The sequence below is a fragment of the Thermobia domestica genome, chromosome 8 (genome assembly GCF_964235325.1).
Source record: "Thermobia domestica chromosome 8, izTheDome1.hap1.1, whole genome shotgun sequence".
Classification (NCBI taxonomy): Eukaryota; Metazoa; Arthropoda; class Insecta; order Zygentoma; family Lepismatidae; genus Thermobia; species Thermobia domestica.
The window spans coordinates 120,347,146-120,635,503 of NC_137461.1; the positions used below are offsets into that span (position 1 = coordinate 120,347,146).

The 288,358-nt window shown below is 36.3% G+C and overlaps 2 protein-coding genes across 8 annotated transcripts; one reads left to right on the forward strand and one right to left on the reverse strand.

Moving 5' to 3' along the window:
- Positions 1-97,247: 97,247 nt before the first annotated feature.
- Positions 97,248-143,681, reverse strand: LOC145693174 (uncharacterized). Of its 4 annotated transcripts, none has more exons than XM_081768944.1 (2): positions 143,522-143,681; positions 97,248-106,921 (listed from the first exon to the last, which is right to left on the reverse strand). In XM_081768944.1, the coding sequence occupies exon 2, from the start codon at positions 106,876-106,878 to the stop codon at positions 105,406-105,408; it is 1,473 nt and encodes a 490-aa protein (XP_081625070.1). In that variant the 5' UTR covers positions 106,879-106,921; positions 143,522-143,681; the 3' UTR covers positions 97,248-105,405. The 4 variants fall into 4 exon arrangements, with proteins under 4 accessions (XP_081625070.1, XP_081625067.1, XP_081625069.1 ...); XM_081768941.1 differs by lacking the exon at positions 143,522-143,681 and adding an exon at positions 143,156-143,273; XM_081768943.1 differs by lacking the exon at positions 143,522-143,681 and adding an exon at positions 142,969-143,149.
- On the forward strand, positions 143,187-238,880 carry LOC145693173 (uncharacterized). 4 transcript variants are annotated; one of them, XM_081768938.1, is made up of 7 exons: positions 143,187-143,323; positions 162,848-162,982; positions 165,697-165,780; positions 186,433-186,522; positions 196,607-197,756; positions 226,260-226,509; positions 236,213-238,880. In XM_081768938.1, exons 2-7 carry the CDS (start codon positions 162,858-162,860, stop codon positions 236,563-236,565), a joined length of 2,052 nt encoding a protein of 683 aa, XP_081625064.1. In that variant the 5' UTR covers positions 143,187-143,323; positions 162,848-162,857; the 3' UTR covers positions 236,566-238,880. The 4 variants fall into 4 exon arrangements, with proteins under 4 accessions (XP_081625064.1, XP_081625065.1, XP_081625066.1 ...); XM_081768939.1 differs by lacking the exon at positions 143,187-143,323 and adding an exon at positions 143,337-143,465; XM_081768940.1 differs by lacking the exons at positions 143,187-143,323; positions 162,848-162,982; positions 165,697-165,780 and adding an exon at positions 179,028-179,075.
- The last annotated feature ends 49,478 nt before the right edge of the window (positions 238,881-288,358 follow it).

Sequence of the window (288,358 nt, forward strand, 5' to 3'; positions counted from 1 at the left end):
ACGATATGAATATGAATATGAATATTGACTCTCGGGGGAAGTGTAGAAGTAAAACTTCACCATTCCACGTGCACTCCTTCTGGGTTGGGCTACGAATTTTTCAGCAGCTTCTCGTACATTTCTAGTCAATATGGTAAACGTCACGTCAGTACTTTAAAACAAAATAAGTAAGGGAGCATTAGTGCATACCAATTACTAACTAAAGATCAGCACTCTGACAATACCTTTTTTTTTTGGGGGGGGAGCTAAATAAATAATCAATTTAATTCCATACATTTATTATTATTATCATTTGCAGGAAGAGAAAACACAACTCTTTTTATCCCCTTCAAAAAATTAAGTCCTGGTAGTCGCAAATGAAGCTGTTATAAGCCATCCCCTGAATATTGAAAGCCAAGAATAATGTTTCAGGAAATAGAAGTATAGATCCTTTAAATAAAACAAAATATGAAACTGAAAACTTCAAATCTCGATAAATACAAACAAGTTATGTAATTGGTTTTACCTTTTTTTTTTTTTTTTTGTTTCTACCCGAAGTTGATCCAATGAGAAGAAAACAAGTGGACTAAATCTGCTATTGTTCGCTAATAATATAGGAAAATTAGGCCCAAATTGGGCAAAGTGCGGAAAAATAGTATAACAAGCTGAAAATTGGTGGATGTGTTCTTTGGATACCCCTGATTAACATACTCAAAATCCCAAAAAATCCCACCTGGGCAACATGCCGCCATCTTGGAAAATAGCCGCCATTGAAAATTTTTTACTTACGTTCCTTTTGAAGGCCATAACATCGGACACAAGAGAGATATTGATGTGCGGTTTGCGCGAGGTTATCGCAGACACTCCAGACTATTCACTGAGAACAACATTTAAACCTTTAATTGGAAATCTATGTAAACAAAGTATATAAAAATACAACTGCGAAAATTTTTCGATACATATTTTCAATACAACTCGATTTTCGCTCTTTTCCGTCCGTTTTATCAAAAAAAGTAATGAAGCAAATGTTGTAGAGCACACAAAAATACACAAGAATATATCCTAGTTTTATCCAAAAACTCAAGTCTGAATGGTTTAATAGAGCACGCAGTAAACGCGGCACCATGTGTAGTGCAGTATTTTTTTCTCCGGTTGTTATGTGCCTTTTTCATTTATATGAAAAACAATCAAAATATTTGCACTTGAAAGTACAGAACTATATCTTCACAAATTATAAGTTCGTTAGTTTCTTACGTACGAGAAAACCAAGTATGCGAGTATATTTATTTTCCCAAATATGGAAAAGAAAATTTGATAAGCTATGTTCTTTAATAGTGCATACCTGGCAACACGTAAATTTGGCAACAGCGGTAACACATGTTAGCGTTGTTATATCTAAAGCGGTTCGAAGTTTTTGTTTGTAACTCTGTCTTTATATGCAGTTTCGACAGCGTTTAAAAAAAGAAAAGAAAAAAACTTGACTAGTGAACAGTGTTTGGTGGATCAGTGGTTTTGGCTTGAAAATGAGTACCAAACTGTGCTAATTTTCGTGTTGAATAGGGTTTACAATGGATATGATGGAGAGTGTTGTATGTGTTATATGCAAAGACCCGATATCTGAAAATGAGGCTGTGATCGTGACTAGAGGGTTAGAAACTATTCGCTCCATAAGCTTAATTCGAGGAGATGACTTGCATAAGAGTTTAGTGGACAAAGAAAAAGTGGCAGTGCATAATAAATGTAGGAAAGACTACACCCGTCGAATTAGAAAGTTACAGATAAGGGACAAGATTTTAGCATAAACTTACGTAAAAGTGTCGATGCGTTTGATTTCAAGGCACACTGCTTGCTGTGTGTAAAACCAACCCAGTTTGCCGAATCGAGAAAACATCCCGAACGTTTTCCCGCAGTTAGTTGTGTTACTACATTGCCATTTAAAGAAACTGTCATTGCACAGGCAAAAAGAAGAAATGACGAATGGGGAAGCGAAGTTCTTCTACGGGTCTGCTCTATGATTGACCTTGTTGCAGTTGAAGCTAAGTATCACCGAAAATGTTTTTCTACGTTTGCAGCGAAAAATCAAAATCGTCCATCTGTGGGTTATCACAGCAGGGGCCTGAGTTGGAAAAGGATACAGCGTTTGCAAAACTGTGTGAATTCATGGAAAATGATGATGAGTGCCAATATCGTTTAGCCGATCTTCATCGGGTAATGAATGAGTTGTCTCCTGGTGTAGAACTGTACAGTGAAAGGCGCCTTAAAGAAAGACTGCAGCAACATTTTGACCAAAGAGTAATTTTCACACACATCAAAGGCAAATCGGGTATCGTAGTGTCATTTAGAAGTGTAGTGAGCCGTGTACTAACGGACGAATGGTTTAAAAGAGTGGAAATCAATCTTTCGAATGAAAAGAAGAGAATAGTGCAAATGGCAGCAGAGATTATCAAAGAAGATATTTGTTCTGTTGTATACACGACTGATACATATCCATCAGCTGAAGACATTCGAAAAGGGGGTGCTGACATGGTTCCAGAAAATTGAAAACTGTTTTTGGAAACAGTAACCAAGAAGAAACATTACTGCAAATCACAAACAACACTGAGCATAGCCCATGCAATTATATCAGCAGTACGGCCAAGATCATTCGTGTCACCAATTCAATTGGGTGTATCAGTTTATTTGCATAGAAGGTTTCGGTGCCGCTCAATTATCGACCTTTTCCATGCCATGGGACTGTGTTCATCTTACAGTGAAGCGATTAAGTATGAATCTTCAGTAACGGAACATGCCCCGACATTAATAGACGACAGAGCTTTCGTTCCGTATGTGTTCGATAACATAGATCACAACGTTAGCAGTGTTGACGGATATGGTAATTTTCATGTAATGGGTGGAATCGTCTGTGCAACGCCAGCTTCTTTCGTGAAAGTTGAAAATGAGGTTCTTCGTCCAGCGTCAGTGCCTTCTTCCAACAATATCGGGAGGTTTGGTTACACAAAGATCAGGACGTATAACAAGCACTACAAAAGTGGACTCAAGCATTTTTCTATGGAGGATGTTAGCATACTTAACACTAAGCCACAGAATGCTGAATTCGCTAGAAATATCGACTTGTTATGGATGTCTGGACCAAGTTGTAAAGTGTCAAATTTTGTAGGATGGAGCGGATTCATGGAAACAATAATGCAATCCGAGGAGTGTGTGGAAATATCTGATGTACTACCACTTCCAATAGTGAACCTCGAACCCAGTAACATGTCGACTATATACTCCTGTTTGGAGTTTGCATCGGAGCAGTGCAAGAAACAAAATCAGTCATCATGTATCGTAACATTTGACCAGCCACTTTACGTTAAAGCTATGGACATCGTTTTAGCAGCAAATGTTGACAGCCCGCTCTCAAAAGTGATTGTACGTCTTGGAGGATTCCATTTGTTAATGTCGTTCATGGGTCCCGTTGGAAAAATTATGGAAGGCAGTGGCTTACAAGAGCTTTAGCAGCAACTATTTGCGAAAAACTCTGTAGTACATATGTTGACAGGACATTCTTACGCTAGAGCACTACGAGCTCACTTCTTAACTCAAAATGCTCTCTGCTTATTGCTTGTGACCAAAAACATTAACGATGAAGTGCTGTGTGAAGAACGACTGAAAGAAGTTAAAGAAGATGATGAACTTTTATTCCAGGGGAAGAAGAAAGTAGATGATGTTCTACGCACCGATGCAGTGAGAAAGCTTATTTCATCTATTAAAACAGCTTTGGAAGTAGAAGCTCTGAAAAGTAGGACAGGCAAACTATGGGTTCAGTACTTTGAGCAGGTAGAAATCATGCGTAATTTTGTTAGAGCAGAACGCACAGGGGATTGGGCACTGCACTTATTCAGCGTACAAAAAATGCTTCTCTATTTGCATGCCGGTGGCCATATTAATTATGCGAAATCTGCTCACATGTATTTGCAGCAGATGACAAAGCTGAAATCATATTTGTCATCTTCCGACTATGAAGAATTCGTGAAGAAGGGATTTTTCACTGTACGACGGAAATTGAAATTCTGGAGTGGAGTTTGGTCAGACTTGACCATTGAGCAGGTTTTGATGAAGAATATAAAGACGACCGGAGGTTTAACTCGTGGTCGTGATATATCCGACTCTGTTCTCGCACGCTGGATACATTCTATGCCGGCATCAATGAAGGTACTGGATGCTTTGGAAGATTTCGCAGGTGTAGCTATCGCAATATCACAACAGCATGTAGAACTTGGACAAGCCTGCCAAAAAAGGGACTTAAGGCACATAGAAATATTCGCTATGTGGTTACGAACGCATTCTCCTTTTGAGAAACCTCCCGATCTTCTAGTTTCTTTGCACAGTGGTGTTATAGCAGACGAAACAGTGAACTGTGATTCAGCTTACGAGCAGGGAATTAAGACCTTAAAGAAGCTTGATGGGAAATCTTTTGCGGACATCAAGCTTCAACGGAAGGACAAGGTAGTCACTCTTGCAGCAATGACGAATGCCATGGTTGTTCGGGGTGAATTGATTCCTGTGAATCCTAACCAGCTGTTCCATCGAATGGCATGCGTTGTTCGAAGTGAAGAGGAACTGGAAGGTTGTATGAACTACGAACTGGCATTTTTTTGTTTTTTTTTTTGTTTTAAGGCCTCCACATTCCCCTGCCGTTGCCAATTACTTTTGGACTTATTATAGGGCAGTCGCAACTTTGCCTCTGCCTTTATTTTCTCTCTTTACTTTTATTTTCGTGTATCTCTCTCTCTTTTTTTCGGCTATTATTCCTCAGCAGGTTGAGGTGAGGCATATTTTACTAGCATGGCATCTAGTACTTTAAACCATGCCCTTTAATGTACCTTTTTTATTTTTTTTATTTCATTTTTATTATTATTATTTTCTTTTTTTACAAAAAAAACGGACAAACCTATAAAAGAATATTACAAATATATAAAAGATAAATTTTCTTTTTTTTTATCATTTGTCATTCATTAAAAACAATTTTTTTTTGCACTATTTTGGGCTGCTTCCTCTACCGCCACCTGAAAGTAAATTAAAAAGAATCGATGGCATCGATGCCACTAGCACTCTTCGACGCAACTATGCTTAGGAAAGGCACAAAGTCAACTTTAAGAGGTGTTATGGAGAAAATATGCCCCCCATCTGAAACCTTTCCTGAAACTTCAAGCTTTGTTCTAGACGGAGGAGATTTACTGCATCGAGTTCACTGGCCAAGACCAGGGACTTTCCGTGATGTATGTCAGAGCTATGTTTTATTCATCAAAGCAAATTATAAATTACACGTTACGGTAGTTTTTGATGATTATACGGAATGTACAACAAAAGCCACAGAGCGCATGCGACGAAGATCACAACTTTCGTCTTCAGAAGTGCTGGTAGAGCGGCAAACTGAAGCAAGTACTTCACAGCATCAATTTTTAGGAAATGAGGCGAACAAGGCAAGCTTCATAGCGCTTCTAGGATCACAATTAAAAGAAAATGGAATTACTGTGATCAACGCTTCGGATGATGCTGACCGTCTCATAGTAGTTACTGCTATCGAACTGGGAAAAAGTGAGGAAAACCCTGTCATTGTGGGCACAGACACCGACTTGCTAGTACTTCTTACGGCACTTGCACAAACAAATAATAACATTCGGTTGCTTATACCGGGCTCGAAGTCGCACCCCCCAAAATTATTCGAGTCTACGAAATTGCAGCTGGCCCTGGGTGACATGTATAATCATATGCTTTTCCTTCACGCAATATCTGGCTGTGACACCACATCGACACCTTTCAAAAGAGGAAAAATACTCGCCTTTAAGACACTGGAAGCATCTCCAAACCTTCGCAAGAAAGTGGACATTTTTAATAAGGAGAATGCAGCAGTTGATGAGATCGTGACGGCTGGTGAAGAATTTCTTGTCGCTATGTACGGTGGAAAAATTTCCGATGGGCTTAACAAAACTCGATATGAGTGCTACGTCAGGACTGTTGCTAGACATAAAATAGGTGCAACATTCGATTTAGCAACCCTTCCTCCAACATCAGCAGCAGCGAAGCAACATTGCTTAAGAGTGTATCATCAGGTTCAGGAATGGCGTGGTGTGTCCCTCCCTCCAGTCGAATGGGGCTGGAAGAAAAACAGTAATGGTGAGTTAATACCTGTACCTAGCACTCAACCTCCAGCTCCAGATATGCTGATGAACCTTGTAAGCTGCAATTGCCACGTAGGGTGTGAAAAATATTGTGGTTGTCGGAAAGATGGACTTCGATGCTCACCATTTTGCAGCAACTGTGCAATTGAAGGATGTACAAATCAAGAGGATACTGCAGATTCAATGATCTATGAAGAAGAACATGAAGACCTGACCAATAACGAAATGCCGAACCTGATATCAACCGCAAGCAAGCGACGCGGATGCTCTAAATCCGTAGGTTCCTTCAAAAGAAAATGCTCGAAGTAAAATATTTGGAAGTATTGCCCATCTGGAAGTTGTTTTGTTACATTCTTGTGCAGCAACTAACTAAGGCTAAGCAAGTGACACTGCGTTTACTGCGCGCTCTATTAAACCATTCAGACTTGAGTTTTTGGAGAAAACTAGGATATATTCTTGTGTATTTTTGTGTGCTCTACAACATTTGCTTCATTACTTTTTTTGATAAAACGGACGGAAAAGAGCGAAAATCGAGTTGTATTGAAAATATGTATCGAAAAATTTTCGCAGTTGTAATTTTTATATACTTTGTTTACATAGATTTCCAATTAAAGGTTTAAATGTTATTTTCAGTGAATAGTCTGGAGCGTCTGAGATAACCTCGCGCAAACCGCACATCAATATCTCTCTTGTGTCCGATGTTATGGCCTTCAAAAGGAACGTAAGTAAAAAATTTTCAATGGCGGCCATTTTCTAAGATGGCGGCATGTTGCCCAGGTGGGATTTTTTTGGGATTTTGAGTATGTTAATCAGGGGTATCCAAAGAACACATCCACCAATTTTCAGCTTGTTATACTATTTTTCCGCACTTCGAACTAATTTTCCTATACTATAAGCACAATAATTAAAAATCATAAGAAAGAAGTATAACTAAAATTTACCGGAAAAGGCGCTAAATTAGAAAACAGAAATATGCGTGCATACCCAGACGCTCAAAGAAGAGAGACTGAGGACTAATCTGCCACATAGTAAATGCATAGATAGTACGATCTGACAATTAGATTGGTTATGAAACTGATATAAAATGCTATATGTAGAATGTTTTATGATTGTAGGAGTCTGGGGGGGGGCAGTCTAGATGTCAGCAAGGGGGGAAGGAATAGCCACCAGGGCGTCGTCAGGGGTCGTCACTGGTTGAGTTACAACAGAGCTTGTTACTTGTGTTGAGTTTGGTTTCGATGAGTATTATAGTTTCAGACAAATTTATATAATATTTTTAATACTTTTTCGTCATAAAGATATATACAGTATCACGATAACAATATGATTTGTTACATATGTTTTGTCTTCGCGGAGTTTCTTATTAGTGTTGACTTTGGTGTCAGTGTCCTTTTTAGTTTCGATAGTGGTCAAATTAGTATCATATTTTACTAGTTTATCGTGATAAAAGATATATTCAATATCATGATAATGATTTGATTTTTAGTGTGTACGTAGATGTCATAGAGATTCTGCTTCGTGTTCAGTTTGGTGTTTATAGCCATGTACAGTTTTCGGGGAGCCCAAAATTAGTATAATATTTTTGGTCGTTTTTTGTGATGAAGATATATTCGACATCATGATATTGGTATGATTTTTGGATGCATGTTGGCGTTGTAGCTGTTTTTATTTGTGTTGATTGATTTAATTTGATTTTAGTGTCCTTTCAGCAGCGAGGCTATATGTGACACCGAGCGTCGTGATGCAAACTGGAGAGTCACGTGAATAAAAGCCGTGACGGCCACTAGGTCTAGAAAGCTCCTGATAAGACTGTTAGAAACAGGGTGATGCAGCGGGCTGACCATGGCCTCATCGCATGGACGTAGTTCAGCCGGTCGTTAACAGTTGGCGTAGAGCAGCTTAGGCCCACAAAAAGAGCTGTTACGCCAAGTCACTTACTTCTTGACGTGGAATCCGCAATACTTGAGCTCCCACCAGGACTCGAACCCGGATCTCCCACGCCAATGTCTTGCACGTTAATCGTTTAGCTACGCAGGAGCTCTTTTTATGTTGAATTTGGTATCGTTGGTCATTATAGTTTCAGTAGTGGTCATATGTATACACTATGTTCATTGTTTTTCGTGATATAATAATATTGTGAGTTTTGGCATATGTATCGGCGTTGTAGATTTTCTAATTTGTGTTGAGTTTGGTGCCCATGCTCATTACAGTTTCGGTGATGGCTAAGTTTATTTCTGATAGATTTTTGTTGTAACAATATATCAAATATCACAATATTGTTATGATTTATGGTAAATATGTCAAAGTAAGAGAGGTTCTTATTTATGTTGAGTTTGGTGTTTGTGGTCAGTATAATTTCAGTGGTTCAAAATTTATGGGAACGCCGTACTCTAGTGGTTAAAGCGTTGGACTCATGTTCGCGTGGTCCAAGGTTCGATTTCCGTGCGGTGTTTTCCAATTTCCGGAGTTCACCCAGCGTCGTGATGCATTCCGAAGAGTCACGTAGATACAAGACGTGATGGCCACTAGGTCTAGAAAGCTTCTGATAGGCCTACGACTGTTAGAGCCAGGGCGACGCATCGGGCTGACCATAAGTTTGTCAACCGGTCGCTAACAGTTGGCGGTGGAGCGGCTTAGCCCCACAAAAAAAGCTGCTACGTCAAGTGGTTGGTGACCAAATTTATATCACATTTTGATAATTTTTCATGATATAGATATATTAAGAATCACAATATTAATATGATTTTTGGCACATGTTTCGGCGTAGTAGAGATTCTTGTTTGTGTTGAGTTTGGTGTCAATGGCCTTTTTAGTTTGATTGAGGCCAAATTCATTTCATATTTTTATTGATTTTTCGTGATAAAGGTGTATTCAGTATCATGATATTGATATGATTTTTGGCGTATATGTAGGCATCGTATTGAGTTTGTATTGAGTTTGGAACTGGTGGTCATTTGTAGATTCAGTGGTGGTCAAATTCATATTATATTGTAGATAGTTTCTCCTGATAAAGACATTAAACATCACAATATTGATATGATTTTTAGGATATATTCGTATTGATTATATATCCTACCGCGTGGTAGGTGTCACTATTTGTATTGGTTTTAGTATCGATGACAATTATGGTTTCGGTGGTGACCACATAAATTTATTGGTCAGTAATTTAGGCACACCCAAATAATTTTGTAATTTATCATCAATCGAAATGCTATTGTAGTAGACACTGACTCAAATATGTTTCGTGCAAAATATTTTATAGAATCTAGGTATGTAAACAAAATGGTCAATAAATGATTTTGTTCAGATTATTCAAAAGATCTGTTTGCTATATTTTGTACTGTTATCCAGTACTGTAGTCCGAAAATTTTCAGAGGGTATACGTTGTTTTTTGATCACTTATGATAGTCAATAAAAGACATAGAAGACACTTTTTGATCAACAAGGTAAAACGCATGTATTAATTAATTCAATTGAAATATAAAGGATACATTACTGTTTTATAGTCGAAAAGTAATTCATGATATTTTCTTGGTGACACTCTTTACTTACCACATCAGACCATTAATAACATAAATGGATATAGGTATGGAGAAGGAATCAACTCACTCCGAGAAGGAACAGAAAAAGTCGCTCCCGATGCGCCAGAAGTAAAAAAAAAAAAAAAAAAAAAAAAAAAAAGTGTGCCCAAATTTAACTATAAAATCATTAAGACATATAATGCTTTTTTCAATTAATAGGTTCTCTATTGGTGAAAGTTACGTATTAACACTGGCGTGATATTGAAAATATTCATACCTTAGTTCAAAAATATCGAATAAGATTGGTTCTCTTGAGCAGAGAACAAGGTTTTAAGCAATTGAAATATCACAGCCCTCGACCTTCAAAACGCTTGGGTAACAAAAATGTGCTATTTTGCATCGATCTATCCCCTCATCCTAAAACTAACAATTTTGTGTTTTGGTTCCGTCCTGTATAATATTCAAATAATAGTAGCTACTATAGTAACCATGAAAACCTTCGATAAAATATAAGACGTGACACTAACCTTGATAAAGTCTTCGGAAACGGAAACTACTTGCCCCCGTTTGCTTAAGAAAACTCACAAGCGTAACTTTTAATTGTCCGATTAAATAAATAAATAAATACAGTGACTCGAAAAAGTATTCGTATAGTTACTATTTTTTTAAGAATGAGTGCCTGTTTAATATTAGGCCTATTTAACGAGTAAATTAAGCTGAGATAATGTATATAAACCCTATACATTTACGTCCACACTATCTTGCACCATTAATTCACCAGCTGCGCCACCTATTCAGTGTAGTTTGCTAGTTTCATGTCTTACTCCCGTCGAAAAAGTACTCGTACATCGTATAGTTTTGTTTGTAGTAAAGATACGTGCCTATAAGCACTGCTAGTGTGATTATTCTTGCATTGGGCTTGAAGTGATTGCTGACAGAAGCAGTTCAACTTATTTCTCAGTCTGCGTTCACCACAAACATTTAGTAAAAGGTAAGATGGGGCACAAAGAAAAGAAACAATGGAAGATGAAAGAAAATTAATATCAGGGTTTACAATGAGACTAAATCGGTGTCTGAAATATATAAAATTCATGGAACGACTTTCCTCAACGGTGCAGTTGATATTAGATAAATTCATCGTTACAAAGTCAATTAAAAATGAACATAGGAGTTGTCGCCAAGAAGAACTATCAAATAGATACAAGAACATAATAGTGCATACTATCAAAATTAATCCAAAGGTAAGTGGCTCTAAGATTGCAAATGAGCTGGAGAGACGACGAGTAAAGGTATCATTGGCTACAGTGAGGAATGAATTGAAAACAGCATGCTATAATTGTCGTACCTCAAGAAACAAAACTTGAGGGATTAACAGTAATCGCAAGAAGCGCCTAGAATTCGCTCTGAAAGGCGTAAATAAGCCTTTTGACATTTCAAACAAAGTTATTTTCATCGACGAGAGATAAGTACAACTTGTTTGGGTCAAATGGGAGAAAACTAGGCGAAGAATGAACAGAACAGAGATCGATCCTAAAAATCGTACTCCAATATTTAAACATACTGTAGGATCTATACTTGTTTGACGGTCAGTGAGTGCTGTTGATGTTGGGAATTCGTGTTTAGTAGAAGCAACGATGAACCAAGAAACTATAGCAATATTTTAAATACCAATCTTCGTCAAAGAAGTGCACAAATGGGTCCCATAATGACTTCTCTAGTAGCAAGAAAGCTTTTGGCTTTCAAAGCTTGCACTGAAACACATGCTTTCATACAATCTGCCTTTTGCTGTACTTGCAAGCGATGCTTTAGACCAGCCTTTCCGAACCTTGTCCACACTGCGGCCCCCTTATCAAATAGCCTACCTATCAGGTGTAGAAAAAGCATTTTTCTTAAAAAAAAAAAAAAAAGTATTTACTTCAACAAATGAACATGATAATCAGTGTATTACTATAAATGGGTATTTCTCACCATTGTATGTGTCTTTCTCATATTGCCTTGCGGATCCCCTGAGATCGTCTTGCGGATCACTGGGGGTCCGCGGACCCCAGGTTAGGAAAGACTGCTTTAGACCCTTCCAGAGCGTCATAGCCAGAGATGTTCACCCTCGCGAGGGTGGCCCTCTCGAGGGCATCCTCACCCTCAAGTTCCCTCGCCCACAGTGACGCGAGGGCGAGGACAAGTTTTGGCCGCGAGGGCGAGGGTGCACGAGGGCGAGGACAAGCTTCGATGGCGAGGGTGAGGGTGCGCGAGGGCGAGGACAAGTTTTGGCCGCGGAGGCGAGGGCGCGCGAGGGCGAGGACAAGCTTCGATGGCGAGGGTGAGGGTGCGCGAGGGCGAGGACAAGTTTCGGCAGCGGAGGCGAGGGCGCGCGAGGGCGAGGACAAGCTTCGATGGCGAGAGTGAGGGTGCGCGAGGGCGAGGAAAAGCTTCGACAAAGAGGGCGAGGGTGCGCGAGGGCGAGGAAAAGCTTCGACGAAGAGGGCGAGGGTGAACGAGGGTGAGGGCCAATTGTTACTGCGGGAGCGAGGATGCACGATGGCTAGAGACAACTTCCTTCAGGAGAACGAGGGCACGCGAGGGAGGAGGACAAGCTTCCTTAAAAGCAACTGTTTTGGAGTTTGCTATTTGACCTCTTTTGGAGAGAGGCAAAATTTAAAATATCATCTGCCATGTCCCCTAGATGAAAAGTTAGTGTCATAGCAAGGTTATACATTAATCGTATTTGTCCTTTCAATTAATTGCAGTAGACAATTTCTCGTGTGTACGTACATAATTATTAAAAATAATAATGCAAATAAGAATAATATTTGATTTTTCCCATGAAAGTTTCCGGGTAGAAATAGCGCTACATTAAGAAGTAAGTGTGCCTCATTGTTGCCCTCTCTGTGTTGGAGACGTTTTAGATAAGAAGTGTCTACTACACTGTCATGTTTAAAGAGTGTTGGTAGACAGACAGACAGTCACTCACGTCATTCAGCAGTAAACGACAAGAGCGCTGATATCTGAACAAACACAATCAATGAGAGAACCATCAGAATGCAGTAGATCAGATGGAGAAAGACTTGATGGAATGACTTTGGTTCATAGATGGCCATTTTGCTCTGGACTCTCTGGGACTCGGGCTCATTTTTTTCAACTGGGCTCTCGCTCATTTATTCCTTTGGGAATCGTGCTCGGGCTCACTTCCCTCAGTTGGACTCGCGCTGACTTATTTCATTGACGCTCGGGGTAGCGCTTAATTATTGAACCCGAGAACGGTTGAGCGCGAATGCCGAGCTAGCGAGCGTTGGGCTCGTGAGTTTGGATGCCCATGAAATGGGCTGATTAATAGCATACATCCTCCTCCAATGTCCACCACTGATGAAGTTGTTACAATTAATCGGAATTTTTAACTTTTCATAGTTTTGTGACAGTCCAAACTATTATCTGAATCGATATTTGTTAAAATAATGTCAGTCACTATTGTATCGATTTTCATTGTTTCTGCTTTTATAATCTACGTGGGTAGAGCTATCATTTAGTTACAAAATAAATAATATGTTTTTTCTTGTCCTTAAATAGAAATATCTGACACGTTAATACTGAAATTTTGTTAAAAGAGCTGCTTTAACAAAATAAATTTAATAAGTTCCACAAGACATAAGTTGTTTATGCAGCCGAAATTTTCAACTGTTCACTGATTGCCGTTTAGCGTCCTCTTTCGTCGGCGAGGCTATATGAGAAGTGGACCTATAGGTTTAACGCGGAATTCGATCCACTGTCGTTCAATGTTCTCCCACTCGGAATTGTCCCCAGGACCCCATGCACCAAAGGTTCGCGTGCAAGCCAGTGAGATAGTGTTTGTATGTTGTGTTGTTCAATGATTTTTATTAGGAATAAAATACGTTACAGGATGATATACTGATTGTAAATATTATAGTGCAAGTATTGAACGATTGTGTGGTAAAAGAAATATAAATTTGGACAAATTATAAAAAAAAAAAGGCCTGAAAAAAACTGTAGGATATATGAAACATATAAAACTTAGGAAAAGCCACTTCAGCAAAATGAGCAGGATTTTGTTGGGGTAAACAGTTTAATCATATTATTATTAATTTCGCACAAATGTGCCACACATCATAGCATGGGCGGCGATTAGGGGGGCAAAGGGGGACAGTTACCCCCCACTCTTTTGAAATGAACCATTAATGTCGCTATATAATTTCATTTGGAAATATAAAGTTTTGTATGTATTAAGGTTCATAGAATGAAAATGAGTGTTCTGAAGTATTTTATTTGTTTGCTGACGGAGTTTCAAACTTAAGCTCTTTAGATCTTTCCCTTTGAATTTGTTCAAATTCCTCAGTTACGCTACATACATCAGGGATGGCCAACGTGTTGACTGTCAAATTCTGACAGATAGTCCGCGGCAGTCACTCTACCGCCACTCATCAAACCTTGATTTCACCCTCACCCTCATGAGAGCCGCCCTTGCGTGGCTGAATACTTATGCTTGCATCGTAGTTCAAGGAAGATTTTGAAGTAAAGGCATTGGATACTGTTGATAAATGATGTAAACGTCACTATCGACCGAGATCTCCATTGTAACAGTTGTTCCATTTTAGGTGTTCCACAGTAAGTTGTATGTTTAGTTTCCTTTCTTTAGGACGTATGTTAAGCAAGGGCGGATCCAGGACGGACTTCTGGTAGGGGTGGTGGGTTGTAATACTGCTACTTAGAGCTACTTTTAAGAGCTCCAAACTCTGGGATGCGTTTTATTTTGTATATATAAAATAAAGAAGTTTCCTCTTCTGGGGGGAGCGATCGCCCCGATCGCCTCCCTGGATCCTCCACTGACGATAAGGAAATAATTCAACAAATAGGTTGAATAATTGATGCTCTGATCCTCACGAAGGAGGCCCTCTCGAGGCCTCCTCACCCTCAATTACCCTCCCCCTCAATGATATGAGGGCGAGGAAAAGTTTTGACCACGAAGGCGAGGGCGAGCGAGGACAATGGACAACTCCTATCGCGAGGGCGAGGACAAGCTTCGATGGCGAGGGTGAGGGTGCGCGAGGGCGAGGAAAAGTTTCGACGAAAAGGGCGAGGGTGTGCGAGGGCGAGGAGAAGCTTCGACAGCGAGGGTGAGGGTGCGCGAGGGCGAGGACAAGCTTCGATGGCGAGGGTGAGGGTGCGCGAGGGCGAGGACAAGTTTTGGCCGCGAGGGCGAGGGTGCACGAGGGCGAGGACAAGCTTCGACGGCGAGGGCGAGGGTGCGCGAGGGCGAGGACAAGTTTCGACAGCGAGGGTGAGGGCGCGCGAGGGCGATGGACAATTCCATTCGCGAGGGCGAGGGTGAACGAGGGCGAGGGCCAACTGCTACTGCGAGGGCGAGGGTGAGTGAGGTCGAAGTAAAATGAACATCTATGGTCATAGCATCATTGGCCGTTCATTGGCTGTTGACTTGACTTATAACACGCGTCAAGCTTGAATAGAACACTAAATGTAAAGTTGCCCCACATAACTTCGTTACTGGAATCCAGCTTGCGGTATGAACGTCCTTGATACGAACAGTAACAAGTTGAAATTAAACGAAACAGGGACAGTACGAATACTTTTTCGAGTCACTTTATAAACGAAACAAAAGTAGAAAGAAAGTACTATACACTTTGAAGCAGAAGGTACACTCTAATGATTAAGATTAAGCAGGAAGTACACTTTGTGTACCGCCGTGTACCCTAGACTGCAGCCCTGCTGTTATCTATGATACATAAGGCAATTTTGACTAGATATTTCCAAAATGTACTGTGCTATTGTATTTATATACAATATATTGCCATTAGTAGATTGGGTGATTCATTGTTATATGTTATTATTTTATTTGTATTAATTATTCTCATTCTTCTTTATAATACAAATTGTTGTATATGGTCTATATATACATTTTCGAAAACTCAGAAACATCAATGATTAATGCTCAGTTTTCTCATGGATAAAAATGTCCCATAGCCTTATTTGTAGGAAAATCTCACAATTTATATTTTATTCTCAAACAGGAATGTATTTAAAATTAGCATAGGTTTAGTATACTAGAACGCATTAAAAGCAAAACTAGAAGGAAACTGCATGAGATATGCTATTATACTTCCACTAATTTGGGCTATCCCACCCTTCAAAGCGTTAAAATAAAATGTGTTAACTGCGAAATATTGTAGTACCAAGTCGCACATAGTCAAAAGGGAGAGTATTATTCTTATTATTATTTCAAATTACTGACTTGGAAATATTTTATCAGAATAGTATCTAAACTACTTATCACTGTGGTTAACTTTTTCGCTAATATAATATGTGCGAATCGTTAAAAAATGCGTATATGTTTCAGGAAACCTCAAACTTTTCGTTTCAGAAATCACGTTTATATATATATATATATATATATATATATATATATATATATATATATATATATATTTGCGAAATTCGGCATTACTTGCGGTAAATGTGACTGAAAACGAAAAAGGGGAATTCTTGCTAATTCTTGCTAATAATAATAATAATTAGAAAGCGCATTTCCAATATTATTTAACTTTCAAAAAGTTGCATTTATGTAAAAGCTCTGCGAGTTATTTGATCCAGAATTTGCTTCACTTTATAAAGATGTAGACATCAACAAAACTGAACTGTTGTTTAAAGCCTTCAATGTGTTTTGTGGTGAAAATACCCATGATCTGTTGGCTGCTTATCGTGAACTTAAAAGTAAGGTTATTGAAGTTCTCAACAGTGAGGATAAGGAAGTTGACATTGTATCACTATTAAATACAGTATAACCTCGTTAACACGAACTCGCTTAAGCCGAACACTCGGTTAGGACGAACAAAATTTCGGTCCCGGCATCGCTGTACGTTATCTTATAGGAAGTTTTATCGGTTAACACGAATTTCGGTTAGCACGAATTACGAACTAATTTTTAGTCCCTTGAGTCAGTAAAGGTTTTTATTTAACACGAACTTTCAATCATTTGTTTTTTTTTTCAGATCATTTTTCTTATTTCAGATTTCACTCCAGATCAGTTTTTGTCATACATTATTTATACTGACGAAAATTGCTTTGTAAATAAGAGAAAAACTAGAAACAGGTATCTTTCCTCTCTTATGAGGTGTTGATTCTATCCTCCGTCAAGCGCTGAACATGCAGGAGCTTGGCAGGCGAGCTGCTGGCGACAGCTCGAGACAAAACATCTTTTCTCCCCTGTAACTCCAAACTGGTGACAGCAGTCATAAATACCTTTCCGTTACTAGCGGTACCCAACCTGCTAGCGGAGTTATCAATTTTATAACTTGACCTGGATTTTCTGCGTGGAATCTCTCTCTCTCTCTCTCTCTCTCTTTTTTTTTTTTAAATCTTCGAAGATAGGATAATAAGCTTACTGTAGTGTTTTCACTTTTCAGAGGACGGTACCGAGACCGAAACTAGTATCGATCTCGATCTTAACTCGAATTTGAGACCGAGCCGTGCTTTTCGAAATCGAAACGAGACCGAAACTCTCAGCCTCGTCTCGATACAATTCTGTGGATGGTATCAAGACGGAGAAGAGTCTTGGTCTCGTCTCGAATTTGGAACCGAGACTACTCAGTCTCGTCTCGATACCATATCTAGTGTTTTCTATGACATACATAATATACTGTAGTGGTATGTATAGTCTGCATACTGTAGTGCGTATGTATGGAGAAAATGTATTCGAATAATAAAATTTGGGTCCCCGGTTAACACGAATTTTTTTAACACGAACTCCTGATTTTTCAGTCCCTTGGAATTCGTGTTAACGAGGGTTTACTGTAGTTTAAAACATGGATGCAAATAACCAGAGCGAGTGGTTCATCTTTGTGGGCGAGTATTTAGTATCATACCGAAGTAAGTAAATGATTTCTATTGCGCGATGCGGGCTAGTAGCTTTTTTTCTTGGGCTATTAAAATTTTGTTGCTTATTTGCATCCCTGGTTTAAAAGTTAACCACAGGCCTTTTGCTGTCAGCTCGTTACGTTCAACATAGTTGCCAGTCTCGAGTGTTAATGCCGAGAGATTCTTTTCCAAGTATAATAGGATTGTTACTGACAGAACAAACGTAAAAGAAGAATTTGTAATGTTTTTTATCTTTTAAATAAGGATGAGGTTAGAGGAAGTGTTTAAATTTTTCCATAGCTAGTTTCTATATTTCAGTAAATACATTAGCTGGAATGTGCACATAATCAAGAAATATCCTCATTTTTGTATTAGATATACAACTTACTACTAAAAATATATTGTTTACAAGTTCCATATTTTTTTAAATAAAAACTTGTGGTACATTGAGAAATAATAAATGCGAAAATTGTGATAATTAATGCTACAAAAGTCAACATTTTTTAGAAAAAGTTTCGTCTTTACTTTGAAAAGCGCTGGTTACGCTAGTTCGATTCCATGGCTAGATAGCCAACTTGCGGCGTCACCTTTTCCAATAATTAGAATTTTGGCTATGGGAACCAAACCTGAAAAGCGCTACCTTGCGTCTTATATTACCTTGAATTTGTATCCGTAGCTGACATTAAGGAAACGAAGGAAAAGAAAAGGAAAAAAAAACATTGGGTCGCCGTTATTCCTTCTTACACTATAATTTATAGACCAGTAAACACAACGCTACTTACTCCAGATTCTTGTACACTACTTGCGTTGTCAATGCTAAGGAAAAGACGAGGAAAGAAAAAAAAATCATTTAAGATAACACCATATATCTTGCATCTCTGTTTATTTAACTTTCCTTGTAATAAACGTATAACAAAAGACTCTCATTGACATTTATGATCGTGGATAGCTAGATTCAGGAAAAAAAATCTTTGTATTCCGTTTAAGTTTCTCAAACCTTTTAACGCCAACACAACTCAAAGGTAAATAACAATATAAATTAAGCCACACTGTACTAACAGTAAGAGAGTTGTTTACATTTCTAGACAATAGCACAAAGTCCTTGGTAGGCTACTTCACCAAAGGAAATTTACCAATTACATTACCACTCGTAACCATCTCCTCGCAGAGAGAGAGACCTACGGCTGCGTCGATTAACCTTCCCCCTTTTAGTACATAACTTCTCCACTTCACCCGCATCCAACTGCTAAGAGGGCATTTCCCTCGACATTTACTATTAGCAGCGGCGGTAATAACATTAAACTCTGAAGCACATTATGGGGAACACAAAACCAGCCAATGAAATTAGACTCGACTTCTGACACTCCCGCATTGAAGTACGAGTGGTATCGTACACCCACCGTCTTAATGTGCCTCACTGATTTAGTGAGCAACATCACAATCAAATGTAACAGGACAACTCGAGAATGCAAACTTGGGGTGCGGCGACTTAATGCTTAGATTGTAAATTATATAGATATACTCATGTATATAGTTATTGATGAACAATACGGAATGCCCGCTGCTAGACAGACGTAAACTAGTCATCGCTAATCAATCCTTAATTTATCAAATAGAATACCTGAGAGAATAAACAATACGGAATACCTGTTGCTAACATACATGTGCTAGATGGCAGCAAGTAATATATTATACATCTAGACAACTCTAAGAGATGATTTTTATTCAGAGCAAGAGAGAAACGGCTTTGATATCAGACTACCCCGCTGGCGTATGATTCAACTTACTGGATAGAGACTCACTCTCGTTTACTCGGACATATTACGGACAAAACTCATTTCGGACAATATTATGGACATTATAAACTGACTCGGATAATATATATATATATATGTATACACCAAGAAAACTGAGAATTATTGAACGTATATTATTGTTTGTTCATGAGTAATCTGCAGTAAGATAATGAACACACGAAGACATTAATATGACGTTAGACGTTATATTTAAGACAATTTGGACAACTATAAACGGTGGACAATTTCTTCCGCAACTTCCCGGATGATACCAGTTTCTTCACAAGACGGAATAAAAGAAATAGACATATTTACCTAGTAGACAGTTACCAAAGCTCACCCGACCGTGGTTTCACTTTACGAATAGGGACACTGAGGAAACACTGTGAAACAGCACTCCAGGGTGGCGACCGGTCCTGACTCCTCCTCCAACATCTCACCATGTGTACAGCCATAACCTCGGCGTGGATTGATCACACCCCCTCCTTGTTTAACAGCAAAGCATACGTTCCACTGCTATCTCCACCAGGTAGACAAACAATCACTGCAAAGCTGCTGCAATGTTCATCCTCACAACAGCGACCACAGTTAGACACATTAAATTCCGGAGAGGCAGGCTGAGCTGACAACAAGTAATATAGGACGAAGTCCCTTGCCAAGAAAACGTAGTAAGGGTGGACGGAAATTTACAACGTCAAGAGAAGGAAGCCATACATCAATCGAGTTCGGTCTCGGAGACAGCACAAAAGGGATTTCTGAACTTCAGCTTTCATCACATTAACAGTTAGGAAATATCTAACCAATCCCAGCCATATTCCAAAACGCACAGGTCGAATATTTGAGTAAGTTCTCTTGTGATTCTTGTTTATACCCGCTGGCCTAGCATACCGTTCGACTAAACAGCTTCTTTAAATATTTATATTAAAGAACGGCCACTCACTGCATAATTCACTGTAAATTAATATCCGAAAATATGGACAATTGTGCTTTTCACCTCACCACGGCCATGTTCGCAGTTCGTAGTACAAAGAAAAGGTGAACCAGAGGGGGCTCTCCGCAGCCCTCTCACTTCCGGATTGGTCATTCCATACTACGCATCAGAGCGTAGAATGGAAATAACAGATTTTATAATAAAACAAATATAACTAAAGGAGAATAAAAATTATATAAACGGGCATTTATATATGCAGATTCATAATAATCCTTCCGTTTTACATGAAACACAAAAATTTAAATTATTTCAAACGATCCGAGCTACTCTCAAAAGCCGCTCAACGCAAACCATAGACGTACAAAGGAAAGTAGCATACTACATCTACATGCACTAGTCCAATTGTCGACCATCTTGAATCCTTCATGAGAGTCGAGAATTGAGAAAATAAAAAGAAATAATATTAGCCGAGAGCTGATTGAACATTTCCGCAAATATTCTCTTTGAGAAAATGTAACGCTCAAAGAGGAACGTTACATCCACCCAGAGGACAAGAAAAAAAATTCTCTCTCTCTCTCTCTTTTTTTTACCCTATATATTATTAGTTAGAAGTTATTTATATGGATAATTTCGAAGAAGTTCATCTCTTCGTCCTTTGGAACAGTTGAATTTCTTCAAATTATGAAAATTCTGCGTTCCCACACTTTCCCCAGTGAGGGTATGCAAAATCACTGAGTTTTTCAGAACCCTTCTAGCCAAGAAAGGGCCCGAGAAACATTTCATATATTTAGCAAATTCTCCTTTAACTGAAGAGGAAAAATGGTGAAGTTTAACCATTACTAGGTCTCCTTCTTCTAACTTAACCTCCCTTCCTGTTCGTTTTAAAGATTTCTTAGTTTTATTAGTAACTTTAGGATACAATGTAATATGACGATCTTGGGTAGGTGTCTTCTTTAGAACACCAGGCCAAGGAAAATTCTTTTTAAATGCTTCAATAGCAGAATAAGATAAAAATAGCTCTGCAGGCGTACAATCAATACTACTACATAATGAATAATTTAGGAGTTCCTGACATCGCTTCAGTACAGTACTCCACTTAGAATGATTACTATGACACTCTAAACGAATAATTCGGTTGAGTTCTTTATGGCTCCTTTCTGCCAAACCATTCGAAGACGGGGAATAACTAGACGTTAATACGGATTTCATATTATGCTCCTTACAATAGTCCTGCCAGAGGCGCGAAATAAACTGTGAACCTTTATCCGAGACAATGGCATTAGGATAAGGGAACAAATAAAAATAATTCTTTTCCAACACTGAAATTATACCTTTAACATGAGCAGTCTTTAAAGGAAAGAAACAAACAAACCTAGAATAAACATCAATAATAGATAAAATATAATAATAACCATTACTAACTGGGAGCCTCCCAACGAGATCTACCGCTAGGCGGTCGTGAGGTCGACTAGCTTCTATATGAATTTCTTCTTTAAGTATTACCTGATTGGCGAACTTTGTCTCAGCACAATCAAGACAATCTCTAATATACTGTCGAATTGACAGTCTTTGTTTCTTCCAATAAAATAAAGAACGACATAAAGACATACATTTCCTAGCTCCAAAATGACCACGTGAATGGACTATTCCAATTATTTCTTTTACTAACTCTTGAGGAATAACCAAAAGCCATTGGTTCGAATTCCTATGCTTGAAATATAACAAACCTTGATAATAAGTGACATGTTCCGAGGAACTATCCAATAAGGACCTTAATACAGAAGTCGTCATACTTCTGCTTTTCCCTGACTTTCTCCAGGTTAAAAAGAGACGAATCTTGAACAGACAAGAAATTGACATGATACTCTTCTAACTTCGAAGGCACTTCCGGTGGATTTCTACTCAATGTATCCGCGACAAAATTCAGACTCCCAGGACAATGCTCGAAGACAAGGTCAAACCTTTGTAATTTAAGAAGCATACGAGTCGTCCTAGTATCTAAGTTCTTCATAGAAAAAGAATGAGTGACTGCAGCATTATCCGTATGGATATACGCAGTTCTTCCAAGAATATATTGTGAAAAACGTTCACACAAAAATAAAACAGAGAGCAATTCCAACTGAAAAGAAGACAATGAAAGTTCGTGAGGTTTAACTCTACGACTAGCGTAGGCGATGACATTTGGATGATCAGACCCATCAGGGTACTGTGCCAGAAAACCAGCCAAATTCTCAGAACAAGCATCCGAATGGATGTGAAATGGCAAATTGAAATCTGGTTGTCCCAACGCAGGTGGATTACTGACGATTTCCCGCAATTTATAAAAGAGATCCAAAACTTCAGGAGTGAGTTTGTACTTAACACGCTTCTTAATAAGATCATACAACGGAGAAGTAAGAGTCGAATAATTGGGAATGAACCGCTGTCGCCATCCCAATAATCCTAGAAATTGACGCATCTTTTTCTTGGTTTTCGGGATGGGATAGCAACGGATTGGCTCATTATGACGTGGGTCAACTTTAACAGTCTGACCGCTAATGATATGTCCCAAGAAGTTCACTTCCGTTAGAAGGAAACGACACTTCCGGAAATTCAGGGAAAAATTCCCACGTTCAAAAATTTCGAACACACGCTCCAGATGGGCGAAGTGTTCGTCTAGAGAAATGCTAGATATTAAAATATCGTCCAGAAACAAAGTGACAAAATCTTTAGTACTTTGATCGAAGTAACTATGCATGACGCTCTGGAAAATAGCGGGCGCACTCTTGATTCCTTGAGGTAAGACCATCATTACGTATTGTCGCCCTTTATAAACAAAACTCGTACAGGGGTATGACGAAGGATGGAGACCTACGCCATAGTATCCTGACGAACAGTCAAACTTCGAAAAGTATTGCGCTTTCGCTACACGGTTCAATATATCACCTATTGGTTCCACCTGAGCCTTAGGAGCTCGGACACGGTGGTTCAGTAGGCGAAAATCAATTACAGGTCTAACAGCACCAGACGCCTTGCGAACACAATGCATGGGGTTCCGGTACGGTGAGGTCTGTTCACGGGCTATGCCTAATTCAATCCATTTTTGTAATTCTGCCTCAAATTCCATTTCCATGGATTTTGGCACAGAATAACACGGTCCTACGACAGGTTCTTCGTCAGTTAATTCTATCTTGTACAAGGGCGTTCGTATCCTACGAGGATGCTCGCAGAAAATATTACGATATCGGAGTAACAAATTATATAAACGTTGCTTAACGTTAGTATCTAAATCTTCTCGAGATGAGATATAATTCTGAATTTCAGTATCTGAAAGGTTAGATTCAGGAACTATATGCACATCTGACACAGAAAAGGTAACTGGATTTTCTACTGAAGGAGGAACCTCTAAAATGTTGACATCAGAACACAAAAGTTCGGAAGGAAGCGATTCCTGCTCATCGGACAGCCATTCAGTCCTCCCGATCTCAACCTTGTTCGAAGACAAAGCTACTATAAGAATACTAGGTTGATTAGTCGGAATTACGACACGACTACCAGCATTATCACGCAATCGGATTTCTTTCCTCTCCCTGTCGATAACAGCTTTGAATTTGTCTAAAAATGGACAACCCAAAATAAGATCTGTTCGAAGATATTTTATGACAAACAACGGAATATCAAATAAATGACCCTGAATATTTAAACTAAATATCTGGACACCTTGAACCGAAAACTTCTCTGTACCAGCAAAGGCACCTAACGACAAACCAGTATATGGTCGCAATTTAGCAGATGAAAATTTTAATTTTAACTGCTTCCAAATATTCCAGTCCAAAAGGCATATATCTGATCCACAGTCAATAGTACAGGTTAATTGGACTCCGCCAATGTTTCCTTTAACAACGGGGGAAGAAGAAAAATAATAGTCGGGCTTTTCTTTTTCTTCATCCTCCTCAACTACAAAGTTTACGTTAAATGATATGACATTATTACTCTCGTTATTATTTACATCTCCAGATAATGACTCCACCAAAACATTATAAGTTTTGACATTAGTTTCTGAATCATTATCTACGGGGACCGGAGAAATACAGCAGTCGTTTCCCCCCGTGTTCGGAAAAGACTGCAACCTTAGTTTTCCGAAGTAGATGAAGGTTGATCTTCCCTTGGATTGGAAGATGCTTCATCTCGTCTCCTATCATTATTTTGATATCTTCCGTTACGTCCTCGATTTCTTCCACGATAACGGTTTCTACCATTTCCTCGATATCGATTATTATACTGATAATTATTACCATTATTGTTACTGTTATTCCTATTTTCAGTCTGAGCATAGCTTAAAAATTCAGTTTGACAGCTACTGTCAACATGTTCTGAATTACGATTAATGATTTTAGCTTGCTTAGCGAATACTTTCTTTGTCGGAGGCCTAACTTCATGCATAGAAGTATCCTCAATCCCAGATAATAACGCTACTTTACTCATTAATTCATCAACACTATTATACTGCTGAACGGACAGCAAACGCATGTCCCTAGGCGGTAAACAATTCAAAATTAATTCCACAAGTTCCGAAGTACTCGGGGTTTCGCATATATTGTAGTAACTTTCAACTACAAACCAAACGTAATCTAACAATGAAGCAAATTTCGTCTTATCATAGCGCAAAGATTGCAACGACTTCTTCTGTGCACGCTCTATCTGAGGCGAACAATACTGATTCTTAAAAAGACGCACAAAATCTTGATAAGTTTTAATTTCAGGAGCTACTGAACTATACCAAGCAAACGCGGCTCGCACCATACAATGTTCTACGACCCGTAGTTTATCTCCATCAGTAAGTGAATACATACTTAAACATTTCTCAAGATCCCTCAAAAACTTCCTTGGGGCTCCAGGTTTGATATCCCCAGAATACGAAGGAAAAGATTGTAAATCTTTCTGCTTAATCGCAAAAGGCAATGAATGCGGTGCTATACCACTAAAGGTGGCAACACTGTTTCGCGGTACCGGATTATTCGGCACAATAGTAGTGTGAAAAGTACTAGAATCATAACTAGGCTTTAAATAGCTAGTATTAAACACTGGTGGGCTATTCCCAACATAAGAAGTGATCCCTCTCGACATTGACCATGTGACAGTGTCAGTAGTACGAGTACTATTACTTACATTATTACTGTAATAAACAGAAGAATTAACATTTGGAAAAATATTTAAGGCACTGGCAATTACTTTAGTCTCACTAGGACTAGCTGGAAACTCATATCTAATATCTGGTTCTGATTGCACAAACACAGGTTTACTTAAATAACTAACAGAACTAGTAACAGACGCATTGCATTCAGCAGGCGTACTAACAATAGTATTGACAGGCAAATTATCCCTTGACTCAGAAAACGGCACTACAGAATTTTCACTAGTGCAAGGACGTTTACAGGGAACACCTTCTTTACTCAGGCTCCCACACTCAACTGACGTAAATTTCGGTTTCTGCAATTTATCCACTTTGTTGATCAAGGTCAACACTTCAGAGAAAAGCTTAGATTGACTAGTATTACACCCTTCTAGTTCAATTTTCACTTCATCATTTTCATTTTCAAGTTTCTTTATTCTATCAAAAACAACCTTTAATGCTTTATGATGAGATTCAGCCTCATTCTCAATAGAATCAACACGAGATTCCACGGATTCAACACACGACTTAACAGACTCAATACATAACTTATTATTTTCAATACATGACTTATTATTGTCAACTTCTACCTTAATATTATCTAACTGCACTTGCAAATCTTTTTGATTAACAGTTAATGAACTACAAAGGTTTTCTACACTACCTATTCTTTCATCAATTTTCTTAATTGTAGTGGAGAGGCTATGTACATTTTCAACAATGCACTCTTGAATTCTAGCATTATTAGCTTCGTTACTTTCTGCTATCTTACTTTCTATTTTACTATTACTTTCTTTAACTCGCTGCTCAACACTTTCTATTTTACTTTCTATTTTGCTATTAATATTAGCATTACTTTCTTCTATCTTGCTCAATACAAGAGCGAACATTTCAGCAAGTTCACTCATCCGCTCCGTCCCTTTTTCGCTACCTTGCGGGGACTTAGGTGAAGAAAAATGCTTGGGAGGTGATTCGTTCGCACGCTCCGACACTTCAGGAGAAACATGCACGTCGCATTTAGGACAAACCCAAACAAAAGAATCTGAGCTAACGGCTTCAAAAACACTAGAAGTATCTTTTAACTTAACACAAACAAAATGTGACCATTCGTGACACCTGTCACAAGATATAGCACGTTTCTTATCAGAATCAATCTGTTCCGCGGCAGCAAGAGGTTCACTACAACAAACACAAATAATATCATCTCCATTAGGAGGAAGATTCCTCGACTCAGCCGACATTCTTACTTACTGACTTATAAGTCTAATAAACATAAACATATGTGAGCTCTATCCAGTATATCTCATCAACACCAACGCGACAGTCCGTATCACTCGTTTCTTCCCGCATGACACGACAAAAATAGTGTAACATTTTAGACAATAAAATAATCCTACAGCTGGGTTCGCCAAACTTGAAAAGCGCTGGTTACGCTAGTTCGATTCCATGGCTAGATAGCCAACTTGCGGCGTCACCTTTTCCAATAATTAGAATTTTGGCTATGGGAACCAAACCTGAAAAGCGCTACCTTGCGTCTTATATTACCTTGAATTTGTATCCGTAGCTGACATTAAGGAAACGAAGGAAAAGAAAAGGAAAAAAAACATTGGGTCGCCGTTATTCCTTCTTACACTATAATTTATAGACCAGTAAACACAACGCTACTTACTCCAGATTCTTGTACACTACTTGCGTTGTCAATGCTAAGGAAAAGACGAGGAAAGAAAAAAAATCATTTAAGATAACACCATATATCTTGCATCTCTGTTTATTTAACTTTCCTTGTAATAAACGTATAACAAAAGACTCTCATTGACATTTATGATCGTGGATAGCTAGATTCAGGAAAAAAATCTTTGTATTCCGTTTAAGTTTCTCAAACCTTTTAACGCCAACACAACTCAAAGGTAAATAACAATATAAATTAAGCCACACTGTACTAACAGTAAGAGAGTTGTTTACATTTCTAGACAATAGCACAAAGTCCTTGGTAGGCTACTTCACCAAAGGAAATTTACCAATTACATTACCACTCGTAACCATCTCCTCGCAGAGAGAGAGACCTACGGCTGCGTCGATTAACCTTCCCCCTTTTAGTACATAACTTCTCCACTTCACCCGCATCCAACTGCTAAGAGGGCATTTCCCTCGACATTTACTATTAGCAGCGGCGGTAATAACATTAAACTCTGTAGCACATTATGGGGAACACAAAACCAGCCAATGAAATTAGACTCGACTTCTGACACTCCCGCATTGAAGTACGAGTGGTATCGTACACCCACCGTCTTAATGTGCCTCACTGATTTAGTGAGCAACATCACAATCAAATGTAACAGGACAACTCGAGAATGCAAACTTGGGGTGCGGCGACTTAATGCTTAGATTGTAAATTATATAGATATACTCATATATATAGTTATTGATGAACAATACGGAATGCCCGCTGCTAGACAGACGTAAACTAGTCATCGCTAATCAATCCTTAATTTATCAAATAGAATACCTGAGAGAATAAACAATACGGAATACCTGTTGCTAACATACATGTGCTAGATGGCAGCAAGTAATATATTATACATCTAGACAACTCTAAGAGATGATTTTTATTCAGAGCAAGAGAGAAACGGCTTTGATATCAGACTACCCCGCTGGCGTATGATTCAACTTACTGGATAGAGACTCACTCTCGTTTACTCGGACATATTACGGACAAAACTCATTTCGGACAATATTATGGACATTATAAACTGACTCGGATAATATATATATATATGTATACACCAAGAAAACTGAGAATTATTGAACGTATATTATTGTTTGTTCATGAGTAATCTGCAGTAAGATAATGAACACACGAAGACATTAATATGACGTTAGACGTTATATTTAAGACAATTTGGACAACTATAAACGGTGGACAATTTCTTCCGCAACTTCCCGGATGATACCAGTTTCTTCACAAGACGGAATAAAAGAAATAGACATATTTACCTAGTAGACAGTTACCAAAGCTCACCCGACCGTGGTTTCACTTTACGAATAGGGACACTGAGGAAACACTGTGAAACAGCACTCCAGGGTGGCGACCGGTCCTGACTCCTCCTCCAACATCTCACCATGTGTACAGCCATAACCTCGGCGTGGATTGATCACACCCCCTCCTTGTTTAACAGCAAAGCATACGTTCCACTGCTATCTCCACCAGGTAGACAAACAATCACTGCAAAGCTGCTGCAATGTTCATCCTCACAACAGCGACCACAGTTAGACACATTAAATTCCGGAGAGGCAGGCTGAGCTGACAACAAGTAATATAGGACGAAGTCCCTTGCCAAGAAAACGTAGTAAGGGTGGACGGAAATTTACAACGTCAAGAGAAGGAAGCCATACATCAATCGAGTTCGGTCTCGGAGACAGCACAAAAGGGATTTCTGAACTTCAGCTTTCATCACATTAACAGTTAGGAAATATCTAACCAATCCCAGCCATATTCCAAAACGCACAGGTCGAATATTTGAGTAAGTTCTCTTGTGATTCTTGTTTATACCCGCTGGCCTAGCATACCGTTCGACTAAACAGCTTCTTTAAATATTTATATTAAAGAACGGCCACTCACTGCATAATTCACTGTAAATTAATATCCGAAAATATGGACAATCGTGCTTTTCACCTCACCACGGCCATGTTCGCAGTTCGTAGTACAAAGAAAAGGTGAACCAGAGGGGGCTCTCCGCAGCCCTCTCACTTCCGGATTGGTCATTCCATACTACGCATCAGAGCGTAGAATGGAAATAACAGATTTTATAATAAAACAAATATAACTAAAGGAGAATAAAAATTATATAAACGGGCATTTATATATGCAGATTCATAATAATCCTTCCGTTTTACATGAAACACAAAAATTTAAATTATTTCAAACGATCCGAGCTACTCTCAAAAGCCGCTCAACGCAAACCATAGACGTACAAAGGAAAGTAGCATACTACATCTACATGCACTAATCCAATTGTCGACCATCTTGAATCCTTCATGAGAGTCGAGAATTGAGAAAATAAAAAGAAATAATATTAGCCGAGAGCTGATTGAACATTTCCGCAAATATTCTCTTTGAGAAAATGTAACGCTCAAAGAGGAACGTTACATCCACCCAGAGGACAAGAAAAAAAAATTCTCTCTCTCTCTTTTTTTTACCCTATATATTATTAGTTAGAAGTTATTTATATGGATAATTTCGAAGAAGTTCATCTCTTCGTCCTTTGGAACAGTTGAATTTCTTCAAATTATGAAAATTCTGCGTTCCCACACTTTCCCCAGTGAGGGTATGCAAAATCACTGAGTTTTTCAGAATCCTTCTAGCCAAGAAAGGGCCCGAGAAACATTTCATATATTTAGCAAATTCTCCTTTAACTGAAGAGGAAAAATGGTGAAGTTTAACCATTACTAGGTCTCCTTCTTCTAACTTAACCTCCCTTCCTGTTCGTTTTAAAGATTTCTTAGTTTTATTAGTAACTTTAGGATACAATGTAATATGACGATCTTGGGTAGGTGTCTTCTCTAGAACACCAGGCCAAGGAAAATTCTTTTTAAATGCTTCAATAGCAGAATAAGATAAAAATAGCTCTGCAGGCGTACAATCAATACTACTACATAATGAATAATTTAGGAGTTCCTGACATCGCTTCAGTACAGTACTCCACTTAGAATGATTACTATGACACTCTAAACGAATAATTCGGTTGAGTTCTTTATGGCTCCTTTCTGCCAAACCATTCGAAGACGGGGAATAACTAGACGTTAATACGGATTTCATATTATGCTCCTTACAATAGTCCTGCCAGAGGCGCGAAATAAACTGTGAACCTTTATCCGAGACAATGGCATTAGGATAAGGGAACAAATAAAAATAATTCTTTTCCAACACTGAAATTATACCTTTAACATGAGCAGTCTTTAAAGGAAAGAAACAAACAAACCTAGAATAAACATCAATAATAGATAAAATATAATAATAACCATTACTAACTAGGAGCCTCCCAACGAGATCTACCGCTAGGCGGTCGTGAGGTCGACTAGCTTCTATATGAATTTCTTCTTTAAGTATTACCTGATTGGCGAACTTTGTCTCAGCACAATCAAGACAATCTCTAATATACTGTCGAATTGACAGTCTTTGTTTCTTCCAATAAAATAAAGAACGACATAAAGACATACATTTCCTAGCTCCAAAATGACCACGTGAATGGACTATTCCAATTATTTCTTTTACTAACTCTTGAGGAATAACCAAAAGCCATTGGTTCGAATTCCTATGCTTGAAATATAACAAACCTTGATAATAAGTGACATGTTCCGAGGAACTATCCAATAAGGACCTTAACTTAATACAGAAGTCGTCATACTTCTGCTTTTCCCTGACTTTCTCCAGGTTAAAAAGAGACGAATCTTGAACAGACAAGAAATTGACATGATACTCTTCTAACTTCGAAGGCACTTCCGGTGGATTTCTACTCAATGTATCCGCGACAAAATTCAGACTCCCAGGACAATGCTCGAAGACAAGGTCAAACCTTTGTAATTTAAGAAGCATACGAGTCGTCCTAGTATCTAAGTTCTTCATAGAAAAAGAATGAGTGACTGCAGCATTATCCGTATGGATATACGCAGTTCTTCCAAGAATATATTGTGAAAAACGTTCACACAAAAATAAAACAGAGAGCAATTCCAACTGAAAAGAAGACAATGAAAGTTCGTGAGGTTTAACTCTACGACTAGCGTAGGCGATGACATTTGGATGATCAGACCCATCAGGGTACTGTGCCAGAAAACCAGCCAAATTCTCAGAACAAGCATCCGAATGGATGTGAAATGGCAAATTGAAATCTGGTTGTCCCAACGCAGGTGGATTACTGACGATTTCCCGCAATTTATAAAAGAGATCCAAAACTTCAGGAGTGAGTTTGTACTTAACATCCTTCTTAATAAGATCATACAACGGAGAAGTAAGAGTCGAATAATTGGGAATGAACCGCTGTCGCCATCCCAATAATCCTAGAAATTGACGCATCTTTTTCTTGGTTTTCGGGATGGGATAGCAACGGATTGGCTCATTATGACGTGGGTCAACTTTAACAGTCTGACCGCTAATGATATGTCCCAAGAAGTTCACTTCCGTTAGAAGGAAACGACACTTCCGGAAATTCAGGGAAAAATTCCCACGTTCAAAAATTTCGAACACACGCTCCAGATGGGCGAAGTGTTCGTCTAGAGAAATGCTAGATATTAAAATATCGTCCAGAAACAAAGTGACAAAATCTTTAGTACTTTGATCGAAGTAACTATGCATGACGCTCTGGAAAATAGCGGGCGCACTCTTGATTCCTTGAGGTAAGACCATCATTACGTATTGTCGCCCTTTATAAACAAAACTCGTACAGGGGTATGACGAAGGATGGAGACCTACGCCATAGTATCCTGACGAACAGTCAAACTTCGAAAAGTATTGCGCTTTCGCTACACGGTTCAATATATCACCTATTGGTTCCACCTGAGCCTTAGGAGCTCGGACACGGTGGTTCAGTAGGCGAAAATCAATTACAGGTCTAACAGCACCAGACGCCTTGCGAACACAATGCATGGGGTTCCGGTACGGTGAGGTCTGTTCACGGGCTATGCCTAATTCAATCCATTTTTGTAATTCTGCCTCAAATTCCATTTCCATGGATTTTGGCACAGAATAACACGGTCCTACGACAGGTTCTTCGTCAGTTAATTCTATCTTGTACAAGGGCGTTCGTATCCTACGAGGATGCTCGCAGAAAATATTACGATATCGGAGTAACAAATTATATAAACGTTGCTTAACGTTAGTATCTAAATCTTCTCGAGATGAGATATAATTCTGAATTTCAGTATCTGAAAGGTTAGATTCAGGAACTATATGCACATCTGACACAGAAAAGGTAACTGGATTTTCTACTGAAGGAGGAACCTCTAAAATGTTGACATCAGAACACAAAAGTTCGGAAGGAAGCGATTCCTGCTCATCGGACAGCCATTCAGTCCTCCCGATCTCAACCTTGTTCGAAGACAAAGCTACTATAAGAATACTAGGTTGATTAGTCGGAATTACGACACGACTACCAGCATTATCACGCAATCGGATTTCTTTCCTCTCCCTGTCGATAACAGCTTTGAATTTGTCTAAAAATGGACAACCCAAAATAAGATCTGTTCGAAGATATTTTATGACAAACAACGGAATATCAAATAAATGACCCTGAATATTTAAACTAAATATCTGGACACCTTGAACCGAAAACTTCTCTGTACCAGCAAAGGCACCTAACGACAAACCAGTATATGGTCGCAATTTAGCAGATGAAAATTTTAATTTTAACTGCTTCCAAATATTCCAGTCCAAAAGGCATAAATCTGATCCACAGTCAATAGTACAGGTTAATTGGACTCCGCCAATGTTTCCTTTAACAACGGGGGAAGAAGAAAAATAATAGTCGGGCTTTTCTTTTTCTTCATCCTCCTCAACTACAAAGTTTACGTTAAATGATATGACATTATTACTCTCGTTATTATTTACATCTCCAGATAATGACTCCACCAAAACATTATAAGTTTTGACATTAGTTTCTGAATCATTATCTACGGGGACCGGAGAAATACAGCAGTCGTTTCCCCCCGTGTTCGGAAAAGACTGCAACCTTAGTTTTCCGAAGTAGATGAAGGTTGATCTTCCCTTGGATTGGAAGATGCTTCATCTCGTCTCCTATCATTATTTTGATATCTTCCGTTACGTCCTCGATTTCTTCCACGATAACGGTTTCTACCATTTCCTCGATATCGATTATTATACTGATAATTATTACCATTATTGTTACTGTTATTCCTATTTTCAGTCTGAGCATAGCTTAAAAATTCAGTTTGACAGCTACTGTCAACATGTTCTGAATTACGATTAATGATTTTAGCTTGCTTAGCGAATACTTTCTTTGTCGGAGGCCTAACTTCATGCATAGAAGTATCCTCAATCCCAGATAATAACGCTACTTTACTCATTAATTCATCAACACTATTATACTGCTGAACGGACAGCAAACGCATGTCCCTAGGCGGTAAACAATTCAAAATTAATTCCACAAGTTCCGAAGTACTCGGGGTTTCGCATATATTGTAGTAACTTTCAACTACAAACCAAACGTAATCTAACAATGAAGCAAATTTCGTCTTATCATAGCGCAAAGATTGCAACGACTTCTTCTGTGCACGCTCTATCTGAGGCGAACAATACTGATTCTTAAAAAGACGCACAAAATCTTGATAAGTTTTAATTTCAGGAGCTACTGAACTATACCAAGCAAACGCGGCTCGCACCATACAATGTTCTACGACCCGTAGTTTATCTCCATCAGTAAGTGAATACATACTTAAACATTTCTCAAGATCCCTCAAAAACTTCCTTGGGGCTCCAGGTTTGATATCCCCAGAATACGAAGGAAAAGATTGTAAATCTTTCTGCTTAATCGCAAAAGGCAATGAATGCGGTGCTATACCACTAAAGGTGGCAACACTGTTTCGCGGTACCGGATTATTCGGCACAATAGTAGTGTGAAAAGTACTAGAATCATAACTAGGCTTTAAATAGCTAGTATTAAACACTGGTGGGCTATTCCCAACATAAGAAGTGATCCCTCTCGACATTGACCATGTGACAGTGTCAGTAGTACGAGTACTATTACTTACATTATTACTGTAATAAACAGAAGAATTAACATTTGGAAAAATATTTAAGGCACTGGCAATTACTTTAGTCTCACTAGGACTAGCTGGAAACTCATATCTAATATCTGGTTCTGATTGCACAAACACAGGTTTACTTAAATAACTAACAGAACTAGTAACAGACGCATTGCATTCAGCAGGCGTACTAACAATAGTATTGACAGGCAAATTATCCCTTGACTCAGAAAACGGCACTACAGAATTTTCACTAGTGCAAGGACGTTTACAGGGAACACCTTCTTTACTCAGGCTCCCACACTCAACTGACGTAAATTTCGGTTTCTGCAATTTATCCACTTTGTTGATCAAGGTCAACACTTCAGAGAAAAGCTTAGATTGACTAGTATTACACCCTTCTAGTTCAATTTTCACTTCATCATTTTCATTTTCAAGTTTCTTTATTCTATCAAAAACAACCTTTAATGCTTTATGATGAGATTCAGCCTCATTCTCAATAGAATCAACACGAGATTCCACGGATTCAACACACGACTTAACAGACTCAATACATAACTTATTATTTTCAATACATGACTTATTATTGTCAACTTCTACCTTAATATTATCTAACTGCACTTGCAAATCTTTTTGATTAACAGTTAATGAACTACAAAGGTTTTCTACACTACCTATTCTTTCATCAATTTTCTTAATTGTAGTGGAGAGGCTATGTACATTTTCAACAATGCACTCTTGAATTCTAGCATTATTAGCTTCGTTACTTTCTGCTATCTTACTTTCTATTTTACTATTACTTTCTTTAACTCGCTGCTCAACACTTTCTATTTTACTTTCTATTTTGCTATTAATATTAGCATTACTTTCTTCTATCTTGCTCAATACAAGAGCGAACATTTCAGCAAGTTCACTCATCCGCTCCGTCCCTTTTTCGCTACCTTGCGGGGACTTAGGTGAAGAAAAATGCTTGGGAGGTGATTCGTTCGCACGCTCCGACACTTCAGGAGAAACATGCACGTCGCATTTAGGACAAACCCAAACAAAAGAATCTGAGCTAACGGCTTCAAAAACACTAGAAGTATCTTTTAACTTAACACAAACAAAATGTGACCATTCGTGACACCTGTCACAAGATATAGCACGTTTCTTATCAGAATCAATCTGTTCCGCGGCAGCAAGAGGTTCACTACAACAAACACAAATAATATCATCTCCATTAGGAGGAAGATTCCTCGACTCAGCCGACATTCTTACTTACTGACTTATAAGTCTAATAAACATAAACATATGTGAGCTCTATCCAGTATATCTCATCAACACCAACGCGACAGTCCGTATCACTCGTTTCTTCCCGCATGACACGACAAAAATAGTGTAACATTTTAGACAATAAAATAATCCTACAGCTGGGTTCGCCAAACTTGAAAAGCGCTGGTTACGCTAGTTCGATTCCATGGCTAGATAGCCAACTTGCGGCGTCACCTTTTCCAATAATTAGAATTTTGGCTATGGGAACCAAACCTGAAAAGCGCTACCTTGCGTCTTATATTACCTTGAATTTGTATCCGTAGCTGACATTAAGGAAACGAAGGAAAAGAAAAGGAAAAAAAAACATTGGGTCGCCGTTATTCCTTCTTACACTATAATTTATAGACCAGTAAACACAACGCTACTTACTCCAGATTCTTGTACACTACTTGCGTTGTCAATGCTAAGGAAAAGACGAGGAAAGAAAAAAAAATCATTTAAGATAACACCATATATCTTGCATCTCTGTTTATTTAACTTTCCTTGTAATAAACGTATAACAAAAGACTCTCATTGACATTTATGATCGTGGATAGCTAGATTCAGGAAAAAAAATCTTTGTATTCCGTTTAAGTTTCTCAAACCTTTTAACGCCAACACAACTCAAAGGTAAATAACAATATAAATTAAGCCACACTGTACTAACAGTAAAAGAGTTGTTTACATTTCTAGACAATAGCACAAAGTCCTTGGTAGGCTACTTCACCAAAGGAAATTTACCAATTACATTACCACTCGTAACCATCTCCTCGCAGAGAGAGAGACCTACGGCTGCGTCGATTAACCTTCCCCCTTTTAGTACATAACTTCTCCACTTCACCCGCATCCAACTGCTAAGAGGGCATTTCCCTCGACATTTACTATTAGCAGCGGCGGTAATAACATTAAACTCTGTAGCACATTATGGGGAACACAAAACCAGCCAATGAAATTAGACTCGACTTCTGACACTCCCGCATTGAAGTACGAGTGGTATCGTACACCCACCGTCTTAATGTGCCTCACTGATTTAGTGAGCAACATCACAATCAAATGTAACAGGACAACTCGAGAATGCAAACTTGGGGTGCGGCGACTTAATGCTTAGATTGTAAATTATATAGATATACTCATGTATATAGTTATTGATGAACAATACGGAATGCCCGCTGCTAGACAGACGTAAACTAGTCATCGCTAATCAATCCTTAATTTATCAAATAGAATACCTGAGAGAATAAACAATACGGAATACCTGTTGCTAACATACATGTGCTAGATGGCAGCAAGTAATATATTATACATCTAGACAACTCTAAGAGATGATTTTTATTCAGAGCAAGAGAGAAACGGCTTTGATATCAGACTACCCCGCTGGCGTATGATTCAACTTACTGGATAGAGACTCACTCTCGTTTACTCGGACATATTACGGACAAAACTCATTTCGGACAATATTATGGACATTATAAACTGACTCGGATAATATATATATATATATGTATACACCAAGAAAACTGAGAATTATTGAACGTATATTATTGTTTGTTCATGAGTAATCTGCAGTAAGATAATGAACACACGAAGACATTAATATGACGTTAGACGTTATATTTAAGACAATTTGGACAACTATAAACGGTGGACAATTTCTTCCGCAACTTCCCGGATGATACCAGTTTCTTCACAAGACGGAATAAAAGAAATAGACATATTTACCTAGTAGACAGTTACCAAAGCTCACCCGACCGTGGTTTCACTTTACGAATAGGGACACTGAGGAAACACTGTGAAACAGCACTCCAGGGTGGCGACCGGTCCTGACGACTCCTCCAACATCTCACCATGTGTACAGCAATAACCTCGGCGTGGATTGATCACACCCCCTCCTTGTTTAACAGCAAAGCATACGTTCCACTGCTATCTCCACCAGGTAGACAAACAATCACTGCAAAGCTGCTGCAATGTTCATCCTCACAACAGCGACCACAGTTAGACACATTAAATTCCGGAGAGGCAGGCTGAGCTGACAACAAGTAATATAGGACGAAGTCCCTTGCCAAGAAAACGTAGTAAGGGTGGACGGAAATTTACAACGTCAAGAGAAGGAAGCCATACATCAATCGAGTTCGGTCTCGGAGACAGCACAAAAGGGATTTCTGAACTTCAGCTTTCATCACATTAACAGTTAGGAAATATCTAACCAATCCCAGCCATATTCCAAAACGCACAGGTCGAATATTTGAGTAAGTTCTCTTGTGATTCTTGTTTATACCCGCTGGCCTAGCATACCGTTCGACTAAACAGCTTCTTTAAATATTTATATTAAAGAACGGCCACTCACTGCATAATTCACTGTAAATTAATATCCGAAAATATGGACAATCGTGCTTTTCACCTCACCACGGCCATGTTCGCAGTTCGTAGTACAAAGAAAAGGTGAACCAGAGGGGGCTCTCCGCAGCCCTCTCACTTCCGGATTGGTCATTCCATACTACGCATCAGAGCGTAGAATGGAAATAACAGATTTTATAATAAAACAAATATAACTAAAGGAGAATAAAAATTATATAAACGGGCATTTATATATGCAGATTCATAATAATCCTTCCGTTTTACATGAAACACAAAAATTTAAATTATTTCAAACGATCCGAGCTACTCTCAAAAGCCGCTCAACGCAAACCATAGACGTACAAAGGAAAGTAGCATACTACATCTACATGCACTAGTCCAATTGTCGACCATCTTGAATCCTTCATGAGAGTCGAGAATTGAGAAAATAAAAAGAAATAATATTAGCCGAGAGCTGATTGAACATTTCCGCAAATATTCTCTTTGAGAAAATGTAACGCTCAAAGAGGAACGTTACATCCACCCAGAGGACAAGAAAAAAAAATTCTCTCTCTCTCTCTTTTTTTTTTTACCCTATATATTATTAGTTAGAAGTTATTTATATGGATAATTTCGAAGAAGTTCATCTCTTCGTCCTTTGGAACAGTTGAATTTCTTCAAATTATGAAAATTCTGCGTTCCCACACTTTCCCCAGTGAGGGTATGCAAAATCACTGAGTTTTTCAGAACCCTTCTAGCCAAGAAAGGGCCCGAGAAACATTTCATATATTTAGCAAATTCTCCTTTAACTGAAGAGGAAAAATGGTGAAGTTTAACCATTACTAGGTCTCCTTCTTCTAACTTAACCTCCCTTCCTGTTCGTTTTAAAGATTTCTTAGTTTTATTAGTAACTTTAGGATACAATGTAATATGACGATCTTGGGTAGGTGTCTTCTTTAGAACACCAGGCCAAGGAAAATTCTTTTTAAATGCTTCAATAGCAGAATAAGATAAAAATAGCTCTGCAGGCGTACAATCAATACTACTACATAATGAATAATTTAGGAGTTCCTGACATCGCTTCAGTACAGTACTCCACTTAGAATGATTACTATGACACTCTAAACGAATAATTCGGTTGAGTTCTTTATGGCTCCTTTCTGCCAAACCATTCGAAGACGGGGAATAACTAGACGTTAATACGGATTTCATATTATGCTCCTTACAATAGTCCTGCCAGAGGCGCGAAATAAACTGTGAACCTTTATCCGAGACAATGGCATTAGGATAAGGGAACAAATAAAAATAATTCTTTTCCAACACTGAAATTATACCTTTAACATGAGCAGTCTTTAAAGGAAAGAAACAAACAAACCTAGAATAAACATCAATAATAGATAAAATATAATAATAACCATTACTAACTGGGAGCCTCCCAACGAGATCTACCGCTAGGCGGTCGTGAGGTCGACTAGCTTCTATATGAATTTCTTCTTTAAGTATTACCTGATTGGCGAACTTTGTCTCAGCACAATCAAGACAATCTCTAATATACTGTCGAATTGACAGTCTTTGTTTCTTCCAATAAAATAAAGAACGACATAAAGACATACATTTCCTAGCTCCAAAATGACCACGTGAATGGACTATTCCAATTATTTCTTTTACTAACTCTTGAGGAATAACCAAAAGCCATTGGTTCGAATTCCTATGCTTGAAATATAACAAACCTTGATAATAAGTGACATGTTCCGAGGAACTATCCAATAAGGACCTTAACTTAATACAGAAGTCGTCATACTTCTGCTTTTCCCTGACTTTCTCCAGGTTAAAAAGAGACGAATCTTGAACAGACAAGAAATTGACATGATACTCTTCTAACTTCGAAGGCACTTCCGGTGGATTTCTACTCAATGTATCCGCGACAAAATTCAGACTCCCAGGACAATGCTCGAAGACAAGGTCAAACCTTTGTAATTTAAGAAGCATACGAGTCGTCCTAGTATCTAAGTTCTTCATAGAAAAAGAATGAGTGACTGCAGCATTATCCGTATGGATATACGCAGTTCTTCCAAGAATATATTGTGAAAAACGTTCACACAAAAATAAAACAGAGAGCAATTCCAACTGAAAAGAAGACAATGAAAGTTCGTGAGGTTTAACTCTACGACTAGCGTAGGCGATGACATTTGGATGATCAGACCCATCAGGGTACTGTGCCAGAAAACCAGCCAAATTCTCAGAACAAGCATCCGAATGGATGTGAAATGGCAAATTGAAATCTGGTTGTCCCAACGCAGGTGGATTACTGACAATTTCCCGCAATTTATAAAAGAGATCCAAAACTTCAGGAGTGAGTTTGTACTTAACACCCTTCTTAATAAGATCATACAACGGAGAAGTAAGAGTCGAATAATTGGGAATGAACCGCTGTCGCCATCCCAATAATCCTAGAAATTGACGCATCTTTTTCTTGGTTTTCGGGATGGGATAGCAACGGATTGGCTCATTATGACGTGGGTCAACTTTAACAGTCTGACCGCTAATGATATGTCCCAAGAAGTTCACTTCCGTTAGAAGGAAACGACACTTCCGGAAATTCAGGGAAAAATTCCCACGTTCAAAAATTTCGAACACACGCTCCAGATGGGCGAAGTGTTCGTCTAGAGAAATGCTAGATATTAAAATATCGTCCAGAAACAAAGTGACAAAATCTTTAGTGCTTTGATCGAAGTAACTATGCATGACGCTCTGGAAAATAGCGGGCGCACTCTTGATTCCTTGAGGTAAGACCATCATTACGTATTGTCGCCCTTTATAAACAAAACTCGTACAGGGGTATGACGAAGGATGGAGACCTACGCCATAGTATCCTGACGAACAGTCAAACTTCGAAAAGTATTGCGCTTTCGCTACACGGTTCAATATATCACCTATTGGTTCCACCTGAGCCTTAGGAGCTCGGACACGGTGGTTCAGTAGGCGAAAATCAATTACAGGTCTAACAGCACCAGACGCCTTGCGAACACAATGCATGGGGTTCCGGTACGGTGAGGTCTGTTCACGGGCTATGCCTAATTCAATCCATTTTTGTAATTCTGCCTCAAATTCCATTTCCATGGATTTTGGCACAGAATAACACGGTCCTACGACAGGTTCTTCGTCAGTTAATTCTATCTTGTACAAGGGCGTTCGTATCCTACGAGGATGCTCGCAGAAAATATTACGATATCGGAGTAACAAATTATATAAACGTTGCTTAACGTTAGTATCTAAATCTTCTCGAGATGAGATATAATTCTGAATTTCAGTATCTGAAAGGTTAGATTCAGGAACTATATGCACATCTGACACAGAAAAGGTAACTGGATTTTCTACTGAAGGAGGAACCTCTAAAATGTTGACATCAGAACACAAAAGTTCGGAAGGAAGCGATTCCTGCTCATCGGACAGCCATTCAGTCCTCCCGATCTCAACCTTGTTCGAAGACAAAGCTACTATAAGAATACTAGGTTGATTAGTCGGAATTACGACACGACTACCAGCATTATCACGCAATCGGATTTCTTTCCTCTCCCTGTCGATAACAGCTTTGAATTTGTCTAAAAATGGACAACCCAAAATAAGATCTGTTCGAAGATATTTTATGACAAACAACGGAATATCAAATAAATGACCCTGAATATTTAAACTAAATATCTGGACACCTTGAACCGAAAACTTCTCTGTACCAGCAAAGGCACCTAACGACAAACCAGTATATGGTCGCAATTTAGCAGATGAAAATTTTAATTTTAACTGCTTCCAAATATTCCAGTCCAAAAGGCATAAATCTGATCCACAGTCAATAGTACAGGTTAATTGGACTCCGCCAATGTTTCCTTTAACAACGGGGGAAGAAGAAAAATAATAGTCGGGCTTTTCTTTTTCTTCATCCTCCTCAACTACAAAGTTTACGTTAAATGATATGACATTATTACTCTCGTTATTATTTACATCTCCAGATAATGACTCCACCAAAACATTATAAGTTTTGACATTAGTTTCTGAATCATTATCTACGGGGACCGGAGAAATACAGCAGTCGTTTCCCCCCGTGTTCGGAAAAGACTGCAACCTTAGTTTTCCGAAGTAGATGAAGGTTGATCTTCCCTTGGATTGGAAGATGCTTCATCTCGTCTCCTATCATTATTTTGATATCTTCCGTTACGTCCTCGATTTCTTCCACGATAACGGTTTCTACCATTTCCTCGATATCGATTATTATACTGATAATTATTACCATTATTGTTACTGTTATTCCTATTTTCAGTCTGAGCATAGCTTAAAAATTCAGTTTGACAGCTACTGTCAACATGTTCTGAATTACGATTAATGATTTTAGCTTGCTTAGCGAATACTTTCTTTGTCGGAGGCCTAACTTCATGCATAGAAGTATCCTCAATCCCAGATAATAACGCTACTTTACTCATTAATTCATCAACACTATTATACTGCTGAACGGACAGCAAACGCATGTCCCTAGGCGGTAAACAATTCAAAATTAATTCCACAAGTTCCGAAGTACTCGGGGTTTCGCATATATTGTAGTAACTTTCAACTACAAACCAAACGTAATCTAACAATGAAGCAAATTTCGTCTTATCATAGCGCAAAGATTGCAACGACTTCTTCTGTGCACGCTCTATCTGAGGCGAACAATACTGATTCTTAAAAAGACGCACAAAATCTTGATAAGTTTTAATTTCAGGAGCTACTGAACTATACCAAGCAAACGCGGCTCGCACCATACAATGTTCTACGACCCGTAGTTTATCTCCATCAGTAAGTGAATACATACTTAAACATTTCTCAAGATCCCTCAAAAACTTCCTTGGGGCTCCAGGTTTGATATCCCCAGAATACGAAGGAAAAGATTGTAAATCTTTCTGCTTAATCGCAAAAGGCAATGAATGCGGTGCTATACCACTAAAGGTGGCAACACTGTTTCGCGGTACCGGATTATTCGGCACAATAGTAGTGTGAAAAGTACTAGAATCATAACTAGGCTTTAAATAGCTAGTATTAAACACTGGTGGGCTATTCCCAACATAAGAAGTGATCCCTCTCGACATTGACCATGTGACAGTGTCAGTAGTACGAGTACTATTACTTACATTATTACTGTAATAAACAGAAGAATTAACATTTGGAAAAATATTTAAGGCACTGGCAATTACTTTAGTCTCACTAGGACTAGCTGGAAACTCATATCTAATATCTGGTTCTGATTGCACAAACACAGGTTTACTTAAATAACTAACATAACTAGTAACAGACGCATTGCATTCAGCAGGCGTACTAACAATAGTATTGACAGGCAAATTATCCCTTGACTCAGAAAACGGCACTACAGAATTTTCACTAGTGCAAGGACGTTTACAGGGAACACCTTCTTTACTCAGGCTCCCACACTCAACTGACGTAAATTTCGGTTTCTGCAATTTATCCACTTTGTTGATCAAGGTCAACACTTCAGAGAAAAGCTTAGATTGACTAGTATTACACCCTTCTAGTTCAATTTTCACTTCATCATTTTCATTTTCAAGTTTCTTTATTCTATCAAAAACAACCTTTAATGCTTTATGATGAGATTCAGCCTCATTCTCAATAGAATCAACACGAGATTCCACGGATTCAACACACGACTTAACAGACTCAATACATAACTTATTATTTTCAATACATGACTTATTATTGTCAACTTCTACCTTAATATTATCTAACTGCACTTGCAAATCTTTTTGATTAACAGTTAATGAACTACAAAGGTTTTCTACACTACCTATTCTTTCATCAATTTTCTTAATTGTAGTGGAGAGGCTATGTACATTTTCAACAATGCACTCTTGAATTCTAGCATTATTAGCTTCGTTACTTTCTGCTATCTTACTTTCTATTTTACTATTACTTTCTTTAACTCGCTGCTCAACACTTTCTATTTTACTTTCTATTTTGCTATTAATATTAGCATTACTTTCTTCTATCTTGCTCAATACAAGAGCGAACATTTCAGCAAGTTCACTCATCCGCTCCGTCCCTTTTTCGCTACCTTGCGGGGACTTAGGTGAAGAAAAATGCTTGGGAGGTGATTCGTTCGCACGCTCCGACACTTCAGGAGAAACATGCACGTCGCATTTAGGACAAACCCAAACAAAAGAATCTGAGCTAACGGCTTCAAAAACACTAGAAGTATCTTTTAACTTAACACAAACAAAATGTGACCATTCGTGACACCTGTCACAAGATATAGCACGTTTCTTATCAGAATCAATCTGTTCCGCGGCAGCAAGAGGTTCACTACAACAAACACAAATAATATCATCTCCATTAGGAGGAAGATTCCTCGACTCAGCCGACATTCTTACTTACTGACTTATAAGTCTAATAAACATAAACATATGTGAGCTCTATCCAGTATATCTCATCAACACCAACGCGACAGTCCGTATCACTCGTTTCTTCCCGCATGACACGACAAAAATAGTGTAACATTTTAGACAATAAAATAATCCTACAGCTGGGTTCGCCAAACTTGAAAAGCGCTGGTTACGCTAGTTCGATTCCATGGCTAGATAGCCAACTTGCGGCGTCACCTTTTCCAATAATTAGAATTTTGGCTATGGGAACCAAACCTGAAAAGCGCTACCTTGCGTCTTATATTACCTTGAATTTGTATCCGTAGCTGACATTAAGGAAACGAAGGAAAAGAAAAGGAAAAAAAACATTGGGTCGCCGTTATTCCTTCTTACACTATAATTTATAGACCAGTAAACACAACGCTACTTACTCCAGATTCTTGTACACTACTTGCGTTGTCAATGCTAAGGAAAAGACGAGGAAAGAAAAAAAAATCATTTAAGATAACACCATATATCTTGCATCTCTGTTTATTTAACTTTCCTTGTAATAAACGTATAACAAAAGACTCTCATTGACATTTATGATCGTGGATAGCTAGATTCAGGAAAAAAAATCTTTGTATTCCGTTTAAGTTTCTCAAACCTTTTAACGCCAACACAACTCAAAGGTAAATAACAATATAAATTAAGCCACACTGTACTAACAGTAAGAGAGTTGTTTACATTTCTAGACAATAGCACAAAGTCCTTGGTAGGCTACTTCACCAAAGGAAATTTACCAATTACATTACCACTCGTAACCATCTCCTCGCAGAGAGAGAGACCTACGGCTGCGTCGATTAACCTTCCCCCTTTTAGTACATAACTTCTCCACTTCACCCGCATCCAACTGCTAAGAGGGCATTTCCCTCGACATTTACTATTAGCAGCGGCGGTAATAACATTAAACTCTGTAGCACATTATGGGGAACACAAAACCAGCCAATGAAATTAGACTCGACTTCTGACACTCCCGCATTGAAGTACGAGTGGTATCGTACACCCACCGTCTTAATGTGCCTCACTGATTTAGTGAGCAACATCACAATCAAATGTAACAGGACAACTCGAGAATGCAAACTTGGGGTGCGGCGACTTAATGCTTAGATTGTAAATTATATAGATATACTCATGTATATAGTTATTGATGAACAATACGGAATGCCCGCTGCTAGACAGACGTAAACTAGTCATCGCTAATCAATCCTTAATTTATCAAATAGAATACCTGAGAGAATAAACAATACGGAATACCTGTTGCTAACATACATGTGCTAGATGGCAGCAAGTAATATATTATACATCTAGACAACTCTAAGAGATGATTTTTATTCAGAGCAAGAGAGAAACGGCTTTGATATCAGACTACCCCGCTGGCGTATGATTCAACTTACTGGATAGAGACTCACTCTCGTTTACTCGGACATATTACGGACAAAACTCATTTCGGACAATATTATGGACATTATAAACTGACTCGGATAATATATATATATATATATATATATATATATATATATGTATACACCAAGAAAACTGAGAATTATTGAACGTATATTATTGTTTGTTCATGAGTAATCTGCAGTAAGATAATGAACACACGAAGACATTAATATGACGTTAGACGTTATATTTAAGACAATTTGGACAACTATAAACGGTGGACAATTTCTTCCGCAACTTCCCGGATGATACCAGTTTCTTCACAAGACGGAATAAAAGAAATAGACATATTTACCTAGTAGACAGTTACCAAAGCTCACCCGACCGTGGTTTCACTTTACGAATAGGGACACTGAGGAAACACTGTGAAACAGCACTCCAGGGTGGCGACCGGTCCTGACGACTCCTCCAACATCTCACCATGTGTACAGCAATAACCTCGGCGTGGATTGATCACACCCCCTCCTTGTTTAACAGCAAAGCATACGTTCCACTGCTATCTCCACCAGGTAGACAAACAATCACTGCAAAGCTGCTGCAATGTTCATCCTCACAACAGCGACCACAGTTAGACACATTAAATTCCGGAGAGGCAGGCTGAGCTGACAACAAGTAATATAGGACGAAGTCCCTTGCCAAGAAAACGTAGTAAGGGTGGACGGAAATTTACAACGTCAAGAGAAGGAAGCCATACATCAATCGAGTTCGGTCTCGGAGACAGCACAAAAGGGATTTCTGAACTTCAGCTTTCATCACATTAACAGTTAGGAAATATCTAACCAATCCCAGCCATATTCCAAAACGCACAGGTCGAATATTTGAGTAAGTTCTCTTGTGATTCTTGTTTATACCCGCTGGCCTAGCATACCGTTCGACTAAACAGCTTCTTTAAATATTTATATTAAAGAACGGCCACTCACTGCATAATTCACTGTAAATTAATATCCGAAAATATGGACAATCGTGCTTTTCACCTCACCACGGCCATGTTCGCAGTTCGTAGTACAAAGAAAAGGTGAACCAGAGGGGGCTCTCCGCAGCCCTCTCACTTCCGGATTGGTCATTCCATACTACGCATCAGAGCGTAGAATGGAAATAACAGATTTTATAATAAAACAAATATAACTAAAGGAGAATAAAAATTATATAAACGGGCATTTATATATGCAGATTCATAATAATCCTTCCGTTTTACATGAAACACAAAAATTTAAATTATTTCAAACGATCCGAGCTACTCTCAAAAGCCGCTCAACGCAAACCATAGACGTACAAAGGAAAGTAGCATACTACATCTACATGCACTAGTCCAATTGTCGACCATCTTGAATCCTTCATGAGAGTCGAGAATTGAGAAAATAAAAAGAAATAATATTAGCCGAGAGCTGATTGAACATTTCCGCAAATATTCTCTTTGAGAAAATGTAACGCTCAAAGAGGAACGTTACATCCATCCAGAGGACAAGAAAAAAAAATTCTCTCTCTCTCTCTCTTTTTTTTACCCTATATATTATTAGTTAGAAGTTATTTATATGGATAATTTCGAAGAAGTTCATCTCTTCGTCCTTTGGAACAGTTGAATTTCTTCAAATTATGAAAATTCTGCGTTCCCACACTTTCCCCAGTGAGGGTATGCAAAATCACTGAGTTTTTCAGAACCCTTCTAGCCAAGAAAGGGCCCGAGAAACATTTCATATATTTAGCAAATTCTCCTTTAACTGAAGAGGAAAAATGGTGAAGTTTAACCATTACTAGGTCTCCTTCTTCTAACTTAACCTCCCTTCCTGTTCGTTTTAAAGATTTCTTAGTTTTATTAGTAACTTTAGGATACAATGTAATATGACGATCTTGGGTAGGTGTCTTCTTTAGAACACCAGGCCAAGGAAAATTCTTTTTAAATGCTTCAATAGCAGAATAAGATAAAAATAGCTCTGCAGGCGTACAATCAATACTACTACATAATGAATAATTTAGGAGTTCCTGACATCGCTTCAGTACAGTACTCCACTTAGAATGATTACTATGACACTCTAAACGAATAATTCGGTTGAGTTCTTTATGGCTCCTTTCTGCCAAACCATTCGAAGACGGGGAATAACTAGACGTTAATACGGATTTCATATTATGCTCCTTACAATAGTCCTGCCAGAGGCGCGAAATAAACTGTGAACCTTTATCCGAGACAATGGCATTAGGATAAGGGAACAAATAAAAATAATTCTTTTCCAACACTGAAATTATACCTTTAACATGAGCAGTCTTTAAAGGAAAGAAACAAACAAACCTAGAATAAACATCAATAATAGATAAAATATAATAATAACCATTACTAACTGGGAGCCTCCCAACGAGATCTACCGCTAGGCGGTCGTGAGGTCGACTAGCTTCTATATGAATTTCTTCTTTAAGTATTACCTGATTGGCGAACTTTGTCTCAGCACAATCAAGACAATCTCTAATATACTGTCGAATTGACAGTCTTTGTTTCTTCCAATAAAATAAAGAACGACATAAAGACATACATTTCCTAGCTCCAAAATGACCACGTGAATGGACTATTCCAATTATTTCTTTTACTAACTCTTGAGGAATAACCAAAAGCCATTGGTTCGAATTCCTATGCTTGAAATATAACAAACCTTGATAATAAGTGACATGTTCCGAGGAACTATCCAATAAGGACCTTAACTTAATACAGAAGTCGTCATACTTCTGCTTTTCCCTGACTTTCTCCAGGTTAAAAAGAGACGAATCTTGAACAGACAAGAAATTGACATGATACTCTTCTAACTTCGAAGGCACTTCCGGTGGATTTCTACTCAATGTATCCGCGACAAAATTCAGACTCCCAGGACAATGCTCGAAGACAAGGTCAAACCTTTGTAATTTAAGAAGCATACGAGTCGTCCTAGTATCTAAGTTCTTCATAGAAAAAGAATGAGTGACTGCAGCATTATCCGTATGGATATACGCAGTTCTTCCAAGAATATATTGTGAAAAACGTTCACACAAAAATAAAACAGAGAGCAATTCCAACTGAAAAGAAGACAATGAAAGTTCGTGAGGTTTAACTCTACGACTAGCGTAGGCGATGACATTTGGATGATCAGACCCATCAGGGTACTGTGCCAGAAAACCAGCCAAATTCTCAGAACAAGCATCCGAATGGATGTGAAATGGCAAATTGAAATCTGGTTGTCCCAACGCAGGTGGATTACTGACGATTTCCCGCAATTTATAAAAGAGATCCAAAACTTCAGGAGTGAGTTTGTACTTAACACGCTTCTTAATAAGATCATACAACGGAGAAGTAAGAGTCGAATAATTGGGAATGAACCGCTGTCGCCATCCCAATAATCCTAGAAATTGACGCATCTTTTTCTTGGTTTTCGGGATGGGATAGCAACGGATTGGCTCATTATGACGTGGGTCAACTTTAACAGTCTGACCGCTAATGATATGTCCCAAGAAGTTCACTTCCGTTAGAAGGAAACGACACTTCCGGAAATTCAGGGAAAAATTCCCACGTTCAAAAATTTCGAACACACGCTCCAGATGGGCGAAGTGTTCGTCTAGAGAAATGCTAGATATTAAAATATCGTCCAGAAACAAAGTGACAAAATCTTTAGTACTTTGATCGAAGTAACTATGCATGACGCTCTGGAAAATAGCGGGCGCACTCTTGATTCCTTGAGGTAAGACCATCATTACGTATTGTCGCCCTTTATAAACAAAACTCGTACAGGGGTATGACGAAGGATGGAGACCTACGCCATAGTATCCTGACGAACAGTCAAACTTCGAAAAGTATTGCGCTTTCGCTACACGGTTCAATATATCACCTATTGGTTCCACCTGAGCCTTAGGAGCTCGGACACGGTGGTTCAGTAGGCGAAAATCAATTACAGGTCTAACAGCACCAGACGCCTTGCGAACACAATGCATGGGGTTCCGGTACGGTGAGGTCTGTTCACGGGCTATGCCTAATTCAATCCATTTTTGTAATTCTGCCTCAAATTCCATTTCCATGGATTTTGGCACAGAATAACACGGTCCTACGACAGGTTCTTCGTCAGTTAATTCTATCTTGTACAAGGGCGTTCGTATCCTACGAGGATGCTCGCAGAAAATATTACGATATCGGAGTAACAAATTATATAAACGTTGCTTAACGTTAGTATCTAAATCTTCTCGAGATGAGATATAATTCTGAATTTCAGTATCTGAAAGGTTAGATTCAGGAACTATATGCACATCTGACACAGAAAAGGTAACTGGATTTTCTACTGAAGGAGGAACCTCTAAAATGTTGACATCAGAACACAAAAGTTCGGAAGGAAGCGATTCCTGCTCATCGGACAGCCATTCAGTCCTCCCGATCTCAACCTTGTTCGAAGACAAAGCTACTATAAGAATACTAGGTTGATTAGTCGGAATTACGACACGACTACCAGCATTATCACGCAATCGGATTTCTTTCCTCTCCCTGTCGATAACAGCTTTGAATTTGTCTAAAAATGGACAACCCAAAATAAGATCTGTTCGAAGATATTTTATGACAAACAACGGAATATCAAATAAATGACCCTGAATATTTAAACTAAATATCTGGACACCTTGAACCGAAAACTTCTCTGTACCAGCAAAGGCACCTAACGACAAACCAGTATATGGTCGCAATTTAGCAGATGAAAATTTTAATTTTAACTGCTTCCAAATATTCCAGTCCAAAAGGCATAAATCTGATCCACAGTCAATAGTACAGGTTAATTGGACTCCGCCAATGTTTCCTTTAACAACGGGGGAAGAAGAAAAATAATAGTCGGGCTTTTCTTTTTCTTCATCCTCCTCAACTACAAAGTTTACGTTAAATGATATGACATTATTACTCTCGTTATTATTTACATCTCCAGATAATGACTCCACCAAAACATTATAAGTTTTGACATTAGTTTCTGAATCATTATCTACGGGGACCGGAGAAATACAGCAGTCGTTTCCCCCCGTGTTCGGAAAAGACTGCAACCTTAGTTTTCCGAAGTAGATGAAGGTTGATCTTCCCTTGGATTGGAAGATGCTTCATCTCGTCTCCTATCATTATTTTGATATCTTCCGTTACGTCCTCGATTTCTTCCACGATAACGGTTTCTACCATTTCCTCGATATCGATTATTATACTGATAATTATTACCATTATTGTTACTGTTATTCCTATTTTCAGTCTGAGCATAGCTTAAAAATTCAGTTTGACAGCTACTGTCAACATGTTCTGAATTACGATTAATGATTTTAGCTTGCTTAGCGAATACTTTCTTTGTCGGAGGCCTAACTTCATGCATAGAAGTATCCTCAATCCCAGATAATAACGCTACTTTACTCATTAATTCATCAACACTATTATACTGCTGAACGGACAGCAAACGCATGTCCCTAGGCGGTAAACAATTCAAAATTAATTCCACAAGTTCCGAAGTACTCGGGGTTTCGCATATATTGTAGTAACTTTCAACTACAAACCAAACGTAATCTAACAATGAAGCAAATTTCGTCTTATCATAGCGCAAAGATTGCAACGACTTCTTCTGTGCACGCTCTATCTGAGGCGAACAATACTGATTCTTAAAAAGACGCACAAAATCTTGATAAGTTTTAATTTCAGGAGCTACTGAACTATACCAAGCAAACGCGGCTCGCACCATACAATGTTCTACGACCCGTAGTTTATCTCCATCAGTAAGTGAATACATACTTAAACATTTCTCAAGATCCCTCAAAAACTTCCTTGGGGCTCCAGGTTTGATATCCCCAGAATACGAAGGAAAAGATTGTAAATCTTTCTGCTTAATCGCAAAAGGCAATGAATGCGGTGCTATACCACTAAAGGTGGCAACACTGTTTCGCGGTACCGGATTATTCGGCACAATAGTAGTGTGAAAAGTACTAGAATCATAACTAGGCTTTAAATAGCTAGTATTAAACACTGGTGGGCTATTCCCAACATAAGAAGTGATCCCTCTCGACATTGACCATGTGACAGTGTCAGTAGTACGAGTACTATTACTTACATTATTACTGTAATAAACAGAAGAATTAACATTTGGAAAAATATTTAAGGCACTGGCAATTACTTTAGTCTCACTAGGACTAGCTGGAAACTCATTATCTAATATCTGGTTCTGATTGCACAAACACAGGTTTACTTAAATAACTAACAGAACTAGTAACAGACGCATTGCATTCAGCAGGCGTACTAACAATAGTATTGACAGGCAAATTATCCCTTGACTCAGAAAACGGCACTACAGAATTTTCACTAGTGCAAGGACGTTTACAGGGAACACCTTCTTTACTCAGGCTCCCACACTCAACTGACGTAAATTTCGGTTTCTGCAATTTATCCACTTTGTTGATTAAGGTCAACACTTCAGAGAAAAGCTTAGATTGACTAGTATTACACCCTTCTAGTTCAATTTTCACTTCATCATTTTCATTTTCAAGTTTCTTTATTCTATCAAAAACAACCTTTAATGCTTTATGATGAGATTCAGCCTCATTCTCAATAGAATCAACACGAGATTCCACGGATTCAACACACGACTTAACAGACTCAATACATAACTTATTATTTTCAATACATGACTTATTATTGTCAACTTCTACCTTAATATTATCTAACTGCACTTGCAAATCTTTTTGATTAACAGTTAATGAACTACAAAGGTTTTCTACACTACCTATTCTTTCATCAATTTTCTTAATTGTAGTGGAGAGGCTATGTACATTTTCAACAATGCACTCTTGAATTCTAGCATTATTAGCTTCGTTACTTTCTGCTATCTTACTTTCTATTTTACTATTACTTTCTTTAACTCGCTGCTCAACACTTTCTATTTTACTTTCTATTTTGCTATTAATATTAGCATTACTTTCTTCTATCTTGCTCAATACAAGAGCGAACATTTCAGCAAGTTCACTCATCCGCTCCGTCCCTTTTTCGCTACCTTGCGGGGACTTAGGTGAAGAAAAATGCTTGGGAGGTGATTCGTTCGCACGCTCCGACACTTCAGGAGAAACATGCACGTCGCATTTAGGACAAACCCAAACAAAAGAATCTGAGCTAACGGCTTCAAAAACACTAGAAGTATCTTTTAACTTAACACAAACAAAATGTGACCATTCGTGACACCTGTCACAAGATATAGCACGTTTCTTATCAGAATCAATCTGTTCCGCGGCAGCAAGAGGTTCACTACAACAAACACAAATAATATCATCTCCATTAGGAGGAAGATTCCTCGACTCAGCCGACATTCTTACTTACTGACTTATAAGTCTAATAAACATAAACATATGTGAGCTCTATCCAGTATATCTCATCAACACCAACGCGACAGTCCGTATCACTCGTTTCTTCCCGCATGACACGACAAAAATAGTGTAACATTTTAGACAATAAAATAATCCTACAGCTGGGTTCGCCAAACTTGAAAAGCGCTGGTTACGCTAGTTCGATTCCATGGCTAGATAGCCAATTTGCGGCGTCACCTTTTCCAATAATTAGAATTTTGGCTATGGGAACCAAACCTGAAAAGCGCTACCTTGCGTCTTATATTACCTTGAATTTGTATCCGTAGCTGACATTAAGGAAACGAAGGAAAAGAAAAGGAAAAAAACATTGGGTCGCCGTTATTCCTTCTTACACTATAATTTATAGACCAGTAAACACAACGCTACTTACTCCAGATTCTTGTACACTACTTGCGTTGTCAATGCTAAGGAAAAGACGAGGAAAGAAAAAAAATCATTTAAGATAACACCATATATCTTGCATCTCTGTTTATTTAACTTTCCTTGTAATAAACGTATAACAAAAGACTCTCATTGACATTTATGATCGTGGATAGCTAGATTCAGGAAAAAAAAATCTTTGTATTCCGTTTAAGTTTCTCAAACCTTTTAACGCCAACACAACTCAAAGGTAAATAACAATATAAATTAAGCCACACTGTACTAACAGTAAGAGAGTTGTTTACATTTCTAGACAATAGCACAAAGTCCTTGGTAGGCTACTTCACCAAAGGAAATTTACCAATTACATTACCACTCGTAACCATCTCCTCGCAGAGAGAGAGACCTACGGCTGCGTCGATTAACCTTCCCCCTTTTAGTACATAACTTCTCCACTTCACCCGCATCCAACTGCTAAGAGGGCATTTCCCTCGACATTTACTATTAGCAGCGGCGGTAATAACATTAAACTCTGTAGCACATTATGGGGAACACAAAACCAGCCAATGAAATTAGACTCGACTTCTGACACTCCCGCATTGAAGTACGAGTGGTATCGTACACCCACCGTCTTAATGTGCCTCACTGATTTAGTGAGCAACATCACAATCAAATGTAACAGGACAACTCGAGAATGCAAACTTGGGGTGCGGCGACTTAATGCTTAGATTGTAAATTATATAGATATACTCATGTATATAGTTATTGATGAACAATACGGAATGCCCGCTGCTAGACAGACGTAAACTAGCCATCGCTAATCAATCCTTAATTTATCAAATAGAATACCTGAGAGAATAAACAATACGGAATACCTGTTGCTAACATACATGTGCTAGATGGCAGCAAGTAATATATTATACATCTAGACAACTCTAAGAGATGATTTTTATTCAGAGCAAGAGAGAAACGGCTTTGATATCAGACTACCCCGCTGGCGTATGATTCAACTTACTGGATAGAGACTCACTCTCGTTTACTCGGACATATTACGGACAAAACTCATTTCGGACAATATTATGGACATTATAAACTGACTCGGATAATATATATATATATATATATATATATGTATACACCAAGAAAACTGAGAATTATTGAACGTATATTATTGTTTGTTCATGAGTAATCTGCAGTAAGATAATGAACACACGAAGACATTAATATGACGTTAGACGTTATATTTAAGACAATTTGGACAACTATAAACGGTGGACAATTTCTTCCGCAACTTCCCGGATGATACCAGTTTCTTCACAAGACGGAATAAAAGAAATAGACATATTTACCTAGTAGACAGTTACCAAAGCTCACCCGACCGTGGTTTCACTTTACGAATAGGGACACTGAGGAAACACTGTGAAACAGCACTCCAGGGTGGCGACCGGTCCTGACGACTCCTCCAACATCTCACCATGTGTACAGCCATAACCTCGGCGTGGATTGATCACACCCCCTCCTTGTTTAACAGCAAAGCATACGTTCCACTGCTATCTCCACCAGGTAGACAAACAATCACTGCAAAGCTGCTGCAATGTTCATCCTCACAACAGCGACCACAGTTAGACACATTAAATTCCGGAGAGGCAGGCTGAGCTGACAACAAGTAATATAGGACGAAGTCCCTTGCCAAGAAAACGTAGTAAGGGTGGACGGAAATTTACAACGTCAAGAGAAGGAAGCCATACATCAATCGAGTTCGGTCTCGGAGACAGCACAAAAGGGATTTCTGAACTTCAGCTTTCATCACATTAACAGTTAGGAAATATCTAACCAATCCCAGCCATATTCCAAAACGCACAGGTCGAATATTTGAGTAAGTTCTCTTGTGATTCTTGTTTATACCCGCTGGCCTAGCATACCGTTCGACTAAACAGCTTCTTTAAATATTTATATTAAAGAACGGCCACTCACTGCATAATTCACTGTAAATTAATATCCGAAAATATGGACAATCGTGCTTTTCACCTCACCACGGCCATGTTCGCAGTTCGTAGTACAAAGAAAAGGTGAACCAGAGGGGGCTCTCCGCAGCCCTCTCACTTCCGGATTGGTCATTCCATACTACGCATCAGAGCGTAGAATGGAAATAACAGATTTTATAATAAAACAAATATAACTAAAGGAGAATAAAAATTATATAAACGGGCATTTATATATGCAGATTCATAATAATCCTTCCGTTTTACATGAAACACAAAAATTTAAATTATTTCAAACGATCCGAGCTACTCTCAAAAGCCGCTCAACGCAAACCATAGACGTACAAAGGAAAGTAGCATACTACATCTACATGCACTAGTCCAATTGTCGACCATCTTGAATCCTTCATGAGAGTCGAGAATTGAGAAAATAAAAAGAAATAATATTAGCCGAGAGCTGATTGAACATTTCCGCAAATATTCTCTTTGAGAAAATGTAACGCTCAAAGAGGAACGTTACATCCACCCAGAGGACAAGAAAAAAAATTCTCTCTCTCTCTCTCTTTTTTTTTACCCTATATATTATTAGTTAGAAGTTATTTATATGGATAATTTCGAAGAAGTTCATCTCTTCGTCCTTTGGAACAGTTGAATTTCTTCAAATTATGAAAATTCTGCGTTCCCACACTTTCCCCAGTGAGGGTATGCAAAATCACTGAGTTTTTCAGAATCCTTCTAGCCAAGAAAGGGCCCGAGAAACATTTCATATATTTAGCAAATTCTCCTTTAACTGAAGAGGAAAAATGGTGAAGTTTAACCATTACTAGGTCTCCTTCTTCTAACTTAACCTCCCTTCCTGTTCGTTTTAAAGATTTCTTAGTTTTATTAGTAACTTTAGGATACAATGTAATATGACGATCTTGGGTAGGTGTCTTCTCTAGAACACCAGGCCAAGGAAAATTCTTTTTAAATGCTTCAATAGCAGAATAAGATAAAAATAGCTCTGCAGGCGTACAATCAATACTACTACATAATGAATAATTTAGGAGTTCCTGACATCGCTTCAGTACAGTACTCCACTTAGAATGATTACTATGACACTCTAAACGAATAATTCGGTTGAGTTCTTTATGGCTCCTTTCTGCCAAACCATTCGAAGACGGGGAATAACTAGACGTTAATACGGATTTCATATTATGCTCCTTACAATAGTCCTGCCAGAGGCGCGAAATAAACTGTGAACCTTTATCCGAGACAATGGCATTAGGATAAGGGAACAAATAAAAATAATTCTTTTCCAACACTGAAATTATACCTTTAACATGAGCAGTCTTTAAAGGAAAGAAACAAACAAACCTAGAATAAACATCAATAATAGATAAAATATAATAATAACCATTACTAACTAGGAGCCTCCCAACGAGATCTACCGCTAGGCGGTCGTGAGGTCGACTAGCTTCTATATGAATTTCTTCTTTAAGTATTACCTGATTGGCGAACTTTGTCTCAGCACAATCAAGACAATCTCTAATATACTGTCGAATTGACAGTCTTTGTTTCTTCCAATAAAATAAAGAACGACATAAAGACATACATTTCCTAGCTCCAAAATGACCACGTGAATGGACTATTCCAATTATTTCTTTTACTAACTCTTGAGGAATAACCAAAAGCCATTGGTTCGAATTCCTATGCTTGAAATATAACAAACCTTGATAATAAGTGACATGTTCCGAGGAACTATCCAATAAGGACCTTAACTTAATACAGAAGTCGTCATACTTCTGCTTTTCCCTGACTTTCTCCAGGTTAAAAAGAGACGAATCTTGAACAGACAAGAAATTGACATGATACTCTTCTAACTTCGAAGGCACTTCCGGTGGATTTCTACTCAATGTATCCGCGACAAAATTCAGACTCCCAGGACAATGCTCGAAGACAAGGTCAAACCTTTGTAATTTAAGAAGCATACGAGTCGTCCTAGTATCTAAGTTCTTCATAGAAAAAGAATGAGTGACTGCAGCATTATCCGTATGGATATACGCAGTTCTTCCAAGAATATATTGTGAAAAACGTTCACACAAAAATAAAACAGAGAGCAATTCCAACTGAAAAGAAGACAATGAAAGTTCGTGAGGTTTAACTCTACGACTAGCGTAGGCGATGACATTTGGATGATCAGACCCATCAGGGTACTGTGCCAGAAAACCAGCCAAATTCTCAGAACAAGCATCCGAATGGATGTGAAATGGCAAATTGAAATCTGGTTGTCCCAACGCAGGTGGATTACTGACGATTTCCCGCAATTTATAAAAGAGATCCAAAACTTCAGGAGTGAGTTTGTACTTAACATCCTTCTTAATAAGATCATACAACGGAGAAGTAAGAGTCGAATAATTGGGAATGAACCGCTGTCGCCATCCCAATAATCCTAGAAATTGACGCATCTTTTTCTTGGTTTTCGGGATGGGATAGCAACGGATTGGCTCATTATGACGTGGGTCAACTTTAACAGTCTGACCGCTAATGATATGTCCCAAGAAGTTCACTTCCGTTAGAAGGAAACGACACTTCCGGAAATTCAGGGAAAAATTCCCACGTTCAAAAATTTCGAACACACGCTCCAGATGGGCGAAGTGTTCGTCTAGAGAAATGCTAGATATTAAAATATCGTCCAGAAACAGTGACAAAATCTTTAGTACTTTGATCGAAGTAACTATGCATGACGCTCTGGAAAATAGCGGGCGCACTCTTGATTCCTTGAGGTAAGACCATCATTACGTATTGTCGCCCTTTATAAACAAAACTCGTACAGGGGTATGACGAAGGATGGAGACCTACGCCATAGTATCCTGACGAACAGTCAAACTTCGAAAAGTATTGCGCTTTCGCTACACGGTTCAATATATCACCTATTGGTTCCACCTGAGCCTTAGGAACTCGGACACGGTGGTTCAGTAGGCGAAAATCAATTACAGGTCTAACAGCACCAGACGCCTTGCGAACACAATGCATGGGGTTCCGGTACGGTGAGGTCTGTTCACGGGCTATGCCTAATTCAATCCATTTTTGTAATTCTGCCTCAAATTCCATTTCCATGGATTTTGGCACAGAATAACACGGTCCTACGACAGGTTCTTCGTCAGTTAATTCTATCTTGTACAAGGGCGTTCGTATCCTACGAGGATGCTCGCAGAAAATATTACGATATCGGAGTAACAAATTATATAAACGTTGCTTAACGTTAGTATCTAAATCTTCTCGAGATGAGATATAATTCTGAATTTCAGTATCTGAAAGGTTAGATTCAGGAACTATATGCACATCTGACACAGAAAAGGTAACTGGATTTTCTACTGAAGGAGGAACCTCTAAAATGTTGACATCAGAACACAAAAGTTCGGAAGGAAGCGATTCCTGCTCATCGGACAGCCATTCAGTCCTCCCGATCTCAACCTTGTTCGAAGACAAAGCTACTATAAGAATACTAGGTTGATTAGTCGGAATTACGACACGACTACCAGCATTATCACGCAATCGGATTTCTTTCCTCTCCCTGTCGATAACAGCTTTGAATTTGTCTAAAAATGGACAACCCAAAATAAGATCTGTTCGAAGATATTTTATGACAAACAACGGAATATCAAATAAATGACCCTGAATATTTAAACTAAATATCTGGACACCTTGAACCGAAAACTTCTCTGTACCAGCAAAGGCACCTAACGACAAACCAGTATATGGTCGCAATTTAGCAGATGAAAATTTTAATTTTAACTGCTTCCAAATATTCCAGTCCAAAAGGCATAAATCTGATCCACAGTCAATAGTACAGGTTAATTGGACTCCGCCAATGTTTCCTTTAACAACGGGGGAAGAAGAAAAATAATAGTCGGGCTTTTCTTTTTCTTCATCCTCCTCAACTACAAAGTTTACGTTAAATGATATGACATTATTACTCTCGTTATTATTTACATCTCCAGATAATGACTCCACCAAAACATTATAAGTTTTGACATTAGTTTCTGAATCATTATCTACGGGGACCGGAGAAATACAGCAGTCGTTTCCCCCCGTGTTCGGAAAAGACTGCAACCTTAGTTTTCCGAAGTAGATGAAGGTTGATCTTCCCTTGGATTGGAAGATGCTTCATCTCGTCTCCTATCATTATTTTGATATCTTCCGTTACGTCCTCGATTTCTTCCACGATAACGGTTTCTACCATTTCCTCGATATCGATTATTATACTGATAATTATTACCATTATTGTTACTGTTATTCCTATTTTCAGTCTGACAAGTAACACTTCACATCGTTGCTGCCGGTCTGACGCTAAACTATACATTTTCGGAAAGCACTAGTCCTAAATAGGATAACTACACAGTGCGACGGTCAGACGTTGCCGCGTTCAGGACTTATGGAGCGTCAAACATTAACATGGGGTTTATGAGAGTAACCATAGCAGTCGTATTATTTCATGCTAATTCGTCTTGCATTTGAACTCTGTGCTAACATTTGTGTTGTAGCAGTCGTATTATTTCATGCTAATTCGTCTTGCATTTGTACTCTGTGCTAACATTTGTGTTGTTTTTGTGTTTTTTAGGTATGCGTTGTAAGATGGATCCGAAAGTGGTCGTTTGGGCTCTGGTGGCCGAGATCGGGACAAATGAGCGCAATCCAAATTTGGAAGAGCAAAGGATGGTGGCACACATCAAGTCTCTTTTGACCAGCGGGATGGAAGTCGTTGAAGAGATTCGTACGCTCGGCTTCGGTGACAGTGATGGTGACCAGGGGGACGGAGACATGGATTTTGGAGACGAGGAAGACCAAGAGCAGGAGGATGCAGAGATGCCTTCGTCATCGCAGCAGTCTCATACGTCTTCCGCATCTGGCTCATCAGCGTCAGAATACCTGCCCTCTCCTGTGAAGAAGCCGAAGTTCCAGGATCAGCCTCCAGAAGACTCCAAAATGACACCAGAGCAGTGGCGCGAGTACAAGGCAAAAGCCTATGCCTACTGGACGGTAAATCCAAAAACAGGTAGGCCTTGGAACACAAAGACCGGTCGTGCTACCCACTCGACTCTGCAGAATCAGTTCAGGTATATTCGGAACATTGGCGTGCTACGTCACTTTGGGGCAACACAAGGCAAAGATGACAAGAAGACGCTGATGGCAGAGATCAATGAGGCAGTTCGGGGCATGTTCGCGGAGAAACAGCACACTGCTATCATTCACGATCGAACGTTGCGAATTTGGGCTAGGCAAACAGCTAATGAACTGGACCCTAACAAGAGTCTCAAGTTCAAGGCATCACCGTCGTGGGTGTACAGATTCAAGAAGCGCAACAACATCGTGGACCGTGCAATCACCCACAGGGTCGGCAGGACCTGGCAACTGAAAGAGTTGGACTTGCAGCAGCAGGCTGATGCTTTCGTATTAGCGACTCGCGAGCTCATTGCAAGCGAAAGCATCCCACCAACGCAGGTTGCCAATGCAGATCAGAGTAGCTTCAAGAAGTTGTTGCAGAGTACTCGCACTCTCCGTACCAAAGGAACAACAGTCGTGCGAGCGGTTGTGGGATCCATGAGCGCAACAACCCACAGCTACATGATCATGCCCGTGATCACCATGGCCGGAGAGATTCTGCGGCCGATGTATGTACTGGTGTCGGAACCAAGTGGAAAGTTTCCGGGAAACAAGCCTGCAGATCCACCGAACATCAAATCATTTGCTGGCAAAACGTCCAACATGAACAGGGACGACCTTAAGGACTTCTACGAGCAAGTGTTCTGGCCAAGCATGCCTGATGATCGGAAGAAGATCGTTTTGCTATTGGACTCGTGGACTCTGAACAAGGACGACAATCTATCGAACGCACTGAAGCCTGCCGACGTTGCGTTGCACAAGAGACTGATTCCTGGTGGTTGCACTGGAAAGATTCAGCCTTTAGATGTGCATTTCTTCCGTCAGTACAAGTCCTTTGTACGCTTTGTGACCGACACACTGGCCATGGACAGTGTCATGGATATCTGGCATCGCGATCGATTCCTGGCACTACAGTCGTTTTCACTCTACCAGTTCAGCGCACCCCGATTCAAGAACCTGATCCGGTACGCTTTCCACAAGGCTGGCTATCTGGACGAGGAGCCGGGAATGTGGATCTCTCCGCACGAGTACTGCTTTGACTCCCTCGACGAAGGTGACGTGTGCTTCACGTGCGGCGAACTACCGTTCGTCAAGTGTGCACACTGTGAGCGCACTCTTTGCATCTCTCATGCTCTGTTCGACGATTTGCACATTGATTGTACCCTTTAACTTACGCAAACAAGTGCTCAATCAGACAACGTCGATTCAAACGTCACAAACCTTGTGTTCTTCTTCGTTTCCTGTAACTCTCATAAACCCCATGTTAATGTTTGACGCTCCATAAGTCCTGAACGCGGCAACGTCTGACCGTCGCACTGTGTAGTTATCCTATTTAGGACTAGTGCTTTCCGAAAATGTATAGTTTAGCGTCAGACCGGCAGCAACGATGTGAAGTGTTACTTGTGAGCATAGCTTAAAAATTCAGTTTGACAGCTACTGTCAACATGTTCTGAATTACGATTAATGATTTTAGCTTGCTTAGCGAATACTTTCTTTGTCGGAGGCCTAACTTCATGCATAGAAGTATCCTCAATCCCAGATAATAACGCTACTTTACTCATTAATTCATCAACACTATTATACTGCTGAACGGACAGCAAACGCATGTCCCTAGGCGGTAAACAATTCAAAATTAATTCCACAAGTTCCGAAGTACTCGGGGTTTCGCATATATTGTAGTAACTTTCAACTACAAACCAAACGTAATCTAACAATGAAGCAAATTTCGTCTTATCATAGCGCAAAGATTGCAACGACTTCTTCTGTGCACGCTCTATCTGAGGCGAACAATACTGATTCTTAAAAAGACGCACAAAATCTTGATAAGTTTTAATTTCAGGAGCTACTGAACTATACCAAGCAAACGCGGCTCGCACCATACAATGTTCTACGACCCGTAGTTTATCTCCATCAGTAAGTGAATACATACTTAAACATTTCTCAAGATCCCTCAAAAACTTCCTTGGGGCTCCAGGTTTGATATCCCCAGAATACGAAGGAAAAGATTGTAAATCTTTCTGCTTAATCGCAAAAGGCAATGAATGCGGTGCTATACCACTAAAGGTGGCAACACTGTTTCGCGGTACCGGATTATTCGGCACAATAGTAGTGTGAAAAGTACTAGAATCATAACTAGGCTTTAAATAGCTAGTATTAAACACTGGTGGGCTATTCCCAACATAAGAAGTGATCCCTCTCGACATTGACCATGTGACAGTGTCAGTAGTACGAGTACTATTACTTACATTATTACTGTAATAAACAGAAGAATTAACATTTGGAAAAATATTTAAGGCACTGGCAATTACTTTAGTCTCACTAGGACTAGCTGGAAACTCATTATCTAATATCTGGTTCTGATTGCACAAACACAGGTTTACTTAAATAACTAACAGAACTAGTAACAGACGCATTGCATTCAGCAGGCGTACTAACAATAGTATTGACAGGCAAATTATCCCTTGACTCAGAAAACGGCACTACAGAATTTTCACTAGTGCAAGGACGTTTACAGGGAACACCTTCTTTACTCAGGCTCCCACACTCAACTGACGTAAATTTCGGTTTCTGCAATTTATCCACTTTGTTGATCAAGGTCAACACTTCAGAGAAAAGCTTAGATTGACTAGTATTACACCCTTCTAGTTCAATTTTCACTTCATCATTTTCATTTTCAAGTTTCTTTATTCTATCAAAAACAACCTTTAATGCTTTATGATGAGATTCAGCCTCATTCTCAATAGAATCAACACGAGATTCCACGGATTCAACACACAACTTAACAGACTCAATACATAACTTATTATTTTCAATACATGACTTATTATTGTCAACTTCTACCTTAATATTATCTAACTGCACTTGCAAATCTTTTTGATTAACAGTTAATGAACTACAAAGGTTTTCTACACTACCTATTCTTTCATCAATTTTCTTAATTGTAGTGGAGAGGCTATGTACATTTTCAACAATGCACTCTTGAATTCTAGCATTATTAGCTTCGTTACTTTCTGCTATCTTACTTTCTATTTTACTATTACTTTCTTTAACTCGCTGCTCAACACTTTCTATTTTACTTTCTATTTTGCTATTAATATTAGCATTACTTTCTTCTATCTTGCTCAATACAAGAGCGAACATTTCAGCAAGTTCACTCATCCGCTCCGTCCCTTTTTCGCTACCTTGCGGGGACTTAGGTGAAGAAAAATGCTTGGGAGGTGATTCGTTCGCACGCTCCGACACTTCAGGAGAAACATGCACGTCGCATTTAGGACAAACCCAAACAAAAGAATCTGAGCTAACGGCTTCAAAAACACTAGAAGTATCTTTTAACTTAACACAAACAAAATGTGACCATTCGTGACACCTGTCACAAGATATAGCACGTTTCTTATCAGAATCAATCTGTTCCGCGGCAGCAAGAGGTTCACTACAACAAACACAAATAATATCATCTCCATTAGGAGGAAGATTCCTCGACTCAGCCGACATTCTTACTTACTGACTTATAAGTCTAATAAACATAAACATATGTGAGCTCTATCCAGTATATCTCATCAACACCAACGCGACAGTCCGTATCACTCGTTTCTTCCCGCATGACACGACAAAAATAGTGTAACATTTTAGACAATAAAATAATCCTACAGCTGGGTTCGCCAAACTTGAAAAGCGCTGGTTACGCTAGTTCGATTCCATGGCTAGATAGCCAACTTGCGGCGTCACCTTTTCCAATAATTAGAATTTTGGCTATGGGAACCAAACCTGAAAAGCGCTACCTTGCGTCTTATATTACCTTGAATTTGTATCCGTAGCTGACATTAAGGAAACGAAGGAAAAGAAAAGGAAAAAAAAACATTGGGTCGCCGTTATTCCTTCTTACACTATAATTTATAGACCAGTAAACACAACGCTACTTACTCCAGATTCTTGTACACTACTTGCGTTGTCAATGCTAAGGAAAAGACGAGGAAAGAAAAAAAATCATTTAAGATAACACCATATATCTTGCATCTCTGTTTATTTAACTTTCCTTGTAATAAACGTATAACAAAAGACTCTCATTGACATTTATGATCGTGGATAGCTAGATTCAGGAAAAAAAATCTTTGTATTCCGTTTAAGTTTCTCAAACCTTTTAACGCCAACAAAACTCAAAGGTAAATAACAATATAAATTAAGCCACACTGTACTAACAGTAAGAGAGTTGTTTACATTTCTAGACAATAGCACAAAGTCCTTGGTAGGCTACTTCACCAAAGGAAATTTACCAATTACATTACCACTCGTAACCATCTCCTCGCAGAGAGAGAGACCTACGGCTGCGTCGATTAACCTTCCCCCTTTTAGTACATAACTTCTCCACTTCACCCGCATCCAACTGCTAAGAGGGCATTTCCCTCGACATTTACTATTAGCAGCGGCGGTAATAACATTAAACTCTGTAGCACATTATGGGGAACACAAAACCAGCCAATGAAATTAGACTCGACTTCTGACACTCCCGCATTGAAGTACGAGTGGTATCGTACACCCACCGTCTTAATGTGCCTCACTGATTTAGTGAGCAACATCACAATCAAATGTAACAGGACAACTCGAGAATGCAAACTTAGGGTGCGGCGACTTAATGCTTAGATTGTAAATTATATAGATATACTCATGTATATAGTTATTGATGAACAATACGGAATGCCCGCTGCTAGACAGACGTAAACTAGTCATCGCTAATCAATCCTTAATTTATCAAATAGAATACCTGAGAGAATAAACAATACGGAATACCTGTTGCTAACATACATGTGCTAGATGGCAGCAAGTAATATATTATACATCTAGACAACTCTAAGAGATGATTTTTATTCAGAGCAAGAGAGAAACGGCTTTGATATCAGACTACCCCGCTGGCGTATGATTCAACTTACTGGATAGAGACTCACTCTCGTTTACTCGGACATATTACGGACAAAACTCATTTCGGACAATATTATGGACATTATAAACTGACTCGGATAATATATATATATATATGTATACACCAAGAAAACTGAGAATTATTGAACGTATATTATTGTTTGTTCATGAGTAATCTGCAGTAAGATAATGAACACACGAAGACATTAATATGACGTTAGACGTTATATTTAAGACAATTTGGACAACTATAAACGGTAGACAATTTCTTCCGCAACTTCCCGGATGATACCAGTTTCTTCACAAGACGGAATAAAAGAAATAGACATATTTACCTAGTAGACAGTTACCAAAGCTCACCCGACCGTGGTTTCACTTTACGAATAGGGACACTGAGGAAACACTGTGAAACAGCACTCCAGGGTGGCGACCGGTCCTGACGACTCCTCCAACATCTCACCATGTGTACAGCCATAACCTCGGCGTGGATTGATCACACCCCCTCCTTGTTTAACAGCAAAGCATACGTTCCACTGCTATCTCCACCAGGTAGACAAACAATCACTGCAAAGCTGCTGCAATGTTCATCCTCACAACAGCGACCACAGTTAGACACATTAAATTCCGGAGAGGCAGGCTGAGCTGACAACAAGTAATATAGGACGAAGTCCCTTGCCAAGAAAACGTAGTAAGGGTGGACGGAAATTTACAACGTCAAGAGAAGGAAGCCATACATCAATCGAGTTCGGTCTCGGAGACAGCACAAAAGGGATTTCTGAACTTCAGCTTTCATCACATTAACAGTTAGGAAATATCTAACCAATCCCAGCCATATTCCAAAACGCACAGGTCGAATATTTGAGTAAGTTCTCTTGTGATTCTTGTTTATACCCGCTGGCCTAGCATACCGTTCGACTAAACAGCTTCTTTAAATATTTATATTAAAGAACGGCCACTCACTGCATAATTCACTGTAAATTAATATCCGAAAATATGGACAATCGTGCTTTTCACCTCACCACGGCCATGTTCGCAGTTCGTAGTACAAAGAAAAGGTGAACCAGAGGGGGCTCTCCGCAGCCCTCTCACTTCCGGATTGGTCATTCCATACTACGCATCAGAGCGTAGAATGGAAATAACAGATTTTATAATAAAACAAATATAACTAAAGGAGAATAAAAATTATACAAACGGGCATTTATATATGCAGATTCATAATAATCCTTCCGTTTTACATGAAACACAAAAATTTAAATTATTTCAAACGATCCGAGCTACTCTCAAAAGCCGCTCAACGCAAACCATAGACGTACAAAGGAAAGTAGCATACTACATCTACATGCACTAGTCCAATTGTCGACCATCTTGAATCCTTCATGAGAGTCGAGAATTGAGAAAATAAAAAGAAATAATATTAGCCGAGAGCTGATTGAACATTTCCGCAAATATTCTCTTTGAGAAAATGTAACGCTCAAAGAGGAACGTTACATCCACCCAGAGGACAAGAAAAAAAATTCTCTCTCTCTCTCTCTTTTTTTTTACCCTATATATTATTAGTTAGAAGTTATTTATATGGATAATTTCGAAGAAGTTCATCTCTTCGTCCTTTGGAACAGTTGAATTTCTTCAAATTATGAAAATTCTGCGTTCCCACACTTTCCCCAGTGAGGGTATGCAAAATCACTGAGTTTTTCAGAATCCTTCTAGCCAAGAAAGGGCCCGAGAAACATTTCATATATTTAGCAAATTCTCCTTTAACTGAAGAGGAAAAATGGTGAAGTTTAACCATTACTAGGTCTCCTTCTTCTAACTTAACCTCCCTTCCTGTTCGTTTTAAAGATTTCTTAGTTTTATTAGTAACTTTAGGATACAATGTAATATGACGATCTTGGGTAGGTGTCTTCTCTAGAACACCAGGCCAAGGAAAATTCTTTTTAAATGCTTCAATAGCAGAATAAGATAAAAATAGCTCTGCAGGCGTACAATCAATACTACTACATAATGAATAATTTAGGAGTTCCTGACATCGCTTCAGTACAGTACTCCACTTAGAATGATTACTATGACACTCTAAACGAATAATTCGGTTGAGTTCTTTATGGCTCCTTTCTGCCAAACCATTCGAAGACGGGGAATAACTAGACGTTAATACGGATTTCATATTATGCTCCTTACAATAGTCCTGCCAGAGGCGCGAAATAAACTGTGAACCTTTATCCGAGACAATGGCATTAGGATAAGGGAACAAATAAAAATAATTCTTTTCCAACACTGAAATTATACCTTTAACATGAGCAGTCTTTAAAGGAAAGAAACAAACAAACCTAGAATAAACATCAATAATAGATAAAATATAATAATAACCATTACTAACTAGGAGCCTCCCAACGAGATCTACCGCTAGGCGGTCGTGAGGTCGACTAGCTTCTATATGAATTTCTTCTTTAAGTATTACCTGATTGGCGAACTTTGTCTCAGCACAATCAAGACAATCTCTAATATACTGTCGAATTGACAGTCTTTGTTTCTTCCAATAAAATAAAGAACGACATAAAGACATACATTTCCTAGCTCCAAAATGACCACGTGAATGGACTATTCCAATTATTTCTTTTACTAACTCTTGAGGAATAACCAAAAGCCATTGGTTCGAATTCCTATGCTTGAAATATAACAAACCTTGATAATAAGTGACATGTTCCGAGGAACTATCCAATAAGGACCTTAACTTAATACAGAAGTCGTCATACTTCTGCTTTTCCCTGACTTTCTCCAGGTTAAAAAGAGACGAATCTTGAACAGACAAGAAATTGACATGATACTCTTCTAACTTCGAAGGCACTTCCGGTGGATTTCTACTCAATGTATCCGCGACAAAATTCAGACTCCCAGGACAATGCTCGAAGACAAGGTCAAACCTTTGTAATTTAAGAAGCATACGAGTCGTCCTAGTATCTAAGTTCTTCATAGAAAAAGAATGAGTGACTGCAGCATTATCCGTATGGATATACGCAGTTCTTCCAAGAATATATTGTGAAAAACGTTCACACAAAAATAAAACAGAGAGCAATTCCAACTGAAAAGAAGACAATGAAAGTTCGTGAGGTTTAACTCTACGACTAGCGTAGGCGATGACATTTGGATGATCAGACCCATCAGGGTACTGTGCCAGAAAACCAGCCAAATTCTCAGAACAAGCATCCGAATGGATGTGAAATGGCAAATTGAAATCTGGTTGTCCCAACGCAGGTGGATTACTGACGATTTCCCGCAATTTATAAAAGAGATCCAAAACTTCAGGAGTGAGTTTGTACTTAACATCCTTCTTAATAAGATCATACAACGGAGAAGTAAGAGTCGAATAATTGGGAATGAACCGCTGTCGCCATCCCAATAATCCTAGAAATTGACGCATCTTTTTCTTGGTTTTCGGGATGGGATAGCAACGGATTGGCTCATTATGACGTGGGTCAACTTTAACAGTCTGACCGCTAATGATATGTCCCAAGAAGTTCACTTCCGTTAGAAGGAAACGACACTTCCGGAAATTCAGGGAAAAATTCCCACGTTCAAAAATTTCGAACACACGCTCCAGATGGGCGAAGTGTTCGTCTAGAGAAATGCTAGATATTAAAATATCGTCCAGAAACAAAGTGACAAAATCTTTAGTACTTTGATCGAAGTAACTATGCATGACGCTCTGGAAAATAGCGGGCGCACTCTTGATTCCTTGAGGTAAGACCATCATTACGTATTGTCGCCCTTTATAAACAAAACTCGTACAGGGGTATGACGAAGGATGGAGACCTACGCCATAGTATCCTGACGAACAGTCAAACTTCGAAAAGTATTGCGCTTTCGCTACACGGTTCAATATATCACCTATTGGTTCCACCTGAGCCTTAGGAACTCGGACACGGTGGTTCAGTAGGCGAAAATCAATTACAGGTCTAACAGCACCAGACGCCTTGCGAACACAATGCATGGGGTTCCGGTACGGTGAGGTCTGTTCACGGGCTATGCCTAATTCAATCCATTTTTGTAATTCTGCCTCAAATTCCATTTCCATGGATTTTGGCACAGAATAACACGGTCCTACGACAGGTTCTTCGTCAGTTAATTCTATCTTGTACAAGGGCGTTCGTATCCTACGAGGATGCTCGCAGAAAATATTACGATATCGGAGTAACAAATTATATAAACGTTGCTTAACGTTAGTATCTAAATCTTCTCGAGATGAGATATAATTCTGAATTTCAGTATCTGAAAGGTTAGATTCAGGAACTATATGCACATCTGACACAGAAAAGGTAACTGGATTTTCTACTGAAGGAGGAACCTCTAAAATGTTGACATCAGAACACAAAAGTTCGGAAGGAAGCGATTCCTGCTCATCGGACAGCCATTCAGTCCTCCCGATCTCAACCTTGTTCGAAGACAAAGCTACTATAAGAATACTAGGTTGATTAGTCGGAATTACGACACGACTACCAGCATTATCACGCAATCAGATTTCTTTCCTCTCCCTGTCGATAACAGCTTTGAATTTGTCTAAAAATGGACAACCCAAAATAAGATCTGTTCGAAGATATTTTATGACAAACAACGGAATATCAAATAAATGACCCTGAATATTTAAACTAAATATCTGGACACCTTGAACCGAAAACTTCTCTGTACCAGCAAAGGCACCTAACGACAAACCAGTATATGGTCGCAATTTAGCAGATGAAAATTTTAATTTTAACTGCTTCCAAATATTCCAGTCCAAAAGGCATAAATCTGATCCACAGTCAATAGTACAGGTTAATTGGACTCCGCCAATGTTTCCTTTAACAACGGGGGAAGAAGAAAAATAATAGTCGGGCTTTTCTTTTTCTTCATCCTCCTCAACTACAAAGTTTACGTTAAATGATATGACATTATTACTCTCGTTATTATTTACATCTCCAGATAATGACTCCACCAAAACATTATAAGTTTTGACATTAGTTTCTGAATCATTATCTACGGGGACCGGAGAAATACAGCAGTCGTTTCCCCCCGTGTTCGGAAAAGACTGCAACCTTAGTTTTCCGAAGTAGATGAAGGTTGATCTTCCCTTGGATTGGAAGATGCTTCATCTCGTCTCCTATCATTATTTTGATATCTTCCGTTACGTCCTCGATTTCTTCCACGATAACGGTTTCTACCATTTCCTCGATATCGATTATTATACTGATAATTATTACCATTATTGTTACTGTTATTCCTATTTTCAGTCTGAGCATAGCTTAAAAATTCAGTTTGACAGCTACTGTCAACATGTTCTGAATTACGATTAATGATTTTAGCTTGCTTAGCGAATACTTTCTTTGTCGGAGGCCTAACTTCATGCATAGAAGTATCCTCAATCCCAGATAATAACGCTACTTTACTCATTAATTCATCAACACTATTATACTGCTGAACGGACAGCAAACGCATGTCCCTAGGCGGTAAACAATTCAAAATTAATTCCACAAGTTCCGAAGTACTCGGGGTTTCGCATATATTGTAGTAACTTTCAACTACAAACCAAACGTAATCTAACAATGAAGCAAATTTCGTCTTATCATAGCGCAAAGATTGCAACGACTTCTTCTGTGCACGCTCTATCTGAGGCGAACAATACTGATTCTTAAAAAGACGCACAAAATCTTGATAAGTTTTAATTTCAGGAGCTACTGAACTATACCAAGCAAACGCGGCTCGCACCATACAATGTTCTACGACCCGTAGTTTATCTCCATCAGTAAGTGAATACATACTTAAACATTTCTCAAGATCCCTCAAAAACTTCCTTGGGGCTCCAGGTTTGATATCCCCAGAATACGAAGGAAAAGATTGTAAATCTTTCTGCTTAATCGCAAAAGGCAATGAATGCGGTGCTATACCACTAAAGGTGGCAACACTGTTTCGCGGTACCGGATTATTCGGCACAATAGTAGTGTGAAAAGTACTAGAATCATAACTAGGCTTTAAATAGCTAGTATTAAACACTGGTGGGCTATTCCCAACATAAGAAGTGATCCCTCTCGACATTGACCATGTGACAGTGTCAGTAGTACGAGTACTATTACTTACATTATTACTGTAATAAACAGAAGAATTAACATTTGGAAAAATATTTAAGGCACTGGCAATTACTTTAGTCTCACTAGGACTAGCTGGAAACTCATATCTAATATCTGGTTCTGATTGCACAAACACAGGTTTACTTAAATAACTAACAGAACTAGTAACAGACGCATTGCATTCAGCAGGCGTACTAACAATAGTATTGACAGGCAAATTATCCCTTGACTCAGAAAACGGCACTACAGAATTTTCACTAGTGCAAGGACGTTTACAGGGAACACCTTCTTTACTCAGGCTCCCACACTCAACTGACGTAAATTTCGGTTTCTGCAATTTATCCACTTTGTTGATCAAGGTCAACACTTCAGAGAAAAGCTTAGATTGACTAGTATTACACCCTTCTAGTTCAATTTTCACTTCATCATTTTCATTTTCAAGTTTCTTTATTCTATCAAAAACAACCTTTAATGCTTTATGATGAGATTCAGCCTCATTCTCAATAGAATCAACACGAGATTCCACGGATTCAACACACGACTTAACAGACTCAATACATAACTTATTATTTTCAATACATGACTTATTATTGTCAACTTCTACCTTAATATTATCTAACTGCACTTGCAAATCTTTTTGATTAACAGTTAATGAACTACAAAGGTTTTCTACACTACCTATTCTTTCATCAATTTTCTTAATTGTAGTGGAGAGGCTATGTACATTTTCAACAATGCACTCTTGAATTCTAGCATTATTAGCTTCGTTACTTTCTGCTATCTTACTTTCTATTTTACTATTACTTTCTTTAACTCGCTGCTCAACACTTTCTATTTTACTTTCTATTTTGCTATTAATATTAGCATTACTTTCTTCTATCTTGCTCAATACAAGAGCGAACATTTCAGCAAGTTCACTCATCCGCTCCGTCCCTTTTTCGCTACCTTGCGGGGACTTAGGTGAAGAAAAATGCTTGGGAGGTGATTCGTTCGCACGCTCCGACACTTCAGGAGAAACATGCACGTCGCATTTAGGACAAACCCAAACAAAAGAATCTGAGCTAACGGCTTCAAAAACACTAGAAGTATCTTTTAACTTAACACAAACAAAATGTGACCATTCGTGACACCTGTCACAAGATATAGCACGTTTCTTATCAGAATCAATCTGTTCCGCGGCAGCAAGATGTTCACTACAACAAACACAAATAATATCATCTCCATTAGGAGGAAGATTCCTCGACTCAGCCGACATTCTTACTTACTGACTTATAAGTCTAATAAACATAAACATATGTGAGCTCTATCCAGTATATCTCATCAACACCAACGCGACAGTCCGTATCACTCGTTTCTTCCCGCATGACACGACAAAAATAGTGTAACATTTTAGACAATAAAATAATCCTACAGCTGGGTTCGCCAAACTTGAAAAGCGCTGGTTACGCTAGTTCGATTCCATGGCTAGATAGCCAACTTGCGGCGTCACCTTTTCCAATAATTAGAATTTTGGCTATGGGAACCAAACCTGAAAAGCGCTACCTTGCGTCTTATATTACCTTGAATTTGTATCCGTAGCTGACATTAAGGAAACGAAGGAAAAGAAAAGGAAAAAAAAACATTGGGTCGCCGTTATTCCTTCTTACACTATAATTTATAGACCAGTAAACACAACGCTACTTACTCCAGATTCTTGTACACTACTTGCGTTGTCAATGCTAAGGAAAAGACGAGGAAAGAAAAAAAATCATTTAAGATAACACCATATATCTTGCATCTCTGTTTATTTAACTTTCCTTGTAATAAACGTATAACAAAAGACTCTCATTGACATTTATGATCGTGGATAGCTAGATTCAGGAAAAAAAAATCTTTGTATTCCGTTTAAGTTTCTCAAACCTTTTAACGCCAACAAAACTCAAAGGTAAATAACAATATAAATTAAGCCACACTGTACTAACAGTAAGAGAGTTGTTTACATTTCTAGACAATAGCACAAAGTCCTTGGTAGGCTACTTCACCAAAGGAAATTTACCAATTACATTACCACTCGTAACCATCTCCTCGCAGAGAGAGAGACCTACGGCTGCGTCGATTAACCTTCCCCCTTTTAGTACATAACTTCTCCACTTCACCCGCATCCAACTGCTAAGAGGGCATTTCCCTCGACATTTACTATTAGCAGCGGCGGTAATAACATTAAACTCTGTAGCACATTATGGGGAACACAAAACCAGCCAATGAAATTAGACTCGACTTCTGACACTCCCGCATTGAAGTACGAGTGGTATCGTACACCCACCGTCTTAATGTGCCTCACTGATTTAGTGAGCAACATCACAATCAAATGTAACAGGACAACTCGAGAATGCAAACTTGGGGTGCGGCGACTTAATGCTTAGATTGTAAATTATATAGATATACTCATGTATATAGTTATTGATGAACAATACGGAATGCCCGCTGCTAGACAGACGTAAACTAGCCATCGCTAATCAATCCTTAATTTATCAAATAGAATACCTGAGAGAATAAACAATACGGAATACCTGTTGCTAACATACATGTGCTAGATGGCAGCAAGTAATATATTATACATCTAGACAACTCTAAGAGATGATTTTTATTCAGAGCAAGAGAGAAACGGCTTTGATATCAGACTACCCCGCTGGCGTATGATTCAACTTACTGGATAGAGACTCACTCTCGTTTACTCGGACATATTACGGACAAAACTCATTTCGGACAATATTATGGACATTATAAACTGACTCGGATAATATATATATATATATATATATGTATACACCAAGAAAACTGAGAATTATTGAACGTATATTATTGTTTGTTCATGAGTAATCTGCAGTAAGATAATGAACACACGAAGACATTAATATGACGTTAGACGTTATATTTAAGACAATTTGGACAACTATAAACGGTGGACAATTTCTTCCGCAACTTCCCGGATGATACCAGTTTCTTCACAAGACGGAATAAAAGAAATAGACATATTTACCTAGTAGACAGTTACCAAAGCTCACCCGACCGTGGTTTCACTTTACGAATAGGGACACTGAGGAAACACTGTGAAACAGCACTCCAGGGTGGCGACCGGTCCTGACTCCTCCTCCAACATCTCACCATGTGTACAGCCATAACCTCGGCGTGGATTGATCACACCCCCTCCTTGTTTAACAGCAAAGCATACGTTCCACTGCTATCTCCACCAGGTAGACAAACAATCACTGCAAAGCTGCTGCAATGTTCATCCTCACAACAGCGACCACAGTTAGACACATTAAATTCCGGAGAGGCAGGCTGAGCTGACAACAAGTAATATAGGACGAAGTCCCTTGCCAAGAAAACGTAGTAAGGGTGGACGGAAATTTACAACGTCAAGAGAAGGAAGCCATACATCAATCGAGTTCGGTCTCGGAGACAGCACAAAAGGGATTTCTGAACTTCAGCTTTCATCACATTAACAGTTAGGAAATATCTAACCAATCCCAGCCATATTCCAAAACGCACAGGTCGAATATTTGAGTAAGTTCTCTTGTGATTCTTGTTTATACCCGCTGGCCTAGCATACCGTTCGACTAAACAGCTTCTTTAAATATTTATATTAAAGAACGGCCACTCACTGCATAATTCACTGTAAATTAATATCCGAAAATATGGACAATCGTGCTTTTCACCTCACCACGGCCATGTTCGCAGTTCGTAGTACAAAGAAAAGGTGAACCAGAGGGGGCTCTCCGCAGCCCTCTCACTTCCGGATTGGTCATTCCATACTACGCATCAGAGCGTAGAATGGAAATAACAGATTTTATAATAAAACAAATATAACTAAAGGAGAATAAAAATTATATAAACGGGCATTTATATATGCAGATTCATAATAATCCTTCCGTTTTACATGAAACACAAAAATTTAAATTATTTCAAACGATCCGAGCTACTCTCAAAAGCCGCTCAACGCAAACCATAGACGTACAAAGGAAAGTAGCATACTACATCTACATGCACTAGTCCAATAATCGACCATCTTGAATCCTTCATGAGAGTCGAGAATTGAGAAAATAAAAAGAAATAATATTAGCCGAGAGCTGATTGAACATTTCCGCAAATATTCTCTTTGAGAAAATGTAACGCTCAAAGAGGAACGTTCCAACTTATCACTCATTAACTACAGATAAATTACAAATGCTTTTTCGTAGTTACAATATCGACACCGGGACTACACCCTGGAAAAAGGTCGAGGATGGGGATTTGTCCTTACAACATTTTTATAAAGAGATTAGAAAGTATGTTAAAATCCAACGTAAACTTCGAAGGGTTCCAACATCCAATATTTCCATTCCGTGCAACCTTAATTCGAAATTTAAATTTTTGTATCACATTTTAAATGAACTAATAAATGTATAAACATCAAATACTAACTAGAGACACAAGTAAGGAACTTCTAGCATACCTCATTTTTGAAATTCAAGTTTCTCACTCCTGATCTGGATATTAAAAAAATCTGTAGGTAAAAGGGTGGACGTAGCCAGAAGTGTTCGATGGGATGGGATATATAAAAAAAATACATGATCTTCTTATTGTGTTTTAGAATACGCATTCCCTTCTTTTTCTGACACTCTCTCTTCATAGAAATATGTTCAGATCTCAAATACATGATTTGGGTATCCCGCCTCTCCAATAGAGGCGGGGTATGTTTAGTACAAGGGGTCCAGAAGCACGTAAAAAACACAAAATTTACAGGAGAAATGAGTGATGCAAGTACTTAGACGTAACATAACGTAACCAAATCTAACCTAACATAAACTAACGTAAGCTAACCTGAACTAACCTAAACTAACGTAATATTAGTAGAAATAATCGAAATTCTATCATTTTTTGGAAAATTATGCGGGACTCCTACACTAATATAACATAAACTAAACTAAACTAATGTGACCTAAACTAACCTAGCCTAACTTAAACTAACCAACCCTACCATAAACTAACCGAATATGAACAGAAATTACCAAAATTGTAACATTTTTTAGAGAAAAGAGCTGGACCCCTTCTGCTAAACATAGGCCGAGGAAACTAGCCTAAAATGACATACCTTTACCCAGGTAATATGACACACCACGGTTTTCTCTGATCTGATACAATTTAGATTACACACGGATCCTGGCAACATCGTTCTAGAGAAATGACTGCCGCCTGGAGAACTGCACGAAATACTGAGGACAGTTTTTTTTAAAGTAAGTATTTTGATTTTTTTCGTGGGCATTTAGAAATAGTCTAACTGCTTTAAAGTATTTGTATACAAAATGTAATGCATGCGTGTAATGACGCTTTTGTGGAAAAAATATGAATACATTTTTCTAGAGAAAGCATCCAGTTATTGTGTGAGAAATGTAGTTCACCACAATATATCATTAGGATAAAATGACACATCATTACTAGGCCTAAACCGATATAATATGTCGTTTTATCCAAAATAATGTAACCACCTTCAGAAATCAAAGTAAACTTTTTAAGTAAGAATAACAGTGTAAATAAACGAGTATATAGAAGGCAAAAAATACAATAATTATCATTATATACTATCTATTTTTATTGCAGAATAGTGCGTAAATGACAAGTGAACTTCGATACGGCAGTCGTGGGATGAGAATGCCATGGCAAGTAAACTGTTGTAATGGAAGAAATGGGATGGTTGAAGGCATCCAAGACGAAATAGGCCTAGGTATACAAATAGCTTATTTGTTTCATATTTGTTTCAGGTAACAGGAGTAGTAAAAAGCCTTAGATCTAAAAAAAATAGTACTCTTCCTCCGGCGATGGAAAATGAGCTGGTTATCACCTGAAGAGCTTAGAAGTGCATTTGTTTGGGGTAATAGCAACTCAGCTAAAGCAATTAGCTTATGAATTGGTGGAAAGAAATGGCCTCACACACTTCAGCAAGGTTTAAAAAAAAGCAGGGTGGGACTGGTTTATAGGATTTAAGAGAAGGCATCCGGAATCAACGTCATCTGCCAGAGCTCAAGCTTTCAACAAACCTCAGGTAACAACTTTTTTTCGTACTCTGCATGAAACACTCTGATCTATATGTCTGTTCACCAGTCTTCGTTTCCGGCATAAAAATCGCACTCAAAGAAGGTGAAAAAGAATAGCAAGAAGAAGAGAAAATGGAAGTTAGAAAAATGTTGACTGGCCTAATTGATTTTGTACCTATTAAAAAGTTAATAAAAAGAGCGTCCCATACAAAACTTCCGCGCCTATCACCATGAAATGTTTTGTAGGTAGAGTCAATAATGGACTACGAAACTAACCCTTCGCCTATTTATTATAAAATATAAAATAGTTTTTGTGTTTACATAGTTCTTATAACAGAATCTCTTTTATGACCAAGGTTGAAGGATATATCGTACGGGAACCTCTTCGCTCAAAGTGTCTTAGAGTGACACTAGGTTATAGTTTTAGGAAACTTCAGCTCATAGCAGCCTCGTGAGGTATGGTTGTATTGAGGAGTCCCCTTCGCTTCAGAGCGACCTTCAGAGCTGTAGTGAGTTGGCAATTAGTGGTCAACTGATGTCTCCTTCCTCTTCGGGTGACTTGTCTTCTTTCGGTTTCCTTCGTGCCTTCCTGTTCTGTGTATCGTCTGCTTTTTTGTAAACGTTAGCATGTGTCGTTCATAAATATGTGCTCATGTTGTGATGTGGAGATCCTTACAATATAATGTAGATGAATCAAGGATATCTAACGTTCATAAACCAGAAAAGATTGTTGCATCAAGAGGAAAGAAACATGGTGCCTTAACCAGTGCTGACAAAACACTTCATGTGACACTGTGTGCTGCATGAATATTGTTGATAACTTTGTCCCACTAGCATGGATATTCCCCAGGAAATACATGAAACCAGAACTGGCAACACTGTTCTGCCAAGAACATTAGGTCTGTGCAGTCCATCTGGTTGTACCACTGATCCTCTCTTTCTTCACTGGATGAAACCTTTTGTGAAGTACATCAAACCATCTCCAAATGCAAAAGTACTGTTGGTTCTGGAAAGACATGTAAGTCATTCGAATTATGAAGTTCTTGTTTGTACTAAGAATCATGGCGTGGTTATGCTCTGTCTTGCTCCTCATCGCACACACCGTCTCCAACCACCTGATGTCTGGATTTCTGGCCCAAAATGACATACTCTGATCGAAAAGTTCACACGTGAATGAATCATCACCCAGGAAGAGCGGGTACACAGCTTAACATTTCCACCTTGTTCGCTGCAGCATATATTAAAAGTGGATTCCCTCAGTGGATTCCAGAATACAGGCATCAACTCTTTTAACACAAATATATTTCCAACGTTTCTACCATCAGCTGCAACAAACATTCAAGCATGCAATTCATCTGGAGGACCAGAAAAAGACAGAAAATGAAGTTGTTCCACCTGATGATCAAAATTCACATATAATGCATAAGGAAGGCAGTGTAGCAACTCCCAGTCCTCAGTAGACAAGAGAGCGATGCCATATTTCCGTGTGAGGTTTTTAGTTTTCGAAATAATTCCACAGTTGAATCATGAATGTCCCCCGCCAAACTTCATACTGTATCTGCACACGAAATTTCTCCCATTTTCTCCTGTTCAGGACTACATATAATAATAAGAAAGGAGGAGAGGAAAACAAATTCTAACTTCAAGTCCGTTTATTAAGGAATAAGATGTTAAGTTTTGGAGGAATACAATTGCTGACTTGCGACGTTCAAAACGTAGTTGCGAAAGAAAAGTGATTTAAGAGGGCTCAGAAGAGCAAGAAAACTATTAGTAATCACTGATTATGAAAATGACTGTGTTTGTATATTTTTAATGAACTGTATTCGAAACCACGGGTACAATGCCAATTTACGAAAACTGGGCTCACAAAGTTCGCTCGCATTGGTTAAAAAAATCTGAGCGTTATGTATGTGATATTAGTAGCATGTAATATTGAGTCGTGACGTACCGCGCAATATGAATCGCTAATAACCGTGCTGTCATTTTACCCCAAGGTAGTATGTCGTTTTATCCTGACAATTTTGGTTACCTAAATTTTATAATGTCTCGAATAATAATGAATAACGAAAAAAAAACTTTTCTCGAACAGTTTTAAGTTCTCGCATTGTATTAGTCAAATGTTTGGGCTATTATTTGAGGTATGTACAGGGTGCGGCACGTAAAACCGGCCCGTAAAGTGAACACATAAAATGAAATGTAATGTATTGAATATGATTAACTACAACACATAAATGAAATGTAATGTATTGAATATGACTACTCACCTTCACAGCAGCCTTCACAGCAGGTGCTGAAAGTGTCCTCCGCCCACTTCAACACACATGTGAGCACGATTGAGGAGATTCATATATACCCTTGTCAGTTCTTGTGTTGTAATGCTATTGGTGACATCCTGGATTCTGGTCTTGAGTTCTTCAATTGTGTGTGGATTTGTTTCGTATACTCTTCCCTTTAACAGTCCCCATAAGTCAAAGTCACACGTGGACAAATCTGGTGACCGAGGAGGCCACAAGCCTTTGCTGATTGTCCTCTCTGGTGTAAACATCTCATGCACAAGGGACAATGATGCAGCTGATGTGTAACATGTTGCACCGTCCTGCTGAAAGTAACATAACTGACGCTCCTCTTCGGTCAAGTATGTATAAAACCCCTCCAGGATTCCCATATACACGTCACTGTTCACTGTCGTCTCAAAGAATATGGGCCCAATAACGCGTGTGGCGGAAATGGCACACCAAACACCAATCTTCTCATCATGCAAGGGTACCTGGTAGATTGCGTGTGGATTTTCTGTCGACCAATACCGGTTGTTTTGGGAATTTTCGTATCCAGACAGGTGGAACCACGCCTCGTCACTCATGATGAGCATCAGTGGATCCAAGAAACCACTGGCAACATTGCTCAACAGCCATGAACAGAAATGCACCCTCTTCTGCAGATCAGGCTCCTTCAGTTCTTGCACAACACTTATCCGGTACGGTTTTAACTTCAGTCCCCTTAAAACACGTCTGCAACTTCTCTCACTCGCATGAACCTGTTGACTCAATCTCCTGGTTGACTTTCGAGGACTTCTTGTCATTATCTCCTCTACCTGCATCTTTAATTCAGGTGTGCAGACAGATGGTCGTCTGTTCCTGGGAGCATTTTGAACCGATCCTGTACGCCGCCATTTTTCAATCAATTCCTGAATGGTGCTTTTTGCTGGCACAGAAAGTCCTGGAAATTACTCCCGAAACAAATTCTTTGTTTTCACAAAAGATCCAGTGAGAATGAACCCTTCAACAATGGCAACACGCTCGGGTATCGAATACGGCATTATCACACACTGACACTCACCCGGCTTAACACAACGAGGCCTTTTTCTCAACTGGTTTCGACAAGTTTCACTGGCTGCGGCTGCACGTGACTGCTGCAGGTCACGTAAGTCGACCCGACCTCGACACGCCATCTCTTGGTAGGAAGGTAGATTATTTAAGTGTTGCCAAAAACACAATATACCAGAATATTACAACGGGCCGGTTTTACGTGCCGCACCCTGTATCATTTCCGTAAGATGTTATGCAATAAAATTAACCAAGTCTAACGAATTGTATGTCATTTTAGTCCAGTTTCCCCTATTTATTCATTTCGAGTAAATTTAATTGCATACTGCCTTCTGGAAAACCCTACAAATTCGCGTATTACCATCGCGGATTTTACCTGGTTCTCCTATTCAATTAATTATGGTGGTGCTTTAAACAATCATTTACACATTTTTTCCCGTTTCCTTAAACTTTGCACGTTTAGATGAATACACTACAGATGCCCTACGACTCTTTAATTTGATGTATCGTCTTAAGTATAAAGTAACCCTCTTCCAAATTCAGAGTTTGTTGCAGTTCCAAGATATAAGAAAACTGAAATCCTTCACTTTTAATAATGTATGAAACAGGGTTATAGCCCTCACCCCACCCCTTAGATACGCCATTGCTCACAAATCACTTTTAGGTACATTACTCTTATAAATGTCACTTCTTTAACGATCTGTTTCTGTGAATATTTTCTTTTAGACATATTTCCCAATAATATATGCTGTCCAAACAACTATGTTTGCTCTCAATATCTGTTTACTCTCGCTAGTTGTTGATACATCAACTTACAGTGGCTCAATAAAGAAGTCGGACACATATATAGTCACACATTCCAAGAGAAAATAAACATTCCAAGAGTACGCTTCAGAGCAGGGGCGGATCTAGGGGGGGGGCGATCGGGGCAATCGCCCCCCCAGAAGAGGAAACTTTCTTATTTTATATATATAAATAAAACCCATCCCAAAGTTTGGAGCCCTTAAAAGTAGCAGTATGACAACCCATCGCCCCCCCAGAAGTCGGTCCTGGATCCGCCCCTGCTTCAGAGAACAGAAAATATATTTTAATTACTCTATATTATTTACTTATGAAAAGTAGAAACATCAATGTCAAAACTCAATTTCATGACTATAAAAAATACCGAAGTGAAAACCGTAAATCCATGTCAAAAAAGAACTCGGACACTTATATTTTTTAAAAATATTTTGTTGGCAATGCTTTATTTTTCACGATTGCTTTCCATCTTTCGGGCATGGATTTTAGAAGTCTTTTGTAGAAAGAAGGATCAATTTTTGCCCATTCACTCTGAAGTGCAGATTGTAAGTCTTCCTTTGTTCTAATAGTATGATTTTTTAACTGGTTTTCCAAATGAGCCCATATGTGCTCAATAACGTTAATATCAGGAGATTGCGGAGGTGTTCCAACACATGCGGACAATTATACAGGAGCCACAAACTCAAATTGAGTGCTTTGTGCTTGGGATCGTTATCCTGGTAGTACTGGAAGTTCTCTTTTATTCTCAAAGTTTCAGCACATTGTACCAAATTTTACTTTAGAATGTTTACATACTTTGGTCTATAATTCCATCGATTACACAAAGGTTACTTGGACCAGCATCGGACATACAGCCCCAAACCATTACTGAGCCAACTTCATGTTTCACACTGGATCGTAGATTACGCTCTCGGAGTTCTTCATTAGGTTTTTACCAGATATAATATTGACCATCTGAGCGGAACAAATTAAATTTGCTTTCGCCCGCGAATAACACAGTACTCCATATTTTATAAGTTTTTGCAAAACTGAGTTGTTGTTTTTTTTATTGCGCTTGCTCGCGAACTTTTTTTTTTACAGGCTACTCTTCGATGTAAATTGCTTCTTCTTAACACTACAGTACTCGCATGAAATTGTTGAAACATGAGTGCTCGCGCGGATTACGATTGTAGTCCATTTGATAAATACATATATCTTAGTGGTTATCCAATCGGTATTTTTTACATTATTTTTGTGGGTTTTCACAAGCAATAAAGAATACAATTCAGTGCCAACATTTTGTTTTTTAATGCACAAAAAGAATTAGAAGACAAAACTTTAGAATGCATATGTAATTTACTATATTTTTGTAAATGTTCGTTTATTTTCTTACTATTTGATTAAAAATTGAAACAAAAGAGGAAATTTGCATTTAAAGAGTTTAAAAACTGTTATGAAAAATAAAAAGACGTTGTTAAATTGTTTGCAAGTTTAAATTTTACACTTGAAAACAAGGTCACATGTAGGCAAAATTTTGGGTGTTTCAGTGATAAAGAGTCAGTGCAAAGAGTGTGCTTGTGATCAGAGCAGATCCACTTACTGCACCTGAAACATCTTTTTCGTGTACCCTTGTTTCTTCATCTTCCACAAAAAGGTTTGATAAGTTCCATAGCCACAGATTGCAGGAAGTCTCTACGGTTGATCATAGCATCATTGTTATTTGGTTTGAAAACAATGAGAGCGTTTACTCCAGCAACGTTTAACACGTGGAAGAAGGGAGTGAGTGGCCATCTTTGCAAATTCCTTGCTGTATCACACTGCCGACACAATTTGTCCAATATGGCAACTCCAAATGTAGTGTTGTTCTATCTTAATAACTACGCAGTGTAGGTATGATGTTACGACGCTGTGTTCGCATATTTCTTGGGTGCACTTGATCAATATACCATCTGGTAATTCTGTCCTTTCCGATGTAAAATTCTCCGTGAAATCTGTCTTCCTGGAAAACACCGTTCCTTCCTTCATCCTCTATTTCTTCCAAATCGTCACTACCACTTTCTTCTGAGTCACTACTCGACAACATATTCCTCTAGTTCATCTTAGTCTTCTTTACTCAAAACACTTTCGTCGTCACTTTCAGTTTCTGTTAGCCACTGTCCTATCTGTTCTTGCTCTGACATTTTAAACTAACATATATCACATTTATTTGAGCGAATAATGTGAAATAATACATTCAAAACAAGAACAGTTATAACGTTAGCCAGAAAACAAACTATCACGTCAGTACTCGCATGGATTACAATAGTAGTCCATGCGAAAATAACAATCCGTATAACATCAGTGCGTTGACTTTGGGTGCTAACATTCGACTAATGGTGTTCTAGGAATGAGGGAGGAAGGTAGACGACCGCTCAAGGTCACAAGTGTTGCCAACCCTCAGATACCAGAAAACTGAAACCCAGTGGACTACAATAGTAATCCGCGCGAGCACTGTAGTGTTAAAACCAATCTTATACTTTCGGGATGCACACTTTCATTAAGATGTTCCGATACTTCTTTGGCCAACTTAGGAGCACTTATCTTGGTATTTTTATTAACCTGTAGTACAATCCATCGCTAATTTGACTTTGAAAATACTGTAGGTCTTCCACTTTTGGGTTTATTTTCCACTCTTTTATTGATTAAAACGTCTAAAACTATCATAAACTGTGGAGTGTGATTTTACTATTTCCTATTTCCCCAACACTACAAACTAATTTTCCCTTTTTATATTTTAAAATAAGTTTTCTTACTGCTACTAAAGAAGTTTGACCACGTCGCCTTCCCATTTTAATTTTAAACACACAGTTTACGTACGTACAAACAGTACGGCTTCAACTCGTCTTACTTAGACACCTACAGTAAAACTGTCAAATAGACACAATCTTGGAAATTCCCCTATTAAGCCCCAGGAGAAGAGTGTGCTGATACCTGTCAGAGTTCTTTCTTGACATGAATTTTAATTGTATTTTCACTTTTTTTGTATTTTTTATAGTCATGAAGTTGAATTTTGTCATTGCTGTTTCTATTTTCCATAAGTAAATAATACAGAGTAATTAAAAAATATTTTTTGTTCTCTGAAGACTATTCTTGGAACGTTAATTCTCTCTTGGAATGTGTAAGTAGGTATATGTCCGACTTTTTTATTGAGGCCACTGTACTTTCATTAGAAGCAGTGGTGTAATTCTAATTTTTAACAACCGGTTCTGTATATATATATATATATATATATATATATATATATATATATATATATATATATATATATATAGAGAGAGAGAGAGAGAGAGAGAAAGAGAGAGAGAGATGTAGATTGATAGATATAACTATCTAGGTAACAAATCACACAAGGTAGGCAAAAGCATTTTTTTTTTTTTTTTTTTTTTTTTACTGGATACAACAAGTGACACAGCATCCTGATATAAGGTGATTATGTGACGAAATTAGGTAACACAGTGGATATCTTGGAAACGAATTATCCAAGATTACATGGTTGTCAAAAAGTATTGAAAGACCTTAATCAAGCAATGGATCGCCAATTATTGATAATGGTATGTATGCGTTTCAAATATGAGTAACTATCACCACTAAGTTCATGTGAACCCAGTTCTCATTCTTGATATCTGAGCATTTTAGATTAAGAAATAACGCTTATACTTTGTTCTGGGAGATCACGTGTTTAACTCTATAGCTGTAAGAATTTCTAAAAAGAAAGATTAAAATAAAATTTACTGTTATGTCTAGGTATAACAAACGGTTCTCCGAACTTGATATATTTTAACAACCGGTTCTAGCTAACCGGCTGAATAGCACCACTGATTAGAAGTCTGCTAAAGTCAAGCATGATAACACACCACGAATAAAGAACTCGAAATCTCAATCAAAGAGCATGACCCACTATTGTAAATGTCCACGCAGCTTGTAGAGGTAAGTACAAAATGCGTAAGTATATTTCCTTAATTACTAATTGAAACAATGGGATGCAGAGTTTCGATTCACAGTGTGAAACTAAGGCGACTTCCAAATTAAGTAAATTTAATACTCAAACCTGAAGTAGTACAATTATAACTACTGATTACAATAGATTGATAATATCAAAGATAGAATTTTTCCTCGAACGCTGAATCCATACTAAAAAGCCATTACTTTGCTATATTTTACTGTTTTTGCTCAATGGAGAATAACACTAAAACTGGAAGTGATAATTGATGTCTATTACTTCCTGTTGCAATAAAAAGAATAAAATCAGAGCTGAAACATTCTTGATACTTGTCGCTATTTCCGTTTTATCTATTCAATTAGTGGTTATTAGGGTAGCCAAAAGCATAAAAGCAATTTACATATATGATTGGTACCTTGAACATGTTTGTGGTTGTCTAAGGGTCTAGAAGAAACTAATTTTAAAAGCATAATTTTAGAAAAAAAAAGCATAAAGCATAATTTAAAATATATAGCACAATTCTGGGAAAATTCTGTTTAACTGCAAGGTTAACATACTGTATTAATATTTTTAAAAACCAATATTTACAATGCAAAATCATTGAGAACATAATAATGCAACAAAGAAAAGCTTATTTTTTATTTCGGTGTAATCCTTTGATGTGGAGAAAAGAAAACAAGGAAAAGAAAACTTTCCGCCAACAGTGAATAGTACACAAAGACTTCACACTATATTGTTATGTGTAACTCTTAAACTTGAGCAATCTGTACTTTTTGGTGGTATCTTTTACTTTCCGTTTTTGTATATATACACCTCTATGGCGGACACAAGTGATAAAAAACTGACTCGAGTAAAGCATATCTCTTTATAGTGCATTATGTAGAAAATTTATTAAATATGAAAGAAACTGGTTGCATAAAATATTAATAAATAGATTAAGATATTTAGAATATTTAATGTATAGTAAATAATATACATTATAAACGATTAATGTAAAACAATGATTGAAATTGAGAATAAAACATAATTTGGAAAAAAATAAAGCATAATGTGCGTTGCTCTAGTGATCATAGATTTCCCCCCACACTTCCGGTTTCGACTGATACGTCAGAAACTGTTTTCCGACATCCATTACTCTGTGCTCTATGAAAATAAGTATTGAAACCGGAAGACTAATAATTTTTAGGTTTTGGTAGTGTTGCAGATGGTAATGACGCGTTCTTTTGAGACGCTGAAAACTATTTGTCGCTATTTATAAGTTTTTTCTATGATGATCAGCGTTAACACCGGAAACGGTTTATTTCTATCACTACTGGCTTGAATACAGGGTTAACGGAGGAGACCTGTTCTTGGGTCACTGAATCAGTTGCAAGAAAACTATTCTCGATATCTCTTACCGTTTTTATTTTATGAACATCAATATTGAAATAAGAAGTAGCCTACTAGTAAATTTCAACCACTTTCCGCTGAAAAGGAAATTGCAGTAATGCTGTTTTCCATTAGCATCATTATTAGTAGTAGGATTTATTATAACTTGCAAACCAAGTATTCGAAAGTTTACCAAGCGGATTGCATTACATAAAGTTCAGAAAAGTGTTCTAGATAAAAATATCTGCAAGTATTAACATTGTTAAATACCTACTCTATCTTTGATTTTTAGTCCATCCATTTATATTGGGAATTATTTTTGTTTTCTTTTTGAAATGAACTGGGATTTTGTTTCACTGATTCCTTCATATTTATTTAAATCCCTTACTTCACAATTATATATATTCGTGCACAAAGGTATCAAGTCCACTTTTTTTTTCTCTCTCACATTTTGGACACATTTTATGTTTAAGATATCTATCCGAAGCATTCTTCAGAGTTAAAAGATTCATGTTCAAGTATTGTAAATAATTCTTATAATGTAAGAAAACAAGTGTTAGCTTTTCCGTATACTTAACCGTATCGTAGAAACTTACTTTCTGGTTCCCTTACTCTCAACATTCCAAATTTTATTTAAATATTATTAAATTCATATATGTAACATGCAAATTCATTTTGAAAAAAAAAAAAAAAAAAAAAGACCGAATTAGACTTGAAAGACAAATTAGTTAAGTCTCACCATTAAAATATCACTCATTTAAGAGAACAGAATGGGCTTAAAAGGAAAAGATGACATGGGAAATCAACACCGTTAAATGCTAGAGTTCGGATGTTTATGCCCAAAAATGTTAGAAAAATCAAGCATTTGAGATCTTAAAACCTACTAAAGAACAACCTGTAAGTCATACCACAATGATATGATTACACAAATATTATTAATTTACACAAATTGACGGTTAAAGTTTCAGGAACCTTATCCACCGTGTTGAATTACAAGAAAATTTTAATAACCTACCATCATCGACTTGTAAAACGACCAATAAGTAAATGCATTAAAAAAATAAAAATTACGAGCCGCCACACTGAAGTTTTTTGCTCCATTTCTAAAACTAAATCATGCTGCTGTTATCATTGAAATATTTATTTATGAAACACGAACAAAATTTTAAAGCATTTTCGGGAAACTTCGTGCGGAAAAAAAAAAAACTCACCCCCTAAAAGTAAGCTACGCCTTCTGGATATTTTTCATGAGGAATTTCTTGACTTGCATATACTAGATATTTTACTTTTAAAGAATTGAACAAAAATGGAGATGGTGTCGTAACTCGAAAGTCATGTGTTAAGGTTATTAAATATATATATATATATATATATATATATATATATATATATATATATATATTTGTTTATGAGCTATCAGCAAAATTGCAGGAGTCGTATTCGAGAAAATGGTATAAAACTCACCCTAAAAGTAAACTACCTTTTATAGATTTTCAGAACAAATGAGTTATATCATATGGTTAAATTATTTATGAAATATGAACAAAGTCGCCCGAATTGTTCTTCAGAAAATCGTCTGAAAAGAATTAATCGTTAAAGAGTAAGCTACCCCTTCTGGATTCTTCCTAGAGAAATAACACAAGGTTGTAAATGAAATATTGATGTACCAATTATGAACAAAATCGTGAGTGCCATTTCCGTATATCTATCTATCTATCTCATATATCTATCTACCTATCTATCTTATATATATATATATATATATATATATATATATATATATATATATATAAAATTTCACCCTTCAGTAAACTACCTTATTTTTCGGTAGTAGTAAGATAATTCTAAAAGTAACTGGTTTCACTATTATAATATATATTATTATTATTATTTATAACAGGGTGTCTACTAAACTTCCAAAATGGAATTTCGTAACTTTTTTGTGACCTTTTCTTTACAAAATCATAAAATTTTCTAACATTTTGAAGAGTTAATTTGGTTGCGAATTAGGCCGAATTTTCATCCATGCGATAGAAACCTACTTTGCTTGCGATTTGGTGGCGTCTAAACCCGACAATAGACATTTTTGGTGGTGAATTTTGACGTTTTATAGAACAAAATTTTCCAATCTGTACTTACATTTGTACAGTTTAAAAAAAATCGTGACCCAAAAGCTAAATTTCGTGACTTTCATGACCGTTTTCTGATTTCGTGACCGATAGACCCTGTATAATAAAATATCAAACAGGTGTGTCGCGATTTCCTGGACATTTGGACATTTAGTAAAGTGTGCCATCAGTTAAAAAAATGTTGAGAACCACTGCTCTAGGTGAAGTACATACATCGGGAAGAACATTCAAGAAACACCTTTTCAGCAATAAGCGGTCATGAAACGTATAAATCCTTTAAAATCTCGAATTCGACTTCGATCACCATACTTTGTTATCTCCTACAGTCGTTGAAAACTTTAACAACGTATTATTTATAATTAATCCACAAGACGTCAAAAATTTCAAGTTACGACGCAAATGAAACAAAAGGGGAAAAATGTCAAACATCAGCCCCTACTACTAGGAATTTGTTATTACATAGAGAAATCGGGGAATTTTATAATACTGATCTTTTTCACACAAAACTTCCGAGTAACGACATCATCTCCATTTCTGTTGACTTCTTTTAAAGTAAAATATATATTATATGCAAGTCAAGAAATTTTCTTTGTCTTTCGTTTGTGTATAATCTCATGTTGTAGTTTTGCACGAACAAATAATTTATGGTAAATTCCGGCAACACTAACAAGTACCACTTGGAAGTAAATGCACATAAGCATTCTCCCATTCGCCTCGAGCTTTTTGTAGCATTGGCTTCACTAACTTACGTCACTTGTTTAATGAGATTATTATTTAAAGTCTCTTCTTAGGGATCGGACAAGAGAAAGCGTACAAATGCCCGATATTCACTATTTTAACTCATATTTTTCAAAACGAGCCAGGTCATGATAAAACTCACGAAAAACGAGCGCGTTCACTTTCAACCCTGGACAATGTTACATTTTCATTTTGTTAACTGATTCACAATTCAAGCCATCAACTGAGTATTTATTATTTGTGATCTTATATAGAAATAGATACCAAAGATTTATAAGTAGCTATACTAGAGAAGGAAATTTTATCCTATCACTACAGGATACCAAGGGCGCAGATTTCTCTGTAAATTTGGGGGGCCCCACTCAGAAGCAGAAGGTATATATGAGGATGTTAAGACAAATTGCATTCAAATTATGTCAAATATTGTATATTCATAAATACTCGAGGGGGGCCCACATGAGCTTTGGGGGATGCCTCCCCAGGATTGGCGCTCTTGCAGGATACAGAATGAACAAACACAAAATTTCATATCTCGCTATAGGTTCTTTCTGTAGTTGCACGAAGGAAATAATGATGAATCCCTGAAAACTTGCATTTAGATTTTATCTTTTTTGGATGTTTTAAGGTATCAGAACTTTTTATCTACTGTTACTTATTTCTTTCTTTGAAATGCAGTCACTATTTTTCATAAGTGAAGATAGAAAAAAAGCATTATAATTGCTTAAGGCCTATCCGGTTGCAATGACGTAAACAGACTTTCGGAGGATGGCTGAAATTCAGCTCAAATATAGAAGAGACTACGAATTTTCTATATTACAAAAGCAAATTGTTCTAAATAGGATGGTACATAGTCAAAAAGCACGAAATATTAACATTAATGTCAATGAAAAACAAATAATTCCTCCACTTACCTCAAAAACCAAAAGAAAGAGATGGCTGAAATTCAGCTTAGAGATAGAACAGGCTATGTAGATTGTACATTAAAAAAGGAATAGTCCTAAAATGGATGAAACAGTAAAGAATCACGAAACATGAACGTTGAAATCAAAGGAAAATCAAGAAAGAAAAAAAAAAAAAAAAAACTGAAATCGTCTACATTCTCAAAAACTATAATAAGGAAATGGTGAATTGAAAGCTTATTGCAGACATAATGAAGAGCTTCAAAACGATATATAGTACGTAAGGTAAATATGGATAGAACACTGTCAAAAGCCCAATTGTTTGAGTAAAATCAATACTAATGATATAATATGTGCATCTTCTTCGAATTACCCAAGGCGCCCCACGCGGAGGTTACGCGCTTGAAATCTCACATCTTGAATTTGGAATCTCCAGACTCGATTTAGCACGCAATGTGACTTTTGACCTGATCACGTGAAAGTCTGGTCCTTATGGTAAACCGGATAGGCCTATTTGCTCTTGGGCATATTAATTCAGAATGGTAATGAAAATTTTACCTTAGCCCCAACTTATGCTCCTCGTTAAGACTATTCGTTACATTTTTAGTTTTCTTTGGAACCATGTTCACGCGTATGTGTGGTGTGAACCGAAATCCTTTCTATTTATATTAGATAATTTTCTCTTTCAATACCCTACAAAATGGAAAATAGGCCCAATATATTCTATGAACATTTGTATGTCAATTCTCCTCAACACACACAAATTTTAGTGTCCAAACATTTTCATGAACGAATCGGAATTTTTTTGTACACAAGAATTCGGCACATTTCCACCTTATTACAGTTAACATTTAGAACTTCTCTCTATGGGCTTTTTCGGTTTCCGTTAACGAAGTGGACTTAGAAAATCAAATACAGCATTTAGTTTGGATATGAAAAATGGATTCGATAATTACACTCTCACAATATATATATATATATATCAGATGGTCCAAAAGTATCGAAACACCCAAATAGAGGCAGGATTTTTTTTAAAAGGACATGCGATGTCGATGGCCTCCATCTTGAAAATCCGCTACTTTCATTTTCTTAAATGGAAACCATATGTTGTGATAACAGTTACCTTGTTCTCATTCGAAATTTTCTCAGGAATTCAATGTTGTGTTTGTTTTTTGCTTTATCACTTAACATAACGAAGTTATCTTTTTATTTTGGTTCTCACACTGCCAGTTACATATCACATTTCTCCCGATTAAAGGATGTGTTCCATGTGTTGTCCATTCCGTTGAATTGTCAAAGTCATTCTTGTTTCCCATTCATCCAGAACCTTGCTCAAAGTGCATTCAGGTAGGCGTTTGATATGCGTTCCTTGGAGTCGTTAATATCTTGAATTTTCACTGAATACACAATTGACTTGAGATGCCCCAAAAAATAAAAATGGGGAGTGAGGTCAGAGGAACGTGATGGCCACTACACAGTATCATGTCTACCGATCACGAGTTGGAAAGCTGTACATTCAATTATTCACGAACACAATTTCTATAGTGCGGAGGGGCATCATCGTGTTGGTAGAAGACAAGGAATGTCCCATTGTTAGATAGGAGAGATGGCAAGATACCTTTTTCCAACATTCGACGATACTCGATTGCTGTTAAGATGCCATTGATAACCAAATGACCCACAACACGGGTCCCCCGCACACCACACCACTTAATCACTTTTTCAGGAATGCCAGCAGATGCTACACTTCAATGGGAATTGGTGTCCGACTACTAGCGAACATTCTGTTTGTCAGTAACGTAAAGGTTGGCCTCATTTTGAATAAGATGTAAGCGAAACGAGGCTTCTGGCGTATTTGCTTTGTTGTCCATTCTGCGGATTTTCAAACGCCGATCGGAACTATCTTCTAACAGGTGCTGCACTTGTAGTTTGTAGGGGTATATGCAGGGATAAAACACGTATGATGTATGTGCAACTAATACCACTTTTCCGGGACAAACGAGTGCTTCGATTTGGACTTTTGCTAAAAGCTACCAATACTGCTGTTGATGATGTTTCGTCAGTCGCCGAGCATAACTTGCTGTATTTTGATTTGTTTACCTGAATTTCTTGGTTAACTTGCTTAGTGTTGTTTGGCTAATTAGTACCCTATCTGAGTGATGGTTGTTAAAATCATCAGTAACGACACTTGTGTTTCGCTGTCCTGATACAGCTATCTCAATGCGTTCTGCTTGCGGTACAATCATGTTATTTTACTCACCTGAAACGATACCAAAACAAAAAACAGTCACAACTTCGTTATGGTAAGTGATAAAGCACAAACACAGCATTGAATTCCAGACAAAATTTCAGATGAGAACAAGGTACCTCAATATACGGTTTCCATTTAAAAAATGAAAGTGCATTCAAAATTGCGGCCATCACATGCTCTAGTGTTACTTTTATAATTCTTTATTAAAAAAATAAAATAAAAAGGAATAAATGACGGCTTCCTTACCTCTTTAGCCAGGAGTTTCCGAAAGAATGAAGAATAGTTTTGGCAGAAAATTTTCTGTTAAATCAGGGACAAGTTTTGAGGATTTACTTTCGGCTTACAAAAATTACTATAGAGATAAGTTATCTTGGTAGGGATATACGCAGCTTATCACACTTGCGATGAATACAACATAGGAATAACAGAAATGAACATCAAGGCGAGGATCAAGAAACATATAAGAGTTGTTGCAAAAAGTGAAGAGTCCCCCCTCCTCCCTCCCACACATACATCTGGATTGTTTAAATATCTTCAAGAAACAGGGCATGAAATTCATAAAGTCGAAGTTCTACACTCATATTCAAACAATACAGAAAAGAAAGACAGAAAAAATGCTTTTGAATTGTTTTTCATTAGCACAAAGAGACTGGAACTGAATTTGGATAATGGTAATCTTGGTCGTCATCGGTGGGACAAAATTAGTTAAAAAAAACAAAAACAAAGACATATTTTTAAACATATGTACTGGTATAGGCTTAATTTTTTTTCTTTCTTCATACAGAGTACATAAATTAAATGGATACAGCAACACTGTTCTTCAACGTCAGTCCGGAACTCATAGTTGGAACACTTGTTCTAAATGTGAAGAAAAGAAACTTCAATTAGTGTAGCAAACATACAATGAAATAAAATTAAGTGAAAAAAGTGACACTGTAAATTATTTTATTTGTGACAACAGTGAAAGTGATTGAAGTTTTCTGAATGTAGCCAGGGTGAGTGATATTTTAATACACAATAATAAAATTATCTAAGGAGTTTAAGTTACTGGAAGAGGTCGGACACAAATGATTCTTACTAAAGAGTCTTCATGAAAGTATTTGAACACTAAAATTTGTATGTGTTAAGTAGAATTGATATACAGCAAGTATTCACGGAATATTTGGGGCCTATTTTCCTTTTGTAGGGTACTGGGAAAGAAAACTACATCTAATGTAAACACAAGTTATTCTGGCTCAGGTCAAACCTGCGCGTGAACACGGTTCCAGAGAGAACTGAAATATATCGAAATTAAGTCTTAAAAAAGGAGCAACAGTTGGAGTTACAAGGTAAGATTAAACTTAGATTATATTTTTTCTTTTCTTCTTTTAACCTTGTTTTCAAACAACTTTCGTAACATGTAAAGCGTTCTGGTTTACTTCATTATGATTCTGATTCCTGTAAATTTTAAGTTGATATTTTGTATTCTTATTCTCTTTCATTAAGATTACTTTATAAAGTGTACGTTGAAATGAAGAATACGAAAGACATATATGAAGCAAAAGCATCGTATTTATTCAGTACTGATACATTTGATATAACATCATCAAAGAATTGGCAGCTGTCACTAAAATAAAAAGCAAAAATAATTCTTCCAAATGTCATTGTACAAAAAAATTGTCCTATCACTATTAAAAAATATTCTAACACTAATTCTAACATTTCATTTATTACATATTGCTGTAACAATCTGAAGGTTAAAAAAATGTCATCACATGCTATTTAGCTGTGATGTTTGATTTCTTACATAATATTACACTCGTATAAGCGTTTATTACTTTTCATTTAAAGGAAGAGAGGAATCTTTCATGTAATAATAATGACTAAAAATATGGTATACTTTTTTTTCTTTCTTTTTTGACGAAGTGATACAATATTTGACTTTATAAACACAATTTAAACTATAAATTGGAAACTTCAATTCAGGATCTGAAACTAGCGACGAACACTGAGAGTAGCTTTGAAGCCACAAAAGGAAATAACACATTTTATCTTAGTGTTCTTGTTGTCACGAAATAATCACTGGACTAGAAATAACTCGAGCTAGAATAATTTATCTGATATTAAAAATATGTAAATTTTCTTAGCAATGAATCAACGACTGAAAAAAAAAGTTATATAAATCAATGATCTAAAAAAAATTCAGATCAAAAAACAAGTTCGTATCTGTGTTTAAACAGCTCAAGATTTACATGCAACATCGACTGGCAACATACAATTTAAATAATAATAACCCGTAGACTAAAATAAATTTGCATTACAATATTTCCGTTGGAAAGCCTATAATTTACAGTGGACCCACGGGTCACGAACTTAAACCGTTCAGCAACGATTTGCGAACAGAAATTATTTTTCCATTGAAATTATTATAAATTTAATTAAATTGTTCTATCTACCTAGATATGGTACTGTATCTTAAGCGTTTTTTTGTGATGAAGAATATAGAATGAAAATAACATTATCCTTTTTGAAGACAAATAAATGAAAATGAAATTTCAAGTTTAACGTCTATCGATTATACACCGAAGCTAAAGGAGACTGATGATGAGAATAATAAAAAAGTGAGTGGAAACTCGAGAACCGGGGTTAAACCAGAAACCTCATACACCAGAGGTGAGCGCTCTACCACTGACCCACCGCGCGGCCCCATGTTGAAGACAACACTAAATGGAACAAAACACTGTGAGGGCAAAGAAACACACAAAAGAACAAAAAGTGGTTTTTGAACACAGCACTCTGAATATAACGTTTACGTCAAACGTACAAAAGCACTACTGGGCATGAAATTGTGGGTACAGAAGCGTGTATGAGCGTTCGTATCCCGAAATACTGTTCGTAAGCCGAGGAAAGAATTGCTCGCAAAACTTTTTTATAAACCGATATGTTCGCGAATCGTAGGTTCACTGTAATTGCTGCCGATCTTTTCGTTACTTTTTCTATTTAACGAATGCAAGTAGTCCGTTGTATGTGATGATAAATTTCCAACCTATAAAAAACTGAGTACAAAAAAGTCTGAAAATAATATCACGAAATGCGTTTGTTATTCATGATATAAAAGCATGGGTTACAATGTTTAACTAAAGTACCTCTTAAAATTCCTATCTTACTCTAACAACTGGTAAATAAAACATAAGCAATAACCTAGTGAATAATACTATCAATAATAAATCCAACTGAATTGAAGTTTCCAATACACTTACTTCATTACTACAAAACAATGTACACACAAGGATTAAAAACTTACCTATAAAACGTAAATCTACTATCTACTAATATAGTATTTGTACATCCTTAATGACTAAAAAAATTTGTCACCATCACATGTCATGTGTAACATTTTTGTCTTTAAATTAAGATCAAAGCGAAAGTATGTGATATCAGCGATGTCTTTGTAATACTTTATTCTTATTGGCACATTACTGATAATATGGGTTGCAACATTTATTTCTATATGGCAATTAATTTATGTCTTGTACTATAATTTATACGTAAAAAAGAAGTGAGAGTATATGAATATTAGCATAGGTAAAGAGTTAATTACTTGTTCAACAAATTCTAATGACAGAACTCACGAAAAAAAAAGTGCTAATTACGAACTGCACCCTGGGCAATATTATGGCTCATGTCAGACTAAAAAAACTCTATTATTTGAGTACTCATCACATATTTTGAATATAAATATATGTAAACAAAATCTATATTGAGCTAGAGCAGTTTTCTTTATCCTATGTTAACAAACCATACTGATAATTTCCTAGAAGTAAACTGCAGAAAACTAGTTATATCAACACACAAAAATAGCATAAATAGGAAAAAAAAAAAAAAAAAAGTAAAAGCATTACAAAAGACACGAGGAAGATCTGTTTTGTTACTCAAGATATTTAGAGCAGTAATGCTATTTTTTGTCGTTAAAAAAGGAGGTATACTTAATATATTAACACTAAAATAACCAAAGGCAATTTAAAAGGTACATATACAAATTCATTTATCTTTTATATACAGATCTTTCAGTTTATAGTGTTCTTAGATAAAAGTATAAGACGTAGTTTGTATCTTTAAAACATAGCACGAAAATATTTGATTTAAATCATTGGTAAATTTGCGCGAAACTCATTTCGCCGTAATGTTACTTATACATTTAAAAAAAAAAAAGAATCTATACATATCTCCTACATAAGAATACTGATTTAATAAACATGTCATAAACATCACATTTTATTTTCTTTCTTCCATTACTTCAGACGATTACATTTATAATATGTGTATATAATAAATGTTTAATCATTATTACTCTTTACACTTACTATATTTTATTCTTTCAAAAATATTTCATAATAAAAAATAAAATATATTTACATTAGCTCTTCATAATCGCACAAAGACATCATCATCACTTTAAAATTCATTCACTTTTTAAGAGCACTGTACAAAACCTAAAATGCTCTTACACTCATGCTATACAGTGCAAAATACGAGATACAAATTATGAGGATAAAATTGCATATTATTTTCTTCATTTTAGACTTTTACAATATAAAATTGGTTTACACACTGGTATTATTATCTTCAATATTGTATAGTTATTGCCTTATGCGATAGTACAGAGAATTACCTTAAACTTTTAAGTTATTCCGTCTTTTCAACAGGAGTAACTGGGAATACATTTGCAAATCAAATATTACGAAAGGGTGTACTCAAATTCGTATACCGATACACATTTTGGTTAATTCTTAGAAGTAATTTTTTTGTTGAATTTAATCAAATTTATCTACAAAATATATAATTATTTCAAGTATTCTGCCAGCACTGGCAGATTATTGCAATTGTTTTTGAGGCGAATTTACTAAATATTTTACTTGTGTACCACCATGTACAGCCATCAAGCAAAATAAAAATATTTCGTATGTAATCTATAAATAAAATATGCTATTTCTTTTTTGTCGATCACTATATGAACTATTATAAATATATATCTGTAAAAGTTTAACAACAATTCTCTCCTAAACTATCGCTCTTGTTATGCTCCTCTTCTTTTTTAAAGAACCCAACATGATACAAACTATTTCATATGTTTTGTTTCAGAAATTTTTAAATACGATAAAAGGAATCTCATGAACGTAAGCTTTAGTATTCTTTTAATTTAAATTTTGTAGATGGATATAAAACGTTTATATATATATATATAGCACTTACATTAGATCTTCACAATATGGCATAGAGTAATATAATTTCTGGAAATATACCCTATATAAACGTATGCATATAATAATTAAGGCAACAGATCTTAAATTATATATTACGACAACTAAGAGCTTCAAATTATGGTTAACGCAGGTATTTTAAAATTTTAGCACTTACTTCTTCCTTCATTCACTTATGTACCAATTGTTTTATCTTTTCGCATTATGACTTTCACCTCTGATATGGGATATTTTTTTAATATAACTGAAGGGATTAAAAGTATGGGAACCTTCAGTCATCCAATGGACCCGCCACTAATTCTCAAACGAACAGTAAAGCTGGTTACAATAAAATAATAAGCACAATTTCTATCAATGCATAGGTTTACAAGGTGATTCGACTTACAAAAATACTATACGATAATACCTTGCCAGCAAGGGAAGTCAAGCTTAGTTCCTAATATATATATATATGAGGAATGTAGTTTGAACATTCCGTTAAATACATAGATTTTAAGTCATAATCGGGATGATTGTATCTGCATAATAACTTTAACAAAAATTGTATTGTTGAAAAAACACTATCACTTTATCCCTACTATTTAAACTAGGCATAAATGAATATACGAATGAAGAGTAATTAATAATTGTTCATGTCGTTAAAACTCAGAAAGTTTTTCATGTGTTAATCAATTACATCCAACGTAAGGTATACCTACAATAGTTGCAAAATTATGTAAGGAACAAGGGACATTAATTGTTTAAAGGAGCAGTTCAACTTAGAAATGCATTTTTTACAAATTATTTCCATTTGTAGAGTTGAAAATTCTAAAAGAAATGTTTGTTTGATCGCGATACGTTCAGTCGTTAGCGAGTACAGAGGAAAAAAGATTTTGATGACGCCATACGTGGGCACGTTGCGAGAGCAGGTTTCCATACACACAGTGCCAAGCATTTCGTTTGTGAATGGTGCGGTGGCACGTTCTAAAGTGCGATTTCCTTTTCCAGAACTGATTGCAAAGACTTAGAAATGTCATCTGCATGTAGAAAATGATAATATCTGATGGCGGGTTGCACATTTTTTTTTCTATACTATAAAACGTAGTTTTCCTACAAAGCATAAATTCAAGGTTTCACAAAAGGAACTAAAATTTCGAAACCATTACTATGTAAATAGATGATGGACTAGATTGCTATAACACCTAAGTACCTTTCCTTTAATCATGGTTCCAATTCCCAAACATAAGTATGTTCATTTTCACGTTTTGTTGCAATTTTTAATGCTGAGTCTATAATTTTGTGCTTCAAGATATGCACAGAAGCGCGACATATGCGGCAAAAATGAAATAATATCTGTAAAGTTTGCCAGAATAGGAAAAATACTTCACCGGTTAAATTTGTTTAATTTGCATCGCTCTCCGCGGAACTCTCGTCACCCGTTTCATCATCACTGTCACTTGATACATAAAAATCAAAAGATGAGTCAATGTCCTGAGGAATACTGTCATCGTCACTGATTCTTTCTACAAGCCGGTATATTTCACTCCCCAATTCACATTGTATAGCAGTTGTATTTACATTTATTTCTAAAGCAGTACCTTCATAATCATGAGTGACATCGTCGCTATTACCCTCTAATGCCTAGTTTTGACTACAACCGTCAATTGCTTCTTGTACGACATTTTTACGTTGGTAACTGGACACAGATCGGCGCTTGTTCAATGGCTTGGATTCTAAACCTTTCAATAATATACTTAGAACAGCACTTTCTCAGTTTGCGTGTAAATAATTCTCCTGGCATTAGCTTTTCTTTCAGTAAACATGACTGCTCGAAGTCGGACTCTTCAAGATGTTTGGAACACGAGTGTTTTTATTTGTCACAAAAGTTTTCCTATTTATTTCCTTGAGCCATAATTTATATCGATTTGGTGAATTCTCATGACATGGAAACATAAAAAAAGATACTTTATGTCCTCAGCTTTAATCGGACGAGAATTGCAACCGAAAACACAGCACGTGTTAGTCATTTCTACTTCACTTCACAGACACAGCACACGCACATTCGGAGGGGCACATTATTTTCACACAGTACTCTTATATTTATTATAGACGCATTATAGGGGGCACTCTCAGAGCTCCGGGAGACAATGCCATCACCAGAAACATGTCTGGAAGAAACACTGCTTCGCACAACACTGCTCTCTATTTTTTATACCAATGCTGTAGAAAAACAACTAACAAAAACGTTCCTCAAGTATTCAACACAAAGCAAGATTGCTAACGAATCCAAAACACAATCTGTTAAATCCACCGCACTATTAAAGGTTTATCAGCTGCGTACAAGGGAGTGGTTGCTGACTCACATTGAGTTCCTCGCGTAGCACACCGGTAACATCAGCATTTGCGATTTATCAGAAACAAATGCCTATAGAAGCTGAACGAGACGGTCTATCAAGATTTAAAAAAATACGGGTCTATTATTTTTTTGTTAGTCTTTTTATTACACCAAACTTGTTTTTAACTCGAACTGCTCCTTTAACTTTCCTCTATCACTTATGAAGCACTGAATATTCGAACGGGCTCGTAATCAATCTGGATGAACGTTAGGAACAGGTCAGACATATGGTATATCCCTTTCCTAAAAGCCCACCTCATCATGGCTGCTGATAGCATTCGAAAACACGGTGGCTCATAAATCAAGGAGGATTATAAAGAAATAAAAGGAATATACCCACAAATATGAAATATATGTTTATATGCTACATGTCTGAATATAAAATAATAAAAAGGCTTTATTATTTTCTGGGGGAAGGAAACCCATTTTGTTTGTATTTTCCTACAATTTCCTTATTAAAAAAAAAAAAAAAAAAAAACGCACTAGAGAAATGGGAATCTGCAAATTATTTGTAGTACAGTTTCTGGACAGTCATTAAAAACTGTATTATATTTATATGATTACTATGTGTGTGTGTGTATTTCATTGACAACGTTCTGTAAAATCTATCGAACAAAGTAAATACCACATCTCACATAAAAGTGTACCCAACGATACTTATGCAATTAGTAGTATGTATGCAATTGTAGAAAACAAAAACGTGCATGTCAATATATTAAAGAAATATATGATGAGAAACGCACTATCTGTTATCTCAGCAACTGTAACTGGATTATCGTGCATAGCGTTTGTAGCTTTCTATCACCGAATAAACATTAGTGATACATTAGGATGAGAAGCATAAATCTTGGTTTAACGAGGAATGTGAACACGTGAATGAAAAACGATACGACGCCAATTACAATATAGTTCAGAATTGGAGTACTTTCAGGAAGATGAAAACAGTAAACGTGAAGCTATTTATATTTTTAAGAGCAATAAGAGAGAATACATGAAAAATAAGATTGCAGAAATCAAGAGACACAAAAAATAACAACATAATGAACTTGTACAGTCCGCAGCAAAAAACCTGCAACATGAGTATGTAAGTTTATAGTGAAACTACGCCTAACAGCACAGGGATTCAACATAACGTCTAAGTGGCAAGAATCACGCCAGGAGAAACCTCGGCGTTCTTCCCTGCACATTTATTTTGGAACAAAAGACTTCATTGTTTCACAATAAACTTACATGCTCATGTTGCAGGTTTTTTGATGCGGACTGTACTAATGCAGATTCAGGAAAGGGTATCAGCCGAGATAGAATGCAATGGTTTAAGAAAGAAATGGAAACATACTGTCTGATCCCGGTAGTACTCTAAGTAAACGGAAACTGTATTTCGGTAACTTGTTAAAGAACTACCTAATTAGCGACATTGACCGACCAAACTGTTCAGAAGGGAAAAATCGGAATTTATATATATATATACACACAATTGTGTCTATATTTACAGGAAGCTACAAAACGGACTGCAAAAATAGTGCTTCCAATAGGAAACGAATATCGCTAATACTAACCTGCTACAAAATCTTGTCCATCTTTAACACAATTAAATCTCGTATATAGTTGAACTGACCGGAGATCAATACGGTTTCTCCCGTAAGAAGTCAACAATAAAGTAAATGTTCTCCATTAGACGATATTATAAAAAAAACGTTCACTAATTATTCATGGGTTTTACGAAAACCTACACGATTCGGTCAAAAGAAAGGCTATATAACATGCATGTGGTACAAAGATTACGGTGCGAACAGGTAGGAACGTCTTACACGCATTACTTTTTAACTTTGTTTCAGAATATATGATTACAGAAATTGAAGATGGCAATAGAAGATAATTACTGAATATGCTTATCCAAATTCCTGTATACGTGGACGATATAAATTTGATATGAGATGTATGCTGTCTATGCAAGAAAACGTGAAATTTCTTAACCCGGAAGAAACTGGATTCAGTGACTGAAGATGGAGGCGAAGTATAGGCTTAAATAATCTTCACGGAAATATTATAATCAATAATATGGACAAAGTGAATAAATTTAAACATTTAGATGTAGTAATAATATGAAATAAATAAATAAAAAGATTAATGAAGAGAAATGTGTTGATATTCGTACTAAGTAGCGGGCAAACTAAAAGTAATAATTCATAAAAGCATGATTCCGTCCATCATATTCTATGGACGTGGAAGTTCGGTGCTGATCCGCAGAGAACACAGACCGAGGATTTTAAGAAAGGTTGAAAAGAGAGAAAATCAAACGGTTAGTTTAGAAAGTTACGTATGGACGGGACAAGTCACATGTATGAGTATTGAGAACAGTGTGTATAGTTCCAGGTGAAAAGCGTAGGGAATAAAAGAACGTTGGACAGACCAAAACGTGGGGATAATATTTAGTAGTAGTAAAGTAGGTGGTTAACAGTAATCCAGAATGGATTAGTTAAGACAAAGAAAATAATTCAATGAAGTTTTGTTTCTACGGTGATGAATTTTTCAGTTCCTTAAAGCCACAGAGTGGTTATTCAGTTAGACAGATACGATTAACGCCGTGTGCACCAACGAAGTTCAACTGTTAAATGACGTTCAACGTTAACTCTCGATCATGTGGTGGAAAAACTAGGTTTAATTTTGAATGGCCAATCTCGGGGTACTCTTGCTTCCTCCCACATTCACATTCCACCAATTGTTAAATCATCATTCACTTGCTTTAATCGTCCGTCTCAAGATTTTTAATGGTGTAACCAAGTTCCTTGAACTACGTTCAAGTTAGAAAGTTCAATTTTCAACTCGTTTATATGAACGTTTATTTGAACTTCGTTAGTGCATACAGCCATAAATGGTTCTGCGTTAGAACATTTTCTTATTTTGAACCTCAAATAAACAGAAAGCACATTACTAAAATGATTTCAATCGTTTTACTGGAATAGTTTTCCGTTAAGTTCTCGAGACTAGTTCATATCCCGAATTAAAGCCAAGAAGTATTGTAATTAATTTTTAAAAAGCTTGATTATAATTATCATTATATTATATTAAATCTCACTTAGCTGTCGTTCTACAATTACTAGTTTAAATAACTGCATTTTTTCACAGCAGATATATATTTAAAAAAAATACTATTCAGACCTCCCAAAATGTCTGTTTAACTCCATGTAAAATTTTCAATTATAACACATCATATATTAAAAAAAGTAATCGTGAAACAAGTTTTAATGCTTCATGTAACTTTGCTCTCTTCTTACTTTTATCATTTACGTCCATAATTTGATCCGACATACATACGTTTTGCAGACTTGTCATATTAAACAGGAATAAATATGGTGTCAAAACGAATTTAAACACTGAAACAGATCTTGCATAACCATGATGGAAAAAAAACAACTTTGCTGCAACTAATTAAGTTTAACTTGAACGTTAGCGCTATTAAATGTAAACAATATCTTCGGCAAAATCACATTTCAAAATAATGTTTTATTCTGCACTTTGTTAACCCTCTAAGTTTCTTATTGATATGGATTAGAAACACACTAAAGCGCATTTTGTACCATATTCTAGTAGCACATACATAAATTATTGCAAGTAGACTATTTTAATATAAACGTGTAAATTAAGATACAATACAGGCTTCTAATGTATTTGCAGAAAATACACTGCAACATGTTTAAAACAAGCCCTTTGAATTACGTTTGAAGGTATTTTTACATCGTAGTTTGGCTAAGAGTAATACTGTTGTTCTGTCAAAACACTATTCAACATTACTATGAATGAAATGGAAAAATAGAAAAAAAATAATAAGGCGAGGAAACAGCCATTCTTGACTAGTTCTCATTGAAATTTGGCGAACGTGGTATTATTACGAATAAATCCATACACCTTTGGTCTATTATGCAAAACGAGAAATCCTGTTACATATTTGGTTTCTCTTACGCCTGTTTATCTAACACTTCTTATTAAACATATTATGTTCTGTAATGTGTCACAAAGATAACTAAAGACCCCAACATTTCACTACTTCATAAGAAAGGTATACTTTTTACATATATTGCAAGGATTTCCTTGTCAGTCATGGTACAAAGCAAAGATGTCTTAGAAAGAAGTTGTAATACAAGAACTATTGGTTACCTTCCAGCAATTACTTAAAAATCACAACCAATCCAGCTAAATCACTGAATTATTTCTAGGATGTCTGGTCATTTATATAACACTGGAACATGTGCAATAGTTGGCCGAAATTATCGTAATTATATATTCTTAGCTACCTGTATATACATATCACGCTCCACGTATCACACACATACTAATATATTTTTTATTGTTGTAAAATAATCATTAATTTAAATTATATTTAAGGCAATGTGGAGAAGCGATATTAACAGAAATTATATGAACCGGTTTATATAAATATCACACTTAAATAAAGATTGACAATTAGGATTTCAATATATCAACTTACCTTCCTATAGCAGTAAAAGGTATAGCAACACAGCTGCACGTAATTATATTAAAAAAAAAAAAAAAAAAAAAAAAAAAAAAAAAAAAAAAAACACTAACGCTTTTCGCTTACTCTGATGTATGAAAAAAGAATATCTATGTTCTAAAAGAACACTAGAACAGGGCACAAACTGTATCAAAACTTATCGTTCGTTAAGAAGTAAAGGGAGAAAACACCACTTCTTGTGGATGACTACATGGGATTCAAGAAAGCACTGGCGTTGTACTATCAGCTGCATTGGCTTGCTGGGTAAGTTCTGCTTTGACTCGTTTCGCTATGTGGGTCTGTACATGCTTATGAAGATGGTCCTTTCGGCTGAAGGCCTTACCACACTCTGTACACATGTGATTCTTATCCCCAGAATGAATCACATAATGGCGCGTTAGATGCTCATTTCGCTTAAAACCTTTCAAACAGATCGTACAAACAAATGGACGTTCTTGACTATGACCACGCTTGTGCTGATCGAGGTGTTCCTTACGCTTCAACCCGGCCCCACATATGTCACATATAAACCTTCGTTCCAATTTATGCCCAGCCATGTGTTGTTGAAGCATTTCCTTCTCAGGGTACGCCATGTGACACTCAGGACAACAAAACAACGTAGAACCATCGAGCGCAGTTGAGATTCGGATCTCTCCAGGCTTTGGCCTCGGCTTCTTTTCTTTGTTAACTTTCTTCTTCTTTTTCTTTTTCGTTGTGGTTCCTTGTTGTGGGTTCGTTAGTGTTGCCGTAGAAGTCGCTTGTTCCTTTTTCACAGTTTCAGTTGAGTATTTTAGAAAATGATGCAAACTTAAGGGTAAAGTGGACGCAGGAAGTCGTGACAGATAATCAGCTACAGTAGAACCTTGCGTAGTGGCTGTTAAACATTCCCATGATGTAGCAACCGTAGACGATAGAGCTTTATTATCACTTTGGCTGTCACTAGAAGATTGCCCCATATCCATTTCACCTTTATTTTCCTCGGAATCTTTTTCTCTTTTTACAAGAATACCTGCGTCCTTTTTTCCTTTGTTAGTATCATTGGTGTTACCACGTAAGGCCCCTTTGCACAAATCTTGTGGCTGAACATCTGATTCTGCATAAGTGCATTTATCTGCCGTTTGTTGGGTAGTCATCGTTGCTACATTTTGTTGACGAGGCCATGGCGAAATGGAAGAGATTGGAGGACGCATTGGGGCATTGACATGAGTAGTGGGAGGGTGATGCTGTTGAACGACTGCATTTCCTTGACTGTATGGTACGCTAATAGGAGCTTTAGCACCAGCACTAATAATACCTGAACGTTCGTCCATACCAGCTCCGCCAGCATGAGGGAAATGATGTACCGGCATCTCTCCCCATCCAAGTAGCGTGCCTGCATGATATTTAGTCGTTGAATTCATCATTTGTAAAGGATGAGTCGTTGGGGGATGTGGACTTGATTCTGTTCGTCGAACATATTTGCCCATATCAGTAGGCATCCCAATTGGAGCCTGATTGGCGAAATGAGCCGGGGGACTTGAATGTTCTGGACGTAGATATTGAATACCATCTCCACCACTCACCACCATTGCTCCAGACGGCACTGCTTGCGGAGGGATTCCACCTGATCCATCATTCGTGAATTTGGCTGCGAACTGATGCATCGAGGGTAGAGAGGCTGGAAAGTGTCCTCCAAACGGTGAAAAATTCATGATTAATGAACAGATCGAAGCAAATTACACAAGAACACAGCATCTGAAAGTAGAGATTACATGTACATTACAACTTGTTTCAATAGTACAAGAAATAATCAAATATAAACAAATTGATCAAGAAAACAAATATAAACAAACAAACAAACATTCAAACATAAACTTATGTTCATTATTTATTGCCAACGAACCGCGAATTCTTGCAAAATTTCTCGGTTTTCAGGCTTGATTGATCACGAATAAAATTTTCATAAATACAATGAATAAGATCTCATCTAAATTCAATCGCAATTTTGTTTCTATTGCATTATGACGAAGTTTTTTCTCAAAATAGTTTTTCTGAGAGTTTCGACATTTCCTCCTCTCGTCCTCGTGACTATAATATGTTTTAAATAATACCACCGACAACATATGGTAATGTTGCATATGTGTACTAGTTCTTATCGGTACTTACGACTGTCATCCACTTAGGGATTCATTAATACTTCTTTTGTTATATAATAAAAAAATATTGTAATATCTAGGTGAATTAAAACTTCTAATTATGCAATGATGTAAGTTTATATTACAAATCTGAGGAGCAAACTAATATTAGGCAAATTTTTAAGTGTGAAATAGAAAGATTGGTCATGAAGTGGTTCAAGGTACTTAACTAAGAAATAACGGATTTAAATACCATTCTTTTACTTTACAACTTTCTTCTTTAAAAATTATGGAAGACATGTATATACTTTCAACACCTTTAAATGAAATGAAATCTTCGAGTTTTACGTCCCACGATTATGCCGGCTAGGCTAAAGGAGACTGTGCGGTGGAATGAAGTGGGAGGAAACGGGAGAACCCCGAGGAAACCCATGCACACGGTGTTTGTCCACAACAAAGATCACTTGGCGGGAATTCAACACCTCTAGTACTCATATACAATTATCTAGATAAATCATTTTGATACTGATATTAGGAAGAGACATACGTCATGAAATTTCATTTATTAAAAAACATGTAACATTCTTGTACAAGTCAATTACTACTTCTACCGTTTGGCATAACCGGTATTTATGTTCGACTGTTTCACGGTTACTAGTACAACCTGTAAGATTTTTATGTAACTTGACATGTCTTTGTCTAAGTTTAGAAAATAAGTCTATGGGATTGAAATCCACCAACAATATGAGGTAAAATACAATTTTCCAGTATAACTTTAAAAAAAATAAAAAAAAATAAAGGTATATTTTCTCCACAATCATACTTGATGCTGAAATCAACCACGGACAAACGACTGAAAGGAGATAAATTTGCCCCAAACTTGGCAGAATCTCTTATATGAATAAGTTTCTTCGATAACTTTCATTATTAATTAATTAAAATTAAAAGGTAAATATATTTCCTATAACTGATTAGATGTTCGTGAAAGTAATTAGATTTTGATGTAAAATATCGTATTTTTTCGTCTTCCCAATCATCCAAATGTCTGGAATTGAAAAATTCCAAGAAGAGGGGTAAGCTCATCTCTCAAATAAATAAATAAATAATAAAAGAAATTCTACGAGAATCTTCATACATATTCTCAGCCAAGGCCTATGAACACACCAGTCTTCACATTGTTGATGGTGATTACATGAAGACAAGCTTAATACGGAGTGAAGATAATTATGTCTTTAGTGTTGACGAAAGGGGTATTCGGAGTATTCTTTGCTTGTTTCCGATTTTTATGAAACAAGGCATGTGTTTTGAATGAACCTTTAAGATTTAACCCTATTATCTGAGGTTCAAATTAGCCAGAGATGAGGGGGTAACACGTCAGAAGAGTCCGGAAAAAAGGGCGAGGCCAGAAAGGCCAGAAAGGCCGGAGTGAAAACGGCCCCGCATCGAGGGGTCGAGTCAAAACGCCCCGGTCCAAACGGCCTGGGTAGAGAGAGCACCACGTCAAAAGACTAAAATCAAAGTACAAAAATTATTATTATTAGATGAAATTTATTTGAGAAAGTACAAAAATGCTTATTAGATGAAAAATATACTGTGGACAGTACCTAATTTAAATGTGTTGAAAGGACATACATGATCTGTATACAGGGTTAGTCAAAAGTACTGTGACAACCCAGTAATAACGATACAAGTGGACGGAGGAAAAGCAGATGCTGCAAGTGGATATTGATGAGAAAACTGCATTGAATGAGGGCACAGATGTCATGGCAGATACTGGGATTCTATCATATTGGATATCATACAATATTTTTAAATGGAAAGGGGTATGTTTGACACACCAATTAGGTTTGGATCTTCCACAAACGTGAATCTGAACTCAGTTTTTACTTATCATTATTCTTTTACGAGGTAAATGTACTTTGTATGTAGCAGATAAAGTATCGGGACAGGCCAGTAATAAGGAGACATCCTAGGGGAGGAAAAGCAAATGCTGCACGTGTTGGTGCAAAAACTGAATTGAATGGGGGTGTGGATATCATAACAGCCAACTTGGATTCCGCCACATTGGATATCACACAATATTCTTTAAACAGAAAGGATGTGTGACATATCATATTGAGTATGATCTTTTCCGAAATGAGAATATGACTCTCCTTTTTAACCTACCACTAATTCCTAATGAGGTAGTGTATGCTACGTTTAAAATTAAAGGATTGATAATTATCTCAAAGAAGGTTTACTGTACAGGGTGGCCCAAAAGTAGGTATACACCTCTGCTTTGATGAAGTATAACATTCTAGTTTATGGGTTTATTTGCTTCGGCTGTTCCGAGCTTAAAGTATATGTAAAAAGATATTAAGAACAAATAATAAAGAAACTAAGTCTACATGATGGATAACAATAAGAAATGATATAAAAAGCAATAGTTGATCAGTATGGGACTGTATACCTACTTTTGGGTCACCCTGTACTCCTGTGGGTAACTGTATATTGCATATTGCAGAGCAGCATGAACACGAAAATGTGTCGATTATCTGACACTAAATCACCCGATCATAGAAACTGGCAAGCGTACGCTGTAGCACACAACGAGGAAGTCTTTTGTTTCTTTCGCAATGCGATGCCGTAAGTCTGGGTGTGTGTGTTTTTCTTGTTGGAATCAAACGCAATTAAAATTATGTGTGGAGACTTGCATGACAGGAAGAATCTGTTTACGAAGCACTGTAAAATACTTCTCACATGTCAGATTGCCATTATTTAAAAAAAGGGCAAGTAATATGTTTACTATCATTCTACCCACACATTCAGTTTTTGTGGATATTGGGTACGATGATGTTCCATCATTCAATGTGGGTTTTCATCGCTCCAATAGTGACAGTTATGTCGGACCACCAGACTGCTTAACATAAATATACGTTAAGGTGGATCACTACCCGGAAGTCAGTATAAGCATTAGTTCATTGGCTTAACCAACGCGTAAAGAAATGGCACATATTATAAGTATTACACTATAAAATAGAGTTATGCGTCAGCTACAACATGAGATACTATTTTCTGTGCTTATGTATTCTGTTAGCTGAAAAAGTAACATATAAGAGAAAAACTTGATCAGTTTTAAGATGAGTACGCAAGATGGCGCTTGCTGTTAGATTTTCCTACTCCTGTGCTCAGTTTTATGAAATTTTTACTTACAAACATAAATTATTTTACAAGTAGTTGTCTCATTACGCAATTTGGATATTAAATTACCGTTTCTCGTGTTATGTTTTAAATTTTATCCAAATATTATTTTGTGTTTACGGAAATAGTTTTAGCGGCTGAATCTCATGCTTACGCAGGACGCCATAATGCTTCGTTGCCAAACTTACATGTGTACTATTGCAGTCACAGTAGTAGGGCAATTCCTTGTTAGCGTCTGAAGTCCAGAGGCGGAACCTGTGAATTGTGACAAAACTATTATAGTTAATAAAAATGGAAAATGGGGAAACAGAAGGAACCATATATATATATATATATATATATATATATATATATATATATATATATATATAAAGAGGAATCCAATACTAAGTAAAAGATCGAAGAGACAAAGGAAACAAAGAGAAAGGAAGCATAAATTGAAGAAGCAGCTAAGCGCTTTTCAATTTTTAACTGTTTGTTTCCACGTAATACAAAGATTTATTTTGACGATCATTTTGAACGTTAAATATGTAGCCTAATATGTTTTCTTTCTTTTTTCTTCTTTCCTTTCCTTTCTTTCTTTATTTTTGCTGAAACTTAATTTGCTTAGGTACAATATATCTTCTTGAAAATAATCTATATATGTTTTTGAGCTTTCATGCATACGCGAATAGTCGCCTGAACCCGTTAGTGGAAAATAGTAATGAATTCCACTTACTAGGGAAGGTCGTGAGGTGTTACTCTGACTTCATATTAATACTATGCTCAGTCGACTAATTTTTACATATGAAACAGTTAAGCAACCGGAGAAATTCTCGATCGCAAGCTTGTTCGAATTATGGGCGTTAAAATTTCAAAATTGAACAGATTTTGAAAACAGTTGGAAGAAACCTTTTTTTTTTTTTTTTTTTTTTTTTTTTTTGTTTGAGATACACGCTTCATTTTTGGTACTGGGGTGTTGTCTTGGGTACTCGACGGAATGGTGAGGTCAAAACGTACACATTTTGCAAGATAAGGGAACTTATTGGGGAAGGGTAATGGCGTCTTACAATTTGCAAATTGCATCCTATTTGGCACACCGGATAAATAGGCTAATAAAATTTATTTGAAACCAACTGTATTGTCATTCAAATGTCACTTTCTGTGTGGTCATCTAAACATTAAATAATGACATTTGTCTTCGAAACGCGGGGCTAACTCCAACGCGACTCCCAATACAGCCGGCCTCTGTGCAGTGGATAAAATGAAATATTTCAGTTTAACATCCGATGATTATACCCTTTAGGCTAAGGAAGACGATGATTAAGGCAAGTGAGTGGTGATGGAAGAATTGATGGAATGAGAAGAAGGGAGGAAACGGGAGGACCCCGAGAAAACCCATGGACATGATGGTATTCATTGTGGAAGACGGTGTTTCAATATCTCATCCATAGCCATTTTTTAAAATTTTCAACGGATTTTAATGGCGATTGTTTGAAAATAGTGGCCAACTTCAGACAATATTTTACGGTATTTCGCGAGAAATGTGACCAGAAAACAAACAATCGGCTAGCGATGATGTATGCAAACAGCGGTTTTCTTGAGAATAAAAGTCACCTGGTTCACAACTTTGAACGCACATTCCCGCTAACCATTTTTTTCTTCTTTATATTTTTCGGTCTATGTTCTCGTTGAATATCTTAAAATTCCTGGAATTTGACCAATATTTCCCCATAATCGACATTCCAATTGCTGAAAACTAAGCACATGGCTAGCGATCATGTATTAGAACACCGTATCCTGCGATGCATAAACATAGGCCGACAGGATTCGGAGTACCGCGGCAGGGCAAGCCTGTCTGGCATTGCTCGAGCTGTTTGGACCTAGCTACAGAAGGGGAAGAACCAGGCCAGTAGTCAGTCCTAAAATGCAGGGGAGCGGTATAAGTTAGGGGGGCCGATCCAACCATATTATTGTTCATTTGCAAGCTTATCGTGCACATTTTAGGGGAGCAGTAAAAATTTAGGGGGAGTCCGGCCCCCTAGACCCCTCGGGGATACGGGCCTGGGAAAAACACAACAATATAGATCACAAGTTTAATTATGAATATCGCGTCTTTCTTAATTGAATTTTGCACGCCTGGCAAAGCGTTTCCAAGACAAATGTGATTGTTCAATTTGAAGGTGGCCACACAGGAGAGTGATATTTGAATAACAATATAGTCGAATAGGGATATCAAATACATTTTATTAGCCTATTGGCCCCAGGGGTAAAAGTTAAGGAGAATGCGCGGACGCCGTACAACCATCTCGAAAAAAAATTAAGGCGTCCCCCCAGTTCCGAAAAAACTATAATGGGTATAGATAGGCAGGGGAACGGCGTGGTGTCATGCCGCTACCTACCGTTCCCCCATCTTTTCAGATCCACTTTTACCACTGGTTGGCCCAGTATGCCAAATGGGAGGCAATTTGCACGGTGTAAGACGCCATTACCCTTCACAAATAATCGCCCTTATCTTGCAAAATGCATACGTTTTGATCTTACTACTGTCTTGGGTATCCCGGAGAACTACCTGATATCAAAACTGAAGCCTCTATCTCAAGAAATGGTACTTCAAACTTTGTGCAAAATCTGTTCAATTTTGAACTTTTAACGCTTTTTTGACACCTCGTAACCCTAGAAAATTGTTGTTTCTGTAAGTACCGGATATGGAAGTGGAGATACAATTTTAACAACCGGTCCCAAGAACCTGAGAAATTTTAATTATCGGTTCGGGCGAACTAGGTGAATGACACAATTGAGTAAAGCAATAGACCAGTATGCTCTGCCAACGATCAGGCCATGAGCATCCGCAGCGGAGGCAAGGGGACAATCGCTTTACCCTGCATTTTCGAAACACTTTTACCCAGAAACACACATGAAGGAACATTATATTTGGTTACACCTACTACAATATTTAATATAGTCCACAAAGTTATGCATTATGCCTCAATAATAACTGTTTTGCATTATGCGTTATGCGCATCAATGTGTGTCGGGCTTTTGCTCCTTCCCCGACCTTGGAAAAATCCTGCAAGTGTTTCTGGATAAAAGTGTTCTTATTCGGAACTGTTATTATCTAAGGTGTGCAGAGTATCAAGTATGAACCAGTACTAGAAGATATCGTGAAATTGTTATCAATATATGCCACTATAAACAAGAGTTACAGAATTCATACTTGAGCTTATTATTGTTGAAGATCATGTGATATATGAAGTACAGCAATCAAGGTGCAAAAGCAAGTACTTGCAAAACACATGGAGAAATGAAGTAGGTTAAATATACTAGTAGATTTTAATAAAATTAGCTGTAAATAGCTTGGTAGGTAGATCACCTCTGGCGCACGAGATCGCTGGTTCGATCCCACTTTTCGCCAGGAAGACTTTCTGTAGGACCCATAGTGTGCGTGGATTTTCTCGGTGTTTTCCCACTTCCTTCAGTCCATCATTTTGATAATCATTATCATTGCTCCTTTTAGATTCGGATTATAATCTTGGAATATTAAACTAGAAAACTTCAAATAGCGCCTTCGGCACCCTAACACCCGTGCTAATCACAGTTTTACTCGCTTTGGGAACTTATGCAGACTCATTCTGACGCGTGATTACTAAAGAGTTCGACTAACATGTTTCCTGCAGTAGTCAGGCCTTTAGTATGACGCTAATCATACGTCAGAACGACTCTGCATAAAGCCCTATCTCAGATTCCTCATTCCACCTGGATTGTGGAACAAATCTGTCTATGTAAGAAACCTAGTAAAGGTTGGTGATAGTTTTCATTTAACGAAGCCATGTTTGGTCCAGAAAACGCTGGAATTTTAGCCATAATGATTATCATCCCGGTAGCCACTCAATATTGTAGGGGGCTCGACTGAAGTTAGAGGGAGTTCGATCCAACAATATTATAGTTCATCACCATATTATAGTTCATTTGTAAGCCTACCGTGAAAATTTTAGGGGGGCAGCCAAAATTTAAGGGGGCCCTGCCCGAATAGACCCCCCGGGATACGGGCCTGATGATTATGCCATCTAAAGTAAAGTTACACTAAGACATTCAACTTACAAAATACCTGCACGGGAATACAACAGACAAAATACCACGCTTGAAGGAACTAAGTCTGTTTTGTTGAAAAGATCGGGTTTGTGCAATGGTTTTGTATTTGTATACTTATTTTTAATTTGCACCTTTGAGACATCTAGTTATAGATAAACGTATATCTTTGTAATTTGCAGAGAAAATTTTACCATAAAAGTATATTTCGTTATCCCTAAATGCAGTTTGAGTCGAATTTTGCCCAGAAAAGGCTGGAATGTTAGCTATGATATTTAAGCCCCTAAAGTAAAGCTGCTCCAAGGATTGCAACTTCGCCTATAAAATATCATTTTTGAATCTACTAAGAATCTGTTTTGTCCTATCTACATAGGTAATGATTTTGTATTTGTATACGTATCCTTAGTCTGCACCGTAGAGGCATCTAATTATAAATAAATGTATAACGTTTAACTGCCGTTTTCTAAGAATCTATTACCATAGAAATGATATAATTTTCCCCTAAATGCAAATTGAGTTGCCCTTTGACCAGAAAACAATAGAATTTTAGCCATGATATACTAAAGTAGAGATAAGTTTTACACCAAGAATTACAACTATGCTTATAAAACACCTTTTTTGAGCGTACTGAGAGTCTGTTTTGTGCAAAAGATGAAATTTATGTAATGATTTTGTGTTAGTATAGGCATTCTTAATCTGCACCGTAAATACATCTAGTTTGAGAGATACGCATAACGTTTCATGAGTTTAAAAAAAAAATACTTTTGTTTAAAGAATATAACTAATTCATATTTTAAAGCAGGCAGTATTGAGTAAAATGGAAATAAAAGCTCTCATTTCTCTTTGTTGTAAATCATGTATAAAATGCGATCGTGTCTAAACACTTTTCTATCCGTAACTCATGTGGCAACATCGCATGTATCGCGATGTGCTCTGCCATCTAGTGAGAAAGTTTTACCCTAAAAGTGACTAGCGATCCAGCTTAATACTGCTGTCTCCGATATTTCGCATCATTACTTCGGAAAATTCAGTGCGGTGATCAGTCATCTGCTGTCAGTTTGTGTACTAAACGCACTTTGTAAGGTTTAACTTACTGCATGCCAGAATTCGTTGCACTGAACTCTGGGAAATGTCCATCGTGTTGGCTATGCTGGCTGGCTGTCGATGTTTGCAGAGCATCCACAAAAGACTGTCACACATCTAAAGAAACTGCCTCAATGCTTCCTGATCACACACTGTCTTTATCACTTTCACCTTATGCAAAATGTCGAATGGTTCTTTCGACGGTTGACTTCTAAACTGAGTTACGTTCGGGGAAAGTAGCATTAAGTTATTGTCGCATTTCGATATACGATCGCTTGGGATCTCCACAACCACACATCATTACTAACATAATACTTAATCGTTCACTTTGCTCTATCAGGGTGTCTACTAAAATTCCAAAATGAAATTTCGTGACTTTTTCGTGACCTTTTCTTTACCAAATCATAAAACTTCCTAACATTTTCAAGAGCGAACTTGCGTGCGAATTAGGCCAAACTTTCATCTATGCGATAAAAACGTACTTTGCTTGCGATTTGGTAGCGTCTAAAACCGACCATAGACATTTTTGGTGGTGAATTTTGACGTTTTATAGAACAAAGTTTTCCAATCTGTACCTACATTTGAACAGTTAAAAAAAATCGTGACCCAAACTGACTTTTTCGTGACTTTCATGACCGTTTTTTGATTTCGTGACTTTTTCGTGACATTCGTGACTTTCGTGACCGATAGACACCCTGTCTATTCTGACCTCTGACATGGACATAGTTCTCCTTCCTTCGACACAACATTCACCAACACAAGTACCAAAATACAGAAAGTTCGTCAAGTAACAAGTACAACTGACTATATCCTTAGGTTACGTAAAGCTGTAGTTATGAGCTAGTTGATCAACCGTGTTTATCACCTACTACTAAAAACTTGTGACCCATGAATAGAAACTGATTCTGATCGAACTTTTCTTTATTCGGCTTTTTCCTTAAACCTACACACAGCTGCAGATAACCACTAAGATACTTTTCACTAATACTTCGGTAACTATCAACTGAATTATCCACTACACAAAACATCACGTATCTTCTCAATGTTGTACAAATAAAATAGCCTCAATTCTCAAACCTAGTTCACACAGCATAAACCATAACTCCCAATCTCAGGGTATGAGCCAACATTCTTAAACACTTTTCTTCTAGTTGTAACTACACTTCCAACACTGACTTTCGGCCCGTATCAGCTGGCACTTGTGTCGTAAGATAAAGTGTCACATATTAATATGGGGCATGAGTCCACTTATTTTTAATGAGGAATTTATATACCAAGTTTCATCTTCCTAACATAACAAGAAGAGCGGGAGATAAACCAATTTTTGGTAGAGATTTTGACCCGTCACTCCATTTTGATCGTCAAAATAACGCGATAAAACCTCAGTTCGAGGTACGTAACAACTACATCTAAAAATTCATTTCAAATGATTTAATCCATTTCCCATGAAGAAATCATGAAATGAGATCCTTTTCATTTTTATATTACAGATTACAGTTGAACACTGATACAGCGAATTCGCTATGCATGACTCTCAAACTTTTTATTTTTATTTTAATGATATTCTGTACTGGTGATGATCTCTTGATAAACAAATATTTTAAGCCAACTCTGAAAGTAAGCATGAACTAAGAAATACGACTGAAGAAAGTAATTATCACATATTTAAAACTTCGTTTTTTTTTTTTTTTTTTTTTTTTTTTTTTTTTTTTTTTTTTTTTAGAGGGAGTATTATGAGTTAACCTACCCTTACCCCCAAAAATTGGGGATTTTTGAGCTGGGGGAAAATTCCAATAACCCTGTCCGAAAGAGACTTTACAAAAATAGTCGAAACAAAGATTTGCAGGACAATTTGCAATGTTAACAGCATCATTATATAAGAAACAACTGGACCTATTAAAAGCAAGTGGATAACTGGTGAAGACGTCTCTGCAGTCATGTGGCTTACAGAACATTCCGTTTTCCAGTGGAGTAAAGCCGAAACGTATAGACACGAAATGTTCTTCACGCACAAAGTAAGAAGCAAACAGTTGCAAAGTAAAAGAATATGTGCAAGGAACTTACACAAGATACAAACTCGTAGTCTGATTTGGATGTTATAGCTTAATGAACAATAGTAATTCATAATTTTCCCCTCTTGATAAAGAGCAAGCTATAAGTGATAAAAATATTAACTGCATGTTTCAGGGAGGCTTGTTTACAGAATATGTGAAAGGTGAACTATCAATCAAGTGTGTGGTTTGCAATTCATATTGTTATACTGATCTTGCATCGTTTGGCCTAATCCTCGTTTCGCCTAACCAATTATCTGACACTTTTATGACAGATAAAAGATAAGCTTTATGTCCGCCATTTTAGGCGAAATAAGGATACTCGTTTGGCCTAATCATCGTTTTGCCTAAAATGGTGGACTATAAAAAAATCGTGGAGATAAAATTGGAGGGACATTTTTCAAAAAAAAAATATTCCCTACTATGTGAAGAACTGAGAAATACAAATTAGTTTTCTCATAATAGGACTGATTTGTAATAGGACTATTTTCTTTCGGAAAAATGTTTCGACAATTGTAGTTACTTTTCCGTTCCATTTTGAGAATATTAATGCCCCCACAGGGTGTATAGTGACTATATTTGAGATGAGAGAAACACAAAAAGTTACAAAAAGTTATTAATTTTGTTTAAAGGTGAGTGCTGTTCAAAACTAATTTTTAGTTTGCAGTTTGTTTCCAAATATCTGATATTGTCAAATGGTACTGTTAATCGATACGTTAAAGGAAATACAGTTTGTGTGCTTCTTCTTGTGTAGGTACAAAAGTTATTTTATTGTAGGTTTTGCTGATCTTTCAGACGATTTCATTCCAGTTTCAACGCTTTTTTGAAACTGTTAATGCATTATAAGAGATCCGATTGTGATTCTATTGTAATTACAATTCGTATGAAATTTGTAACTATTTCGAGCTAGATCTGACAAAAGATCCCTAAATTTGCTCATAACTTAACAATGGACAATTGTGATCGCAATGAGTGATTAGTGACAAATCGCTCCGCTGACAAATTGCTCTTTGGATAATTCTACAATTCAAACATCTCAATGTGTTACTGACAAAGAAAGAAGAAAAATAAATTTTATTTCTTATTATTACTCTTGAAATTACAACTTTTGAGTTAAATTTCCACTAGTTTCACATACTACCGGGAATGTCCATAGCATAAGTCTCTAAGATGCACATTGAGATTGAAACCCTTGCTTCTCGGTGGTTGTTTCAGCAGGAAGAAGTTGAATGCTCCTCCAAACAGGTGGTGGCCAACCGGGATCTGTTACGAGAGTGGTTGTCCTGCTGGTACACTCCATTTGCACTCATATGACAGAAATAAAGATATAGTTGACTCTGGTGATCTTCGATACAATACGGGTGAATAGTAGGTACCAAAGGTCCAAAACATTGCTTACAGAAAAATACTATAAATCAACATTGTCTCCGTTATCTTGTACAATTCCAACCTGACATGATTTCGTTGGCTGGCACCAAATTATAGATCACTATCGGCGTGATGAGATTCAAATCGAGGCTCATCGCACCAGGGTTTGCTGGTTAAGCTGTTAAAAAAAAACAGGTTTAACCCCCCCCCCAAAAAAAAAAAAAAAACGAAAAATGTTCGTAAAAGTGTAAGTGTTAATACATTTATGGGTTATCACGTTTCACTCCGGTATATTATTCGTATTATATTCAGACCTAAACTTCCCATTCATTACTCAAAAAGATTATACCACAAAAAGCAACTTTCGTATTTTTTTTTATAAGTTTATGAATGCTTCTTTTGTGTTTTTTTTAAATAGTTTGTTATTATTGTTATGCAATTTCAATCAAAGAAAAATTCTAAATATTGTTTCGTTTTATTAATGTTTACTATTGATAAAATACATCGAAATGCTGTAGTTTTTTGGGGGAGAGGAGGATTCATACAAATCCCACGAGAGGCATTTATTGAAATCAGAAGTATCTTTGGTATTTATTTATGTATAAATGGGTCAGGGCCAAAGTGGACTCAAATAATTCGTATCTTTATTCACTTTTCTTACAGATATGCAAATTAAGTCTATTTCTTCTTCTTCCCGTTATATTTCTCTATCTTGGACTAATAAAAGTCGTAATGAACTAACTTGGACTAAATTAGTTCTTCTGTACTCTGCAGCATTTTGAAATTGTCCATATGTAATTCTGTATAATGGTTTCACTTGTGCAACCGGTTATCTTTTTGTCCTTCTAAAATGGCTCTTGACAGTTACATTAACAAGTACCTAAAGATCAACAACGTATTTTTACAAGGAGTCATTCATGAGTGAGTCGGCAGACATATCGCGTTTGTGGTCAATTAGTCCCGGTTTCGAGTTCAAATGGAGGACAATATCTCTCGGATGTAAGCCGAGAAGCGGTTTGATTCCGCTTTAAGCTTATGTGACCTCTTCCAGCATAACCCGGTTGCTGCATATAACACCAAGATGGAACAAACTTATTTCTCTCCATATATGATATAAATACATACAGCAAATTATTAAAAAAAAAAAAGTTTAAACTCAAAAAATACCGGGTTTAAACAAAAAAACGGGTTTATTTATTTTTTTAACATGATTTTTGCCAACCCTGCATCGCACCATGCTACTCGTTTTTATGGTCCAGTCACGGCATTCTGTTGCCAGTGTAAAACATTAACCGTAGTGACATATAATGACAATTAGTAGACCCTGACCTCGTGGGTTATCGGCTTCTGAAGTCCATACGATGAAGCGAACGTTGTCTACTAACTATCCGGCTGAACCCCTTATTCAGTTAGGGGGCCGTCTTGGCCAAGGTTTACTGGTGTTCGGTGCAGTAAGCAAAGTTATGAAAACATTTATACCTTACATGTGAGTTTCTTTTTACATTGTTAAATTACTGTAGATTTCCAAATTATGCAGATTCAATATTGAAACCGGAAATATATATATAACTTACGGCAGGAATAGAGTAATAATGTGAGACATGCAACCTGTTTATCGGAAACTGAATTCTCATCAAAAACTATTTCTCATTATCTCTTACGATTTTTAATATTTAGGAATCAATATTGAAACCGAAAGTTATACTAGTTCTTACTTTAATAGAAGACTCAAGCTGAGATGAAATCTATTCTTAAGATTTGGAATCCATACCATAAATCGTTTGGATCGTTAGAGAACGTGTCGATATATATACGATATATGAGTAGGCCAATGGCAAAACCCGTTAAATTCACTTAAAGAAAATGAGATAGTGGTTGCTTTGGAAACCTTAGTTGGAAAGCTATTATTTCCAAATAGTATTCAGTAGAAAAAGTCATTTTAACTAGTTGAAAATTGAGATTGAAATATGTGCTAATTACCAAAACTTGTTAAATCCATCATGGCAACAGATGCAAAACCAGTTAAATCCCTCTTCCATATTCAGTTTCATAAACTGTTAAATCCCAAACCTGCAAATAACTTCATGAGAAAAGCAGAATCAAACCCGGTTAATTCCATATTTCAAACAATTTGTGGTTTCGTATTTTATAGGATTAGTCTAGTAATCTGAATATTTATTGCAACTCTAAGTAAATCATTTGAAATTTTATTTGGCAGAATTTGAAGTGTGTGCTTTCATTATTTTTTTTTTTATTTTTGGACTGAAAATTGGAAAAAAAAAATGAAATCTTTAGTTTTATTTGGTCTAGGAATTAATTCGTGCGGGTGGACAAGAGATGGTGCAACGAACGGAGCGTCCCACAGTTCCGTGTATCCACACATGTGTTGCAAACCCCTGTCATCGCGTATCGTTCGTAGTATAGGGCAGTGGATTAAAGCGTCAACAACACCAGTTTGTAGTTAAGTGAACATGGCGCAATTTGTGCCTGATAAAGTGTTTTTGCGGGGTGTCCTGCTGCATTACTTTAACATGCAGAAAAGTGCGACTGAAAGTCATCGTATTTTGGTGGAAGTGTATGGTGACCATGCTCTAGCTGAGCGAACGTGTCAGAAGTGGTTTGCACGGTTTAGAAGTGGTGATTTCGGCTTGGCAGACCAAGAGCGAGCTGGACAGCCAAAAAAATTTCAAGACGAAGAATTGACAGCATTGCTCGAGCAGGATTCGTGTCAAACGCAGGAACAACTTGCAGCAGCATTAGGCGTTGATCAAACAACAGTCTCCAAACGCTTGAAAGCCATGGGAATGATTCAAAAGATGTCACATTGGGTTCCACATGAATTGAAAGACAGAGACGTTGAAAGACGAAAAACCATTTGCGAATTGCTGCTTCAACGACAGAGCAGAAAGGGGTTTCTGCATCGAATTATTACGGGTGATGAGAAGTGGATCCATTACGAGAACCCTAAACGAAAAAAGGCCTGGGTGAAACCAGGTGAACCAGATCCATCACAACCAAAACGAGATATTCACTGTGCAAAGGTTATGCTGTGCATATGGTGGGATATGAAAGGTGTGGTGTACTATGAGCTGCTGCAACCGAGTGAAACTATGAATGGAGAACGTTATCGACGACAATTAATGCGTTTGAAGCAAGCTCTGGCCAGAACACGACCAGAATGGGAGAACAGACATGATAAACTTATTGTTTAACATGATAACGCTCGCCCACATGTCGCAAAACCGGTCAAAACCTATTTAGAAAATGTCGGATGGGAAGTTTTACCCCACCCGCCGTATTCACCAGACGTTGCTCCTTCGGACTACTACTTGTTCGATTGCATGAACAACGATTTGATTGGACAGCGGTTTACTTCTTCAGAAGATATCGAAACATGGGTCTCTGACTGGATCGCTTCCAAGGATGAGGACTTCTTTCGCCACGGAATCCGTATATTGCCTGACAGATGGGCGAAAGTGGTGGCTAGCGATGGACAATATTTTTCTTAGGGTATTTATGTATTTTGTGTTTGTACTACAGCTTCAATGTGTGCGTACCAACCGCACGAATTAATTCCTAGACCAAATACGTCCCACGATTATGCCGGTCAGGCTAAAGGAGACGGTGATGATGAGAAATGAATGAAATGGTGGAATGAAGAAAGTGGGAGAAAACGGGAGAACCCCGAGAAAACCCACGAGCACGGTGTTTGTCCAGCACAAAGTCCACACGGCGCGAGCTGGGACCGAACCAGGGCCCCAAGCACCGGAGGTGAACGCTCTACTACTGAGCCACCGCGCACCCTGGGCTGAAAATGGAGACACTATACGTCTTAACCTAACTGTTCGTGAAACGTTTCTGTGCTTATTTGCTTTTCTTTAATAATTACTAGACAAATGGACGCAAAATCGAAAGAAAACGCTACTCTAAGCAGCGATGATCATGATTTTGTTATCAGACAACACCAAAAATGTCTAGAAAACGTACAAGACACATGAAAAACTGGAAACGAAATGTAGCCAAAAAGACAAGGTGAGTAGACTATCTACGGTTAAAAGTCGTTTGTTTTGTATTTCAGGGTAATTCTTTACTTTGAACAGAACATTGTTGGATTAGGTTCTTCTCTAAACGGTCTCTTCAGCTTCAGCAGAACCTCTTTCTTAAAATGTCTCGTGTCAATTATTATTCAAAATTATAACATGCTTCTGGTACAACATGTTAAAAAAATTTGCCACTTATTTATCATTTCTGATTCTCTTTCTGCCACTGTTTTGTTCAAACTCAACATTTGCACATTTTGTTTTGCTATATTTCAAATGCATATATTGGGATAATTGGCAAATTAATATTCACCCTATGTTAGTCGATAAAAGGTTACAAACTCTTCCAAAATATAGTCTTTCAGTTTAGAAATGTATACGGATAGGTATAATTAACTCCGCGTGTAGTTGCGAAGGGTTTGACGATTAAAAGCAGCTCAAAGCTCACGTTTTACAAAGAGGTTTTTGAGGAATAGAAAACCGAGAAAATGGTGATGCACCAGAGGACGACGACGATATGGATTTCCATTTAGTAGATGATGATGGAGAGGAGGTTACATAATTCAATTTTTTGCACATTTGGATCCATTGTTTTCAATTTAGAACAAAATTAATGTAGCATTTATGTATCCATATTCATTTGTGCCAATCTTGTGCAATGTATAGTTGATAATACATTCCCCCCCTAATATTTTAGTAGTCATAATACTGATTTGTGACTCTGACTCCCCCTTTTTTTTTTTTGATAGGTTTTGTATCTTGAGCCTCAACAATAATGGCCGCTCGTCCAGATGCAAAAGCTGTTATTTCCATTTACATAAGCAAAACCTGTTAATCCAAACTATTTTCTTCAATAACGCAATTCACAGACTAGTGTGATTATACAGCTTTCGACAGACCAACTCTCACATTATTCTTAATTTTTTAATGTTCTCTAGTTTCTAATGTTATTTTACAATTATGACATGTTTAAACAGTTTTTCTCGATTTGTCACAAATTTTAAAATGTAAATTTAACGGGTTTTGCTATTCGTCTACTCATATAGATTCGTAGATACCCATGGTCCTAGTAAATACATACAGGAGTTTTGGTAATCCTAACTCCTCGAAAATAGTTAATATAATATTAATCTATATATTTTGCAATTCTTAATTCTTTATATACTAGGGAATTTTCTCTTATATAATTTCCCTCTAGTTGAATTTCCACGATTTTTTTCTTATTGTCCGCCATTTTAGGCGTAACGAGGATTAGGCCAAACGAGGATTCTTTTTTCGCCTAAAATGGCGGACACAAATCTTATAATTTATCTGTCATAAAAATGTCAGATAATTGGTTAGGCGAAACGAGGATTAGGCCAAACGTGGCAGCACGTGTTATACTAGTTGTTTTGGTGCTGAAGATAAAGCAGATACATACACCTGTCATTTTTATGTATAGTTTTCTGTCTTAGAGATACAGTATTGTCTCTATAATTACATTTTACGCAACCACAGAAGTATGAACATACCACTTTATGAACCCTGTTTTCATTCATCCAATTTCAAGTTGTAGTATTACTCTGCTATTTCTTTCAAAATTTGCTGTAACTTCAAAATGAGTATATGGTTTAAGAGAACACTCGTAGTTTCTACTGGCATTTAATTTCTTTCTTTTCCTTCCTCATAATTTTCACTACAATGCTTAAAAAGAAAAAAAAAAATCCACATTTGCATCCTTACCCTAATATTTTTTTCCACATATGTTAACGGTTTGAGAAGTTGTATTCAGTCGCAAACATTTCGCATATTACCACGCGCAATTTACCAAGGGGAAGCTTAAAGACAATGACTATATACATATTGTGTTACGGCCGAACGAAACTAATACTAGCTCAAATATCACTAAAGTATTGGGGACTTCTCATTTTTATCAGGCATGCCTACGGAGGGAATATTTCATAACCCACCGGCAGGGTTGGCTGGTAAAAAAAAAAGTTTAAGACAAAAAAAACGAAAAATGTTAGTAAAAGTGCAAGTGTTCGTAAAATCTTGATGAACACACATTTGTGCGTTATCACGTTTTACTCCCGTATATTATTCGTATTATATTCAGACCTAAATTCCCCATTCATTACTCAAAGAGATTATACTACAAAAGCAACATTTTTATATAGGTTTATAAATGTATCTTTTGTGATTTTTTCATAGTTTGTTATTGTTTTTTTTTATATATATATATTCTTTGATGTTCCTAGGTTTCATCCATCTGCGTTCCTCCATTCTTAAGTATCTCTTCAGTTAACTCATGAATTTCTCGGGGTTGTTTCCATCTTATCAATGTCACTACTACGTGTATCTAGCAGAATTTGCAACTTTACTCCAGTTTTCTTCCAGGCTGCCTATTCTATCGTCCATACAGAATTTTTTCTCTTTCCCATTATTGTCTATACTTCGTTTAAATTCGATTTTCGATTTCTCCTTTCATTTTTTTTTTTTTTTTTGATTGACTTTAACCAGATTTGCACCTCCGCCACTAGCAGATTGTGGTCTGAATCAATGTCCGCTCCTGGTAGCGTGTTAACGTCCCGTACACTATCCCCGAAACGTTGTTAAACTAGAATATAGTTGATATGGTAGTCCTGTATATCCTGGACTTTTCCACTTGTATAGATTCCTTCTTCTCTTATTAAACCACGTACATATCACCATCAAATCAAGCTGCCTACGGAAGTCGACCAGTATCTGGTCCTGTGCGTTTCTTCTGCTTAGTCCAACTATCTTATTCTCGGATCCTTCTCCCATCACGCTGTTGAAGTTTCCTATTACTATGGCGTTAACCTGACCTCTTTTCCTCTCGAACTAGAGATTGCTGCAGGAGTTAACCCCAGCTTAGGCCTACAAGAGAGTGAATACGTTCCGACAACTGCTTCAAAGTGACAAAGTTCGCGTGATGCGCGTTTCCTAAAACAGCCTAAAACCTAATGTTTTTCCGAAATCCGAATGTGCAAAAACAGTGGTTGAGCTAGGGCCAACTTCCAGAACCGGTTGTCAAATAGGGTCGTTTCGACATAAGATCATACTTTATGTGGTGGAACTATGAGGGGGTAATTCATTTCTAATTCGTTCCTAACAATCCCACCTTCAAATGTCGACCTTTATTCCAAACATTTAGAGCGGATGTATAACGCACTACGCCAAAAATATTCTGCAATGGGGAACCGGAAGTGTGCTCTGCTGCAACAAAATAACCACATTAATTAACTTGAAAAACGCAAAAACAGCGACTTGATGGCATTAAAGTGATGCTACACACGGCATCTAGTCTTGACCTTTCCCCTTCGTTACTACCTGCTTCGGTCCGTGGTCGACACTTCCTGAACCTACGATGCTTCCCAACCCAGCAAGAGGTGCAAACAACAGTGACTAGTTTCTTTAACTCTAAGGACAAGGCGTGATATGGAATTGACGTGGAATCGAGGAAGTAACAGGAAGGTAAGTACAGACAGTCCAACGTGAGGGCTATAATCTGCTTTTATTGTACTGTGATAAAAATAGATATCTATTTTTATCTTGTGTACAAGAATATTGCAAGATTTATGACTCAGCCTTGTAGATAGACTATCTGGTTTTTAGCCTTGAAACTGCTTAATAACTTAGTTAATAATAGTTTAGACTTAAAACCAGTGCTTACTTATGCTATATTAAGCTTATACGGGTATTTAGCAGGAAGGAGACGGATGATTAATGAAAGTGAGTAATGGTAAAATCCAGGGTTGGCTGGTTTAAACCAAGGTGGTTTAAACCAAGGTTTAAACCAGCTGGTTTTTTTAAAAAAACCAACTGGTTTAAACCAAACAAAAAAAGTTCGTAAAAGTGTAAGTGTTTGTAAAATCTTGATGAACACACATTTGTGGGTTATCACGTTTCACTCCCGTATATTATTCGTATTATATTCAGACCTAAATTCCCCATTCATTACTCCAAAAGATTATACTACAAAAGCAACTTTTTTTTATAAGTTTATAAATGTTTATTTTGTGATTTTTTGTAGTTGTTATTATTGTTATGTAATTGCAATCGAAGAAAAATTCTAAATATTGTTGCGTTTCAATGTTTACTATTGATTAAAAAAATCGAAAATGCCGTACTTTTTGTGTGTGTGTGTGGGGGGGGGGGGTCATACAGACCCCACGAGAGGCATTTAGTGAAATAAGTATCTTTGGTATCTATTTATGTATAAATGAGTCTGAGCCAAATAATTCTCAAATAATAATTCGTATCTTTACTCACTTTTCTTATTGATATGCAGATTAAGTCGGTGTATTTCTTTAATTTGGACCAATAAAAGTCGTTAACTAAATTGAACTAAATTAGTTCTTCTGTACTCCGTAGTACTTTGAAATTGTTCATATGTAATTCTGTGTAATGGTTTCATTTGTGCAACTGTTTATCTTTTTGTCCTTCTGAAATGACTCTTGACAGTTATATTAAGAAGCATGTAAAGATCAGTACAACGTATTTTTTTTTATCAGGATTCCTTCATGAGTGAGTCGGTAGACGTATCGCAATTGTGGCCAATTAGTCCTGGTTCCGAGTTCAAATGGAGGACAATTTCTCTCGGATGTAACTCGAGAAGCGGTTTTTATTCCGCTTTAAGCTTATGTGACCCCTTCCAGCATAGTCTGGTTGTTGCATAATAACGTCAAGGCGAAACAAACTTATTTCTGTCCATATATGATATGAATATATAGAGCAAATTATTTAAACCATAAAAACCTGGTTTAAACCAAAAAAACCTGGTTTAAACCAAAAAAACCGGTTTATTTGGTTTTTTTAATAAAAAACATGGTTTTTGCCAACCCTGGTAAAATCACATTTTTGTGCTCTTCCAACGGGAACAGATCCGGGAACACATGCACCAAATGTACACGTAATAATAATAGACTGATTCCATTTCAAATCGTCCAGGGTGGTTCACACGACTGTCTCAGATTTAGTTTATTTTTTAAAATGAGAAACTACATACAAAATTATTAGATCCATATTTTTTCTTTTAGCTGAAAAAAAAAAATCCTTCGATACATAGCCTTCCAAAATGGCGGCTCTCCTCTCGGATTGCTCGAAAAACTAGGTGTTATTGTAGAGAAACTAGTGCACTTAATAACATAATCGCAATAGTAGGAAGAATATAAAGTAGTGTGTTTCGGTAGAGGGGCAAAATTCGTCTGTTGGTCCAATAGGAATCACGCAATTCACTCGCAATATTGCCAACTTTGGTGAAAATTTTGCTAACTTCAAACACTTTTATTTCTATCCTCACGAGACATATCAACCATCTGCTTCTAATATCGAAATCTACTCGGTAAAGTTTCCTGAAAATATAAAGGACTTACGTTTCTCATCATTATATCCTACGTTATACAGTGCGACCAAGCGTCGGCTCCCTTTTCCAGAGGTCGCTAGTATCGTTTGTTTATATGGTAGCAGACGGTGATTTTACAGAGCTGCCAACGGCTTGAAACAATAGGAAACTAAACGTGTTAGAGACAAAACCATAGAGTAATGGAGAGGGTGTATCGATAGCAGATAATACATGTTTGTGCTCGGTATCTTATCTTTCTTAACCTGCAACCGGTCTCCGCGTTAGAAAAAATCTAAGAAAAAGACATTTTTAGCTATAACTTTTCTTCCCTTTTTTCATTGAAGTTATTTTAAAAATACCTCTCCTGTTGTTTCAGTGCAATCGGTAGGGGTGGGATAGCTATACGTTAATGGATTTCCTGTTTGCATTAAAGATTAAATGGTGTTTTAGGAAAATCTATACGTCACCGATGGCATTACTCCGTACGGCGCGACGATCTGCATACGAACAACATAAATAATTATTTCAGAAATAATAAAAACTTGTGCTTTCTTCTAATATTAAACAACAAGGCATGACCATTTGAAAATAATTTATTATTCTTATCATTATTTAATAGTTATGATGTATTTGTTGTGTCAGTGGCATCGCAAGCGGTGGGTGATGACCCAGGGCCTCACAAAGCCAAAGAGCCTAAACATAATTTGACACTGATTTTATGAAGATTCATCGATTCAATGTAAATATAAACAATTATGAATTCGGATTTGTTTATATAAAACATTACATAGTGTTGTTGGCTTCAAATGAAATGAAATAAAATCTTTGAGATTTACGTCCCACGGTTATGCAGGTTAGGCTAAACAAGACGGTGATGAGTAATGAACGAAACGATGTAATGAATAAAGTGGGAGGAAAAGGGAGAACCTCGAGGAAACCCACGCACACGGTGTTTGTCCACCACAAGGTTCACTTGGCGGGGGCTGGGATCGAACCCGGGACCCCAAGCACCAGAGGTGAACGCTCTACTACTGTGCCACCGCGGCCTTAATGTTGGCTTGAAACAAACTTACTATCTGTTATTGTAATATTAAGCTACTAATATAGGCGACAGGCAGTGAGCTTACTTTAACGCTGTAATAATGAAAGCAAACAAGTCTTTCATTTGGTTAGTGTTAGGAGTGGGAAATCACTGTAGGAAGTTAGGTTAGAAATGTTCAAATAATAGCACTAGCCAAAAGAAGAAAAGGTGGACGAGAGTTTTTGATGTGCATGGAAACAGTTGTTGATCTTGAGTTTAGACAGATTGAAGTGTAGTTAGTTGATGAATAGTAAATGGAACTTGTAGGAAGTTAGATGTAGTGAGGAATTAGATAAAAGAGAATTAGTAGAAATGAGAAATGATTGATAGAAGTGAAGAAAGAAGCTGTGAAAGAGTTATAATTGTATGTAAAAGTGACAATAAATATCTGAAGGCAAGAAACATATGGAGGCATTGGGGGCTCGTATGTTATAAGAGATATGGTTGTAAACTATCTCATAATAATAAAATAAATTAGCGGTTCAGGAGATAATAAATTAGCGGGAACCTAACCTAACAGTTGTGTGAATTAGAGAACCTAAATACGGATTTAATATTATTTAAAAGTTTTTTTTTTTTTTACACCTTATCAGTTAGCACTAATAACATCGTTGAGATTAGTTGATTTCGAAAATTTATTATTATTATTAGCTATTAAAAAAAAACGGGGGCGTTACAAAATTTTATTGTCCAGCGATTCGTTATCATTTCTTGCAAAGATCATTGTAAGAATTGATTACGCCGCTAACTGTGTGTTGCCATAATAAATTGGAATTAAGTTCTTAATAATAAGCAGCGTTTGAAAAATGCTTCTGTCTAACGCAAGTGTAATGTTATATTGCAGTGTATCATTTCTGGAAACCTCTTAGATTTTACTATGATTTGACTGTCGACTGATTTTGTTTTTCTTTCTGGTTCTTTACTGGAAACAAAGGAGTTGAGTTGATTTTAGTTTAGCGTCCCTTTCAGCAGCGAGGCTATATGAGACGTGGACCTACTGATTAACGTGGAATCCGAACCACATGAGCTCCCGCCGGGAATCGAACCCGGGACTCCCGCGCCAAAGGCGCGTACGCTAACCGCTTAGCCACGGAGGAGCTCAGGAAACAAAGGAGATATCTAAGGTAGATAAGACATGAAGCAGAGGTTAAAAGGAATGTTTAGTTGGTGAGGTTAATGCATGCACCCGCAGATTTCGGTGAACTACAAACACCCTGACAACTCCTTGTCATACTTTCCGTGAAAACATTCAAAATTCCAGTACGATCAATCGGTTCACACAATTGTCTTACAAGTGACAGAGTGTGTAACTACACGAGTGATTAAACGGAACGGGTCGTGTAATCTTAGTGAACTCTGCGTAGGTATCTCATTTTCATTAGCGTCCGTAACTGGTATCGAGTTGTGTTTTGCGTACTCGGTAGAACAAATAAAAGTTAGCGTTTAGCATTCTGGTTTCCAAATCGCTGAAATCTCGGGTTCAAATCCTAGATTCTTCTATTAGTAATAAGAACTATTGTTCCCCGAACTACGGATTATAAATCAATGTTACTGGCGAAAAGTCCAATTGTCCATCAATTATCAGTTATCCCACTAAATTTATCAAATCCCCTCTAAACACAGTATTACTAATATTGCGCAATATTATTAAATTAAAAAGGTACTGAATAATATTTAAAAATTCTCGCACATTTCACACGACATTCAATCAAATAAAAATGCGTGGATGGTATTTTACTTGGGATGCAGATTATTGAAACATATTCTGCAGTTGGTAACCCTGCTGGCAAGGGATGTTTTGATGTTAGCTTCAATTGTGGCCACGACCCGCTCACCACTCTGTCGACCAGTAGTATAATGAGAAGCTGAAAATGTCATTAAGATACCATGTTTGGCCACCATTTTTTCAAAAACCCCACCATTCAAAAAATCTGATTTTTTTTTTTCAACTATTGGAGAATTAACTAAGTATTTAATATCCGTTAAACGTTCATGCGGCTGCAGCCCCTAATATTCGCAATTAATTACTGACATTTCGATTTTTGTACTTGGAATGTAAATATTTTCTGTGGACATTTAGGTCCTGTATATAAGACAATTTGAAAACCAGTATGAAAATTTTTTCGACTTGAACCTTGACATCAAATCAAATAGAAAAGTTCCCATAAACATGAGTCGAATTACGTTTCGTTTTCGAGTTACAGGCTTTCCAACCCGGGACCCAAAATCGGAAAAAAATGAAACCTTTGAGTTTTACGTCTCACGGTTATGCCGGTTAGGTTAAGAAGACGGTGATGAATAATGAATGAAATGGTGGAATGAAGAAAGTGGGAGGAAACGGGAGAACGTCGACGAAACCCACGCACACGGTGTTTGTCCACCACAAAATTCACTTGGCGGGGCTGGGATCGAACCCGGGACCCTAAGCACCAGAGGTGAACGTTCTACCACTGAGCCACCGCGGCCCCCAGACCCAAAATCGGCTAGCAACAATAGAAAATAAAGTATTCTCTTTAAATAAGGAACTATGCGTTTAAGTTATGATGAATTTCAGAAAATCGATTTGTATCAAAATGATGATTTTTACATATGTGAGGGCGATGCAATTCGGTTGGCAGTGTTGCTAACTTGGTAGATTTTTTGTTTCCAAATGACACTACGTAGTTTTTATTTGATATTAGGCTTTCATTATGATTCTAAACATCGCATAAAGAACAGCATTCCCCACATCACCACAGTTTTCGAAAACTTACATGTATTTCATTAAAAGATTTTATCTGATGCGTTATTGATAGTTTGCAACATTGAGTGTGAATTTCTCTTGATGTTTACCATCATTAGTAAAACCAACATGTCGAATAAAAAGTACGTCTGGCTAAGTTGTCATAATAATAGAAGAAGAAAATTTCTTTTTTTTTTTTTTTCGTAGCTCTGCACATCAAGTTCGAACTTACTCAAGAAGCGAAGTGATATCTGCTCGGCAGGGTTGGCAAAAACCATGGTTTTTAAAGTTCTTTTTTTTCTTTAAATAATTTGCTCCATGTATTTATATCACATATGGACAGAAACAAGCTTGTTTCGTCTTGGTGTTATTATGCAACGACCGAGTTATGCTGGAAGGGGTCACATAAGCTTAAAGCGGAATCCAAACCGCTTCTCGGCTTACATTCGAGAGAAATTGTCCTCCATTTGAACTCGAAATCGGGACTAATTGGCCATAAATGCAATACGTCTGCTGACTCACTCACAAAGGAGTCCTGCTAAAAATACGTTTCACAAATATAATACATACTTGTTAATATAATTGTCAAGTTATTTCAAAAGGACAAAAAGATAAACTGTTGCACAAGTGAAACCATTATACAGAATTACACATGGACAATTTCAAAATACGGGAGTGAAACGTGTTAACCCACAAATGTGTGTTCATCAAGACTTGACGAACATTTTACGTTATTGGTTTAAATCATTTGGCTTTTTTTTTTTTTTTTTTTTTTGAAAAAAAAAAAAGCTTTAAACCTTGGTTTAAACCAGCTGCTGCAACCACGATACAGTTCATTACGTGATTCGGTGTCGTGAACATCGTCCTAGTGTTCTCTGGACGCAGGAAAAAAAGGAAAAAAATACGGGTCTAATAATATTGCAGGTAGAGCCCATAGGGTCATTCCACCTCAGATCGACCAATTTTCAAAGGTCATCCCGGTGACCATTATAGATTTTCATGAAAAGTTGTACACGTAAGCTGGCTAGTATCAAGAGATAAAATATCAAGTTTAAAAAACTTAATGTAAATAAAACCAGTTATAAGAAAATATGCACCACAGTACGTACGTCTAATATTTGCCGAAATCGGCAATGTTGTTTGGGGTACGTTTTCAGTCTCACAACTTTCTCATTATGAATTATATCACAGTGTAATTTACAGGATTTACAGAACTGAACACAAAGCTTATACTAAGAGCAGCAGAATGAATTTCCAGAAATAATTATGGCTGACATATTCATTTAAAAGCAGAACAAATAAACGAAATAGTAAAATGTTACCAAGTTCATATTTTTTTTAAAATGGGAAGAAGAGAGTTGGTAGGGAGAGTCTCTACCAGTCCTTGGATACAACACCTTGCGGACTTTCAAACAGGGTAATGAGAAAACAGAGGTCATTTACTTTTGTTGTAATTTAACATGAAAATGTGAAAAAAAAAAAAAGCAAAAACAATACACATGTTGGCAACACTGTAGTACAATTCTAACAGCTTGTACGAACTTCTATATTTGCATACATGATGACCATGTCATATCATGTTGTAAATATCACATAAATTACATTTTGTTACTGCAAGGTATGTGGGAATTATGAATCTGTAAAACGTAACTAATTTATTTAACCCTTTTAAATTGCGGCTTTTTAAAGGTAAACTATAGACTTTCAGTCAAGCGGCTATAGCATCATCAATTTTTATCATAGGATTTTTTTTTACAATAGAGCAACCTTTTAAATGGTACCACTCACATTCCCCTTTCATGTCCCTGAGGCGGGAAATTTTCAGAGAAATCGGGATTTTTCTCTGAAAATATATATTTTTTTTTTCAAGTTTTGAGCCCTCCTGCATCCCCCTTGTGTTAACGCAGAGACCTAAAAATCAACTTAAAAATACTAAGGTTCGTACTAAATGTGTGTACCAAATTTCAAGCTTCTATCTTGAATAGTAAGGGGGGGAAAAATAATTATCATAATCCCCACAGTGTCCCAGATTACCGCAAAAGACACTGATCTCAGGTAAAAAATTTCCTGAGACATCCATATTCATCCTAGGATCATGGTTTGTCCGTCATTTCCTTCAGAATAGAACTGCTTTTCAAACGTACCATTCACATGTTTCCATCATTTATCTGAGGCGGGAAAATCGCGCTTTTTTTTTTGTTAAAACATCCCTCTCTCAAATTTTTTTGTCCTCTGGACTCTCACTGTGTTAACGCAGTGATCTGATAAATACTACTCGGTGGAGTGAATGTTTGTGCAAATTTTCAATCTTCTAGGTGCAAAAGCCCACCAAAAAATAATAAAAGCAGGCCTAACAATATATATATATATATATATATATATATATATTAAAAGTTATGACGTCATTACCTCCTATGTCTCGACACAGAAGGTGTGAAGCCACACGTAACCTGTTCTACAATGCCTCTAGACTTGAAAAAGCAAAAAGCAAAAAACGAGGTAAAAAGCTTTATTGGTTCGTTTGTAATCGAATAATGAATACACTACTTTAGTACCGAAAAATAGGTATAGGTACTAGGTACTAGAAGATTCGGTTTTTAAAAGAATAAAAATAGGTAATTTAAAAGGATAAGCATTAAGGAACAAGTATACCGACGTTTATCAAAATGTCACTTTTTTTTCACAAAAGTTACTGATATTTGGTAGGGGCATATATATATATATATATTTTAAATGGAACTAGCTTGAAGCACGAAATACACAAATTTCGCCTAGTTATAAATCATCAAAAAGGACCCCTCTAAATACTCCCTATTATCTGGGAACAAACAAGCAGACGCGCACGCGAAACAATTTTCATCTTAAATGTTGCCCGTTGCAATAGTTGACGATTTAAAAACCCAAACTCATTGTTACGAAGAAAAGAAAGCAGGACTGCTCCGTTACCCGTTCAAAACGGGATTTTCCCTAATCATCCTGTGAATGACACTTGTTTTCATACTATGCTGTACATACTGTACATTTAAGTCTCAATGTATTATGATTATTAACTTCCGTAACCGAAATAACAGAACAGAAACGGGATTTTACTTATTTTCACTTTAAATTATTTTATTTCGGAATTCGATTTAAATCAACGATTTTTATTTAAATCAATCCACCCTGATTAAAAGTACCCTGCAAATTCATTATCAAATTATATTCTTACAAGAAGACAGTTATAGATACGCGACATTCATTTTGGACATGAGTGTACCTGGTGTGTTAATAAATAAAAATAATGTAGTCGACAATTGACAAAGTGTGTTATCAAAACTGTGTATAATCGTACATTTGTAATGTACAGGGTGAGCCAAAAGTAAGGTGACAGTGCTGTCACAGAAAAGTCTGTTAGGCTAGAGATCCACATTCGCCATAAATGATGAGTGAGGGAGCCTAAAAAATACATGTGACCACCATGACCGCCATCTTGAGGTCCGCCATTTTAAATATCAATTTTTTAATTGGAAAGTAGGCATTCATCACATATTTTAAGACTATTTTGATCAGGAATGTAATGCTGCTGTCCATTTGGTCGTATCACTAACTGTTGTGAATTATGGCCTGCTTTATCGTTGCAGATTCCAGTGACTGAATAATGATGCTGACAACCCAGGAACGGATTGAGATCACCCTGATATGCGGGAATCACTGCTCGCGTGTGGTGGCTGCGGAGTTTAATGCGCTACACGCCGAAAGGGAGCCCATATCCCACAATGATGTGACCAAACTCACCAGCAGATTCCGGGAGACGAGTTCTATGGACGACAGACATCGTAGTGGTCGCCCGAAAACGCCTGCAGATGAGGTAACCACAGTCGCTGTTCTCGATCCTTCAGTAAAAGCTCCCAACATAGCACACCGCGTTTATCCCAGGAACGTGGAGTCAGTCAAACGTCCATTCGGAGGATACTTTCCACTAACAAGTGGCACCCATACAAGATCCAGCTTCACCAGTAACTCACAGAGGACGATCCAGACCGTCGGATGTAGTTTGCAGAATGAGCAACAGCACAAGTGGCAACCAATAATTCCCCTTGGCCGTGCTGTTCTCAGATGAGGCGCCTTTTTACCTCAACGGTATAGCCGTTAAGATCCGAAATTTACATCTCGGCAGCAGATGAGGATGCATGAGTTTCTGCGCCCAGACACATTACTGGCTGTGCACGAACGAATGGAAGAGGCGTGTGGCACACAACATTGTTCCACAACGTGGTCATTTCGAGCATGTGTTGTGATGGTGTAAAAGGGGCTAAAACAGGTAATACTTCATCAATAGTTAGCGATATGAAAAAATGGACAGCAGCATTGTATTCCTGGTCAAAAAACAGTCTTAAAACATGTGCCGTATGCCTTATCAAGGTAATGAAGGTAATCAAGAAAGTTCTATCGATTTTTCATCACAACCTTCCGAGCACCGATATGTCACCAAAGACGTATCTGAAAGATTGAAAACAGTCCCCATCACCATCGACGACCTTCTGCCAAAGCTCTGGAACGCCATGGATTACATCGCAGTGGAACTAGCTGGGCTGTGAAGCGATAAGCCATCAAGTGCATTTTGTGCTTCTACTAGGGATTTTAACTGGCGTCAAGGAATGGAACAGGTGCAATGTCCGGGGAGTATGGCAGATGCAATAATGTTTCCCATCCAAGTCGTAGAATGGTGTCCTTGGTCATCCTAGCCACATGCGGCTTAGCATTGTCCTCTAACAAGAGAACTCCTTCGCGATTCAGAAGTGCTGGCTTCAGAGTTTTGAGGTTTTCTTGAATACGACTTAACTGCTGACAGTACACAGTTGCGATGATGTTCTGAGCAGCTGGTAGCAGTTCCCGATACATGATGCAACAAGCAGTCCAGCAAACACACAGGAGGACCTTCTTTTGGCTGTTTTGGAAGCGGTTCATGAGATGCTAAAGAATGATGACAGTGCTGTGCAGCTTCGTACAGGACCTACTTCTCACCACATGTCAACATCCTCAGACGAGACAGCAAAGAAACACCCGTGTCTGTTTGTTCGCGTTGCCTTTTTGCACCGAGTCAAATCAAGTGGGACCCATCAACCCAACTTGTACTGCTTCCCAAGTTGATGGAAGTGCTGCCGAATGGTATCTCCACTCACACTGAATTGCAGTCCCAGTTCCTCACATGTCTGGCCACTGTTCGTCTCAACTGCTGTTCGAAGATCTTCATTTTGCACATGTGTTGGTCATCCGGCACGTGGTGGGTCTTGGAGTGTTTCGTCACAGTCATTAAACTTGTTAAACCATCGCTGCACTGTCCGCGTAGTCAAGACACCCTCACCAAAGGCCTGGCATATCTTCCGCATCGCTGCAGTGGCGTTTGATCCCAGTTTGAACTTATCATACATGCCTTTATGACGCTCTGTGGAGGCCCATGTTTACTCTGTCCTTATGCAAGGTCACGGTGTAACTGAACTGCCCTTCATTCGCATTCAACTCACAATGTGAGGACCAATTGAACAAAGACCTCCACAAAAAGCGACAGAACTTTCATGGCTACCTTTATACAATTTAAAAAATAAAGTGATATTTAAAGTGGCAGACCAAGATGGCGGTCATGGTGGTCGCGGGTCTTTAGGTTACCCCACTCCCACTCTTAGTCTTAGGCGAATGTGGACTTCTAGCATAACAGACTTTTCTGTGACAGCACCCTCGCCTGACTTTTGGCTCACCCTGTACATTACAAGTATTCACAGCTTTGTTTATATACTTCGTCAATTCTCTACTGTATTATTTTTATTTATTTATTAACAAACACCACGTACATCTCAGTCGCCATTTTACACTAGATATATAACAACAAAAGGAAGGAACTTCGAATGGTATTGGCCAGGGCGTTATGCTAAATACCATCCCGGCATTTGCTTGGTAGGACTGAGGGAAACATCAGTCAGGATTGGCTGCAAGATACGACCCCGTGGCGACCGCCCGAATGCTAATACAACGCACTCCCAAGTGTGCCACGGTTTCTTGGTGCATACGTTACTGTTCGAGATTTACATAAATTAGTTACGTTTTACTGATTCATAACTTCCACATACCTTGCAGTAACAAAATGTAATGTGATATTTACAATATGATATGATATCATCATGTATGCAAATATAGAAGTTTGTACAAACTATTAGAATTGTGCTACAGTGTTGTCAAACATGTGTGTTTTCATTGTTAAATTACAACAAAAGTAAATGAACTACTGTTTTGTCATTACCCTGTTTGAAAGTCCGCAAGATGTATTCAAGGACTGTAGAGACTCTCCCTACCAACTCTCTTCTTCCTGTAAAAAAATGCTGAACTTTATAACATTTTACTATTTCGTTTCTTTGTTCTGTTTTTAAATGAATATGGCAGCCATAATTATTTCTGCTGCTGTTAGTATAAACTTTGTGTTCAGTTCTGTAAATCCTGTAAATTACACTTTGATATAATTCATAATGAGAAAGTTGAGAGACTCTGAAAACGTGCCACGGCCAACATTGCTCATTTCGGCAAATATTGGGCCTACGCACTGTGGTGCATATTTTCTTATAACTTTGGTTTTATTTAAATGAAGTCTTTTAAACTTGGTATTTTATCCCTTGATACTAGCCAGTTTATGTGTACAACTTTTCACGAAAATCCACGATGGTCACTTCTGAGACCATAATGAGGATCAATTGTGTTTTGTCTGGACGATTTGAAATGGAATCGGTCTAATAGGATATGGTTTTCTGCACGATACACCTCATGAACAGCCAGCAGGTGAACTATTTACATTTTCTCAAGCGTTTATATTGACAACACAGAAATAACTTCCTATCCACTGTTGAAAAGTATATTAGCTGTTCAAGGAGAAAATCGTTAGAGTCGCCAACTCCATGATTCAATTCTAGGACCTTCTAACGTGCAGAATAACGATACGCACGCCACTAATTCCTCTATCAATACTTTCATCCTCCTCCTGCAAAGATTTGTAACTGACATGGTATTTGGTCGTGAATTTGAAAGGGCTAATGCTTTAGAAACTCGTATCATATTGGCGACTTCCCACCTGTTTCCGGTATAAATGACGTTGAGGGAAGATAGCAATCTTTTCCCACTTAATGCACTAAAATCTCGTACTCTATTGAGATTATCCATTCAGCTAGGCTTGGCTACACGAGGGGATAGGTTTCGAGATCCACTGGGTAACGTACGGGCTGGAGAAAATGATAATGAGCGAAAGCAGACAAGCAACACACACACAATGCGAAATCTTGATTGTTACGTTTTCAATCCAAGATGCATATCTTAATATTCACACACAATTTCGTTAAATCTTGCATTTAATTTATACTTAGTCAAGTGGTGGGTTATCTCAACTTTACCTACAACTTTTAAAAATGGATGTCACTAATAGAATACAAATTTGTAAGGTATTCTATAAAAAATTGTGTAAAACTTAACATAGTTGTAAGAATGATTGACTGTAGAAGTAACTCTGAACTTCGCATGTACTAAATGGGTGAAACTAGGGATGTACCGATACCACTTTTTCACCCATATCCAACACTTTTGGACACATTTCTTATATATTATCTGGAATTTTCTGAATAATGAAATCATCAACGCTGTAATAGGGTACATGATATAAGGTCAAACTCTGACATACAAAGACAAAAAGCAGAATTTCATATTAGGTTCTATACAAAAAATATACTTCCTCTAAATTTAATCCAGCTCACATAAAATGAACTAAAAAGGAGGAAATACTTATATAGTGTAAACTTAATTCTAACAGTCAGCGAATGATATTTAGAGTGATAATGTACTTTGATAGTTACATTGGATTTACTAGTCTCTATTACATACATATAATGCAAACGAATACTACGGTTATAAATTTCTATTGTTTACAAAATTATGCATGCCGAACGTGTTGTCGTGTATAGCATAAATAAATAAGAGGGTTATTTAAGCGAAGTCGAAAACGACAAAACTATTTATGGGTTAAATTCCAAAGTTGGGCGTCCGTTTCCAGCAAAATTTTTAAAATTTACAGGAAAGATATAGATAATTTGATCGTTTGTGTGCTTGATAATATATAAGAGTCTCGAAAAATCTGTTTATTTGTTATATATAAGCGGTTATAAACATAGGACTATACGGCGAGCGGAGGGAACTACTTGGCGCAAGGTAACCAAACAATTGCATTGTTGGAAAGAAACGTGCATTTATGTTATCAACATGGCGAATGTACAAGGGCAATGAACTAATAGTTTTAACATTTGTGAAGCAATACGTTGATAACGAGCAAAATCTCTTAAAAGTTTGTGAAGATCACGGATTAATGAACCTAATAACAAATTGCAGAAAATGTGATAACAGCGAAAAAACTTGGCGAAAGCGGACGCCCAACTTCGGAATAAATGTCCTATTTATTAACTTTAGAATTAATTGTTTTTAACCTGTAAGTAGAAGAACATAAGACGAAGCGAGCGTCTTGTAGGTTTCTTCCATAGCATTTACTTCTGAATTGAAACCTCTTGTCTCGTTTGGAATTCAAATAAAGGGGCTGCTATCCTGACCATGGGCGCCCGAAAGAGGAAGGTAAGGTAGGGCCCTCCTGGCTCACGAAAATATATTTGTAATATAGAATGTCTCCTTCCCCTAGAAAATTTTCTTCGGGTGCCCATAATCCTGACTGAGAACTTTTGGCTTTTTTTCATCACTATTTTGGCATCGAGGGACTAAAAATATCAGTTGAGTACGAGTAATGCAAATCAAAGGCATACACATGTATAAAAAATCGATTGTACAATTGATAATAATTTAGATCAACTTTATGTCTAAAAGAAACCGATGAAATATAATTGTCACTGTTAATATTAAACAAATTGAAAATAGTTAGGAAAATATTGGTGTCCATTTGCCGTTACCGATACTTCCAAAAGTGACCGATATCACTGATACCGATACATCCCTAGGTGAAACCTCACGCTGAACAGCGTCAGTCCTTTTTAAAAGCGTATAGTGTGAAAATAAATGGTCGTACAGATTAAAAATATGGGGACAAATTCTACAAGAGTAAAACTAACATTTCTCAGTGGAAATAATATTATTATACCTTCCACATTCTTCTTGTGTGGGCACATGCCGATACCCTACTTGGAATAGGTAAAGCTCAGGGGCCTCACAAGATACAATTGTTCAAAAGTTTTTCAGTAATTGCCTTCTACAACCTTTTAGGCTGTTATTTTCCGGGTGCGTGCTCACAGAGTAGTAGATATTAAGAATATATCTGCATGGTATAAACAATATGACTCCACACATATATGTCATAATAAAATGTCTGGAAGCTTACGTCATTGAAACAAACACTTGTGAAAACACGCATCAACCTGTGCTAAATGGACTCCACAAACTAGTCATATATTACAACTGCATACCGGTAGTAAAGAATCAAAGTTCCTTTATGCGTTTTCATGTTCACACATGACTTATGTTCTCCGCCTTGCTAAGTAAGTTCCTTAAACATTACTCTGTATTCACTCGAGTAGACGCTTCTACTTATAGATAAAATACGATAGGAGACATTTTTTTTGAAGGAATGACAGTGTGAATGTAAGTAATTACTGTCATTGCATAGCATATTGAAATGAATTTTGAGTGATAATGAAAGTATTGTATGTGTATGTGTGTTCTTCCATTATCCTCCTTTATGCATATATTCCCCATCCCTGACGCGCCTGCTCTCTGTAGACGCACCCCCTCGCTAACGCTCGGACTCCTCTGCTGCGCTCCTGCCCTGAGTCTGTTACATAGCAGTCGTGCTTTTTATAAGCCACCTAGTACAAGATGATTAGTGCTTTACGCTCGTTTTTATGCGACACGTCCACATTGTATTTGTACTGAACTCTCCTCACATTAATCTTCAAGTAGTAATGGAGCTCCTCATTTAGTACATGCTCTAATAGAAACCTCAAACCTAACCTGAAAATGCAAGAAATGTGTGAAGGTTTGGTAGAACAGTCTGCTTGAGTAATGATTGAGTAATTACTCTCTCTCTCTTTTTTAATTAACAATTTTACCTACTGATTTTAATAAAAGAAACCTTGTATTATTAATCTAAACCAAAATGTTAATCCCGTGGAATATTTACATTCTCTATGTCATTACCGTACTTAATGTTCATTTCTGTCGCCTACAGAGATCTTGCTTGGAATAGGCGCCCTTCGTTGCAGGATATTTGTAACTTTAAATTTTCCAAATTTTGGTGTCTTAAATAACCTGCATCAATTATTTAGCTTTAATTGATCCGATTTCATACCGCAAGCGGTAAACAATTACACATTATTATATGTAAGTGTATGAAAAACTACATTTAACTAAATATAGGCCTCCTTACACGATTACAGTATAAAGAATGTCTCTAGCTCACTTTTCTGAACAGCTTGATAGAAATGTTAACTTCAAATGATCTATAAGTATATTATGCGTTTTAAATCGTTTCAATGCACATACAATAGTTATATGAAGCCAACATCACATAACAATTATTACATTATCAATAATATTACGCAAAAATACAAAAACATAATACCACTCGTATCATTTTTCTTAATCACTTACAGAGTCACGCTCATAAACTACAGAATGTTGCTGTAAAATGAAGCATAATTGAATTACAAAAACGCGGGACATGTTACCTCACATTATCACAAGCACAACGGAATCCCACCAGACGCCTTCTAAAATTGAATAATAACTTTTAACTTTAACTGTATATTGTAACTCGCTATCACTAGGAATGACTTCTATAAGCATTAAATATTATCGAGAAGCTCTAATTGCAGAAATAAAATAGTTTACATTCATATTTCTTTCAAAACTTACCAGTACTTTGCAACTGAATGAAAATTCTCCCTGTGTTCTGCGACAGTCATTTGTTCACAATCGCAAAACAAAACAATTTAAAAATGGCTGTTTGTAGTCCAGAAATATGAGTAAATTTATGCGTGAGATGTAAACAAATTTGCCGTATGAGAATATCAGGCAGATATGGTAAGCTAGTATGATTTAGACGAGGCTTGATTAATGTTATTAAGCAACATAAGAAGTAGTGTTTTACAATAGGATTTTTGTTACACTTTTATATTGAGGTTTACTGCTTTAATTAGCTTACACCATAGAGGACTTAAAACCGGTAATATGAAAAAAAATATATATATGAAACTATGATCATATAAGAATTTAAAATACCTTTTAAATGGAAATACGTCAAGAGTACACTTTGTGCAGCACAAGTGATTTTGGGTATCTTTTAGTTTCTCCCCCAATCTTGCAAATATAAGATTTCCAGTTTTACTTCACAAAACAGCTGAGCGAGCGAAGGGAGTTACAAGCCCCGTAGTGTGCGTTTAAGTATTGGTTCCTATAAATGTTCTGCATAAAGTGCAGTTTTACCAAGAAGCCTTATATTATTGAGTTGAGTTGATTTTGAGTTTAACGTCCCGTTCAGCAGCGAGGCTATATGAGACGTGGACCTACTGATTAACATGGAATCCGAACCACATGAGCTCCCGCCGGAATCGAACCCGGACCTCCCACGCCACCTTATGTTATTGTTGCAGTTTTTCTCTGAACAGTGAAGATATCTGTAAGGTTGTTAAGAATATTACGTAAAACAATGTTTCGTATAAATTAAGAGAAAAAATGTATATGACAGTAACACTTGAACTTCATGAAAATAGCATTCTCATGCCTTCCATACGTTCTTTTGTTGTTGTCTCACATCCTACTTGGAACTAAGTTTTATGGGCGCAACCTAAGACTTTACACAAGCCCAGTAGCTGTGTACATATTTATAATATGCAATCATTTTTGTCATCTTATGTCATCTTATCTTTGTAACTCTAAACTTAAGCCGTCATAAGTAATATAGTGGAAATTTATACGCCATTGAAACAATTTCTTTTGAGAAAAACACCAACCTGTCCTACGGTGGCCAACACAATTTAGCATTCCTTCCAATGCGGATAAGGCAAAACTAGGTTGGAAGGCCCATAAGATGATCTAGTGGTGCAGGCTTAGCGAACAGGCGCGTCAGTGATTGTGAGTGTATGTGCAAAGGAAGACAGTTCGAAAAATACGCACCAACCTGTACTATGTGATCACTACAAGCTACCTTTGGCATTAAAATTGCATGATGATGATTCATATTTATTAATGCTGCTTTCGTGTTCACGAATGATGTACATTTTCACTATCTCTCTCTCTTTGTGAATGTAGCTTTCGTAAATGTTACAAAATGTTCTCGTAACCGTATTTTTAATGTGGACATTCTGAAACTGAATGTGAATCCAAGTCATTGATACAACGAAGAGCAATAAAGAATCGATATATAAACTCCTCATTTAAAATAAGCGAACACGTCTCTCCCAGTTTGAAAGAATTTCAGTTTTAAGGGAAAGAGAGCGCTTTGTATAAATTCTTTCTTCACATTTAACTGAACGTTGCCTGTTTCTGATCACGTCACGGGGAAATGATTGAACAGTTTGAAGTAGATTTTTGAGCATGGTACCTACCTCTGAGTTAGATATTATTATCATATAACTTTGCTTAGAGGATGTATTTTAAGAAACAAGGAGATTCCAAATTCATTGCAAAAATAGAATATCTCATGAGGACTTTATTATTACACTTCCATTGATATGCATATCCTAAGGGAGAAGAGGACGCTCAAATATTTTCCATAAATCTTATTCTCCCCGTTCAAAGAACGTTCATTTCAACTAGTATGGAATAAAAAGTAATGCGACTACATTCCCTTTCTTTTTGTAGTGCATACCTCTATATTAGTATAAACAAGTCATAAAATGTCTCTCTCCATGTGTCATTTAATTATAAAACGTGAACGTTTCACTTGAAGAAAGGAAGTTAAATAAGATATGCCTCTATCTTCTTAACACTAACGGCAATCAGATCACGAAGTGCCTGAATTCTTCTTACGAGTGATTTCATTTAAAATCGTCCATGGTGGTCCACACGACTGTCTCGGATTTAGTTAGTGTATTTTAAAATAAGAAACGACATACAAAATTATTAAACCCATATTTTTTCTTTTTGCTGAAAAAATGTTTTTCTTCGATATACAGCCTTCCAAAATGGCTGCCCTCCTCTCGGATTGCTCTAAAAATTGAAAAACATGTCAAATTAAAAATTTTATTGTAGAGAACCGAGTTTACTTAGTAACATAATCGAATAGCAGGAAGAGTATAAAGTTGTATGTTTCGGTGGAGGGCCAAAATTTGTCTATTGGTCCAATAGGAATCGCGCAATTCACTCACAATGTTTGGTGAAATTTTTGCTAACTTCAAACATTTTTTTTTCTGTCCTCACGAGCAATATCAACCATCTGCTTCTAGCATCGAAATCTACTCCATAAGGTCTCTTAAAAATGGAAAGGACTTACGTTTCTGATTATTACATCCCACGTTACAGCATGATGAAAAGCTGAAAATTTTATTAAGACTCCATTTTCTTAAAAAAAAAAAAAAAAAAAAAAAAAAAAATCTGATTTGTTTTTCATATATTGGAGAAGTACCTTAGTATTTAATATCCGTTAACCGTTCATGCGGCTGCAGCCCCTAATATTCGCAATTAATTATTGAAATTTCGATTTTTGTAGTGGAAATGTAAAATCTCCTGTGAGCATTTAGGTCCTATACACAAGGGGATTTGAAAGGGAGTATGAAAATTTTGTGAGATGAATCCTGACATCAAATCCAGTAGTAAAGTTCCTATAAACATTAGTCGAATTCCGCTTCGATTTCGAGTTACAGGGTTTCCAACTCGGGACCCAAAATCGGCTCGGGACAATAGAAAATAAAATATTGTATATTTCACGTTAAATCAGAAACTATGTGTTAAAGCTTTGATAAAGTTCAGAAAGTTGATTTGTATCTATATGATGATTTTTACGTGCGTTGCAATACGGTTGTCAGTGTTGCCAACTTTGAAGACCTTTTATTTGTTTCCAAATGACACTACGTGGATTTTATTTGATGTTTTGTATTCATTAATGATTGTAAACATCACATGAAGCACAATTTTCCCCACATCACAGTGTTTGAAAACCTACATGTATTTCATTAAAATGTTTATCTCGTGCGTTATTGATAGTTTTTATGATTCGATGTCGTGAACATCGTTCTAATGTTCTCTGGAACCATGAAAATTTTCACTGGTAGCATGACATTGTAGTGCACTAGTTAAGTGTTTGTGTGAATAACAATGGAGAAGTCCTGTTACAGTAAGGACCGTATTAAATGTGTCTATTATTCTAAAAGAGGATTGTGCACAGAAAGAATTCTAGACAAAAGTTTTATCTTGCGATAAAATATATGGATTGCATACAGCGTGTCTGCCCAAATGTACTATTAGGGGAGTATGATTATTTGTGTCCTGTACACAAGGCGATTTGAAAGGCAGTATGAAACATTTTGAGAGGTGAATCCTTCACCATAGTCTAGGTTTCACCGATAACGGCTGTTTTTAATATCGACACATTCATGTTTAGCATGTTAACTGTCTGGTTAATGGTTTCCAAATCTACATTCAGAGAAACAAATTCTTTATCTTGCTGGTGCATAATTTCATATTTACATCTTCTTTCGTGGTCACCAATATCTTACAGACATTCATGTTGTTCACGGTAAATATTCAAAACACTCTTTACACAAATAATCATCCTCTCCTAATACTACGTTTTGGCAGACGCGCTGTACGCAATACATATATTTTAGTGCAAGATAAAATTTTTGTCAAGAATTCTTTCTGTACACAATTATCTTATGCCTGTAAAAATAATCCTTACTGTAATAGGACTTCTCCATTGTTATTCACACAAACACTGTAACTAGTGCACTACAATATTATGTTACCAGTGAAAACAATTTTCATGGTTCCAGGGAACACTAGAACGATATTCACGACACTGAATCACGTGATAAACTATTTCGTGGTAGCAGCAGAACTTCTTGAACAAGTTCGAACTTGATGCGTGGAATTACGACAGGTTTTGCAATAATAAAAGATAATAAAAAGAATATTATTATTATTATTATTATTAAAAATTACACAGCCATAGTTTTTATTCGACATTTTGGTTTTACTAATGATGACAAACATCAAGTGAAAGTCACACTTAATGTTGCAAACTGTCAATAACGCACGAGATAAACCTTTTAATGAAATACGTGTGTTTTCGAAAACTGTGGTGATGTGGGGAAAATTGTGCTTCTTGTGATGTTTACAATCATTAATGAATACAAAATTTCAAATAAAAACCACGTAGTGTCATTTGGAAACAGGGTTGGCTGGTTTAAACCAAGGTTTAAACCAGCTGGTTTTTTCAAAAAAAACAACTGGTTTAAACCAAAAAACAAAAAAAATGTTCGTAAAAATGTAAGTGTTTGTAAAATCTTGATGAACACACATTTGTAGGTTATCACGTTTCACTTCCGTATATGATTCGTATTATATTCAGACCTAAATTCCCCATTCATTACTCAAAAAGATTATACTACAAAAGCAACTTTTTTTTTTTACAAGTTTATAAATGTTTATTTTGTGATTTTTTTGTAGTTGTTATTATTGTTATGTAATTGCAATCGAAGAAAAATTCTAAATATTATTTCGTTTCAATGTTTACTATTGATAAAATACATCGAAAATGCCATACTTTGTGTGTGTGTGTGGGGGGGGGGTCATACAGACCCCACGAGAGGCATTTAGTGAAATAAGTATCTTTGGTATCTATTTATGTATAAATGAGTTTGAGCCAAAGTGGACTCAAATAATTCGTATCTTTATTCACTTTTCTTATTGATATGCAGATTAAGTCGGTGCATTTCTTTAATTTGGACCAATAAAAGTCGTTGTTAACTAACTTAAACTAAATTAGTTCTTCAGTACTCCGTAGTACTTTGAAATTGTTCATATGTAATTCTGTGCAATGGTTTCATTTGTGCAACTGTTTATCTTTTTGTCCTTCTGAAATGACTCTTGACAGTTATATTAAGAAGCATGTAAAGATCAGTACAACGTATTTTTTTTTATCAGGATTCCTTCGTGAGTGAGTCGGCAGACGTATCGCATTTGTGGCCAATTAGTCCTGGTCCTGAGTTCAAATGGAGGACAATTTCTCTCGGATGTAACTCGAGAAGCGGTTTTTATTCCGCTTTAAGCTTATGTGACCCCTTCCAGCATAACCCGGTTGTTGAATAACAACATCAAGGCGAAACAAACTTATTTCTGTCCATATATGATATGAATATATGGAGCAAATCATTTAAACCATAAAAACCTGGTTTAAACCAAAAAAACCGTTTTTTTTTTTGTTTTTTAATAAAAACCATGGTTTTTGCCAACCCTGTTTGGAAACAAATAAAAGTTCTACCAAGTTGGCAACACTGACAACCGAATTGCAACGCACGTAAAAATTATCATATTGATACAAATCAACTTTCTGAACATCATCATAACGTTAACACGTAGTTTTGATGTAACCAGAAATGTATATTTTATTTTCCATTGTTTCGAGCCGATTTTGGGTCCCGAGTTGGAAACCCTGTAACTCGAAAACGAAGCGGAATTCGACTGATGTTTAAAGAAACTTTTCTACTGGATTTGATGTCAGGATTCATCTCTCAAAATTTTCATACCCCCTTTCAAATCGCTTTGTGTATAGGACCTAAATGCCCATAAGAGATATTTACATTTCAAGTACAAAAATCGAAATTTCAATAATTAATTGCGAATATTAGGGGCTGCAGCCGCATGAACGGTTAACGGATATTAAATCCTTAGGTACTTCTCCAATAGTTTGAAAAAATTCTGATTTTTAAAAGGTGGTTTTTTTTGAGAAAATGGCGTTTTAATGAAATTTTCAGCTTTTCATCATGCTATAACGTGGGATGTAATAATCAGAAACGTAAGTCCTTTACATTTTCAAGAGACCTTATGAAGCAGATTTCGATGCTAGAAGCAGATGGTTGATATTGCTCGTGAGGACAGAAAAAAAATGTTTGAAGTTAGCAAAAATTTCACCAAAGTTGGCAACATTGCGAGTGAATTGCGCGATTCCTATTGAACCAATAGACGATTTTTGGCCCTCCACCGAAACATACAACTTTATACTCTTCCTGCTATTGCGATTATGTTAGTAAGTACACTCGTTTCTCTACAACAAAACTTTTAATTTGACATGTTTTTAAGTTTTTCGAGCAATCCGAGAGGAGGGCAGCCATTTTGGAAGGCTGCATATCGAAGGAAATTTATTTCAGCAAAAAGAAAATACATCGGTCTAATAATATTGCATGTAGATCCCATATTAAAAACATAAGTAAATCTGAGACTATGGTGGGGACCAAGACGATATGAAATGGAATCAGTCTTATGTATCTGGTGGAATGTGTGATGTTTAGTACAATTATCGATGTTACAAAGCCTTTTACCTGAGTTTTCCTCATTCACACGAGGCAAATGCCAGGATGGTACTAACATATAGATCTACGCCGCTTCCTTCCTTCCGTTTCCTCAGATAGTGTGATCGTCGAGGGATGTCATTCCTCATACGTGAGGGCTAATATGGACGTAGATGTTGGAAGCCCGGAAATCTTATTCCTAATCCTAATCTCAACAAAATCTCTTTAATCGTAAATCTATTTTTTACCTTTGGCTCCTAAACTTTAGGTACTATTACAGTATTTGCCAGACATGTTTTGATGAAGACTAAAGGAATCTTAAGTCAGGACGCCTGACTTAAGGGGTTTCAGTCCTCAGTGTAATAAGGGAGTTTATTCCTAGTCTTTATTACTTAGAATTATCCACCTCTTTGTTACTCTACAAAATTTTGTACTTCCTTCTTTTTAGAAATATGAATATAAGCGAGTGACAATGGTGTGCAAAGTGTGTCTCACGAAACTGCGGATAGGGCTTCACAGATTTCTTTTCGCGACTTTTTTTTTAATTTTTAAGTTTAGTTCAATGTCTCACGATCATGCACCGAGACTAAGGAAGACTGTGATGATGAGATAGATCGTAATATGGCATAACAAGATCGAAGGAAACGGGAGAACAGTAAGAAAACTATGCGCACACTGTTTATCTACCACAAAGTGCAATTGGCGGGAGATCGGATGGAATCAGAAACCCGAGCCAGAGGTGAATCACCGCAGTCCTGCAAGGGCATTCATAGTTTCATGTGTATAATAGATCATGATTGCTTAAATAATATTTTAAATAGGAACATGGCTTCAAATGTAATTACATAATTTAATAAAATTCAATTTTACCCAATAAAACCCACTGGACTTTTTTTTTTTTTTTTTTTAATACCTGGGTTTTTCACAAACTTATTTTTAAACGACAAGTTATATGGCCTTGAGTGGGCTTTCTGCTTTCTCCGATCAAAGTTGTCCAGTGATGTCAATATGGGGCAGACGATCTGCATACTCCAGATCAATTTAGGCAGGCAAAGAAAAAAGTCTTACCTTGGTACACTTAGATGTTAAAATTCAGGGCATAAGTGGCTCGTTTTTTTTTTTTTATTCCAAAAAAAAATCGGCCTGAAATGAAGACTGCCAAAGATAACACCATTTCTCACGTACAAGTTTCGGCAAAATATTAAGATGCTTTTCTTTTCTTTTCTTTTCTTTTTTTTTTTTCTTTCAGTAATGAAGAGACCGGAGACGTGAGCATGTATATGTAGTGACTATTTAGGGGCAGAGCTATGAAACAGGGTTTGTGATTGGCTGAGGGATATGCTGGCTTCAGGAACAAAAACAGACATTCAACAAAGCCTTTTCTCGTAGCCACAACAACAAGCTATCGGAAGCCAGCATTTCTTTCCGCCAATCACAAGCCCCTATTCATAAGCCTGCCTCTAAATAGTCACCATATATACATGCACATGTGTCCGGTCTCTTCATTACGGTCCTTGAAGATGATTGCCTTCGAAACGTTGGATATCAATACCTTAATCTTGTTGATGGCTCGTGAAAACTTTATCAGTACTATAGATAGAAATAGTTCTCCCTGCTATGGTAATGGCTAGTGCGCACACCTTTGGCGCATGAGGTTCCGATTTTGATTCCCGGTGGGAGAGATTACAATTTGAACGCATTATGTCGGTTCGAATTTCACCTTCAACTGTCAAAGTCTCGGAGCTGGAAAGCATCGGTGCTAAACTTCAGCAGCAGTAACAGATATTGATATAATGTATTGAAAGATAGTTCACGAGAGAAGGTTTTGTGGCGACCCAGTCTCGTGTAGGCATACTTAACATAGATAATTAATATGTAAATCATGAATAAAACTATTGAACACAAAAAATTAATGTACCTTTTATTTAACTGTGCTGCTTGAGCATCTATTGAATACATATTTCTTCTAAGATGAATTTTAAGTTTTAAAATTGCATATTTTAAGGCATCTCAATATATGGAAACAAGCATAGTTCGTCTGTTACCTATATAATTATAGTAGAAAGTAACTTAGTGCCTAGCACGTGTGCTTTTGGTGCGCGCGGTCCCAGATTTGAATCCCGGTGGGAGAGCACAAAAAAATAAATTTCAGAATCATTCACTTTCATTAGTAATCTGTCTCCTTTAGCCTAAAGAGCATAATTGTGCGACGAAAAACTAAATAAAATTAATTTCATTTCGTTTTGGCATGCTTAGCACTTTTGATCTCTTGAATGCTTGGTACTTTTTGAATGCGTTATTTGTGTATTTTGTAACCTGAAAATGCTGCTGGGGGCTATGCAATATGAGAATCAAAGCTTGACTCCTCCCGTTTCCCCTTCACACTCTCGATTCATGTGCATCTCCCGATTTTTGTTGCCCTAGCGATCCTTATCGGATGGATACTTTCCTGAGATCACTTCGGTAACTAACCCTGTTTCCATCGACTGCGAGACACTGAGGAATATAAGCTTCACAAATATTAAAGGATTAAATTAAATAACGTGTATAGTCTTTGTGAAGCCTACGTTTAGAGGTCTGTGTAGATGCGGATATTCGTAAAAAGACAAGAATTTTAGTGATCGTACTTCGAAACACTATTAGTAATTTACATCTTTTAATAAAGTACCATTACTCTTTTGAGACAAATAACCACCAAAACAAAATTAAGTCTAATTATATTATCTTTTACTCCGTTTTTGAAGCCTACAATAAATAGGCTTATGGAGTGGTAATCTGATCTAATGGCAGTTCTGAAGAAAGACACTTATATCTTATGAGTTAAGAATACAAAGAAAATTAATTTGCTCTAAAAAGTAATTGACAGATTGAAAGAAAACGTAAAAAAAAAAAAAAAAAAAAAAAAAAAAGTAGTAGTAAACGAAGAAAAGAGCAATGTAGAGGAGTCGCTAAAATTAATTCTCTTTGAACGAGGGCGATTACTAAACAACACCTACTAATTGAAATCCAGATTATTCTCCAATAAAGTAAATTCCAATAAACTTTCTTGTTATTGTTAATTATCCCATATCGGACTCCCGAAGAAAACTCATCGAAACAACTTATTGACCGTGCCAATAGCGACTACTCTCAGTCATGACTCCGTTTTCTTTCATTCAGAAATAGAAAAGAAAGAGAAGAAAGTAGAAGGGTAAAAGAAGGAGGTAGAAAAAGAAGAAAGAAAAGAAATAGGGTATTTTGATAAGAAACAGATTACTGGATAATTCCGGAAATATATTAAAAGGTCGGGAAAGTCGTTGAAAGATGAATCATTCTAAATGTTATTAACGACTAATCAATTTTGAAATGCTTCGGAATAGACACATATTCCCTCATACCACCCAGACCTAACTCCAGGCACCACGATCGTGGGGTTGCCCAGACCTAGACCTGGAAATGAGAAAAGTGAAATCATTCTTTGTACTGTTATTCCAACCGGTGATTGATAACCATCCAGCATCTGAACTCTGTTCTCTAGGATCGACCACACATATGAATTAGCCAAGAAAGAAAGAAAAAAAAAATCAAACTTATAAACTCAATATAAATTTATGTATCGTATCAATAAGAGTCTCAACTTTCTGGAAGAAAGATGTCGTATTTAGGCTCATCCTGCTATTTTTGTTTCACTCCTAGAGCCGATTTAAACCATTAGTAGCGGTCCTTCATGACCTAGGTTATTTACCTTAACACATATATTAAAACATGACACATATATTACAGATGTTAATATGACAAATGATATCACTAAAATTACTTAAATTAAATCTATCATGCATTCACACGCTCACTCACTCAGGACAGTGTATATATGTTTAAAGGAAACCAACTAACTACAAAGATACAAATAGTTTATTACATTCATAGTGAAAAGGAAAAATAATTACAAAGAAAATCTTAAAAGCACAAGTTCTTGGTTATATATTAATAGAGTACATAGTGTTATATTCTAGTAAATTTTTATATATTCAATCATATTGACAAATGGAAAGAAAAAAAAATAATTACATGTATTATATCTTAGGCATGCTAAAGCAAAATTATGATTTGCGACATACGCAAAGGAGACACTTATTTCACTTTTTAAAAAAAATTTGGACGAAGAGGAAAGAAAAGAAAAAAAACTTTTAGGTGTATCAGAACTTATGAGTCTCTACCTCACATTGAGCAATAAAATATTAATAATTTTGAGCGTTCAAATCACAAATCACGCACTACTCGTAGTGTCCAAAAAACATTTCGCTCCATTTAACTTAGTTTGTGTTTATATATATATATATATATCTATATATATAACTATTGGTTTACAAAAACCATTCATCGACTATATTTAGTTTGTAACTCTTAGCAGTTTATATCTGCACTCGCACACTGCGACGTTTATACCCATCTAGGGATTTCGAAAAAATCACTTTCGCCAGAGGATGTTTCTCCTCTTAGACAGTCCATTTCCAAACTTATTAATTGGATTCAACACTGGGTTATTTGTTCAACACTTGGACACGTCATGAGACCTTTCCTTTAGATCACTTTTGTATATATGTATACATGGTTCGGATTTAAAACGATCTTCCACAGGTGTACGGAGTGTGATGGTTTAAATTGAGGATAAAAAAAAAACTGGTCAAGTCACAGGATACATATGCAGGTGAGAAGGATTCAAGGTGCACTTTCCACAATGGTTTTAGGTTGGTAGTTCAGGGATAATATTCATCATGATGTGGGTTACGTTTAGACCTGCCGTTACTTTTTAATACATGCCATTAAATAATTGCATAGGTTATCATTTACATCTATTCAGAAGAAAAGGAAAATTACTTGAGTGCACGGCGGTATTCTTGACAAAATCTACATTCTTATATTTGTCGGAAAACTTACTGGTAAACTATAGCAACCAATACACGTTTGGGGGGGGGGGGACAGACACGAGCGCTCTTACATATATTCATATAATACATTTAATATCATACTTTTACTTTAAAATCATATTCACATACTAAGTACATATACATTTCGACGTATTCATTTCTCTATATATATATATTTATATTCAATAAATGCGCACACATTTAAATTAATCACCCCAACAATAATTTTTGAAAAGGTTGCAAACATTGTCCAAGAAAACAAATGACTTCCGACATTACATATGAAAAAAAAAAATGATTTTACCTGATACCGCGCATCTATAAATTTTAACTTTCATATATTCAATTAGTGCTTAAATAATTTTAAAAAAACTTTGTGAGGCAGGCACGTAACATAGAACATTCCTAAAGATATAACTAGGTACCTAAAATACAATTTCTGGGCCCAGGTTAACTACAAGGTAACCGAAAACCAAAACAGAAAGGAAAGTGACCAATGGATTAAAAAAAAAACTTAAAGGGACGACGGTGAAAGAACATAATCGAAGTGTCGTCAACTACGAAGTCTTTATTCATTTCGGCGATAGGTCAAAATGTGATGGAGGACCCAATCATTATCTACTTTATCCATGAATCGTGTCTTGCAACGTCTCAGCTGGTAATTTCAGATCAGAGTTGTACGTTAAATAAATCGTAAGCAACAAGTTCGAAATCGGGGGGGGGGGGGAGGTTGAAAATTTAAAAAAAAAATCTCGAAGTAAGAAGGAAGAGACAAGAGAGAGAAAGCGGCGCCAACGAAAGGAGAAAGATTAAAGTACTACTCACTACACAGAAGAGTGATCGAATTTAAATATATAACAACTCATAGCCAAAAATATTCTTAACATGCCAAAAGGGTTCGGCTTACCAAATAAATAGCCGATAAAAGATCTCTGCAAAGATGAGACAAGTCTGTGTCCCCGATGGGATTTTCGGAAAGACAAAGGCTTTAGGGAAATCCCACCTCTCACCGTATCCGGTCAACACCCTTGCAGATACCGGAATCCTCCGGAAGGTTAGAGACGGCGTTAATTTAGAATTTCAAAAGAAAAAAAGAAATCATCCGACCTCTTGAAAACTAGAAGATTCCAGAATAGTAATGAAATTAGAATAATAGCTAAGATATCCCTAATTAGTGACTTGCCAAAATAAAAAAAAATTAAATAAACTGAATTTCGGATCGGTGATTTCTATGGCCAAACCTCACCGATAGCTCCCCTTCGCAGAATGCGCTAAATTCTGAGGCATCGATTAATTTCCATCACTATCTAGTTTGGAAACTAAGAAAAGAAACCGAAAGTACTCAAGGGGGGAGAGGTCGATGCCCGGGTACGGGATAATAAATTTCAATAATTAATTGTTTTGATTCTGTAACCCTGTCAGAGCTGTCGCCTCCATGAACATTGTAAGCTAGCCCGAGTAGGTGACGTGAAGAAAAAAAAAATCTCACGGAGCAGGATATTCTATTTTTAAAACCGACCAGAAAATATAATTCACTACAGCCCTGTTGTATAACTACTACTGTCTTTTCATAATTTATTATTCAGTAGGTCTAGTCAGCGATTATATGATGCTACCCATTCTATCAGATGGTATTACTATGGTTGATTATTACTATAACCCATTAAACTACAAAGTATTACCATAGTCCGACTATATATCGCCCTCCGGTCCGCGTGATATTATGGTGCAGGGGTCAGAACCCGAGATGTTTGTAGCTACACGTATCTATTCAATATATATATATATCCACACGTGGCGAAGTATTCACTGGGCTACTATATATATTTAACTATATGGGTGTCCTATCTTCTATATTCATTTACTACAATATTCATATACTTTCATATTCATATTCATATAATATTCATATCATCATTCTTTTCATTTACTACGACGCTATATTTTACAAACACCCTGTCTCCTCTATCTACGCCCAGCCTATATACACATTTCATCATAACACTTTAAAATCTATAGTCACTACAAACATTTCCCATTCCGATCACCGCACGACAACCTCACTCGAACTCAAGACTCTTTCACCACACACACAATACTATGTAATACCTGGTAGCTTTATTAAGAACGAAAAAAAAAATCCTACGTATGTTCACTGAAAATAGAATTATCTGCGATAATATTTAATGTTGACGAAATTCTGACAACAATGAAATTATTCTGCAGCCACAAAGAAAGAAATGAACATTTAATATAATTTCAAAGCGAAGAACTAGCATCATATCGCCCGACTTCTGTTAAAAAATTACGTATTGTTTATTTACTTAAATATTTCGATTTCTAGACTAAGCAGAATGTTGTAATTTTCAGGATATATTAATTTTGGGTCACTTGACCTAACTGTACATCCATATGGGCTGTGAATTATACCTTCTAGGTTTTATTTCGAAAAGAAAGGTCAATTTCATGGAAACTAAATCACTAAGAACATCGACATACGAATAGCGGTTAGTACTGACTTTTGACACTAGGGGCTAGCGACGATATAATCAACCCTTGAACAACTGAATGTGACCTTGTACACGGAATTATTGTACTATATTACGTTCACTTTTAAATATTGTGTATGAGTTCACTTAATGACGGAATAATAAAAAAAATTATCGCATAGCAAATACTACACTGTCCATATTTAATTATCTCACACACTCTTTCATCACTTAACTACCCCTACCACTAATACTACATTACAAATATACACATACTACTTAAACTACAAGACACATCATGCCAATACACACCAATCATCACTATCATTAATACATGTTATACTAATAAATATACACAGACAACATTCAGATTTTACCATTTTAAATCGGCTCGAAAGGAAAGGGAAAGAAAGGAACAGGGCCAACTGGCCCTTGTATTCACTAAATCACATTCTTTGAACTGTTTAATCAATGCCCCGAGGGGACATATCGAAGTGTTGACTAACAATAGGACCCCTGCCCTGAAGGGGCAGGAACCCGGAACAAACTACATGTTCAACTCATTCCGCTGGAAGCCGTACTCCCAATTTGGGAGTCAGATAGGAGCCCTTACTGTAAATTTACACGTGCATTATGATTACTATCCTAACTATAAAGAAATTAAATACCGCCATGTATGTTAAAAAAAAAAGAATCACTCGCTACCTACATAAACAAATCTATATATGGACAGGTCTTATAGCCCTCAATTAGCAGGAAAATTGGAAGGTGAAAATATCAGGGGAAACACTGATCTTCAGAACCGGTTTTAGGAAAAGAAAAACGGAAATCACACTACTTCTGAATCCTGTCCATAGCGATCGGTAGATGAAATCATGGCGTCACTATATTGCACTTACTATTTCAGCTTTTTAGTCCAGTTTTTTACTATGAAATTTAATAGTTTATGGCTCCTCGAGACTTCCAACGATTTTATACGTTAATAAAATCCAAATGTTACCTTTATTTGCAGCTTTTCTAGCTCATTTTCGACTTTCTGAGCTAGAAGATCCGAATCTGGCGTCTTCAATGAAACTTCCCGGCATGGAATGGAATAATCGCGCCCTAATATCATAGCGTGGGTTTATCCTCCAATCAAAACAAAGCATTTTTGGCGGTGGGGCTTTGAAACGAATAAAATTTGGTAAAATCTGGATTAAACTAGATTTTAGAAGGACCTAGGTATCTAAAAGAGAGGTGAAGGGTGGTCCTGAAAATTCTGTCGAATTTTAGATTGGTTATTTGATCTGAAAAGTTCCGTCCAATAGTGGACCTATGTTTGCAGATAGCACTGACACCGTAAGAATTGTAATAATCCATTTACACATCCATATACAAGACTTATAACTGATTTAAAATATAAATAAAGATATTGATTCCCAAAACTATAATTCCTAATAAATTTTTTACAGTTTTCCATGTTAATTTGAAATAGAATAACAAACAATATCACGAATTATATGGACAGCCAGAAATTTTTTGTTAAACGTCAAGTACAGTCGGTACAAAAAATTTCGGGCACCCTCCTATTAAAACATCATCACATTAGACTGTAATGGCATATTACAAGATATGGTATTATTCGTATTAGCTTGTCAGAAATCTGCATTTGAGGATGTCTTAAATAATGCGTATGGTTTCCAGTAATTTCGTATTTCTATTTGTATGAATTTTATTACATTTTATGTAGTGTAGTTTACTTACAATAGAAATGTCATTGAATGTTTAGCTTAAGTTGTATTGATATTATGTTATAGGATTCACGAAACTATAAAGCAGGAATTCGCAATTGTTATAGTTGGAACTAGTTTTGAAACAGTAATTGTCATAGAACAACTTTTATATATTTGTTGTCTCATTATCTGCGAATGCGGGTGCAGTACGAATGCAGATGTGACTTTTTATATCCGCGCAGTTGGCGACAGGGTTGATTGCAGGAATCATCCGGGAAAGTACATAGCCAATAACAATTCACAAAGCACATAAAGGAAGATCAGTATTATATTATAGGTTAAAATATGTTTCTTGCGTACAATTTATAGTCATTGCAACTTTTGATTCTTTCACTGCTTTTGTGTATGCCGTCAAATGGGGTGAATAGAAACAAACACTCCCAGATTAGTTTTGGATTTATCTGGACGATAAATTAATCAACAAAACTGAAATTTCTTAACATAGTCTTATATGGCTAAAGTGTTCACAGCAGAGACAAAATGTTTTAGTGAGTTGGGAACACTGAGGTAGATGGCAGCAGCGTTAATATGTTACTGAAATCCTACACGGTATTTTGGCGCTCCGCAAACTTTCTTGGTAAGTATGACATTTTCATATTTGTTGCGTTTGAACATATGCCTATCTTGTAGTTTGTTGTTTCATTTAATGAGGTTCATAGTAAAAGTTTTCCTTTTGTAAATTATTTGTAATCAAAATTTAACTTTACTGGGTTATTGTTATGATTTTTAATTAATGGTGTGAATAGAAACTTCTTGAGGAGTGGAAAATTTTTGAGGAGCGAAAAAAAGGACCTGATAGGAATGAATCAACCATTTCTAAGAACAAATTTCCGTCTTCTTTAAAAAAAAAAAAAAAAAAAAAAAAACTGAAGGAGGTAAATATAAGGGCTGGATTTGAAAAGTGTGGAATTTTTCCCCTTTCTCGAGACCAAGTACTGAGGATGCTGCCAAAAAGACACACTGAACGAGAAGAAACAGAACAGCAAGAAACATTTCAGACTGTAGACCGTTCCCTTATGGGTCTTCTCAAGAGCATGCGAGAAAATGAAAAAAAATTAAACATGGAAGAAGAGAGTACAAATAGATGTTGTTTCTGTTAAGAATTTTGGTTTGTTTTCTGAAAATGATACTTTCATCAAATCACAACGAAACTCAACCTGGGCTCTCTTACTCCGACAGCAACGGAACGAACGGATCTCTCTCGAACAAGAAAGTTGATGCATGTAGAACACTCGTCATCAGAGAGCTTCGACTATTATTCTCTTCACGATAGTGACAAAGATTTAAGTTTAACCCGTGTATTGTCGGAAGGCAACACTCCAGAAGACAACATTCCAGACGATCACGAACTAGATGATGGTTTTCTAAAGCTGGTGATTTTGCTGTGGTAAAGGTTTATGGGAAGCTAAAATACTCGGTGAGGCTATTCACTACCCAAGTGCGAAATTGTGAACATGGTGGATATATGGGAGTGTTTTATAAGAGCATCAAAAACAATGAAATTATCAGAAACTTTTGAAGAATCGTTCTTACTACATGAGGATATTGTGAAGAAACTGTTGGGTCCTATTAGGAGTTGGTCAGCACGCTTTAAGTATATGATAAGTTTCCCTAGTAATTTCAGTGGTTGTCTTTTTTTTTCAAATATCATCAAAACTGTATGGTCGTTTGTACCTACTTTGTACATTGTATTGTTTTATAAGTTTGTAACTTAGATAATGTTGGTCTTATTGAACTTATATCTTGCAGATATCAAATAAATAATTCGTTTCAGCAAATACACTGTTTCTTTTTACCTTTCTAATAGTATAAAAGGAACAACAATGAAAATAAAGTCATTGTTTCTATTCACCCCTACCCATGGGGTGAATAAAAACATTAAGAAAAATCAAGGTGAAGAAAAGTGGAGTTGATAAATTAATATGACGTTTACTTAACTTCATTAGCATATTAAGACCGGTTTTTTGGAATACTTTGATACGCGAAATCTTCAACGTCACCAAACTTATATACTCATATAGCCAAAAATGTGTTTCTATTCACCCCATTTGACGGTGCATAAACGGGGTTACAATCTCATTTGCCCTCTACGCAAATGACTACTAACCACAGATAACCAGCTCACAGAATTTAAAGCCCATTGATTTTAAAAGAAATACATATACTGTTGCTACAGCATGTCGCAAACGTCCATCCAAGAATTATTTATGCCCTTTTGGCGAGAGGAGACGGGTGATTAAGGAAAATAAATGATTATAAAATAATTGGTCTAATAACAGTGTGGCAGGAAACGGAAGGATCCTGAGAAAACCCACAGTTAAGCAAATGACATCGTCCATCACAAACTCACGTGGTGTGGGATCGAACCAACAGTACCCGCCGATAAGTTTTTCGAAAATTACATAAACAAAAATATCCAAGAATTTCAGCAGCTTTCTTTAGCAATAGGAATTTACTTTTGTCATATTTTCTAAAAATAATTAAATGCTTGTACGCCTGATCATGGAACGGCACATCAGAATAAACGAACCAATTGAGATAGCATTTGTAGATATAGAGAAAGCTTTTGACAACGTAGATTGGAATATCATGTTCAGAGCGTTGAAAAAGCTGAGAGTAGATTACAGAGACAGAAGAATAATATATCCACTTTATAGGAACCAGACAGCTGTTATAGGAAGAGAGCAGAAGGAAGCAAGAAAAAGTAGAGGAGTAAGGCAAGGATGTGGACTTTCACGTCTCCTGTTCAACGTCTATATAGGAGAGGCTATGAAAGAATTCTTGGATAAAAACGAGAAAGGCGTAAAAGTAAATGGTCAGGTTTTCAGCACAATAAGATTTGCTGATGACATAGCATTGATAGCGGAGAACGATAAGGACATGCAAGAAGCACTTTCAAACTTAAACGATCCACTGAAAAAAATGCAAAACAAAGATAAATGAGAAGGAAACGAAAGTCATAAAGTGCACAAGAGCAGAACAGGAATGGGCAAACGTATGGCTAGATGGAGAGAAAATCGAAGACGTTAAGACGTTCTACTATTTAGGAAATATAATATCCTCGGACGGAAGAAGTGAAAAAGAAGTAAGTTCCAAAATAGCACAGGCTGAACAAGCATTCAATAGGAAAAGAGGACTACTAACATGAAGAAATGTGTCAGTGAACGTTCGTAAACGATTTATTAAGACACTGGTTGGAGCTTGACGCTGTACGAATCAGAGACGTGGACATTGAGAAAAGCTGAAATATCCAAGCTGGAAGCATTTGAAATGTGGTGTTGGCGCAGAATGCTGCGCATATCATGGACCGAATGGAAAAGGAATGAATACGTACTAAAGGAAGCTAATGAAGGACGACAGATCTTGAAGATAATAGGAAAAAGAAGAAACAGCATGCTTGGTCATCTTATTCGACACTCCGATTGGATCACTAAGCTGATAGAGGAAAAGGCAGACGGAAAACCAAGGATAGAATATCTGGATGCAGTTAAGAAGAAGAGGCTAGCTCTCCCAAGTGAGAGAAAAGTTTTAAAATTTCCATGTTGCCCACCAACCTATGGTTGAGGTGAGCAAGAGAGAGAGAATCTTAAAATGCATTCAAACAAATCTATTGTTTTCGGATACAAAAGTTTTAAAAGGAAAGTTATTTTATTAATTCACATATTATTAGCCGTTCTTAAATTTTCGAGGACGTTTAGAAAACATTTAAAGCAAGACTAAACTTCATACTTCTGATATAACATAGTCGACGTCTTCCCCAGACATTTCACTTGTTAACTGCAGATTTTTAAGAAGATTAGGAGACTGTATATAACGGAGGTACCTTTATTATTTTACGTTTCAAATGCGACGGTTATCTATAAGTTGATGATGTAGAAATATAATGTAAAGTAACGATTGTTCTCTTTAATGTATTGTTTTCTCTTTGTAGGTTCCATAAAATGACCCCAGCAACCAAGCGTCTGCAGAGATTGAGAAATGATAGTCGAGCACTACTTCAAAAATTGGAGTCAGATTCTTCGCGCATTCAAAGCACATTACAGGAGCTCAAAAGACATATAGATAGGTTAGTGTTTTTTGTTGTAATACTTTGCGTAATTGCTTGAGTGATTAAACATATTTGCGATCAGTGATTTTTGAAAACCCACTTTATATATAAGTTGAATGTAGTGATTTAGAGTATCGAATCCGCGTTTTGGGAGATATATTGGTCTCTTCAACTGAGTGAGTGTTTAAGTTAAGACAGATTTTGACCTTAAGTTCCAGCTAGCATACAAATGTTATCCGGAGACATAGAGGACACAGCCATTCCCATTCATCTTCTTCATGAACCTAAACTTTTCGTAGGTCAAATTCTGTTCTTGAAGTTCGTGAATACACTACTAATAAGAGACTTTACATGGACTACCCTTGCTATACGTCTATCATTTGAAGCGCTTAGAGGATAAAGGTGTTATGTTGCATTTTTTTTCTAAACATTGAATTCTGGCCGTTCATGCATTGTGAAAGTCAATTTTCTCGAAATGTACAATTTGTTACATACCACCTTTATCCTCTAACCGCTTCATTTAATAATTGCCGAAAATTTTACTGAGATCACCCTCAACGGTGTTAGCGGCTGAATGTGGAACAAAATCCAATACCGAGCTGCGATTAGTTTTTCCTTCAAGAATAATAGCACAAAGATACATGAAGACATGGCAGTTAAGTGTGGTGAGGAATACCCACCTTATAACACAGAAAACGCTGAAAGAGAGAATGCAAATGTGGTTGCACAAGTTTTACAAGATGACTTAAGAGAAGATCGTCCCTCAGCGGCTAGAAGCACAAGCGTCGTAGGAAAAGTTGAGCAGCTGGTGATTGAAAATAGACGTTTGAATATTAATTATTTAATTAGGGAAGTGAACATTAGTAGGATTCCTCCATTGTTCACACCTTTCCAAAACCAGCAACGTGTGTACTGTGCAGAAAGCAAGGACAAGGATGCATATGGAAATCTACGTCGTCTCCCACCTCCAAAATGGCAACATTCATTCAGCAAGGCCATGTTGTCCGGATAGTAGGACAATAAAGGCATGATCTTGACTAATTCTTACAGTAAAAGACTATAATTACAGGAACACATTACGGGAACCTTCTGTAAGTTATGGGATATCATCTAGAAAAATATGTTACTACTAATGGACAACGTACTGACACACCAAGCAGCAAAAGCATTCACTTTGTTCACCAATGTGGCTACAGTTCAGTTGTCAACAGGCAAACAAGAACAACAGTTCACCAAATTTGTTGTCCAACAGTACCTGTAAGCTTTTGTGAGGATCCTACTGATTGATTGATTTGTAAGGTGTTCGATAGAAAGAACTGAGTTTGAAATGTCTTCTGACTTGGCCACAGGAGAGTGAAGTGTGCTAACTATTTGCATATTCATTAAAGAGTGATAGATAAAGAAAGTAAGAAAGAAAGAAAGAAAAAATAACTTCGGGTTGGGAATAAGAGTGGTCATTTCAAGACTCTGTTTCAAAGTCAAAATATTTCCAGTGGTGGCTTTCTGTGTTCTTAATGCTTTGGTAGAATATCAGCAATAACATTAACAGAACAAGAAGAGGTCTCCTGTGGTATGGATAATGAAGATTTAGTATCAGCAGAAGAAGAATTACATTCCCTATATCTATCAATTATACAGTAGGCGTTGATATTAGTTCTGTTAATAAACCATGGGCAGTGAAGTCAAGTCGTAAGCTGTATTGATCAAGAAAACACGGCAAAATTACTGTACCTGTGGATGAGTACACCAAATCAAAACTGACCAAACTCTTCAAAGTGGGAATTTCATCTTCAGAAGAAAATGAACTCAGGAAAGAAGTATATGCAACTTGCCAAAAATTTATATTAAACATATTCAGCTATTGAATCGTGTGAATCCTACAATGAAATGCAAGTTCTAGCAGCCATCCCATTGTTCCTTTCAAAGGCATAAATTTTGCACCGTATCCCATCTCCAACGAAATAAATGGTGGACAAAACAAGAAATGTGAGGTCTGCAAAATGAGTGTTTGTAAAACAGGATCCCTATTGTGGTCATCCATGTATGAAGGACATCTCATTTGTACAAAGTGCATAGTTGTTTTATCTGGTAACTAAATTGAACTATTTCATGTATTTTTTGTCGGAACGCTAACCAAAAGACACAATCACTGTAATAGATGGGGAGAAAAGGTGGTGAAAGTGAAAAAATACATGACCCGTAGTATCAAAGAAACTTTCGCCATATAGATCATAGTGATGAAATGAACGATAATGGTGAAATGACAAAAGTGAGAAGAAACGGGGAACTCCGAGGAAACCCATGCACACGGTGTTTGTCTAAAAACTTTTGGTGGGATCTACAATCAAACCAGAGCCCCCACGCACTATAGGGGATCGCTTTACCATTGAGTCATCATCCCCTCTCTCGTAAAGTTCTTTTTATTACTATTATTTTGGAATACCTTTTCTCTTTTCAATACTAACTACTAATTTTAGAATTACTTCTAAACTACACTACAAGAAAACATTTCTGATAGCTGGTGAAAATAATAATTCCGGAGAAAATGAAACAAATATTTGTAGCAGCTAGAAAAGAAAAGTAAGTTTCTCTTTATCCTTTTCCTTTCCTATGCGTTCATGTAAACTTGTTGCTGCATATTACCAAAGGAAATATGCAAGATGTATTATTGCTATATGTGTTCATGTACCTTCAAGGATCACTATCAAATATGTTCAATTCTTATTTTACAGGTCACCTGAATCAGAAGGGGAAAGCCCAGCATATAACAGTGACGTAGAGTTATCTAACGAGTGGACAGGAGGAGAATTGGACGAGTAAGTGTGTATATTGCTTACTATAATCAGTATTTTTGATAAACTGCATGAAACACAAGAATTAACAAAAATATCAGGTTAATATGGATAATTAGCTTTAAAAAATAATAATAAATAATATATGTGTGTATATTTTACACATTTTAAACTATGAAAATTGTATGTGACTAGTTAATCAAACTCGGCTGTGAGACTCAAAGTTATCGCATAATATGATATGAAGTCATTTAGGACCGCACTCTCTAAATTTTGGCAATGGTTATGTTGATTTACCCCTCAAATTTCGGAGGGGTGCATAGAACCATCTCTTTAATTCTGGAAAATGCCAAACTAAAAATTGACAATAATATTATAGGAGCGTGGTGTGTATATATATAAGTTTGATTTGTCTGTCTCATAGCCAAAAATCAAATTTCGTGGATTTTTCATCTAATTTATCCACTTTAATGAGATTTTATTAAATTATATGAATGAGTAGACAGAAGACAAATAGAGACAGGCTTATTACGCATTAACTCAGGACAAAGATTCTCGTCAGTGATACATGATCAATAGTGAAAACTACGAATTCCTACAATAGACTAATATATGAAACGCTTGAGATAAAATTAAAGCACCCGAAAAATCAACAAAGAAAATGGATAGAAATTATTCAGTATTTTGGGATATCATACCCGTGTAATAATTTTCCAATTTCCGGAGATTTTGAATAACGTAGACCTCTGTCTGTATCGCTAACGTGATTTTCTGTAAATGTATTTATCTAGTTGTTTCGGACGTGTGCGTTTATCGTTTATTGTTGTTTAGATTTGTAATTCTTTCACCTCCACGAATAATTTTATAAGGATGTGAATGTTTCTGCGGAAGGCCTCATTCAGCCGTCGAAATTAAAGTGTATAAATATGACTTGTAGAGGATTTGCATTTATGCAGTTGCTAGGGAACAAATATGTAACTTCTGTTCGCATGATTCTGTGTCTACAGGGTGTTTCAAAACAACACCGGTAACGCGTGGGAAATGATTCCTGACACCAAGATAAGACAAAAATTATATACCAACTTGGGTGCACAAATGCTTCCTTTCGGAGTTGTAGGCTGCCGAAAACATAAAAAAATAAACTTTAAAGGTTCATAGCTCCGAAACTATGGAACCTACCGCAGTCGGGTCAAGACTTCACTTAGGAACTAGTATGTGCTCTATCGAATTATCCATATTTCAGAATCCTGTGGTACTTCCGCAACAATTTTTATAGAGGTAGTTGGAGAGTACTTCAAATCATACTCCCGTAGCCAAGCTCTCTCTCTATAAAAATTGTTACGTGAGTACCTTAGGATTCTGAAACATGTATTTTTGGATAAGGCACATATTAGTTCCTAAGTGAAGTTTTCACCCGACTACGGTAGGTCTCATAGTTTTGGAGCTATGGACCTTTAAAGTTCATTTTCTCGTGTTTTCGGAAGCCTATAACTCCGAAAGGAAGCATTTGTGCACCCAAGTTGGTCTATATTTTTCGTCTTATCTTAGTGTCAGGAATCACCTCCCAAACGTTGTCGTTTTGAAACACCGCTATAAATATGCCGCTAGAGGGCACTAATGAGATGTTGCGACAATTAGAGACAAGCGTGCTTTGTGAGCGTCGTTATCAGAGAGAGACTGCTGCAGTGAGGGAGAAGATAATACCCAAGATATACAATAAAATCCAGTAGAAGCCATTGTGAGTGCAATACTGTCATGCAAAGAATATGGCTGGAAGAGTTCATCTAAGTATTCGTGTCAGAGTTGGTTGGCTTCAATCAGATCAAAAAAGTCACAGAGGTTGCACATGCAATGGCAATATTAAAGAATGTACTTTCCCGACTTCAGAAAGCTGCTGTTACAAAAGGAACAGATAAGTGTGCATGGTGGAGGTTAACATTCGACAGGATCGGTACATAGGCCAATTGTGAAAAAAGATTCGAGTTGCCACTCCAGCCCATATTGCTCATGGGTTAGCCAATGGTCTGGTGTTCATGTGTTTTGAGAACCATTTCAGGACAACTAAAAAGTACTTGTTCGGAAGCCAATGAAGGTTGTTCCATTATTCCGTGCCTATCGTCGTGCCAAGTCACAGTGATGTGTCATCCTGACTGGAACCAAGTGAGATGGTCCAATGTAATGATCTCAGATGAATCACGGTTCTGTGCGATAAGTGATTCTGTACATCTCATGATGTGGAGAGAACGATATCCACAGCACATTCGTAAATGTGACAGGTATTGGGGCCCTGGAATTATAGTATGAATAGGCATTAAGTAAAATGGAAAAATACCGGTGCAATTCTTCAACGCAGAACCAGTTGCCTTAGAATAGCGTTCTACCGAAATCCTGAGTGGGTGTGTTTGTCTTTTCTGGAGTACAGTGGGTCCTGACATTGTTTCCATGAATAACAACGCGCGTCAAACAAAACTACTTAAGTTGCAGAAACATTGGAGAGGAAAATGTCAACCGTATGGATTGGTAAGATATTCTCTAGATGTTAATCCCATCGAACATGCTCGCGATGCTCTCGGAAGACGAGTTGCACAGAGGAATCTACTACCATGAACTCGGCAGGCTTTCCTGAACACACTCATAGACGGTATGCTAAACAAGTGTGCAGGATACTGTGCTCTCTGAGGTGCTCATATACTCAGCGATATATACTGAATTTCACTTATGCATATGCAAAGTCGTGTATATTTATTGTTTATATGTATATTGGTCCCTTGATGTATCCGGATCTTGTTGCCAAAAGTTATGTGTCAATTATGTTTGTTTCCCATCAAGCAGTATGTATACACATACACAGATTCAAAATAAGGCGAATACCTGTGGTGTGCAACTCGTAAGTTACATGAGCTGATAACATTAAGGTATGTCCATCGCCTGGCCGTGTTGGTAGTGTGTTAGGTGATTGTGTGTAGTACGTCAGCTGGGGTAGAACGGAGGCGTGTGTTGAAGCGGGCAGTCTGTTGTGATGCAAATTGGGAGACCTGTCTGAGTTTCAGAGAGGCCAAATTGTGGGTACGCGGTTAATTGACACAGGTGTATTTAAGATAGCCACTGTGTTAGGTGCGTCACGATGAATAGTGTCCACAATGATGACGGCCTACATAACCTATGGCAAAACAACATTGATGAATAATAGTAAATAGAAGAGAAACCATTGTGACAGGAATCGCCGAACATTGACAGAATTTTCACTAAAGACCGTGAAATATGGGAAAAATGACTGTGGAACACATCAATACGGAGAACAACCTATTGCGATAATTACAGTCCGACGCGAGTCATTGTATAACCCAAACTTCCGCGGGAGTTTCCAATCCAAACCACTGTTCATCGTTAACATTGCTTAAGCATGATGAAAATAGTGCCGAGAATATCGAAAATGGATTGCTGATAATCAGAAACATGTAAATGGCCCGAAAAGTTCTCTGTCACCTTATTTCCAATAATGACCCATGCTTATATATGGCAGATGTCCAAAGAAGCTTTGCTCTGAATCTTAAAACGTAGCGGCGGCTCGATGATGCTGCCTGTCGCAGTTTTCTGTTATTCCGTGGATCCTGTGATTACAGTCACAGGACGCGTTAGTGCCAATAATTATGTGGATATGTCTTTCCGGTCAATGATGCAATTTTGCAATATGACAATCCGACAGTTTACACTACTGGAGCTGTTAAAGCATGTTCCATGAAACCGAGTTGAACTACAATACCTTTCCTGATCCGCCCAATCCCCATACCTCAACATTATTGAACATCTATGATCAGTTTTGGAGCTCAGAATCCGAAGCAGGTATCTTTCTTCATCCTCGATGACAGAACTAAGTTATACACTGCATGGGGAATAGAACAATACTTCTCTGGAAAATATTCATGATTCCTTTATTCTATGACAAATCAGAGCTGTTATCCATGGTGGTTATTATTGGTGGTGTCCAATGCCATATTAATAAGGTAAAATGCACTTTCTACAGGTGTTTCTAAGTTTTGTTACAGATTAGAGGTAGTATAAATGATTAAGTTGGATACGTAGTCTTCCCATATTGTTCTGGGCAAAAATTTTAATATGTAGAATGTTTAAATATGAACATGAATTTATGAGCTATCTTCTTGTAAAAAGTGTAAGGTGGACATGACGCTCAGAAGAAACAGATGCATGTTTGAACTTATCGGTAATAATGCTAATTCCTCTTTCTCCCTTCCCCCCTGTCAATTGTAATCGTCATATTGCAGCGGGAAATATACAATATTGGTCAGTGTATTATTATTATATTTTGGACATACGAAGGCCAATCCGTCTTTAAAAAGAAGTTAATAGGAGAATTACTATTATAGAAATCAGAAAAAATTTAAAACAAGTACTGGGAGTGTAGAAACAATAGTGAAAAATTATCTTAAGTTTAGCAGAGTAAATGCTAGGTGGATTTCATATTTTAAACCCTGATCAAAAAGAAAATAGATAGGTGAGAATCGCACAACTTTTACAGCGATATGAAAAAGATGGAGACCACGTTTTGAGATTATCGTAACTCCTAATGGAATATGGACTCATTATTTCACTCCAGAGAACTCTCTTGAAAGGGAGAAATTCAGTTTCAATGAGGTAGTTATTGGCTCAGTGTGAGAGTGGATAAAATATTACAGTGGCAGGGAACTCCAAAGAATAAATTGTGTACGTTATTTCTTTGTGTTTTGTAAATCGTATGTTGCATAAACATTGTTCTTCATATTTGAAGGTCTTGTTTACTTGCGCGAGAAACATGGTGAAATTTACTGCTGAGATAGGTTGTGGTCTGACCTTTTTTGTTTTTGTTTGCGCCAATATAGAAAACTGAGTAGTAGGTGCATTAAGAATTTAATTGAGGTTAGTAAAACTGAAACTTACTGAATGGGACTGTGGGTGGCGTTGGTGAGTTGGCGATTAGGTATCAATTAAAGAGTGTTTTACATCTAGATTTGTTATTACTTTGGTGGATGTAGTGTGTGTTTCAAGACCCAGTTTCCGTAATGAGGATGTGAAAGTTGGCAGACCATCTGTAAACATGTTTGGCAGGAGACGGGAAATCCTTTCAGTTTTGAAGATTTAGTCGATACTGTATAAGTAAGCTTCATAGACTTCTATAGGGAATAGAATAAAGGTGGAGTCTAGGATGATATCGGGTGACAAGGGTGAGAATGAAGACTTTTTATTATTTTTATCTATTTATTTAATTTATTGAAGTGATTGCGGGCTAGGTTGCAGAGAAGCCATTGTTTTAGAGAGACGGTGTGGTAAAGCAGATATCTTCCCTGTGTAGTCAAACAAAACGTAAGATGTATTTGATAAGGTACTGATGAAAACGTTTGAAATAGGATTACTACATAGTGTTTGTAACTTTATCGTGTACGCCAGTCTTGAGATGACCGTATTTAGGAAGATGACAATTTAAATATTTGGTGGAAAGTGTTATGAGTCAGCATATGCTTTAAAAAATGAAACTCCTGTTATTGTGATGATATTGATATTCTTGTTTGTTTCATTATGGGTTGTTAATTTCACCCAAGCGTGTTAGGAGGTGTTGTAATTTATGTTGTGAACTGCGTATAGTCGTGGATTTGCAACTATGGTCGAGAAGATAGTGATTCTCACTACGAAGGATATAGGTTAATATTGATTTGTATCTGGCATCATATGGTGATAAATCTGATTTCATTGACTTGTTGAGATTGTTGGGAACGAAGCAGCCTCCCCATAAAGATTTAATAGTACCTTATAGTGTAGAAATAGGCACAGAATTGAGCAGCTATAGAGTTAAAAGGACCAAGTGAATTTGACAATGGATTTATTATTTAGGAACTATAGGAATAGCTCCAGTGCTGTTAACCGTGACTCCATAGTAGAGATATGTCATCTATGAATTGGAAGCAGATGAATGGCTGGAGTGGTGTCACTTTTCTGTCTTATAAATAGCTTGGCATATAAGAGTTCAGAAATTTGAAATGAAATGGAATCTTTAATTTAATGTCCAATGCTGATACCGTTTAAGATGAAAGAAAAGGATAATCAATAAAAGTGAATGATTATGAATGAATTGGTAGAATGAGAATTTGGGAGGTAACGGGGAAATTCCGTAGAAACCGACGGACACCATATTGTTCATAATTTCACGTGGCGTGGGTCGAACTAGGTCTTCCTCGCTCCAGAGGTGAACACTCAACCACTGAGTTACCGTTGTTTTAAAGTACAAGATATGGTGTTTTGAGGAGATGATTAGGAAAGGAAAGAGGTCTTTACAGGAAAATGATTTTAATTTCCGGATGCTGAAATTGATCTCCGTACATAGTAATTGTGAGTATCTGGGTGAATGGATCAATAGTATTGCTAGCGTTGATAGTGAACAAAGGAGATGTAACCGCTTTCCAGATCTCCTCCTGTCGTCCAAGCATTTGATGCTGTTGAAACCTCTTACTTATATGGTTAAGACTTCGAAGAACATCTCCAAAAAGGAATTACAAAACTCTTGCCTGGTCGTTCTCGGTCTCGACAATGAAATGAATATGAAACATCGAGAGGTTCGGGTGTCTCGTCTCAGAATCCTCGTGGACATCCAGAGAATCTCTCAGACCGCGACACATAGAACCAATATCAACACGTGAAACAAAAACACATTAAATAAAATAATAATGTACTTATTTATTAGATGCACTATGTATAAAAATATGTAGAAGAAAATAATTACAACACAAAAAACTGATATAGATGGGGCTACTTTGATAAACACACACACACACACACACAGAAAAAAAAAGAAAGAAAAAGAAATACACTTCACATCTCAACAATACAAAATAGCCCTTTTAAGCCTTTATCAGACAAAATATAAAATTTTATATTTTGGAGATCACTATAAGCACTTTTCTCACACCACTAAATGATGCACTTTGGGGTCAACACTGTGGGGTAGCACTGGGAATAGTCCCACGACGTAAATTCCAGACTGCTGCTGTACTAACCCAGTAAAAAATTCTACAGTGGCATTCCACTAGAATCAATGCTTGCAGTCGCAGTGGAAAAATCCAAAGAGTTGATTGGGACCAGAGAGTGTGCACATGGTCAAAAGACCAGGGAATTGACTAAATGGGACTAGTCATTAATAATGTCCTTGGGCGACTATATGCTCAAACCCGGTAACAATGTATGTCCCTTCACATAACTATATGACCAACAGCGCACGTACAGTTTCTACGTTGGTATCTGGAGAAAGACGCCCCGAGTCGAGGTACTCGGGGTACAAATCGGAGTGACCAGCCGTCCAAGATTGGCAGTTCATTTTAAAATGTAATCTGGTTTAAACAACTTGTATGTATATGAAAATTAATGTTTAAAGGAATTTGCGTTAACTCATAGTTCATTGGCCACAATGTAGAAGAAGAGGAGATTAGTTCAAACGTTAAAACTTTGAGATAAGAAGGTGTTCGCCAATATTGGCTGGCGCCTAACAAACGTTCTATGCACCTGGACTATTAGTATTTCCATAAGTAATCGAAGAAAACACTTAATTCAGTTCCAAATAATTGTATAACATAGTCTATGCATATTAATGAGTAAGAGAGCATCACTGAATTGTTTAGTTATTTGAAGTACGATTCTCACACATATAGTTCAGAAAATTAATATTGCCTTTGTTATTCACTGAAATCTTTTTACTGTGAAACAACGTTTCACATATATGTATTGGTGAACGATAAAAGGTCCTTTTGTTCTTATCCTAGAGAGAAAGTCAAGTTATTAGCTGTTCTCATCGAAGAAAAGAAATGAATTTTCTTGCAAGAACAAAATATAAATCGAAGAGTGGTTTCTATCTTTCAAAAATATACAGTATCCCAAAAAATACTTATATAACCCGGTAACGGTTATAGAAAGTATTCGATTTGGACGTGGGGATAGTTTACTGCAGAGAAAGGTAAGATCGTGATCAGTGGCGTGCCGTGACTTTTCTCACAGGGGACTAGGTTCGAAGAGAATGTGTGCTGTACAGTGGAGGTCCTGACTAGTATTGTTGACACCAAATAACACAATTTATATGTTTCTGTAAACGCTTCTTCTACCAAGCCTCTTTCTTTCAAGAAATGGATAATTTCAGTCACAGTTTTATTTGAAAAATCTAAGAGTCTGTAAACCTATATTAATTCACTCCGCAAATTGTTAAAATTAAAAAAAAAAATAATAATAATAAAAAAAAAACTCCTGTAACGATTTAAGGGTCAAAAACAATCAGGAAATCGAGATTTGAAGCACTGAAAATTCTTTAAATCTAACAGCTCAAGAAATTGTAACTCAATGAGATCTTGAAATCTCACCTCCATTTGTCCAATCACAGTATCAATAATGTCATTGAAGAGACGCACATATTTAATTTTTGGATCTGTTGAGTCATCTACTTTAGTCTACGTCTTTTATTAGAAGGTTCCCGTTGTCCTACTTTTCTATAAGTCTCTTCAAAATCGTTTCTTGCATTTCTAAGTTGAAGTACCATCTTTTGAACTTTTTGGATGCAATATTTCACATCCAAGGTTTTACTTTAAAGAATGTTGAATAGTATATCCGTGCGGGAAAAAAAATGACTGAAAAATTTTAGTAGAAATGCAAAATCGAAATCCTTCAATGATAACTCACACATTTTTTTGTAGTCATGAAAGCTTCGATGTCGCAATTATCTAAATCCTCTACAATCTTCTCAGAACACCGTAAGAGTTGTATTTGATTTTCATTTACTGCATTCACAATTCTGGAATTGTAATTCCATCTTATATTGGCAACTGTTGGAAATCGCTTAATTACTTCTGATTCAGCAAGCGCGTTACAGCGTTTCAATGAATATGAAAAGAAATTTGGAATGCCACTTATTCTAAAAAATATTTTACATTCCTTGATGTGATTAACAGACTGTGGATCAACGACATTGAGTCTGTGAGCATAGCAGTGTATGGTGAGTGCACTCAAACACCTTCTCACAAAATATTGTAAACCGTTCAAATGTTCAGAAAATGTGGCAGCTCCATTAATAACCTAGTGCTACAAGCTTTTGCTTACAATTAAAGTGAGAGTGAACTTGGAAAGCATGCTCACTTAGACAGGGGCGGATCCAGGACAGACTTCTGGGAGGGGACGATGGGTTGCCATACTGCTACTTTTAAGAGCTCCAAATTTTGGGATGGGTTTTATTTATATATATAAAATTAGAAAGTTTCCTCTTCTGCGGGGGGCAATCGCCCCGATCAGCCCCCTGGATACGCCCCTGCACTTAGAGCAGTCGCAGTGCAATTACTAGTAGCATCCGCAAAACAAATAAATCTTTCATGAATATTGCCGTCTTTCACGTACCGAATGAATGTTGAGAGATCTTTGCAATTTCCATAGTTTTGTCCAACATTATTGCTGTAGAAAGTGTATTGTTTATTTCTGACTTAATTTTATCCAGAATTACGTCACCAACACATTTAATAATATCATTCTGAATCCTGTTTGATGTTCCTTTAAAGACTTCTGTGCTGTGAAGATGACAAGTCAACATGGGCGCCCGAAGGAGAGGGCAGGGTGTGGCCCGGGCCTTCCTCTGGCTCACGAAAATGTATACGTAATATAGCAAACCACGTATATTAAATACCAGAAATACCAGACGCAACATAGCATCCATGGAGATGGGCCCCTCCCTAGAACATTTTCTTCGGGCGCCCCTGCAAGTCCATTTAGTATCTTACTTAAAAAGTAACTGAATTATTTCAATATAGTTTCCCTAATTGACAGAATCTTCCTGTTCGTTATGACCTCTAAATGATAGCTCTTGTTTAGCCATAAAACAAGAGGCATAAATCAATCGGTTCATTAGTTCTCGGTTTGAATCAACTTCTGCATTGCTCGCTCAATTGAAAATCAATTCTGGTTTCCCGAAAGTTTTCAATTTAGTTATTGTGGACAGGTATGAATAACACTTTTCGTGGCGCAACTTGGGTTTGTGAAAATTGTTCATGTCACAAAAGCCATCATTTTCTACGTCCTTTTCTATGTGGAACAGAATACAAGACCAGCAATACAGTTTGTTTCTTGTCTTACATGCAGTTAACTATTTTGAAGAAGCAAAATAATTCGTTTTGATATTATGTATATAATCTTTCATTTTTGTCTGAATGGAAATGCTTGGAGTTGTTCTACCACTGGTTATTACTTGTTGCTTTTCTTGAAAATTAAGGAATCAAAATAATATGATGAATAATTAGTCCAGAATACAACACTGAAACGGCCGATCTCCACCCCTACTGTCTCCCGTACCAATTGAAGTAATATCACTGCTTGCGCCATCGCTTTGCTGCAAAGGACTCGGTTTCTCAAACGAGTCCCCTTCCATACTTTATTCTTCGAGTCATTTGCAAAATATATTGATAATCTAAAAAGTTCACACTTCACTAGATCTCTTAAAGTGTCAAGATTAATACTGTAAATTTGATTGCATTAAAACTGTTAACTGTAAAAAGCAAACGTGCATTAAATTCGCTTACGACAGAACGCCCGTGCTTAGAGCTTAGACAACATAATATGAGGACTAGCTGGCTGGACCCCGTTCCCTTTCCCGAGAAAAGCCGATTAAAACCCGAGCGTTTCCGATCTCCACTTCGCTGTCGCACCCAGCAGACGGGCGATGACTAAAGTTGTGTCAGAACAATTGAAATAGTGTTATTTTACGAAAATAGAGAAATACAAACAATGTTTTCGTTTTCTTTGGTATATATTTATCACAAAATGCTTTAATTAAAATGCCAGGGGACTAGCCTAGTCCCCTAGTCCCCTTGACGGCACGCCGCTGATCGTGATCTCATAAGATAGTCGGAGGGAAATATTAAAGCTACAAACAGTGCCGTCATCTTTCTCCGAGGATAAACTTGGAAGAAAGGTTTCACGTTGTTATGGTATATTTCCAAGAAAAGAACTGGAACTTTCTAATTCTTTGTTATTCTTGAATTGATCTACTTCCAGTATGTATGATACACGTACAGCTAGGGCTCTCATTATATTACACTTAGGAGTAAAAAACTTCTACCAATCTTTCACAATTGACTACAAAAATAATAATGACCAGTTCACTCAGAATCTATTAGAGATTAAGTGTATAAAGTGATTGCAGCCTTGTTACGAATATCTCAGTAAAAAATCTCAAAGTACGTCAAACGTTTTGCAAGGAAGCAGTGATAAACTACATTGCTAATTTTGAAAATACATAATTGGAAACTTGATTTCTATGACAATTGTATTTATAATAAAAGTGAATGCGGTACTTTATATGACTCACATGTATATGATAGAATCCTACTTAGGTATAAATAAAATTTTGTAAAACTGAAAATATTTACAGTAAACCCACTATTTAGTGGACTTAGGATTTAGTGGATAGAATTTAACTAATGTAGCAAATGTAGGGCTGGGAGAAGAAACTGTTGAGACAAAAACTTCTACTAGATTTTATAAAAAAAAAAATACGGCAGAAGATGCTATTCTAATGTAGTAATTTTTCTTACGCAGAACAACTGTGCCACCATCGCTTCTTGCTCGAATCAGAACTTCCGCTACATTCATGATAATACGTTCGCACGCGCAGCTTCAAGCGTCAGTTTCGATGAACTCTTTGTGTTCAGTGTGTATTTTTAGAGAATTGTAACATTCTGCTACACGTGGTTGCTATTTAACAGTGGTTAAACATGGACGAGGGTGATGCTAAAAAGGACCATTAGTACCATAGAGCTTGATGCTAAAAAGGAACGTTAAACTCTAAACTAACCAATCAATCATAAAATGTCATAAACACAAACACACACGCACACACATACAAAAACATATTTTTAAACTGTAGTAAAATTAAATTCCCTTGCGTTATTTTACATAATCATAACTACATATATCTTAGCTAAATTAGTTAGTTAATTGAACTACTAATAAGTATTAGTTCTTCCGGTGTTGAACATACAATACAGACAACAAAGTTAAATTGATTTCAGAACAAGCTTTGTGTACTTAGCTCAAAACTGAATGGTATGACTAACCTTACAGCGCTAGTGTACTTATTCCAGTGAAAACATGTTCGAAAAACGCTGCTGCTTTCATCCTTAAAGATTTGGTGAAGTAATGGTTTGATAGCGGATAGACTAGAAAATGTGTTTCTGTTATTAGGTAGTGTGATATTTTTACAGTATGCTTGGACAACATAACTTACGTTTCATTTTTCGTACTTGGAGCGACTGAAGGTGAAACCAGTATTGGTTTTCTAAAACATTTTCGTTGGAGTAAATACATTTGCACTGTAATTTTAATCATATCGTATAGTTGTTGTCTTTACATTTGTTATGTGCTACTTCCCTAGATACAAAAATCTTTGAAGACACTAAATTAAAATAAAAAGAGAAAATATCAGTAAATCCATAATACCGTCTATATTGTCATTTAGTAAGATGAGGTACTTGGGAATAACAAAACATCAGAGGCCAAATGATGCAAAGTAGGAACATGACAAGACAGCACAGCTAGAAATATACACAAGAGACGTTGATCTGTCCTCAGATGTTCGAAGAACCTAACGTAATGAAGCACTATTCATTATTTTTGGACAAATTATTCGACTTCCTATTGGCAAATATTCTTTCTGTCTGTTTTCCTGATCATTTATTTTTTGAGGAACTGGGATGTTTTTTGAATGCTTCTCTTGAAGCAATGAGAACGTCTTAATTATGTACATATGTAATAGACATATTTTAAACTAGGTAATTCCAGAGACCAAGAAACAGTTATTAATTTAACATTACGAGGATAGAAATATAATTGCTTGATTTCGGCAAATTCCAAGATAGGCGGGTAGCCAATTTACAGAGTAATGCGTATCTTGCGGGAAATTGCAGGTTCTATAACAGTGGAGCTAAATTAGGTTGGTACTTAAGTACATTTCAGGGCAAAAAAAGGCTGAGAAAATTTCAATGTGATTAGATAATTTCACGTTCATTAGTTTAGATTTTGTTTCATGTTTCTTATCTGTTGTTTAATACTTTGTCTCTTCTTATGCTTCGTTGTTAAGCATGCCGAAACATTGTCAGGACATGGAAAATATGATTCAGTCATTTCAAAATTGTAATGAAGATAAGAACGTTGATAGTGTTGATACTGATTATGCACTGGCGTATGATACCAACGAAGAAAGGGAATGCAGTTCAATAAATTGTGAATGCAACTGCGGAGAGAGCCATTATTATGTAAGTATGTCACATGTAGACTCACAGGTTGTCATTCGAACACAGTTTTCTGGCATGTACTTTCTCTGGTAGCACGATCACTATTTTGTGGAAAAATAATCGAAACCCTACTTGTAATCACTATCAATGACTTCAGTATTGTCATTCTGGTTCTAATTCGAAACCACTACCTTGTGCGTGTGTTTTCTCGGGGTTCTCCTATTTGCTCCCACTTTTTTCATTCTGCCGTTTCATTGATACTCATCTACACCGTCTTCTTTAGCCTACTTGTCATAATTCGTGGGACGTAAAACTGAAAGATTTCATTCAAATTCGAAACCTCTACAACGAAATGAACTCTCTTACTACTATACCACTTTACTCGGTGTTCATCGAACATTCCCCTTGTTTAGTATTTGGCTGGTTCGCATCTGAATCACAAATTTGATTCGAAGGCAAATAAAATTTGTAGTTTAACAACCGACAATTATGCTCCCGGGTTAAGGGAGACTGAGGTATTGATGGTGAATGAAATGGCGTAATATATATATATATATATAAGTGGAAGGAAATGGGAGCAAACGCACGCACGCTGTGTTTATCCACTGCAAGACACACGTTCGAACTCGGATCGAACCAAGGACTCCACACATCGGAGGTGAGCAATCTACCACTGAACAACCGCGATCCTCAACTTTGATTCGAGTTGAAACCATGTACAAATGATGGTGAATCAACACCATGAACGTGGATTTATTGTGTAGTTATATTATTTTTCTTCCGTTACTTGTTTCGTCGTGCAGTAGCATTTATCGCCTTTTATAGAAGCGGCATAACCGCAAAATGTTACGTTAACTTTTCATATGCAATTTCTTTGAAAATAATGAAGACTCTGTATATATCTATTATAATGAAGATTTTACTTAAATATAATGATCATAAGAAGAATGCTGGGAGATGGCTTGAAACTTAATCATTTCTAATTGCCGAGGTGAGTATAGTTTGATAGGCATGTTGTTTGGATGTTCATTCCCCACAATATATGCACCGCAAAAATGCACATAAAATGCGTTATTGAGTATTTCCTGATGTGAAAGGAAATATTATGTTGCATTTGTTTATTTTTCTTCGTTTTATTTAAGGGTCAAAGTAACGTGTGTTTATACCTTAAGTTTGTTACCAGTGTCCACCTTAAGCCCACAGCAGGCATATAATATACTAGCGTCAATTACCCGCTTCGCTGGGTTAAAATAAGTAAAATTAGTATTATGTTCACTTAGTCAGTCACTTTTTACTACCTCTGGAGCGATCTCTGATATCAGTCATTTTCAACCATTTTTATATATCTCCCCCTCCTCCTTCCCCAAGTTTTGGGGCTGAATTTGGATTTAAACAGCATCGAAAGTGGCACTGTTCATCTCAGCGTGCCCGCAAACTATGGATTCGTCACTAATATCGGCCGTTTTCAATCATTTTTGTATATTTCCACCCTCCCTCTCCTGTAAGCTGCGCCGTCAAAGTAAAATTATAAAAAAACATCCTATCCCATCCAGGCCCGAACCTCATCTATGTTGAAAATTTGATCGGAATCGGTCGGGTGATTCAAGAGTTATCAAATCATAAACATAGTCTCTTTCATTTTTATTTATATCGATATACATTACAGATTCGCACATTCACCAGTGACCAAAGCAAATATTTCGAAGGACTTTTTTTCACGTGCTATACGACTTACGTCATTGGAATCCGAGTTACAGAGGGAGATTAATTACTTGCAGAAGCTAGGTAGTATGAATGGGATGTCCAAAGTTCATTTTATTAAGTTGCAGGTTAAGAATTTCTGCTTCGACAACTCTGAAGTTGAAACCATAAACATAAATGAGTTGCCCTACTTATATACTCCAGATTGGCAACTGGATTAAAGATCCTTACACAATATAGTTTCCGTACCGTGTCAAAATTTCCCATAACTTTGAAAAAGAAAAAAAAATCACTCAATTCAAGGGTTACTACACTGATACCAGCAAAGTAAAATGCAGTTACCAAGAAGATTATATAGGTGTAACAAGAAGAAACTTCAAAATATGTGTTGAAGAGCATATTAAAGTCGCTAAAGCACAACTTCGGTTTCAAAACCATTAAAACGTTTGAAACAAACACAACATAATATTGATGATTCAAGAATTTTGTCCGGCCTAAAAATGAAATAGAGAGACTTGTTTTCAAAAACTTAATTATTTGATTAAGAAATCCAAATATGAATTTAGATAAGGGTTGGTTAAGTAAGGAATTGAAGGTGGTAATTGAAAAAAACAACATTGACATAAAATAAAAACACCAATATGAGCTGACAACCTTCCACTACGAAACAAAAGAATACATGAGTTGTGCCCACCATGTTACTATGTGATGCTCACTATTAGATGAGTGACCAGAAGTGTAACACGTGTCCTCTCACACTGGTTAACCGTAGTGAGTCCGTTCATTTTACTTTGCTGATATTTTTATTATTTTTTCTCCTGTTTTTAACCTCCGTGACCAAGGCTTCAGGGCAGAGCCGAAAAATAGGAAGTGGACAATGTATTCAGAAATTACAGTTACCTATAAATAAAATGATTGGATGTATTAGTTGAAGTTCATGAGCTCAGTGGCAGACATTTTATTAGCTGCAGGCTGAGATGTTTTAATAAGTGTTGCCAATTGCAGATGTTACTGCTTACAAATTAAATCCTTTGAGATTACTTATAAATTATTACCTTACAGATTAAATGAGTATGCGTGAATCATTACACACTTTGGCCAAGATTGAAGCTAGATGTCTTACAAAGCAAGAACAGTTAGAATTCAAGATTTATCTTTAGAAGAAAAGCACTAGCATCATTTACAGTGAACTAAGCACTGCTTATGCTTGCATGTTTGTACAAACACAATTTCACAATATACTTAATGAAGCTTTCATCCAGTAAATCATTTTTGACATCGTAGGTTTTAATGCATGAATTACTGTAAAATTAAACATTTGTAGTTCCCTGGAGATTATTCTATTTAAAGGGATTCCAAGATACACGCGGAAAATATCATTCATGTTGTTACCTATCGTATTACAGCGGCACGATACATTTTTCTCTAAATATTTCTTTATATATAATTATCTACTAGCTGAACCTGCGCTTTCTACACAGCACATCATTCACATATGAGCATGAATCTCCTTGTCATTCCTCACAACATCTGTAAATATCCCTTTACAGAAACAAATGAAAGACGTCTTGATAAAAATCGGCAAGAGATACCCATGGTAGAAATAAGATAAGGTAAACTCACGCGCAGCCTGCCTGTTCGCGTGACGTCACCTTCGACACCAAATCTGACTCTCCGAACAAGATGATACTATTGTCGCGCCCTCTCAGTTGACAGGTGGCTAGCTGTATTTCTATTGAAGATTTTCTACGTTTTCTTTGATTTTAACATTTGGTTAATTTGTTATACGCTGTTGTGTATGACATTTTGTATGTATAAATATTGTATTTTGTACTGTGCAAGTCATCTCTATTTGTTACATTGACTCTGAAAGCTTTAACAATGCGCTGTGTATGGCTGTAAAATGAACATAATAGAAAAGTTGGTGAAGGGAATGCCAAATCCCATTCATTTCCAAAACAGGAGGATTTAAGCAATTATAAGAATTTTACCAAATGAATGAATATACTGTAGCTATACAGTATCACAACATATGTGTTCTTTGCCACTACCATTTTAAATACTGGTTTTGGCATTAATTTGCTTATTATGTATATCTCCATATAAAAGAACAAGTTCTGACTGACTGATTGATCAACGCCTAACAGGGCATATATATATTTATATTTAAATTCACGTGTTTTTTTCATCATTTACAGTATGTCAATTTTATTTTCTTTATCAGGATAATAGAAGATAATTTATTCGAATATTTTCATAGCTTTTGTTATGCAATAATTGCAATCTTAAGCAACTCCCTTTAACATGTTACATGTTTCATCTTTTCTAATAATTCTATTATTTCTAAAATTATTTGTTTAGATCAAGCAGGGAAAAAGAAAGAAGTATTATTCCTTTCATTTTGATGAAGAATCAAAGTACAACAATATGCAGAAAAAATTGCTCTTGACAAGGAAATTAAGTCAAGACAGTTTAGAATTTTTTTCTTATATCAGAGGCATGGGTTCAAGCAGCGACCATCCGGATTCTCTAGGATTTAATTACAGACTAAGAGGATATGTAATAGAAAATCATTCTGCTGCTTTATTTACTCACGGTAAAAAGGTCAAAACTATCGAAGAATCTTCTACGCAGCAGGAAACAGTAAGATCCACATTAATTGAAGATGTATACTTGAAAAATTCCGTACTGTATGATGAATTATGTACAACAGTGCAACTGTTAATGTATATTTTACCAGAAAATGAAAATGAAAATGAAGATCAAATATGTTCATTAAATATGCATGATCTTGAAGAACAGTCTTGAATTTATAGCTGGGCGGGTAGGTTTCAAATTTAAAATCAAATATTCACAGCTGTCTGTCGAAGAACCTGCTGCAATACAACTGGACAAAATTAATCTCAAAAGGAGGACTGACATTTTTATCAAAGGAACGTCTGGGCACAATCAAAGTAGCTAACAAATATATTCTTGCATATCACAAAAAAGAACGAGAATTTATCTGGAAAGAAATGGGGCATCATTAGAAAATTAACAAGTATCATGAAAAATGAATTTGATAATAAGTGTGAACCGAAAGTTTTAACATTTTTTATCCGACTTAGAACATGCATCAGAATAAATGAACTAAACAAGCAACTGAAATAATCTTACCGCAAAAGAATATTTTACAAGAAAATGAAAAAAAAAAGTGCTGAAGTCAGAGAATTGAGTTCAGTAAAAAAAAAAAAAAAAAAAAAAAAAAAAAAAAAAAAAAAAAAAAATCTGATTGGTAAATGCAAGTAGATTAGGCTTACTGGGGATATCATTTAGGGAAAAAAACGACGGACAATACTTGTAAGGTTGTGGGGAAACTTGTCTATACCGTATATATAGATGAAAGTTTGATTGTTTTGGATGTAATAAGAGTATATTGAAATACTTGATTTACCCTACTTTTCTTTTTATGTGCATTAAAAAAATAAATATATCCCCATGCCGGAATAAAATTCCAGTAATATAATAGGCATCAAAATCAGAAATAGCAAATAGATATCTTGAAATCAGAAGAAAACAGTAATTTCACATTGAGGTTCCAAAGAGAATGTACGGGACCAAGCAGACGACAGCGCGACTACTTTCACGAGCGTGTGTCGAAGATGACGTCATTGCGCGAGTAGGACGCAAACGCGTTCGCTGATGGACTTACCTTGTCTTATTTCTACCATGGAGATACCATAAAGGAAATTTTTCGATTTTTTTTTTTCAATATCTCGCACCGTTTGCAAGATTTGGGCCTACTTCCTATTGAAGTTTCTAATTCATGTATGATCAGTATTTTCTTTCTTCTTGCATGCAGTATGTAATAAGCAAATACATTACACACACAATTAATTATAATGTCAGTGATATATGGTGTTCATTGGGCAAAATGCTGCAAACAATAAAGATCATCTTAGACTGGAGAAATGGTTATCCTTCGTTTTTCATTATCATTTGGCTTGAGAGATATACAACCCCTATATACAACTATGTAGTGTTGGAATATATAACTCATAGGATATGATACTTTTTTACAATTTCAGCACTTGCAGAGTACCCTAAAACGGCCATTTTTTAAAATTATTCAATTAGAACTGGACAATCTACTCAAAATTTGGAAGGAACAGTGAAAACGGCACGTTTCTAGCACTTGTGGTTTTCGAGATCTCATTGTCGAAAGGATTGGAGACAAACATAAACTTTTCTTTGAAGACAAACATATATACCTAGTTAGGGGCCCACTATATGGAAACAGGATCATATATCATTTTTGTTTGTAATGGTGTTTTAATTACAAAATACGAACAATACCCTCTGATTTTTTTGAAGAAACCACTATTTAAAAAATCAATCAATTCTTGTCTTCTTTCTTTCTTTCCATATAGTGATATTAAATTTAAAAATATCAAGTCATTTCTTGTGATACTGCATTTACCATCTCAAGAGACATTCAAATACCTATTTATCTCGAGAAGCGTACTAACGGAGGCAATGTTTATCTCGAAAATGATAGTCGGGATCCCAAGAGCGGAAGTAGAAGGAATTAGATAAATACGAACCAGGAAAACATGTAAATTATAGAGGTGTTCAGATTGAGAATTTTTCACTATACATTGATTGTAATTCTTTTAGTGACAGATGTCGTTGCCGTGACATTCCATCTTTTTGATGTACGTGATAGCTTTGCATGATATAAACGAGAATGTAATTCACTTAATCAGTAAATGTTTTGATAAAATGTTCATGATGCAAAAGGATTCTTCACGCTAAAATAACGCCAAATTAGTTCATTATACTGAATAACTCGAAATTTCGTAGTTACACTTATGGAAATGCTGCGAGAGCAATATTTACTGATACTTTGGAAATTAATGGAATTCTCAGAAATTTTGGTATAGGATGGAACTTGATTTTATGATATTTTTGTGTAAGTAACTTTTGGCATAGGAAACTTTGATATGAAGTTGATTTTAACATACTACTATCTGCTTAATATATATTGTTTGATGATGATATCTGAACTTTGGGCGTGGAAATCAAATTTGATTTAAGACAATATTCTTTAAAAAGTATTATAAGATCTTTTATTATATATGCGTGATGATGCCTAAACATCACCATTTCGTAAAAGATAAGTTCGGCAATTCATGTGATGATACTTGTATACCAAAATATGCGTACATCGTAGTTTCCCACAAATTTAATTCGGCATAGTCGATCTAGACTGAGGATTCATATTTGCTTTATTCAGTGAGAGCTCTTTGGAGATCTAACTCAGTTTCATCGGCACATCTATGCCCAAGACGAAAATATTTCTTGATGCTCTTGAAGATTAGAAATTCGATTTTACTGTACCATGCCTAGCTCTTTCTCATGTGTTTTATTGAAATTAAAAAATTTTATTATTTTCCCATAGTTTTACTCAAATTAATTACTGTATATTGGTGTTAACTATACACTTTTTCGTTATTTTAACATGAAAAATCTTTTCAAACATTGATAAATGTGTAGTGGAATAATCCTATACTACGCCCTAATATTTGATAGATCATATCTAATCTATGTTAAAGATAGCCTCACAAATTCTATTATTATTTTATTTTATTTGTAAACTGCAATATGTAATCCCCTTTGTTGTTTTCATTTTTATTAGGACAGTTGTAGAAGAACTAGGAGAGTATCTTGAGAATGATTATGAACCTCGACCTTACACATGTGGACAGAGAACGTATAAATCTGTTAGGTAAGTATAACATTAAAATGTAACATAGTACTACATTAAATGAAATAGAAAAACTGTCTGACACATTATTCGTAACTTAATAATGTAACTTACATTTTAATGATTATTTGCATGGCAAGGTAATTTTTTCTTCAATTCAAGAAATAAAGTTTTCGCGTAGATTAAATTTGGAATTATATTTCTGGTGAGCATTAATGGTATCTATGGCCTAAGAAGCCTGTTAGATATGAGGGATGACGTCCTTCGGCGTTCACACTACCCGGGGAAGACGGGGAAGTATAAAAGGAAGGATGTTGCCTTTGACCTTTATGTTAGGTACTATCCCTTCATTTGCCTGGTGTGAATGAGTCAAAACCTGATTCAAAATCGCTGGTCTAAAAAGTTTTCTACACTTTTTTGACGGAGTACCTCCACCAGAAATCGAACTCGAGATCGTTCGCATCAAACATAAGAGCGTTACCGACTACACTATGAAATGTCGCATAGATTTCACAACCCTATGTATAGAATTCTTGCAGCTTGGTGTTCTTCATAAATCGTGCAACCAACGATGGCAGCAGAAGAGCCCCTTGAAATTGTATAATTTGTATAAAATACGCAGGGACAATAAGATTAAGAATAATGTGCAAGACGATTTATCTAAGTAGAAACTTCATTACGAGGAATTTCCCCCTCCATAAATACAGATTCCTGGAATAACAAGTACAGTACTGTCTGCATTTTACTTAAAAATGAGTAGTTTTACAAATTCAATGAATGTAGAACACAAGTTTGATCTTAGATTCGATTCACTGTCTGATAGTGTGTTCGTAGGTTGTTTAAATGTCTTCCCAGTTTTTTTTTTATTTTACTGATTATTTCATCGTTATTTTGAAACAACACACGCATAAAACGTTAAATAAACAGAAAATGAAATCCAAGTTGCTAAAAAGTTCGTAAGTGTGGTTCCGAGCACGATTCCCGTTGAGATGTATGTGGTGTGGTTTAAACACTTATTCATGCATTTTATTTAGCCTGAAGAACTATAGATAGTACGAGTAGTACAGTTATGGTATAAGAACGCCATATAAATACAGTGAACATTCTGAAACATGTAAATGCCTTATGTATATAAGTATACAGTATATATCATGTCGTTCTTTCATAATGAGTATAATAAGATAATTTATAACAACTTGTATATATTTTAAAATAATTATTAAAAGTTTTTTTTACTTCCCAAATATCAGGTTGTCTAAAAAATATTGAACCTTTGGAAGGCAAAACTGAGAACACATTTATTGTGACTTGAAAATAACATTTTGAAATTACATATGCACTAATTCGTTCGATGGTTTTCTGCTATTTTTGGCGACACCATAACCCCGTCGTTATATAACTTCTGTGGTTTCTGGTCAAAAACCTGTGATACGTGGTTATCACAGACCTTATGTGAAATTAACTTAACAGGAGTTCTAAAGAAACCGAAACAAATAAGAATCTGACGTGCCAGGTCTGGATTATACAATAAATACATTGAAACCTCTCAGCTAGGTTCTCTCAGTTTGTGTCGGGCTGTTAAAGATGTAGCAATCTGACATTGTTAGTGTTGTATACGACACCCTATCAATGTCTATTGACCAACTCCAACCGTTTCTTTTGACTTGCTAGGTGTACTCACGGTAATTGTCGACAGTACAGGTCCGAATCTATCGTTCCGCAGCTCGTAATGCAGGATGCCCTTTCATTGCCACCAAACGCACAGCATTATCTTCCTGGATGTTAGTGTGGAGTTTACCACAGACTGTAAAATTTCCCGTTCCGACCACGATCTTTTTCATACATTGTTGTCATAGATTATCCATTTTTCATTACTCGTGATAACCGCTTCAGAAATGGCTCGAGTTCGTTACGTATCAGTAGCTATTCGCAGATAGAGATTCGATCGAGTAAATGTTTTGGAGTCAGATCATGTGGCACTCAAACGCAGATCTTTTTGTAACCAGTTTTCTCCATTTGGCTTAATATTGTTAATGGATGTTTAGGTCATTGTCAATGTCGTAACTGCTTACATGTTGCTTGACTTTAGCCAGAATATCATTTACTTTTGCTGTAATTGGTCTCCCATTACGAGGAGCACCTTGAACATCGAAATTTCCAGAGTGAAAGCGACTGAACCATGTTTTAGCTGTAGCTTTCGATAATGTGTTGCCCGTAAACAGCACGAGTTTCTTCGCGGGTCTGCGCAGCATTTGAACCTTTATCGAAATTAAATTGTGAAATGTAGCTCAGTTTTGCGGAAAGTTCACTCATATTCACGGCGCAATATCTTACATCTAATTATACGAATTCCAGCACTTCTTGCACACCTGTCAGCTGTTGAATGACGTTAGGTATGACGCGCTGTGACTCATATATCCTGAGACTTGGGACACTAGTGCCATTTCATGTGCAAAAGGCCCACTATTTAGACTCCCTAATATGTATTAATTTAATGAAAGAGTATTGAAGTGTAGGTTCCATTATGCAGCTTTGGTATTTAAGTATTTTAAAAATACTTAAATTACAAAGAAACGAACATGGTTTAGAAATGATTTCGGACTTTCAATGCAATGAAGGAGTTTGTAAACTAGGCGCTAATGAAGTATGTAATATTGTTTCAGTGATGATCTTATAAAGTCAACAGAACATTTCCTGAGATCAAGTGTATGCTACGTTTTTGATTTCCCAGTGTAATTTCACATATTTTATGAGTGTTTTAAGATTCATACCGATCCAAGTAGGCTGGTAAAAGGACAGATAAATGGTAAGAATGAGGAGCAAGCCAACGTCTAGTCGTAAGCGAGACAAGCCGCTACTAACTTTCATTGCTCGAATCTTCTGTAAACCGTGTGCAGACAGCTCCTTTCCTTTGAACGATGGTACCTCTTCAATAGAGAGTACTGTTCGCTTAGATAGTACGAGCCTACAACTCTGATGATATTGATTTTTTTTAAGACAGTGTTGAAACTCTCAACAAACAATTTCAACGTTCAACATTTAATATTCATATCCGGTTACTCCAGGCTCTCACTTCAATAATTACATTGTCTAAATACGAGACTTCTGATGTCGTAGACATACTACGCTAATGTAAAACCTTCTTACAAGGAGTGGTAAACTTCAGTCGAAGGAATCGATATACGAAGGTAACTTAACTTGAAAAGAAAATGACAAAATCGATACATCTTAAATAATCTATAGTCGGATGTCTCCTTTTTTATTACTATTATTATTATCAACATCAATAATAATAATAATAAACTATGTATGCGTACCTAAATTGATCTTGGCCTGATAGAGCTTTAACCTCCTTAGGGAAAGATTGAGGCCATGTCCATGTCCTGTACTTATTGTTTCAGTTTTCCGGTTGTATTTAGGTAGCGATGAAAACTACAGTCAAGTCGAGCAATCAGTTCTAGCAGTATGCGGTAAACGTATATAATAGTTAATAGTTATTAAATCAGCATACTCTCATAGTATGACTGCAACTATGAGCTACTAGAAAGCAACCACTACTATGAAATAGAGATAAAGTAGAAGTATTCAGTAAAGAACAAACTATCCTATCGAGGTTTTCTATTCGGCATACCTCGGAAAGTGTCTCTTCGAGAAAGAGGTTTAAATGCTTCTCATTCTAGGATTGGAAGGTACTACGTAGACACTTAAGCAGTGTTGTTGTTTCAGCAATATACCATTTCCTTCATCAGACATATTATCTTCATATATCGTATATCACATAAATCACTGCTTTCACGAGACAGAAGATAATTTTTATCTTTGAATATATATATATATATATATATATATATATATATATATATATATACAGTGGCGGATCCAGGATATGATCAAGGGAGGGGCTAAACCATAGTTTGCTGCTTTATCCAGTGTAAAAGAGGATTGAAGTCCATTTTATCCAGGGTATACCTGAGGGTCAAGGGGGGGGGGCTATAGCCACTCTACCACTTTGCCACTGCGGTCCCAGGAAGTGGTTTAAATTATATGTCAAAAATGGAAGTATCTTACGAGGTCCTTCTGTTAGGAAAATGAAACTGGGTATGTAAATTTATTTTTAAAAACAAGTTGCCATATAGATATGTCTTACAATCTAGAAAAAAATACTGTGGGAGTAAGACACAGCAACCCTAACGTAAAAAATATCGAAAACGTCTAATATTAATGTTGAATCCATATATTTCGGGGTCGCTGAAATGAATAATAACACTCCTGATGACGTCTAAGTTGAAGTTCAGCCACCATCGCCATGGGAGATGAGAAAGATGAAAAATAAAATGTCGAGAATGACCGAGTTAATGTCGAAACCATGGTTTTCGGGGCTGCTAAGCTGATTGATGACCGTATCGATCGCATTTAATCCCAAGTTTAGTCAGGAACGGGCATGTAAGTTGGCCCAGGAATGAATTGGGACAATACCAAATTATTCTTAAACTAAGTTCTGTACTTTCAAATATTATGCATGAACATTATTCTTCTCGTGCGAAGCCGGACACTGCTAATATATATCATATGTCACATGTATATCATTTTCTTTATCAGTCACAAACATTTAGATGAAAGTACCTCCCGAGTGTGGAAAGGAAGGTAAACCATTGGATGAACCGGAGCTTATCTAGTCGACAGCAAATCAATTTTGGAGGAAAACGCAAAACCGAAATGGTTAAGGATAATGAAAAAAAGAATATAAAACAAGATTATAAACAATTGATGAAAAATGTACAGAAACAGCTTATATGGAATTTAACACGTAGGGCGCGAAGTCCGTATATATACAGACTGCGTGTTCCTTCTAGAGACGCGACGTCCTTATTTATACGGACCAAAAAATTGTGTTATGTATTGCGCCCAAATCCGTATGAAAACGGATTTCGTTGTACGGATGTGGTTTTGGATGTTTGTTTTTCATGTTTTTACCAGGAAATGGCAATATGGTTGCACAAAACTAGCGGAAAGTAAGTTATGTTCCGCACTCGTTTTGTGTTGCTTTTATTCGTGCAATATAGCAGAACGTTGCAGAGAAGTTGTTCCAGACGTTGAAAGTCAAGCGTGGATTGATGAAGTGTCGTCTTATAGTAGCAGTGACGAATATTTACCATCTGAAGAAAGTGATATAGATGACATATCAGATGTAGTTGAGTATTTCGATGAACAATTCTTCGTTTTTTGTTTCGAATCGGTATGTATAGTGTGTAGTGTTGTGATAAAGCATAGAGGTTGGTCGAATGCTTACTCGCGGAGAAGAATTTTGGTAGTCCAATTTTATTATTTGTTATATGAAATAATTCGAAGTTCAGTGAAATGAAATCGGGCATTTACCTTTTTTTTTCGAAAGTGGGGGAGCCATGGATGTGGAGGGGACTCCAATATTGTCCCAAATGACAGTCATGTTACGTAACATCAATTTGTAACTGAAACTGTTGGAAATCAGAAGATAAAGTGCCTCCTATTCCAGTTTTTACAGAACAATGCGGTATTGATAGACGCACAGGGTGGGAACACTTATGAAACAACGAAAGGGTATCCCAAAAGAAGTACAAGTCTCCAAATTGAAGAAAACTGAACAAATATGTTCACTGCAAATTGAAGAAAAGTAAACAAAATGCGTAGTGTACACTGCAAAAGGAAAAGCAAAGGGACAGAGAGTAAAAAAGGACAGTAGGTATTATTGTCCAGATTGCAATGTTGGTATTTCGTTCCGGAATGTTTCCGTTTGTTTCACACAAAAAACAGATGTGCTTGTAACTGCAGAGACTACGGACAGGTTTTGACAAGTACGAGGGCAAGTCAAGAAAGACTTGGACTGATTTTTTTCCCGGCAGTTCTGTTAACGCTGGAGCTTCATAGTTTGGCATACAAGTAGGGTGGGTCTTGCTGTGCACATATATAAAATGTTGTTAAGGAATCATTGCATGTTTGGTAACCACGACTTTTTATTGCAGGTGATGTTCTGCGCCGCCTCTAGAAGTCGCCTGTAGAAGAAATGGAGTCATTACGAGATGAACAATTTGCAGCTATACGGTTTTGCTATCGCCTGGGGAAAAGTGCAACAGAAACTCTAGGAATGTTGAGAGCAGCCTACAAAGATGACGCTCTGCCACGAAGTACCGTGTTCTGGTGGTTCAAAGAGTTTAAAGAGGGCCGAATGACAATCACGAAAGCTGGTGGACCAGGTGTATCAGCGTCAGCTGTTACTGAGGTGAACATTAACACGGCAGCAGTCATTGTTAGAGAAGATCGCCGCATCAGTATCGACGATCTGGCAGCCGCACTACGCATATCTCATGGAAGTGCCTTCAAAATTTTGCATGACCACCTCCACATGAGCCGAGTGTGTGCGCGATGGATTCCGCGACTCCTGACACCAGAGCAGAAGGCCGTTCGAGTGGAGACTTGCAGGGAGCTGTTGCAAAGGTTTGAGGATGGTGGAGACGCCTACCGCACCGTGCGACTTTTTTCTATTCCCTGCCCTAAAATCCAGACTGCGTGGACGCCGCTTCTCCGATAATTCCGAGGTTCTGAAGGCATCGGAGGCGGTTTTGAAGGACCTCTCAAAGAATGGCCTGCGACACGTGTTTGAGGACTGGAAGACTCGAATGAAAAAGTGCATTCAAATGGGCGGGGACTACTTTGAAAAGGATCATGTGCCTGTTGCTGAGTAATAATAAATTGCCTAGAAAAAAATCAGTCCAAGTCTTTCTTGACTAGCCTTCGTACTTTTGGTGCACCTTACGTTTTGTCTTTGGTACAAAACTGGTGTATACTATTCTCCCGTGCATCATACAATACTCTACTGTTGGTGACATGCATTTTTCATGTACAAATAATGCTATTGTATTCAGTTTGTATATTTATAACATTTATATTCAGATCTATGATTTTCTTTTCAAACTCAAAAAATAGTTTCTTTCAAAAATATCGCAAATTTGACGATATCAAATGTATCGAAAGAACCATACTTTATTATTTTAACAAAATGTCATATATTTCATTTACTCTTACTATATGTTAATTTGAAAACTGCCAAAATCCTGCCGCGAGCGGGAAAAAAAAACTGCTTACGACCTCCGCGCCCAAAGTGTTAATTAGGGACAAAACGAGAGAAGATAGTGCATATGATGAAGGCAGTGATATATTGCCAAAACTAAAACAGATTAGTAATAATAAATATTTTCTTTGGTAGATTTTATTTTTGTTCAAACGGGATGTACATTTTACTCGTTCTTACTTAGCGATCAAAGATACTATACTGGTAGTATCAAAAAAAGAAATGAATCCGAGATCGTAAAGCTTTTGAACATGGTGTAGACTTTGACCAAAAACTTGATTTCTGGACTTTCTGATATTGGTGGTGTTCTTTCTTCGTTTTACTCCGTATCTTCATTCATTCTTTGGAAGTTAACTATGCAAGGTATTTAATTTTTTGACTATCAGTACAATCTAATTCGTAAGCATGTTGAGCAGTTAAATTTTACTTTTCATATTCGTATACAGGAATACATTTGTTCAAATTCTAGGAATTGTAATTACTAGCAACAGGGTTGGCTGGTTTATGGTTTAAACCTTGGTTAAAATCATTTGATTAAAAAAAAAATGTTAAAACAAAACGAAAAATGCTTTAAATCGTGTGAACTTCATGGTGACGTTTCCACATATCAAACCATCTGCATTAGTTTTATCTCTTTTCACCTTTAAATCAAGGCGTCCCGTGTTCAATTCTCGGTCGAACCACAACACTTCTTTCAAGTGTAAACCAAGTAGCGGTTCGGATGTCACTTCAGGCGAAAGTCTCATTGATAACCTTGGTATTACATAAAAATGTTAAGCGTAAACATACTAAACGAAATCAAATTGTATATTTCTTCTAGCCTGAATGTCTGTTGTTTCATAAAGAAGGCCAAGGTTGCTTAATATATTGATAGAAATTGGCAAAAATTATCGACTGCCTACTTCCAACATTCGCTTGGTTTGGACTTTTCAGTATTAATTTTATTGAATGAGATCTACATGCTAAATTTGTAATTTAATACCTCAGTTTTAGCATACTGATTATGGTACGTTGATCTTAAAATTTTACATACCAAACAATAACGGAATTTTTCCGTTATTGCATTTCATTTAAAGTAATAACAGAATTTTCCCGATAGCTAAGGCGGAAGTTTCTCGATTTGTATATAATTCTGTATAATGACTTCACTTGTGCAACTGTTTATCTTTTTGTCCTTCTGAAATGACGCTTGACAATTAGTATATTAACAAGTATGTTAAGATCAGTACAACGTATTTTTATAAAGAGTCCTTCGTGAGTGAGTCGGCAGACTCATCGCATTTGTGGCCATTAGTCTCGGTTTCGAGTCCAAATGGAGGACAATTTTTCTCAGATGTAAGCCGAGAAGCGGTTTGGATTCCGCTTGAAGCTTATGAGACCCCTTCCAGCATAACCCCGTTGTTGAATAATAACACCAAGTCGAAACAAACTTATTTCTGTTCATATGCAATATAAATACATAGAGAAAATTATTTAAACGAAAGAAACATGATTTAAACAAACAAACAAACAAAAGTTTTAACAAAAAACTTTTTTATTTAAAAAAAAAATTGATTTTGTCAACCCTGACTAGCAACCGAGTGTTAGAAAACTTATTTTTAAATGTTACAGATATGATAACGTTGCCCTCTATTGTAGCTTAAAATGTCTTGTAATGTTAATTCTTTACATTTTCTTCCAACTGAAGATTTCATTCGAACAACTACATAAACCTTCTGTTTAATAATAATTTCTGTTGCTTCCTAGAAACTTAAAAGTAACAGGTAATCAGCTTTGTCCAGATCTGTGTCAAGCTCCACCCCGATAAATAGAAAGATTATCATCGCAAGAAATATGAAAGAGTTATTGCGGTTGATAAGGATTTGGAAAAATTAAAAAGGGAATTGAACAAATGCTCAAACGTAAAAATGTACCAATCGACATATTCTTGCGTGCTTTAAACATGTTCTGATTATATCTATGAAAATAAAGATTGTTTTAGATTTTGGGAAGTGTGTCGCATAATCAAAGACATAATTATTAAACTTCACTGAAAAAAATCACTATCATTTGATATTGCAGTTAATGATGTCTTATTATATCCTATCAAGATGTATTACATTAAAATAATACCTAATAATTTTCGAAAGTGACCAATAATTCCTTCTTTGACTGTTATGTGTAAAGTGTTGTAAAACTTTGGACTGTTATGTGAAGTGATAAAATACTGGAAGTAATTCATTTATTAGATACGCATAAAAATGCTAACGCCCTACTCGCACTATAATACCGCTTGTCATGAGATGAGCGAAGTCAAGCATTGCCAGACCTGATCAGAGGAAGGATTTATTTTTTTCTTTTAATTTAACGTCCAGCGATTATGTTATTAAGGCTAAATGAATGAAAGTGAATGATTGTGAATTTTTTTTATGTTCTCTCACCGGGAATTGAACTCGGAGTCACGTGGAGCGAAGACATACGCGCTAGCTACTAGATCAGCGAGAAGGGCAGAGGAAAGATGGGTAGCCGTTCATACTCATCAAATGATGTTGGCATTGTGACGTCCATTCTGCGTTATGAAGGCATTAGGGAGCTACTTAAAGAAAACAGTAGCGAACTCAGTCTAGAAAGCCAGCATTAACAGCGAGGGAAACCAATGTCTGACCACACATTACCCCAAAGGCATGAGGCCCACAAACTGGCTGGTGTGCATTATTCCCCAAAGAGCTGTGTTGCGCTAGGAGTTTAGTTTCTTAGATATACATGGAAAGAATTTCATGCTTCTCTCTTTATAATAAGATGTTCTTTACAAACAGCGATTTGTTTCTAGATTATTTGAACACTATGTAGGGCTTAACTTCATTCAATATTTATCTTCATTATTTTCAGATAGATTTTAGTTTTTTTTTTTTTTTTTAAATTATTAGCCGTTTCACCTGCTTATTTTCCATGTTTTAAGTGCCTGAACATTCTGTCTCTAGCCATAATACAAAGTTTCTTATTTGTTCTTTATTCTTTCAGGGACAAGAATAAGAAGCCAGGCTTAGTATATGGATGTTTTCATGGTGAAGCTCCAGCATCACTCGAGGAAACAGCCCGTATATCACCGGAAGTGCTGAAAAGAAAATATGAATCATGGCGAGAGAGGAATTACTCTGGTCAAGTGCGAAGTCTGCTCCAGTCACCTACAAGCACAACAGTTCCTGTAAATTTATTCTTACCACTGCAAGAGTGTGATGAGAAGGAAAATACGTACGAAGGATCGCCACTTAAAAGGAAAAGAACCAGTGAAGAAGATAACGCTGAATCAGAAGAGTTTGAGTACCCGTCGGTTGACGATTTCACAGAGAAATTAGCAGTTGATGCAGTAGAAACTTCCAATACTATGCGTAAATCTGTATCAAGTAAAGCTTATAATGTACCTCAGAACACAGTTTCTCAACGTACTAAGAAACGCGACATCCAAAAGTGCGTACTGTCCGACAGCGGACAAAGGAAAATACCTCTAAGCATAAGCAGACAAGGAAAACCACCAACGAATAAAGAAATGGTAGATTCTTCTGAACGTAAAACTAAATCAGCCGTTCGCACTGCTCTTCACAAAAGAATTCCAGGTTTCAAAAGAGAAAGTACTTCTAAAGATCTCGTGACACTACGTAATATTACAAATATGAGACCTTGTGATTCAGTTAATGAAGGTAGGTTCGATAAGCAGGACGAAAACTCAAGAAATGAGCCCACGGACAATACAAATAGCAACCCGAAATCATCATTTCCACCTTTGGGACACGGAATCAGAAAGGTAGTGCAAACGAAACTTCAAAAGCTTTATTCTCCGGATAGACAGAAAGAATTCCGAAAACATTATTCTCCGGAGAGGCAAAAGGAACTTGAGAGGCATTATTCTCCGGACAGGCAGGAAGGAAAACATGGAAGAAGGTGTGAGTGTTCCGAATCAGATTGCGAACATACAAATGATCCGGTATCAATTAACAAACAAAGATATCAAACCGACAAGGCAGAGACATATAAATTAGAGGCGGACGGTGATGCGAAACAGGAAGAGCGAACTAAGAGAAAAAGTCCACGGCCACCAGATAAACATTTACCACCACGTAATCCTTCCTCGTCCTGTGCTCAGGAGAAGCACCATAGATCTGAGCCACAGAAGGTAGGCTGAACAAATCAGTAAATACATATAAATATGTACTTGTGTATGAGTGTCAAAATATGTGCTGAAGTGTGGCAGGAGGCAAGTGTGAAATACAGAAACACGAAAGCTGGAAGTACTCGTGAAAGCTATCCCGCACTAACGTATGTTCTTTCCTTTACACTCTCATTTACACACACACACACACACACAATTTATTTTTAGAGTTTTTCCTAGGTCTTGTAAATATTTTATCGATTTCTAGAATTTCTGGGGAGCGACGTGCCTTGGTGTGATACAGTTTTGGAACTCCAACCAATGAAGGTTGTAACAGATGGGCTTGGCCATCCAAACTTATTTTTACTTCCAAAACTACATTGGAAAGCTATGCAATGCATTCATTAGAAGGGAAGTCTTTGGTTTAGTACCCTACATTTGTGTCCTATAAGCTAAAGATGATTATAATAAACGCAAATTTATAATAGTGCATAGAAGCATAAATCACCCCCTCCCCCCGGATTGGAAGGATGATAAAAGGCTGCAGCTACATACAACGTATTTCTTGGAAATATCTGGCTCTGATCAACATAATAGTCATATTGAAAATGATATTTGAATATGTTTGAATTCAGAAGCACATCATAGGCGCCACGTATGCTTCGATTACAATATTGCTTTGAAATATTGTAAAAGAACAAATATGACCCATAGACGTTCATAAGTAAATGTTCCCTAACTTACCAATTATTTCCAAAGGAGCGTTACAATTTTAACCTATTTTTTTATTGCTAAATTCTAACATCTAACATCTTCTAACATTTTAGGAACAAAACGAATGGCAACAGTGTGATTATTTTTACTGAAGGCAACAATGATTTACGTAAGCCTAAAATGTGCTTTCAATAAAACCTCGAATATACTCGAGCTTGTAAACTTTGTACTGTTCAACAGTGATCAATTGTAATAATGCCGTATGATGCCCGAATATACTCGAGGTTTTAAATTATTTGTAAAATTAAAATCTCGAATATACTCGAGCTTTTCAGTTAACCGGTTAAAGTATCAACCTTCACCGAAGACAGTTATGGAATCAGTTTGTCTAATCAACGGTATCCAAACGTGTAAGGACTAATTTCGGTAAAAGCATATATGTCTTATTAAGATCTTCTCGGTGGACTAGTGGTTAACAGCACTTCTTTGGTGTATGGGGTACCGGGTTCGATTTCCAGTTTGAGATCCTTAAAATTTGAACGCATTATAATAATTCGGATCCCACCTTAAACTATAGATCCTTGCCTGATACAGCCTCGGTTCTGCAAAGAAACACTAAATTACAATAAACCAATCAAAATTGAATCCTATTGTTACTACCTAATGCAATAACAGTAAAGTAAGAATAAACTCGAATGAATCTGACCACACTGTCAAAGTTTTCAGTAACGATATAATTGACAAGTATATATTTATGTTGAGTTGGTGTTCTTGCTATGTCTGATTTTTCGTTTAGTGGGAAACTATGTAATGCAACTAATAGATGGACCGAGGTCGTATGTAATCGCAAACTCCGTACATGTTCAGAAAAGAGCTGGGGTTCCAGTCAGTCAGGAGACATTGAGTTGTTGAACAGAATTATATGAAAGTGCACCATGGAGAACCCACAATTGCAAGTGGCTTTAAGAGCTCAACTTGAAGATTCTTCACTACTAATAGCAGAAAACGTGAACATAACATTTCGACCAAGAGTGGTAAATGAACGCTTTATACTTGTCGAATTATGAAATTTTATGTTTGTGACACACCATTGAAAAACAGCCCTAGACAGCATGTTCTGATAAGCTCCTCAGGGACACCGTGGAAGTACACCCTCGTAAAGTGTGAGCTCAACTGCAGTCGAGTTAGGTATGCACGATATCATCTAGTTGTTTTGGGGCTCTTCGCAATCGGTAAGGTAAAAAAGTCGACTTACGAGTGCCACCTGTCAACAGGGATCGTAATCTGGTGGTGTGCAGATCTCTGAGAGTACAAAGCTTTCTTACATCAGATTGTCACATCAGATAAAAATGGATCTGTTACAATAATCCTAAACAATCAGGATAATAGTTAGATCGTGATCTATATCCAGGACGATTTCCAAAACTACCCTTCGACCCGGTATTGTGCAACACGGGTGTCCCCATGTTCCACAATACACTCCAACATTCGCTCAGAGGCCTGTGCAGTGTCTCCACGAGTTGCAATATGAAATCGTTCCTCAAGCACTGTATTCTCCGATATCTCTCCCACCGACTACTGCCACTTCCGGCATCTCGATCACTAGTAGGCTTCAGGGACGAAGTTCAAATAAAGGGAGAAAAAAGTACAATACTTGACCAGTCAAACAAAACACTGGTTCTAGCCACATACTTTTGCCAAAGATTAAATTCAGTCACAATAAAGTCCTCAAAGACAGCGTGTGAGAAATTTTTCGCATCACAGACGACAGACTTCTTTTGTGACTAAATCCAATCTTTGGCAAAAGTATGTGGCTAAAACCGGTGATTAATTTAACTGGCCAGTTTTTTTTTTCTTTCTTTAAGTAAAGACACATCAGTCGGACCAATCCAATATTTAATACATCATTTAAAATTTCTCTTCCGATCTTCTAAATGCATTCAGTTTTAAAAGATTAAAGAATTTAGTATATTCTTTTGAGTCAAGAAGCTCGTATTAAAATATAGTTTTGAGACACTCATGTTGTAAGAGCATACTCATAGGGTAAGGATAGGCCGACAGGAATTAAACTCCAAAGTGTAAGGGATGTCACCTTTTTAACAAGAAGAATCTTATATATTAGTACAACATTACCGAAATGTATAATTTTCTTTCTACACAAGACGAAAGTTTGAGTTTCCATGCATGTCATGTGAAAGCAATTGTGAACATTGTCTTAAACGGCAAAAAATTTAACCAGTAAACTGTGAGATGTTGTTTAGACTAGTTTCATGTGATTGTACTGCAAACTATTGATTTAGATATATGAAGAGAATGATATACAATATTCAAATGACATTAATAAGGAAATGGCTAGTGGAAATAGAGAGTACAAGAATCCCTAAACACTCCAATATCAGAAAATTCCATTAATCTAAGAACTAAGGATGATGTCTTTTCGGCTCAAATATCCGGGATAGAAATAAGAAAATAAATTATATAGCGAGAGGCCTCTTACCACTTCTCTAAACATCGTTACATAATAATGCACAAGTAAAAGTAATCTTTTTAAACAGCACAGGAGGCAAACGACGGACGGTTTGTACACTCCGCATAAAAAAAATGCGACACCTAACGCCGTGCAGCTGTGCAATCCAATATACACATTCTTATCCCATAATCGTGTCTGGTAGAAAGACCCCTTCCCTCTCCTTCTTTCTTCTCTCCCATACTAAAATTAGCTAACAACATGAACGAAATTCTAATTTCAAACTACACATGTATTAGTATCGATAAAATGAAATAACAGAACCGAGACGAAACAAGATTCATAAGTTGATTTAGGGAGAAACTGAAACACACACAGTGAAAAATTGAAAGCAATGAACGTCTATTTCACAGAGGTTCAGAAACGAGCCAGAGAGAGAGAGAGAGAGAGAGAGAGAAGGCGAAATAAGAAGAAAAGTGAATGGGAAAACAGATAAAAATGTGGAATTTTAAATTTAGCAAGAAAAGAACCTAACATTATAAAGTTCCGTTACCAAAAATCCAACAGTTACATAGAAATAAGGTTTGCTTTTGTATTTTTTTTTTCAAGACTGTTCGAATATATAGAGGATGCTTGAAACATTCATTAAGTCTCTTTCATAAAGAATAGCATATTCAATTTCCAGTGCAATTGTAGATCTCTCAGACACATCTAAAATAATGTCAACAGTTTATCACACATGCTTTTTTCTGCGTGGTTCGGTTGTAAATTCGGTAGTGTTCATTGGACGTACTGATGCAAACTACATTCTAATAAACCCAGTAGTAGCGTAGGTCATATCTTCCATTCTAGACTACTAATGCAAAGTGAAAAAAAAGAAAAGAAAAAGGAAGAAAGAAAGAAAGATAAAATTGAATGATTGCTATTTTGCTGGTAAAATTTTATCAGAAATATCCTATATTAAAAGTCCAAACAGTATCATAGTGAAAAGTTACAAATGTTCAAATGGAAAATTCCATTTTCCTTCTAGATGTAGCAGATCTTGCATGTTTCAAATTTCAACGTGAATAAATCACATTGAATTATAAGATGGAAACAAATTTGTGTCGAACTAGTATAAATAAAATTTTGTTTTCAAATAACCAAACAAGTTATCATTTTCTAGTCTTTTCCGAATATTTATCTGTACCGAACATCCAGCATCACTTTCATCTCTTGCGAATATAACGTTGTAATTTGCACAGAGAGAATGAACACGCTCAGAGCTAAAACGGATCATAGTGTCAGTCGGATGATGTTGGTTAGCTTATGGACCACCACTGGATCAAGGATTCAAACCCATAGTGACCCGATATTTCGACTGAGACTCGGTAACCCAGATGACAAAAAAGAGATTTTGCTTATTCTCTTGCGTTTAAACAGTATTTTTTTCAGAGATGACCAGGACTGGAAATGTTATGTCCAGAGCACGAAAAACTCGACGCTGAAGTTGCCAGTTAATTACATTCTCCAGACCACGTCTATCGTTCGCTTGCTCCGTTTTAACTTTGGAACACGCACACGCAGATGAAGTGCGTGTGTACGTGAGAGAGAAGGGGGAGAAGTGAAAGATGCAACGACAAGAAAGAGAGAGAGAGAGGGACGAATATAAATATGAAACATACTTATAATTACAATGTATGATAAAGAACGCACACACTGTTTATTCGAATTCTCGCCAGTGATGCTTTGTAAGTTCTCCAACAGAAGATAAAAATCTGTTTGCAGCCATTATTTTATGCGAAAAAGTTATACTACCTGGTGGGGAATCGAACCCAGATTTTCTGCTTGGAAGTCTGGTACTTTACCACTACACCACCGATTGCTTTACCTAAACTTTGTTAAACAAATGCTGTAATATTTCTTTCTGAGAACGATAACACGAAAAGTGTTTACTACAGATCAATGAAATGTTTCGAATGTCCTGGTAAATCCCTTGCCCTTTCCCAACCAATATTCGTAAATCGTCTCTATCATGACAAAAGTGTTTGCTTCCACATTCTTAAGCGTATAATATGAGAAATTGATTCTTCATTATCACTTTGTAAAAAATGCAAGTTTGGCATGAACAAGATTTGAACCCATGCTAGACACCTTTATTAATCGTAATTCCATTACGTTACCGGTACGCTACCATGCCACCTGAAGCTAGAAGGCAAATATTACTTACTTTAGCCTTGATTATTAAAACGATCAAGCTTCTTTCTGTAAGTTTATTTGCACCTAAGTGCACAACGAAATTCATTTATTCGACGACCTATAGAGAAATTAGTACCCACTAATAAAGGAAACAGCATACAATCCAGTAAAACTTACAGAAATAAAAACATATTATGAATTAATGTCGCCGTGAAAGTTCAAAAGTATGCCAATAATAATAATAATAATAATAATAATAATAATAATAATTATTATTATTATTATTATTATTATTATTATTATTATTATTATTATTATTATTATTATTATTAGCATCAATTGGCAGCTTTGCTGGGCTAAATTGAGAAAAAATAATAATATGCTCCGTTATTCAGTCACTTTTGACTATTACTAAAGCGCTCTTTGATATCGGTCATTTTCGGTGAGTTTTATTTCCCACGTTGCGAAACACGGCATCTTTAGTGTTATTGTTCATCTCAGCCACCCGGAAAACTATGAATTCCACAATGACTTGGTTATTTTGATCATTTTTATATGTCTTCCCCTCCTCCATGTTGCGGGCTGAATTTGGATTTAAACGGCATCAGATGTGTCACTGTTCATCTCTGCGACTCCACAAATCATAGATTCGATACTAATATCGGCCATTTTTCGCTATCTTTTAAATGTTGCTATCCTTACCCCTTCAATTAGTCATTATCATCATCATAGGTATTCTGCCTTTATTAGCAGGTCACTTGCCGCAGCTGAGAAGCTTCCATGCTCCACGGTCCTCCGCTAACCTTTTCGTCTTCACGTATGATCTTTCTGTTTTAATATCATCCATTAATTGTAGTCTCCTTCGCCCCCTCCCTCTCTTTCCCGCCACCATACCCTCTAGGACGGCCCTCATGATACAATCTCTTCTTAGCCAATGTCCCAACCAGTTTCTCTTCCTCTTCCTAATAATATCTAAAAGTGTTCTTTTCTCACCCACCATTTCTAACACTCTCTCATTCGTTTTCCGCTCTACCCAACTAAATCTTTCCATTCTTCTCCACACCCACATTTCGAAGGCTTCCAGTCGATTTTCGTCACCTTTACGTAATGTCCACGTTTCCGCCCCATACAGTACGACACTCCACACGAAGCATTTTATGAGTCTTTTTCTCAACTCTTTATTCAAGGTCCCACAAAACAAACTTCTTTTCCTCCTAAAGGCTTCTTTCGCCATTCCTATCCTTGCTTTTATTTCACGTTCGCATTTCATGCCATTACTAAGAATACTACCCAGGTATCGAAAACTATTCACTTGTTCTATTTTCTCCCCTCCTACTTTTATATTTGACACAGACCCCTTCGTTCCAATCACCATGGCTTTTGTCTTTCTAACATTTATTTTCATCCCATATTCTTCAAAGCTCTTTCTCATTTTTACTAACATTTTATTGATTTTCTTTTCAGATTCTGCAAGAAGCGCCATATCGTCTGCAAATCTTATGCATCTAATCATTCTACCTCTTACCGAAATGCCATCATCATCATGTAGACTCTTTTTCACTATCTCTTCTAGATAGACATTAAATAGTGTTGGCGGGAGGCAGCATCCTTGTCGAACTCCCCTTCCAATTGCACTCTCTTTCGTCAGTTCTTCCCCTATCCTAACACTTACTTGTTGGTTCATGTATAAGTTTCTTATGAGTCTTCTATCTTTCCATTCCAACCCTATCTTTGTTAGAACTCCCAACAACAATGCCCAATTCACGCAGTCAAAAGCCTTTTCTAGATCAATAAATACAACATACACCTCTTTCCCTTTTTCTATAAATCTTTCACCGATCGCCCTTAATAATCCAATAGCATCTCTTGTGCCCTTGCCTCTTCTGAACCCGAACTGCTCCTCCTCAACATCTTTATTTGTTCTTCCATATAACCTTCTGTTCAGTATTCGGAGCAGAATTTTAGCTGCATGAGATATGAGACTAATAGTTCTATAATCCTCACATCTCTTTGGGTTCGATTTCTTAGCCATCGGTATCATGATCGTTTTCAGAAAGTCTTTTGGCCATTCTCCTGTTTCATATATTTCATTGCATAGTCGCAACAATTCTTTCTTTCCCTTGTCTCCTATATTTTTAATAAATTCGATTGGTATGTTATCTATTCCGGTTCCCTTTCCATTCCTAATCCTGGATATAGCCTTTTCAAACTCATCCCGAAGAATACTAAATCCTTTATCATCCTCGCCTACTTCATTTTTTACTTCAACATTTAGGCTACACGGTCTATCCCTACTGTCATATAAGTCTTCAACGTATTCTTTCCACCTTCCTATGACCTCATTTCTCTCGCTGACTACCTTCCCATTCTTATTTTCTACTGCCATTATAATACCCCCTTGTTTCCTCCGAAATTCCATAGATTTCACCTCCTTGTACATTTCCTCATATTTCCCAACTCTTTCTAATTCTTCTATGTCCTCGCATTTTCTTTTGTAAAACTCTTCCCTCGCTCTGTCTGTTTCTCTTCGTAATTCATTATTTAACTTTCTGTACATCTTTCTGCCCTCTTCTGTATCAACCTGTTTCCACATCTTCCTCTCCCTCATTTTTTGCAACATCTGCTCTGTAATCCATGGTTTTTTTTAGTAGTTTTGTGTTCGCGGTAGCCTACTGCTTCTTCTGCAGCCTGCTGTAAGCAACGTTTAATATGTTCCCACCGTGCGTTACTACCTGCGCCTATCCTTTTCTCGTTTGAACATTTTTCTTCGAATTTTTCAACGAAAAGATTTCTTATTTCCTCGTTTTTCAACTTTTCAGTATTCAACACTTTGTTTCCTACTTTTCTTCTGCCTACATTTTTCAGTTGAATATCTACTTCGGCCATCACAAGATTATGATCAGAGAAAATATCAGCCCCGGGAAGGGTCTTGGCGTTCTTTAAGCTATTCCGATACCTGTCCTGAATCATAACATAGTCTATCTGATATCTTCCGCCGTCTATTGGTGATTTCCATGTATATCTTCTTCTCTTGTGCTGATTGAACCAAGTGTTCCCAATTACTAGTGAATTCTGTCTACAGAAATTCACTAGTCCCTCTCCCTTTTCATTTCTTTCGCCTAAACCATATTTGCCTACGATACTACCTTCCTGTTTTTCTCCCACAACTGCATTGAAATCTCCCATTAGAATTATGCATGCACCCTTCTTCTCCCTATCTATAATTTCTTCTATTTTCTCATAATTTTCCTCTACTTCTTCATTTGCATGCGAAGTCGTCAGTGTGTTCTATTTTTTTGCTGCCTTCAATTAGTTACACCATCAAAATGATCTGAGGAAATCCATCTCGGGTTCGTACTTCATCTTGGTTGAAAATTTTATCGAGATTGGTATGGTGGTTCAAAAGTTATTAAATTATATATATATATATATATATATATATATATATATATATATATATATATATATATATATATATATATCCCTTTCGCATTTCCCTTCTCTAATTTCTAGCGTCAAAGTAAAATATTGAAAACCATACTAGGCCCGAATCTCATATATGTTAAAAAATGATCGAGATAGGTCGCGTGGTTCAAGACTTATTAAGTTTTATTTATTTTTATATATCTTTCCCCTACCCTCCACTCCCCTAAGTTTTACCGTCAAAGTGATATGACGAAAACCACTCCAGGCTCGAACTTCATCCATGTTGAAAATTTGATGCAGATCTGTTTGGTGGTTCAAGACTTATTAACTCATTAACATAGTCATTCTTATTTTAATTTAAATTGATTTTTGTATATCTCTCCGTCCTTTCCTTCCCTACATTCCATCATCAAAGTGAAATGATTAAAAGCATTCCACTGCACAAACGTAATCTATGTTGTAAATTTCCTCCACGTCGGTCGTTTGATTCAAGACATTAAGTTTTCTCTATTTTTTTTATATTTTTCCATCCTCCCCCTGCCCTAAGTAACACCATCAAAACGAATAGATAAAAATACTCCAAGGTACGAACATTATCAATGTTGAATATTTGATCGAGATCGGTCGGGTGGTTCAAGAGACTATAAGTCACAGTCCCTTTCAATTTTACAATATAGGTTATTATTATTATTATTATTATTATTATTATTATTATTATTATTATTATTATTATTATTATTATTATTATTATTATTATTATTATTATTGGCGTACTTTTGAATTTGTAGGGCAAAATTACTGCATAATAAGTTTTTATTTCTGTATTTTTTCCTGGATTGAATGTGGTTTCCTTTATTAGTGGGTACTAATTTCACTCTACGTCGTAGAATAAATGAATTTCTTTGTGCTCTTAGATACAAATAACCTTGGAGGAAAAAGCTTGATCGTTTTAATAATCAAGGCTAAAGTAAGTAATATTTGCCTTCTAGCTTCAGGTGGCATGGTAGCGTACCGGTAACGTAATGGAATTACGATTAATAAAGGTGTCTAGCATGGGTTCAAATCCTGTCCATGTCAAACTTACATTTTTTACAAAGTGATAGTGAAGAATCGATTTCTCATATTAGACGTGCAATTCTTAAGAATGTGGAAGCAAACACTTTTGTCATGATAGAGACGATTTACGAATGTTGATTGGGAAAGGGCAAGGGATTTACCAGGACATTCGAAACACTTCATTGATCTGTAGTAAACACTTTTCGTGTTATCGTTCTCAGAAAGAAATATTACAGCATTTGTTTAACAAAGTTTAGGTAAAGCAATCGGTGGTGTAGTGGTAAAGTATTATTATTATTATTATTATTATTATTATTATTATTATTATTATTATTATTATTATTATTGGCATACTTTTGAACTTTCACGGCGACATTAATTCATAATATGTTTTTATTTCTGTAAGTTTTACTGGATTGTATGCTGTTTCCTTTATTAGTGGGTACTAATTTCTCTATAGGTCGTCGAATAAATGAATTTCGTTGTGCACTTAGGTGCAAATAAACTTACAGAAAGAAGCTTGATCGTTTTAATAATCAAGGCTAAAGTAAGTAATATTTGCCTTCTAGCTTCAGGTGGCATGGTAGCGTACCGGTAACGTAATGGAATTACGATTAATAAAGGTGTCTAGCATGGGTTCAAATCTTGTTCATGCCAAACTTGCATTTTTTACAAAGTGATAATGAAGAATCAATTTCTCATATTATACGCTTAAGAATGTGGAAGCAAACACTTTTGTCATGATAGAGACGATTTACGAATATTGGTTGGGAAAGGGCAAGGGATTTACCAGGACATTCGAAACATTTCATTGATCTGTAGTAAACACTTTTCGTGTTATCGTTCTCAGAAAGAAATATTACAGCATTTGTTTAACAAAGTTTAGGTAAAGCAATCGGTGGTGTAGTGGTAAAGTACCAGACTTCCAAGCAGAAAATCTGGGTTCGATTCCCCACCAGGTAGTATAACTTTTTCGCATAAAATAATGGCTGCAAACAGATTTTTATCTTCTGTTGGAGAACTTACAAAGCATCACTGGCGAGAATTCGAATAAACAGTGTGTGCGTTCTTTATCATACATTGTAATTATAAGTATGTTTCATATTTATATTCGTCCCTCTCTCTCTCTCTTTCTTGTCGTTGCATCTTTCACTTCTCCCCCTTCTCTCTCACGTACACACGCACTTCATCTGCGTGTGCGTGTTCCAAAGTTAAAACGGAGCAAGCGAACGATAGACGTGGTCTGGAGAATGTAATTAACTGGCAACTTCAGCGTCGAGTTTTTCGTGCTCTGGACATAACATTTCCAGTCCTGGTCATCTCTGAAAAAAATACTGTTTAAACGCAAGAGAATAAGCAAGATCTCTTTTTTGTCATCTGGGTTACCGAGTCTCAGTCGAAATATCGGGTCACTATGGGTTTGAATCCTTGATCCAGTGGTGGTCCATAAGCTAACCAACATCATCCGACTGACACTATGATCCGTTTTAGCTCTGAGCGTGTTCATTCTCTCTGTGCAAATTACAACGTTATATTCGCAAGAGATGAAAGTGATGCTGGATGTTCGGTACAGATTAATATTCGGAAAAGACTAGAAAATGATAACTTGTTTGGTTATTTGAAAACAAAATTTTATTTATACTAGTTCGACACAAATTTGTTTCCATCTTATAATTCAATGTGATTTATTCACGTTGAAATTTGAAACATGTAAGGTCTGCTACATCTAGAAGGAACATGGAATTTTCCATTTGAACATTTGTAACTTTTCACTATGATACTGTTTGGACTTTTAATATAGGATATTTCTGATAAAAATTTACCAGCAAAATAGCAATCATTCAATTTTATCTCTATACGTTCAAAAAGTCTGTATACACCTGAATTGTCACATATTCAAAGTAACGAGAAAATTATTTTATTCAAAATTTATTATATTTTATAGCATAAAAGCACTATGTACAGGGCGTATCATATACACACACATTTTCACAGCAAATGTTGGAAATGTCCCCCATGAGCCTACAAACATGCTTGCACACGTTTCTTCTTGTTCTCAAATACTCTCACAAGTTGTTCATGTGGAATGCTATGAGCAAAATCTCGAATAGCTGTTTCGAGTTCTTGTAGGTGTGGGGGTTCCCTTTATAAACAGAATTCTTTGCATAACCCCAGAAGTAAAAACCCGAAGGAGACAAGAAAGGAGATCGAGGTGGTCACAATCCCTTTGAAATTAGTCGATCTCCAAAAATCTCTTGCAGTAATCTCATGGATTGGCGAGCTGTATGTGCTGTAGCGCCATCTTGTTGTATCCAAGCATTACGAATTTCGTCTTCCGTTAGTTCTTCTATGAACTGGTAAATAATTGCATTGCATTGCATCCGATATGTGTAGCATTTTTTCTTCATTGAGCACTGACGGTCTACCACTTCGATCATAGTACATTACCGTTCCAATGTCTCTAAATTTATCGATCAGTGCCCTTAGAGTGTGACGATTCGGAACAGGTGTATCCGGAAACCTAACTGCAAAGTTGTTTTTGACAGTCTGTACTCACCTTGTTCGCGGAACACATGTTCACCCAGGAATGTTCGTTGTTCCAAAGTTAACACCATTGTTTCAGAGACCGCTAACTAGATGCAACAATCACTTCAACGTCACTTTGCCGACTGGAATCTAAGAAAGGAACTTCACGCAAGGCGATAATATAGCAGTGTTGCAAACCTTCGCATAAAATTTTATTTCATGAGACTTTGAATGCGACTTTGACTTGCCACGATTCAGGTGTATAGAGACTTTTTGAACGCTCTGTATAAAACAAACGTTATTTCTATATTGCTTTTGGATTTCTGGTAACGGAACTTTATAATGGTTTTCCCTTTCACTTTTCTTCTTATTTCGCCTTCTCCCTCTCTCTCTCTCTGGCTCGTTTCTGAACCTCTGTGAAATAGACGTTCATTGCTTTCAATTTTTCAGTATGTGTGTTTCAGTTTCTCCCAAAATCAACTTATGAATCTTGTTTCGTCTCGGTTTTGTTATTTCATTTTATCGATACTAATACATGTGTAGTTTGAAATTAGAATTTCGTTCATGTTGTTAGCTAATTTTAGTATGGGAGAGAAGAAAGAAGGAGAGGGAAGGGGTCTTTCTACCAGACACGATTATGGGATAAGAATGTGTATATTGGATTGCATAGCTGCACGGCGTTAGGTGTCGCAATTTTTTTGATGGGGAGTGTACCATTTTTTTAAACAGCAGATTATATATGTATACATTTGGTGAAGAAAGAAAACTTCATGTAACGAGATGAAGTTACAAAATTCATTATACTTTATAGAAAAAGGACCCTAACAGCTACACACACATGGTATTTCACGAGGAATATTTTATTAAGTGTCAGTATCGATTATATGTTACAAAAGTAAATAGATAAATAATAATTCATAGAAATATAGGCTCTTCACTTCTTAGCTTGCAAATATTCTGGCCGAAGGAGTTATTGTAAGAGAGACAACATTTGTACTTATTGGATATTTAAAAGGTGCATAAACTAACTAACTCTATGGTCTATGGATCCTGGAGATTCAATGGCATGTTGTTCTCAAAAGTCCTCCATTGACTTATGTCCTTAGCCAACTGGATCCAATTTCTACTTTGTATTCCTATTTCTGCAGATCCATCTTAATATTCTCTTCCTAATGGTCATTTTTCAATTGGATTTCCTGTTAAAATTTTCAAAGCATTCCTACTTCCTTTCATTGTGGGTACATGACTTGTCCACCTGAGCCTTCTAGACTTGATGACCTAACAGTGTTTGATAAACGATATAAATTATGCAGTTCTCAATATGAGGTTTGTAGTGTTACGATCCCGGCGAATTTCCATGTATTTAGGTTTCTCAGCATTTACTTTTAAGCCCATGTCCCTGCAAGTGTTTAATAAAATCTGTTCATTTCTTTTGTTCTCGTATCATATCCTATCAGATTTATATCATCAACATACACCATAGCTTGCTGAATACCATTCAGCTCTAGTGCCAGGTTGCTATCTTTGATTTTCCTTATAGCGTACTAGAGAACAAAGTTGAATAATAGTGGTGACAACGCATTTTCTGGAAAAGGTACATTGCAGAAGCCAAAATAATTGACTTTTCATTGAAAGAATATTTGATTTAGATATTGCATCAAGTGATGATTATAGTAATGCGCAAAAGTAAAGAACAGAAACCAAGGTATGCCATCTTAAAGCGATGGATGTAAAATCGTGAAAACAAACTTACTACGAAATCTTCTGTGTTTTCAGTTATTATATTACTAGTTCAAAAATGTTCCTCGGCTTAGAATCGGCATCGTTATTACGACCAGCAAAAATAAACGACACCCTTTACCTGTCGACTCATTAGGAAAAAGTTTCGACAAATATCATCAGAAGCTACCTGAAGTAAATTTTCTTCATCTTGTAACTCGGCGTTGCCAAGTCAGTTTTTTTTTTTTTCTTTTAATCAATTGTGGTGGCTTTCAGACTCGAGAGGAATCGTCAGTCATACATTTAAAAGATGTTTGATGTCGAATGCGCGTGACGGGATAGCAACAAAGAAATAACTGATAATGAACCTAAATAAAATGATAGCAATAATTGACTAAACATTAAATGGCAGAAAATTTATTTCTATGATTTTGTATGCTGCTTTAATACAAGGTATTCGAAAAGTATCGAACCTTTGGTTGGGTAAAATGCTAAAACACTAATCCCCTTCCATTAATCCTTGGTAATGTACACATTTCTCCCAGCGCTCCCACCATTGTTGCAAGCACTTCTGGAATGCAGTTTTTGGAATGATGAGCAACCGTGCCGTGGCATTCCGGATGAAGTCTTTTCTTGACTCAAATCCAGTTCCTTTTAATGGCATTTTCAGCTTGGGGAAATAACCAAAAGTCACACGGTAACATGTGAGTAAGTAGGGAGCCTGACGACATACATGAATGTTGTATTTGGCGATGAAAGCCTGAATCAAATTTCGCGGACACTCTCCTCATGCTCAAATTATCGTTCTAAATTGAATGTACCGATCCGATTAGATTTTTTCCGCTTGGGGTATCGCCAAACTTTTGGTAAAATTTGATGCAATATCGCTGCTCAAGTTTCTCTGTCATAAAAAAAAAAAAAAAAAAAATGGCCGACTGCCAGCGACTGATGCTTTCTGTGTGCATGAGAAAATTTATGACTGCGCATGAGTGTCCCTCTACATTTACACTGAAGGAAATCTCCCGCGCTTCATTAGTTTACACGAAAAAAAAAAGGTTCGATACTTTTTTAACACACCTGGTACATTTTATTGTTATTTACTTATTTTTGTTTTTGATTTATGGGGGTCGGATTATAATCGAACAAGTGCGGTGTTTATTTCGATTGTTTTGTTGTTCTTCTCATGAAATAAAGATTGTAATTAAAAAGTAGATATAAACACTGTAATTAAAGTAGGAGATAACAGCATCATAATATGCAGATTTTTAAAAATGTACGAACTTACATTGCAGAGTCCGCAGTAAAATATATATAGGAACCGTCATCGGGATTTTTCGTATGTCAAGTAAAATCACTGAAAAATGTATTGGAATTTATTTTTATTGAAACACAGACACACACACACACACAAATAATAATAAAAATAAATTAATAAATTAAAAAATCAAAATTAAGTTGGACATGGAAATTTAGAAAATGTATATCTTCTTCTATTAAGTAATCAAAGTGTGCATAAAAACAAACAACAACAACAAAAAGTAGTTGGCAGCTCTGTAGATCCAATAGTCAGGCATCATGACGAGTTAAGCATGTTTGCTGTAGATTCTGCAACATCGATTGGTATTTTTTTGTTTACTCTTTAAAAAATCTTCCTATAATGGTTCTCTAATTTCTTATTTTAATCCTTACATCTACTTTTTAATCTTTACCTTTTAATGTATGAAAAAAGGCAGAAAAGTAGCCGAAATATCGAGTTCAATAATTGACAACATAGGGTTTTTTAAGTAAGGATTTTATCCAACAGTACTGGAAGTTTGCTTTTCAAAACTTCTAGATAAATAAGTCTTTTAAGGGGTCGTCGATCATACCGCACAACGTTTTATAGAAAAGCAATGTATGAAAGATGCTTTTCTGTGGGCCAGCAAATTTCTGTTTTAGTTCTTTCTTTCCTGTATATTATTCAAACGGTTATTTATGAAACTGTAACATAACTTCATTTGTGACGGGAAGAAATAAGTTATTAACTATTCATTCATTCACACACACACACACACACACACATATATATATATATATATATATATATATATATATAGAGAGAGAGAGAGAGAGAGAGAGAGAGAGAGAGAGAGAGAGAGGAGGGTCTGTTGTACAGAAAGTAATGAGATTGACAGTCGTGCGGCACTCCAGTCGCCAGTAGCGCGCTTCCCGGCAAGGGAATTTGTAATGTGGGGGTCTAAGCTAAGCAACGCACTAGACATCAGTCGCGTCCGAGCTCTGATGCAGTAAGGATCACGCGTGGCGCAAAAGCTGTTTTTGAGTTTTGGTCATGGCAGATATTCAGAAATAATTTTGTAAACTGTTGTTTTGCACATGTTGAGGTCTTCGGCGATTAACCTTAAATCAAACGACGTTCGGAGTTAAGGAGATTTTTCACTTTGACCACATTTTTGTCCAAACCACTCGTTGGAGCACGTATCGCTCCATGTCTTCAATGGTCTTCCGTCCCTTCTTGAACTTACTGAGGCACCGGAAAACCTGGGTCCTTGATAGGGCGTTTCTTTGTAAACCTTCTTGACCAAGCATCTCGGAAGCATTTTTGTGCAGGTGAAAGCAAACTTTAATGCAAATGCTCCATTTGTTATGTTTTCTGTCGTGACAAAAACTCAAAAATAGCTTTTGCGCCTCGCGTGATCCTTACTGCATCAGAACTCGGACGCAACTGATGTCCAATGCGTTACTTAGCTTAGACCCTCACTACGAATTCCCTTGCCGGGGAGCGCGCTGCTGGCGATTGGAGCGCTGCGCGACGACTGGTCTCATTACTTTCTGAACTGATCCTATATATATATATATATATATATATATATATATATATATATTCAACGAAAAATCCTCGAAGGCAAAGTATGAACTTCGTTTATTTTTACTTTTTTCATCCATAGATAATAGTATAGTCTCTCATAATAATAATTTACTTGCTTGATTCTAATTAGTGCTTTAAAAATCATTTGAATAATAATTCAAAATTGATTATTTGTACAATTGTTTTTATTAAAATAATTATTTGTTATTTAGAATAGACATAAGTTTATAGAAAGTGATTTTATTCATAATGATCAATACAGCCTCACTTAGAATTTTTAATGTTCTTCCTGATATGCCTTGCATAGTAAATTGTGTAAAACATGTATTCGGAATTTTCGCAAGTCTTGTGTTTGTGTAATTACTAATATAATATAATGTACATCTCAAGTAAAGTGATATATTTATTCAGCTTGAATGTGCTCTGCGTCTTTCTTTAGTAACTTCTTAAAATTGTTAAATGCGTCCCGTTATTTGATTCCCCTCTTGCCTGTGGCAGTATCCTGGAAGAATTTGCAACATAAATACTCAGAATTTTTTGACAAGCAATGTTTTTCATTTTTGGAAACTCATGCATTGTACTGTCAGCAAAGATTATTGTTAGAGTTTGTCCCCAAAGAAGTTAACTGAAGAAAGTGGCAGGGCACGCTGAAACTTTGTAGGTAAGAATCATCTAACTTGAGATTTATCAGGGTTCACACTGATCTTAAAAGTTAAAGTCAGGGAAATCAAAGTGGATCAAAGAAAGTCAGGAAAGTCAAAGCGGATCAAGGAAAGTATGGGAAATGCTTTAATATATGCCTAAAGTTAGGGAAGTTCGCTATATTGTACAGAAGAGTAAGCAATTTCATTTTAGTTGCCCGTGGAAGATATGAAACATCTGAAATAATCAAAACAGATTCAAAAAGAAGGAGAAAAAAGATATTTATAAAAATGAAAAAGCCTGAGAAGCGCCGAAAGGTGTCAGAACTTGAGAGAAGAAAAAATTAAATAAAAAATTCAAATATTACAGAAGAAAGAAAAAAATGTAAACTTATTTTTTGTGGATAATCGAAGAGAAAGGCCAAATTGTGATATGTGTTTACTTGTTTATGTTTGTGAGTGTATTCAGAATGCCAAGATATTTAAAGATGTTAGTGTGTAACTATAATTTGGCACTAATATTGTATTTCAAATTGATGAATTTTAACTCATAAGTATTTTTAGTAAGGAAGTAAACATATACTGTATTTTAAAAAGTAAAAAGTAGAGCTCTGAGGATGGTAGAGCCCGATTTAAAAAATATATTTTTGTTTCTAATGTAGATACGTAAATGATAGTGTTCGCAGTGTCCCTGATCAGGGAAAAATTACTTACTCAATCATGAAAATTGAGGAAAAGTTAGCAAAATCAATATCAGAATTTAGTGTGAACCCTGTTCAAGGTAAATAGGTTACATTTGAATTATGTATTGTATAGCATGTATCAGCAAATATTAATACTTAATTATATGTAATACAAGTAAGCAACTTTAACAATTCATTAATTCAGCAGATAAATGAACTGCACAAGTGCTTCTTGAGGCCAGCATCGCCAGTAAAATCTCTTAAAGAAAAGGATAGTGTAAGTGTGTCTGCTACTTGTATTTCTACAAAACAGGGGGTATATCCTCGGAAGAGTAGATCTCTTTCTCGTCGAGTGCCGTTAAGGAAGCTTAAGAGAAAGCAGCAACGTGTACAAGCTGGAAGGCAACGCAGTCACGTATCTCAGATGACGTACTGTCATATTTCTCCCGTTAATTTGCACCTGGAGAAAAGCAATACTATTTCAGAAACGCGTAACCAGCTGTTGTTGAAGGGCAAAATTGATGAGAATACAATACTTAGAGCTAGAAAACAGTTTTCAGATACTTACGTAAATAAAAGCTTTGTAAACGCTGCAGTACAGACCAGAAAGATGATGAAACAGTCAGTATCTGAGGATTCTATGAAGCCATCTTGTAGACAACGGAGATTTGCTCACGATCAACAAAAGAAATTAAGAAAACCAGACAGCTGGCCAAATGCTAAACCAAAATTTGACGTGAAGCTCTCTAAACGATCTCCACATAGTTCATTACAGTCTGCTTATCTCAGGAAACCGGTGCACAGAAATAACAAGGAGAAATCGCCTAGAAACAAAGGTGATAATTCTAACAACAGTTTAAAATCACCATCCAAGAGCCGTAGATTACCAGTGTTGAAAAAGCAGATTGTAAGTAGCAAAATTACCTCACATTCTCTGAGGAAGAGTAAACTAATATCTTCACGAGCAAGAGACAAATCATGTGGTGAGAAAATGTTGCGTGTGAATCGACAGAGAATATCAGATGATGTATGCCAAAATGATGGAAGAATAAGTGAACCAGTTAAAGGCTGTAAAGATGGTACTACTTATCATTTACAAGGGACTAAATCGACATTACAAAGAAGTACGAAAAAATATTCTAGAAATAGCCGTTCACCAGTTAATATAAGCCAGATCTCTGAAGGAATACAATATGATTGCAGAAGCTTACCAAATAAGAAGAAAATAAATAGCCAGTCCCCTCAGCGATCGAAACTAATTCTTAGAGCTAACAAGGAAAGTTCATCACCTAGAAAGAAGACATTTTGTATTCCAGCTGTGACTAATGTTCGTCGTAATCGTAAAATAGATCGATCTGGAAACCTGACTCAGCCCATTGCACGGAGTAAAAATATACATATTCAGTCTCTTGAAAACTCCAAATTGAAGTCGTCTATCCCGAAGAAGAAATTATCACCTAAAAGAAATAGTGTCCTTAGTAACACACCAGGTTCCAACAAAGATAAAAAAATTACAGAAACACGCAAAGCTCTGACCTTGACGACAAGACAAAAGTTGTCCATATTATCTCCTGGCACTAAAACAAGAAAATCCTCACTTAACAAGACATCTACACCAAGACGTAACGTATCTAGTGCTAATGTAGCGCAAAATGTTACACGTAAAACAGTTACTAGCTCACGAAGTTACTCAGGTTTAAAGAAAGTTTTACAACGAGAAGCTATTAGTCAAACAGCACCAGAGAAACACTTCACAATTGGCGATGGAAACAAATTGAAACCACTTGAGATTTCACATAACTCTTCTCAATCTAGCGCAACGACTGATAATAAGTTGCCACTAAACGAGAAACGTATGTCTTCTGAGAAAAACAACCTTCAAGAAGAAGTAGTAGTATCGGAAGAAACTCACGCAAAACATGGAGACCAAACTAAGAAAACTTCAGATCGAAATGAACCATGTGGATCAGAATTCGTTTCTAATTACTACGTTCCAGAGAAGGAAAAAGAAACCACGTACAAGGTAGGATAAAAGTAGGTAAATCATGATGTGCTGTGAATTAAGGGATAGATAAACAATTCAATCACAAGATCATTCTCTACACATAATACAATATTTTGACATTCCAGTTAGGAATATGCATATTAAAGTTGCTCATCAAATATAAATTAATTTACTATTATTTGAGTGTTCAATGTAACTATTAAGCTTGCAATTCGTATCAAATTTTATTTGTTTTGTATCTGTTCAGACCTAAATTCCTGATAGATTTCTTTTTCTGCGAATTCAAACGTGAAAGTTAATTGCAATTTAATCAACGACACAAATAAAATGATTTTCATAAGGATTTAGGGTTAATAATAATAATAATAATCATAGGTATTCTGTCATTATTGGCAGGTTACTTGCCGCAACTGAGAAGCTCCCATGCTTCATGGTCTTCCGCTAACCTCTTCGTCTTCACGTACTTTTTTTTTTTTTTTTTCGTTTTGATATCGTCCATTAATTGTAGTCTCCTTCTCGCCCTCCCTCTCTTTCCTGCCTCCCTCTAGCACATCCATCAGTGTTGAAATCGTGTCTAAATTATAGAATTAGAGTATGCTTAAAATTTATTCCCGTAAAACTAGTTAAAAATTAGTAATAGAAGTTAGAAATGAAGTAGCAAGAACATGTTTTATTAAGTTAGGAATGTAAAAGTTTGTATTTTAGGGGGCTTTATTTATCAAAACTTCTTTATATAGTACACTGTCCATTCATCCAGGAGATTAATAACTATTTGATGGATCACTATCAATTTTGACCAGGGTGTAGAGGGACAGAAGTTAAGAATCGAGTTCGTTTTAAAAGTAATCCTCCACCTGAAGTGGTAAAGAGCAACCGTTTCTGGTTTAACGTTGATCTCTGTAGAGTAAAAACGGTAATAGATAGCAAGAAGCAGTTTTCTGCAATCGATAAGCTCCTCAAGAGTACATTTCATTTCCATACTTAACTCTCTAGTAAAGCCTGTAGGGATAGAGATCCACTGTAACTTCCGGTTTCAGATTGATCTACAAAGAGCAAAAGCTATAAGAGATGGTGAGAAGCAGTTTTTTTTGGAATCGATTTAACGTACTAAGAATAAATCCATTTTTTTCTCTCTCAATGTTTTATTTAAACTGGAAGTGGCAGAAATCAACAACTTCCAGTTTCAACGTTGATCACTATAAATCTGAAACGGTAATAGTAAGAAAAGATTTCCTGCAGTCGATTAAACGTCCTAAGAATACATTTCGTCTCCATCCTTAACTTGATACTAAAATCAAATGAAATAGAAATCCACTAGAACTTCCGGTTTCATCTTGATCTACAAAGAACATAAACGATAAGGGATAGTGAGAAGCGGTTTTTTGAAATCCATTTAACGTTCTAACAATAGGTACCATTTTCTCTCTTAACCTGTGTTCAAACTGAAAGTGGTAGAAATCAACAACTTTTAGTTTTAACACTAACGACATTAGAGTAAAAAATAGTAATACGTAGCGAGAAGTGGTTTCCTGCAATGATTAAGCATCTCAAGAATATATTCAGTATCCACTCTAATCTCTGTAGTAAAACCGAAAATACTAGTAATCTACTACCACCTGTGGTTTCAATATTAATTTGGAAAATATCTCTCCATACAAATCGTACTCCTTCATGTGAAGTACACGTGGTATTGTTAGTTATTTTCTTACACCGTATTTTGTATTCGGGTGCAAATTAAATGAAATTCTTGTTTTATAAGGATAAGTCATAAGTCTTGCATTATTTCCACAACCCAAACAGCAGGCACCTGTATACGCCGTCATCGACTGTAAGTACAAGGTCAAACTGGCCCAAGAGATATATAAATATGGAGGCCGCCGCGGTTTATAGTGACAGTGACTATAAGTGCTCTCGAACTCAGACATAACTCTGCGGCAGCAACTCAAAACATTTGTCATATTGAACGGGAACGTGCAGGGTACCACTGCACAGCAACTCGTTAGTTCCAGGAATTTTGTGCAGGTTGTAAAAATGTTGAAGATAAGCCAAGGTCCGGCCGCTCCAGGGTAATAGATTTTGAAGTCATACGACATGTTATTGAGAAAAATGTATCCACCAGCAGACGACGATTGTCAAATCAATTCGGCATGTCCAAGCCCACTATACCATACTGCGTTCCCTTCGTGAACTCGAGAAACTAACAGCTCAGGCCCAGAGAAAGTGGATGTGTGTTGACAACTCCTGCAAAATTCACGTAATGTCCGTTTCCTGAAAGGGATTGTGAAATGCGACGAATGTTGGGCGTTTTTCCGAAATTCGAATGTGCAACAACTAGTTGAGCAAGGACCAATTTCCAGAACCGGTCGCCAAACAGGACTGGTTCGAGCATGAAGTTGGTGGAACTACTATTAGGGAGTAATTCACTTGGAGTTCGTTCTCAACAGTCGTACTATCATTGGTGACCTATATTCCGAATAGTTGAAAAGGATGTATACTGTGGCCAGAAATATCCTGCATTGGTGAACCGAAAGCTCACCTTGATGCAATAGGATAACGCAAAACCACACTCGGCTCGGAAAACAACAACAACAACAAGTAAGAACTTGGTTATATTGAACTGATTCCACATCCAGCATATAGTCCTAACTTTTTCTCTTCGGATTACTACCTATTGCAGTCCATGGCGCAGTCCCTGAAATCACGACGTTCCGCCAATCAGCAGTAAGTGGAAACAGAGTGACTGATTTCTTTGCCTCTAAGAACAAAATGTGGTATCGACGTGGAACCGAGGAGCTGGCAGGAAGGTGGTTTCAGACAGTCCAACACGAGACAGTCGAATGTTAACCTACTTTCATTGTAATGTAATAAATACAGAGATGTTGTTTACCAAAATATCGCAAGACTTATGATCCTTCCTTGTATTAAGATATACTTCTAGCATTCGCACATAATGTAAGCGTTTATTTATAATGTTAAATATTGGGATATATTGGCATAATCTGAACAAACGATAGTGAAAATTCCGTGTTTTGTATCTGATATGAATGTTAGGTTTAAAGAGAGGATTGGAAAACAATAAAAAGGATTAAACGTAGTTAGAAGTGCAATTTGCATAAACTTGCATTCGTTGTCTAGATGTTTTCTACTGAACAGGGACATGGTAGCATCAAAATACAATTATGATAGAGAAGTTTTCTTTTCCTCAAATGACATATTTTAGAATTTAGCAGAAAATTCTTCTTCTTCTTCTTCTTCTTCCTCTTATTATTATTATTATTATTATTATTATTATTATTATTATTATTATTATTATTATTATTATTACATAATTAACATCGTCGTGAACAACAGCAGCAAAACAATGAACACTGACATTTTTGTATGTTGGATGTATTAAGAAATGGAGATATCATGTTATGTGTAATGTGTAAAAGTGATCAGTGACTTTGAACGTAGTTCTACGCATTATGTTATCTTCTATAATTTATTAGATTGGCTATCTGATATATGAACAATGACACTGTATCGTTAGATAGTTGTATGTAAATCGAAGCAAGAAAAGCCAGTTTTTGATTAGTAAAATAAAATAAAAATAATTTATATTTGTTAATTGCTCGCAATAATTCTCAAAAATTAATTGCTTGTGAGTAAGTTGTCATACTTGTTAGATTTTAACTTCGTGTCATTTCTTGCCAGTTGTAGTTCTATTACAGAGCCCAAAATACTTCGAATTCGTTGTGTTTCAGTAGAGATTCGCAGAGTGAAATTCGATGGAGTAAATGTTTTTAAGTCAAATTATGTGGTACCCAAACGCCAAGTTTCATTTTGTGACCAGTTTTTTTCCAAATAATTGATGATGGATAATCAGGTCATTGGCAATGTCAAGACGGTTTGCATGCTGAGTTTTTCTCGACTTTTGCCAGAATATCATCCACTTTTGCTGTGATGGTCGTCCACTGCGAAGAGTATCTTGGACATCGGAATATCCATAATGAAAGCGAGTGAATCATCTTTGGCTGTTGCTTTTGATAATGTATCTTGCATTTAAGGAGAACAAATTTCTCCAAGGACCTATGCAGTATTTGCGCTTTTATCGAAATAAAATTATAAAATGTAACACAGTTTTGCGGAAAGTCCACTCATTTTCACACCGCAGTACCTTACTTGTGATTAATTCCAACACTTTTTGGATTTCTACTATCTTGACTGTCAGCTGCCAAATGATGTTATGCCTGAACCTCTGCGGCTCATGTACCCTGAGTTCTAGGATACTAACGTCATCTTGTACGCAAAAGACTCGATACTCTTTAGGCTGCCTGATATGTTACGTAGTTCATTTGTTGCGATTTTTAGAATTTTTTATGGACTTGATGATAGTACAGTATAACGTTTCGGTACTTTACGTGACTATTTTCACTTTTGTGCGAATGAGATGATTTCACGTTCTTCCGTCTGCCTTTGAAATTATTATATTTCAACAAACATACCGCTATAATAATAATAATAATAATAATAATAATAATAATAATAATAATAATAATAATAATAATAATAATAATAATAATAATAATAATAATTAATAATAATAATAATAATAATAATAATAATAATAATAATAATAATGGGAGAATCGTGGAAATAGTAGAATGAGTCGTGCGCAGGTAAAAATGACAAGAGTGTATTGTCTAGAGCAGCGTTTCCCAACCTTTTTCAACTTGCGGCACACTATGGGTGTATCTTGAATTCTCGCTGCACACTATTATTATTATTATTATTATTATTATTATTATTATTATTATTATTATTATTATTATTATTATTATTATTATTATTATTATTATTATTATTATTTGATAATCTAAAATAAAATGGTATTTTTTTATCTGTGATTACTGATCATATTCTCACAGAGATGAAAGCTCGATCACTGGTTTTCCCCTATGCTAATTCATTATGCTTATTTTTCATTATAATTTTAAAATAGAAAACAATTGCAATGAAATATAGGACTCAAATTTTTAAAAATACGTTTTTTTTTTTTTTTTTTTCGAAATCTGTATCCAACCTTTCACTAAGAACGAAGATCACTAAATAACGAACGAACAAACAAATGTCTTGTACTTTTAACTTTGCTGTTTTAGCCAAAACCGGTGCATATTATTGCAATCACACAGCTTGCGATGCGTCGAAGTCAAAACACAGCTGTTGAACAAAGTGTTGTTCTGTCATTTACGTGCGAATGAGTGTTCTATGAACGTTCACATGACGCGTACCGTACAAGTGCTTCCATTTTTCGGTGTTAGTATGACTCTCAATTGAAGCGTAACATAGCAGCTAACCGTTGAAAGGTGTACGAGCCGAAATACTGTCTGCTACACAGTAATAGATGTAGAATAATATATTACAATTACAGTAATTTTTTCCATGGTAGAAATTCATAGTAATGTGAAATACAAAAATATAAATTTTTCCCTATGTCTTGCAATTTGGTTGCTATAAAATTAATAATTTTGATTCGATTTCCTCAGGGCACACCAGCGGTCCATTCGCGGCACACCAGTGTGCCGCGGCACACCGGTTGGGAAACGCTGGTCTAGAGTATGACTTTTTCTTCCTACATAGATCTTCTGTTTGAAACTTTTGAAACTTCACGGTTCAGATCGGTCTCGGGTCACCTTGAAAGCAGCAAACTGTTATTTGTCACTTAGGTCAAGTGAGAGCTTATTTCCTCTGTGCTGCAGGGACGCTAATAAGCTGTCAAACCTTTGCAGACTACTGAACAAAGCGAGACTCTGTACCAGGAGCTAGTGATGTGGGTGCACATACGTTACGTTGTTCCTGCTAGTAATGGCACGGCATAATGTATGTGCACAACAGATTGTGTCAGTAATATGTGTGATGAAACTAGATCAAGGGGTGGAGACCTCACACTTATCGAGTTCCTTCAGGATGTTCTGCCGACGATTGGTCATCTTGATTCTCCACAATGAGCCATTCCTGAACTGCACAGTGTCCTTGTATTCCCCAAGCTGTAATTAATAACCGTATCTAGAGTATGAAGACAACGATTTGGTCAGGCTCTTACATTTTATTGAAGTGTTTCACGTAAATGTTAGCAGTGTTATCTCACATTCTGTGTGATGTGTTCCAGTGCTTTTTAAATTTCTAAACACCATGTACTGTAAATATAGTGCAGATGTTCTTTTTGCTTGTTGTTGCACATACTTGTTATTGATACTGGTACAGTTATATATCTAGACTAGAGGATAAGCTTTATTCTAATACGTTAGTGTTGCTTAAGTTTTGTGGAGTAGTGTATATTGCAAACCTGTAAAACTAAATAGAGACGTGTGAAATAGTCTTAGAATAGATTTATTGAAGTTCAAGAATGTAAGTTTTGAGAATGTTACTGTTTAGTAATTGTAAGTGTTAAGTATGATTATAATATATAGCATTGTGTTAATTTATAAACCAGATAGGTAAAATTTCAGTAAATATTCTTGATTTTCTGCGCTATTTACATCTAGGGCATTAAAATAAATACAATTAAAATGTGATTTATTTTTTCAAAAACCAGAGGATCACGATAGCTCAGTTTTAGATTGTTCACATCTGGTATGAAAGGTAGACCCAGATTCATCGAAGCTCATGTATGATACATTTGTCGTGAGTAACGTAATGTTCATAAGTTTTTTTCAGGATTCTCTCTCTTCTTTCACTTCATTCATTCCACAATTCTTTTATTATTATGTTCTTGCATTGAGTATTAGTCTTTAGCTAATATGGTGTAACCAAAGGATGTTAAAGACCTAACAAAAAATAATGCCTCTCCTGTTGTAAAACTTTTGTTGGAAAAGTTGAAGAATTGGAACATTTATGTGAAAATAGATATATATGTTGAATACCTATTATAGATGTCTTCATTTGCTTTCGAGTATTGAGTCATTAACGATCGAGTATCGTCATTTGCTTTCGATACATTTCTACCGCCTTTCAACCAAATGTTGATACCCGCTCTGAAATTTTTTTGGATGCTGTTTATGCATTTTCAGTGATTTTAAGTCTCGCAAGTCCTCTAAAAGTTGTCCGTGAAGATTGTTTTTAAGAGGGGCACACAAATGGGAAAGTTTGTGTGAATATAGGTAAATATGTTGGATACCTGTTAAGGCTATTCAAAATATTGTTCTTCGTTTTCGATACATTTCTACTTTTGTAGTAATTTCAGGCCTTGAAGGAAACGTAACAATACTATAGACTCGAGAACGTGGGATCCAAACCACAGGAGCTCCCGCCAGGAATTGAATCCGGGTCTTCCACGCCAAAGGTGCGTACGCTAACCGCTTATCCACAAATGAGCTCAGTCTTCAGTAGAAAGAAGTGTTATTTTATTGTCGTATTTATTTATTTATTTATTTATTTTTCACACTTCTTGGATAGGGGCACGGTGGCTCAGTGGTAGAGCGCTTACCTGTGGTGTGTGGGATCCGTGATTCGATCCTGAGCCAAGTGAATTCGTAGGGAACAATATCGTGTCCTTGGGTTTTCTCGAGGTTCTCCCTTTTTCTCTTACTTCCTCGTTCTACCATTTCTTCCATCATCATTCATTTACCTTAATCATCGTCTCTCCTAACCTAAAGGGCATAATCACGAGACATTAAACTGAACTATTTCATTTCACACCTCTTGGATTGAAGTTTTGATGGAAAACAACAATTATATTGCTTTTTAAGGAAGAAAATTATGAGAATCAAATATGTTGACTACGATTTTGTCCTTACTTTTAGTGGAATTAATTCATTGGTCAGCGAAATATATTCATTGAACGTGAGAGGTAAAGAAAAATTATTTTGAAGTATTTTGATCAATTCCGGTATGTAATGAAATGAAATCTTTAGTTTAACATTCAGTGCTGCGTAGGATAAAGAAGGCTGATTATAAACACAACTTAATGGTGATGAAGGATATGGTGGGTTGAATACACGAGTAGTTAAGGGAAATGGCAGAATTTCCCTCCCCCCCAAAAAAATCTTGAATATGATGCCACAAACTCACTGCCTGGAGTCGAAGATTAGACCTTTCCTTCATGTGGTAAACTTTCTTTTTTAAAAGTACTATTTATTTAAATAATCTTGTGGGTATACGAGCACTGTGTAGTATATTACTTATATATATATATATATATATATATATATATATATATATATATATATATATATATATATATATATTTTTTTTTTTTTTTTCAGAAAGAAGCTGATTATTCCAAAGACATGAAGCGTAGTCGTGTTTCGTCGTTTGATATTGTAGCTGGACTTCTAGATAATGAACGTGAAGGGAAGGTAGTAGGATCTGCTGAGTGGTTTGAAGAGTTAAAGGACTTTCGTCAGGCAAATTGGTTTGAATGTCACGCACATCCTACGTCGTCACGTGTGGGAGGAGTTGAGCTTCATCATCTCAGTAGTTTTGAAAACAGAAACAAATCATTGAAATCAGCAAGTAAGCATTTTTTTAAATGTTATAAGGTATTTAGGTTACATTTTATCTGCTTGTTAATAAATAACTGTCTCTAACAAAGACAGCTGTCTCAATTGTGTAGACGTGCCAAATTTATACGGTACTAACAACTATTTAAAAATAAATTTTAGAAGATTTGGAATAAATGGTAGTAAAACCAGGTAAAAATCTTATTGCTGAAGTTGTTGCTCTCCTCATTGGTCTAGTGACTAGCCCGTGTGCCTGCATGTATAGATCCTTGTTTCGATTTCCGGTTGGAGAGCATTAAAAATTTATGTGAACACATTACATTCATCTTAAACTCTGAGGCCACGTCTCATACAGTCATGGTGCTGAAAAGGGACGCTAAACTTCAATAGGCAAACAAATAAAAGTTGTTTTACACATGAGTTACACAACAGTGGGGCATATCAGGTTACTTGTACACGTAAGTGTATTTTAGTTGGAAATGTGTTACTACAGTTACTCTTATTATTATTATTATTATTATTATTATTATTATTATTATTATTATTATTATTATTATTATTATTATTATTATTATTATTATTATTATATATATACATATATATAAAAACTAGAAAATACACATTAGAGATTAAGTAAGTACCTTACGTGGAAAGTATCCCTGAATTTTAAAAATACCAGGATGGATTGGAAAGTTCGTGGCCTGACCTACAAAATGAGAAAATATTTGAATAAGTTGTTATATTTTTTCACGTAATCTCCCTCAACCGAGATACGTTTACAGCACCTCTCCGGCAACACTTCTATACCACTTTTAAAATAATGATTCCTCAAGCTATGCAAATTATCTCAGTACAGCACTTTTCACCTTTGCATCCGAAGAAAATCGCTGACCCTCCAAGAAACTTTTTCAAGTTTCTAAACAAGTGAAAGTCTGAGGGGCCAGATCAGGAAATAGAGCGGGTGCGGCAACAGTTCCAACCCACAGGAATGAATTTTTGCCATGGATGCAAATAACGTGTGAACGCGTGCATTGTCCTGGTGAAACAACACTTTTCTTCGCAGTATTCCTGGCCTTTTAATTCTTATTTCCTCATGCAAATGTCGCAGAAGGTTGGTAGTATTTAGAATTGACAGTCCTTCCCTTTTCCAAGAAATCAATCAAGATAATGCACTTGCGTCCTCCCCGCCCCGAAAAAAAAAAGGTGATGCCATAACCTTGTTTGCCGACAGATCGTTTGACTTTCTTTGGAACAAGAGATCCATGTCGTTTTCATTGGTTCGGTTGTTGTTTTGATTCCGTTGTGTGATGATGTACATAGTCACAAATCTGCCAGTAAACTCCTCCGGATCACTTTCAAACGGTTCCAAATAATCACGGAAATAGGTGAGTCGATTGCGTTTGTGTTCAACTGAAAGAACTTACACCTTAGGAAACCCTAATTCGTTTACGATAATGTTTTGTTCTCGCTCATAAGAAATACCCACAGTTTCAGCTATCTCTCGGATTTTGATTCTGCAGTTACTCAAAATCAGGTCACAAATTTTATTTATATTTTCTGTAGTGGTCGACGTTAAAGGCCTGCCACTGTAGGGGTCATCTTTAATGCTATTTTTGCTACGCTTAAATTCAGCTTATATGTATATATATATATATACATGGTGTTAAACCCATTTTATGCAGGTACTTAATGGCACCTTGACGCTCGATTTTCTCAATGTCACAAATTTCCTTACTTCCTCCGACTTAGCGCCTTATAAACTCCTCACTGAAACAATAGAGAAATGAAATTGCACACAGTGAATATCAACGGATATAGCTACCCAGCTAATGTAAAATAATTGTTTCCTTTCTAGTCAGGCCACGAACTTTCCAATCCCTCCTTCTAATTATTTTAAAAAAGAATTAAAATCAGCGATTAAACTTAAGATTCGTAGACTTTGGACGAAGATCGGAAGAAAATTGCAGATATGTTTAAAAACGAGTTACATATGCAACATTGAGGTATAGCAATTTTGCCAGAATAATGATTAGATATACAGGGACATAGTGATAATTAGACGCGACTTTTCAGGTTGAAAATTGTAGGTTTTAGTTAACGGGCCTAGCTTTTTTTTTTTTAATATTGTTTTCGCTTTTAATCCTTGCAGCCGATTTTAAAAAAGAAAATGCCTGCCTGAGAGGTTTTGAAATGTTTGAAACGATATACATATTTAAAGGGCAGATTTAAAATTTGATATTCCATTATAATTGTTTTAAATTTGTGCTGTTCTGTTATTGTTTGTATATAGAAAATACTTCAATCTTTGCAGTTTTATTGTAAGAATCATATAGAGTAGGAACTGTTAAGAATTTGGGTGACTAAGCTTTCAAGCTTGAATTATCAACTTTCTTTAAGACGGATTCGAAAGGAAAATTTGATGGAGAAAGGCGGTAAAGAAAAAAGGAAGAAAGCGTGTCAGGAAATTTAATTCTTACCTTAAAAAATTACGTTGTCAAATTCTTTATGCGGTAATCCCATGCTCAATTTTTAGTAAAAGCACCCAATTTGTCGATGCTAATGATGAAGCAGTTGAGAGCTACATGAATTAAGATCAAGAAATTTTTCCCTAGAAAGCGAAAAACAGAGGTGGGATTCGATATGCTGATCACACATCACCCACAGCATTTCTTAGTATTATCAAACGTGAACATCTTCATACGTTCTGTAATAGCACATGAAAGATCTAGCAATTAGTCACGTGCAGTTGTCTTGTTGAAAGTGAAACATTCAAGCTTGAAAGGTTGAAAACTTCATCAGGAATTCTCGAAATAAATATTCATTTTATCTGCATTGTCACATATTTCAAAATATTGAAGAAGAAGAAAAACTATGGCCTATGGAACCCGAAGGTTCAATGCCGCGTTCACAAAAGCTCTCCACTGACTTCTATCCTTAGCCAACAAGATCCAGTTTCTACTTTGTATTCCTATTTCTGCATTGCAAAAAAATAGAGGAACGAAAGTATAAAAGTATACACTACTTTTGAAATATTTTTCATTATTAAAGTAATGAAAGTAGTAACGTTACTATTAACTTGCTGTACAATACCAAACGGATGAGTTTGTCGATAGAGTAATGTATATATTCTAATATTGTTCAATATGACACTACGTTAGAAAAATATATTAAAAATCGAGTTTGGTCCTATTTAGAATAGTTTCCACTCTTACGTCCAAATTATTTATTTATCAAGTACTGGGTCCTACTACCAATAAATTTGTTTACAACTTAAAATTATCTATATTTCGTGTGAATTTATCATAAATTACGGTAAAAGTTACGATATTGAACATTTGTATGAAACTTGCTTTCCGGTATTTCGTTTGTCTGAAACTTTCTAAGTTAGTAATATTCATTGAAAGGTTTATTTTTTAATATAATTTTCATAATGAAGTAATGAAAATTCTTTACATTGTCTTTAGTTAATTAGCCCATGTTTAATGTACAGTACTCGTAAGTTTTATATACTGTTTCTTTCGAACTAGTAATTTTTATATACTGAGTTTCTTTCGAACTGCAAATCAGAATTTTTTCTGTTGGGAATATTAATGTAAGAAATTTCTGTGAAGAGCGTGCAATGTTGCGGCAAGATTTGATTTGGGGAAGGTGAAAGCTAAACCATGTTTTGCGTTACTCCTGTTCAATTCCTACTTCTGTTCAGTAATGAAGTATTACTCGTCAATTCCTCATAGAGATACTCCATTACTATACAAGAAATTGAACTTGAGATTCCTCATTTTTAAATGAGCTGTTTTATTATTAAAGTAGTACTTGTATCGATACAATTTTAGTATATCAAATAACGATGAATAATCAATTTGTAACTCATGAAGTTCTTTGAAAGGTAATCTTCCTCTTGAGGTCACAGTAAAAGTGTGCATCTCTTGCTCTCAGTCTAACAAGGAACGGACATGAACGTGTCATCCGGACATCCGAATCAAACATAGTCCATTGGGTAAACATAACAAAGATATCTTCATGCATAAAAAATTAAGTGCCATGGGTAATGGAGTAAGTCCCTGGAGTCCATTAACCCTGTTAATATAAAGAAAATCGTAGACTCGCAGCGAAATAGCTATTGCATCAACACTATTCATTGGAAGTCATGGTTTATAGTTCATTCTCTTTAGCATGAAACAAGCTTTCCAGAGGTGCTATGTATTGGGGCCCATAACGTACTTGAGCAGAGAAAATTGGGAGAATGTCGGGAAAATTCCCTCCAAAACTCCCTCCCATCAACTTTAGTCCCCTCTGGAGTGGCCCCGGTAAGAGCACACAATCCAAATATATCTCGAAAAATACTATAGGGATAAGAAATGTGTGTACCAAGTTTTGTATTGATAGACGGAATAGGTATGAGTGGAAAAGTTCTATAACAATACACTCTGTACATTCAAAACTGAACCTATGACCTGATCTATAAAGAGAACAATATAAAAAATATACGCATAAACGCAGAACTGTTTATCCTGATATCAAGATTTGTACCACATTCTGTGTAAAATGAAACAAGCGTTTTAAACAGCAGTCGTGCTACAGTTGTATTGGGATAAACTCATGTTATTCACCAACACCCGCACCCATGCCCTTTTGTTTATTCTTACATTCTCCCTTGTTTTAAGGATATACTTCCTATCCGTATACCTAATAGTATTTTTCAAGGTATATTTTAAATGTGTAATCCTATCAGTGTCCGACTTACCAGGGAGGATGAGGGGAAATCCCCTTCTGAAGAATTGGATGTCTCCCATAAGTTTTAAACTTCCCATGTTAAACTTTTCGGATGTGCACTTTATCCCCCTCCCCCCCCTTAAAATGTCCTTTATTCGAAAACTGACTCCAACCGGCTCAGGTGTCGCTTCAGAGGACGCACAAGTTCACAATAGAGCTATTTTGGAAGACATTTTTGCGACTTATCCCCAATTTCCCTCGCCATGTATCACGGAACAATATGCGCGATAACTATTAAAACGCGTGTTTCATTGTACAGAGAAGTGGTACAAATCTTAATATCAGGATGAAGATAGATATCTTGGGAATCAGCGAAGTTAGGTGGCCCGATGGAGGAGACATGTGGAGCTTCAGAATGATTTACTCAGGAGCTGTAAACGGTACAGCCGGAGTCGGTTTCGTCTTGAATAAGAAGATAGGACAGAAAGTTATAGGCAGCTGGAGATACAATGAAAGGATAGTAATGTTGAAGATAGTAACAGAACCGAGGAATATTACGATAATCCAAGTATATATGTACATCAAGCTACACAGATAAGGAAGTAGAAGAAACCTATGAGCAAATAGAAGAAGTATTGATGAAAGTTCAAGACCAGGACAATTTAGTCATCATGGGTGACCGGAACGCAGTAGCCGGCGAAGGCAAAGAAGATAATGTAACTGGGAGTTTCGGCCTAGGAGAAAGGAAGAAAAAAATTAAATGAAATCTTTGAGTTTTACGTCCCACGATTATGCCGGCTAGGCTAAAGGAGACGGCGATGATGAGAAATTAATGAAATGGTGGAATGAAGAAAGTGGGAGGAAACGAGAGAATCCCGACGAAACCCACGCACACGGTGTTTGTCCACCACAAAGTTCACTCGGTGCGGGCTTGGATCGAACCCGGGACCTCATGTATCAGAGATGAACGCTCTACCACGGCCTAGGAGAAAGGAATGCGAGAGCTGCACGACTAGTTGAGTTCTGCAAAAGCCATAATCTGACTGTAACATATACTCACTTCGAACTATTACTAAGAAAAAGATAAACATGGACAAGACCAGTAGACAAAGAAAGATACCAAATAGACTATATACTGGTCCGACAAGCATTTAGAAATCAAGTAAAGAACAGTAAGAGCTACCCAGGTGCAGACGTTGACATAGACCATAATTTAGTTTTGATGAAGGACGAACTCCGACTAGAAGAAAAGAGTGGTAGCACCAAGCAAAAGATAGAACACAATCAAGCTAAGAAGGGATGAAAACACGAAAAAGGAATTTGCAACTGCAACAGACAAAGAAACGTCTATGGTGGCTTTAGCGGGTGATGACATCAACTCAAAAATGGGAAGCCATGAAAGCAGGGATAACAAAAGCAGCAGAAGAGCACATAGCAAGAGAAACGAGAATGCAATATGGACTATGGATAACAGCAGAAATATTGGAAATGATGGAGAAAAGAAGACTTCAAGATAACAAACAAAGAAGAGGAATACAGAAGGTGCAGAAATCACATCAATAGAGGGGTAAAAAAGGCCAGAGAAAACTAAATAAGCAACTTGTGCAAGGAAATTGAAGAAAATATAGTCAAAGGCAATACAGAAACGGCATATAGAAATGTTAGAAAACAGTTCGGTGAGAAAAAGAAATGCACAGACATTATTATAGACAAGGACGGGACAGCGCTAATAGAAGAGCAGCAGATAACAAGAAGATGGAAGGAATACATTGAAGAACAAAGGGGACAGAGTGAACGAAGAAGAGATAGAGAAGGAAGAAGACGTCGATGAAAATGAATTAGGACCATCAATTTTACAGTGCGAACTTGACAATGCTTTGGACAAAATGCAACATGGTAAAGCCCCAAAAATAGACCAAATACCAAAGGAAGTGATTAAGAATTTTGGAATAGCAACAAAGAAGAAACTATTCAATCGTATTAATGAAATGTATATCTCGGGAAAAATACCAAGAGACTTCGAGAAAAGCATATTGGTCCCTATCCCTAAGAGAAAAGGCGCACGGAAATGCGAAGAACACAGAACTTAAGTTTGCTTTCCCATGCATCAAAAATACTGTGCAAAATTATCGCACAACGAATAGAAGGGAAAATCAAAGAACGGCTATCACAGGACCAGTTTGGATTCAGGAGAAAAAACGGAACGAAGGAAGCAATACTGAGTATACGGTTGATCATGGAACAGCACATCAGAATAAACAAACCAATTGTCATAGCATTTGTAGATATAGAAAAAGCTTTTGACAACGTGGATTGGAATATTATGTTCAGAACGTTGAAGAATCTGAAAGTGGATTACAGAGACAGAAGAATAATATATCAACTTTACAGGGACAAGACAGCTGTTACAAGAAGAAATCAGAAGAAAGCAAGAATAAGCAGAGGAGTAAGGAAAGGATGTAGACTTTCACCTCTCCTGTTCAACGTCTATATAGAAGAGGCGATGAAAGAATTCTTTGATAAAAACGAGAAAGGTTTTCAGCACAATAAGGTTTGCTAATGACATAGCACTGATAACGGAGAACGAAAAGGACTTGCAGGAAGCACTTTCAAACTTGAACGACCAACTGGAAAAAAACATGCAAAATAAAGATAAATAAGAAGAAAACGAAAGTGATAAAGTGCACAAGAGCAGAACAGGAAGGAGCAAACGTATGGCTAGATGGAGAGAAAATCGAAGACGTTAAGACGTTCCCCTATTTAGGAAGTTTAATATCCTCGGACGGAAGAAGTGAAAAAGACGTAAGTTCCAGAATAGCTAAACAAGCATTCTATAGGAAAAGAGGACTGCTAACATCAAGAAATATGACATTGGACGTTCGAAAACGATTTATTAAGACCCTGGTATGGATGGAATGTGGCGCTTTACGGATCAGAGATGTGGACATTGAGAAAATCTGAAATCTCCAAACTGGAAACATTTGAAAGGTGGTATTGGCGCAGAATGCTACGCATATCATGAAGGAAAAGGAATGAAGACGTACTAAAGGAAGCTAATGAAGGACGACAGATCATGAAGATAATAGGAAAAAGAAGAAACAGCATGCTTGGCCACCTTATTCGGCCCTCCGATAGGATCACCGTGCTGATAGAGGGAAAGGTAGAAGGAAAATCAGGAAGAGGAAGACCAAGGATAGAATATCTAGATACAGTTATGAAGAAGAGACCTTATCAAAGTATAAAAAAGCTCTCCCAAGCGAGAGAAAAGTATTAAAATTTCCATGTTGCCCACCAACCTATGGTTGAGGTAAACAAGAAGCTATTTTATATATATATATATATATATATATATATATATATATATATATATATATATATATATATTAGGTACTCTTTGTAGGTCAGGTAATAGGTTCGGTTTTGTATGTACAGAACGTATTGGTATACTGCACAACATTTCCCCTTATACATATTTCGTCTATCAAAACAAAACTTGGTACACACATTTCTTATCCCTTATAGTATTTTTCGAGATATATTTGGATTGTGTGCTTTTACCCGAGGCCACTCCAGAAGGAGGCAAAGTTGATGGAAGGGATTTGTGGAGGAAATTTTCCCGACATTCTCTCAATTTTCACCATTCAAGTACGTTATGGGCCCCAATACATAGGTGCTATTCTAATCTTCTAACAACCGGTTCTCTCTCTCTCTTTCTCTCTCTCTTTCTCTCTCTCTTTCTCTCTCTCTCTCTCTCGCTCGCTCGCTCGCTCGCTCTCTCTAGGGTGTCCCACCAAGAAGGTGCCATATTTTGAGAAATGATAGTATCGGTCATGACAAGCAATCGATCGAGATATCGATAAAAAGACCACTTTATTTTGTGCACATTGTTTAGAAGGGTATATCTAGAGAACTAATGAAGATATTGGAGTAATTGATACGTTACACACACATTACACGCACGTTACATAACGAAGACGTTAACCCCCTCCTTCCTCGTGTCATACTTCGTAACGCAAGGCCGAACCCCGTCTCCCCCTTTGCCGCATTACGTAATATATGGACAACCCCTTAGATACGTATCACATTCATTGTACTCACAGATCCCAGTATCCCGGCAAAATCCCGGAATTCGTATTCAAATTTCTGTCTGCCCATTGAATTCAAACAATTGAAAGTTGTTTGTTTTCACAATACAAGCAAGCGGAAAAAGTACAGAGGTGTTTTCACTAATTTGTTTGGCTTTTTTCTTTCACTCTTGGTTAGGTCATGCATATGTGTGTATGTCTGTGTATAACAAACGGTTCTGCGAACTCGAAATATTTTAACAACCGGTTCTAGCGAACCGGCTGAATAGCAGCACTGCATAGAACCTCTGGAAAGCTTGTTTCATGCTGAAGATAATGCTATAAACCATGACTTTCCAATGAACAGTATTGATGCAATAGCTATTTCACTGCGAATCTACGATTTTCTTTATACAAACCGGTCAATGGGCTCCAGGAACTTACTCCTTTGTCCATGGCACCTAATTTTTTTGTGCACGATCTTATCTTTGTTACGGTTACTGAATGAACTAAGTTTGATTTGGATGTCCGGATGACACTTTCATGTCTGTTCCTTGTAAGTTTCTTCTTTCCTTTTATTCCCAATACATCTTTTATTCAATTATTTTTGCTCCCTTTCCTTCGTTCCTTGTTCGTGTTTTCCTATAAGAAGCTTGAAATTTAGTATTGTATTATATAATACTTTATTGAAACATGTAAGTATTTCAAATTACAGAACTACTTCTGTGTCCATATTTTGCTTCTGGTTTGTCAGTGGGTCAGTAACCATAAAAAACACATTTCGTGTGGATGAGGATGGGACGAAACATTGTATATACAGGATTCTAGTTGTAAGTCATGAATAGCCGGTAGTTAAATAATGTAACAAAAATTTAAGTAACTTTTATTTTATTTTATTTTATTTTATTTATTTATTTATTTATTTATTTTTTGTTCCAGAAGTAGGTGTTTATCGATTGAACGAACGATTGTTACCAGAAGAGGTGAAGACGGAAGTAGCTTCTAGTGCTCCTAACCTGTTGCCCATGGAGCCTGATAATAGCCACATACTGTTGTCTGTTCCAAATACGGTTCTGGAAGCGATGAGTGACCAATGCAATAAGATCCAGACACGAAGAACGTCCACAACACAAGCTTCAACACGACCTGGAGTTGGTCCTCGCCGCATAAATAGTCCTAATAGGTCATTGAGTGGCAAAATTGTTATAGATAATTTGCGCAAACGGCTCGTTCCAGAGAATTCATTTGCTCTCAGGTTTCAACCAACACAGGGAGCAGGTAGATGGAAGTAATTAACTTAATTGTAGGAGAATTTTGTAAATATATTTATTTTTAATCACTAGTGCAATATTGTAAATAAATATTTATTTTTTAAGCAATTTTAACAGTATGAAATTAAAATATTGATTATGTTGAAAGTGTATAGTGTATTTGTATGTTTTGCCAAACGAAAGTGTCATATCTAAACCAAAACAGAACTGATTCTCAAAATCCAAGGGACAGATCAGAGAATTCGACTTTTTAGTGTTATAATATTGAAATTACATCAAATAGCTTTTGTTAACTAAAATTATTATTTTTTTTCCTGTAATATGAAATATCTGACCAAAATTAATCAGTGCAACATACCTTATGTATACTCTGGTATTATTTTTTAAGAAAATAGTTATTGGATGAAGAATCGTTTGATGAACACTTGTGCAAATTACTCAAGAGTGAATTGATAAGAAAATTTTGTTAATAAATCCATCTTTTAAAATTTTATTTATTTATTTATTTATTTATTTAAAAAATAATCTTTTAGCAAGTATCTATTGCTTTGTGATTCTTTTGGGGAAATAATAATGGTAATGTGTGCTAATTACAGGAATTTACAGGGCTCCCAGCTGTCCTATTTTCTTATTTTTTTCTATATTTTGGAAATTTGTGTATATTTGTCCTATATATGTCCTATATTTTAATCTTGTCCTATATTTCCTATATTTTTCAGTGATTGAATTATTAAAAATACAAATCAAGGACAGTTCCAGTAATGATTTAAATTGCTACATATTAGCAATATGCTAAATAAGTCAGCATTTTTTAAGACTAGCTACTAATCCTCATTATTATTTTTTTTAAATTTGCTCTTTTCTATCCTCTTATGTCCACTTTTTTTCTGTTTCCTATGTGCTTATTTTTCCCCAATGAAGCTTAGCTGAGAAACCTTACCATGCTCCAGTCTCTTATAACGCAAGCTGTGTTAGCATTTTCTTTCAGCAGTATGAAGCAGTATTGGCTTGGCATTCAGGTGTGTTGGTATTCACCAACATATCCCAACGTCTTCCAATATTACTGTACATAATATGCAGGGTTCCCACGCGTCCTAAAAACCTAGAAATAAAAGTTTCGCGGAAACGTCCTGAAAAAGTCATGGAAAGCAGAAAAATGGTGAAAATACTGGAAATTATGTATGCAGTGGAAATTTTCTGAAATTTATGTTGTATAATTGTTGTTAGAAATGTATATATAATTCGCAGGACTATGAAGAATGAAATGCTGTTACATTATTTATATTAGAGGGAAATACGTTGATCAAATAATTCAGTGTTTAATTAGATTCAAATATTTCATTACACAGTTATTATTTTGTATAATAAACGTTGCCTTTTTTTTTTTTTTTAAGTTTAGTTTAGTTTAGATTAGTTTAGATAGCAAAGCTAATATGAACCATTTAGCATATCAAGTGATTGATTTCAGTCAGTTTGTTTTCTCAAAACAATACAGCAGGTCTACTAAGTTTAGAAAGTAAAATATTATATATACTCTTATTTTGTATTAATTTAAATCTTGCTACCAGTTGCGCACTGGAGTGAAGGGTTGCCTTTTCTTACAATATATTTTTTTCTGTGCTTCAGAACATAATATTCTATTGTATTAACCAAACTGTCCTATATTTTTTCAATGTTCTGCTGGGAGGCCTGGAATTTATTGAAAGGAAAACTATATTTTTGTATCAAAAACATAGGCATTATTGATGTACGAAATCACAATTGTACTAACAAAACATTTCTATAAATATTGATATTACAGTAATGAGTTATTCGTCATGTCTTCATATACAATGTCGACTTTCCTATTTCATTGTAAACAGTCATTTTAATAAATCTATGTATTGACTATTTTAAAAAATGGCACTCAAAGACAGAAGAAAGTATTTTTAAAAAAATGATAATTCTATGCAATAGTGTACCCTCCTAAGCCTCGTTGGGACCCTATAAGCCAACTATAGATTTATTGATTTGACAGCACCGAACATAAAATTCGAATAAAATCCAACAACAGCTATATATCATAAATATCCTTTGTATAGTAAAGAAAATGTCTGCCTATCTGTCAATTCGAATCCAAGCCACTTCCATAGATTATTTTACCTCAATTTTTCTGTGAATGAATTTCATGATGAACCATAAAAGTAAGGGAAATATATGCTGAAAGTGCGAAATTTTTATGCGTGAAAATAAACATAGTACCAGCTAACAGAGGAACACATTCTAACTAGGTTAAACAATATTTTGCCTGAAAATTGTTCTAGATAAATCCAAGTGTATTACAATAGGAATATTTTTTTTAAATAAAATATCTCCAATATATATTAGGGTGGTCCAAAACCAAATGCATAAATGTCAAATTGTTCAAAATAATCCTCCACAAGGCTTATTTTTTTCCTCGAGTCATAAGCTATTTACCTGCAAAATTTCAGCCCTATTGCTCAATATTTACAGGTTGCTCCATTTTAAATCTTCTTATTCTTGTAGTATTACCAATGATCTAATACTAGAATTTTTGGGAGATATACACTGGACTGTTTTGAAAATATAGCGTATGCCTACCACCGTATATACTCGTTCATTCGTAATTTTAAGGTAAATGTATGCTGCAATAATAAAAATATTACGTGGGTAACGGGTAACGCCTCATTACATTCGTGTATACCACATTATAGGAGTCAAGACTACAACGTAATTTAACACACCAGCTGTGCTAATAACCGGATAGATATAAGTTTGTAGGTTTCATTATGATCACTAAATGGCTAGATAATTCGTTTTCCCAAGAAGTTTGTGAATTATTAAAATAAATCGCTGTGGTGATGATATAGCTGAAAGAGGTATAAGTCTCATCCAAAAGTATAATGAAGCCTTGACAAAAGACGAGGAACAGAAGCAGTTTAGTCTTCGATTGGTTGAAATCAATCATAAAAATCTCTCGAAAGATCTCTCGGATTCTGAAAAAACACAACATTAAGACCATACACAAGCCGCCACCAAAAATCAGGAACTTACTTCGCCCGATCAAAGATGACTTGGGCTTAAAGACACCAGGCGTGTATCGTATACCCTGTGAATGCGGAAAGGCTTATATAGGACAAACAGGACGCACCATTGAACAACGTTGCAGAGAACATGAAAATTACACCAGATTATTCCATCCAGAAAAATCAGGTCTAGCTGAACACAGTTTAACAGAAGGCCATAAAGTTTTATTTAAGGACACATCCATCATTACCAAGAGCACCAGTTACTGGACCAGGATAGTAGCCGAATCACTCGCCATAGTTCATGGACCGAACAACGTTAATAGAGACACTGGATTTCAACTCAGCCCCCTGTGGAACCCGGTCATCAGTACCATAACAAAGAAAACGACACACAAACATCCAGATAACCCTCAGCCAATCAATAGCACGGACTACGGAACATAGCCAGCCAATCACAGCTCCAGTTTTTCAGATTGAACAAGCCAATCAGGAACCAGCATTTTCAGCCAATCAGGAACCAGCATTTTCTCCAGCCCAGAGTATATATTACTTATATCCGCTGGTCTCTACATAATTGCCCTGATGACGAGAACGATGACAGCTCTCGAAACGTTGGCCTATCCACCAGTTTTCACCTGGCTGATTGCCCGAGAAGAACTTTATCATATACGCCGCCAGGAAAGCTTCAAATCTTACTTCAATCATAAAAATGTTCCCACTCTACTGAAGAAAGCGTTTTTGTAACTTGAGAATACAAATACTGACATTTTGTTCTGAAAGATTTGACAACTAACAATAAAAGGCAAAATGGAGCGACCTGTAAATATGACTTGATTGTCCTAAAATTTCGTTAGTTATTTGCATACATCAGAAGGAATAAAATAAGCCTTGTGGACACCCGACCACTGTTAGTTTTGTTTTGTGGACCATATATATATAATGCTTTTTTTTCTAAAATATAGTTTAGAGATATGGTCAGTTTAAAGGGGTGTACAACTAATTTAACCAAGCTTAACCTTTACTCTTATAAACAATATGTACAAGGGCGCATAACCAATTGCAAAGTGATTACTATGATTTCCACAAAAGTACAAGGAATTGACAAGAGTTTCTGTGTATTATGTGTTCTATGTTTAGCATATACACACATAAAATAACCATATATAAAAAGAAATACAACAAATAAACTTTTTTTGAAACAATATAATATATACTTTTTTAATGTTATACAACGAATTTTAAACAGACTTCAGGATGTGATCACTGCATGTGATCGCTTCTTTGCTTGCTATTATTATCAGTTTTCACATAACACTCTTTCGGGAATCACGAATCCACGTATCTCATGGGCTTAAAAAGTCTGAGCGGTGGTCCGACCAGTTTTATGAACAATAAGTTTGACACTATTTAAATGCAATGTAGCTCTTGCTCGTATTGGAGTCACATTCATCTGTGAGAAATCTCATTCACATAAATCTCATTACATCACACTATCCACACTCAATCCGTATTATGCAGCCTTCTGAATTTTGTACAGATCAAATTGTAATGCATGATTAAATTACTTCCTATTCAACAAAGAATTTTATCACATCACTCTCTGACCATAACGCAGTTCAAATAAATATCTCATGGATCAAGAAATAAATAAATAAAAATATATAAATAAAATAAAGTATAAATGGTTAAGAAACTTTCATGAAACAAATGTGAAGTACTTCGAATATCTATTAAGCAGAGAAAACTGGGAAGATAGATTATTAGAAAAAGATATAGATGTCAATACAGAAATTTCTTTGACATCGTTAATCATTATTTTGAAATAGCCTTCCCGCTGAAAAAGATTAAATTACGTTTTAACAAAACAAGATCTCTGTTTCGTTAAGAACTAAAGGTAAGTATTTTATATCTGAACGAAAAGTAAAATTAATTATATTTAATTCCAAAATTAAAGATGACGAAAGCCAATGTGCTGACCACACACAAAGAACTGAAATCCATCTTCTTGACCATAGCTAATTATGGACTACAATTGAAGAGAATTCAATTTATTTTTTTAACTGTAAACTTATTCATAGTTTTTATTAATAGTAAAATCTAGAACAGTTTTACGCTTGTAAAATTCTACTTCATCTTGTTCGCTTGACAACAAATATATAAATAAATACTTGCAGAATATTAAATCACACCTTAAACTGTAACCATATTTTTCCTTTTCACTGGAGTCCTACTTGCTCAATGAAACAATAAAAAAGTAGTAGGACGAAGATTCGAACATGGGCCGCGGGAATGGAAATTCTACACGGATCCAACAAGTTACGGAACAAGATAACCAAGTCATCCACTCTATAAATATATGGCAATAATAGTAAGCTTCATGCTGTGAAAGAACGTTGTTTTTTTTTCCTTTTTATTAAGTTTTACGATATTTCTGTAGTGTCTTGTGTTAACTGCAAAGAGATAGATCATGCAGTTATCGATTTGGGTAGGGATTGAGCTTATAAAATCTTTAAAACATTTAATTAAATCGCGAGGTAGTAGCAAGGAATGTGTACCTATTTCATTCTCATAGTAAGGGGTAAAAGATACTACCCGCGGAAAACATGCATAAACTTATGTGACAGATAATACCTCTGATTGGTAATTTTCAGCACTTAGACGATTGAAAACGTTTTTGCAGTCAACAATGACCTAAAAAAGATTAAATGATTTGGCAACTTTGCATGTTCATAAGAAAATGCCTTAAAATATTGACATTAACAAAATTGCAAATTCATAAGTGCAAATGACGTAAGAAGGAATGTATTTCATATAGAAAGTTCATGTCATGATTATTACTATTATTTGGTACATAAAGTTAGTCATTTTGTAGTTTATGTTCTCAACAAAATCCTTGCACAGTTCTTTCTGCAATACCATTAAAATAATTTCCTTTTATGAAGATTTTTCATCTTAATTTGTATGAACGTGGTATTTTCTTTCAGTAATGTGTTGATAATATCATTGCCTCTTGTAATCATTGTGCATTACGTAAGTTGCTCAAAGTATACACTTAATATTACTTTTACATATGTTGAGAATATTCATTACAGTAACTTATTCCTAACATTGGATCTGGATTTGAACCCGTTTCTCTTGCGTTTAAGTCAAGCCTTGTTACCGACTGAGCTCAACTTACCCTTACTACCGGTATATTTTACTTTATCACAGATAGTAAGAAATCGATAAAGTAAGGTGTATTTTATGAACCTTTATGGCAGTGTTCATAAAATATTTTAACTTAAAAGAAATCGATCAAAAAATATCGAAACATAACACATTCCATCATTGATAAGCACCCACATAAATTTGGAAAGTGGGCGCCGTTGCGTCTTGGTGCTTGCAACAACACTCGGATTATTTCTAATTGTTGAACCAACAACTTTTTCTTCAAGATCGGCATCGCATCTCACAGGATTTCGTTATTTTCTGTCTGCTTTACGCTATGACAGAGGTACGCGCTGAAGTATATTAATTGTTAATAGTGGCTGGAAGCGTCTCATCTAATGAAAATAAAACTGCGTTAAACTGATTTTCACATACTATCGAAATAGGCCTATGAGATCCAGAGTCTATAATTTGCGTAGTTTTCTTCTTGGCTGGAATACGGTAATATGACTGAAATTCATTACGCGGAAATTGTTGCATAAAGTATTTGGAGAATAGGTTTAAATATGGGGGGGGGGCTACAGAGGGAGCTGAAGGCACTTTTGGAGGACTATAGCCCCCTCTATGCCCCTGTAACTCCGTCCTTTATAACACCTCTGATAGTGCATTAGCTTAACAATGACGACGGTAGACGGGCAAAGGGCGACCCAGAGAAGGATTTATTTTTTAAGTTTGTATTCTTACAACAAATAGTTTCCCGCGTAGCGTAGTCGCTAACGCTCTTACCTTCGATATGAGCAGGCACGGGTTCGATTCCCGGTGGGGGCACTCGGTCGAAAAAAGTGTAAAACGCTTTTTCAGACCAATTATCCCTGAAGGAGGTTTTCCTCATTCACACCAGGCAAATGCCGGGGTGGTACCTAATTTATAGGCCCCAGGCCGCTTCCTTCCTTCCCCAATCCTTTCCCTTTCCCGGATAGTGTGCTCGCCGAGGGACGTCATCCATCAAACGTGAAAGGTTAAATGGCCATAGATGCTGAAAGCCAGGAAATCTAAATCCTAAACAACAAATAGCTGCCTCTCCGTTTTCCCTCAAGATATTAAACTGGTGTCGTCACTGCTAGTTACTCAATTTTCATGTGAACAGAAACAATTAAGTTCTCAATTTTAAATAATTAAGGCCTCAGTCAATGAATGAATCTTTGCTTCCCAGAAAAAAAATATATTTTCTTTGATTAGTTGATTGATTTGGGGTTTAGCTTCCTGTTCAGCACCAAGGCTATACGAAGCTTAAACCTATATTTAACTGGGATCCAAACTACAGTATCTCCCACCGGAGTCGAACCCGGGCCTCACGGGGAGTTTAAATTCCACGAGGGAGTTGAAATTTTTCATTTCATTGAATATGATTGCTTATGTGTATGTTCAAAGGAAAATGAGGACCGAAAGTGTATTCGGCAGCAATAAGTGTAGATACACAACTTTATGCAACTGTAGACCGTACTCAAATTTCGTTTTGCAATGACTATTATCCAATTACTTTAATGCAAAGAACTGTTAAAAAGATTAAAAACTATTCTGGGGTAAACGGCTCCTGAACGGGACGTGTTATCATCTCCATGATCTTCAAATAAACTCACAATAATTAGTCAGGGTTCTAGCTCAGCAAGCCACTATCGCACTTCACATCTCTCAACAACTGGCGTTTCATGGTTGAATGAACTTTCTCTTTTTCCTGAAATCAGCATTGCAACCTTCTGTCTTAAGGTTAAAAAAAAAAATTAAATCTAAATCTTTAACAGAATAAGGAGATATCACTAATAAGTTTAATTTCGAGAGTACACTAAGTAATAGGAAGTACATCGCACATAATCTTATTATTAACTTCCTAGTAATGATAGGAGACAAAACTCGAAATGTAAGGCTTTATAAGATTCAGAAGTGGTAGTTAAGTCTTGCGAGTGACATCTTTCTGGACTATCTTCTCGAACGTGAATCAGTTTTTTTAGTTTAATGTCTCAGTGGCAGTGGCATAGCGACGGGGGCTCACCCAGCTCGACTCTCCTTAGTGCCGTAATATCGAATATGATTTTGAATACATGCAGTATTCTTATTTGTGATTCCGATATTTTGACTTTTTAAAAATATAATTTATCCTCACAAAATGTATTTTAAAGTCATGTTCAAAAGAATGACTTCATTTTTTATTGATTTTAAACTCAAGGAAATTGTGGCAACTTTCAGGCATCAGAAATAATATACTACAATGCACATATTGCACTTTTTTTTTTTTTTTTTTTACGAAAGTTACTAATGAAGAGACTTTCACGTGCCAGCGGGATAACCTACCTATGATTATCACCATTCTTCACTAGTTTAAATCGCAAGCAATATACATATATATATATATATATATATATATATATATATATATATATATATATATATATATATATATATATATATATATATATATATATATATATATATATACTACGTTGTTCAAAAGCGAATACTTTTCACGAAAGTTATCGTGGAAATAACTTTCAGAATCGGGAGAATAAGGGGGATCTATTTTAACTGCATGCATTGGGATGTTTGTTAAGCCATAAACAAACTAAACGCCTAATTATGTCAAAATCTAGCAATTTTGGCGAACGTCTTCACAGAAAATTATTTTCTTATTATATTATTTAAAATATGGAAATCCAAAAGTCTGGGATATTTGTTCCCGTTTACCCTACTATTTTCAATCACAACAAGTAAGGATTGTTTGAATGCGATAAAGAAGATAAATGTACACATATTTTAATAAAATCGAATAATTTATTCGGTAGGTTTCACTGGATAATTATTTTGTATGAGCATGTTCAAACGTGCAACATGGGGTAGAATTTACCCCTTTTACCTCACGTAAACTTGATGTATTGCAACTCCAAATAGAATTATTCCTGCAAGTTGAAGGAAGTATCAATAAAATCGCATGCCGTATTAGAGAGAAAAAAAAACTCAATCCCAACAGGAAATTACCTTTCCTGCATATTTTTTTAATATACGAATTTGTTTTACACTTTATTCAAGGGTTATTGGATTTAAATATTTATTTATGAAATATAAGCAGAATCACCTGAGTCGTTTTTGATAAAACTGATTCACGTTCGAGAAGATAGTCCAGAAAGATGTCACTCGCAAGACTTAACTACCACTTCTGAATCTTATAAAAACCTTACATTTCAAGTTTTGTCTCCTATCATTACTAGGAAGTTAATAATAAGATTATGTGCGATGTACTTCGTATTACTTAGTGTACTCTCGAAATTAAACTTATTAGTGATATCTCCTTATTCTGTTAAAGATTTAGATTTAATTTTTTTTATCTTAAGACAGAAGGTTGCAATGCTGATTTCAGGAAAAAGAGAAAGTTCATTCAACCATGAAACGCCAGTTGTTGAGAGATGTGAAGTGCGATAGTGGCTTGCTGAGCTAGAACCCTGACTAATTATTGAGTGTATTTGAAGATCATGGAGATGATAACACGTCCCGTTCAGGAGCCGTTTACCCAATGTGATGGGCACACTATTATTTATATATTAGCTTATTTGCATATATAATTTTTGCGTCATTTACATGTATATTCGTTGATTTAATTAGGATTTTTTTAGATTGTATATATTATAAAGGATTAGAGGAAAGCTACAGTTATTAGATTAAGTTTGTTTGTAAATATTGTTTGTGTTTTGTATTATTTTCATAATGTGATATCAAATTTATGTTAGTTTATTTTAACAATGCTGCAGAGATAAATTGAAACTTGAAGATATTCGTATATGTTAAAACAAGGGAGAAGTAAAGTACTTGGGAACTTGGAGTTTCGCATAAACGACGGAACAGTAAATAATAATAATAATAGTAATAATAATAATAATAATAATAATAATAATAATAATAATAATAATAATAATAATAATAATAATAATAATAATAATAAATAAAAAATAAAGAAAAAGAGAATTTCGAAGCTCAACCTTTGTTTGAGCGGAGATGCATGCTTTTAGCAGCGCAAACCAGGCCACTGTTACCATCTCTATTTCAAGAATAGTTACAAATATGAGTTGAAGAGTATAAGAAAGAGATAGGGTAGCGATTCTAGTCCCTTGTATAAGGGTAGGACACAGTGCGCTTCGCAGACAAGAAGTCGGGAAAAGACATTGTCTTCCAAGTACAAGAAATCTTCGCATGTCCATACGAGTTGACGAAAAGAACAGAGTGTTACTTTTTCCAAATCCGCCCCTTTTTGACAACCTCAATATCCATTGCGTCGCTTCACTCAACGAACTCTCGGCTGGCGAAGCGAAGCTAGGAAATTCAAAATGTTCGCAGTCACAACAGCAGTCGACGAAAACTGCATGTTTATCCCTGAAGATGTCACCTCTGTCGTTTGTATGAGTAGTTTCCTCTCTAATGCTTTATATTAATATGTAAAAACTTTCTGGATGTTTACGTTAAATATTTTAATAGTAGTAGGTGTATATGTATGAATAAATATGAAAAGGGCTTGTATCAATGTATATCTAGAGAGTGGTCGCAGTTCTGTTAAGCTGCATGATTACAGACCACATATCAAAGTTTTTTTTAAAAAAAAAAAACACTGCAGACGCCAACCTAAGGAGAGAGAGGGAAACTCAACAGGTATTTGATATCCTTACTAAGGGTACAGAGTATGACAGCTCTTCAGAGGCTGCATACAAGCTCATTGTTGCATAATCTTCATATGTTACATGAATAATTAGCATTTAAACACTGAGAAAAACTAAAAACATCGAAAAACTCATAGTGTTTACACCCCCATCCCCTTTCAGTCATACAGGTGGGAGCTTTGTGAATCAGCCGCCAGGAGGCAGCAAAGGATGGGTGGTAACATGAAAGTGTGCATGGAAGAAGAAATTAAGTAATTTTTGTGTTTGTGTAACGAATTAAGATACTAAACTAATGAATTAGCTATAATGATGCATATCATCGGAAAGCCTGTTTAGTGCTCTGTATATTCACCATAAAATTCCATAAAACGTGTGAAAAGTTATTGATAAGAAACTGAGCCAAGGTGTAAGTTTAGACCAAATCTAGGTCACACCGCCAAACTGCTCAAGAAGGGCAACTACCCACACCCCTCGCAACCCTACATTTGAAATGTCTGCAGCGAGTCTTTGAACAGACAATGAACTTGCGGTTGTTTAAAACAACGCGGGTCAAAGACTCGAGGACAGTTGACACTTAGCATCGAGAAAGCTCAGATCGAGCTGTGGTCAGTTCGTGGTAGTTAACGTCAAGGAAGCCCACATCGAGCTTCGGGAAGTTTTAGTTTGACAAATCGTAGACTCGCGAAAGAACGAGCAATGTTCTTTTAATAGTGACTTAACCACTAATTATTTCGGTATTTATAAGCGAGTGAAAATACTTGTATCTGTGGAAATAGATAATTAGAATGTACATAGTGAATTATTAAAGTGGCGAACTAGGATGCACGCGCAATATTCGTTTCAACGTATTTAAGTGCATACAAGTGTGTTGTACATCTTTTTCATTAACACACAGTGCGAGGAACAGAGCCTAATAGCTTCGCGCTAATATGTGCAATACAGAGCGTTGCATCCGCCACCTGTATATAGTTGTATATATATATATATATAAAATATTCTTTAGTGCCTCGTGATTTATGAATTTTGTTGTTATTTCGTTGTGTGAAACATTCTGCATTTTAACAACCTCCAACCGTCGTGCCTAATTTGCATGGGGATGACGTTATGTTTGACGATTGAAGATCGCTACTACTCACCATCTGAAATGAGTAGGTTCGAAGTGGGAGCAGAGAAAAACCACACAAATTTAACTTTCATTTAAATAACTGTATTATTCGAAATATCAAGTGTGAGTGTTGGTAGTGTTGAGTGAGTATAACACGTCAGATCACATATCGACAGCATCTAAGAATTTAGACACGAATAATTCGTACATAGCTGAGATACACATACGTTGCTGATTGATGACTGCCTGGACTGGATGTTGAAGTTATACGATACAGGATCTCTCGTACTGCAGATAGTCGGCGAACTGGATAGTCCGACTATAACCCAACCATAATCCAAGTTAATGGTTGAACTAGGAAATGATAGATCTTCCCAGATCTATTCCGCTGAATTGGAATTACAGTTGACTACTCAACTGCGATGAGCTATCAAGTGGTTCTCTCTGACGATCCTCCACTTCTGATCCTAATCCTCTCTGACCAGAAGTTTTTATTCTCCTTTCCAGACATTCTGGAATTCTCTTCGTTGATTTTCTGTTTATCTAAGCTATTGGTAAAACATTGGTTTCACCCGAACTACATCGTGATCAAATTCTCAGACCAACAAATTTCTGCAAGTCTGACGGTTATGCCACAGTCAAAGTGTGTCACTGTTACGTACAGAGTTTCACATTGATGACATTTCATTAATTTCAAACATAACATTGCAAATCATAATAAACATATAAACTGACGACTTAGCGTCTAGCCATAACACAACAATTACAATCAACGCATTTACAAATTATTGACATACGTCAACAAATAAACACAAGCACGTGTTTATACTACATAACAACATTTCATTACTATATTCAGTATTCTGATACAACATTTAATAACTTGAGAGTTTCTATCCCAAAAATAATATGACCCAAAACCATATATCTCTAGAATATATTCGATGGTTTCCGCTCTGACTAAACACATCACAGAGAGGCCACGTCAAGAATAGAGGTCAACGCCCAGGCTAGTGACGACAGGTCCCTGATGTTCCCGGGTAGAGAGACGACCGGATGCTGCTGACCGTCTTTGGGCAATAACACATCTCCAAAGTCCTTGAGGAGAGAGGAATTCAGCCACCATCCAGAGATTCCTTCTGCGATCTACATGGTGCGAGACATCTCCGAAGACCGGAAGTGAAAAATGAAATGAAATCTTTGAGTTTTACGTCCCACGGTTATGCCGGTTAGGCTAAAGGAGACGGTGATTATGAGAAATGAATGAAATGGTGGAATGAAGAAAGTGGGAGGAAACGGGAGAACCCCGAGAAAACCCACGCACACGGTGTTTGTCCACCACAAAGTTCACTTGGCAGGAGCAGGGTTTGAACCCGAGACCCCATGCACCAGAGGTAAGACCGGAAGTGGTCGAAGAATCAAGACAACACTCAAGACACGACAGTGGAGAATACGGCATCATCAACAAAGAAGTGTGATCACGAACACTGAACTAGGCCTGATATCAGAGCTAGATAAAATTCTAAAGGGTTGAAAATTTAAATATTTATTTCTTTGCGCTTACACGAGTGTTTCTGTGTACAGTGTTAAATTTTCTATTTGGATCTATGTTCACTATTAAAAGGATTACCAATCTAACCTGGAGAGTCTCCTTTGTCAACAACCTCAGGACAGCTAAAGTTATGTGCCAGATTTCTAATGTGACGTGTTTCTTTACAGGCCGTGTACTATGATTTGGATGACTCCATGAATCTGCTGGACATGTTTTTATGTTTAAAGTGAGTAATTTCCGCTCAGGTTCTGCGTTCCAACCACTGAGGGCCCTGAAATTTAGAGTCAGCTTGAATTTACGTAACGTTTCAAAATTGTTTATTTTTTCATAACATCTGCTCTACCGACATTTATTTAGATTCTTTTGGCCTTCAGCCTTTAATTGTATGCAGGGTCCATATAGTATGTAGTAGGGTTATGCATACGAGAGTGTGACGTAATCTTCCCATATTCTCATTCCACCGTTACACTCCACATACGTCACCTCTTCCCCCATTCACACCAAGCTGCTCTTATAAGAAACGAAGAATACTTCAAAGAATGAAGGAGGATTCAAAAAGAAAAGCTTCAAGCTTTGAAAGAACAATAGCAAGTGAATTAAAAAATCAAATGCTAGACGAAGGAATTTGATGATTGTAGGCAATCAGAGATAGGCTAAATTACGATATACGAGGTGCGACACACACATACACACACAAAAAGGACTGAAGTAATAACACAGAGTACTTACATTATTGGTTCCTGTTGGTGGTGACACCTTCAAAGTAGTTCCCCGCTGCTTCAACACACTTCTTCATTCGCTGCTGCCATTGTATGTAACATCACTGGAAGTCATGTTCTGTAAGAGACTTTAATACGTTTTCCGTTGTTTTTTTTGTAACCTCATTAACGGAGGTAAAATCTGTTCCTTTCAGTTCAGATTTGATTTTCGTGAACAAAAAAAATCACGGTGCCAAATCAGGAGAGTACGACGGGTGCTCTAACACTGCAATGTTTTTTCGAGCCAAAAATTGCTGTACGGATAGGACCTTGTGGGCCTTCACGCTCGTTATTTTCCGTCAACTCATTACCGCATATGTTCACTCTTTGTCGTATCTCTCGAATGGCTGGGCCAGATGAATCCAGTCCACTGTACTAGGTAGGGAAGGTATGTTCATTTATCCTTACAAAAACAATATGCATTACGTTAATTATTTTTAGTAATAGAGTTATAATCCAGTCCTTTTTGTGTTGCACCTCATATATGCTTATTTGCTTATGTTTATGATTGTATTCAGAATACCAAGGTATTGAAGATATTGTTCATAGAGGGTTATTGTTTGGTACGCGTTTTATTGTACTTCTAATATAGAAAGTTTTATTTTATTTATGTATTTATTTACGAATATAATTCCAGATACAGCTGAACATAAGTTTACAGTATCTAAGAGATGATAACATAAAATAATAAAAATAAATAACATCTAAGTAATAATAAGAAAGGTTGATAATAGCTGATAGAATTTATCTATTAAGATGACGTCATAGTGCAGAGTTATATGTAGCTTCAAAATTAAATAAATCTATGGGTGTATCTGACATTTTGTTGTATAACTTAGGAAGCCTGTGGAATAGAGAACATCGAAGAACTTTGCATTTGGAACTTTGCAGTCTAGGTCATGCTATATGAAAAGTTGTGTGTTACATGTTTGTCTGAAAGGAATTCGGGAATTCAATTCTGAGGGTAGTGTTCCGGACCTGAGTTGGCTATGTGTGAGTTTGTACAGATATTTGAGATTATTGATTTTATGATGAGTGTCAGGTAGTTGAATATTTAATGTTTGTAACAGTTCATCACACGTGTGCGAGGTACTCTAAAGCGTACTGTTGCAAGGAAGAAGTTTAGAACTGAGTTTAGCCGAGATACGTTTGTAGGAGCTGACACAGTGTTCGTAGTTTGAGGGAAATTTCCCTAATCTAGGGAAAGTTCATAGGTAAATTTAATAAAAAAGAGAAAGGGATTTTTTTCCCATTTAACATGTAAATCCAGGGGAATTCTCACGCTGACTGGTTGATCAATATAAATGCTTAAATTTTTCTTTGTTTTCCATAAAAAAGCCAATACAATAGCAATAATTTGTGTGGATGTGTGTGTCTTTTCAAATAGTAGGGGAGCTTAAGGTAAAAAAAAAAAAAAAAAAAAGGCCAAACCCTGCACTTTGTGTTAAAAAGGTGCCACTCGGATATATTGTTCCCTTGATCCAACTAAGCAGGAATCGAAGTGGCCCCACTCCGACAGGTGGCCAGAATCCAATATGGCGGCTATCAAAGATGGCCGCCTCTGCGAATTCATAGTGTTGGTTTTAGAGGCCTATATCTCCTTAACTAATAGTCCAATCTTCACGATTTAAAAACTAAACGACGTAGAATATAACAGGGTCTAATAAATTAGCAAAAGTTTTCATCTAACACTGAAATTAACACCTACAGAAATTATTTAATTTGGAACTTTGCATTTCTTATGATGGAGTTTACGCATATTTTTTAAAATAACAAGTAAACAGCTGGGATTATCGGAAAAGATGTCCTGTAAGTTTTTAAAGAGCGTTAAATTATCTTTCGTTTGGTGTATAGCTCATTCAGATTGGTTAATAAACAACGAAGTTATGACAATTTAAAGATTCACGTTGAGTCGATTGATTTTCCCAAATTTCGAACGAGAGTTCATTTACCGTAATTAAACATGAGATGGATGCTGCATTGTACGAAACAAATCATTCTGTTGTGATGTGTTCTTCATAAGTCCCATTTTCACCAGAGCACAAGACAGCCTGACCTAGCCCGGTTATGTGCATCCAATATGGCGGCCATTACTTATGATCCATAAAGATAAGTCTTTTTCGAAATATTGATTGAAGTATCTAGATTTATAGACAAGTACGACAAAGTAATAACAAACGTTTTTCTTTCCCCATCCTTCTACCCCACAGAGTAAGTGTGAGAATGAATGAACTCCAAATCATGTTTCGAAATACATCAAAAGAATCAGATAGAACTGAGTGTTTAAAAAACTTGGAGTAATAACAACAGCACTATTCTCGAAGTATTTCTATTGATAGTTGAGTCTTTCTATTTCAGGTGTGCCCCTTCTGGCGCTACTGTCGATATGTGATTTCCCGTACCTCCCTCGAAAGAGGAGGGACAAGTTGTTGCGGCCGAGATATTTCAATTGTTAGATGCGGAAGCGTTGCCACAATGAATTATTTCACGGACTTCACTGTCCTCTTGTCTTGTTAGACATTCTAAGTAGCCTACGATCTTCACTCGTCAAGATCAAACGACTGAATGACAAATTAGCAACTCAACGGAGATCATTCACTTCTTTTCCGCAAGCAAAGTGAAGGTTTCCTCCGTCAGAGAGCGGCGGAGGTGGGGCCGAAGCATAGTTCACAGAGTTTCCGAGGGCACAGGTGAAATAGACAGGCTCTAACAACGACGTAAATTCCGTGTAATGTTTCGGCGGGAATAGTTCGGAATCACACAAAAAGGCGAAGTTTGAGGCGCCAACGCAATTCTTGTGTTACCAAGAAGTCACTGATTAGCCTATTGTTTTCAGTGTTTCTTCCAGACCTGTTTTTGGGGTGGCACTGCCCCCCGGAGCAGACCAAAATAATACGTCTATAATATAATAATAAATAGAGTAGTATCAGTAGTGCCCCCCCCCCCCCGGAATACTAAGTGTGCTGCCCGGAACATTGTTTCTGAAAGAAACGCTGATTGTTTTGTCTCGATGAGTGGACTCACACCTACGACTGCAGTCAGATTAACTTAGTTGACGATAGTGAGTGTATTGAAACTGCATTTGATCAGTACAAAGAAGTGACAAGTAAAGCTGTTCCTGCCTATTCCAGTTCTAATAGAATGGTTATTCAGGTAAGTTTTATCACTGTATATAATACAGATTGTTATTCTCTAATGCACCGATAATTAAGATTTCTTTTACTTTGTATGATTTCTTGATGCTTGGTGATTGAAAACGTCATTGGATAATACATAGACTGACTGGAGAACGAACTTGGCGTTTCCCAAAGAAACTTTTTTTTTTTTTTTTTTTTTTTAATATTGAAAGCAAAAGCACTTCACTACAAGAAAGAAATTTAAATCGAAGAATCTATTCAGCAAATCGTGGAATTTGAAATATTTTCTTATAAGAGGTAGCCAGAGGAATCAACATCAGCAGAAAAATTGTGTACGGTCTCGGTAGTTTAAATGGTACAATACCTGGCCGGCAACCAGATGGTTCAAGCTCGATTCCCGATCGGAATGGTCCCTCACTTTAGGTAATATGAGAAAAGTTATTTATATATTCATGAAAATATCATATTTGTCTTAATCCTTATATACTTGTTTATCATCTTCGATAGTCTTTTATCACTTTTAAATATCGCTTTCAGTTTAGTTTTCTAATGTAGGTATTGTGCCAAATGTTTTGATAAACTAGTAATTTAATATTAATTTTGATAATACTAAATGCACTTTTTGTTTGTTTGTTTGAATTTAACGTCCCACGTGTACGCCTTGGTGACTAAAGAAGACATGGACCTATTGATTATAGTGGAATCCGATTATAGTTGAACCACTTTCGTTCAACTCTACCCCCACTGAGAATCAAACCCGGAATTACGCGCACAGAAGGCAAGTGCACAAGCTACTAGAGCATGGGTCCTAAATGCACTTTTCTATGTAGGTATGAAATATCCCAATTATTGTAATTAAAACAATGTAAATTAATTTATTGACTATGTAAGATAAATAGTCTCAAATGAAGTGGGTCTAAATTGATCATGTTTAATGATCGTAGGAAAGTGGCAACTACCTCGAAAAAGATAAAACTTGTTGGAGGTAGTTCAATGGAGGTGAGCTCTGTAATAGATTGGAATAAGTGCGTACTCTGCCAAAAGGGTGATACCAAGTCTCTTGTAGTTTCCAAACACAATAAGGATCCAAGCAGACGAAACTCTTCTACCTTAGGTAGGAATCTGGAAGCCTTTTCAAAATTAACTACTTTACCAACTTATTTGTGCCCTTTGATAACTGAATCCACAAGTGGTAATGATGTGGCAAACATTTTCGAGGAACTCCAGACAAAATATCACAAAAATTGTTATAAACATTACAGTAAGGACAAATTAGACAGACTTGAGCACAAGATTTTATCATCCACGGAGAACAGAAGAAGAAGAGTCAGCTCCCTTAAAGAAAAGTACGCGTAAGTCCGAAAATAAATCACTGAAAGATGAAATCTGTTTTTTTCTGTGAGCGTGGTGCTAAATCTGCGAGAAAATTGTGCTTAGTTACCACGAAAAGAACTTCTATTAATGTCGCATAGTGCGCTGAGAAGTTAGGCGATGAAAGAATTATAGGAATTTTTAGTGCCGGGGATTTGATTGCTCAAGAGGCAAAGTATCACGCAAATTGTTTATCTAGCTTTTATAATAAGGCAGAAAGAAAACACACAGAAGATGAACTAGAGAACGATCGGACATTATGCGAAAGTTTTGCTTTTACTGATGTTACTGAATCTATTCGAGAAAGCGATTACAAAGGACTTGTTTTCAAAATGAGCGATCTTTCTAAACTGTAGAAAACACGGTTAATGACGATTATGAAGAAGCTTGAATCAGAAGAAATAGAAGTTCATAGTACAAGATTTCGTGAAAGGATTCTTCGTCACAGGCCAGAGCTAACAGCTCATCTGTCCAGCAGAGAATATGTTTTACTTTCAGAAGGATCTGACATAACAAGTGAGCTGGAGAAAGACATTGATGAAGATACTATGGCACTAAGTCGTGTTTTTAAGATGTTTCGAAAGGATATGGCAAACCACGAGAGTCATTTCGCAGGAAAATTTGAGAATCACTGCCAGGAAAATTCTGTTCCTCCTTCGCTAATAGCACCTGCTGTTAATATGCTACTTTATGGTTCATCTGTCATCCCTGATAGCAACGCAAGTCAAACAACTTCAACTATTAGTCAACTTATATTTTATAACTTCCATCAGAAAGCAGGCGATATTGAAACAGAAGCAGCAAGGCATAAAGGCAATCGCGAGCTACCTCTTTCTCTCTATGTTGGACTGAGCGTTTATTCTAAAACTCGTAAAAAATCTCTCTCATAAATGAATTGCATTCACTAGGCATTTGTATACCGTCTACACGTGTACAGGAAATATCTTAAAGTCTTTCTCAGTGTTTGATAAATCAAAGTGACGAAATGGTGTGTCCTTCCACTCTTCGTCAAAGTATTTTAACCGTTGCAGCATTAGATAATATTGACTACAATCCTTCTAGCACAACATCAAAGGATTCTTTTCACGGTACGAGCATTTCTATTTTCCAGCATCCTTCTAAGGATAACCCTGGCATTCGACGTGACCATGTCTCACTGGATAATGTGAATATAAAAATGAGAACTGCTCCTGCTCTCACCGATAATTATGCTCTAGTACCTCCTGCTTTTAATAAGGAACCAGTTTTACCTCAACAGAACCTGCAGCTTGTAGAGAAAGTACTTCCACGAAGTGGATTTTTCGCAGAAAAAAAGAGGAGTGTTGGCTTGAAGCATGCTTAAAAAATGACACTACTTTCACTTTGTCTGTACACCATGCTTCGAAAACTGAAAACTCTGGAGGAATGCCAAATATATGATGCCTGCTTCCGTTGTTTAAGGAAGACTAAATCTGTTGCTATGATACGGCACGGAATGAATGTTGTACGAGAACTTAGACAAACTCAACAAAGGACAAGTTCCGTTTCTTGTAATGGATCAACTACTATTTGCCTTGGGGAAACGAATTCAATGTAATTGGCCAGAGTTATATGGCGAAGATAATCAAATTCTGATGCTGGGAGGGTTACACATCGGACAAGCCTTCCTGCCTCTTATAGGCGAATGGTTAGATGGAAGTGGTTGGGTAGAAATTTTATACAAGTCAGATGTAGCAACACCAGGAACCGCTGACAGTTTATTGAAAGTAACTTATATTACAAAAGCTCATTTTGCTCATCAGATTACTCTGACTGTTCTACATCATTTGCTGCGTGATGCGTATCAGAATTCTTCATCAGGGCAATCTTTCAATGACTGGTGCACTGAAAAGGAATCTTCGTGTCCAACGTTTAAGTTTTGGATAATATATTACCGTCTCATGCTTTTACTCTTTATTTACATCAGAGCCATACGTCAAGGAAATTTTAAGCTCTACATTGAAACACTAAAACTAATGGCAGAACTTCCAACTTCATGGTTTTTCGCAATAGACTACCTAAACTATGCTCGTTGGCTTCCCGTTCACATTTTAGATTTGAAGAAGTTGGAAGAAACACATCCTGAGATTATCAATGCTGTCAAAATGGATTACTTTGTGGTTAGAAAGACATCAAGATCTTTCTCTGCAATAGCTATAGATCAGGCTCACGAACAGAATAACAAAATTATAAAAGGGAATAGCGGGGCGATTAGTCTCTTACACGACGGCAATGCTCTTGTCAAATGGATGACAGCGGGACCAGAAATTAGTAGATTAATTAATGAATTCTAAATGTCATATAATGAATATGATCCTGATAATAAGCACCATGAAGATTTCTCGTCGATGTAAGAAAGATTTAAATCGTCTGTTGAAAAGATGAAAGAAGTTTTCATCGAATTGGGGAATCTGTTTGAAGAAAATAGTGGACTTGTTAATGTTGCTTTCAGAATCATCTATAGCGGTGATATAATTGAATCCCTATATTCAGCAGAAGAAAAAGGATCTAATATGTATATACAAGGAATTTGTGCAAGAAAGATTAGTAGAATGGACCAAGCCATTCTTTTCGCCTATGAAAAAATCTTCTCTAGTGCTTCATTCTTCCCTTCGAAGGAATAAAACAAACAGAAATCAAATAAAATTACTTAAGATGTATTACTTTCTTCTGATGTATTTCGAAACATGATTTGGAGTTCATTCCTTCTCATACTTACTCTGTGGGGCAGAAGGATGGGGGAGAGAAAAGCATTTGTTATTACTTTGACGTACTTGTTTATAAATCTAGATACTTCAATCAATATTTCGAAAAAGACTTATCTTTATGGATCATAAGTAATGGCCGCCATATTGGATGCACATAACCGGGCTGGGTCAGGCTGTCTTGTGCTCTGGTGAAAATGGGACTTATGAAGAACACATCACAACAGAATGATTTGTTTCGTACAATGCAGCATCCATCTCATGTTTTATTACGGTAAATGAACTCTCGTTCGAAATTTGGGAAAATCAATCGACTCAACGTGAATCTTTAAATTGTCATAACTTCGTTGTTTATTAACCAATCTGAATGAGCTATACACCAAACGAAAGATAATTTAACGCTCTTTAAAAACTTACAGGACATCTTTTCCGATAATCCCAGCTGTTTACTTGTTATTTTAAAAAATATGCGTAAACTCCATCATAAGAAATGCAAAGTTCCAAATTAAATAATTTCTGTAGGTGTTAATTTCAGTGTTAGATAAAAACTTTTGCTAATTTATTAGACCCTGTTATATTCTACGTCGTTTAGTTTTTAAATCGTGAAGATTGGACTATTAGTTAAGGAGATATAGGCCTCTAAAACCAACACTATGAATTCGCAGAGGCGGCCATCTTTGATAGCCGCCATATTGGATCCTGGCCACCTGTCGGAGTGGGGCCACTTCGATTCCTGCTTAGTTGGATCAAGGGAACAATATATCCGAGTGGCACCTTTTTAACACAAAGTGCAGGGTTTGGCCTTTTTTTTTTTTTTTTTACCTTAAGCTCCCCTACTATTTGAAAAGACACACACATCCACACAAATTATTGCTATTGTATTGGCTTTTTTATGGAAAACAAAGAAAAATTTAAGCATTTATATTGATCAACCAGTCAGCGCGAGAATTCCCCTGGATTTACATGTTAAATCGAAAAAAAAATCCCTTTCTCCTTTTTATTAAATTTACCTATGAACTTTCCCTAGATTAGGAAAATTTCCCTCAAACTACGAACACTGTGTCAGCTCCTACAAACGTATCTCGGCTAAACTCAGTTCTAAACTTCTTCCTTGCAACAGTACGCTTTAGAGTACCTCGCACACGTGTGATGAACTGTTACAAACATTAAATATTCAACTACCTGACACTCATCATAAAATCAATAATTTCAAATATCTGTACAAACTCACACATAGCCAACTCAGGTCCGGAACACTACCCTCAGAATTGAATTCCCGAATTCCTTTCAGACAAACATGTAACACACAACTTTTCATATAGCATGACCTAGACTGCAAAGTTCCAAATGCAAAGTTCTTCGATGTTCTCTATTCCACAGGCTTCCTAAGTTATACAACAAATTGTCAGATACACCCATAGATTTATTTAATTTTGAAGCTACATATAACTCTGCACTATGACGTCATCTTAATAGATAAATTCTATCAGCTATTATCAACCTTTCTTATTATTACTTAGATGTTATTTATTTTTATTATTTTATGTTATCATCTCTTAGATACTGTAAACTTATGTTCAGCTGTATCTGGAATTATATTCGTAAATAAATACATAAATAAAATAAAACTTTCTATATTAGAAGTACAATAAAACGCGTACCAAACAATAACCCTCTATGAACAATATCTTCAATACCTTGGTATTCTGAATACAATCATAAACATAAGAAATAAGCATATATGAGGTGCAACACAAAAAGGACTGGATTATAACTATTACTAAAAATAATTAAAGTAATGCATATTGTTTTTGTAAGGATAAATTACCATACCTCCCCTACCTAGTACAGTGGACTGGATTCATCTGGCCCAGCCATTCGAGAGATACGACAAAGAGTGAACACATGCGGTAATGAGTTGACGGAAAATAACGAGCGTGAAGGCCCACAAGGTCCTATCCGTACAGCAATTTTTGGCTCGAAAAAACATTGCAGTGTTAGAGCACCCGTCGTACTCTCCTGATTTGGCACCGTGATTTTTTTGTTCACGAAAATCAAATCTGAACTGAAAGGAACAGATTTTACCTCCGTTAATGAGGTTAGAAAAAAAACAACGGAAAACGTATTAAAGTCTCTTACAGAATATGACTTCCAGTGATGTTACATACAATGGCAGCAGCGAATGAAGAAGTCTGTGAAGAAGAGCAGCGGGGAACTACTTTGAAGGTGTCACCACCAACAGGAACCAATAATGTAAGTACTCTGTGTTATTACTTCAGTCCTTTTTTGTGTGTGTATGTGTGTGTCGCACCTCGTATATCGTAATTTAGCCTATCTCTGATTGCCTACAATCATCAAATTCCTTCGTCTAGCATTTGATTTTTTAATTCACTTGCTATTGTTCTTTCAAAGCTTGAAGCTTTTCTTTTTGAATCCTCCTTCATTCTTTGAAGTATTCTTCGTTTCTTATAAGAGCAGCTTGGTGTGAATGGGGGAAGAGGTGACGTATGTGGAGTGTAACGGTGGAATGAGAATGTGGGAGGATTACGTCACACTCTCGTATGCAAAGTGGGGATTAAACTATATGGACCCTGCATACAATTAAAGGCTGAAGGCCAAAAGAATCTAAATAAATGTCGGTAGAGCAGATGTTATGAAAAAATAAACAATTTTGAAACGTTACGTAAATTCAAGCTGACTCTAAATTTCAGGGCCCTCAGTGGTTGGAACGCAGAACCTGAGCGGAAATTACTCACTTTAAACATAAAAACATGCCCAGCAGATTCATGAAGTCATCCAAATCATAGTACACGGCCTGTAAAGAAACACGTCACATTAGAAATCTGGCACATAACTTGAGCTGTCCTGAGGTTGTTGACAAAGGAGACTCTCCAGGTTAGATTGGTAATCCTTTTAATAGTGAACATAGATCCAAATAGAAAATTTAACACTGTACACAGAAACACTCGCGTAAGCGCAAAGAAAAAAAATATTTAAATTTTCAACCCTTTAGAATTTTATCTAGCTCTGATATCAGGCCTAGTTCAGTGTTCGTGATCACACTTCTTTGTTGATGATGCCGTATTCTCCACTGTCGTGTCTTGAGTGTTGTCTTGATTCTTCGACCACTTCCGGTCTTCGGAGATGTCTTGCACCATGTAGATCGCAGAAGGAATCTCTGGATGGTGGCTGAATTCCTCTCTCCTCAAGGACTTTGGAGATGTGTTATTGCCCAAAGGCGGTCAGCAGCATCCGGTCCCCTCTCTACCCGGGAACTCTCTGTGATGTGTTTAGTCAGAGCGGAAACCATCGAATATATGGAGAATGTTTCACACAACGAAATAACAACAAAATTCATAAATCACGAGGCACTAAAGAATATTATATATATATATATATATATATATATATATATATATATATATATATATACAACTATGTACAGGTGGCGGATGCAACGCTCTGTATTGCACATATTAGCGCGAAGCTATTAGGCTCTGTTCCTCGCACTGTGTGTTAATGAAAAAGATGTACAACACACTTGTATGCACTTAAATACGTTGAAACGAATATTGCGCGTGCATCCTAGTTCGCCACTTTAATAATTCACTATGTACATTCTAATTATCTATTTCCACAGATACAAGTATTTTCACTCGCGTATAAATACCGAAATAATTAGTGGTTAAGTCACTGTTAAAAGAATATTGCTCGTTCTTTCGCGAGTCTACGATTTGTCAAACTAAAACTTCCCGAAGCTCGATGTGGGCTTTCTTGACGTTAACTACCACGAACTGACCACAGCTCGATCTGAGCTTTCTCGATGCTAAGTGTCAACTGTCCTCGAGTCTTTGACCCGCGTTGTTTTAAACAACCGCAAGTTCATTGTCTGTTCAAAGACTCGCTGCAGACTTGTCCACATTTCAAATGTAGGGTTGCGAGGGGTGTGGGTAGTTGCCCTTCTTGAGCAGTTTGGCGGTGTGACCTAGATTTGGTCTAAACTTACACCTTGGCTCAGTTTCTTATCAATAACTTTTCACACGTTTTATGGAATTTTATGGTGAATATACAGAGCACTAAACAGGCTTTCCGATGATATGCATCATTATAGCTAATTCATTAGTTTAGTATCTTAATTCGTTACACAAACACAAAAATTACTTAATTTCTTCTTCCATGCACACTTTCATGTTACCACCCATCCTTTGCTGCCTCCTGGCGGCTGATTCACAAAGCTCCCACCTGTATGACTGAAAGGGGATGGGGGTGTAAACACTATGAGTTTTTCGATGTTTTTAGTTTTTCTCAGTGTTTAAATGCTAATTATTCATGTAACATATGAAGATTATGCAACAATGAGCTTGTATGCAGCCTCTGAAGAGCTGTCATACTCTGTACCCTTAGTAAGGATATCAAATACCTGTTGAGTTTCCCTCTCTCTCCTTAGGTTGGCGTCTGCAATGGGTTTTTTAAAAAAAAAAACTTTGATATGTGGTCTGTAATCATGCAGCTTAACAGAACCGCGACCACTCTCTAGATATACATTGATACAAGCCCTTTTCATATTTATTCATACATATATACGTACTACTATTAAAATATTTAACGTAAACATCCAGAAAGTTTTTACATATTAATATAAAGCATTAGAGAGGAAACTACTCATACAAACGACAGAGGTGACATCTTCAGGGATAAACATGCAGTTTTCGTCGACTGCTGTTGTGACTGCGAACATTTTGAATTTCCTAGCTTCGCTTCGTCAGCCGAGAGTTCGTTGAGTGAAGCGACGCAATGGATATTGAGGTTGTCAAAAAGGGGCAGATTTGGAAAAAGTAACACTCTATTCTTTTCGTCAACTCGTATGGACATGCGAAGATTTCTTGTACGTGGAAGACAATGTCTTTTCCCGACTTCTTGTCTGCGAAGCGCACTGTGTCCTACCCTTATACAAGGGACTAGAATCGCTACCCTATCTCTTTCTTATACTCTTCAACTCATATTTGTAACTATTCTTGAAATAGAGATGGTAACAGTGGCCTGGTTTGCGCTGCTAAAAGCATGCATCTCCGCTCAAACAAAGGTTTACTGTTCCGTCGTCTATGCGAAACTCCAAGTTCCCAAGTACTTTACTTCTCCCTTGTTTTTACATATACGAATATCTTCAAGTTTCAATTTATCTCTGCAGCATTGTTAAAATAAACTAACATAAATTTGATATCACATTATGAAAATAATACAAAACACAAACAATATTTACATACAAACTTAATCTAATAACTGTAGCTTTCCTCTAATAGTTTATAATATATACAATCTAAAAAAAATCCTAATAAAATCAACGGGTAAACGGCTCCTGAACGGGACGTGTTATCATCTCCATGATCTTCAAATACACTCACAATAATTAGTCAGGGTTCTAGCTCAGCAAGCCACTATCGCACTTCACATCTCTCAACAACTGGCGTTTCATGGTTGAATGAACTTTCTCTTTTTCCTGAAATCAGCATTGCAACCTTCTGTCTTAAGATAAAAAAAAATTAAATCTAAATCTTTAACAGAATAAGGAGATATCACTAATAAGTTTAATTTCGAGAGTACACTAAGTAATAGGAAGTACATCGCACATAATCTTATTATTAACTTCCTAGTAATGATAGGAGACAAAACTTGAAATGTAAGGTTTTTATAAGATTCAGAAGTGGTAGTTAAGTCTTGCGAGGGACATCTTTCTGGACTATCTTCTCGAACGTGAATCAGTTTTATCAAAAACGACTCAGGTGATTCTGCTTATATTTCATAAATAAATATTTAAATCCAATAACCCTTGAATAAAGTGTAAAACAAATTCGTATATTAAAAAAATATGCAGGAAAGGTCATTTCCTGTTGGGGTTGAGTTTTTTTCTCTCTAATACGGCATGCGATTTTATTGATACTTCCTTCAACTTGCAGGAATAATTCTATTTGGAGTTGCAATACATCAAGTTTACGTGAGGTAAAAGGGGTAAATTCTACCCCATGTTGCACGTTTGAACATGCTCATACAAAATAATTTTCCAGTGAAACCTACCGAATAAATTATTCGATTTTATTAAAATATGTGTACATTTATCTTCTTTATCGCATTCAAACAAGTAAGGATTGAAAATAGTAGGGTAAACGGGAACAAATATCCCAGACTTTTGGATTTCCATATTTTAAATAATATAATAAGAAAATAATTTTCTGTGAAGACGTTCGCCAAAATTGCTAGATTTTGACATAATTAGGCGTTTAGTTTGTTTATGGCTTAACAAACATCCCAATGCATGCAGTTAAAATAGATCCCCCTTATTCTCCCGATTCTGAAAGTTATTTCCACGATAACTTTCGTGAAAAGTATTTGCTTTTGAACAACGTAGTATATATATATATATATACATATATATATATATATATATATATATATATATATATATATATATATATATATATATATATATATATATATATATATATATATATGTATATTGCTTGCGATTTAAACTAGTGAAGAATGGTGATAATCATAGGTAGGTTATCCCGCTGGTACGTGAAAGTCTCTTCATTAGTAACTTTTGTTAAAAAAAAAAAGTGCAATATGTGCATTGTAGTATATTATTTCTGATGCCTGAAAGTTGCCACAATTTCCTTGAGTTTAAAATCAATAAAAAATGAAGTCATTCTTTTGAACATGACTTTAAAATACATTTTGTGAGGATAAATTATATTTTTAAAAAGTCAAAATATCGGAATCACAAATAAGAATACTGCATGTATTCAAAATCATATTCGATATTACGGCACTAAGGAGAGTCGAGCTGGGTGAGCCCCCGTCGCTATGCCACTGCCACTGAGACATTAAACTAAAAAAACTGATTCACGTTCGAGAAGATAGTCCAGAAAGATGTCACTCGCAAGACTTAACTACCACTTCTGAATCTTATAAAAGCCTTACATTTCAAGTTTTGTCTCCTATCATTACTAGGAAGTTAATAATAAGATTATGTGCGATGTACTTCCTATTACTTAGTGTACTCTCGAAATTAAACTTATTAGTGATATCTCCTTATTCTGTTAAAGATTTAGATTTAATTTTTTTTTATCTTAAGACAGAAGGTTGCAATGCTGATTTCAGGTAAAAGAGAAAGTTCATTCAACCATGAAACGCCAGTTGTTGAGAGATGTGAAGTGCGATAGTGGCTTGCTGAGCTAGAACCCTGACTAATTATTGTGAGTGTGTTTGAAGATCATGGAGATGATAACACGTCCCGTTCAGGAGCCGTTTACCCTCAAATTATATTCCTACAACAACATATTTATAGACATGCGACAATAATTTTGGACATGAGTGTACATGACTATACACAAAGAGCCATTAAGTGTTGAGTTTCAATTGTTCTCAAGGATGCCGTCTCTTCCATTATCAGTGTTAGTTCCCTCTTACGGTGACCTGAAGACATGATGTTCTAGTTTCTTTCCGAGGTCTAAGTAGGGGTGTTCGATAAGGCTGAGGACCTATCGAATTTCGGGACTGAAAATTTATCGAGTTGTCATCGGTTACTCGAAACCTTTCGAGTATTTGAAATTATCGAAGTTTCGGGTATTATCGAAATTTCGAGTATTATCGAAGTTTCGGGTATTATCGAAATTTCGAGTATTATCGAAGTTTCGGGTATTATCGAAATTTCGAGTATTATCGAAGTTTCGGGTATTATCGAAATTTCGAGTATTATCGAAGTTTCGAGTATTATCGAAAGTTTGAGTATTATCGAAGTTTCGGGTATTATCGAAATTTCGAGTATTATCGAAGTTTCGGGAATTATCGAAATTTCGAGTATTATCGAAGTTTCGGGTATTATCGACATTTCGAGTATTATCGAAGTTTCGGGTATTATCGAAATTCCGAGTATTATCGAAGTTTCGGGTATTATCAAAAGTAGTGATGGACAGTTCGGTTCCTTCACCTTTCCAATGATTCCTTCTTGCAGCCAAACTAGTCAAACAACTTTTTTTATCTGATAAGTTATTGCAAAGTTGTACTTGTGAGGAGAAAAGAAAGCGTGCACAAAGGGATTGTTTTTTTGTCCCCTCCCCCCCCCCCACACACACACACAGAAAGCGTTCATTTTTCCCTGAATTTTATCTCTTGTTTGTTATTTGCTAACAGCTAGTGTATTAGTGTTGCCAGAGATACGGTCTTAAACGTACAAATAGGGTAATTTGCTCTTCATACGATATAATATACGCCCAACACCTCAATCATATTAGTCACGCACGGTGTTGCTAAAATGTTATAGCAAAATTTTATTTTTAAGCCAAATGTATTATCTTTTGTCGTGTTTGCTTTCTCTTAACGGCCACTAGTTCACACATTGCCGCAATCAGATATGATGATGCTTTGGGCGCAAACTCCCCCTTTAGCCTTTCAGTAAAATAAATGTTAGTCAAATCAGTGGTGATTTCAGGGCTTGTTTAGGAGGAATATTTCCCCACAAACATATCTCTGATCATGTTCACCGTGGTTTACCAGTATTTTTGCTACTTTCACCCCCCGTGTATTCAAAATCTCCCGGGGTAGGATTACCATAATTTCTGGATATTTTTAAGAATGGTGTGTGTGTTTATTGAGAAGTTAAGAAAAGTCTAATCTTAACTTCCTAAAATGCTTATGCTCATTTTCTATACTTAAAATATGTTTTTTAATATTATTGTCTTAATTATTTTCCTGAGTAAAGTATTGTTGCGAAGAACACCTTATCGTTATTGATTTTTTCATAAATATCAGCACACAGAATTACAAGCCAAGCACTTGACCAAACACAGCGAAATTTCCCAGTCTTCCATTTTCCCTAAAATTTCGGGCATTAGTTAATCCCAGACAATTTTCCAGATCGGGCTTGAATCTAGGACGTATGATAAGACTACGCGGGGGAAACCTTGAAATCATCACTAAGTTTAATGAAGGTGAAAAACGGAAATAAATCTATTTCCTCGACAGTGAATATACAGTGTACCATATGTTCTATACAGTTGGTTTGTACATTATGATGAATCCACACACTAGCGGATTCAGAAGCGTCGTTTGCTGGAGGCAGATTGCTTCCTGGACGAATAATGTAGGTTTTAAAAACGTAAGAGTTTTGCATCAATTTAGAATAACGTGGTGCATTATTTTATATAGAGTGTTTCAAAACAACACCGCCAACGTTTGGGTTGCCACATTACCTAATTTTAGCGGATACCACAAGATTTTCAGGTCTTATATTCGTCCCCCGCTTAATCATCTCTTAATCATGAAAAACCACCCGCTTTTTCGGATTGGAGAAAAATCTAAGACGACTTTGTTGATAAAGTGTTGTTATATTCAACGTAAACCGCTACATTTCTGTGTCAATCTCAATCGCGAATGGGCAGATGACAGAAATAAGATGAACGCAAAAACTGTCAAATTATTACTACTGGTCTTGTACAATATGAAAGACGTATCATGCGTAGAATTTTATGACAAGATTTTATGCCATCGAGATTTTTTAAAGGAAGTTAAAGGGAATGAAAAATGTAAAAAATTTGGCATAATCATACACATTTTGGTTCAACCCATGAATACTAATGTATAATCTCATGGGTGCGTATTTCTTTGATAACATTCTGTCCAGTTCAACTGAACACGTCTATGTTGTTACGTAATCTATATGTTCAACTAGTCTTTATATATTGAGAAATGATTGCAAATTGAACCTACGGATCCTTAGCATATTGCTTACAAGTAGACCTCACCACTTCGCCGTTGCGTTAGCAAAAGGAAACAACTACTGTCCTAGAGTAGGGTTGAATATAAGATATTGACAAAAATTTTAGCTGCTAATGAGCACTAGAAATATGGGAAAACGAAATAGAAACATGAATGTGGGAAAGCCATCTATAATATAATTTGATAGTTGCAAGACCGATATTTTTTCGAAATAGATGGAGGAACAATAGTTATGACTTCAACTATGTAAATCGAGTTAGAAGGGATGTTTTTATGGCATTCCAGATCATGGCCGCCATCTTGAAATCCGCCATATTGGATCGACGTCAACTTTTTCAAGTGGAAAGAGAGCCATGTGAGGTATCAAACAACAATGATTTTTTCCACCCAATCTCATAAAATAATTAGTTTGTCAATATCTAGAACGGTTTACAACTTAGTTCTTTCAATGTTGAAAAATTCGTTGTTTGTAGCAGATAACAGATAACTATAGTGACAATGAATATAGCTCCAGAGATAGCATTCTTACTGGACAAAATTACGGCAATTCAAGAAATGCAAGTCCTCAGCATTCATAAAATGGTCAAAACAGAATTTTGCAGAGTACCATGAGCACCTAATAAAAAATGAAGCGTCACGAATATCACAAAAAAAATGCCGGAAATATTGAAAGCGTGCTTCTTTGGCACTTCGAACCATTCGATCGGCTCATCGCTTACTGAATCATTCCTGTGAAGTGAGGAGACTGGAATTGATTGTACACAAGGGAATGCAGAGTGACAATAGTATCTCTGTCATGCAATTTTGAATGGAAATGTTCGTTCTTTATTGCATAATAACATAAAGTATGCCAATGTTTTGTATTGTCTAAAAAAAATACATTGAAAGGTTGAAATATGCCGGTGGTACCTTTTGGAATTTGTCACACTTCCACTGATTTCCCAGGTGAAGCTATTGTACTTCGCACCTCTTCATTATTAAATAATTCTCAGGTATCAAGTATAAGTGAATTCCTGCTCCCTCTATTCGACCAATAGCAATTCACGTATCATTCCGCTTCCACACTAGCTTCTTGATTGTTTATCTCATGATGTGCCTCCTCTAGAATATCTAGAGTGTATTCCATTTCGAATTCCAATTCTTCATCCGCTAGGAATCTAATTATGTCATCTGCGATTACTCTTTCCTGTTCTGATACATTTGTTGCATTGTGCTTGAACCGTAATGTCTGTAACTGCTGCACGAGGTACATAGCAATGTTTGCCTTATTTAAAGCCATGGTGTTTCGTTTTTTAGTCTAGAATTGTTGCCTGCACATACTCTCCATAACACACACACACACGCACGAACCTCACAGAATTAATGCAATAAACGAAATAACTATTTCTCAAACACATCCAAGTTCACGGGTAGAACTCACAGTGAGAATAATATATTTCCTGCACTTGTCTCCTTACAAAGAGTTTGTCGCTGTAGAATGGTACACGATGCACGTAAGCTTCTACCTTATACCGTAGCTGCTACGACCAGGAATACCATTGGCAACCAATATTGCTACTCTCTTCATCGTGCTGCCCCAACTGCTTATAGTTTCAGTTTGAATCTACAAACGCACACACGAAATGGCGAGGTCAGAACCACTTTATGAATGTTGAGGACTTTCATTTCTTGCATTGCCGTAATTTTGTTCTGTAAGAATGCTGTCTCTGGAGCTATGTTCATTGCTACTGTAGTTATCTGTTATCTGCTACAAACAACGAACTTTTCAACATTGAAAGAACTATAAGTCATAAACCGTTCTAGATATGGACAAACTAATTAGTGTATGAGATTGGGTGGACAAAATCATTGTTGTTTGATACCTCACATGGCCCCCTTTCTATTTGAAAAAGTTGACGTCGATCCAATATGGCGGATTTCAAGATGGCGGCCATGATCTGGAATGCCATACAAACATCCCTTCTAACTCGATTTACATAGTTGAAGTCATAACTATTGTTCCTTCACCTATTTCGAAAAAATATCGGTCTTGCAACTATCAAATTATATTATAGATGGCTTTCAAATATTCATATTTCTATTTTGTTTTCCCATATTTCTAGTGCTCATTAGCAGCTAAAATTTTTGTCAATATCTTATATTCAACCCTACTCTAGTACAGTAGTTGTTTCCTTTTGCTAACGCAACGGCGAAGTGGTGAGGTCTACTTGTTAGATCCATTATTAGTATTTTTTCTTTTAAAATGTTTATACTGTATTTCATATATTGTGAAACTGTGGTATTTTCGTATGTTAATATGATTTCAAGTAGAAATCTTTGAAAATGATCAGAAATTTTATGAGAGATGGACCAAGACTCCTAAATATGTTTTAGTTTTCTTACGATAAAAGTTTAGAAATTATTTTGTATTCCTTAGAGAGAAAACCGTATGAACAACATCTGCCATATATCGCTTGCTTTTTTTTTTAACTTGTCTTAGAGAAATCCTTATTAGAGATATTTTACTGTAATACTTATTTAATACTTACTTTACAATACGAGACTCACATTTGTTGAACTTAATAAAATATTAAAGGCAAAAACTAAATTTTCTTTACTTTAGTTTTGTTAGAAAAGTACATTGGAAGTGTCACTTAACAAAGAAATCACTAAAAAAATGGTCAGAAGGATCGTCAGTATTTATAATACACAAATTCACATCAGTACTTACGGTTTAGAATCCCCCGCTTTTCTAATTTCAAAATATGGCAGCCCTATCCTGAGACCAAGATAAAACAAAAAGTATAGACCAACCTGGGTGCACAAATGCTTCCTTTTGGAGTTATAGGATGCCGAAAACATGAATAAATGAACTTTATAGGTCCATAGCTCCAATACTATAGGATCTACCGTAGTCCGGTCAAGATTTTATTTAGGAACTAGTATGTGCCCTATCCAAATATCCAAGTTTCAGAATGATCCAAATATCCCATATGATCTTTTCGCTGATATTTTCACTTCAGTAACTTGAACACACTTTCCAGTACCGTTTCAGCTTGAATTAGCAGTATAACCTTGTTTCCCATAGAAAAATCTGATTACAACCGAAGTGCAATGTAATTGTAATCGGTTTCAAAGACATTGGCTTCTTGTTTCAGAAAAGAAAGAAACGGTGATAAGTAGTCTATTGTATGCAGGACACGACAGGAGAGATAGGGTCTAATATTGCTTTCAACAACTGCAAAGCAAGTAACTGTACACCATCTTTCTTTGAAAGTCTGTTTGCAACAATATACGAAGCAGCTGAGAAAACTCTTGAGGAAATAATGTTTTCTATTTTTCCTTAATAAGTGATCGGAAGTTATTTTAATTTGATATGGAAATTGAATCAGTGCCATTGAAATGTAAGTCAGAAGATGTGCGTTTTTCTCCTTTCACCTTCATTCCTTTTGTCCCTCCCTGTTTCGATCCCCGACCAAGTAAGTTTGTGGTGGACAACATCGTGTCCGTGGGTTTTCTCGGCGTACTCCCGTTTCCTTCCACATTCCCATTCCACTAATTATTCCATCATCATTCACTTGCCTTAATCATACTTCTCCCTTTGCCTAACAGACATAATAGTAGGTCATTAAACTAGAAGATTTCACTTCATTTCATTTTTCTTTAGTCTTCGTTCTGTCATATGTAAAGTTCTCCCTTGTGCATAGCATCATGCCATGAGGGCATGTAGGGAGTGTGCCCTCAGTCGTAGATGAATGTGGTGTTGTTGGCACCACGCTTCGGCCGCATCCCCCCTCCCAGGTACGCATTGAATCTGAGGTTGGTAATGCCCAGAGCCGCACGGCATCTTATGCACAAAATCAAATATCGTAAAGTAACCAAGAGCAACAGATACCTGACATATGCATTTAGACCAATCCTCTTTAAAAATCGGATAATTCATTCGAAAGTTATCGTAGCTTTCACACGCCTACGCCCAAAGTAAGAACAAATACTTCAATTCGGGAAAAATCCCCTTGTGGTATGGCAACCAAAACAATAGATGTCTGGTGAAAGCAAAAGAGAGCATTTTAAAATGAGTTCCATCAAAATCGGACAATCCGTTCGAAAGTTATCGTCGGATGCCACATGCAAACAGACAGACAGGACGGCCTGTAATAGGGAGCTTCGCACCCAAAATTCTCAAGGTTTGTTTCACGACAATCTCAAATACTCGAAGGCAATCGAGCACCGGAGAGTAAATTTTCGAAACGGAAGTTTGATAAGTCTTCAGCCTTATCGACTTTCCTTACCTCTACCTATATCAGTGGCTATCTCTATACAGAACTTTAAATTAAACCCTCGAAATCATATTAAAATTATTTTTCTGCCTGCCCCGTTATTGGCGCAATCGGCAAAGTGACTATTAGTAGACTAATGGTGTCTTGGATTCCAATTCCATTCAGGTGATGCATGTTTTCTCTTCCTCTTTCTCTCTTTTGACAGACTGCTTAAACCTTATACAGATCTGTGGGGAAAAAACTTTCCCTTCACTTCATTGCTAAGGAGAGAAGTTTTAAAATAAACACTCTGCATATATGTAATACATATTATATACAACTAGAACCTCGAATTCATTGTTTCTTCCGAACACTCCGATAATCCCGAACTTTTCAAAATATTCAAGCGACTCGACAAATGCGATCATATTGATATATTTCTGTATTTGCTGCTTTCAAACAATTCGAGACTCTCGAAGAGTTCGAGTGTCTCGAAGTTGTCTAATGTTTCTTACATTTCGAGTGCCTCGAACACTTCGAGAGTCTCGAACATTTTGGGAGTCCCGAACATTTCAAGAGTCTCGAACATTTCGGGAGTCTCGGTCATTTCGGGAGTCTCGGTCATTTCGGGAGTCTCGAACATTTCGGGAGTCTCGAACATTTCGAGAGTCTCGATCATTTCGAGAGTCTCAATCATTTCGAGAGTCTCGAAAGTTCGATAATTCGATAAAATTAAAATTATTTATCGATGAAACGGTTTTGAAATTTTATCGAATTGTTATCGATTACTCGATTATCGGAACAGCCCTAGGTCTAAGCTCTGATAAGTTTTCACTTTTATTATTATTATTATTATTATTATTATTATTATTATTATTATTATTATTATTATTATTATTATTATTATTATTATTATTATTATTATTGTTTGTTCATATCGTTCTTGTACCTTCCAGCTTTTCTCTTCTGTGCCTTCTATTTTTCTCCAATTCTTTAATTCTTTTATATGCAGTGGATCTTTCTCTCCTCACATGTTGTCTTCCGCGTGTTCCTTGCTAACACTCTACTCTGGAAAAAAAGTAACGAAATTGCAGTTATCATCTAAATAATGCACATAGAACAAATTTAATTTCTGACTTCTTTTATCTCAAAATATACTTTCCTGTCATCAGTTTTTCTTTTTCAAAAATGAGAATTAGTGAACTATAAGAATATTGCATGTCTTCTCGTGGCTATTACATAATTGAAGACACGCTGTAGATAAAAATGTAAGTGCCAAAAACAATATTTGTTGTAGCAGTAGAGACAAAAGACAATAAATTGTGCCCAAGCGTCACAAAATAGAAAATACTATTTCTTAGAAATACAACCTACCATATAAGAAAGCGGAGCTGTGTATGAAAATCTAAGGCATAAACGTATTAAAAAATAAGTGAAACAATTTTAAGGTAATACTTACATTGCTTTCTACAGCGAGTCCTCAATTATTGTAAATTCTGAGTTATGGTCTATGAATATATTGAACAACTCAAATATAATAATTTTTAATGGTAATTATCTTATCAGGCGTATTCTAAACATCTACTTTATTTTCGTGATGGGTAGCGGTGAAGTCATAATTGTTCGGGTACTCACCACCCTGGAACTTGTTCTCAGGAGAAGGTTAATGGTTTTCCATCCCTTGACGCCAGATAGAATGCCATTTCCATTCGTTACCTTACCTAAAGGCGCATATAAACTCGGTGTTGGTCCCCATGTCTTATTCTTTCTGCCCTTCCAAAAGAAAACGACCAAAATCACTAAACGACAACAGAACAAGGAAAGCTAAACGGCAGTAGGCATATGCTAAGTTATTACCTAATTTTTTCTATCATAGGCTATATAACTTACGTTCATTCTGATGAAGGAGGAGATGCTGGTGGAGTTTCTTTGATAATATTTGATAAACATTTGTCTTTGCTTCTTTTCCTTCTTTGGTTCTCTCTCCACTGTTTTTCTTGTCTTTTTTCCTCTCTTGGGCTTCTCTCATTTACAGGTCTCTCTCTCTTAGGCTTCTTCTTACTGATCCTTTCTTTGTATGTTTCTCTTTCTATCTTCAAGTACTTTTGCCATTTTATTGAATCTTCCTTTAATTTTGCTCTACAACAAGCAGCTCGCCTTTTAACAGCCAATGCTTGACGTGACATAGTACAGCAAGTCTGTGAGAAACCATTAATACACTTTAAGAAATTATTACGAAATTAGTGAATAACCTTACATAAGAACATTAATTAAAACTAAACAGCAAAATTCTAATTTTAAAAAAAAACTTATCTAATCTACCACCTAATATGAATGAAACGTTTTAAATGTAACATTACACTGTGATAGCACAAGATGGAGCTAGGTGGGGATTAAGCCCTTAAAAAGGTGTTAAGACACAAGTTGCCCTACAGATAAACTAAATAAGACAATATTTTTAATGTATTCTGCTTGATATGTTACAGATGTTAGGCTCCCTACTTTCGAAAGAAATTTTTGTAGCTTCCCCATCGCCTATTTAATTTTGGTCCCGTCACTGAATCTAGGATTTGTTGTCAAATTCCTAGTTAATTCATAAACACCGTAATTGGCAGTTTAAATAATATAAATCGTAGTAGTTTGCTTCCCTCTAGTATAAAGATGTGATTTGCATAATTTGTATATTTTATTAAGAAAAAGCATACCATAAATAATCATGCTATACAGTAGATACACGTTCATGTACTTCAATAGCCATTATCACACTTCTATGTCATTACCACAATAGTGGTAATGACAGTTACGGTAATGACAAGACCATAATAAATCTCTATTGTCATTGTTCATTGTTAAATGACGGCCATGAGGTAAGTTGGACAAATATAATGCATTACAGCATAATGTAACTTCGTAGAAAAGTTTATGATTACAAAAGTCCTTAAAACAAAACACACGTTTGGGTAATGACGTTGAATAAAAATACTCACCCAAACATAGAAGTTTGAAGTACAATAAATCTTCAGTAATATACATTACATGTGAACTGTCGCGTACATCACACACAACTAGGATGTCAAATCGTTCTTCAATTGTTACTTCTTCAATGTTGCCAGTTCCAAGTTGCTAAATAATTGAATAATCAACTTTCTGCGGTAATGATATACTAAGCTGGAGACTGAGATTTTACAAACAATAAACTAAATAGAATTAAGGGTGGAATATTTTATTCATCGGAGTAATGAGGAGCAATGTATGATATATTCTCTTGAATGTGTCGATTATTTAAAAAAAATAAAATATTGGAAATTGACACAGTTATGTATTTTGACAACTTGTTAGTGAGGACACGTTGCGGTAATGACATTTGAAAAATACAAAGAATAGATACCATATGCAAAAACCATATTGTAACTCTCGTAAAAGTTCATGAGGAATATCAAGAAGACAAATATAACATGTATTTGTTCAAAATACAATGAAAGCTTAATGGGACACGATTTTACCCCTAATCAAATATTCACCCATATATTGGTTCGTTTAGCCAGGATTTCGTAACGGGAAGGAGGCGTTACATGAAATTCTGAAGCCCCAGGAGCTCGATTAATCTAAACTACTTTACTATCAACATATATTGGTTTGTTAGGACAATAAAATGAGGATATGTTGGTAAGTATTTCAATAACAAACTATGAAGAAATCTCGAGTAAAATAATAATTTTAAAAAATGTTGAAAAATATCATACAATATTTACGTCTTTCCTCTGTTTATTCAAATATAACAATTTTCCTTTCATTATGACCTCAACTATTATAAAAAGTACATATTCAATAATGTCTTGTAAAATATTTTACAATATCTGCGTTCCTTTCTCTGTTGAATCAAATGTTAACAGAACTTTCTTTCCACATAAAGCTTTGTTTTTATTATTCTTTCAACTACTGTCTGTTCTAAATGACAGGTTAATGGAGCAGTAGAAAATTGTTTTTGAAATAACATGTTTGATACTGCAAGGATGCGATGACTAAAAATTATGATAAAAAATGTCCACGCTATTACAGAACGGCACTATGCTTTCCGAAGCTTGAAATCTCCCTGACTAGTTCTTCCAAATCAAGAGTAAACTTAATTTTAGAGATTATTATTGGTCCCAATTAGGCCATTAGAAATTTTAATTGGTCAGACTTGTAGATTATAAGCGTGTCATCAGCATAATGAAAATATTTTGTGAATCTTAATTCGGAATTCTCAAGAATGCCTGACCCAAAGTTATTGATTGCTAATAGTACAGGTAGTGGACTTCCCATATCTAGCCCATGTTTTTGTTCATAACAATTATCGTCGAATTTAAAATGAGTATTGAGCAAGTATTACCTCAAGAATTTTAGTGATTTCATACATTTCAAGGTCACTGAACATCTTCCTTTCAATGCATTTTTTATAATTAGTTAATAACTCCTCTCACTAGTTTGTTCACTTTTGAAAAATTGTCGATCCAATTATTTGCTGTCACGTGCCATGTATTTTGAATAAGTTTTGTCTTATGGCGATGTTTCTTAATTTATTTCTATAAAACATAAACGAAATGTTTTTTTTTTTTTTTCTTTCTTCATGCAGTGACATTTCCTGTACTTAGACAGTACCCTCTCCCTAAAGAAACAAGAAAAGAAAAGTCCTGACCACTCAACTGGAAGTCAGTTTTCTGGGAGATGTTATTAATCGAGATGTTTGTTTTATTAGTAGACTCGTAACTTCGTGGGAATTTTGTGTTTCTTTAGAAACCTGCCATAATGTTCAGCAGTTATCAGGATAAACTACGGTACCGTCAGCTGAATTATGCTCAATGTCTCCACAAGCAACGTTTAAAATAAACATTTTAATTTCCTTATGAATCTAATGAAATAAGCCTACTTCCAACATGGTAATTTTCAAATGAATATTAAATCAAATTTGTCAATATTATTTCTTTTATTATTCTTTACAGTTCAGTGATACGTGTTTTGTTCTCTCTTTGAATTAGTAATTTACCTTGTGAATAGCATTTTTTTACTGTTTTATTTATTTATTTATTTATTTTAAGATTTGCAAATATAATAATAATAATAATAATGACAACTTGCTCATTTCTCTATATAATAGATATATATATTGCAAGCTAATAAATTTCATTTTTGTTCGCATTGAAAAACAGAGAATGGGTACAACCATAACTAATTACCAGAATTTTGTCCGCTTACATTTCGATTGTTTAGAAAGGGTCTCATATAAAGAATATGACAATAAAAAATCATTTTCCCTGGATATGATCATTTTATTTTTATACTTTGTTTAGTCATAGAATACAATAACTTTTCAGATGAACACTGGTCAGAGTCACTCCACTTGAAGGTAAGGCATAAAAATAGCAGTTTAGTCCCCTCCCCTCCCCTCTTTGGAGAGGTGAGGTAAGATAGTGAACATAAGTAGTAGTGACAATGGATAATGTATGTTTTTGGATTCTTAAGAAACTCATGGATAACGTCATTGTTAACAAGTTATGTGGATGCGTGGTCTCACGTAAATGTCTCTTTTCATCCCTTTTAAAAGCCACTGAATACGTCCTTATTAACTCGTGCTGAGACCTACATCTTTATTCCATAGCCCATTGTTTTATTGTGTGTATGGAATTATTTTTCTGTTTTCTTAGAAATAAACTGGAATTTTAAAGATCTTATTTTACTGATTTCTTCTTGGTCTGCTACTTTTTCAAAACCAATTTGCATTACAATATTACTGAAATTAAATTTGATCATTAAATAATCAAATTATTGTACTACAAAAACTTAATTTTTACAAAGATACATTTAAAATAAAACTAGTAAAATTCCCTTTCACTTCAAAGAAAGAAAAAAATAATTCCCCGTAAAAATCAATAGGCTAAAAAAATAAAGATAGCGCAGGTATTCAACATCGTTAAAACATGTCTCAAAAAATATATTTTAAGAAACAAACTGAAGGAATTAAAAGAAACGTATTGAGTTGAAAGCAAATTCTTATATTTATTTATAAAACAAGTATGTGAACATAATTGATCTTGATAGCAAATCTATCCAATGTTGACTTTAATGTTCTTTTCGCTCTATTGATGATCCAGCTTTCCATTCACTAGTACTTCCCTGATATCCTTCCCTCTCCTTGGATTATGATTTCAACTTGGCTTTAAATTACGAATCTCTTCTAGCATGACTTATCTTCTTAATGGAAGGGTATTTCCTGTCTTGGGCGTTGATCTTCCTTTCTTACATTGCTTTTTCTTCAGTATTCCTTTTTATTAGGCCAACTTTAGAACAGCTTTCCTCCGTCAGCTTCAATGGGGTGGCTGAAAGAAGGGCTGGATGGGGGGAAGACAGACAAAGGAGCACGAAAACTTCAGGAGAGACATCTGGGCCATAGGACATCGGGTCAGATGAAAATGTAGGCATCGGACCAAGTGTTAGGGCGCTGATAAAAATGCCATAAGCTATGTAGAAATATACATAACATATGGAGAGCCAGGTAAGGCATGTGTCGTGTAAGTGTAATTGTTCATATAACTATCAACCATAGGAGAGGGTACACAAAAGTAATCGGAATTACAACACAGTATGGATACGTTTTGTAGTTACGGAATGTGCCACTAGACATTGTTAGCTTGGAGTTCCCGCATCAATGTCATAAGTAGTGTCAATCTTTGTGAAGTGGTTCCTTCTTGATACTATTGTGTATTCTCCTACCCAAGCGTAATGTTCTGTGATTATTGTGATGCATGACCACAAGGAATAAAGAGGATGGAAAGGATGTATGGAATACTCTCAAACGAAAGGAGGTGCACGCCAGTACAATTTAGTGCTGATTCAAAGCCCGGATAAATGGTAAGGATTAGCGTCAGGAAATGCATCCGGATGTAACAACATCCTGTCAAACCAACATAATGCCTAGGAAAATGATAGTGTTCTTCGGAAGCGATGCATAAGAGCCTGCCTTAAAGAAGCTTCTCCATATACGATTAGGAATCATAAATGTGGGGTCAATGAGCAGAACAAAAGAAAAAAATGGCAGACCTAATGGCAAGAGAAAGAATAGAAGCACTATGTGTGCAGGAAACAAGTTGGAGAGGAAATACAGCGAAGAACCTAAGAAATAGATATGAACTACTGTATGGTGAAGCAACTCAACAAGGTAGAAATGGGGGCAGAAATTGTCCTGACTAGTGAACTAACTGAATGGGTAGTTGGTGCAAATAGGACTTATAGAACAATGAGTATCAAACCGTGTCTTGAAGAAATGTTTAGTATTATGAGCGTGCACAACCCTCAAATTGGATGCGAATCTGAAGAAAGTGACACTTTGTGGAATGATTTGGAGTGAACATACCTAAGGAAGGAAGAATAATTGGCGATTTAAACGGGTATGTTGGTACTAGAGGAGGACTTATATATCATCAAAAGCCCACGAACGTTGAAATGTCAAAGAAAAGAATGGGTAAGGGGTGAGAATATTAAATTTTGCACTGGCATGTGATTATACTATATGTAACACATTAATCCAAGAGAATACAAAGCAGTTTGTTACATATAAAGGTGGAACAAGGGAGAGCCAAAATAGATTCTCTCTTATGCAAAAGACAACTTGCAAAGAATTGTATAATAATCAACAAAGAAGCAGTTGGAACAAGAGTCGTAGTACTTGATCGTGATTCACCTGCAAAAGGAAAAGAATCGCTAAGAGAACTACAGCTAACATTAAGTGGTGTCAATTCAAAGACCAAAATCTAAGATGCGAGTCCAAGGGAAATGTATTACAAAGAGTACAACCCATGAAAGGAACCAAGAAATGGTGGGAGATGAATACTGCCTACATTATAAAGACAGGGGAAGAAGTAATAGGTATGACTTCAGGTAAAGTGCTCCAGTAGATAAAGACATTTGGTGGTGAGATGAAGATGTTCAGGTAGCAATAAGAGAAAAGAAGTACTAAAGTAAAATGGGATAAATTAGGAATTTACGAGGTTCGAGAATGACTGTGCAAACTGAACACAGTAGCTAAAAGAGAAGTGGAAAAAGTAAAGTCAGAAGCCTAGCGAGAAGTGTACAAAGAACTTGAAACTAGCAAAACTGAGAGGAAACTCCTGTGGATAGCTAAGGCACGAGACAAAACGGCAAAAGATTTTTCTCATACTATACAAATAAAGAACGAAAAAGGGGAAGTACTACAGAAAGAATAAAGTCACAAGAACATATGAGACTACTATAGAAAGCTGTTAAATGAAGAAAACTTTGACTAATCTTGAAGAACAATGTACCAAACCAAGGAGTTGTAGACAACATAAGGAAAGAAGAAGTAATATTAGCGGTACTCAAAACAAAGAATAGGGACACAACCGCCCATAAGAAAATATCTGTGGAAATATGGATATGCTTCGACGAAGAAAGAGAAAATATATTGTTAAATTTGAAGCAGGGTATTTGCTGAAGAAAGAATACCCAAAGAATGAAGAGTATGAAAATACCAATTTTTAAGGAGAAGGATGATATTCAAGGTAGCGATAGTTTAAGACGGACTAAGCTAATGTCCCATAAAATGAAGATTTGAGAAGGAATCCTTGAGAGATGGCTTCGGGAGGAGACATCAATAGGTGATGAATAATTTGGATTTATGCATGTCGAAGAACAAATGCGATTTTCGCAATTTGACAAATGACGGAAAAATACCAAGAAAAAAGAAAGAACTACATGCAGTGTTTCTCGACCTGGAGAAAGCTTATGATTGTATATCGCTTCAAGAGTACTGAAGATTCATAAGAAGTATAGGTATAACAGAAAGGTGTGTTCGTCTCATCCAAAATATGTATAAGGAAGGTATGAAAGATCAATCACCTTTGGGATATGCTGTTTGCATATGACACTGTTTACTATAATACCAACATAAAAGAGCTGGAAGAGTGGAAAAAAGTTTTGGAGGATAGAGGATCAGAAACCAGTGAGAAGAAAACTGAATATATGAACTTTGGAGGAGATGGAGACGAAACCGTACAGATGGAAGGACAGGATATAAAGAAAGTAAATAGATTTGAATACCTATGTTCCACGGTGAATAAGAATGGGAATTTAGACGGAGAAATAGAGCACACAATTAAGATGGGATATGAAATGGAAGAAGATCGCAGGTACTCTTTGTAATTAAAGGGTAAGTTTCAAGGTGAAAGGAAGAGCCTACAAGACCATAGTAAGACCTGTAATTTTGTACGAAGCAAAAAAAAATAAAATAAAAAATAAATAAATAAAAAAATAAAAAATAAAATAAAATAAAAAATAAATAAAGGTGTAAGAGAATAAACTAGACTTGGCCAACACAAAAGTGCTCAGAAGAAATATGTTAACAGAAAGGTCTATGTTGAAAGAGTTCAGAAAGAAAAGAATAACAGATAGCGTTAAAATGACCAAGATGTCTAAGAAAGTACGAGAGAGATGATTTCAGTGATATGGTCATACTATGAGAGGAAATGATTATTATGTCGACAAGAAAGTGGGAATTTGGAAGTAGAAGCCAAAAGAGGAAGAGCAAGGTGGATAGATTGCACAACTGCTGACTTAGAAGAAAAAAGGTTAATAGAGACTGGTGTTTGAGAGTGAGCAAGGTGGAAGCAAATCCTCAAAAATATCGATCCTACATAAGCAGAAAAAGAAAGAATAAAAGAGAAAAGAAGACAGTATATCACTATCCGAAGTTCATGGGTAGAATAAGCACTTTCGCGAAGAATGGATGTCGCTCGAGGATAACAAGTAGAGTGGTGCACCGAAGCGTGTTACACACCAGTATGTTGCTAAAGTGGATGAACTTCTTCAAGGATGTGTAACAGTAGACGACATTTGTGCATCAGTAAGACTTCTTTGCTCATTCAGACACGAAGGGGGTCAAGTCTTGATAAATTTTTAGTCAACTGAGAAGAGACTTTAACTGGGAAAACACATGTAAACTTGTGATTTATTCAAATAATTGTCTTTAAGAACTTGTCGAGTAACAACGAAATTTCAGGCTCACTCTTCAGTCCTTGTGGTTATACATTACACTGGACGCTATGAGCAGGAACATATACAATGCAATATCAATGATAAACAATTCTAACTCCACACAGAGATGACACCACTTGGCTAGTGACATGCTTTCCGTAACCACAAAATGCTTGCATGTTGTGTTGCAATTTTGGTTGGTTTGAGTATCCCTCTTACTTACGAACTGAACTGATAGAGTGCGCGTATTTGTAAATATCAGTGTAGTGTAGAGTGTATTTATGTAAAAATATGCGAAAAAGGTCTTGGTGGTTCAGTGGTAGAGCGTTCACTTCTGGTGCGTAACTCCCTGGTTTAATCCCAGCTCCAACCAAGTAAGCTTTATGGTGGACAAACACCGTGTGCATGGATTTTCTCGTTGTTTTTCCATATTTCCTACTTTCGTCATTTCGACATTATTATTCATATCATCATCACCGTCTTCCTTAGCCTCAGTGCATAAACATGGGACGTTAAACTAAGAAAAAAGTAAAAAAAAAAAAAACCTCTACAAATCGTAGGTGTCTCCGGTTCCATTATCGGTGAGAGATCATGTGGTTTTGATTACATGTTATGCTATAGATCCATGTCTCAGTATCAGTCATTAAGAAAGAAAAGAAAAAATTGAAAACAATAAAATGCTTCTTTGTATATAACGTGTACGTTTGTTTATTAAAGAAGTATCATTATGTGCAGTACACATCTAGATGTGTAGAAACATTTAAAGACGAGATTACAATATGAGATGATAAAGGCAGTTATGAAATTAAGCCGATATGAGTCGGTATGGCACACTGTTAGTAAATTAGAAAAAAATAAAGATCATGCCAGCTGTAAAATATTAAAAATAAGCTTTATAATATTAAAATATATTGAAGATATATCTATGGATATAACCACACTGGTAGTATTTTATTTCCAACATAACTATTGAATTATGGTGAATGTCGGAGTAAAGAAAACGAAAGGTTAGAAAAGAACGGAATAATGGGAATGAAAAAAGAGAGGGATAAGAATTTGATAAAAAGCTGTAGAAATCAATGAGTATTATTAAAAGGAAAATATGATGGAAGCTTGAGGAAGTAAAAGAATTGGAAAATAAATGATAGAAAAGCGATTATATCGAAGAAATTGAAACAAGAGGAGATAACACTAAACAGCGAATTCATTTGGAGTAAAAGTTGTAGAGAGAGAGAAGAACGAAGAAAACAATTATAGGTATTATAAAGAACATAATAAAAAAGGACAAAAATGCATATTAAAAACATAATAAAAGGGATAACACTGAATGTTTGGTAAAGAATGGATTTACAGTTGTCACTATGTTTTCGAAGTTCAAATTAAAATCAAAGCAGGTTACGATTTATATCGTGATTTATGGAGTTTGGTGGGTGGAAACGAAGACTAATTTACACCATTTCTCTCTATTATGTGAATTGAACAATGTCCTTGTACAGTTTTAGGAATGGAGAGAAAAATGTAAGAAGTACATTTTCTTTTAAGAAAGAAATTCATAACAGAAATTCATATTTGTAGATGCGATTGGAATTGATATTAATGTTTGATGATTGTTGGCAAGAAACTGTAAGCCACAGTCATCGAAAAAGTTAGGATTACTGGGTATCCTCAGGATTCAGTTAACAAGTATCTTCTAGATATGACGTAATGAATGTAGGTGTTGCAGTGTCAAATGTGTGTGCGTGTGGACTACAGTTTAACATTAGATTTAAACCACTTGAGCTCCCGTCGAGAATCGGATCCGGATCTCCCGCGCCAAAATGTGTATGTGTCATATCTATCTATCTATCTATCTATCTATCTATCTATCTATCTATCTATCTATCTATCTATGTGTGTATGTGTGTGTGTGTGTGTGTGTGTGTGTGTAATTTAATATATTTATACGTATGTACTTGTGTATGCGTGCATGGAAGTGGTGTCGTACGTGTATATGTCTACGTATAGATGTATGTGTGTTCAGAGTAAAACCTTTCTGCCTCTTAATTGGGATATCTCTAGACTTGACTGGCATTACCTCTGTAAGACATCCCACGCACCCAATCCGACGCCATCCAAGAAAAAAAAAAGATCAATATGTTAAGCGCAAATTTAAAAAAAAAAGTAGTAACTACATCCAACCGTCTGCCCAGCGGCCCAAACGCCCTCCTTCCACTGCCTGTTCCCCTGTCTGTCAATCCAGCCACCATCAATCTTCACCTTTGACCCTTTGAAGTGTCTGAAGATTGATGGTACACTATCCCCACCCACCCATTGATCCAACCACCCCATTCAATTAAAGCTACATACCATAAAATCAACGCTGCATACCCTGAGTGATCTAAAAATTGACAAAAATATATTTAGCGCTCCAAATATTGCGAATGCTAATTGCTTTTGTAATAAGAAACAAATAGAAACAATAGAAATCTATTCTTAATTCAAAGTACATATTTGTTTAGTATATATTAATAATTTATAATATAATGTAAATGTAAACACAAAATTAAACAATTGTTTTTTACTTATTATATTATAATAGTTCTTATTTTATAACTGCGAAGTAAGGTTACCAAATACAAAGTATCGTCAGAAGAGCCAAAGAACTAATGAAGATTATAATTGAAACGTCCCGGAGAAAATTAAGAAGTGTTGAAAGGAAAGCGAGAATGAAATGTAAGTTTACTTTCTAACGAACAACAAATCTTTTTCATACTAGGATAGTAAATCACTGGATATTTAAAGGATTTGTAGGTTCAATGAAAGGCCAACCCACTGTATTCACTAGATCTTGCTCCCTATGATTATAATCTATATAGTAACATAGACTGAAATTTTAAAAGATTTAGACATTATAAGAGCAAAGAGCAGTTCTCTGCAGGCCAGATCAAGTAATTCTTCTTGGAAAAGTTTTTAAACAATAATGTGCAAAGAATGTTGAACTTTAGAATGAACTTTGGAATAAATAAATAAATAAATAAATAAATAAATAAATAAATAAATAAAATTATGTATGTAGATTATTTCCTTCTTTGTCACTTCAAACGTCTTTTGTACTCTCAATACCTCTTTCGCTTAAATTATTATTATTATTTTTTTAATGTTAACTAGTTTTATTTGTTTGAAATTTACATTTTACATCTATAACCTTTAGAACAAAGATGATAGTGAGAAATTATGATTATGATAATGAAATCAATATTATCACTTTATAAAATTGAGCCCATGATTTCTTAGCCTTTTATCACAGAACACTTAAGTACGTAAAAAGTATTCAATAGCATTAGTTAACATATGGACTTTTATATAGTTTAAAATATAAAAGAAAAAGAATGGGTGTCAATTCGGGGTAAGGTTAAGCATCTCTGTAGTATTACGAAGTTTGCTTATTTTGTTATTACATCAACCATTCACTGAATTTTCTATATTATGGTTGATTATTATTACTGATGAATAACATTAGTTATATTTATATACTAAATGGACGTTGTCTATAGATTGTAAAGTTTAACGACAATAAAATATTCTATTCTTTTCTTTATCAAAATTTAGTACTGAATGTATATATAGTATTCAAAGAATACTTATTTGTGGCTGAAGTGGTTCACAGAATGTACTCTGTATTATATGTTTATTCCATGGAAAAGTTCTACGGTGGAATGAATTGAAAGAGAAAGATAAGGCTGCTCAGGATGAGAAAGAAGATTGTATACTGGGCGCTGAATTTGAAAGACCATAAAGAAACAGAAGAAAGGGGGTATTTATATCGTTCTGACAGAACTTATCAAGGCCGCAGATTGTCAAATACTAACGAGCTGTTTCGCTTGGTGCAAAAGAATGTATGAGATAGGACAACTTCTAAAAGGCTTTAGAAAGTGTGTTACTGTACTATTACGAAAAACAGTCTGCCATCAAATGTGAACAATAGAGAACTATGAGCTTAATAAATTCATGAGTTGAAAATACCAACGGCCACCGTTCTATGAATAATTGAAAGAAAGCTGGAATCTATCATTGAGATGATCAATTTGGATTCAGAAGAGTAAGAGGAAATGAAAAGCAATATTAGGATTGCATTTAGACTTGAAGAAGAGGATACGAAAGATAAAAGTACCTATATTGCTTTTGTCGATGTGGAAAAGTCGGTTGGAAGAGCTGATTGGAAAATAATGTTTAGAATGCTGAAACAATTGAGCGTAAATTATAGAAATAGCGAGTTAATACAACGGTTGTATAGAAATAAAACCACTGTGATAAGATGTGGCGAATATATTGAGGAAGATGCTATCAAACAAGTGTAAGGCATAGTTGTTCTTTATCACCTATTGTATTTAATGGATACTATATTCAACAGAACGGACGAATTACAAGAGAAAATAAAATAAATAAATAAATAAAGGAGTGGGGATACATGATGAGAAAGTGGACTTCTTTGGATTTGCCGATGACACAGTTGTGTTAGCAGAAGATGAGCAAGAGTAAAAAGCCGTGCTTAATATGATTGGTCAAGTACTCAAAAATTATAATATGAAGATCAATCACTCTAAGACAACTAAGACAAAGGTAATGGTAGCAAGTAAGAACAAAACAAAATTAAGATGTTCTATTGATGGACAGAAGTTGAAGAATGTGTCAGATTTCACTTATCTTGGTTGTAAGATATCGCCAAATGGAAGATTCAAGGTAAAAGTTGTTAGAATAAATCAATCTAAAGCCACCTTTAACAGTAAAGAGAATATATTTACTTTCTGTAATATTGATACGAGAATTCGCAAGAGCTTACTAACTACCTTTATATTCATAAGGTAGCGAGACCTGGATGCTCGGCCAAATAGGTAAGAAACGCATAACAGCCTTTGAAGTGTGGTGTCACAGACTTGTAGACTTGTTTTCAAAATTCCAAGGGTAGACAAAGTAACAAATCAGATAGTATGAAAAAGGATTCGATATTAGAAAATAGGACTATATGGTGTGAACACATCTTATGACATGATGACTAGTTAAAAAGTTAGGAGAAGGATTTAGAGTGGGATAGAATCCTAGGGTAAGACCTAGACTATAGTACATACATCCAAGGGCGCCCATGTTGTGGTTTCCAAGGGGAGGGGCAAGTATAAGCGAAATTTCAAATGTAGTCTCAAATTTTGCGGTAACGATTCTAAAATATCTATTGGGTTTTCAAGCTTCCGAAGCACAATTTCCTCTAAATTGGGAGGGGGGCAGCGCCCCACCTTTCTGTCCCTGATGGGCGCCCTTGCATACATCAGATAATAGAAGATACCTGTTGCAAAAGCTACGAAACACTGATAAAAGACACACTGACACTAACAAGGGCTTGCAGATGAACGTGCATTATGAACTGGTTCACACCAATCATATGACTAAATAGAAAGCATGAGATTCCGTTTAATATACTACCCAAGATATTTTCCATGGGACGAGTTGTGCTATAGAAAGAAAATGGAATAAAAATTTTTAGTTGATAGATGCAAGTGAATAAGTTTGGGGGGGGGGGAGTTAGGATGTGGAAGAAAATAGGAGAATCTGCGGGAATAATGTCATTAATTTGCACACATATGACCCAAGATTAAAGTACGATATTTTAAGCCAGAAGAGAATATTATACCACTGAGATGCTATTCTCGCAATTATGTGGAAGAACACTGGAACTAAAAATATAAAGCAAAATTTTATGACTAAAACCATAAAACCCATAATGTTTCTTTTGTTTCCTTATAGCTAATCCAATTTAAAATATGAGAACATAGTTAATGATAAATCCAAAAATTCCAAACGAGATTAGTTCTTTGGATTATTTTTGTTATAAGTAATATTTACTACGTACCCAAATATGGAAACGACAGCAATATAACAGTTTCCAAGATGGATGGTGGAAAAAAAAACAACATATAAGTACTTCGCTGCTAACAGACGTCATGACACACCACATACCACACACACACACAAATATATATATATATATATATATATATATATATATATATATATATATATATATATATATATATAGAGAGAGAGAGAGAGAGAGAGAGAGAGAGAGAAGAGAAGAGAAAAGAGAGACAGAGATAGGATTGGTGGCTCTTGAAATCTCCGACTGACGTGTAACTTTCAAAGGCCGAAGAAATACCTGGTTAGAACAGTCTCCAGCAAAGCAGCATATTCATGACGAAACAAGGTTAGATAGAGTCTGCGATGCAAAG

Excerpts from the sequence above, each read along its gene's own strand:
- LOC145693174 (XM_081768944.1), bottom strand. The coding sequence starts at position 106,878 with ATGAATTTTTCACCGTTTGGAGGACACTTTCCAGCCTCTCTACCCTCG.
- LOC145693173 (XM_081768937.1), top strand. The coding sequence starts at position 216,433 with ATGACGTACTGTCATATTTCTCCCGTTAATTTGCACCTGGAGAAAAGC. Across the intron at positions 218,032-226,259 it reads AAAAAGAAACCACGTACAAG|AAAGAAGCTGATTATTCCAA; the intron begins GTAGGATAAAAG and ends TTTTTTTTTCAG. Across the intron at positions 226,510-236,212 it reads CAAATCATTGAAATCAGCAA|AAGTAGGTGTTTATCGATTG; the intron begins GTAAGCATTTTT and ends TTTTTGTTCCAG.